Source organism: Xenopus laevis, chromosome 6L, assembly GCF_017654675.1.
Source record: "Xenopus laevis strain J_2021 chromosome 6L, Xenopus_laevis_v10.1, whole genome shotgun sequence".
Taxonomy (NCBI): domain Eukaryota; kingdom Metazoa; phylum Chordata; class Amphibia; order Anura; family Pipidae; genus Xenopus; species Xenopus laevis.
The window spans coordinates 88,201,646-88,490,003 of record NC_054381.1 but is presented as its reverse complement, the minus strand read 5'-3'; the positions used below and the strand labels follow the sequence as shown (position 1 = coordinate 88,490,003).

At 37.0% G+C, this 288,358-nt stretch overlaps 2 protein-coding genes and 2 long non-coding RNA genes across 9 annotated transcripts in view; 2 read left to right on the top strand and 2 right to left on the bottom strand.

The window, feature by feature from the left end:
• Positions 1 to 10,204, top strand: part of drosha.L (drosha ribonuclease type III L homeolog) — a 150,619-nt gene extending 140,415 nt beyond the window's left edge. For all 3 annotated transcript variants that reach the window (XM_041566246.1, XM_018267704.2, XM_041566247.1), the window contains 7 exons: positions 1,716 to 1,821; positions 4,450 to 4,591; positions 7,597 to 7,679; positions 8,095 to 8,198; positions 8,333 to 8,425; positions 9,424 to 9,470; positions 9,810 to 10,204. In XM_041566246.1, the coding sequence (XP_041422180.1) occupies positions 1,716 to 1,821; positions 4,450 to 4,591; positions 7,597 to 7,679; positions 8,095 to 8,198; positions 8,333 to 8,425; positions 9,424 to 9,470; positions 9,810 to 9,928 (694 nt within the window). In that variant the 3' untranslated portion in view covers positions 9,929 to 10,204. The remainder of the gene's footprint in view (positions 1 to 1,715; positions 1,822 to 4,449; positions 4,592 to 7,596; positions 7,680 to 8,094; positions 8,199 to 8,332; positions 8,426 to 9,423; positions 9,471 to 9,809) is intronic.
• Positions 10,205 to 99,031: 88,827 nt separating this feature from the next.
• cdh6.L (cadherin 6 L homeolog) lies at positions 99,032 to 238,853 on the bottom strand. 4 transcript variants are annotated; one of them, XM_041565228.1, is made up of 13 exons: positions 238,512 to 238,853; positions 207,291 to 207,341; positions 164,269 to 164,625; positions 139,416 to 139,710; positions 134,856 to 134,975; positions 133,486 to 133,653; positions 132,484 to 132,671; positions 119,992 to 120,245; positions 118,007 to 118,143; positions 114,892 to 115,013; positions 111,387 to 111,504; positions 111,042 to 111,293; positions 99,032 to 100,717 (listed from the first exon to the last, which is right to left on the bottom strand). In XM_041565228.1, the coding sequence occupies exons 3-13, from the start codon at positions 164,500 to 164,502 to the stop codon at positions 100,227 to 100,229; spliced, it is 2,379 nt and encodes a 792-aa protein (XP_041421162.1). In that variant the 5' UTR covers positions 164,503 to 164,625; positions 207,291 to 207,341; positions 238,512 to 238,853; the 3' UTR covers positions 99,032 to 100,226.
• Positions 238,854 to 254,642: 15,789 nt separating this feature from the next.
• On the bottom strand, positions 254,643 to 257,382 carry LOC121394682. The gene is made up of 2 exons (XR_005961926.1): positions 257,273 to 257,382; positions 254,643 to 256,062 (listed from the first exon to the last, which is right to left on the bottom strand). It is a non-coding gene; the product is annotated as an uncharacterized LOC121394682 (long non-coding RNA).
• Positions 257,383 to 278,333: 20,951 nt separating this feature from the next.
• LOC121394681 overlaps positions 278,334 to 288,358 on the top strand; it is a 16,053-nt gene continuing 6,028 nt past the window's right edge. The window contains exon 1 of the long non-coding RNA XR_005961925.1: positions 278,334 to 278,695. This is a non-coding gene — a long non-coding RNA (uncharacterized LOC121394681). The remainder of the gene's footprint in view (positions 278,696 to 288,358) is intronic.

Sequence of the window (288,358 nt, the reverse complement as noted above, 5' to 3'; positions counted from 1 at the left end):
TAACAGTAAATATTTCCTAATTAAATCAGTAGGCAAAAAATGTTTTGCATAATTATGATTAATACAAGGTATTAAAAATATCTGTATGGTTTTATAGCATGCCTCTATGCAGGCTATTGGCACATAAGTTGTTTGTGCCAGTCCTATGCCCATAATTTTCTTATTACCACCTTCCTTTCAACAGCAAAGCTAAAGGTGATGGTACAGGTATAGGATCTGTTATCCGGAAACCTGTTATCCAGAAAGGTCCAAGTTACGGAAAGGACATCTCCCATTGACTCCATTTTATCCAAATAATCCAGTTTTTTAAAAATGATTTCCTTTTTCTCTGATATAATAAAACCGTACTTTGTACTAGATCCAAACTATGATCTAATTAATCCTCATTGGAAGCAAAAACAAGCTAATGGGTTTTATTTAATGTTTACAAGATTTTCTAGTAGACTTAAGGTATGAAGATCCAAATTATGGAAAGATCTGTTATCCAGAAAGCCCCAGGTCCAGAGCATTCTGGATAACCGGTCCCATACCTGTACACGGATTTGTCGCCCAGGAGATATTTCAATTACCTGCTTAAGCCAAATCTACTGAAAATATTTCTGCATTTGTGTCTGTGGGAATCAACGGCGCTAAAACATATAAATTGTGAAACCCTCGGAAATTGCCTTATGTATTTTCTTGGCCAACGCAGGTTTTTTTTATAAAATAGACAATGACCAGCCAGTCTGAGAAAAATAGAAGCTTAGAAATATAGGTAACTGCAAGCCAAGTCAATAACAAGTTCAAAGAAGTTAGAGATAACAACGCAAGTTTTCTTTCTGTTAACTATGGAAGATGTTGGAAGTATAAAAATACTTTTATCATTTGTTATTGGCTGAGACAAAAAGAATGTAAAAATGTATTATTGTTTTAGATTTGATGGTACATGGGATGTACTTAAATGAGTCTGTTTAAGATAAAAAGTGCCCTAAATGTTCAAGGCAGCTGTGTGGTTACAGGCAATTCTTCCCTGTATATTTCCTGAAATATGCAGGAAGAAAAAAGGCATCAGAAATGTTCAGAAAGTACGTTTCTTGAATGAGGCCTATAGGCACAAACAATTTGCCATCAGATGTGTAAGAAAGTGCGGTGTTATTAAATTATACACACAAACCCTAAGGCTTAAGGCACAAAGTTGTTTTTTTCTTCATATTCCCTCAAACCTCCTGTTAATTATAATGTAAAATGCTTGAAAGTGCCAGAACCTTTTTAATTCCCCAAGCAGAATAGCCATAGTATTTTTACTACCTTCACATTTTAGCAATATTTTGATTTTAATTGGTTGGTAGGCAGCTTAAAAATATACGCACCACATTCAATGATCTGAAAGTAACTATCCGTAACTGTGCTCAGTACTTTGTGCTAACTGGTGCTATTCTGCATTATTTATGCTTTTTCTTGGAATGGTTCAACATAATGAAATAAGATTTGGTCATCTGCTATCATCTTGTTAGCATGCAATTTACTCACCAGAAGTCTGCTAATTTAAGTATATTCACTTTTACAAACATGGTTCATATGATTCATGCATTTATTGCACCTATCCAGTTTGCTCTACTTGTAAGAGTCTTAATGAAATGAGTTCCGTAAATGGTTCTTTATTTTAGCTTGCCATTTGTTGACTGATTATTGATCCCCCTGTATCAATGTTTGTTTCTCTTTGTCTTCTCTCTCAGAGGCCACAATCAGAGAATGGAATTCCTGGGTGATTCTATAATGCAGCTGGTAGCCACAGAATATTTATTCATACATTTCCCTGATCATCATGAAGGCCACTTAACGGTGAGAGACGCATAAATCATGCTTTGTGAAGGTAAACATCATAGGCGGAGTGGGGCATTTAGTGAATTATTTTGCCTTTGATGAATGAACAAGGTGCTTTGTCACAATGGCTCCTTGCAAAATATTTGTGAGGATTTTAAAAAATATGTTTCACAGGCATGACACAGTGATTTATGAGCTTGATCTTTCATCCGTTTGTTGTTTCCTCAACTTGACAAATCAATAATGTAATCAGTGAGAAGTGCTGAGCTTATGGTTGCATAGGTACAGTAAGGCCTGGCAATTTTTGGCCAGGGCAATTTGCCTTTTTTTGCATAGTGGAATACAAACTTTTTGAATAGTATGTTTTTTTCCTACAATCTGGTTATTATGCATGTACCCATTAATGGGCAATGTTGCTCCCTTTGGAAAGCCAGACATATGTCATAAGTGAAACTGAAACATAGCTTCGCTGAACTTGTAAAAATGTGCTGTACCAGTAAACTATATTCTTGCTATCTCTTACTTTTCCTGCTCAGCTGTATATGGTGTAATTTCATTTTAACAATGCCTTCATAATAGTGAATTATGTCTAGATGTAAATGTGTGCAATGAAACTAGCAAAACTAAGATGACTGCTCTTGTCTTTCAACTTCAAAAATAACTAGATAATTCAAAAACGTAAAAGCACCAATTAAAATCCAAGAATGTCAAAAGAAACAATCCTTAGTGCTTAGCCTTCTCTAGAATAAATTATTCCATTTTTAACAAGAATAATATCATATAAAGTTGCACCCTTAAGATTTTATTTTTTCCTCATCTAGATCAGCGTGACTGTGAGTTTGTATGATATTATTCTCAGAATTTATTTTAATTCTTGCCAATTATAGTTTCTACATAGTTTCAGAAATATTGCCTTAAATACATAAAATTAAATGGTAATGAGCTCCATATTCCCCTTACTGAAGTAAATTAGCATATTAAATGTTGACCTAAACTTTTTTATTTTGTGGACATGGCTATTTAAGATTTTTGAGCCACTGTTTTCATTTTGTATAGTGCATGCATACATGTATCAGTTATTTGATAAAGTGATATTTATTGGAAATATTTAGCAAAACATATAACATAGGTTATTCTATATAAAGCAAGATATCCTTAGTTTAACAGATAACCCCCTTATGACAAGGGTAAAAAGAGTTAGGGAGCAACACAAGCATGAAAAATGCTCCTGGTTGGGTATTTGTTGGCCTGTAAGTGGGCTGGCAGCCTATGAGAGGCTCTGTTTGGCAGTACACCTGGTTTTTATGCAACCAAAACTTACCTCCAAGCCAGGAATTTAAAAGTAATCGCCTGCTTTGAGGCCACTGGGAGAAACATCTAAGGGGTTGGTGAGCACCATGTTGCTTGTGAGCCACTGGTTGGGGGTCACTGCCTTATAGGATTACTTTAACACTTAATTAAGAGACCAATGAAAATGTGACCCAAGCAGTAAAATAATGTTAAAATTGTAGTCTGCTTACTTGCTTTAAATACCATAGAAAGATATAAATTCAAGTTTTGTTTATTTTTCTTTTGCACTTTTCCTACAATAGCCCATAGAATAATTGAAATATCTGGAGCAAAACTGGGTTTCCCAGAATTCTTTCTGTCTCATTTAGCTAGAAAAGTTGTATAAACCATTTGCTGTTTTCAAACTACATCTGATATAATGCCCTCAAATGTCAAACCAGTATCCATATTTTAGTGGCTTTATCAGCATTCCAAAGAAAATGAGTCACAGTCACTAAAGAGAAAACCGCTTTTTAAAAGTGGATTGAATTTTTTTTGTGTTATAGTTTGAAATAATGCAGGATATAGTAGGGAGGAGCAATAGCTTTATGAGGATACTGTTGAATTGATTCTGGTGCAAATAAATTATCAGTCACTGTAGATCCATAATTCACCACCTGCTGTTTCTTAGAAATTTAGATCCAAGCTTTACTCATTCCATCTACATACTGACTGCTGCTCAGGTACTTGCCATTTAAGCACGGTATTCTGCTCCTCAAAGTGGGACCAGTACAGCATCAGTTATATCAGTAATATACATATTTCTATACTCAGTTAACAGATTCCAGATGAAGTTAATAACTCATACACAACACAGATTTTAGTAAGATCTGAAAAAGAAATCCCGTTATTATTCACAGAGCACCTTAATCTTTCATTTGCCACCTGATGCCCTAATTCATCTAAAGCACTTGAGGAATGACAGTTCCAGAAGAACAGATCTAATAAAGGGAAATGGCTTTAGGAACAATAAAAGATATATAGATAAACGGAGTACAACAAAGCACTTCAAAAAGTTTCTAGCAAAATTATGAGCCTGTCAGAAAAGCAGGAATTCAAGCCAGAAAGCATACATAAATTAAGGGAAATGCTAATGCTTTAACATCCCATGATAGGTTTGTTAGTTCTTTTGTTTTCTTTTTGCTAGAAGAGACAAATTTGTCTGAGTTATGGAGACACATACCTTCCTTAAGAATGCTAAAAGCTTATATTAAGTGGTCTAATTTTTTCTAAGATGTCAGGATTTTGGATCAGGTTTCTATATGTTTATGCCCCTCATTACCTTCCTTTCAATGTGTTTGTTTATTTGTTTTACAGCTGCTGCGAAGCTCCTTGGTGAACAACAGGACTCAGGCCAAAGTAGCAGAGGAGCTTGGCATGCAAGAGTTTGCCATCACAAATGATAAGACTAAGCGACCAGTGGTACTCCGCACAAAGACCTTGGCTGATTTATTAGAATGTATGTAGACATATGTATTCATCCCAAATAACAATTTTAGATACAGGCAGAACAAACTGAAGTCCTTATAACAGCTATAATCCAAATAGAAAACAATGCCATTATAATCACATATGCTTCTCTTATAGATAGAGGTTAATTTTTCTCCATATTGTAATATATCATAAAGCAATGTTCATTCCTTCTTATATAACAAAAGGGTTTGTACTGAAAGCCAGAAATACAGCTATGATTCCTTATGAGAGAACAAAATAAACAATATAATTTAAGAACAGTCATAAAAAAGTAAATACACCACAATCAATGTTTATTCTTGTTTTAACATAGCTGGACAAATCAATATGTGATCTTCATTCAAACAGTATATAAAGATAAAGGTGGTGTAATGACACATAAAACAATGGAAATGTGACTTTGCGGTCATTTATCCAACAGCACATTGACACATTGCCTTCTGTAGAAAAAGTAAGCACACCCTTGGCTCTTATACCTGGTGTTGCCCCCTGTGGCAGAAACAAGCTCAAGTAGGCATTTATTATATCTGCCTATCAGTTCCCATTTATCCCCCTCTTTATTCTAAAGCCATTCCATGGGGATTCACTGGAATGTATTGGGGAAACTCCCATGTAGCAAGTCCACTTTGGTTGACCTCCAAACTTAATCTAATTTTATTTGCAGCACCCACTGGTGCAATGAAGAATTCATAGTAGATTCTATTAGAGTGAGTTGCCTACCCCCAAGCCATAACATTTCCACCATCTTGATTTACAGTGTTATTAGGTTCTTCCAGTGAAATGCTTCTGAACCTGTGGCCAAATCGCTTTATTAGCCTCATCTGTCCAGAACACATTGTTTCAGTAATCCTGGTCATTGCTTAGGTGTTCATGGGTAAACTTTAGTCTTAAAGTTCTTTCATTACTGCAAAGGTTTCCTCCTGTTACACCTCCTACAAAGATCTTGTGTTTGGTAATGGCTCCCAAGAGAACCCAGCAATGTATTTTTCTTGCCATTCCCAGCATTTTTGTGCAGCCTCTTCCTAATTGTAGACTTAAGCATGTTACATAAGTGGCAAGAGCTACTGGTAGGTCCTGCGTTGAAAATCTAGGGGTTGTTTTAGCATCTTGCAGTCTACTGTCTGGTTTAACAGGTTGGGGCAGCCTAGCCTTGGTGATTTTGCAGTTATTTGACAATATTCCTGCATATTGGAATAATTAATGTCCAATTATCCAATTATTTGGCTTTTTTTTTAAATACATTTTAAAATGTTTTTTACAATCTTTCTAAAGGCCTCTGATCTGAGTGCTTTCAATCTAGGTGTGGGGATACCACACACTTTAACAACTAAAAGCAAACCAAACTAAATGAGGTGCACTTAATTCCACATGGGGATTTGCATTTATGTTTATTTAAACTGCACAATGGACTACACAATATAAATGGTGCATGAAAATGATGCATTGTATTACCTTTATATTTATTGTTGAAATACAGATCAAATATCTTTTGTCTGAAAGAGTCAAAAATTGCCATCTAGTGTACTTTTCTCTATATTTATTTATATAGCTCCAATAATGTATGCAGTGCTTCACAAGGTGTAAACACAAACAGGTGTATAGTTATAATAAGACAGTGAATAAATCTATGCTTGGGTGTTTTTCTAAATAAATCTATGCTTAGGTGTTTTCAATGCACACAGGGTCGGAACGGGAGCCTTGGGGGCCCACCGGGGTTGCAAACAAAGGGCTCTCCTGGCAGTCCCGAGATGAGTTCTTTGCCCCATAGAGCTTGCAATCTCATATGAATGTGCATGTTTGGTGAAATGAATCTGTTCTCTCATCTAATTAATTGATTAATTGAAGCAATCTCTATTTTCTGTGCACAGATGTTAAGAATATATTTGGTGTATTTGAGACAGGTCATGGCAGTAAGGTTTTTGTACGCATGAGACGCTTACCAAAATGATCTAGAAATGAAACGAGGGTCCTCTTTTAATGTTTATACCTATGCATATGAGGCTTCTAGATGGCCTATGGCATCTAATCAACTGCATCCAACTGCTTTACATGCTGGTTAAGGAAGAAGCACTTTCGTAATCACCAGATGAGAATTATTTGACAGTTTGTTCTTCACATACATGGTGTGTGCTATGGGAGTATAGATTTTTAAATTTATCAAATGACACTACAGGGTCTCCTGAGTGTGAATGTCATGGTATGTCATGTCTGCTATCAGTCATAGTGGTACTTAGCACTGAGACTGCAATGCTTACCTCAGCTGTACGTGCCATGAGTGATTTATTCATTTAATACATTCGAAAGGGAGATCATCCTTATTTATAAGCAAAGGTTATTTTCAATTTATTTTCTCTCAGCAGTAAAGTATCAGTTGCTCAAAGTTAAAACTTTTTGTTTTTTGGCTATTTATTGAATAAATGTATGTACAAGATAAACTTTTCTCAATTAATATATAATTGGTGGGCTTTATTAGAATACTCTACTGTCTGTTTAAGTAAAATAAAAAGAACAGAATAGCCTACTGAGAATTTGGGTATTTTATCCCTTTAATAGATTCCATGGTTCATCTGGAGGAGTTAATGCATTTCATGAGGGATGACATTCTAAGCCCAAATACTGCATAATAAATGTTTGGCAATAACTAACTTGTGGAGCCCGTCTCCATGTAAAATGAAGCAATTTGAAAAGAATTAGACCGTACCATGTAATGAACAATAGTGTATTTTCAGAGTGCACTGATGCCTCCTGCATACATATTTAATATTACAATGCTTTTATATGCCTGAAAAATAAAAGTACTCTCCGTTCCAGTCCCCAACCTGCTCTGTTCCCTTAACTACTTAGCAGTAACTTTGTGTAGTTATGTGTCTGCAGGCTTTTAATGCCACTAACAGCTTCACATCACCTAAAAAGTGTTTTGGGCTTTCTTTGTTTTATTGGTTTCCAGAGCAAGCTGGAAAAGCAATATTAACCCATCTGTTTTTCTTGCAGCCTTTATCGCTGCCCTTTATATTGATAAGGACCTGGAATACGTCCACACGTTTATGAATGTTTGCTTCTTTCCACGACTGAAGGTAAATTCCGTTTATAGCCCTGATGTCTGCCTACCTTTTATTCTGCTGAAACTGTGCACAAAACCTCTGGTAGGCTTTTTGCAACATATTGTTTGCTTTTCTTTATTAGATGATTTAAGGTTAACTACGTGCACTTTAAGAAAGCCTCTAGAGATGCCAAGCATAACACATCCTGTGTACTGTAATGGATTAAAGTTCTTTATAAGTTACTGGATCAACACTTCAGCAGTATAAGCTAATTTAGAGACAACCTGCAGAATTTAAGTAATGCATAAATACAATTTTCTATTTGTTGTTTTTTTTAGCTTTATTCTTATAATTCAGCATTTTCAAGGGGTGAATTATTGGGATAACTGAATAATTTCCTTGTTTTTGTTTGTAATTTCTTTGTTTTTGTTTGTTTTTTTCAATTCAGGAGTTCATATTGAATCAAGACTGGAATGATCCAAAGTCTCAACTTCAACAGTGTTGCCTCACCCTGAGAACAGAAGGCAAAGAGCCAGATATTCCCTTATACAAGTATGTCCTTCTCCTGAACTACCGAAAGAAAATCCTGATAATGACATTTTGATCCTAAGCATAAGAACCCTATTGTAGGTATTAACATAAATTTAGCAGAAAATCTCTAACTGTTTTGTGTCTTGTTGTTTTAGAACTCTACAAACAGTAGGGCCCTCCCATGCTCGAACATACACAGTCGCTGTATATTTCAAAGGAGAAAGAATTGGCTGTGGTAAAGGCCCCAGGTATAGTTAAAACTGTATTTCTAATGTTTCCCAATAAAATGAATGGTATGGACATCATAAAACAGTATGTTTGGGGGTTTTTCCATAATAATTGGATTTTTAAAAACTATATTAATCTAAATGTACCTTGTTAGATACACAGAACAGGAAATGAAGGTTTCTCTGGCTTGTTTTTAACCACCCCTATAATTAGCCGTGTACATCATTGTCAGTTTATTACAAACATTTGGTCAAAGCCATATATATTCCAGCAATGATATGACATATTTAAGGAAAAGGTTGACAGAAAATCCATTTTATATCCCCCTACCTTGTGCACTTTGACAGCTCCCAATGTTACCCATCTGTGACTGAATTGTCAGAAATGTTCCCTAACCTTCCGGAATGAATATCATTAACAGGAATTCTGCACACGTTCATATCCCGGAGTATTTTGTTGCTCCTTTTGGCGTATATTAAGGGCAATCCTGTCATTATGTTTGAATGATGAACAGGTAATTAGATGAATTGACCTATACAGCAGTTTTGCAAACAGAGGATTAGATTGTCTTTCTCTAGCCAGGTGTGTTTGTTTCAAGGAATTTGCATCTCTAAGCATTTTATACAACCATTTCTTTCCAGCTATAATTTAGAAAAATATTCAGCAACATATAAAATTGGGGGTGTAATGCGGTTAGAAGATGCTTTGTTTCAAGGTATCAAAATTACATTTCCTAAAATAAAAGTGAAACACTGAATTGTGCATAGCGAGTAACAAAAGTGGTTAAATATAATGGAGCTGAATTTCAAGAGAGTAGTGAATAAATACTGGATGGAGGGGGAAAAAAATGCTGAACGTTAAAGAAAAAAGGAGTTATAAAATGTTCTTTTCATTCTCAAAGACCCTTAAGAAATACTGTCTTGTTCTCATATTGTCACTTAAAAGGATTTAAGAGCACTGTTAAAGCTGAATGTGGTAATTAGGCTAATAGGAGTTTTTTTCCCCCCTTTTCCTGCAGTATTCAGCAAGCCGAAATGGGTGCAGCAATGGATGCTTTGGAGAAATGTAAGATTTTCTTTTCTCTTTTTGCTATTCTGATATATTTCCCTTTTTGCTGCTTAGAATCTGTCAATACTGACTCTTAATGCGTTTCAAGCAGTTTAATCTCTGCCGACATATTGACAGTGTAGAACTGCTTGCACAAATATGATGGTGAATGGTTTTATTTCCTTGACAAAACACATTTTTGGTATTAGGCTAGTTAGTATTTTTAAAAGGGTTACATTAATGCATGGTACAGTCAGCTCTGTTCTGGATCTCTTGTGCCACCCCTTGTTTTTTTTTTAACACAGCAGTGGTCAATGCATAGAGAACATAACCCAGCTGATGTCATTCTTTCTGCAGATAACTTCCCCCAGATGGCTCATCAGAAGCGCTTTATCGAACGGAAGTACAGGCAGGAATTAATAGAACTCAGGTTAGAGAAGGAGCAACAGGAATTAGCAGAAGAGAAGAGAAAATAAAGAATGGCACTCTTACAATATCCATCCAACTCACTGGGGACAGCTGCCATGCAATCCGGTCCTCCTTGCGGGTTTAGAGATATGTCCGGCTGTGCCTGGGGAAACGCAAGATAAATCATTCATCTGGTTTTTGTGTTAGGTTTTTTTTTTTTTGTTTTTTTTAACTTGTCACATTTTAGTGAATTTTATTCATAGCCATGCTGTTTTTCTTTAAATACAAGTAAATTATTGTTTTAATTAAATTGTTTTTATAAAATAAATGACTGGTGTGCAATAGAAATAGAATGTATTTTATTAATGCAGTTCTTCTAATAATGTACAATGTAATAGGCTAAAGACATTTGTGTAAGGGCACTGCCATGAGATAACATTTAGTATGATGTAGAGAGTGATATTCTGAGATAATTTGCAATTTGTTTTAATTTTTTATTATTGAAGGTTTTTGAGTTATTTAGCTTTTTATTGAGCAGCTCTTCAGTTTGCATTTTAAACAATATGTTAGCAATAACAATAAATCTGTAGCCTTACAGGGCATTTGCTTTATAGAAGGGGCCAGCGACGCCCATTTGAAAGCTGGAAAGAGTCAGAAGAAAAAGAGTCAGAAGAAACCAATTGAAAAGTTGCTTAGAATTGGCCATTGTATAACAGTCACCTCAAAGGTGAACAACCCCTTTAAGCCTTGGTGCATTTTCAGTAAAAATGCTAAACTTGCTCAATACTTGTGGACCCCATCTTACATTTAGCAGTGAACGCCAAAGGTGCTGTATGAATGTACTATGGACCTCGGGAATTGTTTACAATTTTCTTTAGCCTACTGTGACTTTCGTCACCCCCCAGGCCCAACATCAACTATTGAGACTTCAGCAAAAGAAGTGGTGTCTGTGTACAATACAAGTCTTTAATGGGTGGCTGTAGAGGGGATTTGATCCTTTTACACAGCAATGTTTCTAGCTCTAAACACCCAACTGCACTGTATGTGCCTCTCTGAAGTTTAAACGCAATGTAATGTTGCCATACAAAAATTGCACAGTGTCTTCAGTATGTTCAATAATTATAGAATATGTGCAATATCTAATATTTGTCATTTAATATTTCTTTTTTATGCTTTCAATCCCTTTACAGCAAAATATAATTCAGATGAGACTTCTGGATATACACTGATATATCTGGGACACTACCCCCTTCTTTCCTTTCCAAATTACTGCTTGTACGTTTTGTGCCAGAAGCTTACTAAAGGCTGTTCTATCTGTTGACCGAGATGGCCTGAAACATATTTGGCATGTTATTTTTATGTTTGTAATGACTGAGAAATAAAATGTTTTATCTGTGCCATGAAAAGTGCTGATTTTAAAGATTTAAAGGCTGATTTATTAACATAGGTCTAAACTGCAGTAGTGCAATTGTCCAATTCAACCAATCAGCTTGTCCAATTCAACCAATCAGTCTGATGAACTTCCCCATTGAATAGATGGTGTAAAACCTTTAATGCCATATATTATTTTAGAAAATAAAGTGCATTGTGTTTCAGCTTATTTTCTGCCTACATTTACATTAAAGAAGTTTCTTGTCTTTTGAGTCTCTGCTTGTGATTGTGGTGGCTTCAAATAGGCTGGTAGGGCTATCTGTTTGCATATATTTGTGCAGTGAACGACTTGAGATTAGATCATTGTAGAGGCTTTTTTGTTAAAATAAAGCTTTGATAGAAGATATAAAATGATAGGCTGCAAGTATGAAACAGTCATCAGGCACATTTGGCCAATGCCAAGATCATGCACAGTGCTGCCATTTTGCTACTACAGGTATGGGACCAGAAATCCAGAATGCTTGGGATCTGGGGTTTTCCGTAGGATCTTTCCATAATTTGGATCTTCATACCTTAGTGTATTAGAAAATTATGTTGATATTAAATTAACCCAATAGGCTGTTTTTATCTTAGTTTGAATCAAGTACATGGTACTGTTTTATTACTACAGAAAAAAAAAGAAATCATTTTTTAAAAATTCGGATTATTTGATTAAGATGGAGTCTATGGGAGAAGGCCTTCCTGTAATTAGGAGCTTTATGGATAGCTGGTTTAGCTATTTGTCCAATTAAGTAGAAGAAATAATGAATAAATGAACAGTAGGCTAAAAGTAGGTTCAGCACAAACTCTGTTTCCTCTTTCAGCTTCATTTACTAGGTAACCAGTTGTTCTATGAAAAACGCATCCTCATTAATCTGTACATTGTCCTGATGTCTAATTCATATACTTTATATGAGTAAAACTATTTAACATACACAGACTTCTTAGATTTAGATCTCAATCTGTCGCCTAAAGTAGTGCAGATTTTTCTTCCTCCTACACATACACTTTTTTCATCAAGACGTAAAATAATCTCTCAGAAGGACCTTAAAATAAAAAAAAACTGCAGAATATATCATTTAATGTGTAATTGAAAGACTATTTTACATGACTTATTTGCTGTGGCACATCAGTTCCAGTACCTGGTCAATAAATGTGACAGTCTAGTGATTTATATCTAATGGGGCTCTTTCATCTATTTATCATGAACATTAGAAATACCACATTCAAGGATGTATGCAATGCTTGGCTTTGGCGTTTCCATATGATGCAAACACCACTTGGGTGTATATTTTCTAATGCAGAATTGGAGAAAGATCTTATAATTGTCACATTACATTTGTTTACTTTGTGACACTATATTTCACTGTCATTTAGAATATCTGATTGATAAGAACAAGGAAAAGAGCATGCTAAACCTGAAGAATATTATAGATTAAAGGAGGTTGTTTGCCTTTAAATTAACGTTTAGTATGATATAGAGTGCTGTTCTAAGACAGTTTGTAATTGGTCTTCATTTTTTTAATTGGCTGTTTTTGAATTATTTAACTTTGTTCTGCGGCTCTCCACTATGTAATTTCAGCAGCTATCTGGTTGCTAGGGTCAAATTTAACTGCGCAACCAGGCCAAGGTTTGAAAGAAAGACAGGAATAGAAATAGAGAGTAAATATAAGTAATACAAAGTACGGATAACAATGAAATTGTAGCCTCACAAAACAAGTTTTTTGCTGCTGTGGTCAGTGGCCCCCATGTGAAAGCTGGAAGTCAGAAGATAAAGGCAAATAATGGGAAAAAATGAAGACCAATTGAACACTTGCTAAGAATAGTCTATTCTATAACAGTATAAAAGTTAAACTGAAGGCAAACCACCCCTGTAATGTGCAGTATAATTTAAATGTTGGATTGAGTCCCCCAATCTTGTCTTAGTATGATATAGACCGTGATGTTCTGAGACAATTTAATGGCCTTCATTTTTCATATTGTGTGGCTTTGGAAGAATTTTGCTTTCTGTTCTACAGCACACCAGTTTGCAATTTCAGCAGTTCTCTACTGAAGGCGAATAAGTCAGAAGGAAACTGATACAAAAAAACTAAAAGATGAAGAGTAATTGAAAATCTGTTAAGAATAGGACTTTAATGTTAAAAGAAAGCTGGAATTGAACTAAACTGTAATCTGTTCTGGCTGTAGGCATTGTCCTCCTCAAATCTTTATCTATTTTTAAGATAATGATCTACTGTATATTGTGGCATGGTCACTTTTTCCCTAAGCTCCTGGCTCAGAAGTATATGTATAGCACAGTGTGCAGACACAGGTTTTGGGCCTTAGGTATTGTTGCTGGACATTGCTAGCCAGATTGCTAAAGTGTGGCTCATCCTTTCTTAGGGTAAGTTGAAACTTCGGGTAAGTTTAAACTTCTTAAATCGAAGTGCCGCATGTGTATTGCCACAGGCGTTTTTTCATTGAAGCAGGCAGAAGACACGGGGAAGCAGTTCGGCAAGATTAGTCGCCCCAAAGAAGAGTCGATTAGTCTCCAGTCTCCAGGTGTGCCCTTACCCTTAAAAGTACCTGATCAAAATTACCTCCTCAAAATCCTAAGAACACGTTTAATCCAATTGACCATAAGGTGCCACATTTGCTATTGTGAAAACCATAACGGTGCTTTGGTGCTCTTATATCCTTTTTGATCTCTGTCTCTTACATCTTAAAAAGGAGAACTAAAGCTTAAATAAAAAGCAGTGTAGAAATGCTGCGCATTACCATCCCAAGGCAACTGCAGCCCTTTAGCAGTAAAGATCTGTGCCTCCAAATATGCCCTGTAACTCCCCATATTTTTATTCTGCTGAATCACTGCACATGATTTATGCTGCTATCCGTTACTGAGCTTAAGGGACCAACTCACAATACACTACATATATAGGATATAAATGTCACAATAGTTGTAATTATATTAGTAATTCAAACTCATTACATTGCAGCTCAGAAACCAACACAATCCACATCAGAATTTAATGATCAGCTTATATGACAGGCAAACCTGATTTTCTGCTGGATGATTTGTGATGACCCCTAAGCTCAGCAGCTCAAAGCATACTGAGCATGTTCATATCACTTTTTAACAAAAACCAAGATGGAAAACCCCTGTGCACAACAAGACAGGTACATTTAACCCATTATATAAAATATCGCATTTATAGCCATATTAATTTTTAAGTTTTACTTCTCCTTTTACATGCTGATGCTTATATTCCAAAGGCTTATTAACAGATAGTCAAGTGCGTTTACAACTAGGGATGCCCCTTTAATACCAGCCACATATTGAATTCACATCCTGCATGGCTAATCAATAATTGTCAAAACTGATTTATATGGAGCATGCATCTAAATTAATCGCTGATTAGACATACAGTATGTGAATTCAATACGGGGCCATTATTAAAGGGATGAGATGGCAACCCTAATCACAACTTGGCAAGTATATATTAGGGATCCACTGAATCTAAGATTCGGTTCTTGATTTGGCTTTTTTTTTTTTTTTTATAAAAGATTTTGATTTGTCTGAATCAAAGTGTCTACCTAAAGCAAAACCTTAAAATCACATGGCTTGAAATATTGTATTTCATATTTTCATAATTATTCAATAACATTTTCAAACTTTTCATAGCAAAAAAATCAGTGTTGTGAGTCTGTTACTGAAACTCACACAGTATAGATGGCCATACACGCACAGATATTATTGTACGAAACAAATTTACGTACAATGTTCGGTGCATGTATGGCAGGAGATAAGCCGACCCATAGCAGAAGGCTTGGATATCGGTCGGCTTGTCGATCGGCTGGTTGTAAAATTTTGAGTCCGTGCTTTTGAAGGCACCTTGAACATTGCCCACGGTTACATGCAAATGTTAAAAAAATGCATCAATAAGCAACTTATGTGTGCCAAAGTTTTTTATCCACCACCTATGGAGCGACAAAAACCTAGAAATTGCAGTACCTAAACCTTAAATAAACACCCCAAACGCTATCAAATGGCTGATATACTCTGATACTGAAGTAAACAAATTAATAAAATACAGTAAGTGCATGGCACTGGTTGGATCAAATAGGTTCATGCGGCCTCAAGCCAAAAACTATGCATTTCTAAGAAAGATATTTTGAGAAATTTGAAACTGTCTAACAAAGCTGTGGGGAAAACTTTTTTGCTGATAATAGTGATTTTCAGCTTTCTAAGAATAAAAGTGTCGTTACACTACTGTGCTGTCAGGTTTGTTTGTTCCATTAACAGTGTGTCTAACGATGTGTCTAAAGAACATTTTTATAAAATGTTATATTAATTAAATGCGAGTTACAAATACCATACAATAAGCATCTGTCCTTCTGCAAATCAGTAGATTAGATGCATCTCCTTTGTCAATGGGCAGTTTCATAAAGCGCTGCAGCTGCTGCTATTTGCTGAGCCTGTCAGACTGAGCACTCAAATGAAATTATGTACCTACTTACATTTTCTTATGGATTAAAACAAAATGTCCTTGCATGGGAGGATGGGCAACATTCACCTGCCCTGCCAGAATTCACCTCGGTTCCTATCAGACTATCTAGTAAAAACTAGAGCTGGGGCAAGAATGGCGGCACCTATAGGGATTATAGCACTTCCAGCTGCACATAACTTTAGTTCGGGTCACTAACACAGTCTTTTACACACCTCGCAAACAGGTTAGACTCATACACCAGCACCCCTAAAGACCAACTAACACCCACAAAACTCATACAAAACTTGTTGCCACCACTTCTCCAGCAATGAAAGATACCAAGCACTTTAGTAGGTAAGGGTTAAGATAATTGGAACACACACACACACTTCCTACCAGCAATCAAATGGTTAATCAACATAATACAGACTACCATTTCCATTTAGCATGCAGAGAGCTAAGGCTCACATCTAGGGTCATTTAGAGCAATGAAAAAAATTATATAGTACAAATTAACACATAGATGTTACAAAAAGGACATACATTAAAAATACAAACAATTTATAAAATAAAAAGGAAAAAACACGCAAAAACTATGCTTAGCTCAAAATATAGAATTTCCTGGTCCTGGGGGTAAGGGGAAACAAACAGGATAAACCCAGACGGAAATGGGTCCATTCCAAAAAAACTCAACCAGAAGAGCTGACTATTTATTAATCATTTTAGGGGCATCGGGTAACTGTGTAATCCTCTAGGAATGCAAGGGGTGTGGCCTAACAGGACAGAGCTTTAGTTTTTTTTAATGACCTTCTGTCAGTAGGTACAAGACATATAATAACCATAACTCCTAACAAGAACATAGTGGAGAAATTATATCATATTTATAATGTGTGACCTGCCCCTACCCAGATATTCCCATCTGATAGACCAAATGCCAAACCTAGTAATGTTTTGACTCAATGGATTGAACTCATAACCATTTCTTATAGCATTGATATAAAAGGTATGGGTTCTGTAATGATAAATATATTATAGTATAGGTTATAGGGTAAATTTCACATCTCCATGGAGTAGGGAATCACAGGCTGTGACCCCTTTACACATGGCTGATTGCAGACCTTAGTGAAGAGAGGCCTGTTATGTATATGGCTTTGTTACTGGCATAAATGTTTTTCCAAAAGATATATGTCCCAAGGCACTTAGTCATAGGTGTCTCTGTCAGTAGCATATTGAACACAGAATTTAAACCCAGGTAATCCCACCCATTTTTCTTAAAACCAATCAAAAGTCAAAGGGGATTAACCCTGTTTCCTTTGCATCACATAGTGCCTATGTAGGGTACTCATACCAATTTTTTTACATCATACATTATAATCTCAAGTTTCATTTTAGTACCATAGTATCTTGATAATCCATTATTGTACAGCATAATATACTGAGAATATATAAATCTTATAATCAACAAAAATGTAGTCAATTTACCTAAAAAGCTTTACACAAATGTCCACTGCCATAAATGTATTATAAGTTATAAAAGCTGTCACAAATTCATTCTATTTAGAGTACTCAAGGCTAAACATATTTCTATAACATGAAACAGATCTCTACCCTTTCATGTTTAGGTATAGCATGTGACATCAAATTCATGGTTAAGTCCTAATGGCAGACGTGTTTCCAAATGAAAATATACCTCTCTCCTTACGAATTTTTAATGTGAATATTAATAAATAATTTATTTTTATTACAAATAAGCCTTGGGACATATATCTTTTGATATATTTTTTCCATCGTGGCTGCCTTTGGAACTGGGGCACGCCCCTCTGGTTTAACTTGAGATTTACAGGAATCAGCTATATGGATACACCGACCAGAAAAATAATAAATATTTTTCCGCCCATGTTAAGAGTACCCCCAGAACTCATCGCAGATTAAAAGCAGTAACAATTACATATATAAATACCTCCAGAATCATAGTAGGATGACACAGTGGCAATTGTATGTGTAAATATTACCAGAAATCATAGCAGGATGACACAGTTGCAATTCCAATTATAAATACCTCCAGAATCCATAGCAGAATGACACAGTGGCAATTCCATGTATAATACCCGCAGAACTCATAGCAGGATAACACAGTGGCAATTCCATTTATAAATAACTCCAGAACTCATAGCAGGATGAACATAGTGCCAATTCTATATATAAGACAAACAGAACTCAGCAGGATAACAGTAGAAATATTATGTATAATACCCCAGAACTCATAGCAGGATGAACACAATGGCAATTCCATGTATAATAACCCCAGAACTTATAGCAGGACGACAGTAACATACCGTGGTGGTCTAGTGGGGGGACGGCAGGGATGCCTGCCGCTCCCTCGGCGGGGACACCCGCCGTGTGTTCTTCCTTCTGCGCCGGTCAATTAAGGGCACACGGTGAGCCTCTACTGTTTATATAGGCGCATGCATGCTGGCGTGTTGACGCCAGCGCGCAATGACGCAAAAATTCAAATATTTAAAGGGCCATCATACTGGTTTTCATTGCCTGTTATAGGAGTTTGTTCCTGGTGCTTCTGAGCTTTGAGCTAATTCTGTCTGAACCTGTTTTGATTCCTGTTGTGACCCTTGCCTGGCTTTTGACTATTCTGACCTCTGGATCCTGACCCTTGCCTGAATACCGACTACCTCTTCTGCTAAATCCTTTCTGATTGATATCCCGGTTTGACCCTTGCCTGCCTGACTACGCTATTCTCTGCCTGCCTCGACCCAGCCTGATCTCATTACTCTTTTGCCTAATGCCTTGTACTACGACCTTCTGCCCAAAGACTCTCGCTAACAGTTGTGCCTATCCAGAACCTCTAGCCTTGCACCTCTCGTTTAAGTCCTGGTGGCATCCAAGTAGCTGAGGGCTCCTCCCGAGGCCAAAGGCGGTCACACTACAGGTGAAGCACGAGTCGAGACCAGGGTGCTTGGCATTCGTTCTGGTGTTGGGTGCCGACCGTGACAACGGCACAGTGGCAATTCCATGTTCAAGTACCCCAAAACTCATAGCAGGGTGACAGTGGCGATTTCATGTATAAATACCCCCAGTATTCATAGCCGGATGAACACAGTGGCAATTTCAATTATAATAACCCCAGAATTCAAAGCAGAATGACACAGTGGCAATTCCACATACAATACCACCATAACTCATAGCAGAATGACACAGTGGCAATTCCATATATAATAACCCCAGAACTCATAGAAGGATTTTGCTTCGCAGAAAATTCATGAAATGGAAAAAAAATTGCCAAATATATTGAAGCCAATGGACTTTTTTAGCACAAGTTTCTAACTGTGCAATTTTTTTTTTTTACTATACATTAGAGTCTGTGAGTTTTTTTCATTGCAACATTTTGGTGCTGTGCAGTGCATATTGAAGCCTGTGGAAAATTACTTTTTTTTTTTTTTTTAGATTCCCAACATACTTTTGCAGCCCACTGTCAACAATTGGGAACTTTAGAGTGAACTTTATGGATCATGGGACCTAATAAGGGCTCTGGTACAAAATAGACATTTAGCAGCAGTGGGATAGGAGTCTATTACACTGTACCCAAGGCACCTTTTAATTTGCCATTGAATGTGTTGGACACATTAAAGCGATACTGACACGTTCCTATAAAAATCATAAGAATGTGTCAGAAGTTGTAGTTGCTGCACCTGCAATAGTTCCCCTCAAAGCCACCCCCAGCCCTGCAAACCTCCATTGACCTGACCCTCCGACACTGCTAAAATCTTCTGTGCAGTTTCAGTGACGCTACCCCCCCCACTTGCTTGCATTCGCAAATGGCAACTATGTTGTCAAGCCACATACATTAAGGGGCAGCATGCTACCCAGTTGCACGAGTTCTCTTCTTGATTCCAGAGCCGCTCCGGTAGAAATAAAGGATGCACATGCACAAGATCCTCTGGCTGGGTGCTAGGGAGCAAGGGGGACACCGGCCTATGGGTGCCCTCAGGTTAAATCCGGCCCTGTGTATTTTTGTTTAGGAATGTCAGAGAAGGCCATTTCAGCCTTTTCCTGTCTTTGTGTTTGGGGTCTTTATACTTGATACTTGCATTGTGTTTTTGTTACCTTGCAATTCCAATGCCCTTGCTTTCAGCTGTTATAATGAGGCCCAAGGGCAGTCATTTTTTTTTTATAATGTAGGGATGTGAAAATCTTAGACACCCTTACACTTTACAGACAGGCACATCCCTAGTAATATGGACACCTAAGTGGGTCCTTATGGGGACCTTGTGCTTATGTAACCCCTGCAGTTCACACAGTGTACACCAGATGGCACTGTGCCAGAGTATAAAAGGTTTAGGAACCATGTGCTCTGGGTCCATTGCTTTAGCCCAACCAAGCAGGCTGGAAGGGAATGGGTAGTGCTGACCCTAGGCGCCTTGGCCCTAGTAATTAGACAGCTATACTCGTTTTATAGATCGCTCTAGGAGTGATAGAGAGGTTATTTAGTTGAGCAGCTCAAGGCTCCGCCGAGGAGATTAGAGGGATTAAGATCCCAGGGTATTACTGACCCAGAGTAAGGAACCAAGTGTTGAGATAGGGATGTCAGGAGTTCCCCTAGTCTGCCACTGGAAGATATCCTGAAAACCGGGCAATACCCATCACATGCTGTCAACTTACTCTCTGCTGTATATTCCCTAGCCTGTGGGGATTCAGCCTATGCATGCTGTGAGTATATGCTTCCTTTATGCTGCTGTGTATGTTCTATGCTCCAATGTGGATCAATGTGCTAAATGATCTATGTGCTATTGTTCAATAAACACAGTTATTTGTTCAACCGTTAAAGAACTACTGGCTCCCATCATTGTGCTATCGCACCCAGTTACAGTTACACTATACCCTTGCCTTCACACCGTTGCGAGGGCTTACCCCTGAGAAAGAGAGCTCATGGGTGGTCTCAGCCCACCAAGGAAAGTAGCTTAAACTGCCCTAGCACAAGTCAGTTTACTATAGCGCTACAATTACAATATTGTTTATATATTATTATAATATTATTTTTGTTGTATTACAACATTATAGTTCTTGTTCCTTAAATGTAAAAGAATTTTTAACTTCCTTTTATTTTACCCAATGTCGTCTTAATTCTTATCTTTTCATGGTTCCTTGAACATTTTTATATTGTTCCCTGTAGTGTATATGATTAGGGAGATCATTGGCTTCTGAGATTATAACCGTTGTTTCTCCAGTTTCAGTTATGCCCAAAGAGCAGTGACACTTTTTCAGTAATAAGGAAACACTAATGTATCCCATACTTTAGGGTAACTTCAAATGTAACTCATATAAATTAACTAATTACACTGTAATTAAAGCTTAATGCCATGCATAGTTCTGTAGAAGAGACACACTTACAAAATATATTTGTGCCTGGATGTATGTATTCTGAGTTTGCACTTCATTAACCTTAACTCTATAAAGGTATGAGACCTTTTATCAAGAATGCTTGGGACCTGGGGTTTTCCCACATAAGCAGTGGTGTAACTAGAGTTTGGGGGCCCCCCTACAGACAAACATGGGGGCCTCCTCCCCCTCAGAGACTAATGAAGCACATGCTGCCAGTACATGTATACCTTGCAACACTTACAAAAAAAAAAAACCCCAGACTTGCCAATAAAACCACTGCAAATATGTCCAATGATCACTCCAATAACTCCAGACTTGGCAGTAAAATGACTGCAGAAATTGCCTCTGGGCACTGAATTGATAGATTGAAAGCATTACCTCACCAAGCTGAATACCACACTTTTCTTCTTTCCCAAACCCAACTGTGCATGTCTCTCTCTCTCTCTGCCTCTTCCCGCTGTTTATCTGTGGATAATGGATCTTTCTATAATTTAGATCTCCAAGCCTTACATCTACTAAGAAATACTTTAAACATTAAGGGAGTTATTCATCAATGACCCTGATGAAGTGCCAGGAAAGTTAAGGCACAAAACGCGTAGGTTTCCTCACCAACCCACTGCCACATGTTCACTAGATGTGCAAAATAAAGCCGCAAGATTATTGAGCAACATACGTCTCTTGTGATTCCCCCGATCAGCGCTGTACAGCGGGGTAAATCTGTGCACTATAGTTACCTCCTGAACGAGGTGAGGAGGATCCCGCGAGAGCTGCTATCGAAGGGGGAGACGCTGCGCTACCAAGAAGGGTTAGCTCCGGTACATTTCAATACCTATTCTTGTGCTTAGTTTTATCAAAGGTCGCGTTTCGAATAAACTCACAACTTGAATGTTTGCTTATTTATGAAAAAACCCTAATATACAAACCTTGATTGAATGCAACCAGGGGGGAAAACTTGAATACTCTAATTGATCGAGTTATAGTTAAAAAACCTTGAAAACCTCGAAAATGATTGAGTTTTTGAGCGAAAAACCACAGTAAAAAAACCTAAAAATCATGAAGGCAAAAAACATCTTTAAATGGGTCAAGGGACCTCTGCCATTGACTTCTACATGACCTTGACAGGTTTTAGCTGCAATATTTTCGGATTCTGGCGATTAGTAGCATTGAGGCATAATAAATCTTTTTCCTGAGAATAAAATAAAAGTTTAGTGAAACTATCCTTGAAAAACACAAATCAACCTTTAATAAATAAACCTCTAAATAAACCAAATTGCTTTACCTCTATTAAGGATTCATTGTATCTTAGTTTGGTTAAAGTACAAGGTACTGTTTTATTTAGGGATGCACCGAATCCACTATTTTGGAATCGGCCGAACCCTTGAATCCTTACCCTAATTTTGCATATGCAAATTAGGGGTGGGAAGGGGAAAGCATTTTTTACTTTCTTGATTTCTGACACAAAGTCACACAATTTCCCTCCCGCCCCTAATTTTCATAGGGAAATTAGGATTCGGTTCGGCAGGGCAGAAGGATTCAGCCGAATCCTGCTGAAAAAGGCCGAAACCCGAACCTGGATTCGGTGCATCCCTAGTTTTATTATTACAGAGAAAAAGGAAGTAATTTTTAAAAATGTTAATTATTTGATTAAAATGGGTACCATAATTTGATTTCTGGATAACAGGTTTCTGGATAATGGATCCCATTTCTGTATATACTTATACTCAGTGTAAACTCAGAGAATCCAGGTGTACAGACCCTGGGTCTAGCACCAATAATGAAGAATTCACCAGTTAAAATCAATGGCTTGGATACAGCCAGTCACTATAGTACAGTACAGACAGTAGCATATGACAGAGTACACTGAGTATTTGCACATAGAAAATAACCACATTCAATTTTTCATATCTCATTAATAAAAAATATTCACTTTATTGACAAAAGAATCCAGACACTGTGTGGGTTATTTGATAAAATCCGAATTAATCTCATAAATAAAATGTAAAAAGCTCTACCAAACTTCCATGCCTGATTTTGCCTTATTTGTTAATGATATTTCTTGAATAAATCAGATAAGGAGAAAACCTTAGAAAATTGAGCGAAACCTCGAGTTGTACAGTTTTTTGGCACTTTTTTGCCCGAAACTCCCCAATTTATCAGATCGGATTATTAATTAGATAAGGACATCTCCCATTGATTTATATTTGACAGGCCTGAGATGGCGTATTCGGGCTTTTTGCAGCATTGAGGTATAATACATCTTGAAAAATCTGAGGTTTTTTTTTACAGGAAAAACTTGAATTTGAATTTGTGCCCAAAAAGCCCAACCAGAAAAACGTGTTTAATAAATAATCCCCTGTATCTACTGTATATTGACATGTCTTTAGTTGGAACACTCACTGCTGAGTTCCTACAGTAACTGTCTGCGGAAGCATTGTCAGCACAAAAACTGTTAGTAGGGATGGTGTGGTTCTATGGGTGATCAAAGGCAAACAAACGGAACATCACCAATGCCAAGCATCAACTGGAGTGGTGTAAGGGTTGCCAACATTGGACTCTGCAGCAATGGAATTACTCTTTGTGTGATAACCTGCCTGTAGTTGAACCAGGGACCTGGCATTTTTGTGCCATCAACATTACCACTACTCTATGCAAGCAGACAACTAAGGCCCTGGTTCACTCCTATGGCTTTGCTTGTTTCACCTGTTGCAAATCTGACCACAGGTGATTTGTGTTTTGACTGGCAATAAAACCCCCATTCTACTCTGACTCATTGCCCAGTATAGGTCTATGTTCCATAGTTCCTGAGAGCGTTTCTAAGTTCCAGTATCCTTGCCTGTTCCTGACTGACTGTTCCAGCATTCCTGCTGCCTGAACTGATCCCTGTCTGTGTTTGACTATTCTTTGTATACTGATTTGGTGCTGCACTTCTGATCTGTATTTGACCTTCGTCAGCTTTCTTAGTTACTGCCGTATTGTCTGTTTGGTATTGACTCGGCCTGTCCCTTGACCTCACTGCTTGTTCTCCGTTCCAGTTATACGTTATGGTTCCTTTGCCTACCCAGAGCTTCCCCCTTGGTCCTCTCTCTCTCATCTGACAGATGCTGGGAGAATGCTACCTTCCTAAATGCAAAATTACGATGTTAAACGTTTGGTGAGAGAGGAATAGTGGTCTGCTCTGTTATGGTTTGTGCTAGGGCGCTGGTTCCAGTTAATGTAAACATTAAAGCTACAGCATATAGTGATATTTTCAACAATACATTGCTTCCTACAATGTGGCAACAGTCCCTGTTCCCTGTTTCAGCACAATAATACCTACTTTCACATTTTCCAGGGATTAAGCCAAATTGCCACTAGTACTGTAAATTACTTGCAGTGATTACAATGTAGTAAGATCAAGGCATTTTTGGGGAGATTTGTCGGCCATTAGCAAATATTTAACATGTGCAACAAACCTCCCTGTGTGTCATTTCCCTAACCCAAATGAACACCCGTCGGAAGATCTGGAATGCTAGCTTCAAGTCCAGCCTGATCTCCTGCATCGCTGCCCAGCCTTCTGAAGCCACATACGGTGTAAAAGGCTTTAAATGGGTTATTCACCTTCCTGTTCTATTACATAACTCCAGAATACTCTTGTGACTGAATGAAAAGAAAACCCCATCAACAATGTTCCAGAAGAAAGCTTCTGATAACTCTATATGTATATCTAGGGAAAGGACATTCAAAATATATTAAAACCAAACTCAATAGGCTAACACTTTTTATGCACTATATTGGCATTTAATCATAGGCACATTCACATATTCACAGTGCAAAACATTAAAAATAGAAATAATGCAATAACCAAATTTCATATGATAGTTACCAGAGGTACCAGAGTTACTTTTCTGTGTTATAGTAAAATGATCCCAAACCTGGCTGATAAACTGCCCAACAAAACTAAGCCTTGTACTGTTATTTCACCCCCCAAAAAGTGTGTAGTATAGAGAAATTTGGGCTGGAAACACACATACGATTTTTATCTACTTTTTTTTAAATTAATTATTGTTGCTTATATTATATGAGCTAATGATGCATCAAATCCTGGATTTGGCTCAGGATTCAAACAAATCTGAGTTTTCATCAGCAGGATTAGTCCAAATCCAAGATCCTGGCCAAACCAGATATGAACCTTTAAAATTGGGTGACTTTAGGTCACGTAACTCAGGGCATCTACGGTACTTTTTTTTCCACTATTCCCTTATTTGCCTTGATTTGGTTCAGGATTTGGCAGAATCCTTCCTGAAAGGTTTAGAGCATCCCTGTTATATGCATAAAATTGTTAATTACCTAAATATAAAGCAGCCTCAATAAATAAGTGGTCATTCTGGTATTTATTATTTTTCTATATATAAAATGCTTTGCAGATGCAGATTCCTTTACAAATCCTTCTTGCTCTATTCTGGCTCACTTCCTTCATTTATTGAAGTGCCCATAATCTTAAGAGCCCTTTTCTGACATATACCTTACATTTTTTCTTGCTCATGTTTTTCAAGAACATACTTGATCTGCCGGTTTGCCACTATCTTTCTTTGTTCTGAACATTTAAAAAAAAAAAAATCATCTGATAATGGAAGCATTTTAGTAGCTTCATACACAATTAATTAAATATAGTGAATTTACATTAGTTCTTTATGTATCTATGGTTTCCTCTAATTACATTCTAAACTCTTAAACACATTTATACTCTCCATAACTTTTCTTCATTTTTACACTTAAAGGACAACTAAAGCACTACAAAAATTAGGCTAGACATGATACTCCTTGTGTTTGGGGTTCAATACCAGCCCAATATCATCACAGCCCATTATTATCATTAAAGGTCCAGTAGCTCCCTATTAACCTTTCTTCACATTCTTGGCCTGTTATCAATTACCTGAGCTGATAATTTGGCTTACAATAAAAAGTTAATGTATACAATGCTCAATTAATGTCTAATAAGCAATCAATTCAGATTACATGGCATAGAAACAGCATAACACCCATTCAGAAGTGCTTCAGAAGTGATTAATAATCAGCCCTGGAGCATCTGTTTCTATGAAACATGTAACCTCATTTTCCGTTAATAGACTGATGATTTCTGAAAACCCCTGAGTTTATCTTCTTAACAACGTCCCAGAGCAAACTGAGCATTTGCCACAGGCACTCAAACAATGGCATGTGAATGTAGTTGACAGTGAACTCAAAAAATATTTTTATCCTATGATGTTAAACTGATTTACATTTTTTATTGATCTGGCACAAATGAATGCTTCACATCTCACATACAGTATATAAAATAGAAGACAGTAAGTAAACATATTTTTCATTGCTATTACAGCGAAACAGCTCAACATTAAAGGAATGGCAACTAGAAAAACAATCTTGTTTTAATAATGTCAAAGTTAGAACTGTCATTACTGAAATGAAATGCAATTTTAAACTTGAGTAAGATGATTACTTTGGATTTGGCAAGTGGAAAATTAATGATAAATGTACATATAAGCAACAGTAACTAAATAAAAGTTTTTTAGGGTCATTTTAATGGTTAATTGTAATGGATGAAAAGGTTACAGTATAAACCAATAAGTTCCAAATTGTGGACGGGTTCCCTAGGGTGAACAAAGTAATAGTAGGCAGGGCAAACCTGAAGGTCAGTTAGTTTGAATATAATGGAACCTTTGGCTTTAGTTGTTAAAAATGGAAGACCTCACCAAATCTTTCATAATGAGACAGATTGTTAAAGGCATAGGCAGGGTCAGTAGACCCTCAGATGGAAGGAAGCCAATAACCTTGTTGATTTTAGCAGGTTGGTTTCTGTTTTACCACAAGTATGTTTCGCAACATTACAGGTAAGTGAGGCCATATCTAACAACAAGAAGGTCCCTTGGGGCCTGCTGAGTGGTGATGTTACTGTGGTGAAGGGGAAGATAAAGTTGCTTATCAGGAAGTCCAAAACAGATCAGTCAGGTAAAGGCTAGATCATCTGGTTAGGTAAGAGTAGTAGCGCTGATATATGCCGTTAGAGCCCTGCAAGCCTTTTACCAGGTCTTCCCCTCCATCAATGGATGTCGACAGTTCGTATCATACTAAGTACAGGCTTCTATCTTGGATTTCAGTGATTTTTCTATAAAAGGGTTGGGCAGGTGGATTTCTAAGTGTATGTTAGGCCAGCCTATGTTGAGCAATAACCTTATATCTTTTACAGCTCTCATTTGTTTGATTTGCTATTCATACCTTCATCAGGCTAGGAGGCCAGCTGAGGCCCATACTTGCACCATTAGTTTAGGTCCAAAAAATGTGAAGATGGTCTGGATGGGCATAGGTGGTTTGAAAGGGGTTAATTTTGTCCTAGAAACTCTTCAGATGGGCTGTAATGATATTGGCAAGGGCAAAACTATACAGTACATTTGATCAGGGCCATGAAACGGGACTTGACACAGGTCTATTTCATGTTTCTGCATATGGTGCTAGAATGGTGTGAGGGGATACTCAGGTTCAAGTGGTTGTATGAAGTTCACCTCCGGCCTCTTGACAAATGCCTCAAAAAATTAATTAAACATCATGGTTCACAGGCATCATGGATTAGAGAATGGGGGCTATGGCCTATATGCAACTGACAGGGTTCACTTGTCTGACATAGGGATGGATATCTTCAATATGGGTATGCAAGATATCCTTGAGAAGGCTTCGTCTTGGTGGGGTATGGCCAAACACAAGTTAATGGGTTGTTTGGGCATGGCTTAGAGGCAGAGCTTATGGTATCAAGACAGCCCACTGGGAGATCTGTTATCAGGAGCTGGCTAATGCAATTGATTGTTAGCATTGGTTAAAAAATAATGAGTTACATGGATTGGTTCATTGGTAATTCAGTTTGGACTTGTAATTAATAAAGCAGCTGTGGCCATTACCTCCACTAACACTGGTGTAGTCTCGATTTCTTAAAGTTATGTAGAAACAGTGCCGGTTAAGCTTTCCATGGAACCTGGGGTTGGTGCTATATAAATAACAGATATTAAAATACACTGGTTTATGACTTAAAGTAATGACTTAAAATAAACCAATGAAGGAAGCATGGTCCTATATATTCTTAGAGCTAAAATCATATTTGCAGTAGAATTTCTCTATTACTTTTTTTCTCTACTGTGACTTTGGGTCTGCTGGAGATTAAAAAAGAAAAAACGATTTAACAGTTTTATTATTAGTATTATATCTGTAATATTCTATCGGAAAAAATCTTTCTTAAAAGTTGATGTCATGATTTATTGGAGATAACCCGTTTATTAGGGTGTCTAGTTATAAGAAATACATGATTTGATTTTAGTTTGACCTAGATGGCAAGTTCTCACAGACAATTGGAATGAGCCACAAAAAAACAAATTGGTAAGATTAGTTGGGTAAAATTGTTCTTATTTGGAAGCTAATACTAAACAGGCACATTAGGGGCTTCATGGATACTCCATTAACAATACAACAAGCAAATGGTATTATTTTTATCCTACCAAAGATAGAAAAATGTGATGTAATCAGACCATTAAACATGAACTGCTACAGCATCCAGTACAGATTGAAAATCTGTTGAATCAAATATGGTATTCAATGAGCCTTTCACTTTGTTAGGAATATGCTTAATACCTAAGGTGTATGATTGGGGTGAAGAAAGAGGGAGAAAAAAATACAAGAAATGAATAATAATAGTCCCTAAAACAAGATCTCCTTTAACTCTTCTCGCCGCAATACTGTTTGTGCTTTCTGGCTTTAAACAACACAAGAAATATCTCCAGAAACCATATCATCCTACTCAAGTCAAAATCAATGACCCAATCTAATGTGGAACATATAAATTAGTTGTATCATCTATTTAATGTCATGGAATGGCATGTCTCACTTATGAGTGCATTTTTATGTGCAATTCATTTAGAAAGCTATGAGGATATTGTAAGAATATTACTTTCTGTGGTCAAGGTCAGCCTTTTCATCGCTGAAATATAATTGGTCACATTAATTGCCTTGAATTTCATGACTGAGCCAAGGCTAACAGCATCAAAAGAATTGTTAGATGAGAGGTCATATTTATAACAAACAAGTAAAAACATCCATCTAGATTTTAAAGTGTGGCTATTAAATTGCTTAATGCTGTTTAACTAAGGATCAAGGGGAAAAATATGCAAAGAATGTTATGTTTTGCTTTATCTTTCAAGTGGAAACTCCCGCACACACACATGCAATCCAATGTGCAGCGTAGATACAACATGGTCCTGTGTATTATATGATTCTGCTGAAGACATACCTATTATACATTTATCTTTCTAAAAAGTGTAAACCAAGAATTAAATAAAGTAAGTGAAAGCTGAGTGAATGAAAGACTGAGAATGCCACGCTTACCTGGTCCCAACATTTAAAAGGTCAAATTTTGAAGTTATGTAATTTTTTTTAAACTCTTATACATTCGAATGTACTCACAACTTGAATTGGAGTTTTTTAATGAAAAAACTCGAATATCTAATATTCGATTGAATATGAATGACTATAAAATTAGAATCAAAATCAAATTCTGCCCGTTAATCGAATTTCACTGTAAATTCACAAATTTCACTGTAAATTTGCGAATTTCATGGCGAAGGAAAACGGGACAAATTCACTCATCTCTAGTGATAAATCTGACATTTAAATTTAAGTTGGTGATTTAAAATTTTTTGACAAAAATAATTTTTTGAAAATTTTAATTCGAATTTACCATTTGAACCTTAATAAATCTGCCTCTAAATGAATACATAAAAAAAAAAGCTTTAAAATTCCTACTTCGATTTTAGCATCCTAGGGGAAGCCAACCTTTTATAGTAGCACTGTACCACCAAAATTTTGGCAAGCAACTACTCCCACATTCTCAACCATAAAAAATCATGTTGGAAGCTGTAGTCCAGCACAGAGATGGATTCTTAAAGGGGTGGTTCACCTTTAAGTTAACTTTTAGTATGTTATAGAATAGCTAATTCTTAGCAACTTTTTTAGTCTTCATTATTTCTTTTTTATAGTTTTTGAAATATTTGCCTTTGTCTTCTGAATCTTTCCAGCTTTCAAATAAAAAACAAATGCTCTTTAAGGCTACAAATGTATTGTTATTGCTACTTTTTATTACTCACTTTTCTATTCAGGCCTCTCCTAATTATATTCCAGTCTCATATTCAAATCAATGCATGGTTGCTAGGGTAAATTGGACCATAGCAACCAGATTGCTGAACTTGCGAACTGGAGAACTATTCGAAAAAAAGGTAAATAACTCAAAAATCCAAATTAAAACCAAATGCAGACTTTCTCAGAATATCACTCTCTACATCATACTAAAGTTCATTTAAAAGTGAAAAACCCCTTTAAACACTGCACAATACATCAATTGTCTTCCATATCCAGTGGCTCTCTAGTCCATCATGGCCTGGAATAGATTTTTAAAGCAACACTGGTTCATTCTTCTTTTTCCAGCTGTGTCTGTCCTTTGTTAATGTGAGCATTACTGGAAGAATAAATTACATTAAATCTATTTGTGCAAGTTCTCTTATTCAAGATCCTATGTACAAGTTATTCTGAATTGAGAAGGCCAGTTGGATGACTGGTGAAAAATCTTCAAGAAAAACGCAGCAAGTCCAAGTGATTTGACTTATTTATATAGATATACATTTAATCTAGCTCCAACCACCCTACCCAACCTCCTGATTTTGAATTAATGAGTAAGATTATCAAGTAAAAATGTGTTTAAAATCAGCAGCACTGATGTAGTAATGATATCAACGACTGTCAGCAGAGCATCATCTTGGGTTTGTAATTAAGGTTGGGATCCTTAATTAAGGTTAGGATAGATGTTGGAGAGCCAATGGGGAGCAAATGGAAGGGTTTGAGGCAAGTCCTCTTAAGGATCTAATATATGTACAGTATATGTAATAGATTTTAAGAACCCGCCTTGTGTTCCTTATGTTCCTTACCAAGATATATTTATAATATGCCAAGCCTTTGTCCACAGATATACACAGTGAAAGAAATTTCCCTTACGGTGAAAAAAATAGATGCAACTGATAGCATCCTGACCTGAGATTAATTTATTTGAATTCAACGTGTTTTGTGAATTTCCTTGCTCAAATTTGTATACCAAGAAGGGTGGTAATTTTCTAAAATTCCTGCATCGTGGATCTTGCTGACAAAGATATCTGCCACAGCTCCAACATGAATAAGGGAAAGTAACCCTTAATATCTTTGAAGAAATAATGTCACAACGGTTCCCCTTTAAATTACATCTACTCTATTTGGTTTCCTTATTTATACATCTTCACTCAAATCCCTATGCAATCATACTCTTAATAACAAAAACAGCAGCAGCTTGGCCCTTAATATTGGGAAGACATCATTATATCATTAAGATGATTCTCAGAAAGGAGCACTTTGCAAAGTACATTTATTTTTGCCATGTTATGCAATACAGGCTGACTTTGTTAACAAGGAAAACACTTTAATTGGATGCAACAATTTCTTCCCATTGAGTTTATAATCACATCATGCAGGTCACAGCATGGCAACAGATTACACCTCTTTAGTTTAGCTCTGTTAACAAAGAAACAGCAAATATGACTCAAAATAAATGAGAATTCTCTTGAATGTGAAATAACCTAAAGAGGAAGTTCACCTTTTAATTAACCTATGTATTAAAGAATGACCTATTCATTTTCAATAAGACTTTAGTTTTTATTTAATGCATCTTTTGAATGATTTACCTTCCTATTCTTTCTTGTCTGTCCTGAAAATGCTGCTTCGTTCTCAGGGTCAGTGACACCATCAACCAAAAACAGACTGACTGCAAGACCTCAATTTTATTTTTGTTCCTATTTTTTAGTGATTATCTTTCTGTTGAGGACCTCTACTATCTTCCTTTCTGACATCCACTGGGCTGCTTAGTTGCCAGGGTAGTTATGTCCTAGACAGAGCCATTGAGACTACAAGTCAAGGTGGTAATATAGCCTTAGACTTCACTTTACCAGGGGTGGAAAATAGACACCCCCTATAATTTTAAGAGCTTCGTTTCTGGTTTTTTAATCAGAACATTTTTTTTTATAAGTGAGGAGAGTGTTCAATACAGCAGCAGACTCTGAAATGTCCCTGGCCCTAGCTACCAACTGCCAATTTAAATTCCAGAAAAAATTAGTTAATTTTAATATGAGCTAACCGTTTAATAGATCTAAATGTATAATGCAAAATAAGCTGAAATATACCATACAGCAAAGCTTCACACTGCAGAGCCAAACAAATATTAAACCAAGAATTACTGATTACATTATATGAACAAACATAAGAAATATATTAGCTATTCCTTTGCTGTAAAAATTCAGCATAACTGATTAGCATGTTTAGGAGTACAATTATATTAAATAAGATTCTTTTAAACACATACTTAAAATCGGTTAATGTAACAAGTTTACATTTTAAAAAAAGACTTCACACTTGTTTATACAGTATTTATTAAAGTGTAATAAAATACATTGTATTAAATATTACATAAGTAAAACTGAATTTAATACAAATCACAGGAATATTAATGTAGATAGTACCGAATAATGTATGTGTATATATATATATATATATATATATATATATATATATATATATATATATATATATATATATACAGCTTGTAAGACTGTTGCACACACTTCAAAGAAGGATCATGCCCTGGTGCCAACAGAATGTATATATATAAAATTTATATATTCATTTACTGGATCACCCCGTAATTTCTGCGTGCACCGTCGTATGGTCGATTGAAGCGGTGTTGCCTCGGTTCTCCTCCGCCATTAAGCCAACGGTAAACTCTGTGATGGCTATAGTCCTCATCAACTATACGCAGACGCCAGCTGACGCTCAATAGTGACGTCACTTCCGGGGATTCCGGATCAGAAGCGGAACCGAATGCTGCCAGCGGCGCCGAGGCTCCAAAACCACAAACCCAGATGATTACAAGACAAAGGGGTCTTTTTTCCGACCAGCCGCCCCTCCAGGAACGTGTCCTAACAGCGCCCATATTCAGCCCTATAAGCCAAAGAGGAGGACACGCAGAGGGCAAAAAAACAAGAGGTCGTCCACCACGCAGTCAGCGATAATACCGATCTTCAATCTCTCACACCATACGCTCTCAAATGGTGAGTTTTCTTTGCTCTCCAAAGGAGCTAGCTTCATTCCCACTGTGCAGTATAATGATTTTGATTGGTCTATTGAACAATATAAATTGGGACGCAAATTAAGATTACTAGAAGAATTTGGGGATTCCAATACAGACAACATTCTACATAAATGGAAGCTTAAAAGTAATTATGATCCAAGTTCAAACAATAATAGTATCAAATCTTTTTTACAAACTGTCGAATTCGAAACTAACAATAGACTGAACAAAAATAATAAATCACATGTGAACCTAACCAAAGAAGAATGCATTGCCATTGTAACCCTGAAACAAGATCATTCAATTATTATCAGACCCGCCGATAAAGGTGGAAGGTTGGTCATATTGGATTACAAGGATTACCATAATGAAGCCATGGGACAATTAAATGATATTAAAACCTATCAGAAATTACGGGGTGATCCAGTAAATGAATACAAAAGAATTTTGACAGACACCTTAAACCAAGCTGTGGATCTCCAATGGATTTCTAGAGACACATATAATTTTTTACTACCTTCATTCCCAATTTGTCCGATTTTTTATTGTCTCCCAAAGGTTCACAAAAGCACTACAAATCCTCCGGGTCGCCCAATTGTGTCCTCAAGAAATAGCCTGTTTTACTTTTGTGGTATCTTTATTGATTTTTACCTCCAGAAGCCTGTACAAAAATTACCATTTTATCTAAAGGATACACCACAATTTTTATCCTTTATTAACAAAATCAAATTTACCCGGCAAGACCTCATTCTGGCTACACTAGATGTCAGTAGCCTGTATACCATCATTCCCCATCATGATGGTGTGGAGGCTGTAAAAACAGTGCTAGAATCTTCTGAGGAATATGAGGGCCCTCCCATAGAATTTCTATGTGATCTACTAAAATTGACCTTAAAATATAACTATTTTCGCTTTGAAAATCATTTTTTCCTACAGAAAGAGGGTACAGCGATGGGTGCAGCCATGGCACCCGCCTATGCTAACTGTTATATGTCCCTATACGAAAATAGATATATAATGCCTATATCGCTATATCGATGATATTTTTATTTTATGGCAGGGTGACCAATCTTCCCTGGAAAATATGGTGGCAGACCTAAATAGCCTAGATACACCGGTACGATTCACCCTCTCAATCGGGGACAAAGCTATAGAATTCTTGTACATTTAAATCACAATGGAAGAAGGTGGATTGGGCTATAAATTACACCGTAAAAAAACGGATCGAAATACTATTTTACATTATAATAGCTTCCATCCACCTTCAACCAAAGATAGTGTCCCTTTTTCCCAATTTTTGAGGGTTATCCGTAATAATTCAAATAGGGATTGCTGCAACAAACAGCTACAGGAAACTTACGACCGATTCCTAGATAGGGGTTACAGTTTTACAACCCTGAATCGAGCAATGAATAAAGCCCTGAATTATATACCCAAAGACATAGCGGAAACACAAAATAGACCCAAAAGAATGGTAATCACCACCCAATACAATTCATCTACACCTGTCATTAAAAATATCATTAATAAAAACTGGTCGATTTTAGCGAGTGACAATCACCTACCAAATACTTTGAAACAAAGACCAATGTGGGGTTTTAAGAGAGGGAAGAACCTCAAAGACATTTTGATGCCAACAGATCCCCTAAAATGTTACAATGTGTCACCTTTACGTTTGGCACCACTCAAGAATGGTTGCTACAGGTGTGCAGGCTGCACAACCTGTAGAAACATGATCACAGGTAAACATTTCTATCACCCACACACAGGTAGACAGATAGAAATCAGGCATCGTATAACATGCACCACTACACATGTAGTTTATATTATAATATGTCCATGCGGATTAACATATGTAGGCAAAACCCAAAATACTATCCGAGAACGCATGGGAAATCATAGGTCGTCACTAAGAGCAGCCTTTGAAAAGGGATACACTGATATTCCCTTATATAAACATTATTTAGAAAAAGGCCATGGTCCCCCAACTTTCCGATTTATGGGTATAGATACCATCCTCACCCCAAGAAGAGGAGGCGACCGTTGCCGCCTATTATTGCAAAAAGAAACATTTTGGATTAAAAAACTTAATACCGTTTCCCCTAAGGGTCTAAACGAATATTGCTCCTATGTATCTTATTTGGATGAACGTTGAATTTGTTTTTAAACTTAAATACTTATTTTTATACATTTTGGGATTTTTTCATGTTTTTACCCCTAGGTGGCAGCACTGATCACCGTCCCAGCGAGGATCATGGGATTTGTTGGCCTGAAATTGGACACTTTTTGGTAGGGGTGGTTTAACGGGGGAGGTGCATATGTGTGACTATAAATATGTGGGATAAACCTGTTATTTGTATCTTGATAAAGGCCCCGTGAGGGTCGAAACGTCGATCTAAATAAAATTTAAATTTTTATCTTCAGACAAAAGTCCCTTGCGTGCAACAGCCTTCTTTCTATAAATTTTATATATATATATATATATATATATATATATATATATATATATAGCCCCAAAGGTGCACTCCGTTTACCGTCTGTATTTTCCTGACGAAGATCCCTGTGTGGGATCGAAACATTGAGTGTTCAATAAATAACTATTTTTATTTGCATCAAGAAGAGTCCCGTGAGTGTCGCTATTCCTTGCTCCCTTATATTTATACATGTTTTATTTATAGATAAAAATTGATGATAGAGAGATAGATAGATAGATAGATAGATAGATAGATAGATAGATAGATAGATAGATAGATAGATAGATAGATAGATAGTGATCCAACCAGGTCACTTGAATTTACCCATCAGATGTTGATAAAGACTCTTTGCTTTGCTTAAGAATAAGAGTTTAATGTCGGATAAATACAGTTATGAATGCTTGTCAAAAAATGCTTGGAAGAACCATTTGATTTCACATATTACACATTTTGCTTTGTGAGCATCTTATTTTGAACTAGTTATGTGCCAAATGGAGGATTTGGTTTGGGATCCTACCATTGTTTTACAGGATTTGGATATATCCTGAGTTTCTTTACAAACTTATTCTGAACCTTTAATTTAGGTGACTTTAAAGCACTGAAATTGCAAAATAGGGTTTTGTATTTTGGCTGAATCTTTGGTTGAGCATTTGTTATGTAACTGAACCCAAAAACTGTCTTTTCAGTGCATCCCTATTTCACCAGTGCTAGCTTTAATGTTAAAAAACGAAACAGTTTTCTCACTTTAGGTCACATAAATGCAGGAGATAAAAGTCCAATCTTTTGGGACCAGTGCTTTGAACCATATTTTATATTACAGGTATGGGATCTATTATCCAGAATTCTCCGGCCCTGGGGTTTTCCAGATAAAGGATCTTTCTGTAATTTGAAACTTCATACCTAAAGTCTACTAGAAAATCGTTTAAACATTAAACAACCCCAATAGGCTGGTTTTGCCTCCAACAAGGATTAAGTATATCTTAGTTGGGATCATGCATAAGGTACTGTTTTGGAGTCTATGGGAGACAGCTTTTCCGTAATTTGGAGCTTTCTGGATAACGGGTTTCAGAATAACAGATCCTATACCTGTACAATAAATCATAGATTCCACATGGTTGCATTTGATTCATATGCTGGTTTCAACATATTATACCATTATATAAAACTTTATTATTTCAACTATATTATTAACACCAAATTATAACTGTATTTACTGCAGCCTTATTTGGAACACTTTTATTGTTTTTACATATCAAATTGATTCACTAGCAAATTTTCAATGCCCTCCATGTTGTAAAAGTGAGAAAGTAAAGTAGGAACATATCTTACTAGGAGCATTTCTGTGAAAGTACAGTGCATTTCTGCTCTAATAAAGTCCCATCACATTTGCAGACATATGCATGAATCATTTTTTTTTAAATGGAACCTTATTCAAGTAAATAATGATATTACTAAATAAAAATCAAAATACAAAAACTGATATAAAAAAATACATTGGAAAGAAAACTGTTTATGTGAATAATACATCAGTCATGTGATTAGATATTGATTTAGCTCATGTCAGCTATAGTTCAGTGTAACAAAGAGACCTGGGAATAGAAAGACAGCGGCAACATGTAGCAAGAATAAAAGCCCAGGAGAATCCTAGAAGTTCTAGTTTTGGATTCCTGAAGGTTACCTTGACTGCAGCTTTGCCTTTGTGAAACATAAAGTATTTATGTTGTACTGGGTAAGGGGTCTCTGATATGCTCAAAAACTTGAGATTTCTTTGTTGCCATTTTTATGCCTCTCGCAATGAAATATTTCACATCACCCATTTAAAATGTTTTTTTTTTATTTTTGTCATCTACTTTACAGTGGGTAGTAGTTCTGCTATGTTTTTTATCTTTTCCTTGATGTTATTAATGGATTTGTTTTAATTACTCCTTAATACAGTCTCTATTGTCCCAGGACTACAGGAACAGCTAAGTATCCTATTTGAAATAGAAATCTTTATTAAGGAGTAAGAAGAGCTTAACTACATGGTAGATTTTGTAGGATGGTGTTAGACTGACAATCATAATCATATCCCAAGGTTGGAGTGCTGTCACAGGTCTGTATCACCGGGTTGGTATCAGGTGCCTTCAGGTGTCGGGCTCAATACTGCCCAAAAAGCCCAAAAATTGTGTATCTTTTTCTTTTTTCTTTTTTCTAAGGAGCATGATCTGCAGGAAATTTCCTGAGTATCGGTACCATTTTGCACATACAATGAAGTGTCTCATGGAGAGTGCTGAGTATCTTATGCCACATGGGTGCCAGATGATATCTCAGGCCTGTATAGATCAATTCCTTATAACATTTAACTTTTGGATGTTTCAATTTTAATATCACTTTTACCACTGTGTGTTACAATGTTTTTTGATACATTTTAATTGGGATACAACTTGTGCAACTGTATAATGCCATACCAACAGAAAATGATATTTTTGATAATGGTTGCTATGGACTATGAATCACGGAAACACAATATGGACACTGTGAACTTTGACCTTGGGGGAGGGATGAGAGGCGTGACTACACCCCTCTTCCACTATAAATGTTTGGCACATGTTTACACCAATAGGCTTGATAAAGGGCACAGTGGAGGCCCGAAACGTTGCCGTTTTTTTATGAGATGAATAAATACTAACCACTTTTTCAATTGCAACAGTTGTGCCGCAGGTTTCTTGTTTTGTGATACACAATTTTTGGGCTTTTTGGGCAGTATTGAGCCCGACACCTGAAGGCACCTGATACCAACCCGGTGATACAGACCTGTGACAGCACTCCAACCTTGGGATTTGAGTATATATTACTGCCCGGAGGTGCTTCCAGCTCTATCAAAATTATTTCAAAATGTCTCTAACAAGCTCTAATCCACAGGACTCTACAATTTTTGCATACACAGATGCAGATGCCGTACGAATACTAAATCAAGAACAAGGTAATAATACTTTCTTGAGATTACCAACGGGGAATGCCCTAGCCAGAGAATTGGAAAGGGAAAGGAAACACCTGACGGGACTTGAACTTCATTCCGTCACCCTCAGTGAGTATCACAAAGCTAAAAGGATCCCACGGGGATTGCGGGTGCATTTGAGACCAACAATTTTTCTTGATAATGTGGACTTTAACAAACGCTATGAACAAATAATTAACAAATGTTCTTTTGACATTCTATTACTAAACATCGAGTACTTGCAGCGTGCAATTCCCCAGATACAGGCTAACATCACTGCACTTGAACAGGAGCTACGTGGAAGCCTGAATAGAGAGGAATTGGAATCTGTACTTACACGCACGGATGAGGTGATCCTGAAACATAGGAGATCCATTGAGGAGCGCAAGCGCGCAAAGTTCTTGAGAGACGCTGAAGACTACCGCCAGGGAACTGTATACCAGTGGAATGCGGCAACCGGCGACCGCCAGGCCAAAACTATTTGGCCTGGCTAGGCTGTTAAATCATCCCCAAAAAAATAAAGTTTGAATCACGGAGCTATGGTGTCCCCAAATTCCAGCAATCAGATAGGCTCTCCTCTGCCCGTTATAAGAACACTCTTCAAATATGAATTGCTGTATCCCTCAAAAAACCAAAGTTTATCGAGGGGGAGATAACAGAAAGTTTTATATAGTGTAGTATTTATAAAATCACAGACTTGGTGGGAGGGGTCAATGTACAGCTCAAAATTATTTTGCTTTGGATAGGAGCAGAGGAAAAAGATACCTAATTGTATTCCTAAGGAGGGTATTATAACAGATCTACAAGTGTAAATGAGTATTGCTGGGGTTAACAGCCTTCAACAGCCTTCAACAGTTAAAATTGCATGTCTTGACTGACACTCGTTTGTGTCTTGTGGCAACTACTCAAAGCAATGCTTTAACATTCTATAAACATTTTTTCATTGCCAGTAGATAATTTATCTATTATGTTTCAGGTAAAAAAAAACTTGAGTGAATTTTGCACATAGCAGCTGTCCAGATACATATCACATGGATTATATACTGCTTTTAAAAACCCAGAAATCATGTGTTGAAATATTTCCTTTTTTGTGCTGTGGAAGCGCTAGTGTTACAAGTGAAGGTTCAGTCTCTGTGATTTTAGCAGAAGGTTTCATTGCAATCCTGGTTTTCTGTAAACAATAAAAAGAAAAAAAAATATTGATTGAGAATAAATGGAATTCAGATAGTAATATACTCATTTTGAAAATTAGCCATCAAATTAGCTATAGATTTTCCAGGTACCAACCTTCCAGTTTGCTCTAATCCCTTTCTTCATTGATCCTGTCAAGTTTGATTAATGGCCATGTTCTAAGGGACATGTACCTAAGCTTTACAAACAAGGTAGCTGGAGCCATGGCTTTCTCAAGTCTTTCAGAATGCATTGTTTTTCTGAAATATATGGGGAACACAATGCAGTTCTCTAATGAGCAAGCTTCATACTGTAAGTAAAGGCTGGAAGGGACACCTGATGCGGAATCACAATATTATCTATATAGCTGCAGCAAGTTCAAGGCACTTCAAAAATTTATTTTTAACAATTAGGGGTCTTACAATAACTGCTCACAAGAGTTTACAATTTTAAGTGTAATCCTGGTGAACAAATGTTTCTAGAACCTTTACCTAAACGCTCTTGCGAGGAGACATAATTATAAACAAAATGGGATATTTGTTCCCATAAAAAGGATCAGCACACCTGAGGTCACCTCTTTTGTCTAGTTGAACAGAACTTTTTATTTGAAGTAGCGTAGGTGATTCTCCATGGTTAGGACAATAAAGTTGTGGAATGCCCTGCCGGGTGATGTTGTGACTAATGTGATTAATACCTTTGAGAGTGCTTTAGATGATTTCTTGAACAAGCATAATATCCAAGGCTATTGTGATGTTAAGATCTACAGTTAGTTAGCATAGATATCGGTATATATAGTTTATGTGAGTGTATAGTTAGGTCTGTATAGATATGCATATATATCTGCACTGGAGTTCATTTCAAGGGGTTGAACTTTTCCCTTTTTTTCAATCCGATGTATCTATGTAACTACAGTATGTATGTAAAGTACTGTAGAAATAATATAGATGCAGATTGTTGACAGTAGGGTGCATGCAGTCTCTTACTTTTATAAGTGTGACTTTATTCCTCATCATAAGCCACATCAGATTGGGTCAATTTGGTCATAAAAAAATGACTATATGGTCTTAAACATTGAGCTATCAGATGTCATATTTTAATTATACTTTCCTTTATGCAGCCCTATTCTGTTATAATATATGCACTATAATAATTTACCCCTTTCCAGTGATTACTATTTTCAAAATATTCCAAAATTGATATCAATAATTTCTTCGTAAATCGTAATAGGTGGTTTGTGTTGGGGATGTACAATAACAGAGGAGGATTTGATAAGCAAACAACAACATACGGAATTAAACTAAATAATTTAATGTGTTGCATCTCTTTGGGACTGCAGATATATAAATGACCATCAATAATGATTATGTTGCCAAATATTTAGCTCTAGCACTCTAAATTAATCTCATTATTATTTCATAAAAAGTCCCCTTTTCCATAATCTTTTTATATAAATTATTACTAAATACAGTATTAGACACTGTCTAATACAGTGTACTGTTCTTATTAAATTTCCAGAATAGAAGAATTTTGTGTAGTTACCATTTATAAAACAAAGTGCCAGCAATATACAAAGAACTTTATAATGATGTGTAACAATAGTTTATAACCAATAATTATTTAAGAAACAAATAAAAGGAAAATCCCAGGAAATCCCAGTAGCCGTAACATATGCCTTGGATTAGGGTAAGTAGTTTCTGTTCATAGTTTATTTAAGGAGAGGGAGCTCATGGCTTTTTCTCTTTGGACTCCACCTGGTGCCGGGAGTGAATGTACTGGGGAGCCTGGAGCAGATTTGTTCTCTTAGAGAATCAGCCTCTTTAGTGAAGTCAGTGAGACAGAGGCATAGAAAGTGAATAGCAGCGCAAGAGAGAAAAAGTAGTTTGGAGATAGATTCTTCTGGGTGATACCCTGCCTAAAGTGGAGGTACACTAACCGAAGAGGGACTCTATATATTTAGGGGTTATATTTTAATCCCTTACAGGCTTCCAATGTAGGGCAATCCAATCACTAGAAGAATATCCCACTAATGGTACAGAAGATTGATCTGCTTTATTTTGTTGTATTCTTATATCACTTGTGTGTTATACTCAAAGGTGTTCATGTTGCTGCTTGTTAATAAACCCATTTGATGTTTAAGAACCACTCATCTGACTCTTTCTCCACCTACAGTACAGCAATGCCAATTTATAAATGTTCTATTGTGCAATACTACTCTTATAGGTTTAAGCCCACTTCACAAAAAAAGATTTGAGGAATATACTAGTCTATTCCTGGCTGCAAATGCAAAACCTCAAAACTTTTTTATTGATTGCTCTAAAAGGGTTCATAAACAGACAGCAGGGTTTTCTTGGGGTTTTCTGGTTTAGCATTGTCCATCCAGGCAAAAATCCAGCCCTAATTCCCACCAGTGGGATATCCACATTGCCCCACCCTGACTGTTGCCCATACCTAACTGATCTACCTCTAAATGCTACAACTCGATCCCTAATGTCATATTGACATCATAACCTTGCTCCTTACATTACTGCCCCTATGTCCTGTTTTTACCACTGACAAAGGTGGCAACCCTACTCTAAAACATTCTTTCAGCAGCATATTAACCTCTCCAAACTTCACTTTGATATTATCAGTACAAACAAAAATAATGTCAGTGTCCCTTGCTGCCACTTTTTCAAAGAAACTTGGGAAAGTTATATAGTTACATAGTTAAATTGGGGTGAAAAAAGACAAAGTCCATCAAGTTCAACCCCTCCAAATGAAAACCCAGCATCCATACAAATACCCCTCCCTACTTTCACACAAATTATATATACCCATACCTATACTAACTATAGAGCTTAGTATCACAATAGCCTTTGATATTATGTCTGTCCAAAAAATCATCCAAGCCATTCTTAAAGGCATTAACTGAATCAGCCATCACCCGGCAGTGCATTCCACAACCTCACTGTCCTGACTGTGAAGAACACCCTACGTTGCTTCAAATGAAAGTTATTTTCTTCTAGTCTTAAGGGGTGGCCTCTGGTACGGTGATCCACTTTATGGGTAAAAAAGGTTCCCTGCTATTTGTCTAAAATGTCCTCCAATGTACTTGTAAAGTGTAATCATGTCCCCTTGCAAGCGCCCTTTTTCCATAAAAAACAACCCCAACCTTAACAGTCTACCCTCATAATTTAAGCCTTCCATCCCTCTAACCAATTTAGTTGCACGTTTCTGCACTCTCCAGCTCATTTATATCCCTCTTAAGGACTGGAGTCCGAAACTGCACTGCATACTCCAGATGAGGCCTCACCAGGGACCTACAAAGAGGCATAATTATGTTTTCATCCCTTGAGTTAATGCCCTTTTTTATGCAAGACAGAATTTTATTTGCTTTAGTAGCCACAGAATGACACTGTCCAGAATTAGACAACTTGTTATCTACAAAAAAACCTTGATCCTTCTCATTTCAGGAAACTCCCAACACACTGCCATTTATTATATAACTTGCATTTATATTATTTTTGCCAAAGTGCATAACCTTGCATTTATCAACATTGAAACTCATTTTCCATTTTGCTGCCCAGTTTTCCAACTTAGACAAATCACTCTGCAAAGTGGCAGCATCCTGCATGGAACCTATAATTCTGCACAATTTAGTATCATCTGCAAAAATAGAAACAGTACTTTCAATGCCCACCTCCAGGTCATTAATAAACAAGTTGAAAAGCAAGGGACCTAGGACAGAGCGGTACTCCACTAACAACACTGGTCCAATTAGAAAATGTTCCACTTACCACCACTATTTGTAGTCTATCTTTTAGCCAGTTCTCTATCCAGGTACAAAATACTATGTTCGAGGCCAACATTCCTTGATTTAACCAGTAACCTTTTGTGTGGCACTGTATCAAATGCTTTAGCAAAGTCTAAGTAAATCACATCCACTGCCATCCCAGAATCGAGGTCTCTACTTACCTTCTCATTAAAAGAAATTAAGTTAGTCTGGTAAGATCTATTACGCATAAAACCAGGCTGGCACAAACTCATAGTATTATGATTTGCTATGAAGTCCAGTATCTTATCCTTTATTAACCCTTTCGAAAAGCTTTCCTACCACTGACGTCAGACTAACTGGCCTATAGTTTTGAGGCTGAGAACGGGAGCCGTTTTTGAATAGAGGCACCACATTAGCAATTCGCCAGTCTCTCGGCACTATGCCAGATCTCAATGAATCCTGAAAAATTAAGTAAAGAGGTTTGGCAATCACAGTGCTAAGTTCGCTAAGTACCCTGGGATGAATACCATCTGGCCCCGGACCTTTGTAAATCTTAAAATGTTCTAGTCCCTTTTGAATTTCATTATGTGTGAACCATGCATCATTAGTTGTATTACTAGAATTGGGACTATTAAGAAGGAAACCTTCACTTACTGGTTCCTCATTTGTGTAGACAGATAAAAAATATGAGTTCAGAATCTGTGCTTTTATTTTGTTTTCATCAACCAGCTGACCCCCCTCTGATAGTAAGGGTCCCACCCCTTACCGCTTCATTTTTTTACTATTAACATATTTAAAAAATAATTTTGGATTTTTTTTACTGCTTGCTGCAATATCAGTTTCTACATCAATTCTAGTTTGCCTTATAGCTTCTTTGCATGATTTATTGGCCTCCAAGTACCTTATACATAATTCGGCTAACTTGAAAGCATTAAAAGCACGTCTTTTCTTACCCACCAACAACAACACTTCTATTGAACCAAAAGGTTTTGCTTTGCAACGACGTTCCTTGCTTACAAGGGGAATATACTGACATGTATATTTATTAAGCAGCATTTTAAAGACTTCACATTTTTGTTCTGTGTTTAACCCTGTGAAAAGCAATTCTCACTTAATATGTTGCAATTCTCACTTAATATGTTGCCCTTATACTGTCAAAGTTTGCACGTCTGAAATGTAGTGTTTTAGTTACTCCCTTATAGAATTGCTTTTGCAACAGAATCTCAAAGGAGACCATGTTATGATCCCTATTACCTAAATGCTCACCCACACAAATGTTAGAGATGAGTTCAGTATTATTAGTTATTACAAGGTCCAAAAGAGAGTTATTCCTAGTAGGTTCTTGAATGATCTGGAATAAAAAGTTGTCATTCAGCATATTTACAAACCTACTAGCTTTTTCTGTCTTAACAACCCCATTACCCCAGTCAATGTCTGGATAATTGAAGTCACCAATAGCAACAACTTGACCCAGCTGTGAAGCCGCTTGTATCTGCAAGAGTAGCTGGGCTTGTTCGTATGCCCACCAACTTGACTGAATCAGAGCTCTCCTGTAACTAGGGTGAGATCAATTAACGAAGGTTATATAGCCCTAACTGGATAAATCTAGCACTTAAAACAGTTGCCCTACATAAGCAGCGTTATATTTGGAGGCAAGTAATTTCTATCTGAAACTCAAATAAGAACATTGTTGATATTTCTCACTTTGAGCCTATAATGGGGCAGCATGTAGACCCCTAGCCTTTTACCAGTATGCACAGTGGACCTGGATCAGCCCGGGACTTGAACTCTGGTGGTGCTGTTTTGGTCATTTGCAGCACTTACCTCATGAGCCACTGGGGGCTCTCAGGACTGGTTTTGAACTCTTGTGTTTATTGTTTCTGTTATCTGCCTGTTCACAGTATGTTTTCCACCCACCTCGTTTACCCTCATCTGTTTCCCATTCCTAATCACCTTCCCTTTATAAACCCCACCCTGAGCTTTGCTCAGGGCTGAGTCATTCTGTAACGCTCACAACGGGGAACCGCTGTAACCAAGGATAGCCACTCCATGGGGAGTGGATATGGTGGGAGCCAGGGGTGTAGCCATAGGTGATTGGAGGCAAAGACATGATGATGAAAGTAATAGTAGGTTTATTGGCAGTCAGAACACAGAAACCAAAAGGCAGGAACAGGCAAAAAAGTCTAATCAAGGTATCCACATGGTGAGGGAAAAAATGGGGAACACAAGGTACTCAGGAAACAAGGTAACAAGGTTTTCAAGGTTCAGGTTGGCAGGTCAGGAACAAACAGAATACATTCAATGACTCAGCCCTGAGCAAAGCTCAGGGCGGGGTTTATAAAGGGAAGGTGATTAGGAATGGGAAACACATGAGGGTAAACGAGGTGGGTGGAAAACATACTGTGAACAGGCAGATAACAGAAACACTAAACACAAGAGTTCAGAACCAGTCCTGAGAGCCCCCAGTGGCTCATGAGGTAAGTGCTGCAAATAACCAGAACAGCACCACCAGAGTTCAAGTCCCGGGCTGATCCTGACATTACCCCCCCCTTGAGGATTTACCTCTGGGCGATCCCAGGATCAAATGGTCCCCCAGCCCTTTTAGTCCAAACACTGGGGAAATGGACAGAAGCCTCGCCAGAAACAGAAGCGTGAACAGGAGCTTCACCAGGATGGGAAAACAAAACAAAGAAGTCACTGGGGTCAGGAGCCAGATCAGGAACATTGGCAGAATTAGGAACCAAGACATCACAGCCAGAGTCGGAAGCCAGGACAAGAAGATAGACAAGACCAATACAGGCACCCATTACAGGTGGCGGACCAGGAGCTTGGACACCCATCACAGGTGGCGGACCAGGAGCACAGGCACCCATCATGGGTGGCGGACCAGGAGCTTGGACACCCATCACAGGTGGCGGACCAGGAGCACAGGCACCCGTTAGAAACAGGAAGAGGCAAGCCAGGACAGCAATACCACCACTTACAGCAGTAGACCTGATAGAGACAGGATTAACCGCCCTACCAGGTCCAGTAGCAGGGAAAGTGGAACTATCCAGTGCAGGCAGGTCCTCAGGCCTGGAGGCCAGGGCAGGCAGGTCCTCAGGCCCGGAGGCCAGGGCAGGCAGGTCCTCAGGCCCGGAGGCCAGTGCAGGCAGGTCCTCAGGCCCGGAGGCCAGGGCAGACAGGTCCTCAGGCCAGGGCAGACAGGTCCTCAGGCCCGGAGGCCAGGGCAGATAGTACAGAAACTGGCTCAGGAAGAAGCAGTCGTCTGGGAGCTGGCACGGGAACGGAGTCTGGCTGAGCTGCGGACACGGAGACTGGAACCGGCTGGGCTGCAGGCACGGAGGCTGGAACCGGCTGGGCTGCAGGCACGGAGGCTGGAACCGGCTGGGCTGCAGGCACGGAGGCTGGAACAGGCTGGGCTGCAGATACAGAGGCTGGAACCTGAAGCATTGCCATGGTAACGGGCACAGGCAGCTTTCGGGGAGCCGGCACAGGCAGCTTTCGGGGAGCCGGCACAGGCAGCTTTCGGGGAGCCGGCACAGGAGCAAGGACTGGCTGGGAAGCCGGCACAGGAGCAAGGACTGGCTGGGAAGCCGGCACAGGAGCAAGGACTGGCTGGGAAGCCGGCACAGGAGCAAGGACTGGCGAGCCGGCACCAAAACTGGAGACTGGAGAGCCGGCACCAAAGCTGGAGACTGGAGAGCTGGCACCAAAACTGGAGAGCCGGCACCAAAGCTGGAGACTGGAGAGCCGGCAACAAAGCTGGAGACTGGAGAGCTGGCACCAAAACTGGAGAGTGGAGAGCCGGCACCAAAACTGGAGAGTGGAGAGCCGGCACCAAAGCTGGAGACTGGAGAGCCGGCACCAAAGCTGGAGACTGGAGAGCCGGAGACTGGAGAGCCGGCACCAAAACTGGAGACTGGAGAGCCGGCACCAAAGCTGGTTCCAGTCTCCGTGCCTGCAGCTCAGCCAGACTCCGTTCCCGTGCCAGCTCCCAGACGACTGCTTCTTCCTGAGCCAGTTTCTGTACTATCTGCCCTGGCCTCCGGGCTATACAAGGCATACAAGGTTTTCAAGGTTTTCAAGGTTCAGGTTGGCAGGTCAGGAACAAACAGAATACATTCAATGACTCAGCCCTGAGCTCAGGGCGGGGTTTATAAAGGGAAGGTGATTAGGAATGGGAAACACGAGGGTAAACGAGGTGGGTGGAAAACATACTGTGAACAGGCAGATAACAGAAGCACTAAACACAAGAGTTCAGAACCAGTCCCGAGAGCCCCCAGTGGCTCATGAGGTAAGTGCTACAAATGACCAGAACAGCACCACTAGAGTTCAAGTCCCAGGCTGATCCTGACAGGACCCTATAGATCTGTATATTAACACACATCTATTGTCTCCCTCACCCAGGCAAGGTTAATTCTCTGTAAAGCTTTAGGTTATATATTATACATTCATGGCCAATTGGCCATAGGTCTCTTCCTGCTTGACATACGTTTTTGCTTCTCTCCTCTGCAATATACCCTAGTTATCTCATAATGTTGCTAAAGGGCCAGTTACTGTTTAGAAAACCTTCTCTATTTTGCTGAGCAAACAAACAATTTCACATTTCAGAGATGCTTTGTTCAGAAGTTATATTTTCATAAGCCAAGAATTACACACAACAGAAGTCAATGTTTTGCTAAGGTATTTAGATTACATAGTCTCTTATTCATCTGAGTGTCTGGATAAGGTTACCACATTAGAGCAATTGTATCTTCTTCTACTCTTATAAATAAGCATTAATATGCAAATATAGAGAGCTCTATGTGCAGCATAACCAGTGCAAATATATCTTACTGAACCTTGATAGAAAAAAAGTAAATGTAAATATACTGTATCTGTTAGATCAGATGTTATAAGAAAATAGTTTGTATAACCGCAAGTGCTAGGAAAATGAAGCTGTGCCTAGAACTAGCACTAAGAGGATCCTGGATCCTAGTCAACACCTCGATGTGTGCAACTCCCTGCTTTCCCCTCCAGGGGTTTCACCTGGTGTCTGGCAGCCATTGCAGATAAATGGATGCTATTGCTAGGCAGATTCTGACCATCTTCCATTATATTTCCAAACATGTACAGTCGCTATACTTTAAAGAGATAATGACACCGGAAATTAAACCTTTTGTTACATCTATCATAACATTGTCTTTGCATGCAGACCCATGACCTATAGGAAACTTTTAATGAACATTTTAATGTACATTCATATTTTCAAGAATAGTTTTTTTAGTGTCAATATGACTTTAAGGATTGCTTACCCAATGCAATGATATTTCCCCATGAACTTGTTATTGAAAAGTAAGAACATCTTCAGAAACTGCTAATAGCTTTATAAGGTTTGAAAATAAAGGACAATAACTTATTTGTATCCACTGTCATAATACCCCAGCTAAACTAGATTTAAGATTTAAGTTGTTTTTTCTCTTAGACTGCAAATATTCCTTGAACTAATAAATTAGCATTTTCTCCCCAGTGTACACCATTGTGACACGGAAAATAACTGCACAGCTAATGCTCTTCTGCTAGGATACCAGTTCTGATAGCATCAGTTTCAATTTATGTTCGAAAGTATTTTAATTAAACAAAATCAATATAGAAATACATTATTTTAGGGTTTTTGCAGTGGCACATTACAACAGAAAAAAAGTCTTATTAAATTAGCTTGGTGGAGTTTTAATAGCACATAGCATTTATTGTGAGACCATTTTTTGAACATACTTTAGAAAGCAATTAAAAACTGACACAATAAACACTTGCTGGGCTTTAAAGAGCTTCATCTTTACAAGCACTTACAAATTAAATTTAGTTTTTCGATACATATTCATGAGCTACACTTATATTATATTTTTGGAATGCACGTATTTTGTTTGTATGTTGAAATGAATAGCTTGATGCTTACATATTAGATTCTATTTCGCTGTGGTATCTTTACAGGAATGGCATAACTGCTCGATATTGGGGATTTACAGCAATTGCTTTCAATTAGACTGCACTGCTCATGCTTCAATTAATTCAATCAATGCCATTATAAAAAAGATTTGGAAGAAATTTATGCTCTCTGAAAAGTGCTTTTGATGTGCCTTGACGTTAAGACTTTTAATCAGGTGATTTTTCCCCTAGGAGCTGTAAGGATATATGAAGGAAGGGTAATGTGCCCAAAATACAAATTCAGATTAAGCTGAAGATGCATATCCACTTTAACTTTCAAGTTAACAATTTCATTGCTCTGATTTTTTTCCGTCAATTAAAATCTTACCACAGAAGGGAAAAATAACAGCATATAGGATTTTGCTGATATTTATTAAAAAAACAATTGGCACTATCTTTGGGACTACTTTGAAAACCTAGAACAGATAACAATTATTTCATATATCATCCAGTGATTCCTTTTGGCTTTTAAGTCTTTTGTACCCTGTGCACTTTTTGCTTATCCTCATATAATGCACTGTTATGGGGGTGCTTCTGGGGTATTACACAAGGAATGCAGCAATAACAAAACAAGACATGGGTAGCTACACCAGATGCAGAGATGTTGTGTCCATCTCAGTATGGTGCTGGTGTTCCCTATCCTCTCCTGCAGGGCTTTCCAACTGTGGGCTGAAGGCAGACCTTAAAAGGGTTTTAAAGAAGACAACCTCCATTGTTACCTTTAGCATTTTTTTTGTATTTCAGCAATATAGGAAAGGGAGATGCACTCTTCCATGTTAAAAAAAACAGATTTAATATTTTTTCCTGTATCCCATGCAGAATAATATACATTTTAAAATAGCTTATAATATACATGACTGTAATGCTTTAGAAAATGTAATTAGGACGTTGTCTTGTTAGAATGAGATTGCTGTCTGGCATGGGTACATGAAAGATGAGAGTATAGAAAGTAATTCCTTTTAATGTATCTGGTTTCTATTAACACCCAATCAAGAAATTGATTGAAGCTTACAAACTGCTCATGTCCTTTACCCCCTACCCTCCCATGTATAAACTTTGCTCTTCATTTAATTGTTAAGCACAATTTAAATGTTAACTGTTTAATACTAGTCCAGTATATTGAAAACAGAAAAAAGACAGACTCCAGTTATCCAGTAATCCAGTTTATTAGTCAGTTATAGAGCTCCCACAGTTCCATTTACCAATCGTGTCAAAATAAAGGATGTTCTGAAAGACATAATATTGGCAAATTTACTTTATTTGACTTCTTTCATGTGTTTAGTCTGAGTAGGATTGACAACGGGGCCTGGACTTCTAATCTAATTGTGATTGTAGTGTTGTTACAGGTAAAACCTTTTCTTGGAAATATATATAGCAAATAATGAGCCACACAAGATAAACTTTGCATTATAGTACAGAATTTAACACTGGAATATCAGTTATGATAGGTTTTCATTCTGTTTTTTTGCTGTAAAATTAGATTCCCAGATTCCACGCTGTTGTTTCCTTGCGCTGTTATAATTATAGGAATTATCAAAATGTTCTAATAATATGATGTTTTGAAATCTGTTCTCATTATATTAAAATGAAAAATATTTTTAGTATGTAAACTGAAGAATATTTTCTGAAGCCAACAAGTTTTTCCAGCCTGTGACAATTCTTGTAAGAACTAATCCCTTCTTGATTTAGTGGAATCTGGTGGATCATTCACTTCCTTCTTTCTGTGCTTTAGTTAATTATGTATGGGGAAAAATTCTACATAGTGGGCAGCAGTGATTGTGGCCCCTGTTCTGCTCTGAGGAGGGCTTCCAAGCATAGGTGTGCACTAGAAGAGCTGCACTATAAGAGCCGAAATCCCAAGTTTAAAACCAGATTCACAGCTCTTAAAGTTACCAGGAGTTAGAGATGTCGCGAACTGTTCGCCGGCGAACTTGTTCGCGCGAACATCGGGTGTTCGCGCTCGCCGGAAGTTCGCGAACGTCGCGCGACGTTCGCCATTTTGGGTTCGCCATTGTTGGCGCTTTTTTTTGCCCTCTCACCCCAGACCAGCAGGTACATGGCAGCCAATCAGGAAGCTCTCCCCTGGACCACTCCCCTTCCCTATAAAAACCGAAGCCCTGCAGCGTTTTTTTCACTCTGCCTGTGTGTGCTGAAGAGATAGTGTAGGGAGAGAGCTGCTGCCTGTTAGTGATTTCAGGGACAGTTGAAAGTTTGCTGGCTAGTAATCGTTTTGATACTGCTCTGTTATTGGAGGGACAGAAGTCTGCAGGGGTTTGAGGGACATTTAAGCTTAGGTAGCTTTGCTGGCTAGTAATCTACCTTCTACTGCAGTGCTCTGTATGTAGCTGCAGTGGGCAGCTGTCCTGCTTCTGATCTCATCTGCTGACTGCTGCAATAACAGTAGTCCTTGTAAGGACTGCTTTTATTTATTTTTTTGTTGTTTTACTACTACTACTACTACTACTACTATAAGAGCCCAGTGCTATTAGTCTAGCAGTGTTGGGGAGTGGGACTGGTGTGCTAATCTGCTGCTCCTAGTAGTTCAGCAGCACCAACTTTAATTTTTTTTTTTTAATATTCATTTTTTTTTTATTTTACTTTTTTTTATTTTACTACCGCTGTAGTAGTGTATAAGTTGACCTTTTAGGCATTATTTGCCCTGTAGGCATTATTTGCACACTGTTTTCTTCAACCCGCCATCGAGCTGTGTGACCTTGTTCACATTCTGTCTAAATATCCATAATATTACCGTCTCCCAGAAAAAACACCGGAGTCACTTTTTTCAAGCAGCCATAATATATTTTACGTAATCCGTATCCACCGCTGTAGTAGTGTATACGTTGGCCTTGTAGGCATTATTTGCACACTGTTTTCTTCAACCCGCCATCGAGCTGTGTGACCTTGTTCCCATTCTGTCTAAATATCCATAATATTACCGTCTCCAGAAAAAACACCGGAGTCACTTTTTTCAAGCAGCATTCATATATTTTACGTAATCCGTATCCACCGCTGTAGTAGTGTATACGTTGGCCTTGTAGGCATTATTTGCACACTGTTTTCTTCAACCCGCCATCGAGCTGTGTGACCTTGTTCCCATTCTGTCTAAATATCCATAATATTACCGTCTCCAGAAAAAACACCGGAGTCACTTTTTTCAAGCAGCATTCATATATTTTACGTAATCCGTATCCACCGCTGTAGTAGTGTATACGTTGGCCTTGTAGGCATTATTTGCACACTGTTTTCTTCAACCCGCCATCGAGCTGTGTGACCTTGTTCCCATTCTTTCTAAATATCCATAATATTACCGTCTCCAGAAAAAACACCGGAGTCACTTTTTCAAGCAGCATTCATATATTTTACGTAATCCGTATCCACCGCTGTAGTAGTGTATACGTTGGCCTTGTAGGCATTATTTGCACAGTGTTTTCTTCAACCCGCCATCGAGCTGTGTGAGCTTGTTCACATTTTGTCTAAATATTGATAATATTATCGTCTCTAGAAAAACCACTTGAGTTACTTTTTTCAAGCAGCATTCATATATTTTACGTAATCCGTATCCACCGCTGTAGTAGTGTATACGTTGACCTTGTAGGCATTATTTGCACACTGTTTTCTTCAACCCGCCATCGAGCTGTGTGACCTTGTTCCCATTCTGTCTAAATATCCATAATATTACCGTCTCCAGAAAAAACACCGGAGTCACTTTTTTCAAAGCAGCATTCATATATTTTACGTAATCCGTATCCACCGCTGTAGTAGTGTATACGTTGGCCTTGTAGGCATTATTTGCACACTGTTTTCTTCAACCCGCCATCGAGCTGTGTGACCTTGTTCCCATTCTGTCTAAATATCCATAATATTACCGTCTCCAGAAAAAACACCGGAGTCACTTTTTCAAGCAGCATTCATATATTTTACGTAATCCGTATCCACCGCTGTAGTAGTGTATACGTTGGCCTTGTAGGCATTATTTGCACAGTGTTTTCTTCAACCCACCATCGAGCTGTGTGAGCTTGTTCACATTTTGTCTAAATATTGATAATATTATCGTCTCTAGAAAAACCACTTGAGTTACTTTTTTTCAAGCAGCATTCATATATTTTACGTAATCCGTATCCACCGCTGTAGTAGTGTATACGTTGACCTTGTAGGCATTATTTGCACACTGTTTTCTTCAACCCGCCATCCGAGCTGTGTGACCTTGTTCACATTTTGTCTAAATATTGATAATATTATCGTCTCTAGAAAAACCACTTGAGTTACTTTTTTTCAAGCAGCATTCATATATTTTACGTAATCCGTATCCACCGCTGTAGTAGTGTATACGTTGACCTTGTAGGCATTATTTGCACAGTGTTTTCTTCAACCCGCCATCGAGCTGTGTGAGCTTGTTCACATTTTGTCTAAATATTGATAATATTATCGTCTCTAGAAAAACCACTTGAGTTACTTTTTTTCAAGCAGCATTCATATATTTTACGTAATCCGTATCCACCGCTGTAGTAGTGTATACGTTGACCTTGTAGGCATTATTTGCACACTGTTTTCTTCAACCCGCCATCGAGCTGTGTGACCTTGTTCACATTTTGTCTAAATATTGATAATATTATCGTCTCTAGAAAAACCACTTGAGTTACTTTTTTTCAAGCAGCATTCATATATTTTACGTAATCCGTATCCACCGCTGTAGTAGTGTATACGTTGACCTTGTAGGCATTATTTGCACACTGTTTTCTTCAACCCGCCATCGAGCTGTGTGACCTTGTTCACATTTTGTCTAAATATTGATAATATTATCGTCTCTAGAAAAACCACTTGAGTTACTTTTTTTCAAGCAGCATTCATATATTTTACGTAATCCGTATCCACCGCTGTAGTAGTGTATACGTTGACTTTGTAGGCATTATTTGCACAGTGTTTTCTTCAACCCGCCATCTAGCTGTGTGTATTATCGTTTCCAGAAAAACCAACTGAGTTTTTGTTGTTGTTGTTGTTTTTTTAAAAATAATGCCAGGCAAAGGCAGGCCGCCACGCAGAGGCCGTGCTAGGGGCCGTGCTGCTATGCAATCCTGTGGCCCTAGCAAATTGCCCAGTTTTAAAAAGCCAATGACCCTGAACTCCCAAAATGCTGAAGAGGTAGTTGACTGGCTTACACAGCACACCCCATCCTCTACCGTTTCTAACTTTACCACAACATCCTCCTCATCCTCCACTGCTATGGCCACCCCACGTAACACTTCCTCCACCACCGGTGCCCCTTCTTCACTGGGGTCAGAGGAGTTATTTTCCAATGAGTTTCTTGAACTGAGTAATGCGCAACCATTATTGCCAGAAGAAGATGAAGGAGATGAGGACCTTACACCAGATTTAATTCTGGCAGAGAACACGATAGAGATGGACATAATGAGTGATGAGGAGGAGGTCCCCGCTGCTGCTTCCTTCTGTGATGTGTCAGAAGAAATTGATGCATCTGAGGAGAATGATGATGAGGAGATTGATGTTTTGTGGGTGCCTAGTAGAAGAGAGCAAGAGGAGGGTAGTTCAGATGGAGAGACGGAGAGTCAGAGAGGCAGTAGGAGAATAAGACTTAGAAGAAGCAGGGAGGACAGCCCGCAGGGATCAGCAGGGCAACAACATGTATCGGCACCTGTGTTCAGCCGGCCAACGCACCCGCCATTGCCGCCAATACCGCCAACTCCGCCAACTTCTACTGTTACCGCCAGATCGCACACTTCCAAAAAGTCAGCAGTGTGGGATTTTTTTAATGTGTGTGCCTCTGACAAAAGCATTGTAATTTGCAATGAGTGCAGTCAGAAACTGAGCCTTGGTAAGCCCAACAGCCACATAGGTACAACTTCTATGCGAAGGCACATGAGCGGCAAGCACAAAGCACTTTGGGAGCAACACCTCAAAGGCAACAGGCAAACTAAAAGCCACACTCCTTCTGGTCCAGCATCTTACTGCTCTACCTCTGCTCTCCTTGACCCGTCTGAACCACCCTCCACTCCGCCTTCCACCTTGACCACCTGTTCCCATTCCCAGTCATCTGCCACCAGCCAAGTTTCTGTGAAGGCCATGTTTGAGCGTAAGAAGCCAATGTCTGACTGTCACCCCCTTGCCCGGCGTCTGACAGCTGGCTTGTCTGCACTCTTAGCCCGCCAGCTTTTACCATACCAGCTGGTGGACTCTGAGGCCTTCCGCAAATTTGTAGCAATTGGGACACCGCAGTGGAAGGTACCCAGCCGCAATTTTTTTCTAAAAAGGGAATACCACACCTGTACCAACATGTGCAGAGCCAAGTTACCGCATCTCTGTCACTTAGTGTTGGGCCAAAGGTCCATATGACTACTGACGCATGGTCCTCCAAGCATGGTCAGGGCAGGTATGTCACCTACACTGCCCACTGGGTGAACTTGGTAATGGCTGGGAAGCAGGGAATGGGTAGCTCAACAACAACAGTGGAGTTGGTGTCACCGCCACGGATTGCACGCGGTTCTGCCACCACCTCTACTCCTCCATCGCTCTCTACCTCGTCTTCTTCTTCTTCTTACTCTGCTGCTGGGTCCTCCTTCTCCTCCTCCACACCTGTGCACCCCCAGCTCCCCCTAGGCTATTCGACGTGCCAGGTACGCCGTTGTCACGCTGTCTTGGGGATGACGTGCCTGGAAAGCAAAAACCATACCGGATCTGTACTCCTGTCATCTCTGCAGTCACAGGCCGATCGGTGGCTGACCCCACACCAACTGCAGATCGGAAAAGTGGTGTGTGACAATGGAAGCAATCTGTTGGCAGCGTTGAGACTAGGCAATTTAACACATGTGCCCTGCATGGCACATGTGTTAAATTTAATAGTCCAACGTTTTGTCTCCAAGTACCCAGGATTCCAGGACGTTCTCACCCAGTCCAGAAAGGTGTCGGCCCATTTCAGACGTTCCTACACAGCCATGGCACGCCTTGCTGACATTCAGCAGCGCTACAACATGCCAGTCAGGCGTTTGATTTCTGACAGCCAGACTCGCTGGAATTCAACGCTCCTTATGTTGGAACGTCTGCTGCAACAACAAAGGGCCGTCAACGAGTACCTTTTTGAACTGGGTGGTAGGACTGGATCTGCACAGCTGGGGATTTTTTTCCCCCGTTACTGGGTGCTTATGCGCGATGCCTGCAGGCTCATGCGACCTTTTGAAGAGGTGACAAATATGGTCAGTCGCACCGAAGGCACCATCAGCGACCTAATACCCTTCGCTTTCTTCCTGGAGCGTGCCGTGCGACGAGTGACAGATGAGGCTGTAGACCAGCGTGACGAGGAGCTGGAAGCGCACGATTTCTGGTCGGAATCACCAGAACGAACCCAGGCACCTGCTGCAACGCAGGGAGAGGTGCCAGAAGTGGAGTCAGAGGAGGAAGGTGGCTTTGTGGAGGAGGAGGAGGAGGACCAACAGGAGCAGGCTTCCCAGGGGGCTAGTGGTGACCTTTTGGGGACCCTGGTCTTGTACGTGGCTGGGGGGAGGAGACCGTGGATGATGCAGTCCTTGATAATGAGGAAGCGGAGATGGATAGCTCTGCATCCAACCTTGTGAGAATGGGGTCTTTCATGCTGTCATGCCTGTTGAAGGACCCCCGTATCAAGAGGCTTAAGGAGAAGGACCTGTACTGGGTCGCAACGCTACTAGACCCTCGGTACAAGCATAAAGTGTCAGAAATGTTACCAACATACCACAAGTCCGAAAAGATGCGGCATTTACAAACCAGCCTGCAAAACATGTTGTACAATGCTTTTAAGGGTGATGTCACTTCAGGAACTCATCAACATTCCAGGGGCAGAGGTGCCAGTAATCCTGCCACGAGCACACCTGCAAGGACAAAGCCCTTTGGCCAGTCTGTAACGTCAGACATGCAAATGTTTTTCTGTCCAAGGCAGCGCCACAACCCTTCTGGATCCACCCTCAAAGAACGCCTCGACCGGCAGGTAGCGGACTACCTGGCATTAACTGCAGATATCGACACTCTGAGGAGCGATGAACCCCTGGACTACTGGGTGCGCAGGCTTGATCTGTGGCCAGAGCTGTCACAATTTGCCATGAACCTCTTGTCTTGCCCAGCCTCAAGTGTGCTCTCAGAAAGGACCTTCAGTGCAGCAGGAGGGATTGTAACTGAGAAGAGAACTCGCCTAGGTCACAAAAGTGTCGATTACCTGACCTTTATTAAAATGAATGAGGGGTGGATCTCGGAGGGTTACTGCACGCCGGAAGACTTGTTCTGACTTCTATGCAGCTGTCCTTCTCTTCAAGCCTCATGACTCCACACACAGCTGTCCTTTAGCGTCCTCCTCCTCCCTCCGCCACCGTTACAAACTAGGGTGCAAACCCTACTGGTTTAATTTTTTCTGGCCTCTGTGCTTCAGTGGCTGCAACCAAAAAAAATGGGCAAACAATGTCTACAAGGTCAACGTATGGCAAAAAATGACTATTTTCAGCATTTATATGGCATATTTTTTCTGGCAACTGTGCTTCAGTGGCTGCATCCAAAAAAATGCATATTTTCTGCATTTATATGGCATAATTTTTCTGGCCTCTGTGCTTCAGTGGCTGCAACCAAAAAAATGCATATTTTCTGCATTTATATGGCATAATTTTTCTGGCCTCTGTGCTTCAGTGGCTGCAACCAAAAAAATTTATATTTTCAGCATTTATATGGCATAATTTTTCTGGCAACTGTGCTTCAGTGGCTGCGACCAAAAAAATGACTATTTTCAGCATTTATATGGCATATTTTTTCTGGCCTCTGTGCTTCAGTGGCTGCGGCCAAAAAAACTGGGCAAACAATGCCTACAAGGTCAACGACGTTGACCTTGTAGGCATTGTTTGCCCAGTTTTTTTGGCCGCAGCCACTGAAGCACAGAGGCCAGAAAAAATATGCCATATAAATGCTGAAATAGTCATTTTTTGCCATACGTTGACTCAACGTATATGGCAAAAAATGACTATTTTCAGCATTTATATGGCATATTTTTTCTGGCAACTGTGCTTCAGTGGCTGCGACCAAAAAAATGCATATTTTCTGCATTTATATGGCATAATTTTTCTGGCCTCTGTGCTTCAGTGGCTGCAACCAAAAAAATTTATATTTTCAGCATTTATATGGCATAATTTTTCTGTCAACTGTGCTTCAGTGGCTGCGACCAAAAAAATGCATGTTTTCTGCATTTATATGGCATAATTTTTCTGGCCTCTGTGCTTCAGTGGCTGCAACCAAAAAGTTTATATTTTCAGCATTTATATGGCATAATTTTTCTGTCAACTGTGCTTCAGTGGCTGCGACCAAAAAATGCATATTTTCTGCATTTATATGGCATAATTTTTCTGGCCTCTGTGCTTCAGTGGCTGCAACCAAAAAAATTTATATTTTCAGCATTTATATGGCATAATTTTTCTGGCAACTGTGCTTCAGTGGCTGCGTCCAAAAAAACTGGGCAAACAATGTCTACAAGGTCAACGTATGGCGAAAAATGACTATTTTCAGCATTTATATGGCATATTTTTTCTGGCAACTGTGCTTCAGTGGCTGCGTCCAAAAAAACTGGGCAAACAATGCCTACAAGGTCAACGTATGGCAGTTGTTTAAAGAGAACAGTAGATTACTAGCCAGCAAAGCTACCTAAGCTAAAATGTCCCTCAAATCCCTGCAGACTTCTGTCCCTCCAATACAGAGCAGTATCAAGCAGATTACTAGCCAGCAAACTTACTATCATCTGTCCCTGAAATCACTAACAGCTCTCCCCCTACACTATCTCTTCCAAGCACACACAGGCAGATTTTTCAGATACATTTTTGCCCTTGATCCCCCTCTGGCATGCCACTGTCCAGGTCGTTGCACCCTTTAAACAACTTTAAAATCATTTTTCTGGCCAGAAATGTCTTTTCTAGATGTTAAAGTTCGCCTTCCCATTGAAGTCTATGGGGTTCGCGAACCGTTCGCGAACCGCTCGCGTTTTTGCGCAAGTTCGCGAATATGTTCGCGAACTTTTTTTCCGACGTTCGCTACATCCCTACCAGGAGTGCATCTGAACTGGCCCTATACAGTATGTACTCTCTAACACCTCAATTTCTCAGGCCCCTTCTTATATGTATTTTAGGACTTATACAGTACGCCAACTACCTGGTCAGGCCTCACAAACTACTTCAATCTGAAATGGCACTAGATAGGGCTTTCAACTTTCTCCACATTCATATGCACTTAGTATAGAACCTCTGGCTGCTGCTGTTAGAAGAAACAACTTGAACAGTTAAATCCTGGTTAGAGTTAAGTCTAAAGTAACTGGACTTTTTTGAGTTTTCTTGAAAATGTTTCACCACTCATCACTCATTCTTTAATGAAATTCCAAGATATTTAAATCCTTAAGTGCAGATATGTACACACACAGGCCAATCTATACACTCACGTGTATAACTATAAACAGGTATGGGATCTATTATCCAGAAATCTCCTAATTACAGGAAGGCCATATAGTATAGACTCCATTGTAATTACTTATTATTGGATTTAATTAATGTTTAAATGATTTTTTAGTAGATTTAAGGTACGAAAATCCAAATTATAGAAAGATAACTTATCCGGAAAACCCAGTATTCTGGACAACTGGTCCCATACCTGAACACCAATATCTATATATCTATACTATATCTATACTAATATCTATACTTATTAAAATATTCTCTTAAAGGGGTAGGATCACCTTTAACTTTCAGTATGTTATAGGATGTCTTATTCCTAGCAATTTTGCATTACCTATTTTTTTTATATATTTTTAAAATTATTTGCCTTCTTCTACCTCATTTCAGCTTTCAAATGGGGCGGAGCTGACCCCAGTAGCCAAGGAACTATTGCTCTGTGAGGCGACAATTTTATTGCTATTCTTACTTTTTATTACTTAACTTCCTGTTCAGTCCCTTATCTATTTATATTTAACTCTCATATGAGACTCTGCCTTGTTGGTAGGTAAATTGGACCCTAGCACCCATATGGCTGCTGAAATGCTAAAACTGGAGAGCTGCTGAGCATAAAGCTAAATAAGTTAAAAACCACAAAAAAATTAAAACTGTATGTCACAGAGGGTAATTTTCTACATCAAATTACAAGTGAATTTAAAGGTGAACAACCTATTAAATGTGTCTTTGAAACTGCCAGTAACGGGGCTTTCAAGTACTGTAATCTGCATTAGAGTCAATGGTCTTTGACGGTGCAGTTTCATGTTCAGTTGAAATATGCCATGTGCATCCTGGGAGAGGTTGCAGCCCACACCCCCCAGGCCTCCTTATACCCCTTATACCCCCGCCAATGCTTACATCTTCTCTCTGTTATTTGAGATCGGAGCAGGGGGAGATCAGGGGAGATTAGGGAGCGCACTAATCTAATGTGATCGCCTTTTATAACCTCCCAGTCTCTGCCCTCTGGGGTTCTTCCCTCACTCTTATGAAACTACTATTACTTTCTAGCTCCCTCTGGTAGCCAACCTAATTACTCATATTAACCATTAAATGAGCAATTTGCATTTCACCTTCTAATGGGTTTTCTGGAGGTGCTAACTAATATAGTGCAGATACATATTCTTAATAAAGATTGATAAAAGAAAAACCACAGTGCATTAAAATAAATCATGGCCAAAGTACTGCACTTCATTTCCTCTGTTTTGTTCAATTTAGTTCAATTTAGTCACCTGCTCCCCAGAAGTATGGGAATGGCAGAAAAATTAAATTAGCCAATAAAATTATACAAGCAGGCATAGGACACTTTACAACTGAAGGCAATTGTATTTTAACAGAGAACTATAGTACTGAAACTGTACTATCATGCACCCTACAAATTAGATTTTTTGAAAGCAATAAAAGCTTTGTATTCCCTTTTGTGCTTGGTAAAATAGGATGTTCCCATCTTGATGAAATGCTTGTGTTCTACTAAAAAACTCCAAGCAAACTTAATATAGCCCCATATAATGGTTCAATCTGCCTTGATACCTTGCAAGCAAGGTGTATAATACTGGGAACATGGGCCCAAGGGAGCCCTAGAATTAACAACTGCCTTAAAGGGCACCTGTTGGGTGAAAATATTTTCACCAACCAAAGGTACAGGATAATAGAACCTACACTCCAGTTGGGGGATATAAAACTGGGAGGGAGCTTCTGGTGCAATTGGCCCTGTTGTGAAGAGAGCATGCGCATAATGAGCTTCTGAAGTTCACACGCATGTGCATAATGAGTAAGTTGCTGCATTCACTCATTATTCACATGCTGCTCTAGCCCGTGAGCTTCCTGCCGGTGCGGGTGTCGTGGCTCTGGCGGGGGGCAATTATGTTTGGGGAAAATATTTTCGCCCAGCAGGTGCCCTTTAAGGAGTTATTATTTGTCCTTTGCGTCTTGCACCTACCTATGCAGCTAATTTGTACCTAATGAATCACACACTATCGGTTGTAATGGTGCTGTGTATAATGAAATATTGGAAATTGTGACATTTGCATTCACAGTGACTAAGAAAATGGTACCGCAACTTGCATGCATTTTACCAACACAAAACATAAACAGCATCCACATGAGCAAATTGCACACTAGTTGAGATGCATGTTACCTGAAACAATGCATATAAAAGCCCCCATATCTTTGTGGAGGCCACTCTTTCCTCATATTTTATGGATGTGGTATAATTTTATAGTGTGCAAGACCTTCCCTTATAAGAGGATAAATTAAAATATGCAGGTAAATGGGGCCTCTTTTCCAGTAACATTTGCTAAAATGTTTCAAAAGATGAAGTAAAAGTAAAGAGGGAATATTTTCCCTTATTTTCCTTCTGTTTTTAGTCCCATTCTCATTAATAAATGTCAACATGAAGCAATGTCCTGATGCATAGAGTTCTAAGAATTACTTCTCAGCCAGAATCAGCAGCAACAGTGCTGTCTGGTCTTACATCTGTCAATATTGTGCTTAAGTTTTCCTCATACACTGCAGAGATGTAGGTAACCCATGCTGCGGCCTTAGTGGTCTTGCTGTGATGTTTGAAGCTTGCACAGCTGGGGTTGGTCACAGTAATGGCATACCGAGATGTGCCATACACCTGCAGCAATGTATCAAGTCATCTCTCTTTCTGCATCTCATCATTTATTTATTTATTGACTTAGAGTTAAAGAAAAGAGGAAAAAACAGCTCACATGCCAATTCTGTTTCAATAGATAAAAACAAATGTCTTCCTGTCTCCAGTGAAGGGAAATTATATCTCTCCCCGAATCAATAACCAGCGTATAGATTAACCTGTTTCACATATCACTGTTATCTTTTCTCTTTCAAAACTAAAAACAATATCATGTAATGCTCTTGAAAGGAGGAAACACCATTATTGGCAAAGGCACATTAGTTTGCAGGCTTTCAGAACCATTATGGTTTCTGCAGTAAAGTGGAAGCTTGGTTGACTTTTATTCACACAGCCACACTGTATTATGTGTAAGATCTATATGATTCCTGACACATACCGGGAAATTCACTAAATGACGAAGCGCCTAACGCTAGACTTCCTTCGCCATTGATAATGTTGATAGAGTAGATAGGGATTGCTTCAAAAAAAGTTAAAATTTATCTAAGTCCCAAAAAACACTGGCGTTTTTTTTTTTTTTATTGGTGATAGCCTGAAAAAGATCGGAATTGTTTTTGGGGCTACCCTCCTTCCCCCCTACATTTCCGAACTCATGGCACCTTAACTATACAGTGGGCACATGTGTAGGGCAAAATAAAAATGTTATTTGCTGTTTTGAAGATTTCCCAGGCTTGTGTAGTGCTGCTACATATACCTCCATTGTAACTTAAATTTGGCGCCGTATGCAAATTAAGCATCGCTAGCGTAAATTCGCTTTGCTTGGCGAATTAACGCTAGTGCAACTTCGCAAGCTTACACTTCCCCTGAGCGCAACTTCGGATTTTAGTGAATTTGCGAAGTGCTGGCGAAAATACTCCTTGCGAAGTGCGGCGAAGCAGACGCTGGCGCAACTACGAATCTTAGTGAATTTGCCCCATAGTGCAGTGGTGAAGGAATGAAAATATTTGATGTGGAAACTGCTATAAGGACATTTAGTACTAGCAGTTTTGTTGACCAATGTCATTAGTACTGTAGATGCTACTTTAGCACCTACAATGGAATTCTGCTTCTCGTACCAGCTATGGTCCTCTGCCATAACTCTCCCATGATTTCCAATGCCAGGCTCCTTCCACCAATACCAGTCTGTCACATGTTATAAAATTCAGCAGAACTAGTAGATAATGTAATAAAAGTTGCAAAACGTGTCCAGGTATAACAAGTAAAAATGGAAGCACGCACTTGTTCTGAAACAGCTTAACATTATCAATAAGAACAATATTGGTGAGAACATCTCATGACAGAGGCATCGTCGTCACCTGCCCAGCCCCTGCCAAATTAGCGATGTCAGCTGCCACATTATCCTGGCCCTCGTTTCCTCTGGAAGCCAACCAATTCCCTTACTAGGGTGTTCACTTACCCTGAGGTGCCAGGCCTCTCAATAACCCATTGACTGTGCAACTCTAACCAACCTGCTGTGTGCTGAACTCAACCAACCCGCCACACCTCAGAATGCCCACCTAAACTTAGGGAGGGATGGTGGGAGCTTTCCTGTGCTGCCTACACTAAAATGACCTGTGGGAAATTTCCTGTCTCCTTTTTTTTAACCTTCCCTGTCTCCCCTAGAGAAATGCTGACTAATACGCCAGAGCAAGGAGGGCACTAGGTCATGCCACTACTTCCCTTCTCTCTGTTATGAATCATTGGTGTACTTTCCTCACCACCAGCTAGTGTACATTATACTCCACAGAGTTCACCTCCTTAAGCTGGCCATAGATGCAAAAATACGATCGTTCGAATCCTCGAACGATAGGACTTCCCCATCTTCCAACCTGCCACTAACCATTCAGATCAAATAAAATAGTAAAAGAACAGATCAGCCGATGTTCTGCCCCTGACAGCAATCGTACGAAAGTTATGTCCGACAAAGCTGGTGTCTCCCACTGAAAATCGTACGATCGGCAATACATGCAGAGATATTATCGGCAGCCGACAGAAATCTTTTAACCTGTCCGATCGACCAAACGTTTGATCTCCGTGGGATGAAAAATGTCGGGACTCTCCACACAAGGTCCGAAAATCGCACGAATCGAGGATCGGATCTTTGCCAGCTTTACATGGATCTACTATCCTCTACCAACCAATCAGGTATTCAGCTGAGTTGAAATAAAGAAGCCACTGAAATGAATGGTAAAATATTTTCAAGATATTAAGAAATTCTAGATAACAGGTCTCATACCTGTACTATATATTCTGCACTGTTGTTTGCAACAATATTTCTTAATCCCCTACCAATATTTATTTTTGCCTAACAAAGAGAAAAAAAAATCAAAAAACAGACAAGGGTTTTAAACAACCCTCCCCGTATCAGCCTGTAAACGCTTCCCATAGACATGAATGGGAAATGCTCTGCCTATGGCAGACTTGATGGTTCACTGCTCAGAAATCATCATGTTATTATATTTAAGCAGTAGTTTGCTGTCACTGCCAGGTCTGCCATAGGCAGGGCATTTTCCATAGATCACTATGGGGAGTGATGCCATTTTGACTATTACTGTTTCTGCCTGAGTACAGCAGTTATCGGACCATAGGCTTATTTAGCGTATTTATTTATATTTTTAACAAATTTGCTTTCTAGAATATACAGAAATCTTGAATGACGGGCAGGCACCATTCCGGAACACCAAAAAATCAATTAGTTAGTAGAATCCAGGAGGTTTTTTGTGAAATAATGCAAAAGTCTTTATTTACATCATGTATAAATAATAAAAGCCTGACGCATTTCGTGTCCCCAAAGGACACTTAATCATAGGCTAACTTGTTTCTGGTACATACAGTATATAAAGGAAAAAGAGCCAATGATTACTCTCATGGGTGGAGTCATAATTAATCATCAGATAGCTGTATGTCATTTCCCCTAGTGGCTCATTACTAAACAGCATTTAAAGTACAAATAGCTATTTCAGCATAGATATGGGAATGCTCATATGCAAAGCAGTGCAACCAAATAAAAAACACAAAGCCAGATTGACAGAGATATTGTAGTAGAGCAGATAGTGTAACAAAGCCTCACATGCACCAAGCAACATCATTAGATTCAGTAGACAAGGGAAATGGGTTATTTAAGCAGTAGTGATGGGCGAATTTGCGCCGTTTCGCTTCGCCGAAAAACGTCGCGAAAAATTCGCGAAACGGCGCTGGCGTCTCGTTTTTGACGCCGGCGCCCGTTTTTTCGACGCCGGTGCCCGTTTTTGACGCCGGCGTCCGTTTTTCGAAAAAAAAATTTTGACGCCGGCGAATTTTTTTGGCGAATTTTCACGGCCGTTTCGGGAATTTATTCGCCTGCCGCGAATCGCGCAAATTCGCCGCGAATTCACGCCTGGCGAATAAATTCGCCCATCACTATTAAGCAGTACTGCTATATATATTGGGGCTTGTAAAACCATTGAAAAATTTATTTTCTGTCCCAAGAGGTCATACTTATTAAAGGTAGAACCGACAATTAACTACAAAATATGCAACTTGGAGAACTTATAAGAAGCCAGTAAGGTAAGTAGAACGTTTAAAAAAAAAAAATTAACAATAATGGTGGGGAGTGGAGTTGTTGAAGGTCTGTGGCTCCATAGTGTAAATTATTTTATAACACTAAGACATAACCAAATGCATATCATGCAAATGGAAAGAGATGATGCTTCCAATCTCTAATTACCCCCCCCCTTGCCCAAGGGGGATAATTAGATTTATGCTATATCAATGCAAAAAGATTTATGTGTTACTCAAAGAGATTCAGTTTGCAAATTAGGGAGCAAGCTACACAAGACACTTGCACCAAGCACAAATCTTGGTGCAAGTACTTAGTGTATTACGATGTAATATATTTATGGGTATATAGTTTAAAAATGAACTGCTTCTGTTCTGTCTGCCCTAGCTAGGCGTTCTCATCTCTTAGACTTATTTTTAAACCGGCCATAGGCATCTCTAAGCAGTGGTGTAGTAAATGTTAATGAGCCATTTGATTGATTGGTCTTGCTTAGTCTTGTGAGACACTGGCTCTGATCCTGACAGAATATACAGAATCCCTACTATAAAGTAATCCAGGACTTTTGTTGCTTGCCAGAAGAAAATACATTAAAAGCATTTTAAGTGAGAAAACCCTCTCCTTATTTGTATGCAAAGCAGGAATCCCTTTTGCCCCCACAATCTCAATATTCAAGGAATATTCTACAGGCTAGAGATCCCCCGCTGGATTTTAAAGCACAGCCAGAGCAATAACTGATCAGATCCCAACTACAGTTTTGCCCTTGTAGTTCATCAGAGTAGCAGAAGGTTTTCTAATCAGCATATGAAGAGTCACAATAAACACATTTCAAGTGAGAAGATCCTCTCCATATTTGTATGCAAAACAGGTTTCCTTCTCATGTATCCTTCTGTTTTGCATGCAAATGAGGAGAGGTTCTTCTCACTCAAAATGCTATTGATGTGGATGTTCTTGCCTGGCTCTACATATTATTATATTTCACTTATATTACACCAACATATTCTGTAGATATCCACGTTTCACATCAGTCCCTAACCCAAATGTTTCTAGTACAGATACTAACACATTAGAGACTATAGGGGTTATCTAATATAAGGCACTAAGTTTGCCTAGGGGCAGTAACCCATTAGCAGGTAGAATTTGCTGGTCACCTGTTTAAATGCAAACATCTTATTGGTTGCTATGGGTTACTGCTCCTGGGTAAAGTTAGTGCCTTATATTACAAATGGGGGTGTAAGACGCGCCACAGATTGCGGGGCTCTCTTACCTCCTGGCGTGTCTCTCCTAGACTCCTATGGAGGGATTTTTTGACCTAATGATGAAGCGTCTGGACAGCCAGGAGGCTCAGCAGGCACATCTGAGGCATTGCAGCACATCACGTCTCATCTTGAATCTCTTCAAATTTCTGGGTCCGTGGCTCACTCTTCTCCTACTACTCCTGCAAAGGTTCCTAAGATTCCTGCTCCTGTTCGTTTTGGGAGTGACCCGGATGCTTTCCGTGGGTTTCTTACTCAGTGCAAAATTCAGTATTATTTGGCTCCTGACCAATTCATGATGGAGAGGTCTAAAGTATCATAAATCATCAATCTTCTACAGGAAAAGGCTCTTGCTTTGGGCTTCTCCCCTACTGGATAGAGACGATCCCCTGGCTCATGACTCTGCAGCCTTCCTTTCCACTATTAGTCAAGTGTGTGACATCCCAGGCCAAAAAATGTAATGCCCCTGATCGGCTCATGAAGAACAACCAAGGATCCAATACAGCCTCCAAATATGTTAAACATTTCTGGACTGACTTCATGAAGAGGAGATCTCATTGTTGCTCATAGATTGTCCAGATACTCCAATAATTTTGGGATTTCCTTGGCTTTTTTGTCAAAGGAATGGGTTACATCATTTCTCCCTCTGGGTTAGATGGATCCTATGAAGGTCTCAGCCGTCCTAGACTGGCCAATTCCTACAGGTTTGAAAGCCATTCAGCGCTTCCCAGGATTTGCCAATTTCTATCGTAAATTCATAAAGAAATTGTCTCAGATCATGGCCCCCATTACGGCTCTCACAAAAAAATCTTTTAGGACTTCCTGGACTCCTCAAACACAAGAGGCATTTTCTACACTTAAGGAGCTTTTTAGCTTGGCTCCTAATCTTCGTCGTCCTGATCCAGGATGTTTATTCTGGAGGTCGATGCTTCCGAGGTTGGAGTTGGTGTCATTCTGTCACAATGGGCAGTGTTCCAAGGGACCCTTCATCTGTGTGCTTTTTTCTCCCACAGACTTTCTCCAGTGGAAAGAAATTATGATGTGGGTAACCGTGAACTTTTGGCCGTCAAGCTTGCTTTAGAGGAGTGGCATCATCTGCTTGAGGGGGCTAAAGAGCCAATTATCATCCTTATGGATCACAAGAACCTTGAGTATATTTCTTCTCACAGACGGCTCAATCCTCATCAGGCCAGCTGGGCTTTGTTCTTTTCCCAATTTAACTTTTTCATTTATTATCGGCCTGGTTCCAAGAATACGAAAGCAGATGCCTCGTCCAGAAGTCTTGTACAGGGGGAGGGGAATCCATCCCCACCCACCGTATTATCTCCCCTGACTTAGTAGTGGTGCCCACTTTACTGTCTTTTTCAGATTCTTCCAATTTGGAATGCCCTCCTGAATGACCTTCTGGGAGGATTTTTGTACCTCAGCAATGGATTACCCAAGTTCTCGAATGGGCTCATTCTTCAAATATTTCTGGTCATCCCGGCATCAAGAAGACCCACGAGTTTGTTTCAAGCTATTATTGGTGGCGTTTACTTGCTAAAGATGTTAAGCTCTTCGTTTAGGTCTGTGCACAACAGAAGACTCCTCGCTCTTTACCATGTGGTTTTCTCCAACCCTTACCCATTCCCATTCAACCCTGGCAAGATATTGCTATGGATTTTTTTGTGGATCTGCCTAGATCTTTGGATATGACTACCATTCTAGTGGTAGTAGACAGATTTTCCAATATGGCTCATTTTGTTCCATTAAAGAAGCCTTCCTCTGCTGCTGGCCTAGCCCAAATTTTCATTAAAGAGATCTTCCACTTGCATGGTATTCCTCAATCGTGTCTGATCGTGTGGTGCAGTTTGTATCCAGTTTCTGGAGGGCTTTCTCAAGACATTTGGGCATCAAATTGAACTTTTCTTCAGCCTATCATCCTCAGAGTAATGGTCAGACTGAGAGGACCAATCAGATCCTGAGTCGTGTTGTAAGTGATTGTGAGCAAACTCAATCCAAGGAAGAAGTTCAACCCAATTGTCTTGGTTTTGGGAAATAAAACATTGTAGGAATTGCTATTCCTACAATGTTTTATTTCCCAAAACCAAGACAATTGGGTTGAACTTCTTCCTTGGATTGAGTTTGCTCACAATCACTTACAACACGACTCACTGTGATCTTCTCTGTTTTTTATTGTATTCGGTTACAACCCTTCTGCCCTTCCATCTGAGGTCTTCAAGACCGAAATTCCAGCAGCACATGCTATTGTCCATGACTTCAAAGCTATCTGGTCCAAAGCCCACCAATCTCTTTTAAAGCTTCCTCGTCTAAGAAGATTGCAGCAGATAAATACCATCGCGCTAATCCTCCCTACCAAGTTGGAGATTTTGTCTGGCTTTCCACAAAGCCGTCTGCCAAGTTTGGACCTCGGTATGTGGGACTTTTCAAGATTAAGGAGGTGATTAATCCTGTGTCTTTTCGTCTAGAATTCCCTTCCACCTTCAATATCTCCAATTCTCTTCATGTTTCCTTACTCAAGCCTTTTGTTAGAAACAATTTTTTGGTTGATCAACCTCCTCCTTTTTCCCATCATTCTTCATGATCACCAAGAGTTTGAAGTGCAAGTTATTCTGGATTCCAGGAAGGTGAGAGGCAAGATCCAATATTTGGTCCATTAGTGGGGTCTTGGACCTGAAGAGAGATCTTGCGTAAGAGCACCTGACATTCATGCCCCTTGCCTGATCCAGGTATTTTGCAAGAGGTTTCCAAACAAGTTTTGGGAGTCCCCTGAGGATACTCCTGAAGGGGGGGTACTATAAGATGCGCCGGGAGATTTCAGCAAACTCCTACCTCCACAGAGTCTCTGTGCACAGGCGCGCACCAGGCCCCTCTGACACTGGTGTTTGGCGGTGAGCGTCTAGACGCCAAGAAACTCCTTAAAGGCCCAGTCTCCATTTTGGAAGTTGCCCAAGCTGGTTCCAGTTTTTGCTGTTCCTGCCGAATCGTTTGTGGTGACATGCCGATTAGAAATCCTTGCACTACATAGATGAGCCCAATGAAACTGATCTATAGTGGATGAGTTTTACATAGATGGTATTCCAAAAAAATACAATTTTAGGATTAAATCTGAGTTTTATGCATGACAAAGTTTTTTCAGAAGAAAAATAATATGCTTTTTACAAACTGCAATACTTTATGAAACACTGCACCATTATGAATATTTCAGAAGTGAAATTCAGTTAGCAATGTTACACAGGCGTAACAGTTGCAGTCACCCAGAGGTAATACTTACAGGTAAACTAGTCCCTAGTGCTAGGGGATGCTCAGAGTGGTGCCTTACTGCAGATATTTTTATTCCTTAGCCTAAACACTGGAGTACTTATACTGGCTGGTGACAACCTGGCCCTCCTCAATGGAGCCTCGGGTTGCTCTACTAGCTATTACAAGTCTTTCTTTCTTAAAGGAACAGTAACACCAAAAAAATGAAAGTGTTTTTAAGTAATTAAAATATAATTTACTGTTTCCTTGAACTAGTACAACTGGTGTGTTTGGGTTACAAACACTACTATAATTTATATAAAAAAGCTGTAGTAGACGTGGGGACAGCTATTCAAAGCACAGATTATAAAGCAGATAACAGATGCACTCTGTAGAATGCTATTGTACTCTATTACAGAATTTATATTTTATCTGCTAAGTAATCTGTGCCTTTTTTTCTATTTTCAGCTTGAAAGGCTGCCCCCATGGCTGCACAGCAGCCTATTTATATAAACTAAAGTAATCTTTATAAAGCAAATACATAACTTTGACCACTGCAGGGCAACGGTATGTAATATTTGAATTAATTGAAACCATTTTTATTTTGTGGTGTTACTGTTCTTTTAACACTGTTTACTACTGAGGCCTCCCTCCACCTCAGGTTCTTTAGACATCAACCACCCCTCAAGCAAGTGGGGTTCAAAAAAAGAGGCCAAGCATATGGTAACTTCCATTTTTATAAACCTGATAGCCCTGTCCAAATACAGAACTACCAGGGACACAAGTTGACTTGGAATGGGAAACAACTCCCCAGATTTATGGGGACTGCCTTAAGTAAAGGTGAGCAAAACCTTAACCCTACTACACTTATAATAATGGATGATTTACATGGTGCTCTCTCTGTCAGCACTTGGTACAACAAGTATATTAGCTCATCCAGGATCTTATTTTTGAAGAGGACAAAAATTGGTAGTTTATAGGATATTTATTTAGCAGGAGTTCTGCAAATATTCCCTACTCTGAAACAGGAAATATATAATTTTAGTTATAGCTTTGATCTCTTTTTTTACTCTTTTTTTTACTTGAGAATGCCCCACGAAGTGCCTAGTTTTTTGTGAAAACAAGAGCAAAGTATAATAAAATAATGAATTCATATAAAGACGTTATTCAGGCCTTCAGTCTGTTTCAGGGCTCAAATTGCTTCTATGAAACATTATAAAATTATAATCTGGCTCCCAAAACACAGGGGGTTATTTACTAAACCTGAATTTATCTAATCGGGTTTGTGAAGAGTCTCATTCATCCAGGTCATGGTATATCTGTAGAAATAAGTCAAATCAACTGGACTTGCTGTGTGTTTCACCAGTCATCCAACTGGCTTTCTCAATTCAGAATAACTTGTAAATAGGATCTTTCTTCGGGAATATATCCTCTGGAATGTTGCTCCAATCAGCAACTGGACTGTTTGGTAAAAGTCAGAGAGTGGAATGCTGGAAATAGAGGTCTACATGAAACCTACCCACACAGACCACTACCTGCTGTTTGACTCCCACCATCCACTAAATCACAAACTGGGGCAGACAAGATCACCACCAGCACAGAGGCTAAGTTGAAAGAGATGGAACATCTCAGAGGGACCCTGAAGATGTGTTGGTATCCAGAATGGGCCTTTGTGAAAACAGGTAGAAAGAGAAGCAATAACACCAAGACTGTTTACATATATAGTGAGCTTAACATGTGCTGACATCTACTGTTTTGATGAGTACTACAGTCACTAAGGTGTGTGACATTGTCTGTGTGTGTGTTAATAAAGTTCATTGTTACAAGGACTCATGAAATATGGTGTCAGAAGTGGGATTTTTCCAGAAATTGGGAATTTAAACACCTTACATCATCGCCCTATCACAGTCAGTCCAATCGTAAAGCTGAATCTGCTGTGAAGATAGCAAAAACCATCATAAGGAAAGCTAAGATAGATAGAAAAGATCTTTGGAAAGCCTTACTTGACTGGAGGAATACTTCTACAGAGGGTACCAACAGTAGTCCTGTACAAAGACTTATGTCACGAAGGACAAGAACTCTCCTTCCCACTGCTCAGAAGTTGTTGTTTCCAAAGGTGATAGAAGGGGTAGTTGATCAGCTTACAGAGAAGCGCTGAAAAGCAAAAGCATATTATGATAGAGGAGCCAAAGAACTTCCAGAACTAGACATTGGCCAAACAGTGCATATACAACCTTTTCCTACATTGGTAAATGGAAGGTGGCGCAAAGGTATTTGTTTGGAGAAAGTTGCTCCATGTTCATATATAGTGTCGGCTGATGGTCACTTGTATAGGAGAAATAGGAAATTTCTCAGGAGCACCAATGAAACAAGTCAGGCTAACACCAGTGAGGAGTCCTTGGAGGGCATTTCAAACCAGACATCACCTATAAACCCAGAGATGGAAGCAAATGTAGAGAATAATGATTCTACAGCTTCACCACGCTGTACTTACACTCGAGTAACAGAACACCTGCAAGATACAAAGACTTTGTTCTTTAAAAAAAAAAATATGGACAGTGCTGCATTGTTTAAATAAAAAAAATTAAATTAACTTGAATTACATTCAGATTTTAGTAAATAACCCCCACAGTGTTGTAGATAACCGTCTCTATATATAGAAATTCATGTTTGTCTCTATGGTATGGAACTGACACTGGGGAGATAGCCAGGATGTTCTCTATATGACTTTTAGCATCCATTTATTTGTGTTTAACATCTTTCATGGTGACAGGGCTTCAAGACATTGTGCACTATTCAGTGCACTATTCATTATCGACTAAAGAGGTAGCTGGCATTGGGGAACACACATATTTTTGCAATAGCCCTTGAAAGGGTAACTTGAATCGCAGCTAGAGATGCAGGTCAATGCAGACAGCAATCAGAAAAGTTAGAGGTTGGCAAGAAGTCAATAATGGAAAAGCAATATTATACTCCAGGGAACTTACTAAACAAACCTACCAATGGTCATTGAACCTTACTCACTGGAATCTTTTAATTCTGAATCTAGAACCAACTGATTTCCAATGCAAATAATAAAATGTTTCACATCGTGGTCCTATCCTTAACTGTGCTCCATCAGGGTGTCTGCATGTCAATAAGGTTGTTTCCCCTATGTCAGCACTTAAAGAACTACCATATGTATGTCATATAGAAGCATCAACCTTTCTCCCTTGCACAGTGGGGAAAGTCTTGTTTGTCTTGCTAAATTACTGTAAGATGCCCTTAAACCTTACAAGTGGTTGGCATCAGCTCTGAGTGCAATGACATTTATTTTCATCCAATTTCTATGTCAGCTCTGTGTGTGTCTGTTGATCCAATTTCAAAGGAAGGTATTGATTTTACTAATATCTTTTCTTTAAGAATACTCCCTGAGCCTTTGTATTGCTTGACATGAAAAGTTGTATCAATAAGAACTCTGCATGCTGGGCCATGCACATTCATGGTCCTTGGATTTAAGTGTCAAATGATGAATCACATTCAAGTGCCTTTATGATTGTGCTGTGCAGAACAATAAGGGAAACTGTGTATCTGTTTATAGATTTTACATCTGCCACCTGAGAAACAATTTACACTTTGAATTTATTGTAGCAGAAACTAAATTATTCATTAAAATAAGTGCATGTTTTACTCTAACATTCTTGCTTCAGTTTCCAAAGAAACCAACTCATACATCCTAGAAAGACATGATTTTATATCTGGATCAATCATACTGGCATATTACATCTGGTCTTCTTAAGAGAATGGTGTGTCCAAGTGCCTCTGGCTGTTATAATCCACCATTGATCAGCGATTCTCTATTCACTTTATGATATCCATTTTTGATACACCTTCTTCTTTACACTTCCTCACAGATAATACAATTTATTAAATCAAATTAAAATACCAATATGTTAATTACGGATGCGCCAAATCCAGGATTTAGCCATTTTCAGCAGGATTCAGATTTGGTCAAATCCAAGTGCCTGACTGAACAGAATGCTTCAGAACAGAATCACGAGGGAAGTGGAACATTTTCATGCTGCCCATGCAGTTCTCACTAACTTTTCCTGGTGCTAATTTGCATATGCAAATTAGGATTCAGATTCAGTTTGGGATTTGAACAAATATTTCATTAAAAATCCTTCGGTGCATCCCTAATGTTAATGTTTTTAAAATGAAAATGCCCCCACTGCCATCATGACCCACATGGAGCAATGACGGATGGACCTCTGTGCTTCAACTGTCCTAAAAAGTTCCTCTAGGAAATGTCCCAAAGTAAAAGAATGTTTAAAAATTTTGCAAAATGTGCCTCAGAGTAAAAGGATCGTTCGGGGGTAGTTTTCCTTTAATGTAAGTTTTTAATAATCTTTTTGAACTATACAACATACAGTACCTTCACAGCGCTTTATAAATTAGTGTATATTAACACTGTGTAATGGGGCAAACTGAGCTGTATTTTATTAACTTTAATTCACACTTTGATAATTAGGTCCTACAGACTACTCATTAAGATGCTTTTGTATTGTCTTGCTAGTGGCCACAATGGTAATTGAAGATTAAAAAAAAACACTCGGTGCAGTTCTCCTTGAGGACTGCACTAAAAGCAAACACTTTAGGTGCCAGATAATGTGTGAGCTTTGTAAAACTGGTGCTTTTCATTTGTGTAATTTCCATTAATTATTCCTGTCAGTGTGTTAAAAATAAATACAAATATTGAGTAATAGCTCTTATTATCACATTCTGCTCAAGATATCATCCAGAGAATTCTGGTTCTTATGGAAACTAAGCCTTTATATAAATGATAAAGTTGCAAGAGTCTTCCCTTGACACCTCTGCCACACGAAATGTTCTTGTTCTTATTTTAGGTATCCCCAAACAGTGCATATGATTGTGGCAGAATAACACATGCATTCCTTTTTATGTTGCATTAGTATTTCCTTAGATAATAGGGCAACAGCTGCTGAATGATAAATCTTGTAGGAAGACTCAGATGTTGTGTACAATGCCCTTTATAACTCTGTATTATATTGTCTTAGAATCTGGGTTATACTCATACATTAAAGTAGTTGACTGACATATGAAGAAGAATATCATTCATGAAAATATTTCATTTATCAAAGAAAATATTCTAAAAACATATAATACCCTATATATAATATGATGAATATATCCCCACAGCACTAAGGCACTGTACTTATATTTTTACATGATCCTGTTTCCTAATTGCCACATTCCCAGTGATAGGAGATGGGTTATGTATTAAAAGGCACTAGGTTTGCTCAGGAACAGTAACCCATAGCAACCAATCAGCAAGTAGAACTTACAGATCACCTGTGCTGTCCCAGTAGTTAAAATATCCAAATACAAAAAAGATCAGCGCCTGTGGCAACAGAAATTAGAAACTAATATGGTGTCATTTGTAATACATTCAATTATATGGGTGCCATCCAGTGTTCAAATAAATTGTTACAAGGGTGCCTGCTTTTCACCAAGGTTCAAGTTAAGATTTTATATTCGTATTTGTGAATAAACGTTTCTGTGTGTTGGTCCCAAAAAAACACCTCCACCAAATGGCCAAAGTGCCTACTTACAAACCAATGGTTTGGTATGGCTGTATCCTCACACAGGTATCCCTCCAAATGCACACGTCTTCTGACTCCCAAAATGGAAACAGAATCCAAAATGTTATAATACTTGTTTTTTATTAAAAAATATTTCTTTTAAAACAATTTCACTCACATTGCATTCTTTGGGTAAGTCACATATAATTCAGAACTGGGCGCTGTGTTATTCCAAGGGGTGATCCTGCCGGCTTATTTGGGTCTACCTCATGGTGTTTCCCGCGGCCCTGTGCAATGTCACCTTCGTTTGACGCGCCACAGGAGCTGATATTTTTTGTATTTGGATATTTCTTGGACAGTGAAGAGACTGTAAGGAGATCTGCAAGAAATAAGTACCTAACGGACTAACTTTCCTAATTTTTGGGAATAATCTCAGAAATTAAAATGTATATGTTTTATCATGCTTATAAACTTACCCTTTATGATGCTACCACCTACTGTATTTCCTTGTTTGTAAACTCTCCTCCTATTCCTTCCTCATGTGCGATGTCAGTTCCTCCCATCATCCTCTTGTGTTCCTGCCTTCGATGAGTGAGGAGCTACAGCTCAGAGGTTAGGAAAGGAATATTTTTTTTGACCTGCAGCACTTATACATTCATTGCTACATTTGTACATTTGCAGCAGTTTTGTGGAATCCAAGTGCCTGGTGAGTTCAGCTATCAGGCAAATATTGCTCTTAGTGGTTGTTACAGCTCCAACAGGCCCCACAGAGAGGTTTCACAGGGAAATCAGTCATTATTACAGCAATGGGAGTCAGAATATCACCTGTTTAAAAGTAAACATCTTATTGGCTGCTATGGGTTACTGTCTCTGGGCACACTTAGTGCCTTTTATTGCATATGGGGATATATACTTGGGGTGCTATGCCTACTGTTACTGCAATGTTTTGTATGAGCATTAAAAAAACTTTTCCAGAGGACAGTGGCTGCTTAGAAAAACTAGTGCAATGGTATTGACACAGCAGCTCTTTAAATGTTTTTTTTTCTGGAAACAGCTCACAGGCATTTTATTTCTCTCTTTAGATAAACATTTTCTATATAGTTTCACATTCCTCCTAAATTGCCTATTACTCCAAAAACTATTCTGCAATTCTACAGTTATATTGTATTTGTGCTTATGCTTATATGTTGCTCTTTTAATAATTCCAAACCTTGCTTCATTTTATATGCTTAGCTCCTGCACTTACCTCTCTGGATTAAACCACACAGCTAAGCACTCAAAGGTTTACCGCAGAAAGGCTTGATCTCTAAAATATATAGATTGATTAATGACCCTACTCGCCTAGCGGGTTACAAGCATAACTATATGAAAAAATGGGACACTCTGCTTGGTTACGAAATTCCCGAGGAGGATTGGTCGGATATTTGGCTCAATGCTAAAAGTAGCATTACTTGTGTAAAGCAAAAGGAAAACATTTATAAGATACTAATGTGTTGGTACCTCACTCCTTCTAGATTACACAATATATTCCCTGATGTTTCGCCATTATGCTGGAGGGGGTGCCTAAATATTGGCACGTTATATCATATATTCTGGGAGTGCCCTTGTATACAGCCATTTTGGTTAGAGGTTAAAAAATTGCTAGATGGGTTGATGCATGAAGACATTCCTTTGGAGGCTACTACCTTCTTGTTAGGGAAGCCCTTTGAGGGCCAACCTAAACATACTCAGAAACTGATTAACCATATACTGACAGTGATACGTATTTCTATAGCATCTAAATGGAAATCATCGTCTATCCCTTCCTGGTCGGAAATAAATGATAGGATTGACAGTACCAAACGGTTTGAGTATACTATTGCTTTGCTACCAAACAAAATCCCTCAGTTTCTAAAAATATGGTCACCCTGGGACCTCCGCCTCCTTTGATTTTGCTTAAGTTCACGTTCTATAGACCTGGAAGAAGGTGAGGGAACTTGCTAGAGGGCACCTACTACACTATCCTTAGTCCCACTGAGTTACTGGGAACTGAACTAGATGGCATTGAGTCTGACCTTAGTTCTGTTTACTTACTCTTTTATGTTTTTTTTTCTTTTTTGTTCTTTCTCTGACTCTGCTTGCGGAATTATATGTCTTAGGCTATGCGGTGTAATGTACATATATGAAGAGCTGTAATCATTTGTTTCTGTGAACTGCAATGTGACCTGTATGTATCCTTTGCACTTTGCCTTGACTGTAACTGCAATTTTTCCGAAACTGAATAAAAAATTTAAGTTACAAAAAAAAAAAAACCACACAGCTAGTTAGGAGGCAGAGAGAAAAGCTGTTTCAATTGAGTTTGGCGAATGAATGAATGAAGGCCAGGCTATAAAGGGTTAAAAAGATCACGGCAGTTTAAGAAATTAAAAAATTGGAAAAAAAAACAATCATTCAGAGGCTCAAGGAACATTGTTGACAGGCAAGATATATTAATGTTAGCAGTCCTTTTAAGGACTTGAGCTAGCAAAAACAGAAAGTGTCAACATCACCAATAACAATCACCGGGGACGAAAGGTTTTTGAGTTGATCGTGGGTGAAAAAACAATGACATTTGGCAGGGGGATTGACATTGAATAGAAATGTTTTTCTTTGTAATTAAAATCCATCTTTTTATTTTTACTGGAGTAATTAGTGCATACATTTGTAGAGAGTAGAGCGAAACAAGAGGATGAACAAAAGGAACCAAGCACTAAGTTAAAAATGCACCTGAGATTTCCTCTAGTGTTGCGCATTCAACAATGAGGGCGAGGAGCATGTGCATTGAGCAAATAATGGAATTAACAATACAAGAAACAGCTAGAAGGATATAGCTTCCTTTATCTGAGAAAATAATAAAACAACAATGTCAGAATAGTTAAATGAGAATAGAATAGTGTTAACGGCATTGAAACCATGAAATGAGTTTCCAGGTACATCTGCCAAAACATGTTGCACTAAATACAATTCTGATGCTGAATTCTAAATTCAGATGAATATTTTTTGTGTGCCTCTCAAAGAAAGGTTAGTAGTGAAGAAGGTGGAGAAGAGAAGAGAAGAGCTCAGCTGAGTACTTGTCTTGGTGAACTTGTGTTTTGTCTGTTGCAAGTAGATTTATTTGGAACGGTGACAAAAAGATGATTTAAGATTTCTGGTATCGAGGGTTTATTTACAACCACAGTACAATGTATGCAAAATAGACCAACATCACTATGCGTTTACCCACAATGCAGCATTCTCCCCAGAATTCTAGCATACCCAGTAAGTGGTATCTGCTTCAACTACTGGGGCACAAATTAAGATCTGTGTTTTGAGAATTTGTACATGCCGAGGCCAGTGTTTAAGAACAGGAATGGTGTTGCTTCTGAAGCCACAATGAGTTGTATAAGTAAAGATATTAAAGGGGAAGGAAAGTCATCCTGCACTTGGGGGGTGCCAAATGTAAGGCACCCTAAGTGATTGTATTAACTTACCTGAAACCAGGCCCGGATTTAGGGAAAGGCCCCCTAGGCCCGGGCCTAGGGCGGCAAGATGTTAGGGGCGGCAAGATGGCGCCTCCTAACATCTTGTGTAAGTCGGCTGCTCCTGATAGATCCGGCTGGCTTTAGGACCGCTCCTCCAGCCTATCTCCCGCTGTGGCTCCGCCCCCTCCCACTCCTCTCTGTGCTCGTGCTGCTGCTGCCTCTGCTGTGCTGCGTGTGTCCCAGCAAGCTGAACTGTTCTTTAGCTGGTATGTACATTTAACATTTCCCCTGCAGATCTGCTGTATATCGGCCATGTAGAGAAATATGTCATAGTCAACTTGCAGATTTGCTGGAGGTGCAGAATCACAAGTGTTCTAAACCTGTTACAGATGTTTTTATGGCCCTTTCCTGCTTCCTACAAAATGAAAACCATTTCAGTTCTATTACACAATTAGTCTATTTTTAATATAGAACTTTTTATGCTTTAAGTTACTGCTACGATAATCAAGATGAAATAAATATTTATAAACAAACTAATAATATGAATTTAATGCTATAAATTAATGGCTACATATGAAATTTGATAAATGAATTTTGTACATGATTTTATATATATATATTGTGTGATGAAATTAAAAACCTCAATTAATTTAAATCCATTTACTCCATTTAATTAATTAATGATTATTATATTTCATTAAGAAGAAATTTACAAGATTGCGATATAAGGGACCTTTTTCGTTTCAACCTATTACAGAATTAGGTTTCCTTTTTTACACTTTTCCCTTGTTTACAAACTGTGATTGACTTGCATCTTAGCTGCAGGGTTCAGCAGAACATATTGGTTTTCTGTTATCTGACATACAGACTTGTGCAGCAGCAGATACGGCCAGAAACTGCTTCTTATAAGAACAGCTGCGCTGCAGTACCAAGTGCAACATCAGACACAGTTTGTTCTATATGTAAATTATCTTTTCAACTGGAAACAGGGTACTCTGAGAATTACTCATGTATAATAAGAGATAATGTACTCCCTACTGTAAATGATAAGGATATCAGAAGTCACTGAGGGGTTCTATGGCCATATAAAGGCACAAGGCTGCAGGCTGAGTTATACAGGGAACTCTGAGTATCACTCATGTATTATAATGGATAATGTACCCCCTACTGTAAATGATAAGGATATTAGAAATCACTGAGGGGTTGTTCTGTGACCATATAAAGGCACAAGGCTGCAGGCTGAGTTATACAGGGAACTCTGAGTATCACTCATGTATTATAATGGATAATGTACCCCCTACTGTAAATGATAAGGATATTAGAGGTCACTGAGGGGTTGTTCTGTGACCATATAAAGGCACAAGGCTGCAGGCTGAGTTATACAGGGAACTCTGAGTATCACTCATGTATTATAAGGGATAATGTCTGCTGAGAAATAGGAACTACAAAGATTATGTTGCTGCCAAGATTTGACTTTTTTATTTTATAATAAATATTTAACTGATGCTGCGGCTGCCCACTGGAGCACAATTGACAAATTTATCAAAACAAGGGACACATCTCTCTCTGCATCTATGTATAAAAAGGTGTCTATATATAGAGAATATATATAGATATATCTCAAACAAGCCTAACTGCTAGTTGATCCATCTGATCCACTTTTGCATAAATGTCCTGATTGGAAAAAGATTCACATCCAGAAAATGCGCACGGGGGGGGGGGCGGCACATTAGCTGGGCCTAGGGGGGCAAGGAGGGTAAATCCAGCCCTGCCTGAAACCCTCTCAGCAGAAAACTGCACTGGCCAGGTTATACCAGTGAGCACCATGGATTGCTTGTCTTCCACTTTCTTTGCGTGGCTGCTCATGCGCAGTAGAATGAAAGGCCGAACTTTATCTAAAAAGCTGCCTATTTGATTCAACTGCGCATGCATTTGCCCCGGGAAATTTGAAGTGCTCCCTGGTATAACCCAGGGCCGGTGCAGTTTTCTCCTGATAGGACCACTGGCCGGAGTTTCAGGTAAGTCAAAACAATCACTTGGAGGTGTTCTGCCTTTCTTCCTAAGCATTGCAAGTGTGATCTCTTTAACTTATCAAGTTGTCTTGAGATAGCAATAACTTACAATATCAGCAATGTCAGCAGACAGTTGAACTCAATCAGAATGGCACCTTGAAGATCGTCGAGTAGTTTATTTGAAAACTGTGAGGATCTTGACAACAGGGAACATCCTGATAGGTCAAAAGATTATAATATGATGCACTCTACCAATATAGATGCAGTTTAAAATGGAGCCAAGCATAAACTACTGGACAAGTGGAGTAAACCAAACAGACAGAGATCAGAGGGGACAACAGGAGGGGAACAAGAAAAGCAACCATGAAACAAATAATGCATGTGTAACATGACACTCCCCGTCTGAAATCTTTAGATTTCAAATAATGAACAAACATTAGAAATACCGATAAATCCTAATGTATCACTCTGTCCTTGGCATCTGAGAATTAGAGAGAATGGAAAAAACAAAAGAAGATAATGCAAACTTTAATATGTTGCTCAAGAAGTATTATTCAGTAGTCTACTTCTAGGGGCACAAAATGGTAGGGGTGCTACCCAGTCATCCTGGTAAACTTCCTTGTTCACAATTGTTCACAATTTCCAGGAACTCCTTGTCTTCAATTGTGTCTTCTAATTCATTGTCTCGAGTGGTTACATCAAAAACAGCACTGCAAAGTTTTTCCTTCACACAAGTATTGCATTCATTTGACAAAAAGAATGTCTTGAAGGAAGAAACCATAGCAGGCTTCCCAGGCCTTCCCAGGCAGAAATTGCCTATGATTACCCAGCCTAGATCCAGGCGTTGGGCAAATGGAGCATCATGAGGTCCATTGATTTGTTGGCGGACCTTGTGCACTCTTAGAATATCTCTGCCTAGTAGGAGAAGAAATTTTTGTCGAAGGCAGGTATCTGATCAGCTATAACTTTCAAGTGAGGGTGGTGAGAGGCTGCAGGAGTAGGGATCTCTTCTCTGTCAGTTGGAATCTGGTTGCACTCAATGAGAGTAGGCAATAGTATATCTCATTCAGAGGAGCTACTACAAGATTACTGGCTTGCCTTCCTGAGAATTCTATAGTGCCAGCACAGGTACTCAGGGTGTAGGGAAGGGCATCTGCCTGAATGTTTAACAGGTCAAAAAACTTTGATCTTCTAAGAGATCGGTTACTCTGATAATCTAGTATTGCATACAATCTCACAGCCCTTTCAGGCTGTCCCTTGGGGTATACATAAACCAAACATATTTTGGAACAAGACTTGTCATGCAGTCCTTCTCCACAGACTTTAGTACATGTAGAGGATACTGGGGTGGGAGGTACTGTCTGATCTGTGCTTTGCTTTGCCTCAGGAGAGTTATCAGACAACATGGAGGAACTGTGTTGAAGTGGATGAAGTGCTTGTATGTGATCATCACTGTTGCTTTCTATGCACTTAATGGACTTACAGTCTTTGGCAAGGTGTTCTGTGGAGACACAGCATTTGAAGCAGACCTCAAATTTCTTTAAAAGTTCCTTGCGCTCTTGCAGGAGTTTTTTTTCCTGAAGCTAATACATTTCCTGATAGGATGTGGCTTGTTATGTAAAGGGCACTGATAATTTGGGTCCTCAATTTTGTTGCTTTGATTAGCCTTTCCAGGAACTAAAGTGGGTACAGATGGAATATCAGTCTTTTTTACTGACACTGGATTTTTGCATTCTCTGAGTGTAATGGGTGGACTAGTGGACAGTGGAACATCTAGGCCAAGAGGATTAAATTCACTATAGCAATTCTTCTGATGAACTCACAGAAGTAGGAAAAGGGAGGAAATGCAACTCCATTCTTTTCCTTGTACTTTGACCCAAGCGATGCCCACCTTTCCTGGATACTGTATGGCAGCTTGGAAACTATAGGGTTGACTCCTTGTGTGGTGTCGAGATAACTAAGGCCATGGAGATGGACGTCAGCCTTTTGGAGCTCCAAAAGAAGATCGCTGAGCTCTTGAAACTTTAGGTTGTCTTTGTCAGATACCTTTAGGAAGCTTTGCAACCTTTTGAACAAAACATCTATTGCTTCAGGGCTCCCAAAGCTACGCTCAAGTCTGTTGCAAGCAGCATAAAGTCTTGCAGCAGGATTGTCCATATGTATTGCTTTGAGTCTCTTGATACATTCAGCAGATTGGGGACCTAGCCACCTGATAAGCAAATCAAATTCTTCTGTAGCTGTGATGTCTAGATCACTAATCATGGCCTTAAAGGTGGATTTCCAGCCTCTATATTTTTTGGGTTTGTCATCAAATTTAGTGAGGCCTGTCTTAGTAATTTCTTTGCGAAGCATTTATTTAGTAAACTGTGACAAGTCCGGATTTCCAGACCTTGGATTTATAACTTCAGATGAAACAAAGTTAGAAACTAAGGCTGGTGCATAAGCATTCAACTTTGGCACAGTTTCAGATTTCATGGATGTGTTGGGTTGCAGCTGTGGAGGAGTGTGGTAGATTTGAGGTAACTGATTATTCCCATTGTAGGGGAGATGGTCTGGTATTTCCATAACGGTGCTCATAGCTTTCTGCAATGCTGTGGTCTGAACTGGAACAAAGGTAGGTAAATTGTCTCTAGGACCGGTGTATATATATATAGTATATATAGGTGGTAATGCATTCAAAACCCTTTATGTTTGTTTGACTGCTACAATTTCTTTCACTCTCATTAGCCTTCTGTTCTAGGACATTTAGCTTTGCCAGAGCTGTGGCATGTTCACACTGGCCTCCATTTCTGCTTTCTTGCGTGCAGCTTCTGCTTCCATTTCTGCTTTCATTTCCTTTGTGCAAAGGCTGCCTGAACCTTAGTAACTTCAGCGTCGGCGTGTGCCTGAATAAGCTGTTGACGGAAAATGGAAGATCCCGATTGTAGGGATTTGGAGGATCTTGCAGAGTGTCTACTAGATATAGAACAGTGAGATCTGGACTCTCATTGTGATTCTCACTTCTGCCTTTGTCTTTGTTTGCAATAACAAGCTGTCTCTGTTTAGATTCAGCTCATCAAATTCCTTTTCTTCTTTCTGTGACTCTGCAGTGTTGTGCACTTTAAGAAGTCGGTATATTCCAAACACAATTGCTGGTAGCTCTCATAGGTAGCAATTAATTGTTTAAGAGTGCCCTCAAGTTGAATAGGATTGAAGGCAGGTTGAGAAATGGCAGACATACAGTTAACAGTCTTAGATCACAAATGGTTAATACCAAAAAGCAATTCCTCTTTATCAGTCTCAACCTTTGCTGAGCCTTCCAAGTCAATTTGGTTGTGTGCTTTGATTTTGCACTAGGTTCAAGGTTTACTCCCTGATCTGGAAGGAATTGTAATTCTTGCTGTGGATCAGCTTCCCCAGAATGTGTAGCACTGTGCTGAGACATTGCGCTGGCAGGAAAGGAAATAGTGCTAAGTCCTTCAGCAGCAGAGAAATGAATCAATTCTGATTTAGCTGGAAGTTTGCAGAGCCTGTGTTTGCAAGGCAATTCAGACAGGTTTCTCTTTAGCTTATTTTACAGAATTGCAGGCAAGAGTCAGGATGCCAAATGCTAATGCAAACAGCTATACCATGCATGTATGATACACAAGCTGATTTGAATGATGAAGCTCCAACAGTCACAGGATTGATGGCCTGAAAGCTGCTGTTAAATTGCTTTCATATACAGACTGTTTGGCAATGACTGTGATGCTGCAATGTTTTTAAGATGCTATATTCCTAGTGTCCATGTATAAGATTTCACATTATATTCCAACGTTATCAAGCAATCTTTTGACTGTACTTCCTCCCTTTCTAAGCATTGAAAGTGTGATCTCTTTAATTTATCAAGTTGTCTTGAGATAGCAATAACTTATAACCTCAGGAATGTCAGCAGACAGTTGAACTCAATCAGAATGGCACCTAGAAGATCGTTGAGTAATTATTTGAAAACTGTGAGGATCTTGACAACAGTGAACATCCGGATAGGTCAAAAGATTATAATATGATGCACTCAAGCAATATTGATGCAGGCAGACAGAGATCAGAGGGGAGAACATGAGGGGAGGTGGAACAAAACAAGAAAAGCAACCAGGAAACACATAATGCATGTGTAACATGACCAGGGTCAGACTGGGGGGCCCGGGGCCCACCGGGACTTGCTGTCCAGGGCCCCCCTCCGAATCTTCCTGGCCCCCCTATCACAATGCCGCGCAAAGCTACACATGCGCACAAGAAGCGCATGGTGCGCATGCGCACACGGAGCTGCACGGAGTGCATATGCGCACAGAGCTGTGCGGCGCCCCAGATTCGTTTTTATTTTAGGACCAGGAGATCAGTAGAGGGGTCTGGCCTGGCGGGGGCCCATGAGGGCAGGGGCTCACCGGGTTTTTTCCGGTATCCCATTGGGCCAGTCCGACCCTGAGCATGACAGGGGGTGCCTAACAATTGGCACCCCCAAGTGTAGGATGACTTTCCTTCTCCTTTAATGACATTAGACTGAGAAGCTGAAATACATAAGGGCTAATCTACAAATGCAAGCACAATCACACTCATGGTCTTGGGGTTTCCTCTGCCATTTATGCCAATGAACACAAACGGTTTATGGACCGTTTTATGTGTCCCCTATTCTAGTATCATGTGCAAGTTGCAGAAGATGTTACTGTTCAGGTATGTACTACAATATTACACCAAAAATATGGGTAAACATTTGTTATGCTCTGGTTTCTTAGGAGACTTTTCCCATGGCACTGTCACACTATATACTGTATGTTTGGAGAAGAACTAATGTGGTTACTAGTTTAACTACTCAGAGAATTTCTGTATACATTACTGATAAATAATATTAATCAGATTAATTGTCTGCTTATAGGAAATGTCTTATTTTTTGCCCAACAAAAACAGATAGCCTTATGTTACTTGATACACAAATAACTGTAAATTTGTGTTTATTATACCTGAGTGTATTCTTACTAACCTAAACCTGGTCCTAATCCCCACTTTATTATTTCTGCTAATGGCACGCTCAATTAACCTGTCAACTCAGCACAGTGTCTGGGCATAGTCCTCTTTCCTCTCTCTCCTTCTCTGACCATATTAATACCACTGTCAAAACCTGTCACTTCTTTTTACAAAATATTGCCAAAGTCCTTCCCTTTCTTTAACAAACAACAGCTAAGACACTCAAGCATACTTTCATCCAATTCCTTCTAGACTACTGCAACTTGCTATTAACTGGCTTCCAAAACTACATTCCGTATTACATAATGCTAATCAAAGCCCTTCATTCCTCTGTACCTTATATCTCTTATCATCTTTTTGGACATTCCTGGACGACTTTTTCTGGTCCTCAGTTCAGCTGCTTCGTTGCACCACCCACTACCGCTGCTGCTTCTGGCTTTAAATCTTTCTACCTTGATGCTCCATAGATTTGGATTGCCATCCCAGAATTCCTCTGTCTCTCCAGAGCAACTTAAGTGATTGCAGATGATGAACTTTGTACAAGTTTGATGGTACAGCTTTCAGACTGTACAACCTACTTAGTTAATTAGTCAACTAAGTTAAGTAGCACAGAGGCGTAACAAGCAGTTGCCGTCCCCCCACCAAAAATCTTTGAAGGGGCCTGGTGCGCATAGAACCAGCCCCCCACTCCTCCCCCTGCCGACGTTTGAGCAAAATTTTCTTTAAGACCACGTCAGAGGGAGGTTTTTGGTGCTGCTTCCTCTATAGTTATAGTAAGTAGCAGTCTGCAGTGCCTTTTTCCAAAGTTTCCTAAATGAAAGAAAAAATTTAAATAATAGAGAATTGTTATATTCTATGTATTCAGTTTCCCTGTACTCAATGTCCCAACTGCATGGGTCATCATATTTTTCTTGTAATAATAAGCAGTATCCCTTTAATGTTTCAGTGGAAGAAAATGAGGAATGGCAATTATGTATACACACACTATAAAGGTATGGCAGCATTATTGTCAAGGTTCTGTTATACATTGGGACTAGGGACTATTTTGTTTGTTATTACATTAGAATATAAGTGCTTCTGAATGTCCTTCTTACAATGATCTTGCCTGCTTTAAATCCCTGCTGAATTGTTAAAAGGTCACATAAAAGAATTTAAAGTATTACTGTGCACAAAAGATCTGTTCAAGGTAGAACAGTCATTGATGGAGAAGGTATGGTAGACCCTGATCTCTTCTCTCTTTGTTCCTGTATTTTTGTTTTGTATTACGAACATGCCCTGTTAGAGAAATACCACACCCCTTGTAAATAACAAGCTGTCATAAAGGAATTTATTTTGATTAGTATAGTACTTTCCCACCTACATATCTGCAAAAATGATCTATGTGAAGAGAAGCATTACACTGAAAAATAAAACATATATATATCTGCATGTGTAGTGAGATAGATTATGAAAAGATCACTTTGTACCCTGTACTGTTTAGCTTGCTATTGCTCCTGTAGTATATTCCAAAATGTGAGTGTATGAAGTTACAAGAAGACCCGGAGAAAAATCTGTTTCCCAAATAAGTGTTTTTGCTACTGCTGTATGCAAAGTGCAATTTCAAGTGCAAAACACCATATTTCCCCCACAATGCAGTGTGAATGCAGTTATAAAGTTGTATAAATGCAGTTGCATGCATATGATGCAAGCTGAAAAATCCAGATGATGGAGTTTGAGACTGATGATGACTATGGTGTTTGATGCAGGCCAGTGGGGGAGCCCTGGTATTTGCACTATGTACAACTATTTCTGATTACAAACAATATAATCATGCTGTGAGTCTCTGACAGATTGTATTTGGTCTAATAGACTTACCCCAGTATGAGTCATCAGTTTGCAATAGCGGGGGAAACACTATTTGTGAAAAATAATTATTAAGCTTCCACCACACTTTGAGTTCATGTCTATATCAATAACAGTTTCACTTTACATAATACAGGTATGGGATCCATTATCCGGAAACCTGTTATCTAGAAAGATCTGAATTATGGAAAGGCCAGCTACCATAGACTGCAGGGAAGAAAACAATCCAGCCCATTTTCTGAATAGCCCAATTAAAGACTCAGAGGCTAAGGTCGGTCACAGCTTTATTAATCATTCTTTATTTAAATGATCCTTGCACATTTCTAAACACATATCGACTTATATAATCATTTTCAGTTCAAAACAAAGAACACCAATGCCAGCCATTGCAAGCGCAATGGGCATGTGAGAACAATTCTTTTTTCCATAGTGCTAAGGCAAGGATCAAAACTTTCCGCTGTGACAATCTCTGTGCTGAACAGTAAACATAATAATACATTAACAGAGTAACATAAAGAAAAAGCTTTTTAGCATAATTAAAAGAAAAAAGGGGATGGGCAGGCGTTATGCTGCTGTCCCCATGCTTCCATTTCTGGCGCTCTTTGCATAGAGGAGGGGGGCAGGAAGTGACGCTGTGCTCCCCTTTGTCCTGCTCTCAATTAGTAATAAGCGGTGCCTGTGATGACGTCACAACCCGGTGACGCAAGGGGGGAAGCAGGTAAGGCTGCTGATTCTCTCTCGCTGCAGTCACAGAGCACCTCGCTAGGTGCTGCACCACTGCAGAGACTGCAGGGAAGAAAACAATCCCCCCCCATTTTCTGAATAGCCCAATTAAAGACTCAGAGGCTAACTTGTGGATGAAGGTTGGTCACAGCTTTAATAATCATTCTTTATTCAAATGATCCTTGCACATTCATAAACACATATTTCTATAACTGACTTAACCCTTTATTATATAATAATTTTCAGCTCAAAATAAAGAACTTCAATGCCAGCCATTGCAAGAGCATTGGGCATGTGAGAACAATTCTTTTTTCCATAAAGTGCTAAGGCACATTCCGCCACTACGAGTTCGTGTACACCTACACCGAACTCCGACCTCCACCCAACAAGAACAGCACTCTTTCCACCCCGTCTTGTACAGTATACCTGAGAGGAAAATGTCCAGGCCAATATCGGTCAGATGAACACCGTCCGGTCTCATCAAGTCCGAATTATTGTTGTTGTTGTCAGATGGCCACCCAGCCCCTTGCGTGGGCAAATTGCGAAACTCTCAGATTTATCAATCTCATGGCACGTTCAATTGCAGAAACATCTCTTGCGCTGTGCCACACTACCCTGGGGAGAATCTCAGACCAAACTATGATTATTTCTGGGAAAAAGGATAGTAAACGGTCAAAAATGACTTAGTAATAGATATTAACTCAGCTATCCTGAGGTAACATAAGTCATTTCCGCCTGTGTGTACTACTAGCACCATTGGGCCATTGCGGTTCTTGCTGAAGTTAACAACCTCAGGGAGGACATGGAGCCATCACAATCCAGGTATACCATTCCAATGAACCTGCACCCCTTTGAGGCCGAGACTAAGACCTCCAGGGCGGGTCTCCGCACGCTGCCTGGCCTGATGTATATATGAATGACCCACCAATAGGACAACAGGCGTAAAGCCACTATGCCCTCTCCAAGTGGCAGTAACTGATGTCCTGACCATGTTCATTAACTGTATTCCACCAGGTAGAATAAGAAAGCTGGGCAAGTTGAGCCCTCCTTGTCCACTCCAGGAACTAGCTGCCAGAACGTTTGCCACGAGACCTTGAGGTGTGGCCGGAGAGGAACCTGGCAATGATGCACAGCGACAGCTGAAGAGGCCCCTTGTTGCTGTGCCATGATTTCTCTTTCTAGAACGACTGGAATGATGGTGGTAATTTGTAGAGCTGCCCAGAGAGGAAGCAGTCTGTGACGAGTTTGAGCCTGTAACTTCAGACTCTGCCATTGACGACTCAGAACTGCTATGTCTGCGCCGACCAGCGCTCCATGTATCAGAATCTCTTTGAAAATAGTGGGCTCTCCGCCTGTGTAACCTGCTAGACAGAGAAGGTGGAGCAGTAACTGAAGGGGAAGGACAAACTTGCCCTTGTAAAATGGGAAAAGCTGCCCTCGCACTCTCTGTAGGCACAGCAATAGAGGTCTGAACAGTACCGTGCACCCTGGCAGTGGCTTCAGACACATCGAAAAGGGGAAGTCCACCCTCTTCTGAGCTGGATGAAAAAACTCCAATATCCAATTCAGATTCCCTATAAACAGGACCAGAGGAGTGCCCCTTTGTTGGCACAGGTCTAGCAGAGGACCTATTTTGAGTGGGTGGAATGACATTATGTGAGTACCTCTTTTCCGGTGTGACTAGTGGAAGCAGCCGTACCACTAACCTGATGCATGATAGCGGTTACTGTGTGGCTCCCAGCTGATGCCGCTGTATCGGCTTGTGCTGCGGCATCCCCAATAACTGTGGGAAAGGGGGAGGAGCAGCCTTGGGGGCAGAAGTAGAAAGGGCCCCACGCCTAGCCCTGGGTGGACTAGGACTTAATCTAGATGGTGGGCGGGATCGACGGGCTGGTTGGGTTGTGACCACTTTAATCCCCCTTCTACCTGATCTTGCAGATAGCTGCTGTCTAGGGTTACATAGTTACATAGTTACATCGGGTTGAAATCGGGTTGAAAAAAGACAAAGTCCATCAAGTCCAACCCCTCCAAATGAAAACCCAGCATCCATACACACACCCCTCCCTACTTTCACACAAATTATATATACCCATACCTATACTAACTATAGAGTATAGGGTTAATAATTTCTTGTAGCCAGTCGACCCCCTCAGCTGCCAACTTTGGCCCTTAGTTGCTCTAATAGTGTGTCAGCCATGATAATGGTTATTGGCACTAAGTAAGGGTGGGTGGCTGTTCAGAGGAGTAAGGTGAGATTGAGGAGAGGGGACAGGATTGGATTGGCGACTGATGGCTGATGAGAAGGTACAGGAGAACAGGGGAACAGCTTGATGATGCTGTCCCCAAGCTTCCCTACCTGGCACTCACTGCATAGGGGAGGGGGGCAGGAAGTGACACTGCTCTCCCCTTGTCCCGCACTCAATTAGCACGGGGGGAAGCAGGTAAGGCTGCTGCTGCTCTCTCCCTGCAGTCACGGCGTGTGCTAGGCACTGCACTGATGCAGAGACTCCATTTTATCCAAATAATCAAAATCTTTACAAATAATTTCCTTTTTCTCAGTAATAATAAAACAGTACCTTGTACTTCATCCCAACTAAAATATAATTAATCCTTACTGGAAGCAAAACCAGCCTATCAGGTTTATTTAATTTTACATGATTTTCTAGTAGACTTATGGTCGAATGTAATATGTTTCACTAGTTCAAAAACCAATCGTAAAGACACTTGCGAACGTTAGCGACCATGTCTGTGCCATTTTTTCACGGATTAAAGACCTTCCACTCAAAGTTTGCGAACAAATGGGTTTTTCTAACCAAATCTTTAACAATTTGTTAAAGGTTTGCAATGCGCAATTAGGATTCGCAATGCAATAAAAGTCTAACAAAGAATATTACATTACGACAGGTTTTTTGCAAAGTTCACATTTCCCCCTTAAAAGGATTCTGTCATGATTTTTATGATGTATTTTTTATTTCTAAATTACACTGCAAATAATTCACTCTACAATATAAAATTTCATTCCTGAACCAGCAAGTGTAATTTTTTTTTTAGTTGTAATATTGATGTGTAGGCAGCCATCTCAGGTCATTTTGCCTGTTCATGTGCTTTCAGAAAGAGCCATCACTTCTGGATAGAACTGCTTTCTGGCAGGCTGTTGTTTCCCCTACTCAATGTAACTGAATGTAATGCAGTGGGACCTGGATTTTACTATTGAGTGCTGTTCTTATATTTACCAGGCAGCTGTTATCATGTGCTGCTTTCTGGTTACCTTCTCATTGTTCTGATGTTAAGCTGCTGGGGGGGGGAGGGGGTGATATCACTCCAACTTGCAGTACAGCAGTTAAGTGAGTGACTGACGTGTAGCAGAGCACAAGTCACATGACTTGGGGCAGCTGGGAAATTGACAATATGTCTAGCACCATGTCAGATTTCAAAATTAAATATAAAAAAAATCTGTTTGCTCTTTTGAGAAACGGATTTCAGTGCTGGAGCAGCAATATTAACTGATGCATTTTATAAATGTTTTTATTCCTATGGCAGTATCCCTTTAAGGTATAAAGATCCAAATTACAGAAAGACCCATTATCCAGAAAATCCCAGGTCCTGAGCATTCTTGATAACAGGTCCCATACCTAATTCCAGCACTTTTTTTAGGCTTGTAATTGAACCTAATTCTAAGTGCTTGGCCAGAACAAATCTTATTACAACTTAATACCAGTTGCAGGAGCAGTGGCCAGCTCCATGTTGTAGCTCCCACCCTTTCCAGCATTTTTTCAGTAGCAGTATGCACAAAATGTCTCAATGTCTTTAATATATTGATAATGGGTTGAGTGCAGAATACCTCCTGTATTTGTCTGTATTAATACCAGTGGCACTGGACAATTGAAGATGCCACTTTTTCCAGGTAATGCAAGGTTTTGTTGGATTTTTGTTGGATTGTGAACCATTCAGTATTCTAATATTAGTTACACAAGCCCAATCATTTTAAATATCTCTTTGCTTAAGGAAACACTATTCTTTCCAATGAAATATTTACTGCTGGTAGCAAATAGCATTTTTTTTTTTCTCCTTTCCCTCTTTCTTCTAATTAAGGGGGAGGGGTTAATCAGGTAAATTCTGAACAGGCATTGAGTGCTCTGGTTGAAACCTTACACTTGTGAAGGCAAAGCGAGTGTGGGAGCTGCTTAGCGAATGTTGCATGTGAATTAAGTGTTAAGCAGCGTTAAAAACCTTAAGGCGTTTAAAACTGAAAAGGTGTTGGTGAGGAATTACATTTGGGAGACTGTAAGTACCCAGTGTAAATATGAGTGGGTTTGCTGGTATTACTCAGTGTGTGTCTTGTCACATGTATGTGGTGTTGGAGCAGCAGTTCCATGCAGTATTTACATGTGAGAGATGTCGGTGGGTTTTCATCTTGGAATCTGAGCTGCAGACTCTAAGGGGTGAACTTGCAGCACTGAGAGCATCGGCAAACGAGGGGGAGGAAAGGAGGCTCGCAGAGCAACCACTGGCAGGGGCTAGTGGAGTGGGGGGAGGAGAAGGGGCAGTGGAGGCTAATGAGGGAGGAAGGTTTGTGACAGTCAAGAGGGGAAGTAGGGGACAGAAGAGTAGGGGGGCTGGTCCACAGTTTGTCCAAAACAGCAAATTCGCCGTTTTGCTGGGGAGGAAAACTCCGAACTGGCGTGTATGGAGCAGGCTGACTCTCGGAGCACCCCGGGAGGCAGTGGCTCTAATACGGGTGGTGGGGGGAGTGCAAGGAAGGAAAGGCAGGTTCTAGTTATAGGGGATTCAATTATTAGAAAGGTGGATAGGGTAATCTGTCGCAAGGCCCCTACATGCCGAACAGTCTGCTGCTTGCCTGGTGCTAGGGTTCGGCATGTGGTGGAACGAGTTGACAGATTATTGGGAGGGGCTGGGGAAGACCCAGCGGTCTTGGTACACATAGGTACCAATGACAAAGTTAGAGGAGGTGGTGAAGTCCTCAAAAATGATTTTAAAAAACTAGGTTCAAAGCTGAGGGCGAGGACTTCCAAGGTAATTTTCTCAGAGATATTACCTGAGCCACGAGCAACGCTAAGGAGACAGCGGGAGCGTAGGGAGATTAATGCGTAGCTAAAAGATTGGTGTAGGGAGGAGGGTTTTGGGTTTTTGGAGAACTGGGCTGATTTTTCAGTCGGCTACAGGCTCTTTGCTAGGGATGGGCTGCACCTCAATGATGATGGGGCAGCTGTTTTGGGAGAGAAGATGGCTAGAGGGTTGGAGGAGATTTTAAACTAGGTGTGGGGGGGGAGGGTTCAGTAAAAGATTCAGTGGTAGACAGGTTAGATGAGATAGTGGGCAAAGAAAGGGAAAATGGGGGAGGAGATTTGGCTAGGGATACTGTTAAGGATAGGGAGGACCACATGTCATATGTTCAATATGGTGCCAGTATTAAATGTATGTTTACAAATGCAAGAAGTCTGACTGGTAAAATGGGAGAGCTGGAGCTGCTGGTGATGGAAGGAAAATATGATGTGATTGGTGTGGCCGAAACATGGCTGAATGAGTCGCATGACTGGGCAGTAAATATCAGTGGCTATACTTTGTTTCGGAGGGACAGAGGCAATAGAAAAGGAGGAGGGGTATGTCTGTATGTTAGGCAGGATTTAAAAGCTCATATAAAGGAGGAGGTTATGTTAGAAAATGAGGGGCCAGAAGTCGTATGGGTGGAGTTCTTCACCAATTGTAAAGAATCCAGCAAATTAATTGTAGGAGTATGCTATAGACCCCCTAATGTAAGTGAGGAGGAAGAGACAAAGCTCCTAATGCAAATAGAAAAGGCTGCTAGTTTAGGTAAAGTAATGATAATGGGGGATTTTAATTACCCAGATATTGACTGGAGCAACGGTACTGCTAGATCAGTTAATGGGAACAAGTTTATAAACTTATTGCACGACAATTTTTTAGCACAGGTTGTTGAGGAGCCTACCAGAAAAAATGCTATTCTTGATTTAGTGATCTCAAATGACCCAGAACTTATAGCAAATGTGCAAGTCATTGAACCCCTGGGTAATAGTGACCATAATGTTATATATTTTAATGTCTGGTGCAAAAAACAAAAATATACTGGAGCAACAAAAACCATGAATTTTGCCAAAGCTAATTTTAGTGCCTTGAGGGCTGCCCTACAGAGCATTGATTGGGGCATTAGGTTTTCAGCTAAAAACACAGAACAGAAATGGTTGTCCTTTAAAATGATATTAAATCATTACTGTTCTCAATTTATTCCCTTAAGGACTAAACGTAGAAGCTCTAAGAATCATCCTGTGTGGCTTAATACAGAGGTAAAGATGTTAATGGGAAAGAAGAGAAAGGCATTTAAAAACTACAAATCTGTAGGGACAGAAGCTGCATTTAATGAATATAAACACTGTAATAAATGTTGTAAATCAGCAATCCGGAAGGCTAAGAAAAGAAATGAAGAGTTAATTGCGGTGGAGGTGAAAATTAACCCTAAAAAGTTTTTTAAATATATTAATAGTAAAAAGATGCAGGTTGAGAGTGTTGCTCCATTAAATAATGGTACCAGTAGGGTTGTAACAGATACAGATAAGGCAAATGTGTTAAATCAGATCTTTTCTTCAGTGTATACAATAGAGGAGTCTGGGTTCACAGGCTCACTTAATAACTGCACGAATGGTTCAGCTCAATCTAGTCAGTGGCTGACTCAGGATATGATTCAAAAAGCTTTAATACAAATTAATGTAAACAAGGCTCCAGGGCCTGATGGCATACACCCCCGGGTTCTAAGAGAGCTTAGTTCAGTTTTAGACCAGCCCTTATTTCTGATTTTCTCAGATTCACTGTCATCTGGTATGGTGCCTATGGATTGGAGAAAAGCTGATGTTATTCCAATATTTAAAAAGGGATTACGATCTCAGCCTGGCAATTATAGGCCAGTAAGCTTGACATCTGTGGTGGGCAAATTATTTGAAGGCTTGTTAAGGGATCACATACAAAATTTTGTCCTAATGAATGGCATTATGAGCAACAATCAGCATGGCTTTATGAAGGATAGGTCATGTCAGACGAATTTGATTGCATTTTATGATGTGGTAAGTAAGATTCTGGATAGTGGGGGGGCAGTAGATGTGATCTATTTGGATTTTGCCAAAGCGTTTGATACTGTGCCCCACAAACGACTGCTTTCTAAACTAAGGTCTGTTGGGCTTAATGAAGTCGTTTGCACATGGATAGGAAACTGGCTACAGGATCGGGTACAGAGGGTGGTTGTTAATGGGACATTCTCTACTTGGAGTAAGGTTCTTAGTGGGGTCCCCCAGGGCTCAGTATTGGGTCCACTTTTATTTAACTTGTTCATTAATGACTTAGGGGAGGGTGTTGTAAGTAATGTATCAGTGTTTGCAGATGACACAAAATTATCCAGCCCAATTAATTCCATCCAGGATGTGGCATCCTTGCAACAGGATCTTGACAAACTGGCAATCTGGGCAGCTAAGTGGCAAATGAGATTCAATGTTGATAAATGTAAAGTCATGCACCTGGGATGTAAAAATATCCAAGCCACTTATACCCTTAATGGGACTGCACTAGGCAAATCCATTATGGAAAAGGACCTTGGAGTCCTTGTAGATGATAAACTTGGCTGTAGCAAGCAATGCCAGTCAGCAGCATCAAGGGCAAATAAGGTCTTGAGCTGTATTAAAAGGGGCATAGAGTCACGGGAGGAGGGGGTCATTCTTCCACTGTATAGAGCACTTGTAAGGCCCCATCTAGAATATGCCGTACAGTTTTGGTCTCCATCACTCAAACAGGACATTATTGTATTAGAGAGGGTACAGAGAAGGGCAACTAAGCTGGTAAAAGGTATTGAAAATCTTAGCTATGAGGAAAGACTGGCCAAATTGGGGATGTTCACGCTGGAGAAGAGGCGCTTAAGGGGTGATATGATGACTATGTATAAATATATAAGGGGATCATACAACAATCTCTCTAATGCTTTATTTACCAGTAGGTCTTTCCAGCTGACACGAGGTCACCCATTCCGATTAGAAGAAAAGAGGTTCCGGCTAAATATTCGGAAGGGGTTTTTTACAGTGAGAGCTGTGAAGATGTGGAATTCTCTCCCTGAATCAGTTGTACAGGCTGATACATTAGATAGCTTTAAGAAGGGGTTGGATGGCTTTTTAGCAAGTAAGGGAATACAGGGTTATGGGAAATAGCTCATAGTCCAAGTTGATCCAGGGACTAGTCCGATTGCCATTTTGGAGTCAGGAAGGAATTTTTCCCCCTCTAAGGCTAATTGGAGAGGCTTCAGATGGGTTTTTTGCCTTCCTCTGGATCAACTGGCAGATAGGTAGTTAATAAACAAAAAAAAAAAAAAAAAGGTTGAACTCGATGGACATGTGTCTTTTTTCAACCTTACTTACTATGTTACTATGTAACCTCCCCTCATGTGAGACATTTCCTTCCCACAGTAGTAATATCATATTTTTTTAAAATAACATTTGAAAGGGATCTCTGTTTAGGAGGGGTGAACAGAAGTGTGAAGAGCAATTATAAATATTTCTGTATTATTTGTACATAGAATATAAATGAATACTCTAGCTGAAAGTACAGATAATGTAGCAGTGTATTATAATGTAAATGGATTCTGGGTTCTGTTTGATTTATAAGGTATCATTCTCATAAGTTTATCAAAGATATACAGTATATAATGAAAAACTGTATTGTACTCTATTGCTTTTCTTTTCTGCTTCCCTTGAATACAAATTAAACTTTATTTGCCATGATTTGAGGATCTAATAAAAAAATAGAGTTATAAACTGTCACAAGCAAGCTGTTCCAGGTAACATTACTTCCAGCAGTAATATTGTAATTGCCCAACATTCCTTTCAGTGAGATTTTCATACAGACCTCAGGAAGACTTACACATGGTACATTCTGAGTTACTGGAATAGATATGGCAGTAAAGGCAAGATGCACATCTAATTCTGGAATGCAATGATGACCTTACAGTATAGAATGGGAATTGTTTGAAGGCCTTTAGAAAGTTGTCATCATTTGCTACGTTTAAATCCTATGTTCAGTGCATATTGTGAATAATTGAATTAATAATAGAATTACATTTATAGCATTAACAATGAAGTGCTAGGAAACTGGCTTAGTAAAGGTATAAATTAGAGGTATATCTTTTTTTTCTGTACAGAGAATATTTTCATGGCATCAGATTTAAAGCAAGTTCACAGTCAATTTGATACTTTGAGAAAGGTCTTAGGGTAAGCTGAAACATTAGTCCTTACCTTTTATGAAATAAATTGTTTTTGAATCCTGAACTAAAGGTAGGTCACACTCACAGGTCTTAGGTGAATTAAGGTGAGATTTATTTGTGTTGGATGACGGTTCGGCAAACACAATAGAGACTTAGATAAAGGCTATTGTGTTAGCCGAAAGATCAGCCTCCATGAATATATTCTCCCCTTAATTCACCTAAGACCTGTGAGTGTGACCTACCTTTTTATATATATATTACCTTAATCAACAATTAATATTTACTCACTTATAAATAAAACACGGAACAAATATCAAAACAATGCTTTTATCATTATTTAAATAAAACAAAAAAGATTTACACTGAAATCATACCAAATGGCTGAACTTAACACTGATCAGTAGACAAGATGTCTGGTCATCTTCATGATAATAAAAATAGTTGTACCCCTAGTTAAAATGTAAGAATTAACCTGTCCAAAAGATTTGTCATACCATTCACTTCAATGTTACAGAAAATGCAGTCATATTTTGGCATGTGTTACTTGCACATATCGGTGTCCTATGGTTTCACTTATTTCAAGTCCTTGTCCATTTTGCACGTCTTTCTGGCCTTGTTTACAGTGAAACTTTTGACAGCATGATTGCAATCTTTAAAAGAATTCCAATACAGACGTCTGTTTTTCAATCTCAGTGATGGACTGAACATATGCAATGTCAACCTATTTTGTAATTCACACAATTTTTGCACTGGACAGTTGATATCATCTTTACACACACATTAAAAACAAAATTATACTTAAACATTTGTATAAATGACCTCCTGGGCAGTCCTTTCATTATATCCAACCCATCACCTTCAACAATTAATATACCAAAATGACGTTTTGAGAATAGATGGAGTCTCATTATAGTTTCAGGCACTGAATATCTTCTTCACCTTTTCTATGTTACTTTTTTTGTCTTTTTTTTACAGCAAATTCAAATACAAGATTACCAAAAACTGAAGTATACAGATTTAAACTGAAAGCATTGTCCCTTCAAGTGATTTAATGGCATTCAATGTAAACCATGAGTTTCAGATTTTAACATTTCCTCACCATAATCATAGTAATACTTATATTAAGAGTACATTTAGCAGGTAAGAGCATCATTTGGGCACAAAGGAAATAAAACAAATGGAATATTTCATGAGAGTAGACTGTGTACAAATATTGCTCCCATTTGGATCCCCTTTCCCTACAGCGTCTATAAGACTGATTAGATAAAAAGGGTAGGTTAAAATGTGGTAATATAAAAAAGCAAAGCAACAACAGAAAAAAATTCCTCTTGGAAGCTCATAAATTGACTATAAAAAGTATCTGACATGAAATCTGCACTTTTTTTTCAAATTTTAAACAAATGGTAGCGCAGATGGCCCAGTTCAAGAGCCATAGGTATAGATACTCCTCATTTTTAAATGCTGTTTTGTTCCTCCGATTTTGAAAAATCAAAAAAGCAATATATTATGAGTCTTTGTCACTGTCTGCACCACCATACATATCTGCAAGTTTTTTAAACCGAGGTCCCCAGTCACTGAGGTAATCATAGTCTTGATCTCCATCAGTTGTGACTGATTCCAATGAGCTTAAAGACTCTGCAACAGAACCATTTCCTTCATAGGCATACGTTGCTAACGAGTCATAGGGGGGTGCAGTTGGATCCATATCATTATCGTTTAACCTTTGATTAATGAAATCTCTGACATCTGTGTTGTCTCTCGCTGCTTGATTTCGACGTGGAAAAAAGAGTGTTTCTGGCACAATATCTCTGCGCAATTTGCTGTCCTCTATGACTTCTGGATTCCTTAGTGTACCGATATCAAAGGCCTGAGTATCCTCCTCTCCACCACCTTCATCATTGTAGCTCACAATATTGTCTCTGATGTCCTCTTTGGAAACAATAAGTGGCTCTTTCTTTCTTTGCCGTCTTAAGGCTGCAAATAGTACCACTGTCACTGAGGGGGAAAACAATAATCATTGTTACACATCATTACTATACAACAATAAAGATCACAGTGCCATGGTAGGTTGCAAATTTGTTATCAAGGATAAAAACTGTATTAAAAAATCAATAATCTCTAGTACAGTATACCTATTATGATCTCCTGGGGTAATTGAATGCACGGCACACTAATCTATATTCTAAAAGTGTTCATAATGGGAGGATCCATAAACTATACATTGCCCAAAAATTGGTTACTGGATATTTAAGATTATTTTGTAATAATGATAAGTTCATATAGATTCTTAAATCAAAGTTAAGTAATAAAATTGTATTACTCAAATTACAGAGAAAAGCAAATAGACATACACTAGGGGGCTGATTTAATAACATTTGAATTTCTATTTTTCACGAATCTAATCCTATTGGAACTTTTTTTTAGCCATTCAGACTTTTGGATTGTTTTTCGCTCATAATTGTCCAAAAAACTCCAAAGAAAAGTTTTAGAGTTTTTTCGATTTCTTTCCTTCTATTCGATTCATTAGCACAGCATTCATGGTTTGAGAGAAAGTATGTTTATTCAAGGTTTCAAAACCCTCTAAAATCACTTAAATTAGACTGTTGATGAATGGTCATCTAACAGTTGTTCATATTGTAGCTTGGAAAAACACTGATTATTCATATAAGTTTTACAAATAAATCCCTTATTTGTTCCCTGTGCTTTTACACAGATACAGTCATATGAAAAAGTTTGGGAACCCCTCTCAGCCTGCATAATAATTCAATCAACTTTCAACAAAAAAAATTACAGTGGTATGTCTTTCATTTCCCAGGAGTACTGGGGTGTTTTCTGAACAAAGATCTTTAGTGAAGCAGTATTCAGTTGAGTATGAAATCAAATCAAATGTGAAAATCTGGCTGTGCAAAAATGTTGCTAATTTGAATGCATGTAAATGCTCAATACTGATTACTGGCAACACCAAATTGGTTGGATTAGCTTGTTAAGCCTTGAACTTCATAGGCAGTTGTCTCTAGAAAAGGTATTTAAGGTGGCCAGTTAGTCTGACGTCAGTCAGGAAAGCTGTTCGAAGGGTTAATAAAGAATAAGATACTTGGACTTCATAGCAAATAATAATACTATGAGTTTGTGCCAGCATGGTTTTATGCGTAATAGATCTTGCCAGACTAACTTATTTCTTTTTATGAGAAGGTAAGTAGGGACCTCGATTCTGGGATGGCAGTGGATGTGATTTACTTAGACTTTGCTTAAGCATTTGATACAGTGCCACACAGAAGGTTACTGGTTAAATTAAGGAATGTTGGCCTGGAAGATATTATTTGTACCTGGATAGAGAACTGGCTAAAATATAGATTACAAAGAGTGGTTGTAAATGGAACATTTTTGGACCAGGTCCCCTCTGTACTAGGTCCCTTGTTTTTGAACTTGTTTATTAATGACCTGGAAGTGAGCATTGAAAGTACACACTATTGGATTTTTTGAGTGTCACATGTCTCATGAGGCATGGACTGATGTGAATAATATATAACTTCTGTAAACTGCTGCAAAATATATGTACACTATTTGAATAAAGGCTGGTAATAAATGAAATAGTAGTAGCAATATAGCTAAGACTTTACTATACTATCTTTTACTAAACTGTGTACATTATACAATGGGCATTTTGCTTTGATATGTGACCAATTAGATAAATATTCATAAACATCAATATTTAGAATTGTTAAAAAAAAATATAAGATTTGTTATTGTAAGTCAGTCAATTAAGTAACTGGATCTGGATATCCCATCGAAGGCTATAGGCAAGACTGAAAATCGGACACGTTTTTTCAAGTGGATTTAATCAATATCAATATTCATTTAATTCCCTTTCCTGGAAGGCTATTGGTAAAATTAAATCAATTCATAACAGATCAGTTCATTAGGAATTGTCTTTTGCATTAATACATTATTATGATCATTATTGATTGATTTGAAACAATTTTTCTATACAGATCACTGGTACATCAGCCCCAATGTGTTTTATGTGGTTCTAGGTACTTTCAAAGAGATATAATGAAGTCTTAAGTTTGACCACCCACATCTTTTAACCAATCGAAAAGGTTTGTTCAAACAGCTTAACAATAAATTCTCCCATCTATGGGTTATAAATAAGTAGTAAATTTAAGGTCATTTACTATGTTACCCTGCATCGGGTCAGGTAGCCATGGGTATTTGCAGAATGCCCACAAATTGGTTGGGTTTGGGCAGAAAGTCACCAGAAAGTCTGCAGATGCCCTGCATGGGTAAAAACTCAATTGCAGGCTCTATCCCCACCTGCCTATCTCCAGTTAAAAGACATTTTCTTGATTGACGTGGTGATCGGTCAATCAATGATCCCCATGTCACATGCACCTCCCCATGACGTCATGCTCCCCTCCCCATGTCATGCACCTGCCCCATAATGTCATGAACACGCCCCCTGTCCAGACGGGTTATATGAAAAAATGTGTTCTGCATTGAATGCTCTGGCTTGCTGCAAAACTACTTTAATAAAAAAAAACAAAAAAAAAAACAAGTGTTATTTTTTATTTCAGGAGTAATTTAGAACTTTAGAACCTTAAAAACCTGCTTGTAAAAAAAAACATTTCAAATATCAATTTGCAGCAAGCCAGAGCAATCAAAAATGGAATGAGATCAGGAACTTACACTTTTTTTCATCAATCAGTTGCCTAACAATAGGTAAGTAGAAGGTAAGTAAATCTGCCCTTGTTCTGGCATTATCACCAGAGAACTAAAATACCATGACTGAATGGAAATAGATATGACAATGAATATGCAAGCAATTATTTATATTATATTAGCTTTGACTATTCTATTGCAAGTAAAATAAATGCACAATATATTATACTGAATGCTATTTGTTACTCAATTTTAGTGATGGGCGAATCAGGCCTGTTTCACGAACCAGCGAAAAATTCGCGAAATACATTGGTCAATAGACGTCAAAATAATTTTGATGCGCGACAATTTTTATGCCCGCAATAATTTTGGCAAGCGACAATTTTTTTGTCATGGAGAATTTTTCGTTGGTGAATTTTTGCCGTAGTACGCAAATTTTTTCACAGGCTGCAAAATGCAGAAATTCACCATGAATTCATGCCTGGTGAATTTATTCACCCATCCCTACTCAATTCATGTTAATGTGACTACTATTTTTGACACAGATGTGTTTTTTACACCAAAGGACCCATACAGTTTTACTAGGAAATCTTATCTTAAACTAGGTGTTTTCTTTTTAAGGTTACCAATGAATTATTCATAAACTTTTTCAAAGTAGGCATTCATTTTCCCTATTGTGGAAGCAGGAAGTACTGTAGTGTTCTGGCTATTATGTTACATATCCACTCCAGCCTTTATACATTAAATTCTTGGCTAATTAACTATATTAGAAACATTTTTTATTTTGCACAGCCTATCTATTTACACAGTTTTTATTTTCACACTGAACTGTTCCTTTAATACAACACATTAAGCCTAGGATATATTCATACACTTCATTATACATCATGACTTTGTGGTTCTCTAAATTAAGTTTACATTCCATCTGCTTAATGTGAACATTGTTCTGCCTCCCTTCAACATGGATTTTAGAAAAGAGTGGCCAAGCTCTAATTCTAAGGCCTTTAGCTCTCCTAATTGTTATGTGACCCATTACTCAATACGTTCTTCTGGCTTTTCAGCCTTTTTCTAGGCCATTAAATTTCCATAGGCATAATGCAGATTGTATTTTAAAGCTTTTCCCTTTTGTCAAAGATAGTGGAAGTACATTTTCAAGCAGCTTATTTTGTCATGAGCTTTCTATTCTTCTTTAATGGTGTTTTACAGATCTGCTTTAGCAAGATTGACTTCCATTTATAACTAATCAATGTTGTCAATCTGAGTTGAACAATAATTAATAATTGCAGTCAGAAGATCAATAAATTCCATAATATATTCTGTTTAATTTATGGCATAGCTTGTCCAGAAGAGCAGGTCTAAATAGAATTATCTAATGACTGCATGGTACAATGGTGTCTTATGCATGTGAGTTTATAATTAGCCGATTGACAGGTACTGACACATTATAGTTTTATAAAAGTTGTGAGTGAAGCACACCTTAATATGTTTTAGGAGCAGATTTATTGGTCGAGTTGTGTTTTCCCGAAAAATTTGAGTTTTTAAAGGGTATTTTTCAAAACAACATTTTTCGGGGTTAAAAAAACAACTTTTATTAAAAAAACTAGCTTGAATCCGAAAATACACCAATGAAAACCTGCTGAAGTCATGTAGAACTTAATGGCTGAGATCCCTTGAACAATTTGAAGATGTTAATAGCCTTCATTATTTTTGAGTTTTTTTTGGTGGGTTTCACTCGAAAACTCGATTAATTCGAGTTTTTTTCCCACGGAACTTGATTAATTAAGTTTTTAGGTTGTTCACCCCAAATTCACTGATTTGTGTTGAGAGCTTTTTTTTAAATAGGATAATATTTGAGTTGAGTGTATTCAAGGTATAAAAAAACCTCACAAAGCTCTAAAATGTGACCTATAATAAATAAACCCCTAAGTGCTATTACCCAAGATTACTCACACACACATTGGGTTTTATACAGTGCTACCTCTGATTTTAGTGACCAGTTAACATCCAGAAATCCATTATCCAGAAAGCTCTGAATTAGAGCAAAGCCATCAATTACAGAGTTCATTAAAGGAAAGCTATACCACCAAACAATGTAGGTCTCTATAAAAAATATATTTGTATAAAACAGCTTATATGTAAAACCCTGCTTCATAGAAATAAACCATTTTCATAAAAAATATACCTTTTTAGTACGTATGTGCCACTGGGTAACCCAAAATAGAAAATTGTCATGTTGAGAACTAAGGGCCACCCCCTGGGACTGTACGATTCATGGAGCACTCTAAAAAAAAATGGCACACATACATTTTAGGTCACATAAGACAATTAATAGACAGAGTTCTGTTTTTTACACCCATACATCTTCCTGTTACAGTTACAGCTGTAGTATTTATGGTCAGGTGATCTCTGAGGGAGCACAGAGAATATCATAAAACGAAGGCTCAAGGTAAAATTTGTTAAAGGGCAATATTTAATGATTTCTATATTTCAAGTTGGTAAGATTTTTTAATAGGTTACTTCATGTGATATAAACTATTATTTGGTCAAGTATTTATTCTGGCGGTATAGTTTTCCTTTAAACAAATAATTCTAATTATTAGAAATTATTTCCTTTTTCTCTGTACCTTGTACATGTTGATAACTAAGCTATATGAATCTATACTGGTGGCAAAACAGTCCTATTGGGTTCATTTAGGAGTTGATTTATCAAAAATCTAATTGTTTTTTTTTTCAGAAAAAAAGCAGTAGAAAAACATGAGTATGAATATACTCAAGACTATTCTTTGCAACCTCGAATAGTCGCCATTTATTAAAGACTTAAACCATGAAAAGTTGCCAGAAAAAAAATGGCAAGTAAAAGCTGGCGAGGTTGGATAGAGGTCAATGGGAATTTTCTCTGACAACTTTATTTATTTATTTTTCCAGTTTATTAAAATATTTAAGATTTTTAGCTTTATTGAAAATTAATGGGACAATGAGATTCTCACTGGCATGCAACTTTTTTTTCCAGGAAAAAAATGCGTGCGGAATATTTTGTCGCGTTTTTTTCTTAAATAAGCTAGCATTCGAGGAAAAAATACACAACAGACAAGTTTTGTAGGCATTTTTTTCCTTGTCCGCATTAATTTTTTTCACGAACTCAGATTTGGATAAATCTTCCCCTTAATGTTTAAATGTTTTATGCTATGAAGATGGAAAATACATAAAGGTCCCTTTCCAGACAACCCCAGGTTCCAAACATTCTGAATAATAGATCGACTACCTGTATATGTATATCATGGAAAGCTAAATACATATGATGTATTATTATTATTCTTCCAATTTATAGTTTGTATGATGAGTGCCATACACAATTTTTTGTTTTTATAATGAATATAGCTGTTGCTTCACCTAAATAGAACCTCATAGTGGTCACAAGGAACTAAGCAGGTGGTTATACTTGGTCTTCAAACCTGTGCTCAAGCAGGTACTGTCTGTTTAGCTTCCTGCAAATGGTAAGATCTTGAAAGCCTAAACAATGCTAATTATTTAGTCAAATCACTTTGAAAGCCCCGCATACTCCAATTTGCATTTATCTATGAGCTTATAACTGGTGCAAGAATTAGTAAAAATGTCATCTGGACAATGGTTCATTGTTCCCCTGTTATACATAAGTGACTGGCAACTTGTGCAAATCCTCAGTTTTTATTCTTATCAGAAAAAATGCCTAATCTCTCTTGCTTATAACAAAGATAGTACTTAGTAATGCAGAATACATCTTCCTCTTAATTTATGTGCTTTCTGTGTTTTCTGCTTTTCAACTATGCTTTTAATTCAGCTAAGAATTTCTTTTTTTTAAATTAAAATATTAGCAGCATTGGCAGAAAGCCACTGCCCTCAGATGCATTTTGCCCAAGACTGTCCCTAATGCTTTCCTTCATTCTTCAGCCATCACTGGTACACGCACTAACATAATTACGAGTTAGTAGACCCAGGGAGGAATTGCTGCTCCAATTATCGTAATAAGAGACCTGAGGATCCAAGAGATGTGTGCAAAGAGTTCACTATCTGCAAGAGCTGGCAAATTAAATGCTAAAGCCTTATATCCACAAGAAGCATGTCATAATTCTAATATATGCTATTTGTATTTTCAGTTTTAGAAAAAATCACGACTGAGTATGACATGGTGTCTCTTAAAACACTGGAGGAGGAAAAAAGAAATGTGATGGAAATACTGCTTAATAAAATCAATATATGCATGCTGTAAAATCACCAGCTGAAGCGTAGAGAAACATGTCATGGGGAACAATTGTGCCTTTTCTTTAATGCCGTATATTAATGTGTTCCACACTTGATTTTATTCTCAAAATGCAAAAAAAAGTAAATGATGAGGAATAACGGGAAAGCCTGCCATAACCTGCGAATGAAAAGCCAACATGCTAATTCTAAGGAAAAATCACATGAGAGGAGGTTTGTGTTGAAAATCTATACTCATTTTATCAAAACAGTGAAGTTTCCCCTTAAGAGGTCTAAATGTAACTGCATTATGCTATGCTTAGCAATTCATTTCATTTACCAGTTGTTGAGAAAAAAATGATCATGGCTCTGTTATGGTATTTTAATCTTAAGGAAATCAATTCTTTATTTATTTCATATGACAATATTACCTAGAAATGCAACCTTGAAAATGCAGAAAAAGTACCGTATAACACCTATTCATTTTCACATTGGCATTCCTCTAAATGCTGCTATTATATTCATCAGACCTGCCTACTCCATTCCTTCTATATTCACTTCTTCCCTTGAATGTCAAAGTAACAGAACGTACCTGTCTATCAAAAACTGCCAGAGATAAAAAAGTAATGGTAATACTATAGGGGAAAATGGAATATTTAAGATAGAGTTTCATGGGTTGGTTTTTGTGACCCACTGTAGCTTGCTCCTGGAAGGAGCATGATGAATCTTAAAGGGCAGTTTGGAGTGGGGCTGTCTGGAGTCCCTGTTGGCATTTGATGCAAGTAAATATCTTGCTAGGACTCAAAATCTTTTTTGTTGTATGTTTTAAGGTGAAATATTAACTACAATTGCATACTACACAGTATTCTATGCATTAAGAAGGGTTTTGGAGTGATTGATGGGGGTTGTATAAAATAAGATTACCTTAATAAGAAAATGAGAAATCATTAGAAACAGCCAAAGAACACATTTGGGTGCACTTTGCATGATGAGGCAGTGGATTAGGATCAGACATTCAAGTACAGTGTAGTAGTAACTAGTAGTCAATAATGTGGCAGCCTGGTCATGAGTCCAAGATGGGACAGATTAGCTGGTCACCAGGGTTTGTGACAAGCTTGTACCAGGCGGTTCAAAAGTCATATCTGTAGCTGTTAGCTTTCTAATGTTGGTAATGTTAAAACATCAGAGAGCAAAATGGGAAGGAATCCATTGGCACTAACAGATTATAACTGTATATACTATTACTGTTTTATTTTGCTTTGCTTTTTATTCCTTTTAGAAAAACAAAAGTAAATCTGTTCACATATGCTTCAAGTCTCTCTGATATGGTCCAAGTAGAAAAAAATATTTTAAAGCCAGCAGACACTCTGTACATTCTGTAGAATCCTATGGGAATGCCAAGTAACTTCAGAAGAATTTTTTTAGCATGTTTATGCACAAGAAAATTAAAACGAGAGGTAATTAATGTGTAAAACTAACCCAGCAAAATTGCAAGAAAATGCAAGAAACAGCACTTGTAATTTAGCCAAGGATTTTGAGAAATCTGCTCTAAAATGTTAATTTTATTTTTATTTTGCATACTTTCTCAAGCATGATTTTTTTTGATTAAAATTAATTAATTTTTGCAGAGCTATCTTTACCAAATCATAAGTACTTTCATAGCTCAAATGTAGTCAATTGATCTCAGACAGATTGAGTAAAGATGATGGTCTGGCACTGTTAACTGTCAGGAAAGCTCCCACATGTAGAAATGTATCATGTAAAGGGCAGACTTTTTATTTATCAGTATACCAATGACAGATGCAAGGATTATGCACACTAATTCGTGCAAAATCTTGCTGAGCAGCTGTGCTCCTCACTCTTCTATCATCCAGTGTACAGTACAGGGCACAGTACTGTTTTTAAAGGGAATGTAGGCCCAAAAATGAAACATAGTTGTAATTGGTTTTAAAGTTATTTGTTAATATAGCTGCAATTGAAAGCAGCATTTCTTTCTTTCTGCACTCCTAAGGGACACGTAAGCTTCCATCCAGACAAGACTTAATTTCCACATGCTTCTTTGTAAATATGTTATCAGCTGCTACATTGTTGAAATAGTCAAATAAAAGCAAGGGTCACAGCAGTTCCTCTGCTGTGCTTGTCCATTGCTTAACTTGTGACTGACTATTTGGAGGTTATTGAACCTCCGGACAAAGCACAGAGCCATATCCTTTGTAGAGGTTGGGCGTGCTGCAGAATCTCACACCTTTGTCCCACCTATGTGCTTCCTCTCCTGTATAAGGCACTGTCTTTCTCAAATAGTGCTGCATATAGAGACAGTTGCAAACTATTTCTCCCTGTTATTATTATTAACATGTAGGGATGACGCTGAACCTGACTTTTTTGACCTTCGAATCTGGGGGAATGGATTTGGCCAAGTACCAAATCAAATCCACACCTTGGTGGTGCTGGAAATTCCTGCCAATACTGATAAAGCTGCATAGGGTTCATATTGATTCAGTCAGGCCCTTGGGTTTGGCCAAATACAAATCCGGGACTTGATGCATCCCTTTTAACATTTATTTATAAAGCACCAACATATTCCACAGCACTGTATAATATATGGGTTATATACTGCAACATACAGAATTACCCACAAAGCAATCAATAACCATTACAAGAGGTGAGAAGAGCCATGCCCGGAAGACAAAAAAAAAAAAGGTCTTTGGACCTAATTTGTTGGTGTTGTACCGTGATACCATGTGATAAATGAACTACAGGGGCCTAGTTTTAAAAAAGTGAAAATAAAGCACTCCAGTCTGCTTCTCTCTACTCACTTATATAGCAATGGAAGTTATCTCCCACTGGCTAGTTCTAATTTGCCCTTTGAAGAGATTTGTTGAACAATCTAACTGTTAAGATATCATTAATGGGTGTGCTCTCATACAGATCCCATAGTAATCGCAAACTGACACAGTGTCATGTAACATGATCTTTGTCTGATAATGCAGAAGTGTTAATAAAGTTATGTCTTCTTGAAGCAAGAGAAGCATTGTGTCTATGTGCAGTTTCTTCTCTGTCTAAAGATAGCTGCAGGCTCATGTTAGATTGAGCTCCGGTTATCCCGTCATGTCATACTATCAACATAGTAAATTCACTATCCTCAGTATTTGACTATAATGTGAATTAAGATTATTGACATGTACTACACTTCTGCATACATATGAACTAACTGTAAACCCGAATTATAAATAAGTAACTTATTTCCTTTACAATAAGCAAAATGAAACCTATAAAACATTTGTATTAAATATTTTTTCTAGACTTCAACATTTGGAGTTAGTTAAACATATCTGTCCTGAACAGAATGTCCTTCAATGTTGTTTTTATCTTCTTGTGTGAAGCCTTTCTATTTTCAGCAGCAAATTGACCATGATTTTTCTCTTAACATGCTTTAATTTCTTACCTAACAATATAATGATGCAAAGAAGAATAGCAATTAGTGCTCCTGTGCTCAAGCCAGTGGGATGGATTAGTGCTTCAGCTGTGCAGGACTGCATATTTCCCCTGTGGTCACAGGCGCAGACACGAATAGTAAGGGTGCCAGTGCTGCTCTGGATGGGGTAGCCATAGTCAGAAATAACCACAGGCAGAAGGTAGGTACTCATTTCATGACGACTGTATCCATTTCTTCGAGTTAATATACTAGCTGTGTTATCTGGTGGAGTGACATTAAAAGAAAAAAAATTAATAAGCAACATACAGATTGCCTATTTGTTTCTAATAGGAGAGAGGTAAAGCATGTATTTACCTCTGTTGTCTTTGATTGTGAAGTTAGGGCTGCTGGCTGCTGGTGTAGCTAAGGCAAATGAAAACTGGAGTCCGTTGAAAGAATCATCTTTATCGATGGCACTTATAGTGTGTATTACCTGCAGTGTTGAAAAGGAAAAGCATAGGGCCAATCAATAATATGACAAAGTGCCTTTTGTTTAATTATCAGTGGAACAACATTTTAATGTTAGACATATATACAAGCTCATGGGGGGAAAAGTTACATCTTGATAAGTATTCTTTTTTGTAAAACACTTGGCTAGTTTAAGATAACTTTTCAGATATTATAGATGGCTCCAACTGGTATTCTTCATTTATTTGCCTTCTTCTTCTGCCTCATTCCAGCTTTCAAAACAGGGGTCGCTGAGCATGTCAATCAAAAACTATTGTATATAATTAATTTTTTTTATTGACACTTTTTATTACTTATCTTTCTATTTAGGCCTTCTCCCATTCATATTGCCATCTCTGTTCAAACCACTGCCTACATGTCTACATAATACCAAAAGTTAATTTTAAGGTAAGCTTGGTAACGTGGCCACAGTGCAGCCATTACATTGCATACAAGCAAATGTTGTGCTTCTGTCAATAATAAAAAAAGACAGTCTAATTTACAGTATATGCATAATTTGAGGAGACTGCACAGCACAAGAATGATTTAAAACAATACTTTTTTGTTGGTGAGGTAATGTTGTAGGGTCAGAAATCTGATGCATTTCATACTTATTGATGCATGGTACTTGTATATCAGCACTGGTAGGTGTAACCTAAAGCAAAGTATCTTTCTACATGTTGCTTTTAGTTTAGTTTGCGCAACAAACTAATAAACTTGTGTTTGTTCACTCCCTCTCTATCATAATTAAATGCTGCTAGTTTAATCAGAGGCCATTTAAATAATTATTCCATCTGGCCTAAAGACAGTTAGTTGTGGCAAATAATATCATGTTTCTCTGCTAAACACAAGAACAATAATGGCATACAAGAACAAAAACAATTCATTCAAGTCAGAGCTGCAAATCACTTTTATTATAGATGAGTCAAATAATTAAAAGTATTTATGTTTTCACAGTCTTTTGTACAGTTTGTTTACAGCACTCTATTATTTCTTTGCTGGATGCAGTGTTACCTCTATGAGCAGCACCAGACTAACAATATAAAGGTAATCTCTGACATTTTAAGATACATCATCTTTAGTGGCCCTTGATCCCTCTTGTACTTCAGCTTCCAGCATCCTCTTTGAGCACTGGGACTAGTAGTTCATAGCAACTTTGACTTTTCCGGTACAGAAAGCAGTTTACTTGAAATAATTTTCTCTGTCTTGTATTCTCTCTTTTATCTTTATACTCAAACCACAGCAATAAATCTTATCGAAGTTAAACAATTCTGAACTGCAGTGAAACAATAGAATGCCTGGGAGAACACAGTTATATGATTTGCTTGTTGACAGATATTTCATCTGAACTAGTGCTGCCATAAAGCAACAGCTTATAGAAAATTTATCATGTAGGATCAATTACTTTTAAATCTTGGGAGTTAGAATTCAGTTGTTGTGATTGAGTTTGTTTGGAAGTAAATGAGTTAATCTTTTAAAAAAAACTGTAATAATAATCTTTCATCACATGATGCTTTTGGTTTGCCCCCAAGTTGGCACAGTATGTAATTTTAAACAAATATATAGGTGCAGATTGGAAGCCAAAGGCAAATGCCCGCCTTGCCAGTTAAGAACCAGTATGGTAATTGTTATGAAGTAGATAAGAAAGAGCATTACACAATAAAGGCCCTACATATTTCCAGGTTTGGGCACTGGCTTCTCTGCACAGGCTCCTGATTCCCAGGATATATAAATATTCAAATAAATATTCCAGTGAAGGTTTCCCTGAAGCATCTGATTTTAAAGAGTCCCATAGGGTATGCAAAAGTCCTAAATTCATTAATAATGGTATTTATTTTTCTTTCTTGATTTTTTTCCCCCTTAGTTTTAAGGAAGGAATTATTGTCTCAACTGCAGATGTTAGCCCTACCCAAGCTGCAGTATTCTCAGCCTTCTGGCCAAAAGCTTCTATGTCACGTTACAAAGACTACCTTTAGTAACTCATGAAATAAACCACAAGTAGTATGTTCTACTGCTTAAGGGCAATTAGTATGATTTTCCTCTTCTGAGGCAAATTGGAGAGGCTTCAGATGGGGGTTTTGCCTTCCTCTAGATCAACTAGCAGTTTGTCAGGTTAAAAAAAGAGTTAAAACATTGAACTTGATGGACTGTCTTTTTTTTCAACCTAACTATGTTACTTTGTACCTGTCAGAAGTAACAGAAACTAGAATTTTACAGTCATAATTGCAGAAGGAACAATATCTAAGCTTTCTCATAGTCTGTCAGCATGATAATCAAAAATAATTATGTAAGAACTAGTATTCGTCTGTGTAAGCATAACATTTTAAGAACTGTTTTTTAATGGCACAGCAGCCATCTAATACAACATGCATGCAAGGCCCATAATCACACACCTTGTGGAGAAGTCTCAATGTAAGTAAAACATGTTAAATGTATGAATCTTGCTTTTATAGAAGTTTTATAGACATTTCACAGTGTCAGCTACCCTCTACTTCTGCTTTTACTTGTCTGAACCCCTTTTTCGATCTGCATTTAGACCTACCATTTACTCATATACTGTATCTATGTGTATAATTTCAGACTTTCAGAATTTCAGAAAAGGACACAGATAAAAAACACTGGTTGAGGGCAGTTACTATTGATGCCAGACAGGAAACCCCTCTACCATCTTGTCTAGTGTTACAGTTCATACCTGGCCTTTAGAGAGGTACATTAACATGCATTCATTCTGAAAATGTCTGGTTTGTCATAATGCCCCTTTGTTGTTAAATCAACAATAACAAAATCATACTCTCAAATTAACCTGTGCTCTGGTTTTGTAAAATTATTTGTTCCCTCCATAATTATGGTAGTTTGTACTGTCTTTGTGCTGGGTAGAATATGGGTCATAATTCCCGGTTCCTGTTAACTTTTCTTAATCTTTGAATGAGTATTTTCATAGGCTGTATTGCCAATTGTTCTGTTCACCATAAAGGATCAGGCAGGGGTAATTGCTGTTAATATATCCCTACACATGTAGAATGAAAAGCATTATGCGAAAATAGTAGAATCTACTTCAAAGAATTGTTTTTTAGAAATACTGCCGGACTTTTCAATGTATATGGAGCATTTTCAACTTTTATGCTTTAAAAAAAGAAAAAAAAAAGCTTTGATACATTAATTTGGAACATTTGTGTTTAGTCAAACAAAGGAACTTAAAAAAAAGAAAAACGTATTGCGGATAATGAGGTGGTTGCCCAATCTTTTTGTTCAGTATGTCACATCAATGTGCTCCCAAGGTATGCAGTAAAGAAAACCCTTTAGAGTAATAGTAAACATAACACACCACAGATGGTTTATGACATTTAATTGAAACTCAAATAGAGCTACACACCTGTTCTGACTTTGCATTTTCACATACAAATATCTCATACAACATGGCTAATTCAGGTGCATTGTCATTTATGTCCAAAACTTTAACGAACACAGGAACGCGGGTGATTTGTTTAGGATTGCCTGGAATTAAAAAAAAAAAGTGAGAATCGTAGCTGCTCTGTAAGGGTGAAACGTTCAGATAAGAGAAACTAGCTGCTAAATGAATGAGTTAAGGAATTATTTCCATTGTTAGACCATTTTCATTTCTGCACCATTTAGATGTGACAATGAAAATCCCAGTTGGAAGTATACAAGCTTTATATTGACCATTTTATGCAGACTTGTCAAGCAGAAAGCCAGCCCCTTAGCACAAAAGAACCAAAATATTATCCTTCTAATAAAATAGGCACCAGTAGGACAGTAGCAGTGCCATCCAGAGGTCAGCATTACAACTCATTAACTAGAACAGAAAATGTAAGTTTTCTCCACTTCACTGGTGGAATATTTCCAACTGCAAACAGGTCACGTTTATCTGAGACCACTACAGTGATATGAGATCGACAAAAGCAATAGCTATGAAATAGTATTTATAAAATGCAGATCCAAACTGAACATTCTCTTTACATAGGAGAAATGGTCACATTTGCCACACTTTCTGCCTACTAGCATATGATTGCCTTTGAGTCTTTTCAAAGGACTAGTGACTCCAAAGAAGGGTTTTTAATTCATTTAAATATAATGCACCAGTAATCCCTGCACCAGTAAATTGTATATTTGCTTCAGAGCAATTCCTACAGTTTATAGAAAAATCCATGGGACCAGCCATTCAAATTAAAATGGGTCAATAGGGCACACTTTTACATTTACATAACATATCAGTTGTGTAGAATACAACGGTTTTAGTGTTTACACAGACAGATACGTGGAGTCAAATGCCATTTATGGTTCTTTACAGAATTATAGAATGAAAATTTCTCTAGTATACAATAGGACTTTTTAGGCCAATTGAACAACTCTTGTTCTTTTTTCAAGTTGTAAAGGCAATTACAGTGAACGAGTGGTTCATATTTACAAATTATTTTCCATGTAACTACTGATTCCTCAAAAATTGGCCATAAAATAACATTTCATTAAAACTAACCAAGCTCATTTGTTTATGGGAAGTATGTCAAAAGAGACCTATTGGTCATTGTTCTCCTGCATGACATGTGGACAGGTTGGGGCCAGAAAATGAACCATCAAACATCACTTCCTGATAGAATCATTGTAACTGGTTACTTGCAAAGGACACTAATTACAGCGTGACCTTTGACTATTTGCTCACAGATACACTGTACATGTTATCTTCTGACATTAATTTGTTTGCCTTCCTCTAAAGGTGTTTTTGGCATAGACACTGAGCATCTTTCTTTGGTCTGTTGTCACTGTAGAGCAGTGATCCCCAACCAGTAACTCGCAAGCAACATTTTGCTCACCAACCCCTTAGATGTTGCTGCCAGTGGCCTCAAATCTGGTGCTTATTTTTGAATTCCTGGCTTGGAGGCAAGTTTTGGTTGCATAAAAACCAGGTGTACTGCCAGAGTCTCCTATAGGCTGCCAGTCCATATAGGGGCTACCAAGTAGCCAATCACAGCCCTTATTTGGCACCCCCAGGAAATTTTTGCATGCCTTTGTTGCTCCCCAACTCATTTTATTTTTGAAAGTGTCTCACGGGTAAAAAAGGATGGGGCCTCTGCTGTAGAGTAACACTGAGTGACATTAGCTAAAATCTGGCCACAATCCCAACTGGATTTTGATTAGGTCAACCATCTGGATATTTATGTTGCTTGATGAGTACATCTGTTGGTACTTGCACCCATCATCTGACTGTTTTGCCTCCCCCCCTTCTTTTTGAGCCTGCTGTTCTGTATTAGTGATAATGTTATCTGTTTCCATCTTTAAACCAGTTTGACCCATCCTGTTGTTTTGACATAATTTATGAAATTACCAGATTTTATTTTAGGTCTTCAGTTTTAACAACCCCTTGTTCAAAGCTACTTATGTAGAGATGGATTATCTCTTTATAGTGATTAAATATATCACTATTAATCCTATACACATGTACAATTGCAAGAAATTGAGCAAAGGAATTCACAGATTCAGAATTCTGACATATTTTTCTGTAAATCTTTATCAACCAGGTAATTATCAAAGCAGCAAATTCCACCATGGGCATCATGTGAGTCTGGGTTATAGCCTTCACAAAGAGCTACTAAAAGAGAGAGTGAGATCATGATACACTGTACTGTAGAGATTCATACATGCATTATCACCTGTTAAAACTCCTACTCATTATACTGAGCATGAGCAAATATGTTAGCACTGTAGATGAGCAGGATTATTCACTAAATTATACTTTTTACTAACAAAAGTTTAGTAATTCACACGTTTCCTGTGCCATCATGTTGAAAAGGACCTTTAAATTATATGGTAATGCATTAGTTTCAGTTTCCTATTCCTTTGAGTGCACTCTGAACAACTGAGACCATATCCTAGTCTGTGTTTCATAATCACCAATACCAGTAATACACTGGCCACATCTCTCATTCAGTGTAAATGTTTGCTTTAAGAGATACATCTGCCATTTCCAGACTCGCATTTGATATTGTATCTGCTTTTCAAAATCGCATAATAGTTGTTACTAATTACATTTACTTTAATCTTCCTCCGGGTGATTTCCAGTAAATCCAGGTTTGCATTTGTCAGTTTTAACTCAAAATCTGTTTTAACGTGCAATTAGAAAAGGGTCTTTGTTATACAATAATTATATTATTATACCAAAACATTAACTGTATAACCAATTACAATATCTTTTCTACACAGAGACTATTTATCTTTGACAAAATTAACTAAATAAAAAAAATAACAATATTGAATTTTCAGTTTTGTTAGGCGTCTAGGATATACGTTTTAGTCTGTCTGAGGTTATTGTGGCCCATTAACAAATGAGGCTAAGGCCTCCTATACTATGATAAGCAATAAACAGGTCCTTCCAGACATTTTTGATGTGTTTGAAAGAGTGTGTTTTACTCCACTCAGCATGAAGGCTTCATTTATTAACATACAGACAGCAGTGGTATTTAGGGTTGACTTACTGATCTCTGTTGCTATTACAGTAATGTTATGCCATAACACTGTTTCCCGATCTAAAGACTTTGATATATAAATTGATCCATTCCCAGAATCAATATCGAAAATTCTATCCATGTCAGTGTGACGATCCAACGAATACCTGCAAGTACAGTAGAATGATTACATCTTGCATCTCCAGTGCAATTAACAATGTAAATTAAACTTGTAAATCAAGTGTAAGTGCTTTTGCACACAGGACTGATTTCAGGCATTTTGGTTTCTTTGTATCTTAAAGAACCATTATAAACCAAATGCAGCCTGATAATGCACAACTTCACCTGGCACATCCAGGCAATTCCCATTTTACATATTAGGTGACATGGGGGCAAAAAATGTGGTTGGTGAAACAGCCAAAATCTGCCTCATGTGTCTTGGGCCGAGGAGGTGGTCCCTAAATCTATATTATCAAATTCAGGTATACTACAAGGCACGTTCTGAAAATGACAAATACGTTTTCAATACAGTAAGATCACAATAACAGAATGGCACAGGAGGTTTTTGCCTTTTGCAAAAATAAATCCGATACCATGAATTCATATTAATGATTCTAAAAAAGCAGACATTGAGATGATACAATTATTTAAAAAGTCTGACATCTCATTACATTGTTAAAAATGCAAATCAAAAATCACCAAATTTTTTCAATGTCAAAACATTTTTTCAAATAAAAGCTCAGTGTTGATACAACAAGAACAGTAAGAAATCTTATAATCCAATTTGATTGAAGCATAAATTGCAGATTTACTAAAATGCACTATAGCACATAAGCATTACTTGTCATCACAATGAATGACATTAACAACATAATATTATTATTATTATTATTATTATTTTAATATTATTTCCACTTTAACTTACTGTATGCTTGGAATCCTTTGTTATGGGCTGAAATAATCATTGAGACTATCATTATATTTGCTTTGTCACTAAAAGGAAGAGCACTTACAATCTATAAATACTTATTTTTGACAGTAGTAAAAACCAAGCATTTTATTTTTGTACAGTATACTGTAAATATTACTATAAAATAGTCAGCTACTGGGACAGTTTTAATGAAGGGTATCATTTCTATCTTTATAAAAACATAGACAGATGAAGTGCTGGCTATCCCAATTAATTTCACAAGATGGCTCAGATTTTCTAAAGAGCTAAATTTGATTGAATGACTTAGGGTACAACTACATGAGTGTGTTCAACGTGATTCTAGCGGATCCAATGCAGTGTGCGGTGCGTGGGTAATGCGTGCATGCGTGGATGGCCACTTTGCAATAGTGGGAAGTAACTGCCTACAGACCACTCCATTCTATCAGCCATAGACCTATTCCTGCAGCAGTGTGGTGAATGTAGGTTATATCTTCAAGAAAAGGCATATTTATGCTGCCAGAGACACTTGATCTGGAGTGTGTCTGCCATAAAGTAGGTTGAGAAACTAAAATCACAAGAAAAGGCCAGTGACTGTTACCTTTTTAAGAAGCTAACCCCTTAAAATTACAACTACTTTTCACAATACAGGTATAAAATCTGTTATCCAGGAAGTTCCAAAATTACGGGAAGTTCATCTCTCATTGGCTCATTTTATGTAAATAATTGAAATTTTTAAAAATGATTTCCTTGTACATTGTACTTGTTCCCAACTAAGATATAATTGATCCTATTGGAGGCAAAACAAACCTTAAGTACACTTAAGGTATGGAGAGCCAAACTACCTAAAGACTATGGGGCAGATTCATTAAGGGTCGAATTTCGAAGTTAAAAATACTTCGAAATTCGAATTTTTTTCATTCGAATCCTTCACTCGAGCTTAGTGAATCGGCCCCTATGTATCCAGAATACCCTAGGTCCCGAGCATTTTGGATAAAAAGTGGACACTTTTTATTTTAGCAACAATATCTCGTTTTTAGAGAAATTTGTATTGATAGTACATGGTAAAATGAATTCATTTTCTTACTTCACAGGGCTTCTAATTGCATCAGGATCCTGGGCCAAAACTGTTCCTATAATGGTGCTCATTTTGGCATCCTCCTTCACTTCAAATTCATAGGCTGGTTTATTGAAAACAGGTGGCTCATCCACATCATCTACAGTAATCCGAATTGTAGCATAATCTTTGAAAGGTCCCAAGTCCAGAAATCGTGGGTTGATATGACTATTGACAGCTTCAACCGTTAAAGTGTAAAGTTTCTTTTTTTCAAAGTCCAGTGGCTGTGTAAAGAAATTACATAAAACATGGTTTATTAGACCACAATCTAATCAGGCTCAGAACAATCAATCGGATTTGAATTACAATATCAAATAATTAACAGTAAAGAATTGTTACATTGAATCATTAGGATTTGTACTTTTGAGAAGATGTTGATATATTGTTTGTGAATCTCTTCTTCACAGAGATTAAAAAACACATTTTTATTTTCTATTTAATTATGCTCTTCTCCCATGGTTCACGTTGAGTCAATTTAATGTAATTGTTACACTGCACACCTGAAATCTACTCACTCTGCAGTAGTGGTACTGGTTTTCTGTTGACGGTCCCACAGCAACAGCAACTTTTTGTTTACGGATCCACACACACACAATTTTCTGCAGTGGGGAAAGTGCCCCTTCTTTTTATTTGTGTGTGTGCGGATCACGTTAAGTCAAGTCATGCCTAGAAGTAAGCAGTCAGGCCCATTTAGCTACCCCAGGCGAAATATGTAGCTTTTCAGGGCCACACTTAAAAGAGAACTAAAACCCTGTTAATTGAAAACCCCCATCCATTTCCCTCTATTGGCCCCCTTCTCTACTTTCTCCCTCCTTAGTACCTTATTTGAAAAAGTGCATAGAGTAGGGCAGTGAAGCTCTTAGGCACAATCTTCAGTATCTTCGCATCCTCTTCTTTTCCTTCAGCTTTCTGGCGCATGCACTGTAGCCATGGATATCAGATTGGCCCCAACTGCGCATTTGTGTGTCGGCACTTCAACAAGGAATCTGAAGATACTGACGATGTCGCCCAAGAGCTCCGCTGCGCTACATGACTATGCCACTGTTAATCCAGGGACACTTTTTAAAGTAAGGTACTATGGAGGGAGAAATCAGGGGGCCCATGGAGGGAAGGGGATGGGGATTTTTTATTAACAGATTTAGTTCTCCTTTAAGGAATGTCTTACCAAAATAGGGGTGGTTATTTTTGTATGAAATTCACTCTGTTGTGTCATCTGATGCTCCTGATTCATCTGTTTATTATACATTCATTACAGTTTAGAGAATTTCTTGTAAAAGTGCTAGTCCCCCTTTAATAACATTGCATCTAGATTAAATATGCATTAACATATGAACAAAGGCTCACAAACTGCAGTTCTACTCTGGCTATTGCAATTTTTTTTGTTTTATTATTTTTTTTTATTATTTTGAAATAAGGGGTCTGGGTTCTGACTTTTTAGGGTTTATTGTTTCCATACATTATTTTGTATGAAAACATCTATTTCATTTAACTGTATGATTATCATACCATAAAATCCATTACCAGAACAACTGATAATAAATGATAGTTACAAATAAAACATATTTACAAAGAAGGGGAATATATTTTCCTTGTTTTGCTATTGTGGCCATTGGAAGGTATTTACACTTAACATATAAAATGGGTTTTAATCCTTTAAAGATTGCTGTAATGATAATGGGACCTCAATTGTTTAATTAAAGAGTAATTTGATTAGAGGGATAATTAAAACCTTTTTTATTGCCTGTTATTTCAGCTTGAACGTTTGGAGAAGTAAGGCCGATGCAAGGTGACAAGACACAACATGGTCTTTTCTAAAAGTGAAGGACTCTGTTTTTATATTTACCTGTGGTTAAGTCTTAAATAATGCATTTTTTTAAATAAAGATAATTGTGTTCCACCCATTTTGTTCCACCAGAATCTCTGCTCATAATACAAATGGCAAAATATCTGTTGATTGCATATAAATAGTCACTGGCGGTTATGCAAATTACTGGCTTAAGCTTGCCCTCTCTTGCAACCCATAGCAATCAGTTAACCATATTTCTTACTTCTATGGTTTGCAAACTTATATCATCTAAGTAACTGTTATAGGTTACTAGATGTGGGCAAAGCCCCATATGTATTAAAAAGCACTTAATTTGCTACAAGATATTTAATTATAAAAAGGCGACTAGTAAATACTACCCGCTGACTGGTTGTTTTATGTTAATACACTTAGAAAATATATAGGTGCCTCTTTGTAAAAAATTGAGATTCAAGAAAATAGTGGCACAAAATGTAAATCAATTTTTTAAATTTAATGTTACTTAACTCAATAGTAGAAATCACAAAAATGTGAATAAAATAGCTAAAACTTGTCTGTTTGAGTTGAATTTGTAAAAATTAATGGAACAATGCAATTTTCATTGTGATCATGTTTCTTCTGTCAATTGACTGTCAAATTACTGAGTATTAAGAGCCTCAGTTTTTTTTGTAAATATGCAAGCATTTGAGAAATAAAAATTGTGGTCATTCATTCAGTACTTTATAACCCTGATGCCCCAGTAATCCTGTGCACTGTTCCAGAGCACTGTCATGCTCAGTAGAATAACAATTGTAACATTTAAATTTTTATTTTCATTTATATGATTTTTACTTTACTGTGCATGACACAGAAAAGGATTACAGGGGCATTGTCATAGATGGCAGCGCAAAGCTCAAGTACCTTGGGCTACTATACTTTTCAACGGACAAGAATGTTGGCTCTGGCTCTACGGTTAGCTTTTATATTGACTGGGGGTCTATGTGTTAGAGCTTCCAGATCTGACACCACCCCCCAGTGAATATAAATTGACTTATCCTTTAGGCTTCTGCATAGCCTTGACATGGTCATGGTCATTGATGGTTAATAGAGTTGTATTTGATCAGTCATATTAAGGAAATACTTATTATTATTAATTTATTATTAAAGTTGGTGTGCCATGATGAGTAGTCAACCTACCTAGCATATTGTGTTTGTCTTATTAATAATTATTCCATTATGTTTCTCAGAAATATCTAAACAACTGTTACAACATACTGTAATTGTTATTCTTCCTGTTCTGCAAGTCATAAGCAGCTGTTATAGAAATAACAGGTGCAGTGATTGAAAAACCTGAACTAGCTAATAAGGTGTTAGCTTTCCAGCAACCAATTGATTACTCTCGGTGACCAGATGTGGGACAGACTGTTAATCATGGCTGATAAATGAGATGTAAATTCATCTCATATGGTAAGCAGGTAGTAAGCAAGCTAGCAGAACTACGCTTGGCTTCTATATTACATACAATGACAGCCTTTAGCTCTTGGGAAATTCAAAAAGTTGTAATTCAGCAACAGCTTGGGTGGCAAGGTGAGCTGTAAATCCCTGCCCTAGGATGTTCCCTGCTTCTATTACTCTATATAAAGTATATTAATAGCTCCTTCTGAAGCAGTTGGGAAAAATCATATTCATAATAAAGCAGACACCAAGGTAGAAAAACAACAACAGCCTTCCATATAGTTTATTATCACAATCAACACTGACTATGAAAAGGCTAAAATGTCACTATTTAATCTAAACAACCTGCTTAATTCAATTTAAGCATATTCCCATGAGGACAATATTCTCTAATGCTCTTTGGGATCATCAGAGGGGTTAATTGCCCCACAGAGTACGAAAATGTTGATATTCTGAAAAATGTTAAATTTAATTAAAAGTTTTGTTGTGTTTTACACTAGACTTCCTGTTGTTTCTTATTTGGTTGATGCAAATGAGCTGCTTTTTCAAGGGTATTAGCCAAGAACACCTGCTCTCTGTTTATGTATACCAGCAGGAGTGCTAGCTCTCATTTTTTTATGACAGCATTATTGTTTAGTGTGACACTCCAAGAATGTTTATTGTATCACCCTGACACTACATATATTAGGACTATTGTGAGCCAGATTCTAGGTACTCGATTATAAACACAAGCAAACAAAAAATAAAATATATGTAATTGATCTAACATTGGATTATTTTGCCTTCCCACCTGTTGTGTAAAGATATGCAGTGGCAATACCTCAGACACTTCCGACAGCTATGTGACAAAGAAGACACATTTTGAATTGGAATACAGAATGAAGAAGATATGAAGCCCTTAAAAAGATGGGATTCTTAAAGGAGAAGGAAAGCTATGGAGGCATTTTATTGCCAATAGATTAGCTGCAATAGTGCAAGCTAGAATACTATATTTATTCTGTAGAATGTTTTACCATACCTGAGTAAAAAGCTCTAGAAACTCTCTGTTTGTTTAGAATAGGAGCTGCAGTATTAACATGGTGTGACATCACTTCCTGCCTGAGTCTCTCCCTGCTCTGGGCTCAGATTACAGGAAAGAAGGGAGGGGGGGGGAGTGGAGCAAACTGAGCATGCTCTTGCCCAGGGCAATGAGGTTTAAGCTGAAGGCAGGAAGTCTGATACAGAAGCCCATGCATACACAATAGAAGGAAAGAAATGCAGGGATTCTTTTGACAGGGGACTCAGAGCAACATTACTTTGGGGGTTTACTGGTATATTTAGATGGACCTTTCTGATAAGGCTTACTTAGTTTTAACCTTTCCTTCTCCTTTAAGAGTATTTGTCTCACATTGAGCTGAAGGTATAAAAAGATTTTTCTAAAAATGGGAGTAGCCCTGTTGTATTAGACAAGAAAAGTCATAGCATTGTTTTATTAGTTTCTGAAAATACTACATTTTATCACTTTTCAGCAGGGGAATGGGAACTTGCTTAGTATCCTTATCTTTACCACTTTACTAATTAATCTTGTTAGGGCTCACAGTTTTTCATTGATATAAATAATGGGTTTCATATAGGATTTGTAACCACTGTAGACGGTTGGTCTGGTAGAAATGAAACCATCATTCATAACAGAATTGCTGTTATTTGATAGACAGGAAGCAGACAGCCATTGATTGCAAGCAGAAAAGTGACTGCTGTGGGTTATTTATAAACACTGGGCAAATCTGCACCTGGGCAGTAACCCATCAGATGATTGATTTCAGTGTTCAACCTGCAACAGGCTGAAAAAAAGCTAATCACTGATTGGTTGCTTTGTGTTACTGCCCAGGAGCAAATTTGTCCAGTGTTTATAAGGATAGAACTCCATGGTGGCTAATTTCTTCGCCAGCGGTGAAAGGTGGAAATTCACTGTGAATTTGTGCCTGGCGAATAAATTTGCCAATAACTATTGGACACTATAGCCCATTTTAAACTGGGCCTGATGCACAGAGGTAATCTGACCCTCATTCCACCTTAAGTAAAAATACATGTGGGCAAAATCTGAGTTTATATGATAAGGAAGCATATATAAAATAATCCCGCAATTAAAACAGGGTAGCTTACATTGTATTATATTTTTATGTATTGATAGACTAATATTGCAATTTGAATTTTATGCTACGTGAAACCTATTTGTGAAAAAGTGCATATACTCTTTATATATTTTTATTATTTATGTAGTTATTTTTTTTCTTTTGGTAGAACAGTGTACGAAACTTACAGTACAGTACAGTACAGTACAATAATTAATATGAAACGCTCATTAGTCATCATTGACCTTTATATGCAGTACAATTACATTAGATGAGTTCAAATTGTTCCTTATTACCAATCCGCTGATAAATTATACATATATATACATATATATATATATAAAGTTTCTTAATAAGGATGCTCGTGTCACTGATATAGCAGATTTATTTCATTGGTTCTTTAACTTAAAATACAATTGTCTATATTCTTGTTATCTACTACAGAGTTTTCTAAGTCATTCTACAGTATCATTAATTGCCAATCAGTTTCACCTGGTTCTGTACATATTTCTACTGTGTCTCAGCAGGTGGTCACTGGTGCTTCTGTAAAATGTTGCTTATTGTTGCTGATTGCATTCTTGTCAGTGCCCTTGCTGAAAATACATCTGTCTGACAACAACTCAGTTGGTTCTGCTATTTGGTTTATAGAAGAAAGATTGATATTTCAGTACTTAGATTCTTTTTGTTGTTTACATAATATTGGTATACAAACATTTTTAATATATTCCAGAACTCCTCTTGAATTGCAGTAGATTTTTTGCTTACAGTGTATGCCACTTTTTTCATGCCAGAGATTTAACTTCTAGAAACATGTAACATGACATCTACTCTGCAAAGTTGCAATATATATATATATATCATGATGTTGTAAATACCCAAATATTAATTATATATGCAGTTGTAGGGATGTGAAAATCTTAGACACCCTTACACTTTATTGACAGGCCCATCCCTAGCTATTTGGATACCTAAGTGGGTCCTAAAATACAGTTGGGAGGGGTATTGTGCTCCTGTCTTATGTAACCCTTGCAATTCACACGGTGACCTGAGTGGCGCTGTGCCAGAGTATAAAAGGTTTAGGAGCCATGTGCTCTAGGTCCATTACTTTAGCCCAACCAAGCAGGCTGGAAGGGAATGGGTAGTGCTGACCCTAGAGCCCAGCATCCTAGTAAGTAGATAGCTATACTTGTTCATAGATCACTCTAGGAGTGATAGAGAGGTTAACTAGTTGAGCAGCTCAAGGCTCCTACGAGGAGATTAGTGGGATTAAGATTCCCGGGTAATACTGACCCAGAGAGGGACTAAAGTGTTGAGATTAGGGATGGTAGGTTTCCCCTAAGAGCAACCAGGAGTTCCTGAGTACTGAAGATATATTAATACCCACACCTGTTGCAACTACTCTCTGCTGTTATTCCCTGGCCTGTGGGGATTCAGCCTATGCGTGCTGTGAGTATAAGCTCCTTTAATGCTGCTGTGGTATTTGATGCTCCATTGTGGATAATTGTACTGATCATCTTCATGCTCTATTGTTCAATAAATATTCTTTTGGTTTACGGTTAAAGAACTACTGGCGCCCATCATTGTGCTATTGCACCGAGTTACAGTTGCATTACATCCTTCCTCCACCTCGTTGCGAGGGCTTGCCCCTGAGAAAGAGAGCTCATCTGTGGTGAGAGTCCACAAAGGAAAGTAGCTATAACTGCTATATAAGAGGCAGTTTACTATAGCGCTACATTTTGGCGCCCAACGTGGGGCTCTAAAGGGTTAACTGTAACCATTAATTGTTATACTGCACGCAGCCTAGTGTGACAGGCGCTGCGTGTGCGGACCCAGTAGGAAAAAGGCACCTTACTGTGGGGAAAGTCTGTAGTTCTTATTCCCCCAGTGCTGCCATACTGATTCCAGTGAGAAGTGTATTGTTTGCTTGGTTCTGTCCTTATTAAACATTATGGCTCCCCTATCTGAAGCTGCAATGTGGGATTGGTCCCTGGATATGGGAGCGGATCCTGAATACACATTTATGGTCGATGATGTACCTGAGAAATGTCCCATAGACGTTGTGAATCAATCGCTAATGGGAAATTCTATATTTGATGCGTTTGCTTATGTAGCTAGAGAACCCTCAGACAAGAAGGGATTTGTTCGGCTCTTATATTGGGTTCCTGCAGTGCCCCAGAAAAGCACCTGGCCTTCTAGAGTCTATCCGATGGGAGTACAGAAGGAAGGGTGCCCTTGTCGGTACCAGAGCCCGCCAACACTCCCTCCATTTGGGTTTCCGCTAGCTCCTTTTAGTGACTGTGTAACTGACTCTTTCAACTGCTCGAGTTTATCGGGAGAACAAGAGGGCTGCAGTACTAAAGTGTCTGATGATTATGAGATTAATGTGTCTACCCCTGGGCTTAATCCGTTCCTAGCTGATGATGTCAAGGACTGTAGTGACAGTTTGCCCGTTGAGGAATGTCCTAATATTGCCCAGGAAAAAGACTCGTTGGTGGATAGCTGTTTTGCTATACCGCCACCTATTCCCCCTCGCACAGGAAAAGTGGCTGTTAAGAAATTTTCTGCTGCGCCACACCCTGTGTCCTTGACCTGCCCAGAAGGGGTTAAGTCGGAAAGCCCGCGAAGAAATAAGGGGCGTGCTCACTCACCTCTAAGAGGCGTTATTGAGGAGATGTCGCGACGTCCTAATTTAAAAGATAGCTTGGCTGGGATATCCTGTTTGCCGTTCATGCTGCTAGGATCTTCGGAGCTAGTAGACCGGGACCTGAATTCTGTTATGGAGCCGATTTCCGAACCCGGTGTTCCAGAGTTGCCCATGGAGTCTTTGCCCCCTCGAGCGAGAGCTGATTCCGTTCCTATCCGGGTGGAGGCTGAGTGGCAGTATATATACCAAGGAACCTTTACCCCAAGTGAATGGGGAACCATGATTCCGGGCTGTGGAGTGTGCGACTTGGAAGCACCCGACGCCTTGGAAGATCCGGAGAGTGTTTGTTTCCAGTGTGAAGCTCATCTGTGGATGGGACCATTCAAGCGGGCTGATCAATCCCCCTTGGTGGACTGGATACGGGACAAGGTGAGCGGCAAAACTATTCTCATCTACAACGAGATAGAGGGTGCCCCCGGGGTGTCAGCGGCTGCGGGCCCCATATCTGGAGCTGCACCCAAGCTTGTCTCCGACTCCGCTCCAGAGCCTGTCCCTACACCGGTCCCTGAGCCTGCTATGGACTTTGTGTCTATGCCCGAGTCTGTCTCAGTGTCTGCAACAGTGCCGGCCTTAAAACTCAGTGAGGTTAAGCTCATGTGCGATTGTGCTTCGCAGACTGATCTGATTCTACCAGGGGGAGAGGAACTTGTGATCGCCACTGCGGGTCACGAAAGAGTGCCGTCTTGCTGGGCGGCTGATGTGACTCCTACTACCCCCTTGCTAAAGTCCGAGGGTGAACAAAATATTCTGGCGTGTCCTGCGCTTTTGCCTCTTAAAGTGTCTTCCCCAGTTTCAGATGTACCAGGGGGAGATTTGGATCCCTTACTAACAGTTGAGGATCCTGACTGTTGGGTCCCTGGCACACCCCAAGAGAACTTTCCAGAAGGGGTGTGGCACGTGTTAGAGCCTGATGCAGCTTGCAGGCCTGAAGCTGCTCTTGTATCCTCAGAGGAGGAAATGTTTCAGCCGTTCATATCTAGCTATGCTGAGTCTGATGTTTCGTGGGAGGTGAATTCAAATCCTGAATTGTTCCATGCCTCAGCAGAGGAGAATGTTGGAACTGACCAGGAGCCTCTTGTGACGATTTGCCCCAAAGATGATCCTTTGCCCCGCAAAGTATTGCTCAGTGGCATGGGACCTCATGGGGATTTAACAGTGACTGTCTATACAGCCCTAGCTGTTCCTGCACCACTTCCAGTCCTTAGTTCTGATGTGGAATGGAGGAAGTTTTCTTTTGGCAGGTTGGGGACTATTGCGCCTGTTGCACCAACCATCCGAGATCCTCCAATCCTGGAGGATGAGGAGGACCTGTTAGAAAAGTGGATCTCTGCCAGTGTGGACAGTGATGGAGTTTCCACATTGGACCTTCCGGCTCAGGTCAGATGTCAGAGCCGACGATCTGTGGCTAGTGAGCCAACAAAGAATGTGTGCCCCAAGGTGACCGTGTTTCAAACTCTTAGTGAGCCAGGAGAGAGCATTCACGTGTCGGAGTTGTACCATCACGAGTGGGGTAAGATATCCCTAGAGAGGGAGGAAGGACTGGTTGCTATCATTCCTGTTGTTGCTGATGACTCCATCCTCAAAAGAGCCCCTGGATGGGAAGAATATGAAGAGGAAACTCCCGAAGCCGTGTCTGAGCCAACACCTCCTATAGAGAGACCTTCCAGCTTCACTGCACCTCCCATCATTGGCCCTGAGGAGGAAAAAGATTTTTGGGTGCTGCCAGGACGGGCAGACCCCAATGTATTCACCTCTGTATCCAGAGTACAGAGGGTGATAAATTTTCATGTTCATAGAACTTGGGGATATTTCATGCCCTATGCACCACTGTGGGTGTATGAGAAGGTGGCGGCATCTTATGAAAATTGGCTCATAGATGAGATTCTCCGCAAAGAAAAGATGCACCACAGTTGCCTTACCAATCCTGACAAAGTGAGGAGAGAGAAGGATTGGCAGTATCTGCGTTCCATAGAAAGGGAATGGTGGTATGGCCGCACCATTTTAAAGAATGCCGTGAAAAGCTGTGGCAAGTATAACCCCACCAAGTACTTCAACTTGGAAGTCTATTTGGGAGATGGACAGTGGGTGGACAAACCCCATCCCAAATACTACATCCCCTATGAAGATACCAAGGCAAGATTTCTTCACATGATTTAATCTGCTGATACTCCATTGGGAGTTTGTTTGTAGCTATTTTTTTTTTGAGCTATCTGCCTATTTTCCTGTCCCTTCAAGGTACTGAACTTTCTACAGGGGAAGATTGTTTTTCGTTTTACTTCAGTTGGAGTTATGCCCAAGGACTGTTTTAGGTAATACCTGTCCGTTGGTAGGTTCATCCAATTTCTCCTAAGTGCATTTTCAAAAAGGATTGTGGGTTCGAATGTTTGATGGACTAGAATACTGATTGTGTTTGAACTGCAGTATTTCTAACTTGTGTTCTTTTATAGGTGTACCAATAAAAGTTTACCTGTTCATGAAGGAAACTGTGCTATTGATATGTTTTCTTTCAGTTATGCCATTGTACCTGGGTTTACTCAGGAGAGTTACCCCGAAGAGGTTATAAGGTAATGGTGTAGTAATGCAATGTGTTCTTTGAAAAGGTTTCTTGCATGATGTGCCTTAACTGCTATATTTTCAGTATTGATTCTTTGAAGGTTCCTTGCCGGGACGGAAGGAATTCACCAGGGGGAGAATGTAGGGATGTGAAAATCTTAGACACCCTTACACTTTATTGACAGGCCCATCCCTAGCTATTTGGATACCTAAGTGGGTCCTAAAATACAGTTGGGAGGGGTATTGTGCTCCTGTCTTATGTAACCCTTGCAATTCACACGGTGACCTGAGTGGCGCTGTGCCAGAGTATAAAAGGTTTAGGAGCCATGTGCTCTAGGTCCATTACTTTAGCCCAACCAAGCAGGCTGGAAGGGAATGGGTAGTGCTGACCCTAGAGCCCAGCATCCTAGTAAGTAGATAGCTATACTTGTTCATAGATCACTCTAGGAGTGATAGAGAGGTTAACTAGTTGAGCAGCTCAAGGCTCCTACGAGGAGATTAGTGGGATTAAGATTCCCGGGTAATACTGACCCAGAGAGGGACTAAAGTGTTGAGATTAGGGATGGTAGGTTTCCCCTAAGAGCAACCAGGAGTTCCTGAGTACTGAAGATATATTAATACCCACACCTGTTGCAACTACTCTCTGCTGTTATTCCCTGGCCTGTGGGGATTCAGCCTATGCGTGCTGTGAGTATAAGCTCCTTTAATGCTGCTGTGGTATTTGATGCTCCATTGTGGATAATTGTACTGATCATCTTCATGCTCTATTGTTCAATAAATATTCTTTTGGTTTACGGTTAAAGAACTACTGGCGCCCATCATTGTGCTATTGCACCGAGTTACAGTTGCATTACATCCTTCCTCCACCTCGTTGCGAGGGCTTGCCCCTGAGAAAGAGAGCTCATCTGTGGTGAGAGTCCACAAAGGAAAGTAGCTATAACTGCTATATAAGAGGCAGTTTACTATAGCGCTACACAGTGTTAATGTTGCAGTTGTGCCTCATATTTTTACGTAACCTTATATGTTGAAGTTATATTTATTGTGATGTCACAAGATCCAAAATCAAGTTCTTGATCTATAAAAAAGTACACATTTAGGGGCAGATTTATCAAAGGTCGAGGTGAATTTTTGAATGAAAAAGATTGGAGTTTCAAGCTATTTTTTGTGTAATTCGACTAGGGAATAGTCCAAATTCGATTTGAATTTGAAAAAAATTAAAAAATTTGAATATACTGTCTCTTCAAAAACTCAACCTCAACCATTCGCCATCATAAACCTGACGAATTGCTGTGTTAGCCTCTGGGAGACCTCCTAGAACCTATTCGAAGTCAATTGGTGGACTTTGAAAAATCGTTTCTTTTGGGAAAAACTTTGAATGCGCTATTCCTTCGATTCGTACGATTCAAATTCGGCTGAATACGGACCATCGAAAACAAACCCATTTGACCAAAAACAACTTCAACTTAATTTTGTGGGTCTTTTTGAATTCGAATTTCGAAGTTTTTTCCATTCGAAATTCGACACTTGACACTTGCCCCTTACTGTCATACACAAGGAGAGAAAACTTGCTGTTATATATTACAATTTATGCCTTCTCACCTTGATATCAAAGAATTAATGTCTGCTTAGAATATATTAGTTATATATCTTTTTTCACCTGAGTCAGCATCATTATCATTGAAGGGCAAATTTGTGGTTTTGTTGTACATGGAGGAGAATTCTTTGCAGACAATTTCCATACGGTATATAAAACCGATTCTTATTAATATTATTTTAAAGGCAAGCAATATAAAACCAAGCAGATATATAATACATGTATTTTTGATAGCTTATACTTTTCAAATTAAATAGATTACCTTTTTTACAGTGATGACCCCTTCCTGTGTATCCCTGTCTGTAATAATATCAAACATGTTTGATTCATCTCCTTCACTGATGTGGTATTCTGTCTCAGCATTTTCACCCTCATCTGTATCATTAGCTTTGATTTTGCCAATGGAAGAACCCACAGGGGAAGACTCCAGTGCTCGCAACTGATAGGTACCTGCAACATGTTGAATATGTTTATAATTTGCTTGATAATATTGCAGTTAATCAAAAATAGCCAAAAATAAGTTGGGTAACTGGACACTTAGGTTGGATAGATAACAAATTCACCTTAAGACATATTACACAAGAAATACAATTCTTTATAAAATAGTTATTGCGATTTTAAAAAACACCTCACATAAAAGACAAATAAACTTTAGATGAAAATAAGTGTCAAAAGACAAAAAGAAACAATATTTCTGACCACCATATGTCTTTCACTAATAATCCCAAATGTGGTTTAGTAAACACAACTCTAGCAATTCCAACCCTACAGATAGGATGTTTGAAACATTGATTCCATTTGTAATCCATAATAAAATTACTCTTTCGTCCTCAGATTTTTTATGAGTCTTTTTATGATTGTGTATTCTAACAGACAACACAGGGAGTTAAAGAAGATGCTGTGTTGAATGTGCACCAAATATAAAAGAATTAAAGCTGTAAAAACTTCAAAACACAAAGAGGGAAATCTGTAAAAGATGTATAATCATAGAACCATTTTCTCAAAGATAAATTTGTTGGGTGATCTTTTCTGGCAAGAAAGCAAGTCCAGACAAAGGGATATCCCTTATATCAATATATGGAAAATATATATAACTTTTAAAGCCTCACAGCTATATTTTCTGTCAACGATATAAATCAAAGTGTTCCACTGAGCCAAATTTAATGCTATTTTTATCCCTGTTGATTTACAGACATTTCTCTGACTTTTAGGTCTTTGTTATCTTTACTAGATCACAAGAAAACAAATAATGAACACATCTTACTCTGGAGGAAGCGAGGTGGGTTGTCATTGACATCCGACAAGGCAATATTCACAACTGTGGTACCAGAGAGTCCACCCAATTGCCCCCCCATATCTTTGGCCTGTATAACAACTTTATATTGTTCTCTGTTCTCTCTGTCCATGTTTGGCAATGCTGTCTTAATGATACCTGCCATGAGAACAAAAAGTACAACATTTCTAGTCATTCAAATCTTTTTTTTATGGTAAATATCATTTTCCGATTTTACATTTAAACATTCATTTAACATTGATTAATTGTTTGTTTCCAACTTATTTTTTTTTACATTTTTATGTTGCTAGATTCCATAGGAATAAGTCTACTAATAAAAATATTATGCTGAAATTCAAGAGAGACACACAAAAATGGGGCAAAAGCAATTACAGTAACATTGCATCCCTAGTTTATATTTATATGAATCATAAAAAAAAATTGTTATAAAGTAGATAAGTAAATACTGTTTTCTTGATGTCAATATAATTATGTGAATAACTGATATATATAGGATTTATATTTGAATCTATCTGTGATCCACCTGGCTTGGGTGAAAAGTACAAGATTATCTATTGCATTGATCTGTTCATTACAGCTATGAAATATGTGAAAGGAACATGAAGACATACCTCCTGCCACTTTAGGTATAGTATAGGAACATTTACATTTGTCAATGTAGGTTAGTTTGTGAAGTGGGGATGAGTAAGGAGTAAACTATTCAAGAAAATTACTCTAAGACACTCAGATCACTAATCTTACAGAAAATAGTCAGATATAATTCTACAGATCCTAAAATTAACATATTAAATTAGATTGGGGCAATGTAGTCAAGACATAACGGCCATGACATAACTATTGGGAATGTAAGAAGCATTGCAGTCAGTCAAGTCAAAGTCATATAAATGCTTGTTTGTCATTGACACCTTACATGCAAAGAAACAAAAATGCTCTTTATTAGAACAGTTGGTTTATTATGAATATTATACAGTTATGAATCCATAATGCTCTGTAGTAAATCCTTGCAACAGACCTTTAAAGTAAAACAGCCCCCAGCATTTTATTGTAAATAAAAATATTAGCAGCTACTGTCTTGTTTAGCCTTTGCAAAGAAAACGTTATACCCTTTTCTTGCTCAAAGAGAAAACTATTTTGAGCAGAGCCCTAATTATATTTCAGCTTTGATTTTTAGATTTTAATAACACAGGTGTCATGTTTACAGATGTCTTGCTCGATTGAGTTTGTCAGTTTGTGCAGGGTGGAAAATATAATCTCTTTCATATTTTGTCAAGTATGTTCTAGCTTGACTTAACATGTCATCTTCAATTATAGGAACAAAGACACAGCTAAGGTCTTCTGACCTGTCTCAGACTCAACAGAAAAGTATGGTTGTCCCTGCAGAATACTGTAGACAACTCTAGCACTGTTTCCGTAAGTTGGATCATCAGCGTCATTTGCTGTAACCTGAACAACAAACGCCCCTGTAATGACAAAAAAGGTCATTATACATTAAATCAAAGTATACTGTTTTTACATTTTTAACATAATATGCTTGTTCAAACTGGTATAACAAACAATTTACCTGTACATATATACAGTAACACTGTTATCTGATATTAGCTGTAATGATTAATATGAAAATATAATAAAGAAATTGTTTCTGAAATTTTATTTAAAAAACATCGACCAAACTAGAATCCACGATTTGACCTTATTTACTATTAAAAAGCTTGAATTAAACGGATTGGGGAAAAACTCAATAAAATTGACCGAAAACCCAAATCATAGGATTTTTTCTGGCTTTTTCCCAAAAAGCCAGAATTTTGCTGATTTTTGCAAAAATACCTGAAATAGTCTGATTTTGGGGCTAATTCCAGACCACAGAAACATCCAAATAGGATAGGGACCTCTCCCATTGACTTACTGTATATACAACCTTGGTAGGTCTGAGATAGCAGATTTTCAGATTCTAACTTTTAGCATCCTCTGGGTATAATAAATCTCAAAAAAATTTAGTTTTTTCCACTAAAAATTCAGATTTTATATTTAAAAAACTCAAATTTTTCAAGTTTTTAACATTTGGACTTTAATAAATAGCCCCCCCCCTAATATTGTATTACAATGTATTACATTTTCCAGTATACGTATGTGCATAATGTTCCAACAGAACCTTAGTCCCATAACCTATACTTTAATGGCACCTATAGCTCCTGTAGTACTCTTTTTACTTCCTGTATAAGTTTATGCAATTTTTATGTTTGATATATACCACCTTGCATTATACAAAGCTCTGGAATATGAGTGCATTTATGATAGAATATCTTCTTTTACAGTAGGTAATTAATAAAAGCAAATCTATGCCCTAGCCTGCCAACAGCAGAAGTCACTGGAATATTATAAGCCATAGGAATGGTGCCAGCCATATATATATAAGTGGTGAAATCACTTCAAATTATATGCTTCTAAAGCAATATATGACCTATTTCACATGGCTCATAGGATTAGTTATCAAGAAACCATGTTCGCAAAATCCTTGCTATTCAATTCAGGTTTCAGGTGGGCCATCATATTTGTAGGTGGCCTTTAGCCAAAATTCTCTTTTCTTGGAATTAGGTGATTTAAGGCCTTAGCCAACTCTTCTCATTACCTACCTGTGCTTGTATCTCAAAAAACACTAAATAGACAAAAAATATCAAGTGTGCACCAGGAGGTTCATCGTCAATCCTGTATGCACAGAAAAAGCTACAAGGAAGATTACGAAGATGTAATGCCAGTTTGTACACAGCTATATTATATGAATGTCATTGCATCAAAGGATTTTATACCAAATTGAAGATCAAATCTAAGGATAAGGCTGACAGTCATATCTGAGAGTCAGGTGACAGTCATATTTGAAAGAGAGAGATGACTAGTTATATCTGAACGTGTGATTATTGTGGCAGCTGTAGACACTGAATACTCGTTTTCTAGTCCAATAGGAACAGGCTTTCAAAACCAAAATGATATTGGGTTAATGTCACTTTAAAGGAACCTAACACTAAAATCTTAATTGTTTTATAAATAGGAGCCAGTATTAAAATTTCCGAATATATAGGTGTGGGATCTGTTATACGGAAACCCATTATTCAGAAAGTTCCAAATTATGGCACAGTCATCTCACATTTATAGACTAACTATTTTGAAATTTTTATGATTTTATGTTTTATTTGTAATACCTTGTACTTCACCCCAAATAAGTTGGAGGCAAACAATCCTATTGGGTTATTTAATGTTTATAATAATTTTTTAGTGGAGATCTGAAATTACAGAAAGCTCTCTTATCCAGAAACCCCCAGGTCCAAAGCATTCTGAATAACATGTCCTATACCTGTATATGCAAAGGTTTCAGGCTTGTGATATCTGAGCCAAGGTGTTGATCATGAATTAAACCATTTTTTATTTATATCCCAAAAAAAACTTTCTAGCATACCATTTAGATTGCCTGTAGTAAAACCTATTACTCTTGGCGATCTGGCTTAACCACGGGAAAATGAAAAGAGCAGTAACGATTAGGGGGGATCACAGGAGTGATAATGTTATGCTATTGAAAGACTTTTTTGGGAGATGTTTCGCCTGCAAAGATTTAACCACAGGCGACAATTCTACCCGTGTGCCATGGCCCTACAGCACTGCAATAGCTTACAATGACTGATAAAGAAATATAGCAGATAACAAGTTTGGACACAAAGTTTTGAATGCACATTTAAGTATTGTACAATGCATTTTCAGATTACATCAAAATTAATTTTTGACTATTATATTTATGCCAGAGGAATACGGTATATCATACTCTCACATTTTCTAGACTACTAATTAAGCATAGTTTCCAAGAACACTGAAAACTTTTTACTTTATTATAATCACTTACCATTTGGAGACATAGATTTTCAATAATGTTGGCAGTTTTTTGTTAATATTTTCCCTAAAGAGACTAGTGAGTATTAAAAAAATGGAGTTTACATTTAATGGTTCAAAGGAAGCAGAATGCTAGTGTGACCAACAAGTCATAAAAGAAGGAAGAACAGACACTTGCACACTCATAGGTTATTATTTCTGTCTACAAAGGCTGCCCTAATGAGAACTAATTATCTGCTCTTCGCTCTGTGTTGCAGTCTACAAGATCAACAGATCTGATATAGTGGAGCTGATTTTTTTTCCTTTTTCTATTGTTCATTTATGATTGTGTTCCTACATTGCAAAGCCTGTGAACGTTAAAGATGTGCCCCTCGAAACACTTGCATTGCCTTATTGCATTTTTGAGCTACATTTTGTGGCTCCAAGTATGTCAACATTTCTTATTTTTATGCTTCTTTTTTTCTGGTCAGATGGCACATTAGAAGTCTGTGCATTAAATATTTACACATTTTTAACATATTTTTTAAAATATTTAGATGAATCTTGTCTTGCTTCAACAGTCCCTGTGAATCTCATATGCCATTTTGTATACGAACAGACACAGTTTCATTCAGTAGAAACATTGTGGGTCAACTTTTATTTGCAAACAAACGAACAAACAAAATCTCTCCACTAACATGGAAACCTGCAAAAAGCAAATTAAAGTTTTATATTTTACAGTCAGCAAGAACGTCAGCCTATCCGTTGTCAAATCATGCAGTACAATAAATACCAAGCTTCGTCTGACATGCTGCAAAATTTGCTCTAGTCCAGTAATGTGCAATGAATAATTAAGCCTTAGCTTTTAATTATTGTAATTGTGCTAAATTGACTAAAGCTGTTTAGTAATTGGTTGCCATTGATTATTGGACTAGATCAGATGTCCCATACTTACTGCATAATTCCAAAATAACTATACACACTTACAATTAACTAAACTATTAAACTATTAAAGCTGGGAGCTTGGCAATGTTCTATGATAAGGGAAGGTAAAAACATACGTTCTCATATTGTCAGCCACAAGGATATTTTTTTACCCCTAAATCAGGTGTGTAGCTTTTCAAAGGTAAAATGAGGTACAGTACTGTATGTCCTTCAGCAAGAAGCATATAATTGTGTGGTTCCAAACCTGATATGAAAGAAACATTAGACTCCTGAAAATCGATTAGAAGGTTAATTGCAAGTCACTTCCCAAAACGGTGGAGTGGGCTGCCTCTAAGATTAAGACTTGCTTTGAGTGCTTATTTGCTGCCCTGGGTACCCTTAGCTGGGAAAATGTTACACCAATGTTTGTACATGTTGTGAATCTTTTTTGATTTTTAAGTGTTGCTTCTTTTTATTTCATCCAGATTACTGTTACACTTCTGAATCCTAATACTCAAAAGGTGGGCCCTTGCATAGACTGGAAAACACAGCTTGAAGTGCTGCTCAGATGGGCTAGAGAGGTTTGAAAACAGTTAACATTAGACTCTTTTAAAATTCATTTATCACAGTAAATTTAAGTATAGATCAATGGTAACCAGGGAATTTCGAGTAAATGAGAAGTCCCTATGAGAAAGTTTGCACGTTTAGCGAAAGCCTACATGTTATTGCACGTCCCCTTGATTTATTTTTATATTAGAACCAACAACATTTGCATAGCACACATTAACACAAAGTCATTTTGATCTTTGACACTTTGATAATCTATTTATTTGCTAGCACTTATGATCATTTAATGTCACTTTTGAATATCATATTTCATAACAGTGGGGCATTTTAGTTCAGATATAATGGCGTGTCAGTCGCCGTGCTTTAGAGTTAAGTTAACAAAAAAAGTGAAGGGCCAGCATTCATATTAAGTCGGAACTAAATATATTATTTATATTAAACCAAAACACTGTGCACCTGATGTTTCTGGTCCAAAACTTCATATGGACACTGTTCTGATTTAATAAAAACATAAACTTTGCTAATGTATACAAAGACAACAAATCTCCAGTACTCACCCACTTCTGACATTTCAGGAACAGTTGCAGTGTAAAGATCTTGAGTGAATTTTGGTTCATTATCATTGATATCGTGAATTTTAATCACAAACTCAGATTTAGGTTCAACTGGGATTCCGGTTATTCTGTTCACAGCTTGTGCACGTAATATATATACTGGCTTTTCTTCCCTATCAAGTCGTTTTGTAGCCTGAATGTCTCCAGTATTCTCATTGATAACAAACAAGTCTCCTGCTCCATCGCCAGAGAGAATATATTTTAGTGATCCATCACCTTTGTCCTGGTCTGAGTGAAGCTGCAGCAAAAAAAAAATGAATGAGATCAAGTTAAGGAACTACTTCACACTTCTGTTCAGTAAATACATATACTCTACTTATAATAAAGGACAGCTATTTGTTTATTTTGTTTTTTCCTTTTGCATTTGTATAACAAAGATATTAATATGTAAATTATCATTTATGTTTTGTGTTTCCTAGGTTATATGAAAATGTTTCAAGTGGTTATTTATCAAAGGTTGAGTGTTAGAGTTTTTTTTACTTCAAATTAACTTGAATGACTTCGAAACTCGAATGGTATCTTCATTAAGAAAAAGGCCTGCAACCTGTAAACTCAAATTGATCAAGTTTTCGGCAGAAAAAAACTCCAATTGATCAAATCAAGTTCTCAATTCAAGTTTTTTGTCAAAACCCTCAGAAAAAACCTCAACATCAAGCAGGCTGTTAACCTCTTCAAATGGTTTAAGGGAGCTCTGCCATTGACTTCTACAGAACCTTGACAGGTTTTAGGTGGTGTATTTTTGAATTTGAGCTATTTAGAGGGTCAAGGTATAATAAATCTTGAATATTCAAGGTTTTTTTTGACCCAAAAATGTGAGTTTTGACCAAAAAATACAACTCGAATACTCGCATTTTCGTGGAAAAAATCCCCGAACTTTAATATATCTGCCCTAAGATTTAGTTAGAATTTTTTTTCCCCATTTCTCCTAGAATCACTCTTGCCACCAACTACATTCCTTATAATGAGCCTCTTGCTGTGTTGCTAGTTACGTCAGTGACGTAACTAGAGGGTGGCGGGCCCTGGCGCCGTACACCCGGAAACGGCTGGGAATCATGGCACGTGAGCTGCCAGGGGGGCCCTGGCCCAATCGCACCCCCTGCTCACCCGGTAGTTACGCCACTGGTTATAATGCCCTTAGGGCTATGGCACATGGGATGGTTTGTCTTCTGCTGCTCTCTGGGAGTAAAGACCTAAAATGTATCTTTCGACAAACCTGGCAATGTGCAGCGAGTAAAGCAATGACTGACACCGCAAGGCCATAGCCCTAAGAATGTAAGTGAGCAGCCAATATACAGTAGCCAAACAATTCTTTGATTGATCTAACATTACAGGAAGCAATGCTGAATGACAATGAATGGTGAAAAAAATTGTACAGGTATAATTTCAATGAGAACTCTAATTTTTTCATACAATGTACAGAAATAACTAAAATATATATATATGGAACTTAATATTATATACAGTATGTGTATATATATATATATATATATATATATATATATATATATATATATATATATATATATATATATATATATATATATATATATATATATGGATATTTTTTTGTATTGTTAGAGTCACTTCACACAATAGAAGGTTAACATCTCATTTACATTTCCCACTTGAATTTGCTTCTATATTTTCATCTGTATAGCTGATGCCATCTTTTTTTGTATAATAAAGTGACAAAGGTTATATTCTCTGTCACAAAATCTATGTTGAAAGTCTATGTTTATCCCACCCCATTCAATCTTTCTTTCTCTCTGTATATGAATAATCAGTTCTCAGCAGACCATTCCAAGCTAGTTTGCAGAGAAAAGTTCTCTTTTTTCTATTTTTTGCAACAGTAGCAGAAACCATCATTTCATAAAGTCTAAAACAAAGAGACAATCAATATATGGATAGTAGGGATGGGATCTCAAACTAATATATATTTTTGTTTTGTTGTTCTGCATCAGCGACTTCCAATCTCATTTTCCTCTGCATCTCAGTTACAAAAGAGCAGAACTGCCTATGCCACATTTTGTTGCAAAATATAAGTATCTGAATATACAGTATAAAAGATTTTTTCTGTTAATTAAGCATTGATTGCTTTTATAGTTTCACAGTACTGAAAAATAAAATACTTATTGCACTTTATTGGGAAACATGAACTTTTTTGTCAGTTTTTCTACTTTTAGCTATTTTAACATTTGGAAACTCTTGTTTAATAAGAAAGTTTCAGATGCACTGGGTTTTCATTTTGCATATATTTAAAGTTACTGCAAGAGTGACCTGTTAGAAAATGCACAAATGCAAGAAGGATATTTTGGTCCCAATAGGTTAAGCAGAAAGACTATTTGGGGCTATTTCAATAACAGGGAGTAAAGTGTTCTAGCATACTTGTCTTTAGCAGGCAATATGCAAATCATTTTGATAGGTCAAGTAAAATAAATTACATGCAAATATCTGTATAGGATAACTGATAAAAACTATGAAAAAGAAAGAAAAAGAAAGAAAGAAAGGTCCCCATATCATTTTAAACAGTGAATTTCAAAACTGTCCTCAGAACACATCAACCCTGCAGATTTTCAGTATACGTTCCAAAAAGAACACGTGGGTCAAAAAGTTAATAAGTTATTCTGACAGATCCAGGTTGTGACACATACCCAGTGCTATTCATTATGCCACCTTACTGGATATATGAATTATTTGGAAAGGTGGAAGCAAGAGGCTTAGAAATAAAAACTCTTTTCCGGAACATTCTTTCAACAACCTTACTATAAAATTAAGTTTTGTTTCAGGGTTTTTTTTTTCCCACAGATTTCCCTGTGCTTCATCTGACAAAATATGCCAGGGTATTTTATGAGTACAGGATCCACAGGGTGGAATCACTGTATTTAAAGGTGAAGGAAAGGCTTGCAGCACTTGGGGGGTCCTTCTTCGCGTGGCTGCGCATGTGCAGTAGAGCGAAAAGCCAAACTTTAACTAAAAAGTCAGCGATTTAGTTCAACTGCACTTGCGTTTGCCCCGGGTAATTTGAAGATGGAAGTGGATCACTCTGTGGTGCTCACTGGTATAACCCCGGGTCGGTGCAGTTTTCTGCTGATAGGAGTACCGGCCTGGGGTTTTAGGTAAGTAACTACAATCACTTGGGCGTGCCTAACCTATAGGATTGCTATACCCTATAGAGTTAAATCCCTACCCTTTTTCTTTACTCTTTTGTTATTGAGTATAAGCCCATGTAACTTGTCATTTAGTACACCATAAGTTATTGGTCAAAGGGTGTAATACCACTTCCTGCCACACTTCTATATAGTGTGTAAAGGGAGTGCCTCTTCCTCTTTGGCTCCTGGTGTCCTTGGGTGATCCCATTGAGCCTGGGATCACCAAGGCCCAGTAAAGCCTTTAGCCCCAGAGGGACAGCACCTTTGGAGAATAAGTCGGGTACCAGGCAACCCCGTGAAAGAGGAATAGCTAGTCTAGGGAAGTTGTGATAATAGACTCTCTAGGAGAGTAAGGCATATAGTACTTAGCAGAATGAGCAGTTGTCGCTCCATCAAGGATTGATAGACAGAAGTAGCTTTCCACAAGGCTTCCCTTGTTGTTGCCTTTAGTGCAGGGATCTCAGTGATAGGGACCTAGGTTAGCAGAGGACTGCCTGATTTCTACAGTGATTGATCCCAATCCCCACAGAGGTGACTTGGAATTGATGTACTCCTTGACTGTTGAGACTTATGGGAGTGATAACCATCCTACTGTATCGTGTGATCTGTCTGACTCAATATCATCTGCTATCTTCTGAACTCCTGTGTGAGTAAAACCTGTGGTCAATTGTCTTTGTATAATAAACTACCATCTGTTATTTTATCAAGAACCTCCTGGTGTTCAATTTATCTATTTTTGTATACAGTAGCCGGTGTTTTGTAGTTCTACTACACCTTAAAGGGATAGCTTCCACTTGGCAAAGGCTCTGACCCTGTTGTGAAAGTCGCAGTGTAACCCATGCTCATACCAATGGCTGGACACTTTAACTCCTTGTGGTCTGGATAGCCCAGATTAGCGTTACACTAGTTTCCTACCTTTTAAGTGGCACAAAAACTGGAATAAGGAATGTTTCTGCAACAATGAAATGGCAGGGAGCAGAGATTATATGTCCCCCCCAAACGTCTTGCTTGTGTAAAGGGGAGTTTTATTTGTAATAGAAAGGAAAGTGCAGGGTGTGCTATCATATTCCTCCAGCCCTGCCTGTAACCCTAATAGTAGGGAGGTAGATCTGGAACATCCATGTTGGTTTCTAGGCTCTGTATGCTTTCATATAAAGACAAAGTGCATTTTGTTCCCTCAGGGGATCCTTACTTGAGGCAAACTAGGGTTTTGACTTGAGGAAGGTTTCCCTGAGGGACTAAAATGGCTACTGAAGAGACCTTTGTTGATATTTCTCTAGTTTATTAAGTCCCGAGTGTGCTCCATTTATTCCTGGCTTTTTATTATGCTGTGTACACCCGATATGACCAATATGACGTTATACAAATGTACACAAATAGCACTATGACCTAATCTACCTCTGTTCTGTGAAATAAACCAACACATCAAAGAAGAGGTCCATCTATGGTTGGCTGTCTGGCCAGTTTAGCAGAATAAATATGGATTTGGAAAATGTATTTTTTAATATGTTCTTTCTTTACTGTTTTAAGATTAGCCAAAGATGCCACACTAATACAATTGCTTATATCTAATTATATTACAATTACTCTTATTTGAGTATATACTGGACATGCGTTTCTAAAAACCCACCTGTTATTATTATTAGTTCTGTGGTAACTAAACTGGGATTACTATTTATCCCTGATTCATAGTGTCCCATGCTACTGTCTAGGTCTTAGCCTTTGTCCTGTTTATTCCCCTATTTAGTTTGGCTCTTATCAGGTTTCTGGCCTGCATACACACTACTCAAGTCTACTACCTGACCCATATTTCTGAGTTAATGAGTCTTATTTTTCTCTCTGCAATTTTTTATGCTGGAGCATAAATATGAAGGCTTATTACCATCACAATGTTCAGGTCCAATCCCAGGCCCATGAAGTCTTACATCTATTTAGCTTAGCCTGTATAAATTGTGACACCATTGGAAATATGCCAGGTTTAAGTACATGCTACATAAGTGAATGGATATGTAGAAGAGAGTTTAAGATTGATTACATAGCATCAGTAAGCACTGTGGCAAACATTTGGGGAACTTTTTTATAACTGTATACCATATTTGTAAATACCATGTTTGTCAACCTTACCTTGCACAGATGTTTTATTGCAAGTTAAAGATTTTCATAGCTCTACATTTTGTTTAAAGAGTTTATCGAAACCTTCTCAAGGGTCCTCTTTTACTAACATAGAGGCAAATTTGCCCTAATACAGTAAATACTATTTACTGTTACAGAAAAAATACAATAAATCAAATTAGTTACTGTGTCCTGGTTACAAATTTTCGCCTGGTTTGGTAAATGGGACTCACTGTTATGTGAGTCCCATTTACCTGTTATGCAAATGCTCGGGACCTGTGGTTTTCCAGATAAGGGATTGTTCTGTAATTTGGATTTCTATATATTAAGTTTGTTTAAAATTTATTTTAACATTAAATAAACCCAATAGGATTATTTTTCCTGTTAATTAATTAATTAATTATAATTGATTTATTATATTTAAGTTTGGATCAAGTTCAAGGTACTGTTTCTTTATTACAGAGAAAAAAGAAACCAATTTTAAAAATCTGAATTATTTAATTTAAATGTAGTCTATTGCAGGTGGACTTCACGTAATTCAAAGCATTCTGGATAACGGGTTCTGGATAACGGATCCTATATCGGTAACAGCAACAGAACCCTTGTATAAATTTGCAGTTAACAGCAAATAGGGCATAATCTGTACACTATTAGTTCATGAATAGGTAAAACCTGCAATCCTACTAGTACATTCTAATAGAAAATAATGAATTGGTTGCACTTATGTCCATGTTGCTAATAAATAGATAACCTCTTTACTGCTGTTGACGAACAGTTATATTTTTTTCTATAGTCCCTGTAGCAACTAGTCACACAACTGCATTTCATTATTCTGATCACAAGTGATGCATCAAAGTTAATTGCTGATTACTAATTACTAAGGGTTATTTATTTGGGACATATTTTCAGCTTTATTAGTAAAAATTGGCCTATCCACCTTTGAAGCATGATAAAAAAAAACTGTCTCACTCATAAATGCTGTTTATCAAACTAGCATAAAAGGTATAACTAAAAAGAGAACTGTATCCTATTATAGGCTAATTTGGACAGACATAGGAAATTACATTTTGTTCCCAGTTGAGAATTCTTATTGTTTTCATTTAGTTTAATAGCTAATTAACAACATCACTTCAGGATAGGCTGGTGTTCTATAAATATACAATAATAGTAATAATACTTAGGGGGTTATTTATCAAAAATCTAATTTGTGTAGTCTGTGAGGTTTTTATCTACCTTGAATAAACTCACAATTTAAACTCTAATACTTGCTTATTTATGAAGATTTATAGACTTAAAAACTTAAAATACCTCGAATTTATCATTTTCGAGCAAAAACCAGCGTAAAACACATGAAAATTACAAAGGCAAGAAACATCTTCAAATGGTTAAAGAGACCTCTGCCATTGATTTTATATATAATTTATATGAATTTGACAGGGTTGAGCTGGAGTATTTTTGGATTTGGACTTTTTTCAGCTTCAGGGCATAATTCTCGAAAAATATCATTTTTTTTTCAAAAAATTCAAGTTTTTTTTAGTGACACCACTTGAAAAACTAAAATTTTTTTAGAAAACACAACTCAAACTTTAATAAATAACCCCCTTAATAAACACACAGAAACAAGTGCTTTACTAATATATAGTAACATATTTATACTACTCCCTTTCAAGAGAACACTAACACAGCTTTATAATATTCTTGTTGTAACCTCCATACTTCAATGTACAACACTAAAATAATTCTTAGTGAACTTTTAGCAATCTGTAATGTTGTGTTTCTCATCAGTACCTGGCATTTTAAGTTACAGTCATTTATTACAATCATGTGTCCCTGCCTCTGTGCTCTGTAGAATATATTGCCATTCAGTCACATAGTTATCTATGTGATAGAGAGAAGACTAAACAACTACATTTATAATCTGCCACAGAAGATCAAGTGAGGCTTGATGGGATTGGTAATAAAGATAACTTTATTGGTTAAATGATGGATATAGACATAAGATATCAAGATTGCTCCAAATCAGTCTCTGCAAATGACTCATGGTTTTCCGTTTTAAAATTGAGGTCAACAAATCAACCCCAATGCACTCAGTTTTATTACTTTGAACACTACCATCAGTAAGAAAAACACAAAATCAAAGCAGATACAAAGCAAGTTGCACACACACAGACACACACATACATATATATTTGAAAGAGATTACATTCTATAGCTTGGGACTATACTGCTATGAAAAGGATTGTCTAATTATAACTAAAATTCAGAGCATAGTCTTTCATGAATTATCTTCCCAACTCTCAAGCAATGAACTTTGTAGTCTGTGAAGGAATGGGCTAAATGGATCAGCGAGTTGGCAAAGTACAACATCGTCTTTGTCTTTTAACACTTTCCAAAGGCAGCCTTGTTAATGTCAATTATTGGATAATGAGAGAATATTTGTTCTAACCCGTTTTTCCTGTATTTAAACTAAGCTCTGTGTGTCTCCTTAAAAACAAATACCTATCATTTGACTGCATCATTACAAAGAACTGCTGCCATGGCCATATAATGGCCTTATTACAAATGTTTTTAAACAATGTTGATGCAGCATATACTAGCTGTTACTATTAGAAAAAGATTAATTTTGAAAGCTTTGCTTCAACAATTCAGCAACATCAACACCTCATTGTGCTAGTGCTGAGGTGATTTATTTCCCCCAGATATAATCAGAAAATATACTGTGCTTTCTTTATTGGTTTGTACTGGTCACTTTCATAGGGGAAAAGTATATTCCCACTCCCAATACACTACATTACACTCAATTAAACCACTAGTTACTATTAAGAGAAAATGAAAAACAGGGCAAACTTTATTTATTTATTTTTTTTAATTTTTATTTTTTAGTTTCAGAAAAAGTCATAAAACATAGGGAAATCACCTTGTACAATCTCTGACAGTGGAAACTAATACAAATACTGAAAACAAGCGGTCTCAGAGACACATTCCTTTCCAGGGGTGGAACATGTATTCTGCAAAAACAAGTAAACCACTGTGCGCTGTCGAGAAGCAAGTCAAGTCCAGGTGGGAGTCAGTCAATCGGGGAGTGTGTACTAAATCAACAGAATGGTAAAAAAAAAAAAAAGAGAGAAAAAAGGGGGGGGGTCACAAAATGAGCATTAAGGAAATAACAGAAAAGGGAGGAAGGAGAAGAGGGAGGGGGAAGAGAAGAGAAAGACAGGAATTTCAGCAAAAGGTTCCAAACCATTACAGACACATATCACATCAGGAGAAAAGGGCATTGCACTTACATCACTTGCAAAGTGGAAAAACCTATCTTCCTTTACCCACTCGGCCAGTGTAGGCGGGACATCGCTTTTCCAGTTGCGTGGGATCAAAATTTTAGCTGCATTAAGAGCAACCTGAGTCAGAGACTTCCTGTACGAGAACACAGAGTCCATGTTATGGTGCAAGAGAGTTTCAGCTGGGTCAGGAGGTATATCAAGGAGAAGTTTATCCGTGCAGATGTCCAATATCTGCGACCAGAATGGCTTAATGAGTGGACAGTCCCAGAATATGTGGAGCATAGTGCCTGTGTATTGTTTGCACCTCCAGCATTTGTCTGTTGTTCCAGGGAAAATAACATGTAGTTTCGCAGGAGTGTTGTACCATAAGGAGAGTACTTTATAGTTATTTTCCAGTATCCTGCAACTTCTGGGGCCAGTAAGTGATTTAGCCAAGATGTTTTCCCAGTCCTGATCGGATAGCGTGACATTCAGTATGTTCTCGCATTTTTTGAACCTCGGTAGGGGAGAATGTTTAGCTGCGGCTGGTCGGTGAAGCAGTTGGTAGATAGCAGAGATGGCTCTGAGAGGTGGAGAAGCATGACAGCACAATTTTTCGAAGTCAGTGTAGACCAAGGCTCCGGTAGATATATCAAGCACTTTTCTAGTGAAGCTGGTGATCTGTTGATATTTGAACCTTTCATTGGTCGGAAGCGTATATTTATTCCGTAACTGTTCCCAGGATGGCATGATGCCCTTGGGGCATATGTGAAATAATTGTTGCACCATTCTATCTTGCCAGTTATTGAAATATCCAGGTAGTAAGCCTGGTTTAAAATCCTGGTTGTCTATTAGCGGCAACAAAAGGGAATAGATGGTGGTTAAGCCCAAGGGGGCGCTTACCGAGTCCCACAGGCGTAGACAATAAATTAGAAGGAGATTAGAGTCTCTTATTTGTCTGGGCTTTTTGGGAGGGCAAACTTTATTATTAGATTACTCCCAGAAATAGAATTGCATGGACTATATTAATGATATTACAGGTATAGGACTTATACAGAAAGCTTGGGACCAGGGGCTTTCAAGATAAGGGATCTTTCTGTTATTTGGATTACCCTTCTTTAATTTTATTAAAACTCATTTACATATTAAATCAATCTAATAGGATTGTTTTATTATGTATTAGGATTAAGTGCAAAGTACTGTACTATTATTACAGAGAAAAAGTAAATAATAATTAGGACTATACAAATAAAATGGAGCCTACGGAGACAACCTTCCTGTAATTTGGAGCTTTCTGGATAACAGATCCTATACCTGTACAAATCTACTGGCGTAGTGTCTTTTAAGGGGTTGGGACCTAAAATAAAACATTCGAAAGTAAACTGAATTCTTAGAAAATTTACATTTTAATGAAAGATTGTCAGTCATTTTAAAGTACTGAAAATGCGACTGCTTTTTTGAAAGTTGTTTCTGTTTGTCCTTCTGGTTTTGATTACTTGTACTATTAAAACAATGTAGCACTAGTCAGTCTGCAGCCAATACTGGTTCATAAAATATTCTTTTGTGAATCACTTTTGTTATTCTTGTTCTTTACACATTCTGCTAATCACATAACATGAATGGGGTGGTCATTGAGGCAACCCATTCTTAGATTTAAAAAACATGGTTGTTCATTCAGGTAACCTTTTCTTAGATTTAAAAAAACATTGTTGGTATACTGTATATTCTGACTAGTAATTACTGACATGTATGGGTATCACAAATAGTTGCCACTGGGGAGGCTGATAAAGAAGTTTTTGAATCCCAAGTTTTTTCAAAACTTGATTGCAGAAAAAAATATAATTGAACCTGAGTTTTTTGCAATAGTGATTTATTTTGCAAGTGCCACCATATTTACAAAATAAAAACTCGAATTGTAACAACCCAATGGCATTAATCCACGGGAGAAAAAAAGGGAGATCACTGTTTTGTTGGTGCAAATATCTCAAATAGCAAAAAAAAACCTTCCTCCAATCTTTTTAAATAACTTGTGAATGAGCCTCAAAAACTACTTTACCCAGCATAATACAATGTAAAGAGGAGCTCTAGCTGCACTGTATGCAAAAGAACAGTAATTTCTATTGTAGAAAAACTCAAACATTTTGCCCTGTTCAAACTATTTTTCAGTTTTGGTTTCTAGACACAGTAAAGGCCTCAAACAGTTTCAAATGAGTAATATGGAAATTTGAGTTTAAGCCAAAAAGGAAAACTGCATTTGATATCTATCATATACTTAAAATTATAATGACTTCAGCAGTTAAGGGAATATCTTCCTTGGGGGAGCTCTCAGGAGCAAGGACAGATGCAATCTAATATAGTTAAAAAAATAATGATATCTGTGATAAGATGTTAAATAAAACATCATGCCTTCTCAGCAGATACCATCCTTTTTACAACTCCCAATTGTATAGGACTGTGGGTATATTTGAATTGTTGGCTTACTGACAGATGACCCTTTGATATTTTAAGTGCTTGAAGCTGACAGACCTCTGTAAGACATACTATGTTCTAGATGGATCATCCATTTTCCATCATCATCATAGTGATTTTTATATATAACTATGGGCTATGCTATTGGGGACCATCACAGTAACAATTTATGTTACTAAAGCTCTTATAACCCAGGGTAATCTTAGAGTGGCAGCAAATGAAAAAATTTGTTATTTACTTTAATTCTTTAGAGGGAAGTAGTATTTGAATTATTTACTATAACAATGTCTTGTGTATTGCATTATAAAAAAAAAAGGGTGATTCATATTATCTGTCTAAATTAAATCTGACCGGGATGTGAATGAGCTTTCCCTTTCTGGTTACTTTCCGTTTAGTTTACATTGTAAAATATAAATGAGTATATACCCTGATTCATATTGTTCAATAGGCATTGTTACTAAAGAGAATATTGACCAAAACAATTGTTATCTTGTATGATGGTAAGAATATTCTTTGGATATATGCAAAGTATATGCACTTATTAAATACTGATATCCTATACTTAATCTACTCAACCACAAGCCATTGTTATTCATTTTTCCCAACTTAGAAATAGCAAGAATACTGAGTGTAGTGATAAGTTATTCATTTTTATTTTGACCCTCTAAATTGAACCAAATTTTTCATTTATGTTTCGTAATAAGAAAAGTATAATATCTAAGTGTTATTTTCAGATAATCACATTCCTACATTTAACAGATCGCAACTGAGGTGGAAACATTCCAAGTGGCAATAACATAAAGTTTCATGAATTTGTGTATAGCAATGATGTTCCATTGATTCCACCTGCTAGCAGCACTTCTTCTCACTCTGCTTTTTGCAAGGGTGTAAGTTGCAAGGCGGACTCATTTTATAGCTTCTGGGGTCAAATTTGTTCTCTTTCAAGCATGTTTAGTACTCTAACAGTGTCTCTTTTTTATCTAAATACATTTTTCCTTGCAAACAATAATAAAACCTGAATTTCCAGTTGTTTGATACCCACTCTTCAAATTATTGAACCGTGAAACATGAATGATTGCTGTAGTTTTCTAGCAAAAATAAAAACCCACCTGAAATGGACTCTCCAGCACTTATTTTGAAACAACATTGTATTTAAACTTTTTACATTCAACAGAGGGTTGTATGTTGTGAAAATGTGATATGCATTTAAATGGACCACTAATAACATCATCCTCTTCTTCTTGTGTAGTGATATCAGTCAGCATCATTTGGCGCTAAAAAGGACATTGCTAGATAATATTGCTGATGCATTGGCAATTAATCTATGTACCTATCTGTCTAACTACCTCTCTATCTACATACAATTTTTAATACATTTAAATCATTGCCATTTTTACTTGCAGTGTAACGGTAATAACACCAAAGAAAACAACAACTAATTTTCTAATATGCAATTACTAATGTATAAAATAAAAACACTTTCTTATAGTTACCTTGCAAATGAAAAAAACAAATCAATAAAAGGTTAATTTAGAGAATATTATATATGCATATGTTCCTGGAGATATTCTGTCCCAAAAGAATAGAACACATGATCTCTGAGGTCACCATTCTCTTTACTGGGCAGACATGAATCAATAGGTCAGACAGGTTAATGCACCAGTCCCAGTCTTGGCTATTGTATCATATACTGATTATGGCCCCAACAGTACAACTTCTTCTTCTTACATCAGATTATTTTAAGTGTTTTGAGGTTCTATTGCAAGTAAGCAAAATAATATTATAAGGAAATGGTCATATTTATAAACATAAACTTTAATAACCAAAACTATATATACATTTAAAAAGTTCTAAAGTTATCTACACAGCTGTTTTGGACTGATAACAGGCATAAAATGTCTTTATGTTTCCCTACATAAATCCTGAATGATTTCATCCTGTAATTAGGTTGACTTAAATTGTGTAGACTTTGTTGTAAATTATTTCATATGGGAAAGACTCTTCATTTAAGATGTAATAGAGCAAGGGTCATAGACCAGAACATAATTTTACCAAAGAATTCAAAATACAAAAGAAATGCACTGTACTGCATTGTACTTTGTGTAAATAATTTAGTTACTGAGTTGCTTATTTTTTGTTATGAAGGGAGACTAATAAAAGTACATATACAGAAACAAAGATCAAGTGGCATATGTTAAGAAATGCAGTAGGAATGAGATCTGTAGAAACCTGTAGAGCTTACAGTCATTTTACAAATATGGCTACCAAATACAGGTATCATATCTGCTAGCCATTAAATAATGAAGTATTCTTTGTTTAAATTAGCATTGCTCTATTTCTGAGTTTTCTGGATAATAGATCCAATCCTGACCTGGCAATATATCTGTGTTCTTTCTGATTATGGTATATTGTATACTGTACCATCAATGGGTTTTAATAAAGATTAAAGACCTTTTGGATAAGCAAAATATCCAGGGTCTTAATGGCTATTAGGAGAAAAAACCCCATATTATATATAATTGCTCAAAAGGCCTATGGGACATGTTGTGACCACCTTTACTTCACAGGGCAAAACCTTTTTTTTGTACACCAACAGTCCCTTTCCCATTCATTATCATAATTGTGTACCATTTGTAGACCTTTTTTCAATTAAATGGAAGGATTTTTATCCTTTTTATGCACAGGTGGACAGAGTAACAGAGTAGTATTTTTAAGGCTGAACTTGATAGTCTTTTTTCACCAGTATTAATATTATTAAATGCTACATTCTGGAAAATGTGTTAAAACACAATTTACTATACATGAGTATCTTGGAAATCAGTCAGACTGTAAACTGCGGTTTAATATCTTTAATAAGCAATCTTTGATGGATAATGACACTTTGTGATTTCCAGTAATAGTTTAAGTAAAACTATTATTATCTTTGTTATAATTATATTTATATATACAGCTTAATAGAATAAAATGCCATTTTTCATATTTTAATGAGTATCCATAGAATTCAGCATTAATTTACTGATATTTTTGCTTAATGTTCTCAATCATTCTTTAAACATGTATTGTCTGACAGGGCAAGCCTAATGCAGAACAAAAGCACTACGCTCAGCAGTAACTCAGGATACAATTATCTGAAGCAAGCAGTGACAAGCATCTGGTATGTACATGGTAAATATGGCATCTGTAGCTTAATAATGAGAAAAACAAAAACAAATAACCAGTGAACCCCCAAACTGCTCCATGTTGTTTTTTAACCCAGCCTGAATATTACAAATCCTGAGAGAGTGTAATAGGAAATTGTACATAACCAAAGTTTTTAATTTGTTTTCTCTTGACAAAGATCCCTGTGTGGGATCCACATTGTGGCTGATTTATTAACATTCCTTTTTTTTGTTTTCACAAATCATATTTCTTTGCACTAGAAAACGTGTATTGTACTAATTACTCTAATTCATAATTTACTAAGCATAAAAACCATAAAAAACACGGATACGCCATTAATACCATCTAAAACCTGGTGAACCCATGTAGAAGTCAATGGGAACTGTTTGTTTTCAATTATAAAATCTTTATTTGCTTTGTGGTTTTAGGGGTCATTTGGGGGGTTTTCATTGGTGAGCCCACAAAATCTGGATTTGTTTTGGGTTTTTTTTTTGTTTGTGCTTTTTTCATTTGGGTCTTTTAATAAATAACTTGACATATGTAGTTTTAGTGAAACTTTGTTTTTTTATGATTTCAAAATATACAATAAAACCACACAAATGCGAAGTATCATAAATATGCCTCATTGTGTGGCCAGAAAGGTCTATAGGCCTTAATCTGAATTAAGCTGCGGTGCATGAGAAGTGTGTTTGAGAAATGGTTAAGTAGTCCAATACATTAATACAAAGTTTCTGTTAATAAGTTCCTATTGTTTTTATAACCTCTAGATTTCTTAATTTTTTTCTTATTTTTCAAGTGATCGGTCTGCTTGTTAACTGTTTTGGTTATATTAGTAAAGATCCTTTGTAGAGATAAAAAGAGTTGTGCATGACGAAGATAAAAAGACTAGTCACATACAAGAATAATACTTTCAAGGTTACAGTGCATATTACAGTGCAATGCAACCTATGTTGTAATGCAGAGATTCTTATCTCGTGAGTCAGGATCCAATAATGGATTGCCATGTTGACAGTGATACTGATGAACTTGTATGGGGCTAGCACTGGTATGCGAATAAAGTTTTTACCCTTTCTATATCTGAAGACCTCTTTTACACTTCCAGAATACGGCAATGCTACCCTCATAAAATTGGTCAGTGTGGAAACTGAATAAAACCAATTTGATGATAGGAAGTCACATGCCACCCGGTTCTTGACAACAGCAGAAGGGCTGTTAGTCTAAGACAATCTACATCATTATTAATTGGGTTAGAATCCATGTATGAAATGATAGCCTTGCCAATATGCCATGCTTTAAAAGCTATACTCCTTTGTTATTGCAATACAGCAAAAGTAACTATAGAAATGCAGAATAATGCATAATTTTATTATTAGATTGATAATATGGATAGCAAATCTAAAATTGCCATTATGTAGTTTATCAGCATACTTTCTTATCCATTTTCTCTAATACTCACAGTCAATTATTAAGTATCTAAATGTATACATAATTCTGAGATGAGATCAGAAAGTTTTTCTCGTACTTTGCTGCCAGACATTCTAAATTTATCTTTGACTTTCTGTCTCAATAGTCAAGAAAGATTTGATGATGCTGTCTAGAAAGTCAAGCCCCATAGTCTGCAAAAGCATCAGAAATAATGAGTAATCAATTGATTCAGTCTAGATGTGGGTTATCATTTATTAATAACACATGATGACTTGGTATTTTCATTTTCAGACTACTATTATTATACATGTTTAAATATGTTAAAAACACTTTTCTGAATTCATAAAGCAAATATGTAACAAACTGCGGTGAATATGGTAAATTATGAATAAACTAAAACAAGTAGATAATATTCAGATAATATTGAGGGCACTCAAATTTAACCAAATACAACCGTAAGTTTTAGTAGTGCAAACGTCACACGGACACAAAAATAGAAATCACTCTGTTTAATAAATTACTAATGAAGACACAGGAAGTATGGAAATCCATAGTTTACAAATAAGTTAGTAATACATGGTGATACCTAACACAATGGAGTGTCACAAGCTTTTCCAAAAACAGCTCACAGGCTTATTAAATAGATAGTTTGGTGTGTGTGAGAATGCCCCTAGGTCCTAAATGAGTTTATAATTTATGATAACTGATTCAATTTTTCTTCAAATAAATGGATGAATGAAGATAGATGGATGAATGAAATGAGTGAGTAAAAACAGCATCAACTTACAAAAGGGACATAAAAAACAAGACAAAGGTGTCAAACACCATCAAGAATTGGTCCACCAGGAATGGCAATATATTCTAATTGACTCTGGAATCCACTGCTTGTAGTTCCTGCATCCATTGGAAGTATGGTTTTAGGGGTTAGCACTGCTGTCTGACAGCCCTTTTTTGCTATGTGGCTATAACAATTTTGCTATGTGACACATGAAATGTGTACAATCCCCTCTTGATTTTTGAGTAGAACTTTCAACATGTGCTTTGACTTTCTTGCACAGTTTAAACATGAGACTGTAAATTTCACATAAAGATATAATATACTATTAAAAAGGAACATTTTTGCCTCTAAAGACCTTCTGATTTTGTGTAATAACTGTAGCCGTATTCTACCACTAATCTGTAGTCTATTAGCACACAAAATTTGATCAATCGTATTATTTTTCTCTTTCTGTCTCAGCTGGATTAGGAGATGGTCTCTAGAGCAATGGCTGAAATGCCTGCATTTTATGTTTCATTTCATTAAGTACTTCATTAAAACAAATAAAGAACAATCCTTTTCTATGCATGAATTTTCACAGAGAAAAAGTATATGGCCAGCATGGAACTCCCATTGGATACATCTTTTTTATTTTAAATGAATCCAGAATTACAGTGATCAGCACACTTTAAGTAGCTAATATTTGATGTCCTTAAAGTAGAGTAAGATTTGATATCCTCCCTGCCGCTGCACCACATCACTGCAACGACTAAATTGCTACTTCTGTTCCAATAGAGGCATAGTTAGGTGACATATCTTCTTTGAAAAAGATCATTACATTTTCTAAACATTAAACATTTTCTACAGTATGAGTAACGTTTGGTATAAAAAAAAGAAAAAAAAAAATTGTTTGTTTTGCACTAAAAATTATATATATATATATATATATACACATAATTGATATTATATAATTGATATTATTATGATGTTTTTATTATATATCTTTTTAGTGTGTTTGAAAATATTAGCAAAAACCTGTTTATCATTGTTGCAAAAAACAATGCTTTGTGTGAAAACCTGTATAAGACTGTCAGGCTACAAATCTGAAAGATTGTAAATTCCAGTAATGACCCAATACCATTTGTGTTATTTCCTAGTTTGCCTGGAAAGATAATGGAACTGTTTTATTTCCAGTAAATATAAATGCTACATTCGGCTATACAATTCATGATCAATCTGTATTCATTAAGATACAATTCAAATATCATGCAATATCAAAACTGAACTAAAAATATCTTTCACATCTCTTCTTATTGTCAGATTAATTTTAATTAACACATGAAAAATTCCAGACAATAAAAAAGTAGCTGTTATTAAAATATAAACAGAGGCACTATAAATGCAGATACATAAAATAATAAAAGAATTCACTTAAGTTTGATACAAAAATTGCAGATACAAAACTTAAAATACTGAATGAACGGCCCATATGAAATCAGATGGATTCAGGCAAATTCACTTTATCTAATGTAGATAAAAAAGCCTTTGTAAATAACCCTTTATGTCAATAGGGTGACTTTAATCAGAAGGGATATTAGTGCTTAGTCCAGTATCATGATGTTGTGTATGAGGAAGATATATTGATGATAGTTTTTCCTAGAACTGAATGGGTGAAAATAGGTGAAGCAAAATAATCTGTATATAATAACATCAATAGGCAGTTACTATCATTCATGTATGCTAAAGGGATGTAAATGTTAGCAACAATTTAGCCTTTGATTATCTCACTGAAGTTATAATAATGACAACAAAAATGTGATTATTATTTCAGTATTCATTGTGTCTATGGTACACAAGAGCGGTCATTTATAAACACAACCACAGGTGCTGGTATAAAATGGATGCAATGAAAAGCACATATTGGCACAAGGTTCATGGGTCCAAACTTACTACTGGTTGCCTATATGTCCATCTAGGGATTAGAAATTTAGAATGAAATAAGATATTGGGTTAATAGGTTGTGATCATCTTTTTTTGTACTTCAGGTATAACTCAAAGATAACAAAATCACCTTTCACTCAACTATCTGTCTTTAATGTCCGACATCAATCCGTTGCTATATCCTGCTATATCCTGTAACAGCCTTTTGTGGCATTCAGGCTCATATTATTTCCCACATTGAGTATTTCAACTTAATTTTTAAAGGAAATCCAATCTATTGTCTTTCACACCCTCACTGTGTTCTAAATGCTGCCACTCCATATCAGGTGCTCCTCTATCCAAATCCACTCAATAGCTCCCAATTTCCTCTCAAATTAAAAAAATAGTAACACTTAAATTTTAGTATCTGAACAATGAAACCCTTCCCTATATCTCAGATCAGATCTCAAAATTCTATGTCTTTCTACTGACCTTTGCCTCTATTTTCTTCTGCTCAAATCACTTCATCCCCAGGTACAACTTCTCTTCTGCATCTGTCTCTGAAATACCATACCACAATTCAATACTCTCCCCTTCTCTCCAAACTTTTAAACTCACCCTAAAGACTAACCTGCCTGTATTTGTATACAATAAGTGTATTTAATGCACCCTGATTGATCAAGAGTCATAATACCATACAAACTCATAAACTGTTTTCAATAACCTTATATGTCAATTGTTTCCTCTCCCTTCACATTATAAGCTTTAATTTTTATTCTGTATCCTTTTCAATTATATGACTGCAATATTTCTGTTTGTTATAAATTATTTTAAGCACTGTCTAACTTATTGGGACTATATAAATAATTCATGGCATGCCATCATATAGCCTTGCATTTCATTCTTATTTTGAAACTGCCCCATGGCTTATTCATTTAGTTTCAAGGATTTAATTTTGATTTAAATTGTATGATCTCCTTTTAAATTAGAATGACCACAATTACTTACACTTACTTACACTATATGTGCAAATATGACATTGAGACATTTCATCCTCCTATGACTGCACAAAGCTACTGTAATTTCCAGCTTGAACTGTATAAGGCCTTAAACTAATATTATATTTATGCTGTGTCATCTGATACGGAGATCTTTTGTCCATTAAATGCTGAAATCTTTCAAATTCTTCTTTTAGGTTCAAGGGTGATTTTTTTTTCTAAATCTGAGTATAGCAGAAAATGTCTACAGTTCTAAATGTTATTTAGGTTCAAGAGTGAGTTTTTTCTAAATCTGAGTACAGCAGAAAATGTCTGCAGTCCTAAATGTTAAAACTGGATAGAAGTTTGGTGTATTACTTCTATAGCCCTTAGCCATTTTTTACCCATTCAAGTTCAGCACTGCAGATGCTAACAGACCTCCTCTAAATATTTATTATTGTAAAATAATCATTCTCAGTTCAGCTGTAAATGTATTATTCATTGGGAGGGTCATAAAATTTTATGGAAACTGATAAAATTCCTTTATGTGCCTCTTTTTATTTTTTGGTAGTGCTGTGTGCACATTTCTCATCAAGAGATAAAGATGTTCTTCTAAGTCATCAGGGAACATTTTCCATATGGTTTGATTGAACTCAAGCAGATGCTACAAGCTACCAACAGGTGCATTTTATTTTTCACATACATTAAAAACGATATGACATGTATTTAAACAAAAATTTACTATAAATACTTGTATTGCATCATAAACACTTGAGCATTCCCTACAGGTTATTGCAGGGTAGTAAAAACAATTAGAATAATACAATAATACAATAATTAAAAGGTTTAACGGTTAAAAATACATTTGGGCATTCCAATCTATAACAAGTATATTGTGATTAAGTGCCAGAAGCCCTTAGAGTCACATGTATCAATTTTTCCCTGTTTTGTCTCTATGACTTTTACTGCATTGCAAAATGTTGAGACTTTTGATTGCTTCCCATTATAATAAATGAAAATCGACCAGAGCATTTTCATGCCTGCATGTTTCTTTCTGCTATAATAACAGACTGATTGTGGCTGAATTTTTTCTATGAGGCTTTTCTTGACAAAAGCTGCTGGGACAAATTACAGACATTGATATGTACACCACAGTAGAATCCAACTACTGTTGATAGTATAAGACCAGTTAGGTCAGGTGTATATGGACTGATAAATAATTGTCTGTTATATTTTAACACAATAAAATAAAAAAAGTAGACCTTGTTTTTTTAAATTAGTGCAAATTATTGACATTTGCCATAATTGTAATCACAGTAGAACATTACTTCTTAAAATCTCCAGCATAATTGTGACCTTGGTTGAAAAATTACATTCTTGATATGGGAGCAACGGTTTTCACTGATTAGTTTGCAGATTGCACCAGCAAGGGAAGGAAGGCATGGCATGCTGATGGGACATGTGTGCACAATTAAATAGCCTTTAAAGGAGAAGGAAAGTCATTGTTACTTGGGGGTGCCAAAAGTTTAGCATTCCCAAGTGATCGCATCTGCTTACCTGACACTCAAGACTGGGGTATCTATCAGAAGAAAACTCCACCGGCCTGGGGTTATTCCAGCGAGTATCAATGATCGATCATTTTCCTGCTTCTTTATTTCTTCAAATTTCCTGAGGCAGACGCATGCACAGTAGAACGAAATAGCCATGCGGCTTTTCGCATGCCCAGCCACGAGAAGAGAGAAGAAGCCGGAAGACAACTGCTCCGTGGTAGTTGCTGGAAGAATCCCGGGCCAGTGCAGTTTTCTCCTGATAGGAGCACCGGCCCAGGGTGTCAGGTAAGTAAATGCGATCACTTGGGGGTGCCTAACTTTTGGCACTCCCAGTATAAAAGGACTTTCCTTCTCCTTTAAGGGGGTTATTTATTAAAGCTCAAGTTTGTGAGTTTTCTTCTACCTCGAATAAATTTACAATTTAAACAAACTCGAATATTTGATTATTTATGAAAAAATCAGAATGTAAAAAACTCGATTGAATGCAATCAGGAAAAAAACTTGAACACATCGAGTTTATAGGCTAAAAAACCTTGAATACCTACACATTTATCAAGTTTTCGAGCAAAAACTTGCTTAAACAACTGAAAATCATGAAGGCAAAAAACATCTTCAAATGGTTAAAGGGACCTCAGCCATTGACTTTTTTTCATGAATTCAATAGGTTTTAGCTGGAGTATTTTTGCTTACTATGCCTATTTATGAAAACTTTTTCCCAAAAATCACCACTACACTTTAAGGCATATGTATTATGTGGTGTAAAAAACAACAAAATAACTCACCACACATCACCTGACATTGCTGAGTAAAAAGAAACAGTGTAAAATAACGATGGAAAATATGCTGTCCGCATGACATAAAATTCCACACACCTTGATAAGTTCGTTATTTATTTTACAACATTTTTTACAAGTTTTTTTTGGAGAATCTCTTTGTACACAGCATAATAAATAGGCAAATAGGAAAATACGTATCTCATATTGTCCGTTCAGCAAGGACTTTACCTATATCCCTTGCCTATACTGTATATTAAGGAGAGACACATGCTCCAAAAATATTTATACCATTATTTTTTAGGAAGTTATAAACCATCTTTGATGAGACATAATCCAGTAATCATTTTCCTGCATGTCCTATTTAATATATCTTTAGAAATACAAGACAGAGATTTGTTATCAGAATGCATTGATGGCACCATGACTCAAACTCCTATTTTTGTGATACTGTGAATAATATGTTGTATTATGCTTAAGCTGTAGTATGTGATCTAAATTGTTTGTCAATAATATAAAGGAAATAAAATCATTGTTTTAGTGGAGCAGTCAGTAAGGGTACAATGTTTTGGGGGGAATACCACACCATTTAATGTACCTTTCCTCTTGGCACTACTGTGTTTGCTGGATCCCACAGAAATTTGCACTAACATCATGTTTTGCCATGTTTTGTGAATCTTCAGACGGGAATAGAGGATGATCTGTCAAAACTGCTTTCTAAGTTGCCCACACATACTGTATACCAATTGTTGGATACTAAGCCTGAAACTGTCCAAACTGCTTGTCTATATTATACGAGGACAATTTTAGGGAGACCACAAAAAAAGAAAAAGTTCCCAGCAAAGTTGCCAATAATTGAGAATAATCAGAGGAAAAACATACAAAACATACAGGGTAAAGGGACCCTCTGGAAAGACTTAAACTTAACTTTAAATCATAAAATATTCTTTAAAATATATTTTAAATATTTATATATCTTTACACTGGATAGCAATGTATGCTTCTAGAGGTATAGAATAATGGGAGAAAAAAGCAGACATGTTTTGCTCAGGCTTCTTCTGGGCTTAAATTTATGGGAAGCAAATCTGCAATTGCTTATAATAAACTATAGACTGCTCACTGATACATAGTTTATTATCTGGCAGAACTAGGATTATTTTCTGTAAGTAACAGAAACAAATCACTGGACTTCATTAAAATTTACAGTTAAAAGGTCAGTTCAGTTACTGTTGAGCTTTTCCGCAAAAGGGTTTTATGAATAACACAGAAGCATCAGTTCTGACTGGAATTAATGAGACTTGAGCATATGTAAGGTAAATGAAAAAGTCTGGACTTGCATTGGGAGGGGGGAGTTGTTAACTTTTTTGCATTTCTACAATGAAGATTAAAAGGTGGCAGCCTGCATGTTTTGTTTTGATTTTGGCAATCGTATTGAAAGTCTAAAGGGTTACAAAAATACACAAAATATGCAGGCCACCCAATTTTTATGTTCATTGTAGTGCAAAATATGCATCTAAATCTACTCCTTGCACAGGGCAACCCTGGTGCTACTGACCCTTTGAAGGGGGCAGTAGCTCCACAGTTCCCACAGTCGCCTGCATTAATACAGACAGTATACTTTCACCTAAACAACTGGGATTTCATCTCTGCTCTGAAACAAGAACATGTGATCTGATGCATTTGCACACTTGTGTTAGGCATATTTCCTCTTCATGGCTAAATTGTAAAAAATAAACATGGCAATTTGCACCAAATGCTATAAAGAAAAGAATACACCTTTCTTGATGAATTACTCACTGGTCACTGGCTTAGGACTGTACAAAACACTTGAGGTCTCATTAAACAAGGACACTCAAGGGAATTTAACTGGCCTTATATGATGTATTATTGTGTGCTTAAATGTCAGCTTCATCTAAAATTTAAAAGGAAACATGTGAGCAGGCCAAGGGTGGCGTATTTACTGATATGCCACCCCTGGCCTGCTCACGTGTTTCCCTTGAGCCACCAGAGGATGTTCTGTGTATCACACATATAATGATCACCGAAATAATGCAGCTTCTTACTGAAGCATGTAAAATGTGGGAGTAAAAGGAAAACAGCTCTGCCCATTCATTGGCTCATATAAGCTAAGCTGTATAAATGCTCTTGGTTTGTGTGTGAGCACAGTGCCTCATACAAGCCAGAAGGCAGACTTAAGTAAGTGCTTATAATGACATATTAATAGAAAGTTTTAACATATTGGCTGTTATGTGACATATTTTTATAAAGGCCTACAATGTTAAGATATTTTCCTTACATTTTCACCTACTCATAAATAAATTTGGCCTTTGTCTTGGGGAGAGAGCTCCCCAATTAATAAAATAGAATACCTAATGAATTAACTTGTAATATCTGAATAGCTTTCCAATACACATCATTATAAAACTGCCTGTGTTAGTCAGCGCTATATTCATGAGGGTCAGGAAGGTGGTGGCAAGGTTTTTGATTCCATTGGCAACTATCATTCTCATGTATTGGAATGACCATTCAATTGACTTTCATTTTTTTTTTTATAGTTTTTGAATTATTTGCCTTGAACTATTGCTCTTTGAGGTTATGGATGTATTGTTATTGCTGCTTTTAATTACTTGTCTTTCTACTCAGGCCCCCTCATCTCCTATTCAAATAAATGTAATTTGGAACCTAGCAACCAGATTGCTAAAACAGCAAACTGGAGAGCTACAGTGCTGAATAAAAAGCTAAATAACTGATAAATCACAAGTAATAAAAAATGAAAACCAATTGAAAATTGTCTCAGAATATCGCTGTCTACGTCACACTTCATACTTTTTTTCTTTATTATACTTTTTGAATTATTTGCCTTCTTCTGACTCTCCAATTTTCAAATAGGGATCACTGGCCACAGCAGCAAAAAAGCTATTGGTCTTTGAGGCTAGACATATACTTATTGCTGCTTTTAATTACTTGTCTTTCTATTCAGGCCCCTTCCTATTCAAATTCCAATCTCTTAGTCAAATCAATGCATGGTTTAGACCCTAGCGGCCATGTTGCTAAAACTGCAAACTGGAGAGCTGTTAAATAAAAAGTGAAATAACCCAAAAACCACAAATAATAAACCAATTGCAAATTGTCTCAGAATATCATTCACTATATCATACTAAAAGTTAACCCAAAGGTGATCTACTACTTTAAGGCCTCTATATAGTATAGAATAAATAAGTATGGGCATTTCAATGTTATTTTACCTTGCCCACATATTGGTAGTCAGATCCAGTATACTCCTCAAGAAGAAAAAACTGATTCCACATCCAGCTCCTTTTTGAACGGCTCCGTTCCATTTCATTATCCTCTTTAAGTTGTTCTTTCTCAGCTGTTGGTTGGGTGCTAGGACTAGTCCTTTCAGGCAATGGGGTTGTGTGGCTGTTTTGCAGTTGGCTAGCCCACAGTGTTAGCAATATCAAGCATCTAAAAGTTCTCATGGTGCAGTAAGACAGGCGTGAGGTGAAAACATAGGAGTTTGCAGTCTGCTTTTAATTCACAAAGTGGCTTAGCTCTTCAGCATCAATCTTGTCTCTGTTCCATTTCTAAGTCTCATAGGATATCTGCAAGATATTCCAGCAGAAATAGTCTGTTAGTATTACTGAGCTCAGAGATTTGTAATCTCTGACAACATAAAACAATATGCAATACGAGAATAAGAGAAACATGCAAAAGAATTGAATATGTCATAAAGTAATCTGACAATACATATATTTATCATAAATTCAATTACACACAGAAAGAGAGCAAATTTATTTGACTGACCTTCTGGCCTTAAGTCAGAGACAGCCAAAACCTTATGACCCAACAGAAATTACCAAATTCTTTTTTAAACCCTCACCACATTTTAACTGAATTATTTAGCATGCATTTTTTATTCTTCTATCTTAAAGCAACAGTAATGAATAAAGGCATGTTAGTTGTAAATAAAAGGAAGAAAACGTTCAACATAATAATACTCTGACTTTCTTCAGAAAGTTAAAGTGCAGTATTTAAAAAAATGCAAAAGCAGAAGACTGGGAAGATGTTTATAAAGATAACACAGGCATGGGATGCCATATCCACAAACGCTTTATCCAGAAAGCTCTGAATTATAAATTAAATTTTTTTTAAAAAATTACTTTCCTTTTCTCAGTATTAATAAGCTGCATGAATTCATTATTGTGGCAAAACAATTATATTGATTTATGCAATGTTTGAGTGATTTTTAATAGACTTGAAGTATAGTTATCCAAATTATGGCAAGATCCCTTATCCAGAAAATCCCAGGTTCCAAGCATTCCAGATAATAGAACCCATATCTGTACTTTCAAATAATCGTAGATGCAAATAAAAGAGAAAAATTGAGAATTTACCAGTGCTTTACACTGCACCTCCCCCACTTTGTTCTGCATAAGGCTGGTGGTGCAACTTTCTGTAGCCTGGGAGGATCAATTCAGATCTGAATATGAAAGAACATGTGAGGTTTTTTATTTTTTGTTTATGTTGGAAACTGGAGGAGATCGGTCCAGGAAAGACTTTTCTGGGATGTTCATTTGGGTTGGTGGTGAGGGAAGAAAGGTTGTATGGACAAAGCAAGACTTTGCAAACTGACCTTTGATTTGGTGTGTTGGGTGGAAAGTTGGCAAAAGACAGAGGGATGACTCTGCTGGCTTTTGGGATTTGGGTGGGTTTGTGGTTTTTTTTTGTGATTTGCTTTGTTTCATGATCTATGAATTGTTTATAATACAGTATGTTGAATATTTAGGGGCAGATTTACTAAGCTCGAGTGAATGGTTCGAATTGCAAAAAGTTTGAATTTCGAAGTAAATTTTTGGGTACTTCGACCATCGTATAGGCTATATTCGACTATTCGACTTCGAATGGAACGATTCGAAGTAAAAATCGTTCACTATTCGACCATTCGATAATCAAAGTACTGTCTCTTAAAAAAAACTTTGACTTCATACTTCGCAAAATTAAAGCTACCGAAGTGCAATGTTAGCCTATGGGGACCTTCAAGAGCACTTTTCTAAGTTTTTTTTGGTCGAATAAAAATCCTTCGATTGATCGCTAAAAATAGTTCGAAACGAACTATTTAATCGTTCGAACGATCGAATAAGGTAAAAATCCCTCAACTTCAATATTCGAAGTCAAGGGATTTCAATTTGAGGGTCGAATTTTGAAGTTTTTTTTAACTTCGAAATTCGACCCTTAGTAAATCTGCCCCTTAATGTAAAGTGAGTTTCTAAATAAAAAAAAAATCCTATTGTCCTGTGGAGAAATCTCCACCACTTCAGGAGAAGCACAAATTTATCTGCAGAGCATATTGCACTGGGAATACAACCAGAGAACTCAGAAAGGTCTACTCATATTGTAAATATGCCAAATATACAAACTATGTATTCGTCTATATACATTCTTTATAGCCCCAAAATACTAAACTAAAGCCCAAAATAAAATTGGCAATAGTAAATGTATTTTATGCCATAGTGCTGAGCCATTACCTATGTTGTGCTGGCTTACGCATTCAAAACTCTCCATCTGTGTTAGACTGTCGCAGCCTCTTATCAATAGTGATGAGCACATTTTTTTGCCATGCATGGATTCACAGCGAAAGTCCGCAGTTGGTGGATTTTTTGCAAAACTGCTACAAAAATTTGCAGAGAAAAAAGGTTCGGTGTGAAAAAACCTCCAAGATAAAACACCCATTTACTTCAATTCATTTGGAGTGAGAAAAATCTAGAGAAAAAAAATGCCAATTAGCTTCCATATATACGAAGCAATATTTTGCTACAAAAAAGTCAACGCAACAAAAAAGTCACCCACAGACTTTAATATATTTTGCTACAAAAAAGTCCGACTTTAATGCGTTTCTCTAATTTTTTAGCAGTTTTATGAATCTTTCAGAAAAGCAAAATGGGGCTGATTCGCTAATCACTATACATCAACAACCAAATTAGTGGCAAATAAATTCATTAAGGGGCAGATTTATCAAAATGTGAGCTTCGAGCACACCACTGAAATATGTAGTTACCTACGTTATATTCATTCCTATGGGATGGGATTCCTAAAGTGCATTTATTAAATGGCTATCTCTAACTTTCACTTGTTGATAAATGAACTGCTATAGAAAGTGAGTTTTTCTGGTGGTGAGCTCTAATTTTTTTTTTCATCACATTTTGATAAATCTGCCCCTTAGTATGTGAATGAGGATTATTTGTTATGTCTGAAACATTCAGTGTTTGCTTAATGCAAACATTACACATCCAGTCTGCAGTGGAGATCCAGTCTCTTGCAGACTGACTTGCAGAAACTACATTGCCGAACAAGATGGGCATTTTATTTAAATGCAGAGATCTGCTAGTTGTAAGAGGAATAGCAATCCACCATCATAAACGTAACTAAAAGAAGCAACACTATTTTAATCTTTTGTTCTCTATTTAAGATGAATAAAAAGTCTTGAGGAATTCACAAACATAGCTGAATCTGAGGAAAACTCTTTAATTTTTGTTTCATTAATCCTGCATCTTGAGCAACCGATTGACATGTTTGTTTCACATGTATTACAGACTCGCTAGTTAAAAATTCTGGATTAATAGAAGGTACCAGAGAACTGGGAAATCAAACAATTCACTTTTTAACCCTTGAAAAAAAAATACTTTACTCCTTCTGTATACATATATATTTTATAACACTATGTTTTATACAATGTCACGAGATCCCGTTATTAGCAAATTATTTAATGCAAATGTAACCTTTTTTTGTCTTACATCTAAAATCAAATACCACCAGCTATCTAAAAAATGCAAAGTCACCCAACCAGCTAAACTCAGTTTCTAATTGAAATGAAATAGCATCATAATGTGTGCCATTGGACACATTAAAAAGCATTGTAAATGGTTCTTTGGTCACAATGTTGACTGTGAATGTACTTAACAATGCAAAATGTAAACACCAACGAAGCAAAATGGGAAAATTTGCTAATCCTTATGAGGAGTAATTGGCAAATGTAACTCTCTAGCTTCATTTACCTTCCTCTGTATCAGCTGAAACTGAGCCTAAAAGTATTACTCAAAAGCAATTAAGGATAGATTGGGTTTGATTAACCCTCCAGGGAAAGAAAACATTGTCTGTGGTACTTGCTAAAACTGCTATATTAATAAACTTGCAAAAACTTTTTAAAAAATTTTGTAGCTGAGAAGTGGCATCCTTGATATATTATGTTGCCATAGCACCGCGGCACACAATCTCAGCTAATGTAGCCAGATCCAGCTGTGCACTGATAGATAACTACATGATGTCATTTATTAATAATTATAATAATTATAATAAAAATGATAAGCAAAACTAAGCAAAACTGAATCACTGCAAAGATTGTAATTATATAATATAAATTAAATATAAAAATAAGTTTCTCTCTGCAGGTTCAATAGAATAGGGGCTCACTTTTTAAGTGATACTAATAATTACGTTATCTTTTTGATTTCTGTCACCGAGCTGGAGGGTCATCCTAAACCAGTAAAATGCCTGAAATGTGTGATTTCCTTTTGCTTCAAAATTCCACAGTCTTTTTACCTCCTACTGGTATTTCTATGGCATATTCAACCTTTATCCCACCCTGCTCTGTTACAACTAGTATGACATTAATGCATGCAGCTCTATTCTCTTAGGTACAATTACACCTAAAAAGAAGACAGCACTATCTACATGCTTGAGCAAATTTGACAATAGTCTGATAAAGTTAGATAAAAGTAGTATCACACACATACTGTGTATGTTTATATATATATATATATATATATATATATATATATATATATATATATATATATATATATTTATGTACATGACACATACATACAGAAAGGCATTGTTAAGAAAAGTTCAGTGTTACTTACTTTTCTTAGGTATGCTATCATTCAAATGCTGGATACGATAATGAGCACAATAATGTTAGCATTTGCAACAACCTTGCAATTTAATACCAGCAAAGGTAAAGAGTGTCAAGTATCTGCCCAAGCGATTGGAAAACGAGACGCCAGACAAGGGTTACTGTATCCACAGGAACAGCAGAATGTCCTATTAGGAGCTACCAATTAAATGACAGAAGTACTGCAAACGTGGTTGTATTTCCAGCTTTGAAATATATAAGTATATATAGTTAAGCTGTTCCAAAGAAAACAAATGCATTTTTCTTTCATTAAGAAAAAGCCTTAAAAGCACACTTTATAATTATTATTTTGACTATTCCTAGGGCATTTTAATGACCATATATAAATGTACTCTGCAACATATTTCTAACTCATCACCTTGGTTGTTCTCAGATTTGTGTGTGCTATGATTAGATTATCTGAACTAAACATATGCAAATTATTATATATGTATTTGCAGTGATTAAAGTCAATTTAATTCAACGCTGTGATGTAAACAGTAAGATTTAGCAGAATTGGCTAAACTGAATTTAGGGCAAAATATTAACAACTATGTAGAGCGCTGTCTAATGGAATCAAAGAAGTGGTGGCTGACAAAGGCCAGGTCTCATCACTTATATAGTTACTATACTGTATGTTATACATATTATATATATGCATATGTTGTTAATGTACAGTACAACATATAAATGTATATGTTTCTATGTTATACATGTTTTAAGAAAAGTACAATTACAATGAATGTGACATTTTGCATAGCTTGGTTCCATTATTATATCTATAGCTGCGCCTCATCCAATGTACAAACATATCCCTAATTAACTAGTAGAGCTCCACAAAAGATGATGATCTTTGTCTTCCCAATCAAGTCTGTATGAGGAATGCATGCTGAATGTTTTATTCGGCTCATTTTCTTACTGCTGCAAAGTTATTGAGCGATAATTATATATAAAACATCTCCAGAAATGCAGCCTCAATTATAAATCCAAGCACTTTATAGGTTAATAAATCTTGTTAATTCACTTGTCCCATTCACTTGCAGGTACAGTTAACACACTGCTAAATATACAATAGCAGGGATATGAAAAATCAATATTAATATCCCTGCAATGAAAATGAGTAAGTGTGCAGTGGTTCATAAGTATTCATACTCCAAACAGAACATGGTCAGGCCTGCAATTTAAATGAAAATGAAACAGGACGATTAACTCACAACTCTAAGAGGCCAATTCACCAAGCTCAAGTGAAGGATTCGAAGTAAAAAAACTTTGAATTTCGAAGTGTTTTTTGGGCTACTTCGACCATCAAATGGGCTACTTCGACCTTCGACTACGACTTTGAATCGAAGGATTCGAACTAAAAATCGTTCGACTATTCGACCATTCGATAGTCGAAGTACTGTCTCTTTAAGAAAAAACTTCGACCCCCTAGTTCGCCACCTAAAAGCTACCGAACCCAATGTTAGCCTATGGGGAAGGTCCCCATAGGCTTGGCTAAGTTTTTTTGGTCGAAGGATAATCGTTCGATTGTTGGATTAAAATCCTTCGAATCGTTCGATTCAAAGGATTTGATCGTTTGATTGATAGATTATTCCTTCGATCGTTCGCAAAATCCTTTGAATACGATATTCGAAGTCGAAGGATTTACATTCGGCAGTCGAATATCGAGGGTTAATTAACCCTCGATATTCGACCCTTGATGCATCGGCCCCTAAATATGCAAACCAGCATGCAGCCCAGTGACTTCGTTTACAGGATCCAGTTAGAATTGGTGGCCACCAAACATTTGCTTGCTGAGTTGCGGCATTGTACAAATTGATTCACTTATCTCTACCCACAACATTATTACCATCTTCTATTTATAGATATATAAACTATGTAATTTGATTGTAAGCTCTTTGTTCTATAACTTTATGAAAGATCTTATCTGACGCAAATCTTACTCTATGTCACTCTTACACACTTTATTTTTTTGTAGGCCCCCAACCAAATATTACATATACATGTCTGAAATAATATTGTTATAACTCTTTTGTTTCGTTTCAAATATTTAATGGAAAATATTTATATTTATGAGCTGTGTGTTTTAAGATATAATAGGGATTCATGCTGATTTCCAATATCACCTTTACTAGAAACAATAATGCTTAGATCATAGAAATCATCACAGAAATACGCTTATTTGAATGTTGATTTTATGGACTGATGAGGAAAAAATGCATACAATAAAATGTATACGTTTCAGATTTTCCAAAAATGCAGATCCTCAAATAACAAAGATCTCAGTAGTGTATTGATATTTAAGTTCTGTATCTAGAAAGTGGAAATACATACAGTAAATGATTTTCCATAGGCCCTATAATTAGAGGATTTTCACTGAATAGTTGTAATTATTCGTAATTCATCATATGTAGCATATTTGATTTACAGGTACAGCAGTTTTCTGCTGACTGAACTAGATAAAACAGATGAAATGCTACAATATTTTTAAATAGGTTTTAAACAGAACTGTTTTATTTTATGTGCTATAGACCCCCCAAAATGTTCAAGCCAAAACTGAAATGAGGATTTAATATATGTGGTCATTGGTCAGTCCAGAACTAAAGAGGTACTTTCCTCCACTTAGTCATTTAACAGAGGTCTAGTCCTTGAGATGTCTAACCAACTATGCTGCCAAAATCTATTAAAATGTAATTAGTCTTAAAGATGAAAATCTCAAATCTACCAACTGCGTAGCTTTCTTAAAGTGGTATCTAATAGAAATTGTATTTGTATGATTTGAGGCATTGTACCATCTGCATTTTTGGCTTTTATATGAACTGCTTTGTAAATGCAGGAGGGTGAATGTCTTTTTTTCAAGTTTGAAAATTATATTTATATACGGTATGCACTATTTAAAGTAATTCTTAAGCTGGCCATAGACGCAAAGATCCGATCCTTCGAATCGTGGATTCGTACGATTTTCGGACCATGTGTGGAGAGTCCCGACATTTTTCGTCCATCGGAGATCGGTCGTTTGGTCGATCGGACAGGTTAGAAAATTTCTGTCGCCTGCCGATAATATCTCTGCGTGTATTGCCGATCGTACGATTTTCAGTGGGAGACTGTCACTAGTGTTGTCAGACATAAGTATCGTACGATTGCTGTCAGGGGCAGAACATTGGGTGATCTGTTCTTATTTGATCGGAATGGTAAAGACTTTGATCTGAATGGTTAGTGGAGGGTCGGGAGATGGGAAAGTCCGATCGTACGTTGATTCGTACGATCGGATCTTTGCGTCTATGGCCAGCTTAAGTGTGCAAAATGGTTTGCAATGTGCCCAACATTGTAATACAAACTTAGACTTACAGTTAAAATTGTCTAATGTATTTTGGAGAAATATTTGTTTGATCTCTTTAACAAAGTGTGTCTAATAGTCATATCTGCAGTCAAAACTTTACCAGGAAATAACTTCGAGGAGATGGAAAAATCACTGAACTGAATAAGTTAAATGGAACCATTGTGATTAGGTGTTTGTGCCGTTATTACTCTTAAAAAAGAACTAAGCCCCCTCCCTGCTTTCCCCTGCACAATCTTACCCCAGAATTCTGCCCCCTCTTGAAATAGTGACTGCACATGCAGAGTGAGCACAGTCTTTGTGAAGTGAGCGGCATTGGCGCTCACTCTGCATATGTGGTCACTATTTCAGGAGGGGGCAGAATTCTGGGGTAAGACTGTGCAGGAATTCCATACCACTCAGTTGACCTGTAGAAGAGAACTCAAAAAGTTTGATTGCTTTACACTTAGGGGGTTATTTATCAAAGGTTGAATGATTCAAGGAACCTATGCCATTGACTCCTACATGACCTCAACAGGTTTTAGATTTTTGTCCAAAAAAATAACCTCGAAAACTTGCATTTTCGTGGAAAACACAACTTGATCCATAATAAAATTGCCCTTCCAAAGTGATTGTATTTACTTACCTTTTACCTTGGGCTAGTGCTTCTGATAACAGAAAACTGCACTGGCCAGCAATTCTTCCAGCAATCAGCTATCTTCTTCCTTCTTCTGATTTCTTTGTGAGGCTGCACAGGTGCAGTTGAGTGAAAAGTCGAACTTCAATGAAAAAGTCTGCTATTTCACTCTACTGCACATGCATCTGCCCCAGGAAATTTGAAGTATAAAGAAGTAGAAAAAGAGGATCGATCCATGGTGCTTGCTTGAAGAAACCTAGGCTTGTGCAGTTTTCTGCTGATGGGATCACCAACCCAAGGAGAAAGAAATAAAAGCCTTTCTTTCTCCTTGATACCCCAAAAGAATCTCCATTTTCTACTGCAAACTTGGAAATGCAAAATGCCAAATGTCCAAGCAACAACCTGTCAAGCTACTGAATTTTAAGCTGTTTGTCATGGCAATTAATGTGAGCTACTTTGGTTCCCCATCTCCCTACCAGCTACTTAAAACTGAGGCCAAATATGCCTTAGAGAACCTATAAATTTATTAATAACTATTTCAACCTTCCATTAAGTCATTGGGAAAAAATAGCCCTCCCTGTTATGGCTTGATCCTAAAGTCTTCCAGTTTATATCTAAACATTCTACTTTCTCATGGCATAGTGCAAAAAGGAATTACTCAGACAGCATTCTTTGTCTTGTAAGGGATGTAACTAAAGTGATGACCAACATTTTATTTTCAACAGCTAATCTTTAAGAGGCAATGTAAAAGTACAGGTATGGAACCTGTTATCCACAATGCTCGGGACCTGGGGTTTTCTGAATAAGGGATCTTTCTGGAATTTGGATCTCCATACCTTAAGTCTGCTAAAAATCATTTAAAAAACCCAAATAGGCCTCTTTTGCCTTCAATAATGATTAATTATATCTTAGTTTGAATCAAGTACAAGTTATTTAATTAATACTATGAAAAGGGAAATCATTTTCAATTTTTTTAATTATTTGATTAAAGACGGATCCTATCTATATATATATACAGCATATTGATATAGGCATGAGCATCCTGGCAGACAAAATATGAGCTTTTTATCCAGCAACACTAAGGCAACCTAGTAAAAATCAAGAGGCACATTGGATTATTAAAACTGGTATTGGTATTGTAACATAGACATGAAGTCTGCACTAGCAATGCATGTCATATTCCTCTGAGCTAACAGGTCTCATATTCTCGCTTCATCATTACTTATTAAATTGCTTTTTATCATAGTGCTTCATCTTAATAGGAATGTTTAAAATGTTTGAAATCTCCAACTGTGGATTAAAAATAGTCAGACCAAAATGGAAAGACATAATAGTATGTTGGAACTAGAAGGACAAGTGAGCATTTGAGAGCCATAGGGCATCACTCAAAATAAATTGTGTCTCACATTTAAAGTAAAATCTATCAGTGTTTTGTGCTCTAACATAAGTTGCCGACAGCAAAACGTTGATTTACTGCATGAAATGTTTGCATACACGCATAAAAACAGAGACAAATCAAAATGTAATGGGAGGCTACTAATTACAGTGATCACATGGTGGCATTTATTGATTTCAGCACCTTAGTTTCAAATGGAAATCTAATTTATTGCAGTGTTAGTGTTAAGAACAGCTGAGAGTGTTGCCTTTAAATGAGCTGTGAACGTGTGATAGTGGCTAAAAGCTGAAAGATAATAAAACTTTTGACATTATAAGCCTCATTTAGAGAAATGATCTCTCTACAGCTTTTTCCTAAGTGTAGCCTGTTTTAGCAATATTGCAAAAATCCTTCTAAACAAAAGGATTTCTGTTAAATTCAATGATCCATAGAGGTTCAACAAAGATATATAGTAGATAAATATGGAGAAAGACAGAAATATGATATATGATAGAGAGAGAGAGAGAGAGAGAGAGAGAGAGAGAGAGAGAGAGAGAGAGAGAGAGAGAGAAAGAAAGAGAGATAGATAGATAGATAGATAGATAGATTGACAGAATAGTAGATAGAATAGTATATCTCTATATGCCAAATAAAGCTAGACAATAGGGCATATGCTACAATTCAGAAAACAGATGGAACATGAAAAGGTCAACAAGAAAAATGGCTTCCCCATAATAATAACAAACAGCAAAGATTTCAACTTCTGCCAATGCTAAAGCATTTTCATTTGTGATAGTGCATAATGTTCATAACTTAAATCAAAGTATCCTCAATATCATATGGCCACCAGGGATTTTTTTTTTTGCTGAAAAATATTAAGAGATGTGCAAATGTTGACACTGTAGCTTGAGACTACTAAACGTCTAGATCTTTTCCCATAGAAACAGGGCTAGCTGTATTTTCTGCAAGGATGATAAATCCTCTTTAATTATATGCTAATGATTAGCCTAACATTTAGGCTTGTTTTTTTTCTATCCCACTTGCTATAATAAGCAGTGAAGTATGCTAATGCAATAGGTTCATTTATGTTTCTTTTCAACTAAAGCAGCATGCTGTCTAAAATAAATGTGTATACAGTCACTGTTCTTTAGAAGCACTGGGTCATAAAGAAGTTAAACAAAGAACACAGTTTCAGCGTCCTGCTTTGTGTCCTATTAAGGGGGCGAGGGTACCATTAATACTCCTCTTGGTTGGCCCTACTGATCATTCCATAAATGTGATTCATATCCACCAAACAGTGCTTTGCTCAGCAAGGGCTGTCACTAATAGCAAATCATCCCTGACAGTTTCTACAGGTCTCCCTACAGGGGAAGAAAGACCACCCAGTTGGTTTCTCTATAATATTTGTCCAAGATATGGAGGCATTGAGGCTGTCAGTTAATTTAATTATCCCATTTTGTCATATTTTTGGAAATGGCAAGGGATAGAATCCAGTGTAATTTGAATATGCAACAGAAGGACAGAATCCAGTGTATTATTTTTAACCTAAATTGATAGCCAAATCAGAGTTGAGTAATTTGATTTATTTATAGAAAGAAAATTATAGATTTGTATTTATTACATCTTTATGTTTACTCCACATTTACTATTCAGCTTTATTTACAGGATATGAATGATTGACCAAACAATTTATTTTAGAAAAACTGACTGGATCACACATTTTTTTCACAAAATGTTTAACAGAAGGACCAGAATATGTTAAAATGAGCATTTTGTACAATCTGGGTCCTACGAAGGAGCTTTGTAAAGAAAGTAAATGTATGCCATACATTATCTGGAAACCCACTATCTAGCAAGCTCTTAATTACGGAAAGGCCATCTCCCATATACTCCATTATATCCAAATAATCAAAATTTTTATGGTATGACAATTAAGGTATAACAATCCAAATTGCAGAAAGATCCATTATCCGGAAAACCTCAGGTCCCGAGCATACTTGTTAACAGGTGCCATACCTGTACTCTTAGGGGCACATTTACTAAGCTTGAGTGAAGGATTCGAAGTAAAAAAACGTTGAATTTCGAAGGTTTTTTTTGGGTACTTTGACCATCGAATAGGCTACTTCGACCTTCGAGTCGAACGTTTCAAACTAAAAATCGTTTGACTATTCAACCATTCAATAGTCGAAGTACTGTCTCTTTGAAAAAAAAATTTGACTACATACCTCGCCACTTTAAACCTACCGATCTACAATGTTAGCCTATGGGGAGCTTCCCCATACGTTTTCTAAGCTTTTTCTGATCGAAGGAAAATCCTTAGATCGATGGATTAAAATCCTTCTAATCGTTCGTTTAGAAGGATTTCATCGTTCGATCTAACAATTTTTCCTTCGATCGATCGATCGTAGGATTTGCGGTAAATCCTTCGACTTCGATATTCGAAGTCTAAGGATTTTACCTTGAGGGTCGAATTTGAGGGTTAATTAACCCTCGATATTCGACCCTTAGTAAATGTGCCCCTTATAGTATTCTTAAGCATTCTTTGCTAGGAATCGTGTCACTGATAGCAAACCAAATCCAATCACAGTATTTTTGTTGTGCAGTGATTTTTCTAGTAGCATCTCCCACTTTTAACTTTTCCAAACATTATAATACCCATGTCTCTGAAGGTTAGGGCTCCGGCCCATATATACTTTTGATTGCTGTAATTGAGTAGCTGTGATCAAATGCAAAGGGGTTGTTTTACACTGACAGCAATAGGAAGTGGTGTAGGGACCACTCAGTAGACATTGTTGGAAGAAAACACTGCAATCATTCTAAACTTCTAGCCAGAACATTATCAATTAGATGATGAAATGAGCAAATAAGCACTGTCCAGAGTATTGTGACTTGAAAATTAATTACATTTCCCACCAATTTACATGCAATTTACATTTAATGCAAATTGATCTAAATTACAACTTTCAAGAAATCTGCTCATCCCTTGAGAGGGGGTTCCTTGCCTTTCTTTGTAGATTATTAGCGAATACATATTTATTATCATTCTTTCAACTAGAAGTATTTAAATCTAAGGTAAATGAACTTTCCACTTGATGCAAATTTGAGGACATTTTCTCATTTTGTAAAGCAGCATGATAGGGATCATTTTGCATGTCTATCTGTAAGTCATAGAGATTTTATGAAGTATAAACTAATTTGATACCCCCACCCCTACCCATCCATTACTGCCATTACTGTCTCTGATGTGCAGCAATATCCGATTGTACAATGTAAGAAAGAAGAGTTTTATACGACATATATATATATATATATATATATATATATATATATATCTATATATCTATCTATCTATCTATCTATCTATCTATCTATCTATCTATCTATATATCTATATATATATATATATATATATATATATATATATTTGCAATTGGTTTTCAATTTTGATTATTATATATTTGAGTTATTTAGGTTTTTATTCAGCAGCATTCCAGTTTATAATTTCAGCAATCTGATTACTAGGGTTCAAATTACCCTAGCAATCATGCATTGTTTTGAACAAGGTACTAAAATATGAATATGAGAGGGCCTGAAAGAAAGAACTTAAGTGAAATAGGTAAATATAATATGGTCCCTTTATATATAAGGTCATTCATTTGCATAATTAATATTGCATTTGGTTATAATTGTCAATTTCCTAATTTAAAAAAAAAGTATTTACTATAAAAATGTTTTTCTGTGTGTGTTATCAAAGGTAATAATTATTTTTTTACTCTGTGTTTTGACTGTAACAAAATTCTGCTTCCAAAAAAATTGAAATTATTCATTTATACAGCTTTTATTGTTCTGTGTTTTATTCTTAGTTACTGTGATCTTGTCAGCATGACCAGTTAAGAGGTTGGAAAGAAAAGAGGAAAGTCCCTGCTTCTCTTTATGGTTATGCATTTTGGGATAGATTAAAGCCAGGCAACAGAGGAAAACATATTATGCCAAATATAAGATTATACTTCAGATAGGCAGCATCAAATAACAGTAGTAATCGTAGTACCATATATGTTTTTTTTGCATGAGCTTTAAGTTGGCCAGATTTAAGATGACAATTCAGCAGTTTATCTGTCCATGTATGGGGCTCTCCGAAGGGCCAAACAGGGGGCCAAATAATTGGATCAGCTCGATATGGCCGACCTCAAGGTTTCCACATCAGTGAATGATTATCTGGCAAACTTTATGGCACACACGCATTTTAAGTATTGAATGTTTAAATATTTCAAAAAACATGGCACCAAAGAGGCACAACATTGGTTCTCACAGACTTTGAAATCGCCTGCAAGTCCTTTGTGCTTGTCATGCAACAGAGCCCTGGTAAGTCAGACTGTTGCAGTTACTCAAATAATAAATAAACACATGATAAAAAAAACAAGATCATATCCCTTCATCCTTTCTAAACTCCTCAGCCTGTTAAAAATAAGTGCTTTAGATGTACCACTATGTCGATACAATACTATGGCTTGAAGATGTTAGGATGATGTATATTTCATTAGGGCAATGCCAAACAAGGAGATTTTACATGTTTTTTGGATGATGTGTATTTTCCCTGCTAAAAAATTTAAGTCAAAATGCCATAAATCATCTGATGTGACTAGAGCTTTCAAGCAATTGTCATAAAGAGCAGTGGGGTGGCTTGCTTTGTTTCAGGTGTCAATATTTTCATTTTCATTTCAAATTATAACATCCCCTTAAGCAACACAATATACTTTTAGCTTAAATATCACCCATTTACACAAACCCAAAACTTATGCAGTGTCTGTTATATATTTATTTCAAAAACAGGGCTTTGGCTAGAGCATAAAGCCGTGACTGCTTCAGACAACTCAGAAAAATATTATTAAAACAAACATCTTGGCCCTGACATGTTGGCATATGCACATTAGTAATAATTGAAGTGCTGGGATATTCGGATATTTCATAACAAGCATTTTAATTAGGAACAAACAAACTTGAATTGCTTAATGCTCATCAGCAATAAACCTAGATGGAAAATGCTTTCATTAGGTTATCATAAAAAACACTGAGGGATGTAGAATTGCTAAGACAATGTTGTTAGGAATATTTATATGTATTGTACTGTAACTGCCAGAGTATATAGCAACAAAAAGATTGTTTAGAATACTTGTATCTTGTTCCTTGCTAAACTAATTTAATTTTACAGTACACATACCATACATACCTGCAACTGACACCCAACTGAATATTTCAAAACATAACTCAGTATATTTTCTCAACAACTGCTACACCTGCACCCAACATTGCCCTTTGTATAAGAAAAATCTCCATTCTAATACCCCACATGCTAGTTGTTTATAATTTATTCAGCCATCTTTTTCTGTTCACCGCATTCTCTCTCTCACTATGAGGTATAATTATCAAAGAGTGAAGATAGAAATCACGACAGTCCACTAGAGTGAAATACAGCCTCTATTCATTCGTTTCTATGTGATTTTTAAAGGCGTATTTATCAAATCAAATTTAAATAAAATTCCTTACATTAAAAACATTCCACATCCTTTTTTCTCTGTATAACTCTGCTTACTGTTTCAAAATCATGTATTTTTCTTACATAATCTTCCAATTCCTCTTCTCTCACCTCATCCCACTGAAGCCATAGGACTTTTGTTCTAATAAGACATAACTTTTCACATGTCTTTCCCTATGCTTCCTTACTGCTGTTGATTCCAACTCCCTTATGTTTTAGACTCAGTCATCATTGCAGTCCTTTTATCCCTTTGAATTTAGGGGGTTATTTTCTAATTTCTTGGATTTTTTTTGGATTTGACATCCGCTCGTCATTGTCGATTTTGTCGGGTTATCAGGCGAATATCCCAAATTTTTCAGGTTATCAGATGAAACCCAGCACAAATCACGATAACTTTAAATTGTAAAAGGGACATCTACCATTGACTTTTACATGACCTTGGCAGGTCTGAGATGGCGGATTTTCATATTCTGACTTTTAGCAGCTTCGGGGTATAATAAATCTTGAAATTTTGAGGGTTTTTTTCCTCTAATAATTTGAGTTTTTGCCCACAAAACATCTACTAGGAAAAAAATTGAGGTTGAGTAAATAATTCATACCCTTATGTATAATTTCCACCCCATCTGTTAGAGAGTATGTTCTTGCAGACAGGGCCCTATAACATCATGTCTAAGGGGCTTTTTTACTAGAATTGTAGATAAATGTCACTGATGATGTTACTATGTTAATAATAAAAATAATGAAACATATCTCTGTAGAGGACAACAGTTTGGTAGCACCCACTCCCATACAAAATTCATATATTTTTGTTCACATTAAAATATGCTTCTGGAACTTACTGTTTATCTAAAAGAAATCAAACGGCTTTGTATGTTTCTTCTCTCGGACACATCTTTATGATTTTATTTTCATCAAGGTGAAATTAGCCCATTAAAAGCACTCATCACCTGAAACCAACTCAGTGTCAACACATACCAGGCAACTGACCTTAAATAAATCATTCTTCTGGTTCTTTACTTTTTTTAGTTGGGAAATCTGTTTAAGTGGTGTGGTGGAACAGAGACATACACAATAAGGGGAACTAGATAGTATTCTCTCTATTTAGAAATACAGGTAGCGCTGGATTTTGTGGACGGGTGCCCAGAGGACGCGCAGGCCTGTCTCCCGGCTGCACGGTCCTAGTGCCCGCCCACATACACCCTTCCCTACAAGCACGCATGCATGCCTGAACCTGTGCTCCCCAGAGGTATGGTACCTGTTATCAAGGATGTTCAGGACTTGGGGTTTTCCGGTTAATGGATCTTTCTGTAATTTGGATCTTCATACCTTAAGTCTACTAGAAAATCAAATAAGCATTAAATAAACCCAATAGGTTGGTTTTGCTTCCAATGAGGATTAATTATACCTTAATTGGGATTAAGTGCAAAGTACTGTTTTATTATACAGAGAAAAAGAAAATAATTTTAAAAAATTTGGATTATTTGATTATAATGAATTCTATAGGGGATGGCCTTTCCGTTATTCTGACCTCTTTGGATAATGGGTTTCTGGATAACGGATGCTATACCTGTACTAAAAAATATATATAAATCTTCATTGTGGCATTTACTATGTGGAACCCCATATTTTACCCAGTCACCAGGGGGGGGCAGTCTTTTAGCATTCCATATAACAGGCTTTATTAATGCATACATAGCTACACTCTCTTTCCCACTGAAATAAATGCTAAGCTATGTGTAGTGTATTTGCCACTTACATTAATTAAGACTGCTTCATCTGAATCACAATTGCATATTTCATTTTAGTTTTCTCTTATTAATTCAAGGCATACTGGAGATTGCAGTTCAGCTATCAAAAAATAGACAGCAATTAAAATACTCATGCTGCATTATACATAATAAGTTCATATTCATATAACAGACAGCATTGATTTCTATAAAACCATGGGGTATTTAGTTAAATACTAATCAGCTATCCAATACTCATATTTTATTGGCATTTAGTTTAATGTCTTATTTTGATAATGATAAATTGATCCGCTATGAAATGTCCAACAATGACAGTATGAGCAGATGAATGGCATATATCTGTATATGCAGAGTGAGCATGGGATATTGAAAGTTGCACATGCCATGACCCATAAAAAGAAAGAACCTGCTGACACATTTAGTAAGAAAAAAGGTATGTGGAAAGCGGGTACACCAGAGTCTAAGAATATGCCTCAATTGTGAAGACCAAAATGTGGCTCTGTTTGCCGGGCACACCTGATATCTCTAAATGTATTCTCCCCATTGGCAGAAAAGATAATAATAAAACTTAACTTTTAATTCATTCTTTAAAAATAAAATCTCCTTAAAACACTAAAGACTCATTTAAAATGAGTCTTTAGTGTTAAAATGTTATCGTTGTGAAACATTTAGTTAACTTATGATGCCATTAGGCACACTTTTACACACCCTACAGATAGGACATCTAGAAGCAGTGCTCGTTTATCTGCACCTTCTAACTATTGGTCCCATGGGAGGCAACAAGCAGCAACTCCCCAGAGACAACAACTGATGGTAACTCTTTAATATCTTTTCATCAAATTATGCTTGGGTTGCACTTTACCATAATTAGCATATGAGTATGTGATGACTATTGCCCTCACTTAATGTGAGTGGCATAGGACTCCTATCAATTGACATGTGTTTCATCATTAGGTTTTTCAAGAGCTACTTACTGGAAAAAAAATAATTTAGCGAGTCACTTTTCTTCATGAGTTAGTCATGATTAATAAACACTGCAGAATGCTTTTTAAAGCATACCTGGGTTAAAGCTCATCTTGGTATATTCCACAGTGCTCTAGAATCTCAGGACCCTATTGCGTGCACACACAATATGGTCAATTTAAATGGAATGTGGGAGGAAACCCATGTAGACACAAGGGGTCATTTACATTCTACAAAAACAGTACAGTATGTGGATAGCAGCACACTTTCATTTATTAATTAAACTATATTACACCAGCCTCCTACACACATATTTTGTGTTTTACCTTGTGCCTCTTTAATATGTTAAATATTTGAATTGTAATATGTGACATCCATACATCAAAATATTCCTACTGCATGTAGAAATTGCACATAAAATTGCAGCAAATAAAATGCCCAATGTGTGTCTCTGCAGCTGCTGTTAAAGATATTAGCCATTTTTTAATATATCAGAGATTGTAAAAAATGCTCATTAATGTACTTAAAGAAGTATGAAAATGCACAGTGGCATTTTTTAATAAGAGTTGGCTTAAAGAACAAATCCAAATCACTAATTCTGTTTAGAAACTTTGCTCTGTATCTTTTTTGATATACTATATGCTAAAGGAAACAAAGGAAACAAACAAGCGTGCATGTTAATTTAATATGTATGAGCTAAAGATAATGAGTGAATCAGGGCATTTAATTAACTGATTTAGTTATATACATTAACAACATGTGGTGGTTTGACCGAAGACATTGTTAAAGGAGCAATTTCCTACATTAAAAAAAAGAAAATCATGTTTACATGTTCTGCTTTTTTTCTGCTTTTTCCTAATATAGAAAATAAATTCAATCTGCTGCCTATAAATCAATCTTATCTTAATCCTACTTATTAGTTCATTCATCCCAATGTAATACAAAAAGGAACCATATTACTATAATAAAATAATCTTTTATTTTTCTGTACAAAGGGATATAGTTTTATATAGTAAACTCTACCATGGCTTGGCAAGACTTACCATATTATATTACATTTGTGGCTGCTTTAATTATTAAAGTAATCACATTTCTTTGATGTTATCAGTAGTGCTGTTCCAAACACAGCAGAGCTCACCCTACTTTAGTAAAGAATGAAAGAACAAAATTGGTTCATAGACTTGTGTTTCAGATAAAGACACTATGGAAGCTCCTGTCTTGAGAAAAGCATCAAGCGGAATTCACACAGTCATGGATCTGGAGCACAATTCACGAAACTGTGCCAAAAATCAGCTGCGGCATGAAAATCGCCAAAACAAAATTGTTGTCGCCCATTGACTTTATTGCAGCTGTACTAAAAAGTTGCAGAGACATAACAGTCATCAAGACAAAATAGTCTGTGTCTGCCCTACACCTCCCACCTATTTGTCTATACTCCTCCAGAGCTAGTGCAGAGAAGGTTTTTAATCTCTCCTTAATGTTAGATGCACAATTATAGTCTATATTGAAGATATCGGCAGTAGTGATGGGCGAATTTGTGCCATTTCAATTTGCTGAAAAATGTGCGAAATTCGCGAAATGGCAAAAAATTTGCAAAGCACATTGAAGTCAATGGTGTCAAAATAATTTTGATGCGAATGACAATTTTTATATGCATAGCTATTTGGTCCAAATGCATTAAAGTCAATGACTGCATTAAAGTCAATTTATAATGCAGTGAATTTGTCGCCGCAGTGTTGCAAATGAATTCGCTTGCGGTGAAACATGGAAATTCGCCACAAATTTACGTCTGGCAAATTTATTCGCCCATAATTAATCTGCAGCCTTTGCAGGAGTGCAGAAGCAAGGTTCTTACCTCAGTTCATGACAGAATAGATCAAATCATAATCCACAACATCAAAATTATTTTCAAAATGTATGGCTACTCCAAATAAATGAGCACTGTTCTTTGCTCCCCTGCTTTCTCTGATACTAAAGAACACAAATGTATGTTTAGTTAGTATGCTCAGAGGAGCAAGACTGGACACAGTTAACCCTGGACTTATCTATGGAAGAAGAAAATTAACGTGTTTTCTCACAATGGAACATTTTCCCAAGGATTTGCCACAAACACCGTTTGTGGCAGACAAATCTGTAGGATGCAAAACATATACCTGCTTGGTAAATATAATGCACAGTGTTCCTTTGTGCCACAGCAATTAACAGTATTCAAGAACCACTGATACCCAAATTACTGAGAACCTCAAGTGTATGTGTGAGAATCAGCGTGGAAACCGTTCCATTAGCACTGTACAGAGGATCCAATTAACAGACATAGTTGTATGTATGTAACTTGTTCTTTGCTGTGAGTAGCAGAGGGAGGTATTATAATATAGTATTACATATGGAAATTGCCGTTAATGGTCAAATGAAGAGTTATTACAGTGTGAATATAATCCATGATACTTAAAAGCAGTCATTAAGCAAAGGACAAATCCTCCTTTTATTTAACATAGAACATCTAAAAAAAAACCCTAACCTTTACTGCAGCGCACTGACAGTTCTCGTACCCACAGAAAAAAAAAAAACTGAATATTACCTGATAACATGGGCAGTATGTCCTTAAACTAGAGCATGATTCTTCTTGAAAATGATTCATCAAGTCATAATTCCTATTCAATTCAAGGAGCGTTATTGCTGGAATGAACACATTGACCCTTAACCCCTGGGCTGAGAGCAGCCTTGCAATTAAATGCATCAGGAGTTCTTTGGTGTCTATAGAGATTCAGAACAATCTCCACCACCCCTCACACTGAACTTCATAACGCATTTTTATTTCTGAAATAAGTACTCTACTTGTGTAGAAGCCCTTTTTAGTTAAACTTCCACATAGAGGACTTGATTTCTGCTTTTGTTTTCAGCTTGTATGCTATGCATTAGTGTGATCTATCAAATGTGGACTGGGCTGATTTTCTGTAATTCCAATGAAAAGAAATGATCAAATGAAAAGAAAATGCAGGGATTTATTTTGTATTTTAAATTTGCCTAGTAAAAGGCAAGCAGGCAACATACAGCCAACAAGTGCCCACTTGAGGGAGCTCCAGACTTTATGGAAATTCCTAGTTAAGGTCTCAGCCGTAGAACTTGTCAGATGGCATTTCACGTATCACAGATTAAATATGACACGTGGTTATGTAAATAATCAGTGGGTTGAAATTAAACGAGAATCTACTTTCAGTGAAAAAAAAGGGTCCCTGGATGCATTAAGGATGATGGGTGATAAGAATGTAAAATGCTTTTAGCACATCACTGGGGTCTGGGAAACTGTTTCAGCATGGACCTATATTTAAAAAATCATTAAACAAGTCAACTGGAATCAAAGTATGAAGTGCAATGTAAAATATATACACAGACCTAATACCCTTTATCAGGATCAATTTTTAGCCTTAAGAAGCCAAGACATATTTTACACTAGAGAGCATATACATGGTACAAAGGTTTTAGTCAGAGAAAAATTGAACAGGTCAACAGTTTCTAAAATATACTGTCAGGGAAAACTCCCATACAGCATTATATAGAATCAGTACTGGCTGTTTAATGAGATTATAAATATTGTTATTTTTATCTTGACTTGTAACTAAATGAATAAGAAGGAAAAAAAAACAGAAACTGGTATAATATTCATGGCCTTTCCTTCTGCACACTGAATTTCTCTTCTGTACAGATGCTAGATATATTTTCTCACCATGTAGCACCAGAAAACTCAGTTCTGTGCCAGAATCTTGTTCTACAGCCTGCGGTATTTTTCAGCACCAGAATAGATTTTCTGTTAAGAACCTAATTTGTTTTGGAGACACACAATAATCTCTTTAGCTTGGCCTTCTCTTTATATATTTATTTTCCTCCACTTGACTTGTCCTGGCTAAAGGGTGATACTGCAGATTTTCCCTCTCATTTCAGATCATTGGCTATTAGGCCATTAAAAGGTTTTTGGACAAGTGAAATGGAAAAACAGAAAAAAAAAAGGCAGCATTATGTAAATAATATTTCTAATGTGTCTCTAATGCATAAAATGGTTGCTTACAACTGTGCGCTCAGTAAGACAAATTACCTGCCTTTTCTTAACAGCCTTGTCACATCATATATTTTTTTCTGACAGGCAAACTGTAGAGTCTGCATTTGTGTTTCAGAAAAGTATTTTTATTACACATACACATAATTCAACCAGCTGGCTAACAACTGGAATGTGAACAGTTAACAGTTTATAATTATACATAGCTTAGTAAGTTAATGAAATCTTGTACCATTTTCCATTTAATTTAATTGTTGGTCTGAAAAAATATATACATTTTTGACTACTGAATTCATGTAAGCTTTCTATTTTTTTCATTACTTTTTTGATTACTTTCCAAATATTAGCCTATTAATCACTGACAGAATCTTTTACCCTAACACAATCAATAGTACAGAGGTGTGTATATGTGAGAGAACAATGAATGGGGAATTTTATGTTGCCAGGTGTCTCTTGGGCCCCTTGATCCATGCTACCTCTAAGTGGAGGAAACGAGTACTAATAGCTTATTATGGAAACACATTTATCACTTTTGTGGGAATATTAAATGTATGTGTGTATACTTTCATTTATGTAGCCCTACTTGAGCAAACAACACTGTACAGTAGAACAATAAACAAATTAGACAGGGGACAATACAATAACAAAATACAAATACATGGAGAGGGTCGGTAGAGGTCAGTGTCCATATCTGGTTGCCGGCGTTCAATTAGGAGGCCCAGTTCGGGAGTGTCCGTGGCACGGTTCTGGCCTGCGGCCCGGTGGTTGGGGACCCTTGTGCTAGAAGGTGAGCTACCAACAGTCCCCTAGGCAAACTGTCAGTTATCCAACTCCCTAAGTGTCTAAAGTGACAAATATATGTATTTTATAAATAGAAAGAAACTGAAATAGAAAGAAATAGAAAGAAACTGAAGTTCATGAATAGTATACTTTATTTTAACCTCACTTAAAAGGGGTGGTTCACCATTACGTTAAGATAGTATGTAATAGAATGTCCTATTCTTCATTATTTAATTTTTATAGTTTTCAAATGATTTGCCATTCACTTCTACATCTTTCCAGCTCATAAATATGTCTCACTCGTCTGACAGTCAAAAGCTATTGCTCTTTGAGCTTGCAATTTTATCGTTATTACTGTTACTTTTTATTACTTAACTTTTATTATGTCCCTCTCCTATTCATGTTCCAGTCTCTCATTTAAACCACTGCCTGGTTGTTAAAGTAAACAAGACCCTAGCTGCTAAAATTGCAAACTGGAGAGATGCAGAACAAAATGCTAAATAACAGAAAAACTACACAAAAAATAAAAACTAAAAACCAATTGCAAACCCCTTTAACATGGACACACAAAAGTTCAAATAGCCCAAGACTTGTTAGTAACTGATATACATGCTGGCATTACCCATATATAAATCTAAATCTGACTGCAACCTGTTCGTCATGAATAGATTTGATCAAGTGAAATTGACTGGTGTCGGTCCACAAATAGAGCAATGCTGGAACAGTATGGTTGAAACCTACCACGTCAGACCATCAAGTTTGGCTATCATACAAATATTTTTATGGACGCTCATCTGTTGTACTATATCCCATGCCCATAACAGTGTTTATTTGCTCAATTTTTTTATTTGATTGTTTTCAGAAAGTAGCACTAGCACTGTCTTGCTTCAAATAGGTATATAATGGAGGTGCAAACCTCCGCAAATGTATGTATTTTTTTCACTTTTAGGCTGTGTTGTACCAGTAACTTCTAATGTGACAGATAAATGCACATATATCTTACACTGGTAACCTCAGGCTATTGAGATCTTTCTGCAATGCAACTGTGATGAACTGAAGAGTCAGCTTTTCTATTATCGTGAAAAGACTAGTAGCCATTATGGCTAACCCAGACTTCCTATCATTTTTATAAAGTCACAAGGTCATGTTACAGTTGCAATTCATAACTGGAACTGCAAATACTGACAGCAATGGAGTAAGCTCACAGAGTCCCCTGAGTATAAGATAACCTTAAACAGCACAAGCACATTTGTTAGTGTTCCAGCATGTTTTCAATGAAATTGCAATGCATACAGCAGCCCATTGTCGACAGCAAATGTACATTTGTATTTTCATGAAAAATAACCTATTGAATGACTCCAAATGTAAACATGACAAGAATACGAGTTATTTAAACTAAATAAATGCTGCAAAAAAAATGGTTATTTATATTTGTTTAAAAGATAAAAGTGGGATAGCAGGATTTGCAGTTACAGAAACAGAAGTAACTTGCACTGCTCCAGAGAACTGAACAAATTGTCTTCAGGGCCTTTATTTGCAGAATAAATGGATACATAGTCACTTTTAACTCCATACATGGCTTGCAGCATGTACATCATGTAAATGAAGAGCTGCCAACAATATCCCTTTCCAAGATATGAAAACATTTAAATTTTCAGTAGCTGCTATGGTTTCAGATTCATGTTTGGGAAATCTTGCAGTTAAAGGCTACATTACAGACTGCAATTAATTTTGTAGCACCCTGAACAACAGACTTGCATACTAGTTTTTTTTATTTTAATAGAATAATAATATAACATACATTATTACATACATACTATTAAAATTATTGTTTTATTTAATAATTTTGCTCCATCCAGTTTCATAGATAATAAATTATTTATTCTTTGAAATTTTTATTTGAGATAATAAATGATCTATCTATCTATCTATCTATCTATCTATCTATCTATCTATCTATCTATCTATCTATCTATCTATCCATAAATACATATACATATATACACACACTTTATTTGTTACCAGATTCAAGTTTATTAACTTGGTAAGATGATATTCATACACCTTCTCAATAATCCATCAATAGAATATTGCTTTATCCTCTTCCTTTCTGAAACTTTCTTGCAATTTCCATATTTTATTCTATTCAGGGACAGATTTACACCCCTTCACCCCTTGCTATACCAAGGCCTGCTCTAGAAAGGTTTGATTAAGGTAGAAAGATAGATTAAAGGAAAAAGCATAGCTTATTCATAAGAAGTATTCATCTTTCATGTATTTTATTAAAGATACAACAATGTATTGTATATGGGTATAGATTATTGTGTGCACAGAACATTCTTCTTGTGCTTTATTACATTTATAAGTACTTTATAAGTAAAAACTGCCACATTGTTTCCTTGGCTTTGTAAATGTCAAATTCATTGCACAATAATAACAAAAGTACCATTTGCAACTATTTGCAGGATGTTGCTAGTGTTGTATTCTATGTATTTCCTAAGGCAACATGGCAACTCTCGCTTTGTAAATGCAAATATGCAAAGAAGACGTATGGTGTGCCCCAAACATGAGTCATTTAAAATAAGTGAGGATGAAAAATAACATATAGAATCAATCTCTTAAATATGCTTGACCACAATGTCCCTTTGATTGGATGTTTACCTTCCTCTACTAATGATGTCCATTATGGTGTCCTTTTAGGGGAATTTAACAGCTGTTGTGTTTGGCTTGGGCAAAATTCAATACAGAAATTCTTTGCTTGGATCAGTGGAGGATAATAATAAGGGCTATTTTCCCCTAACACCAAGACCACATGCCAGGATCCCCAAAAGCTTTTAAGTTTGAAGAGATAGGTGGGGCTACATTATTTTACATACCAGTGACATATAAGTAATAGTGATGTACAAATCTGTTCCTTCTTGCTTAGCCAATAATTCACAAACAGTGAAAATTCGTAAAATACATCAAAGGACATATAAACCCTATAAACCCTTACCATGTCTTTAGGTTGGGCACATATTCCCCACACAAAATGTATCATTGCCTTTGTATTTTTTCCCTTCGTTAGCCTGCACTGTAGTGTTTTTCTGAATGCAAGATCTGATTCAACCAGGTGGAGGTCAGTCATACATGTAATCCCACTCACTCATATATGTAATCCCACTTATTCATATGCATAATCCCACTCACCCATATACATAACCCCACTCATGCTCAAAATCCCATTCACTCATATGCATTATCCCACTAATACTCATAATACCAATCACTCTTAATCCCACTCATACTCATGTGATTATGCATGAGTGAGTGAGATTATGCATGAGTGAGAGTGGTTACATGTATGAGTGGGATTGTGCATATGGGTGAGTGGGATTACATGTATTAGTAGGATTATGTATATGAGTTGGATTATGTATTTGAGTGAGTGGGGATACAAGTATGACTGGGATTACATGTATGAGTGAATGGGATTACATGTATGTGTGGGATTATACAAGTGAGCGAGTGGGATTACATGTATGAGTGGGATTATACTCACCCACTCATACATTTATAATCCTACTCATACATTTATAATCCTACTCATACATGTAATCCACTCACTCATACAAGTATAATACTCACTCAAAGGTATAATCCCACAAATACATGTAGTCCCATTCACTTATATCTTCCCCACCAAGCCACATCATTTCTACTGCATATACCTCCTCCATCTGCCAGCGCCATCAATCCCCACAGTCCCCACAATAATACTTAAATAGATTTAGCATTTATTTTAAAAAAAAATCTAAAAACTAAAACATTTCGAAAGGGAAATATCTAAGGTCAGGTAAGCAAAAAAAATACCCCAGAGTTGCTACATTTTACCTTTTACCAAAAATACACAAAAATAAAGAAAAACCTCCGGGGAAACCCATTATATCTGGCAATGGAAATTTAACAGAAAAAGCAAGCCAATACATCGATTTGAGAATAAGACCAATAGTTGAAAAACTAAAGTCTTATGCCAGAGATACTATGGATGTACTTAATCAAATCAATGAGATTCAGATTGACAGTAACACCCTCCTAATAACCCTGGATTTTGAATCCCTTTACACTTCTATCAGTCATCAATTGGGCCTGGAATCCTTGAAATATTTTTTGCACAATTATGTGGGGGAATCTGAAGAAACTAATTTCATGCTAAAATTAATGGGGTTCATCCTACATTACAATTACTTTACATTTCAAGGCAAATTCTACCTTCAAACTCAGGGGACCGCCATGGGAACCTCCTGCGCGCCCTCTTACGCCAACCTTTTCTTGGGACATTGGGAAGAAACTATCGTCAATAGCCAAATCTTTGAATTTTACCAGAATAAGATCAAGAGATGGATGCGCTTTATTGACGATATCCTGATATTATGGGTTGGCACGGAGCAAGAGGCCCTTGAGTTTGTAGATAGGCTTAATAATAATAACTTAAATATAAAATTGACAGTCAATATTTCAGCTCAAATGGTCTCATTCCTGGATTTGTCCATTATGACACAAAAAGAAGGAAATGTAATAACGGACAATTACAGAAAAGATACAGCCACCAATTCCCCTTTGTTAAGAGATCACTTCCAGTGGGTGAATTTCTGAGATTAAAGCGCAATTGCTCTACTCACAAACTTTTTAAAGAACAAGCAAACTTACTTAAAACCAGATTAAAACAAAGGGGATACTCAGGTAAACGAATAAAAAAGGCTTATCATAGAGCCTTAGTGACTGAAAGGGAACAATAACTTTGTCCAAAGATTAAATCCCAGAAAGATGATACGGTCAGATTTATCACCACTCTAATAGCAAATTAATCAATAAAATTATTAACAAACATTGGCCCATTCTGAAGGAGGATGCAACTCTAGATGCCATTCTATAGGATAAAGTGCCGGTTTGCTACAAACGTAGTCGAAACCTAAAAGACTTACTATCGAAAAGTCATTTTCAAAAATCAAACAGACCAAGTAACATCAAAGGCTGCTTTCCATGTGGAAATTGCAACATGTGTGACCATATGATCAGAAGGTCAAATTTTATTGACAGATTCAATAAAAGTCATCCAATAAAAGATTATATTAACTGCAAGACCAAGGGAGTTATCTATGTACTAGAATGTCCTTGTGAGAAACAATATGTAGGAATGACAACACAGATGCCCAAACTTAGAATACAACAACACTGCAGTTCAATTAGAAAGATAAGACATGTAAAGCTGATAAAACATTATCCACTGTGGCAAGTCATTTTAAAAAAACATCATAAAATGAACTCATCCAATATCAAATTTTGGGCAATTGAACATATTCAGTTAGGAATCAGAGGAGGCAACCTAGAACAAGAATTGTTAAAACGGGAGACGTATTGGATTTTCAAATTAAATTCAGTTTCCCAAAATGGGATAAATGAAAATATACTGTACAATGCTTTTATTTAAAGGACTTAATTTTTTCAGTTTCAAACAAGTTTTTTTCCCCTTAACTACTCGATATTATTAGTTAATATCTTCCCATAATAATACTGAGCTTTATGACACTCTTCCCCCTTTGGAAACCATAGAGCAGGAGAGAACGCCTGGATCCAAGGGTAGAGAATTATTCGCTGTACTAGGCGCTGTCAGTTACCTAGCAACGAATACACATCCGCGTCTTACCTTGGAACGCAATGTAATGACGTCACGCGAGATGCGTAAGCATCGCGAGATTTCCAGATAGGGAAGTGATAAAGGCGCGAAGATGGACGAGCGTATTTCAGATTTTGCCTTGATAAAGCCAGGAAGCGAAACACGTGTTGGCACACTTTTCAACGCTCTGATATTTGTTTTTTAAGCGATTGCTTGATTTAATAATACTAATTTATACTTGGAATTATTCCAAGTTTTTTTTGTTTCTGCTCTCTTTTAACTTCTATACTGCAATCAAATGGCACTGTGGGATTTGTAGTTTTTTAGGGAAGATTAGAAAAACTACAGTCCCCAGTGACCTACTATCTCCCTCTCGTGGGGTCCCAGAATTTAGAAAAAATTTTAGGCAGTTAGTTCTTGGGACTTCTCCATTTCTATTACTTTCATTTTCCATCTTTTTCTCCAATGCTGGTCTTCATGTGGACATATTGATACAAATTTTTTTTAATTAACTCTTTCACTTTCAAACACCTATCAGCCTAGGCTGAGGTGTGCAAACCAATTACAATCTACCATTTTAGTGGGGTTTCCCCCCCCGTTTTTTACTAATTTTTGTTCAGCAAGTGTTTTTTAATGAATTCAGTCATTCTTTTTTCTTAATTCAACCTTGGTAATTCTGAATTAATTTATTAACCCGGATCTATGCAGGCACTGTTATTATTATTTCAATTTATCTTTTTATTTTAATCATGAATTTAGAATAAAATCGATAGTAGCACCTTAATTAATTTAAAACGTCTAAGTAATTTATATTCACTTAATTTAGTATACTATAAGCAATTTATAATTATTACTTAACGGCACAAAGTACCTAACAGGGTAATCACCTTCTGGTGTTAAACACCATCACGTAATAACGAATCACAACTGGGTTTTTTTTTTTTTTTTTTTTAAATATTTATTGAAATTATTCACAATCATTAGAAACTGAAGAGCTGAACAATATAGATATTGCTAATCAATGTGGTGTTAATAATTGGTTGGCAACTAGACAGAGAGGGGTTTTACTCTTTTTTAAGTTTAGTAAAAAAAAAAAAATAACTGCCACCAAATAATTTTCTAAATATAACTGGAATTGGGGGAATAAATTGAAACCACTGAAAGGAGTGAACACAGTGAAGCTAATGTGCTATAAATTGTGTGCTGCTCTGTTAGTGAACTATTAAAATTATGGGCAGAATTGTTTACCCAAAGATAGTTTGTGCCTACTTAAAATTGTGTACAGTGGTTTGTAAAAATTAATTACATTTTACATGCCAATTCTATATACCCCTTCTTTCAAGAATCATTTGTCCTGCTAATTTAAAGCACCACTGGATTAGGAGTTTAAAACAAATCTGTAGATAACCATAGATACCCTGATAAAAATGCTCTATTGCCTTTTGGAACTGATAAAACATTTAAACAGAAAAGTGTTTTAGCTCAAGGTCTGCTTAAAAGCAAAGCACCTCCATTCAATTTGCTATATAAGCCCAGGTGCAATCTTATTTTTAGCATTGCAGTCTGGAAACAAGGTTGAAGCACAACTCTGATAAATTTTCCCCATGGCGCTCTATGCTGACTGCTTGTAGATTTTGGATGGTAAAACGTATTGTCATTTTGTACTTTTAGCCTGCTGGATGCAATGATGCATAATGCAATTTAAATCTTTATCTAATGCACTCACACTTTACTCATGAGACTGAAGTGTTTTCTAAATCAAATAATACTTCGGCGTGGTTCTCCCAGTGGTGGTAAACATAATATAAAACTTGTTATATTAAATTTATGATTAAATTAAGCAAACAGCTATACATTTTTTTATAAGTGTATAAATATAAATATATTACATATATATTACATATATATATATATATATACAGTATATATATACACACACACACACAATGTAAACACAAACAAACGTATATATGTGTATACAGTGTAAACACAAACACACATATACACATTGACATGCACAGCATAAACATGACTTTGTTTATTTTATTTGTGGTTTAATAGAAATATGTAAGCATTTATTTTCCATGTAAAAGTCTAGACAAAGAGTATAAGTATTGTTCTTCTAGGGTAGTATTAACCAGTGGGATTTTGAAGAGGTAAATGACATGAGTTGTGAACAAATGTTCACTTGAAATCATGGTGCCTGCTGACCCACCCATTGCCTGCTCATCTACGTTAGTCAGTGATTGAGAGCACTCATTTGTTTTTTAGATGCCAATAGTAAATGGAAGTTTTGTGTCCTACAGAAAGTTGCCCCATTGGAAGCAATAAAACCTATTTGCTGACAGATAAAAAGAAGCTATAAATGGGATTTATTTAATATTAATGGCACCAGCCTCCTAAACCTTAGTAACCCAATTTATAGACATACCGTTAGAGTATCCATAGCATTTCCCGATATATTTGCATAAATATTTGTATAAAAATGTCATATCTGTTGTTATTTTGATGGATTGAATTGTCTCCCAGCCTGTTAAAGACCAGCATTTTCACCCAAACCCAACAACACTTAATCTAAACCCAAATGTAGGATTATGGCACACCATACAGGTATTTCCATTTTTTAAATCCAGTGGATATCCAGTGGCATTTATCCACCAAAAATATGTACTGTGTGTCATTAGCCTTGTGAATTGCGGTTACATGTCTCATTCATAACATTTAAAGAATAGTTCAGTGTGAAAATAAAAACTGGGTAAATAGATAGGCTGTGCAAAATAAAAAATGTTTCTAATATAGTTAGTTAGCCAAAAATGTAATATATAAAGGCTGGAGTGAACAGATGTCTAATAAAACAGCCAGAATCCAACTTCCTGCTTTTCAGCTCTATAACTCTGAGTTAGTCAGCGACTTGAAGGGGGGCCACATGGTACATTTCTGTTCAGTGAGTTTGTAATTGATACTCAGCATTCAGCTCAGATTCAAAAGCAACAGATATGACCCAAGTGGCCCCCCCTCAAGTCTCTGATTGGTTACTGCCTGGTAACCACGGTAACCAGTCAGTGTAAACCAAGAGAGCTTGAAAAGCAGGAAGTAGTGTCCTGACTGACCTGTTATACATAAAATCACTCCAGCCTTTATACATTACATTTTTGGCTAACTAACTATATTAGAAATATTTTTTATTTTGCACAGCCTATCTATTTACCCAGTTTTTATTTTTACACTGAACAATTCCTTTAAGCCTGACATTTTAATCACACATCAGAAAAATCTTGTTTGACAATTGATCACATTAGCGATTCCCTTAGCTTTATGGATGAACATTGTTGTGGATACACAGGCAGATCCCTTTGGTTGTCTGTGATGCCAAACGAAAAATAGGCTGGTTTGCCACCCTGCTGGACCATTCTAACACACAAATATGCAATAATGTAGCTGTGGGGCCAATTAACTTTTTTTAAAGCTACTAGAGAAGTGGGGAAGTTGCTTTACTTACTGTTTGATGTACCTAGCACCAAAGCAAGGCTGGATGTATCAGATACATCCTCACAGTCAATGGTTGCACTACTAAACTTTGAGATGTAGCAAAGAGCTCCTCCCTATGCTTTCCACAGGGAAGCACACATTGCAGAGTGCACTGAAGTTCACAAATTTTTCAGAGATTTCTGTAAAATGGTTCTCCCTTTCCTCTGTCTTGCATTGGGGGCTATACGGCAGCATTACATTGAGACAGAAATGTAGCTGAACAATAGTACCAGTGATCCTACATTGCTAATAGCATTTATTCTATAGACTATGCTGTAGTCTATATATTTCAATCTTATAAATGAAAGAATGCTTGAAACACACGGTATTGTAGTGCAAACCTTCTGGGTTGAAAACATCATCTAAAATGGGTGTATCAGACAAGATGTTTTCCCATAAAAATTATAGTGCATATTAAACATCACCTCAGAGTACCAAGTCTTAAACAATAGACTATGGCACTCTGTCTTTACCCTTATATAGTTCTGAAACGCATTGTGTTTTAATACCTTATGTAATTTAGAATAGTGGGCGCATTATTCTCCACGCAAGCACACATTTTCAATACAAATCCAAAGCGCTTTGTTCATTAATGTATTAGCAGCTTTGTGACAATTCAATATTTTTGCCTATTGACACTGTAATTACAGTGCATTACAAAGTTAAGAATTAAAATAGTATTTAGTAATTGCTTGCTAGAATAAAGTAGTACAAATGAAATATATTACTTTTAATAACCCTTTTAATTAATGTTAACACATATAATTATCATTGTGATTTTAGAGGAAATTATATAATCACACAAGAAATTATATTCTTACAAGAGAAAAGTCCTTTTATGTCAGAAAATTTTTCAGTTTAAATCATACTCTTGGAGATTTTAGTGAGATTAACATTTTAATGACTGTGATTGGTATTATAATATACAATGTTCCAGTCACAAAACGCAGTAATTCATTTTAGTTTTGCATGTATTGGAGATCTTTTGTATTGCACACTGGTTTATGGATTGGGGAGGCTGTATTAGGATTGTGAGGTTGAACACAAAGGCACTTTAAAAACATAGTACTCTCAATCTAAAATGTATTTTGTTTTGCTTTGTGTGCAGCAACTGGGTAGAACAAGAAGATATCATAAAATCACCTTATTTTCCAATACCTATAGATGTTGGAACTGGTGATTATTTTGATATATTCACTTTCCTTCCTTTGAACTGACAGGCAAACCAGTAATGCGCCTCAAGTCCCTTTTTATCTTGTGAATCAGCCACATTCATATGCGTTCCTGATAGGAACAAGCAAATTCTCCCCATTCTCAATTGATTCTATGGGTTCCACAGGAGACTGCAATAGGGAGTTTAAGTTATAGTTCCTTGCGATTCAACTGAACAAGAGATATTTTAGTCTTCTATCGATTAGACAAGGTATCACATTTAAGCCACTATAATTACATTGCTGCTCTGAGTACATTGCTGTTACAAATTTACCCTTAGTAAACTTATATTGCAGTTTTTCTACTTCTAATTATCCAATGTCACATAAAAATGGGTTATTTAGATGAAGCAGTGTTTTACAAATTGGCAGCTTTATGCTATATATTTTTTATAGAGACCTGCAATATAATAAATGATTTGATTTCCCTTTAAAATAAAGTAAGTCATCTATAATATAAAGTAACAGTGAAAAGAAGAATACTCAAATCAACAACGAGAATTAGGCATACTAAGCTACAGTATAAAACAAAATATACACATTCAAGTAGGCCTTTTGCAGTCAAATGTATGGACCTTTAACTGGTCCCTCTCACAATTTCAAAAATGTTCCAGCATTGGCAAATTGGCAGCAAAGATGCATCTACTTAAAAAATAGGTGTAGTAAGGGTCAGGGTTACACAGACTATTTAAACATTCATGAGAAACAAAGAAAAAAACATTGCCCTTAAGCACAGCCTTTAAATGTTTTGCATTTACTACGCCAATGATAAACTTTTATCCTAGCATGACAGCGCATGACATTTTTCAAAGAAACACAAGCCAGAATCACACCATTCATTAAACCAAAAATGAATTAATTATTTCCCCAGGTAAAATGTGCAATCTTCCTTCTTAGTTTTAAATAATTGATAGTGTGCCATTGTTTTGATGCCAAACAATAATAAAATACTAGTTTAAGAAAGATATGCAAAACAAAAAACAAGAAGGATTGTAGAGGCTTATAGAACCTAGGGTAATTAAGGCCCTGTTCATTAGAATATAGATTACAATAAGTGATTTTGTAACAAAATGTATGAACAGTTGGAATAGCTCATTGTGACTAGAGTAGGGCATCTTCCATTTTTCTATTTATAATATTTGAGAAATGACTGGCCTAATCATGATAATTTGTTGAACTAATGTCATTCCTTTGTATGGATTTAAATTATTTTTAAATAACACCTCAGTGTATGTGTATGATGCTTGTGTGTATATGTGCATATGTGATTTCTCATTATAACACAAGCTTCCAGATAAATATCATCTAAAGGGTTATGCATGATTAGATCTGTAGTTTTCATTTTAGCAACCCTTTGTTCTTGTTTTTGCAAATTACATAATGACTGACATTTTTCATTTTTTCAAGTTGTAATTCGCAGCAATGCTAGCTTTTGTCACAATCACGCTTGAAAGAAAAGATCTGGAAGCTGCTGCTGCTCTTTATGGCTTTTGCATAAAGGTTCCAACTTAAGAAAAAGTGGAACTGGAGTAATCAAAGCATTGGGTTTCTTTTTATAAAGATGAGGTAATGATGCAGCACCAAAATTCGTCCATAACTACTTTAACACATACTGCCAAGATTTTTGCTGAAATTGTAATCTTGAATGTATTGTAAAAACTTTTTAAAAATAACAAGAAAATAAACTCCATAACTGTAAGTGGCATTTTTTGTGCAAACTATACCTGTTATAGCCAGGGGCAACACAGATAACTAGGGGACTCATTTACAAATCACGGGAAAAGGTGCAAAGTGCCATAAGCAGGCCCAACATGCTCTTTTTTTGCAACTGTCCTATCTGGTGTGTCTGTAAGGCAACTTAATGCATACACAGAGGTTGGTAGGTTAAAGGCACATGGCTTCACCTCTTAAGTTGCAAGCAAGGCATGCAAAGTACATAAGTAGTATACACAGACTTATAGGGTACATGCAAGAATGCCCTGCATGGACTCTGCATGAGACAATTTTATCCCCCTAAACCCTATAAATGCAAATAGTGTAGTGGAGTAGAGCACAGACAAAACATTAGTGGTTTACATAGAGATAAAATGTTTCTCCAAGCAATAAGTATGTACCATATGAAATTTCACCTGCAGTGTTCCATGGCAAATGCCATACTCATACTCATGGACCTGGCTGCATCTACACACTTGGGGACATAGAAATGCAATTTAAGAGACATGTATTCAATATTTAAGTGCTGCAAAAAATTCTATGCTACAAATTGTATAGTTGAGTTACCTTCTGTTTTGTGATGTAAATGCATGAGATCTATTATCCAGAACGCTTAGGACTGGGGATTTTCTGGATAAGTAGTGCTTGCATGCAATGCAACGTCACACCTTAATGCTACTGAAAAATGTAATAGGATATTTTGCCACCAACATGGATTTATGCCAGATTGATAAACATCATGCACAAGGTACTTTCTTATTATTACACAGAAAACAGAAAAAGTGCTTTGACAGAAAACTGCTTTGAAAAAGGAACTGAAGAGTTCTGAAAGCTTGCTGTGTTGATCATCTTAGCTAGCCTATAAAAGTATTAAAGTAAACTGAATGCAATATTACAAAGATTTCTCATACTGATATAACTTGCATAGCTTTGTAAAGTCTTATCTATTAAACGCCCTAAGAGTTCCTTGCACTGGATTTAAATCATGTTTCTTTATTCTAGAAACTGCCAACCAATTAAAGAGCCTACCCAGAGGCCTATAAGGCTGAGAAAAGCATTGTTCAAATCTTTACAATTCTGCAGGCTGATATTGTTGTCATTCACCATTGGAGGTCTTGCTAGCATGAACATTTCAAGCTGGGGATAGGAAGTCCAACCAGCAGAGATCCAGCCAGTTTTAAACTTCAGGAGGTTCATGATTATTCATTATAACTTACTATATATATCTTAATCATCATAATTAATGTATTAGCTGTTTCCAAGGTAAGACTTATTTTCAAGCTTTGAATAACAGGTTTCCAATAAAGTAACAAACTAATCCCAGATGGTTCAAATAAGGTCTCCCAAGATATATATCCCAGGTGAATGCTCATGTATCGTGTTTCACTATGGCTAATTCTACTTTACAGCTTATTAAACAAAAATCCCACACACTAAATCCAAAGAATAGACTTGGATAACTTTCCTCTGAATACATTGATTTACTAAAATATTACATGGTATGAAAATATTGCCCTAAAATACACATTAAAATACAGATTACAATTGTTGATTGTAGCCTGCTCAGAGTTCCATTGTAGACAATGTGAAATACCGTACATGCTATAGGGATCATGTAAAGCTTGCTTAGCTTTACCCAGAAATTCTCTTATAAACATTCATCAAGTCTTAGAAGGTGTAACTTCATGTAGGGAAAACTTGGAACTATTTCATCTGTTTGACATTACCAGTATGTGCCAGAGGCAAATCATTTCCCATTTTTTGAAGAGGGTGCAGGCAGGGATTGGCAGTTAAACCACAACTACAGATGTAAGCTTTCATGTTCCTTAGACCTGAATTTCTTTTTATTGCATTCCTGTTATTTTAAGGCTGCCACAAAAATGCAGAGTGTAAGCAGTTTAATGGCTAAAATCCATTTGCTAGTGAGAACAATATGCTAATTCTCACCATTAAGAAGTGATGTTATAAGAACAGTTAGTGGGGATTAGAGAAGAGAGAGATAAAAATGAGTTGAGTGCTGCTTACATGAACAGGAATGCTCTATAGACAGGACTCCAGATGCTAAATGAGGAGGATGCTGGGAGCTATGGAATACCTAAGATGATTGGTTTAGAACAGTGATCCCCAACCAGTAGCTCGTGAGCAACATGTTGCTCTCCAACCCCTTGGATGTTGCTCCCAGTGGCATCAAAGCAGGTGCTTATTTTTGAATTTCAGTCTTGGAGGCAAGTTTTAGTTGTATAAAAACCAGTTGTACTGCAAAACAGAGCCTCAATGTAGGTTGACAATCCACATAGGGGCTACTAAATGACCAATCACAGCATTTATTTGGCACCCCAAGAACATTTTTTATGCTGGTGTTGCTCCCCAACTCCTTTTACTTCTGAATGTTGCTCACGGGTTCTAAAGGTTGGGGATCCCTGGTTTAGAACATCAATGGATGCACAGTGGTTGAATTGGGTTAAAAAAGTGGTTAGCTAGTATGTTAAAATTGTAAAGTAGTTTGACAACAAAAGGACTAGTAGGGACGTGCTCCACTAGTAGCAAGTCTAAAGGGTATGAGCATACATTACTGTCTTATCCTCTAAGCCACTACTTCCTGCCACTGCTATGATAAAATTGTATGGAACAAAAATAAGAAAAAGAACTTACAAATAAAAGTAATTACTGGAGAACATTTTCCCAGATGCCAGAACATTTGTTGGCAGTATTCTTACTACTGTAGAAATTGCTGTACAATTTGCAATTTAACATTTCATTTATCCCTAAAAGGGACTGCTTTTGGAGTGCTGCACCTGCCACGCCAATGGCCGTTCTGTATCTGTGACAAATGGCCATTGAAATAAGTACGATACTCAGATGCCTTGTGTTATCCTTAGCCAATATAGCCAGGGAAGTTCCTATAAAAAGCTTTCTTTTCTCACTGCAGTGAAACATTTTCATGCCATCAAAGAAAAATTGTTCTTGCTACAGTAATCTAAAAAGTGAGGTAAACATACATCAGCAGAGTAGTTTAAAGCTTAATAATCCAAAAGGAAAAATCTGCTACTTTGTGCTTTTTTCAAAGGATTTAGATCCATTATATTCATTTATATATATGAGAAAGCTCCTTTATTTAACTCATTATGAGGTTTTCTTGTCCAGGCTTTCTAATGTTGACAGTTCTGCTCATTAATTGATTTCAGGAAGAGTCTAGCAACCTGTCGTAAATCCCTCAAACACTGAAAGGATTTGCTAGAAACAGATGTGATTAAAAGACACGTGACCCGGCTAGCATAATTTAGCAAAACTGCCATCTGAGGATCAGCAAATTTGAGAATCTCTGTACAGCTTATGAAAACAGGGTTTTTATTTATTTATTTTTTTTGAAGCTGGATACGGCTTTCTCATAGGTTAGATATATGATTTTTTTTACATTTGATTTTATTTTATACAGAATAATTTGCCTTTTCTCTGATACAAACTGATTATGGCAACAATAAACAATACCATAATGCATAAACTTACAGCTTCTTTGGTGTGAGAAAAAAAGAAACAACTGATTGAATATGTTAAAATGACGCCTGGGAGTGATTATTTAGGCATAAATATGTTGCATCTATTAACTGATGCTGAAGCTGACATAGGAATCCTGGAGTTACTGCCACTTTCGAGGTGGGGGAACTCCAGTATCAACCAGTGTTCTGTGCATGATTCATTTAAATGGTGCTAGGCGCTAAAATGGACAAGAACAAGGAAAAATTTTCGATGCAACACCTGCAGCCATTTTTACGTGTTATAATAAGTAGACATTTCAGATATTTATTTAGAAGCATACACCTTATAAATAATGATGCCCTCATGGTTGCTAGTCAACTTTGTTGCCTACCCTGGTATTTTTGTAGCAATAATGTGTACACACACATAAACTGAAATCAACGTATGAGGATCTTATTGATCTCTGGATTTGAAGGGGCAATACTGCCATTATCTCATTACAACTAACACCTATATATAAAGTAGATTTATTGTTAATTGGTAAAGAAGTTGCATATATCCCAACCATATAAACAAATTATTGTACTTTAAATATATTATTATTATTATTTATACTATTATTCTTAAAATATATTTTGTTACACTATATAAGCAGAAAACACCATGTAGCTTATGTGATTATTGAGAGACAGAGAGGACTTAGCCACCACTTTGGGACAATGGACTCATAGCTAACTATGCATGGCAGTAGCTGTTAATAAATCTTAATGCATCAAAGCATGGTGGCACAGTAATTAGCATTGCTGCTTTTTTGAGGGTCACAGTATCAATTCCAACCAGGTCACTAAATTTGTATGTTCTTTCTGTGTTTTCATAGGCTCTGGGTACTCCGATTTCCTTCCACATTCCAAAAACATAGGGACTGATTTGAATTATGTATAATGTATAAAGTAATTGGGAATATGTTGCTGCTGTATAAATTCAGGACAATAATAAGTTGGTGGGACCTATTTATTAAAATGTTATATTTAGATTCTTTTCAAATTTGCTTTTTCCAAACCTAAATTGTAAAGATTTAACAAATGAAAAAATCATAAAAATTCAAAGGAAAGAGTTTGGTAGTTAAAACCAGGATTGTTTCAGTAAAAGTCCATGGGGGTATATTTTCACATTTAAGTTAGTTTATTTATTTATTTATTTATTTTAAACAGGCTCATTTGTAAAAATAAATGGAAGAATTAGATTTTTGTCATAATCAAGGTTTTTTATGCAACCTAACACAATCAGATTTTTTGGACATTTTAGTTGCTGCTGATTGAGAATAAAACTCAAGTTTACTTTTTTCTTTAAGTTTTCTTTGCAATATCCTTTTAAAAACTCTCAAATTCAAACAATTTATAAATCTGTCCCCCATGTATGCTGGGATAATGTAACTTTTTATATAAAATGTTATGTTAAATTTATTATCCAAAAAACAGTATATCTAAAAACACTGCATTTTTAATGTAGATAAGTAACAGGACAACTGTTCTTGTAATTGCCTGCCATATATTTGTATGTTTTTCCATATACTTTTGATGTCAGCTAACCGCCTTAGAAAAGAATAATGGGATAATGTCAAGTCAGTGTATACTTTTTCTTTGTTTATATAAGTGGCAACATATCTGCACGTTCACTCAGTAACATTTTTCATTGCTTGCTGGACCATTAGGTAAAAAAGTATTTTTACAAAAATTGAAATGTTTCCTTTTTATGCAAGAAAAAGCAGTAGCTGCCAAATCACTTTCCAGCTGTAGAAACATAATTAAAAACTGGCGCATTCCCACTAAGTTTAATTGCCTTGAGCCTTAATATTACTGTTGTGCAGATAAATCAACCTCAGTTTCTTCTGAAAAAGTAATAGTTAATATCAAATGGACAGCTAAATTATTGTTGAGTTATTGGACATGTATCACTCTTATCTTTATTTTTATTTTCATTCATTTTTCGAATATTTTGTAAGTAAATGAACTATCCCTTTTCCAATTCAATCTTTGTATGTTGCATAGGGAACCGGCTGGCATTATACCATTAACCACATCTCTTAAATTTTAATATTTAAAAATTTAAAAAGACAATTTAAATCAAACTTGAACATATTTTATGTTACTATTATCACTCATAAACAATTATTATTTTCATTGGTGCCATATACAGTACATATCCCTATATTATAACTGTTGGTGCATTCTGTATATATTTTAAATCCAAATGTTTTCATTGTAAATATTCTAGATTGTTCTATTTCCCTAGAGCAGAGACTGACAAAACCCCAAGCACTGACAATAAGTGGATTCAATTATACCATGCGTTGTTCAGCTACAGGAGTAAAATGTGGTGCTGCCACAGGCAGAAATGGAAGGATACAAAGATATGTTTCTAAAGTAAATGTTCACAGACACTGTACGGCATTTGATGTTCTTAGGACAGGGAGGGAGGAACCTTGTTTTTCTTGTGACTACGATAAAAGTAGGGTCAGCATGGATACAAAATTATTTCAGAAATCTCACAACTCATAAGTAAGCACATACAGGCCTAGATTTCCTGGAGGACTAGTATTTAATCCTGCTAACCTTTGCTTAGCTATGTAGTATTTGTCAGCAAATGATTTTACATTGTGAGAAGCACTAAACATTCCCAAAAAAGGGCCATTTTAAACATTGCTTGCGATTTTTAATTACATTCCCCCTAATAAGTCTTAAGGTGGCAGGAAATGAGCTAATCAATATCGTCAATCAGCACAGCTGGAAAATTTTGATCGGTGCCTTTGAAAGCACCTGAAAATCGGCCACTATTAGTGCTGAATAGTCAAATACAGGTAGAATTCTATTGTTTTTACCTGTATATCTGATGATTCAGCTGTACACGATCTTTCCAGGAAAGAATGTAAAGAAGTTAATCATAGCTCCAGTAAAAAGTATTGATTGTGTAGGGATGTGATCATTTAGACACCCTCATATAATATTGGCAGGCCCATCCTAAAGGTTTTAGACACCTAAATGGGTCCTAATGGGGACTTGTGTCATTGCTCTGCTTATGTAAGCCCCTGTAGTTCTCACAGTGTACTGTAGATGGCACTGTGCTATAGTATAAAGGTCTAGGTAACCATGCGGTCTGGGTCCATTACTTTAGCCCTTACCCAGCAGGCAGGAAGGGAATGGGTAGTGGAACCTAGGTGCTTAGGCCCTAGTAAAGTGGATAACTATACTCTTTCATAGAACACTCTAGGAGTGATAGATTTATATAGTTGAGCAGCTCAAGGTTCCGACGAGGAGAGTCAGAGGGATTAAGATCCCGGGTACTAATAACCCAGAAGTAGGGACTAAGTGCATAGACTTAGGGATGGTAGAATTCCCCCTGGGTTCCACTTAGGGCACAGGCTGAAAGCTGGAGTACCTTCTCAATTGCTGCTTAACTACTGCTGTAACTGTTCCCTTGCCTGCAGGGATCAAGCTGTGTTCTTTGGTACTGTGAGTAGTAATCCTTTATGCTATATTTCCTATGTACTCCTATGTGGATTGTTCTGTAAATAAACTCAGTTCCTGTTTAAGCATAAAAGAACCACTTGCGCCCAGTTCTTGTGCATAAGCACATTGTTACAGTTGCACTACACCCTGCCTCCACACTGTTGCACCTGAGAGAAAGGTCTCATCTGTAGCACAACTATATTTGAAAGTAAGCTCATAATAGAGATGGTGCCACTCAATTTATTATAGCGCTACACAAGTAATTGTAAAGTTGAAAAGGAATCTTTGGCCTGATCTTTCCATTTGTTCTTCCCAAAGATAGAGTGCATGTTCTTTTGGGCTGGGCCGCCTGTATTGGTTATTTGTTACTTTTTTTTTCTATGTAGTATGTATGTTTATTGTATAGACCTATTTATTACACATAACTGAAAAATATGTTGGCACTTTATAAAAATGTGCTAATCAATAGTTTTCAGGGAAAGATCTGAAAAAAACCCCCAAAAAACTTAAAAAATCTTGAAAATCTGATTTTTTCCCCTGCAAAGCAAATTTTTGGGAAAATATAATAATAAATAAGTGTAAAAAACCCAAGCGAATTTGACCGGAGTTTGTAGCAGAAAATATTGAGATAATTTCGGACTTTGGTAAATAACCCCCATAATGTTGGGGAAATAACACTAATGAAAAATAAATATATTTTCTGTCCCTAAATATTTAGAATAAGAAAATAAAGTTCATAAAAGTCTTTTAAGGTGTATACTGGTTCAAATATTGAACATCAGAATTTATATACAGTACAGTATGAACAATATGAATTCTTACTCAACATTTCTTGCAGTGATGGCATTGAAAAGTAGCTGCTAAACGTAAATCCTGTAGAAGCAAAGAAAGAAACAGTTTTATAGCCACAGGGTTCAAGGTAGATTGCTTTGTCAGCTTTGCATATAGAATTTAACAAACTTGTCAGCTTAAGCTATGTCACATTCCAATGCAAGCATAAAAGGGTATGCATTGTTATAATACGCTATAACATAATTATCATGATTTCGTGAGTCTTGCACTGATTTATCCAATTCAGAATGTATTGTTCCATATGTCTGTCTGTTCAAAATCCTTGCCTCTAAATTATAGCATTGTGTTCAATGCTTATAAGCATATTATGTTGAAAATAATATATACAGTATATTTTGAATAAATTATATGCTTTGTAATACAAGGGGGCTCAAATCTCTTGGAGATCCTTCGTTAAAAGATAATGGCAAAAACATTCTGTATCATCTCTCATGGCGATAAGGTGTAATACATATACAAAAACAAGGTGATCCTTTCAAAAGTGAGTTAAACCCACGGCGGAGGCAGAGGTCTGACCTAAGTCAGAAACTTAAATTAATTCTGTATGCGAAAGAAAAAGAACCCCAATTGCCTCCCACTCGTACAGCAGTTCCTCGGATGTTACACTACTTATAAAGTATTTTGTGATTGCGTGAGGGCAATCACTGAACGTTAAAAATACTAATGTGCTTGATTTGCATAAGTTACAAATACATTAAAGTGCCAGTGCTATAAAAATTAATTCAGTTAGCTATACTTAAACTTAAAGGTTGTAAATACTCAATACAATTAATGCTTTACACAAATAGATAATTAACCTTTTAATCCAGTGTATTATCAAATACCTTATATTTGCACCCACAATCAATCCGACCAGGAATTAAAGGAATTGTTCAGTGTAAAAATAAAAACTGGGTAAATAGATAGGCTGTGCAAAATAAAAAATGTTTCTAATGTAGTTAGTTAGCCAAAAATGTAATGAATAAAGGCTGGAGTCATTTCATGTATAACATGTCAGTCTGACCACTACTTCCTGCTTTTCAGCTCTCTTGGTTTACACTGACTGGTTACCCTGGTTACCAAGCAGTAACCAATCAGAGACTTGAGGGGGGGCCACATGGGTCATATCTGTTGCTTTTGAATCTGAGCTGAATGCTGAGGATCAATTGCAAACTCACTGAACAGAAATGTACCATGTGGCCCCCCTTCAAGTCGCTGACTAACTCAGAGTTATAGAGCTGAAAAGCAGGAAGTTGGATTCTGGCTGTTTTATTAGACATCTGTTCACTCCAGCCTTTATATATTACATTTTTGGCTAACTAACTATATTAGAAACATTTTTTATTTGGCACAGCCTATCTATTTACATAGTTTTTATTTTCACACTGAACTATTCCATTAATAAGAATAAAAATACTAAAGTGCTTTAAGTGCTAATAGGTTTATTGTAAGGTAGCAATTACTAAAATTTCATAAATGCTTACGAATTAATTGATTGTAAAGTGCTAAACAGTGCCAAGTAATTAATAATCAATAAATAGTGTAGTTGATATAAGGAGGACCGCAATTAATGGGATAAATAATTTGTTAAAAACACACAAAAATGCTCAGGTTTAAAAGGTTTCAAGTAGGAAATAGAAAATTGGAGAGGGTGGAGCTGTCCCAAAAGCTGCTACCTGAATTATTTTCTATCTCTGGGACACCACAAAGATAAGGAGGCAGAGTACCCGGGACTTGTGGTCTTGTGTTATTAACTAAATCCTGTTCTGTAAGAAAGCTAAATAAGCCTAAAAAACCACGAATCCACGGGCTCTTGTGAGCTTTAGCAGCAGAGAAAAAGGAGATACCCGAGCACTCAATAGAAATAGATTTCTTTTCCCACCCCTTCTATTCCGTTTCTCAGGACTGAAATTATTCTAAAAGTTTAAAGTTAAAAGAATTCCAAACGCTGACGCGCGTTTCGCAGTGATGCATCGTAAGGAAGTGATTTAAACCCGACGCTGGAGGTACGCTCTTATTACGCCTTGATAAAGCTATCACTGCGAAACGCGCGTCGGCGTTTGGAATTCTTTTAACTTTAAACTTTTAGAATTGCTACCTTACAATAAACCTATTAGCACTTAAAGGAAAACTATACCCCCAAAATGAATACTTAAGCAACAGATAGTTTATATCAAATTGAATGACATATTAAAGAATCTTACCAAAATGGAATATATATTTACATAAATATTGCCCTTTTACATCTCTTGCCTTGAACCACCATTTCGTGACTCTATCTGTGCTGCCTCAGAGATCACCTGACCAGAAATACTACAACTCTAACTGTAACAGGAAGAAGTTAGGAAGCAAAAGGCAGAACTCTGTCTGTTAATTGGCTCATGTGACCTTACATGTGGTTTGTATGTGTACACAGTGAATCTTACGATCTCAGGGGGCGGCCCTTATTTTTTAAAATGGCAATTTTCTATTTATGATTACCCAATGGCACATACTACTAAAAAAGTATATTATTATGATAATGGTTCATTTACATGAAGCAGGGTTTTACACATGAGCTGTTTTACTCAGTATCTTTTAATAGAGACCTACATTGTTTAGGGGGTATAGTTTTCCTTTAAAGCACTTTAGTATTTTTATTCTTATTAATTCCTGGTCGGATTGATTGTGGGTGCAAATATAAGGTATTTGATAATACACTGGATTAAAAGGTTAATTATCTATTTGTGTAAAGCATTAATTGTATTGAGTATTTACAACCTTTAAGTTTAAGTATAGCTAACTGAATTAATTTTTATAGCACTGGCACTTTAATGTATTTGTAACTTATGCAAATCAAGCACATTAGTATTTTTAACGTTCAGTGATTGCCCTCACGCAATCACAAAATACTTTATAAGTAGTGTAACATCCGAGGAACTGCTGTACGAGTGGGAGGCAATTGGGGTTCTTTTTCTTTCGCATACAGAATTAAAGGTGTAATACATGTGTATACATTTGATAGTTTGATAGATGAAATAACACTTGTGCAGATTAAAGCTGGCAACATATCTAATGATGCGAGGTGGTATTTATGAATCTGCTGTATATCTTTCTTTGCATAGCTCTCCTTATATACACAGCCCTGTACTTTTTGTTTTTTTTTACAATATTGTAATAGTATGAAGAGTGGACCCAAACATTGAAATAAATAAATATACACAGTTGCAGAATAAGGTATTGTGTTAAGATCAAAGGAGTAAAGAGTTCCCTGCCTCATGACTTAAAATCCAAGTATAAAAGAATTCCTCATGAAGATATGCACAAATGCACCACACACTCTAGTGCATATGTGGAATACATTACATTTAGCACACAATGTGCAAGGGGGTAAACCACTAGCTCTATTTATGTGTGCTCCAGGGAATGCACATAAGTGCCTTAAACAATTCTTATTTAATCCTTCTTTTCTTAGCCTGCAGTTGCTTGAAATCTATATATTTTTTTGCATACAGACCAAATGAAGAAATGCATAGGTACATAGTTTTTTCCCTTATAAATGAAGGTGGTGATAAATTTCACTTTTTATCTTTCATCATTTATTTAAGATTAATTAATGAGTTCATATGAATATAACCTGTTCTCTGAGAGATTTAAATAAAGATTTAAATATCAAAATGATAGACTACAGTTTATCCTATCACAAGGAAGACATAAATTCTTAATCAGTCTCTAGGCACTATTGTTTAATACTAAATTTAATATAAATGCCGCCCAAGGTGCTAAGACGGTTGGGATTTTGAGTTGGAAAGTTTGGTCGCCCAATCAAGATTTGTGTTGCCTCAGGCAACCAAGCTACCTCTTTGAAATGTGTTAAATTTTTGAATACCCTCTAAATTATAAAGTATATTATTAATGCAAACGATAAGGTGGGAAGAAAGTTACATCAGCATTTTCAGAAAAATGGGTGGAAAGAAGAGAAGAGTTTAGGGAATATATAAGTAAAGGACATCTCTTTGATGCCAATGTGCATCAGTGATACTGAATTTATAATCAAAAGCAGCCCTGGAAATCAGCAGTGCTTGCAAAGTCTTGAAGAGTCACACAAGTGTCTGTTTGATGTGTTCTGTACCAATTCTTCGTTTCATATATTCTGACCCATAATATCAAAGCCTGTTTGTGCAGATTTTGATCCATATTTCTTTAGGTTGGTTTAATCCTCAAACAGTCTAATTTAATTTGGTGTTGGGACCACTAAATTAGGTTATTTTTTGGTGAACTGAAGTCAACTAAAAAGTAGTTGACAGGTAGTGCTATCATCATGGAAATATAATAACAAAGGCAATTAAAAAGATGTTATCCCAACTAAATACAATTTCATGTTGCCTTTTGTTTAAATGTGGGCTATACTTAGCCTGCTTCCATTTCTTCTCCACTTCACTGCTTTCTGATAAATCACAGATGCACACAGTTGCAAAGGATTTCAAAGAGCCTTCTGGTGATCTTCAGTCTTTTCTCTTGCCAAGACTTAACATTTGTTTGGGTGGAACTCTTGGTGGTTTCTGCATGAGCAGTGCTTTACAAAAACCGAAAGCTGTCATCATACATACTTCCACAGAATAAATGAGGGGAAACTGTGATTAGATTTTAACTTAGCATTAGCAGGGATTATCTGAACTTCATCATGTGGATCTTTAAAACTTAATTTGCAATTGCAAAGAAGACAGCCATCAAGAGCTATGGTCTATCGTATGTTTAGTTTTTCTTGCAGTAAAAATAAGTCCTATTCCAATAGTAGAATGTTGTTTATTCAGAGATTTGTGGAGTTGTTCGCCAGCTAAATATATTCATAGTACTTCGCTTATGATAGATTTAGTAAGTATGCATAAGAGTGTTGTTTGAAAAATATGCTGCATTTATTTGCATCAATAACTGAAGCTAACATTGGAATGTGAGCTTACAGAATAGCTGCCTTGAAGTTTTCTGACTAAGAAAGTTAATCTCACTGTGCAATTGGGGTGAATAAATGATACAACTGTGGGTAAATAAAACCCCTAATATTGCACCTGTCATCACATATAATATTAATAAAGTTAGTAGCATTCTATTAGAGAGTGTCATGTTTGAATGAGAATCTAAACGCTTATGATTAGAAAAGATGCTAGTGGCACATTTGGATCTTTTGGAACAAAAACAATAATGTAAATTAAACATTTCCTGATTTCTACATATTTCTGGGACATCAGTAAAGACTGTATAACAATGATACAGAGTCATACTGAGATTCATGGGTAAGTCAAGTAATACACAGATGGTCACTTTTTTACCACTTTTTTTTTACAATGGACAAAATAGTTGCTTAGTTTTGCTGAGCAATATCTTTACTGAGCAATTTGAATCACGCACCCCTTTTTTTTAATTACAACTGCACATGCACGCTATTCAGGACAGAGGATCTCTGGGACATCGGCAGAGATGGAGGCATGTTGTTGGTTCAGGGGTTGTACTCTGGGCTGGTGGATTTTCAGTTAATAGGAGCACTAGCCCAGGGCAGGGGTTGTACTCTGGGCTGGTGGATTTTCAGCTAATAGGAGCACTAGCCCACATTGGCACCCCTCAGTGAATTTGCCTTTGTGTCCTTTAAGAGCATGCAAATTAACTAAAATTAACTAAAATTTGTTAACACTTTCCTGAATGTCAAAAAATTGCAGCCAATTAAATTCAAACTGCTGAGGATTCTCTAGTCTGATACTTGAATCTTTTCCAGAGGCATGTTAGACAATTAAATTCAAACTGCTGAGGATTCTCTTGTCTGATACTTGAATCTTTTCCCTAGACATTAATGGAGAAAAAAAACAAAAACAGTTTTGGCAGATTATCATTATGCACTTTGGCAAAAATAATATAAATGCAAGTTATACACTAAATGGCAGTGTGTTGGGAGTTTCCTTAAATGAGAAGGATCTAGGGGTCTTTGTAGATAACACATTGTCTAATTTTGGGCAGTGTCATTCTGTGGCTACTAAAGCAAATAAAGTTCTGTCTTGCATAAAAAAGGGCATTAACTCAAGGGATGAAAACATAATTATGCCTCTTTATAGGTACCTGGTAAGGCCTCATCTGGAGTATGCAGTGCAGTTTTGGACTCCAGTCCTTAAGAGGGATATAAATGAGCTGGAGAGAGTGCAGAGACGTGCAACTAAATTGGTTAGAGGGATGGAAGACTTAAATTATGAGGGTAGACTGTCAAGGTTGGGGTTGTTTTCTCTGGAAAAAAGGCACTTGCGAGGGGACATGATTACACTTTACAAGTACATTAGAGGACATTATAGACAAATAGCAGGGGACCTCTTTACCCATAAAGTGGATCACCGTACCAGAGGCCACCTCTTTAGACTAGAAGAAAAGAACTTTCATTTGAAGCAACGTAGGGGGTTCTTCACAGTCAGGACAGTGAGGTTGTGGAATGCACTGCCGGGTGATGTTGTGATGGCTGATTCAGTTAATGCCTTTAAGAGTGGCTTGGATGATTTTTTGGACAGACATAATATCAAAGGCTATTGTGATACTAAGCTCTATAGTTAGTATATGTATGGGTATATAGAATTTAATTAAAAGTAGGGAGGGGTGTTTGTATGGATGCTGGGTTTTCATTTAGAGGGGTTGAACTTGATGGACTTTGTTTTTTTTCAACCCAATTTAACTATGTAACTATGTAACTATGAAACTATGTAACTATCATAATGAAATGGGGGTCAGTTTCACAGACAATGGGGCACAGACCATTGGGTCACAAGTGGTGTGATCATCAAGTAAACATTTTGTCTGGCATCTTTAGTGCTTAGATGGCTCACTGGCAGGGCTAGACATGGGAAATAAGAGATTGGGCCAATCGGGTACAGACTGGGATTCAAAACAGGCTCTTGTATTGCAAGCACATAGACCCAAACAGCTCCACCGGCCAAATACATTGTGACTGTTTATGGCATCTAACAGCAGCCCCTCTGGCACTTGCTAGAATCCAGAGATAGTAAGTCCAGGCCTAGAAGCAATTCATTTTGAACAAGCTTATTACTGGATAAAAATGGCAAAAACGTGCACAAGTCAATCCAGCTTTTGCAATTAAAGAAATTGTTCAGTATAAAAATAAAAACTGGGGAAATAGATAAGCTGTGCAAAATAATAAAATAAAATCTAATATAGTTAGTTAGCCAAAAATGTGATCTATAAAGGTTGGAGTGACTGGATGTCTAACATAACAGAACACTACTTCCTGCTTTTCAGCTCTCTTGGTTTCCAGTGAATGTTACCCTGGTGACCAAGCAGTAACCGATTAGTGACTTGAGGGGGGCCATAACTGTTGCTTTTGAATCTGAACTGAATGCTGAGGAACAATTGTTATTGTTGTTGAAGATGTTACTAGCCTTCCTGACATTAGAGCTTTTTGTGGAGAAAAAAACTTGAGTTTAGTCGAATTAGATTCAAATGCAATTTGAGTTTTCTGGGTCGGTAATATTAGTCTGTGTTTTAGATATTCAATGTTTTTATTAAATAACCCCCCCCAATAGAATTTCGAGTATATTCAAATTTATTAGAGTTAAAAAAATTCACATGAATTCGAAATTCGACCTTTGATAAATGTGCCTCCCGATCTTAAAATTAATAAATAATTATAAGTATAAATAAATATGCACGTTCAGTTGCAGTTTGCCAGTGTATAAATGAATCTGACATTATTATTATTATTTAATGAGGCCCCAGTCCAGGAGAGAATATTGTTGTTGCTAAGATGCCACCATCATGAGAAGAAGGATGAAATCTCAATGTCATGGACATTTAGAAAGGCTGTAGATTTTACAAAGAAAGTTTGAATGTTGCCAAAAGAACAAAAACCTTTAAATGAATGCATGATTTGTCTTTTTCATACCAGAGAGATGGCTACCCCTAACAAACATCCTGGGAAAAAGGGAGGAAAATAGAATGAACACATTTTCTCTCTACATATATATTGTATGCACGTGAACTGAATCTGTGATCAGAAACATTTTTATCACAAAAGGTCCTAATTGGTTATTATAATTAATCAATACAATTTTTTATATTCCCTAATCTTAGTTTCGATCAAGTACAAGGTACTGTTTTATTATTACAGAGAAAAAGGAAATGATTTTTAAAAATAAGGATTATTTGGATAAAATGGGGTCTATGGTAGACAGCCTTCCTGTAATTCAGAGATTTCTGCATAATGATTTTCCATATAATGGATCCCTTACCTGCACAGTACAGAAATACAAAAGAGTACACCACTGAAATAATGATTACTAGTTTATTGTCACTCATACTATTACTTAGCCTTTAGAGTGCTTCCACACCCCTATTTTTTACATTGTATTGTTGCCAGAAGCTGTGGCTGAGCTTCATGTGGTTTTTAATAGCACCCCATACCCCCCCTTAAACTAATGGGGCCCTATACTTTTAAAAATGGGCGTTGGTTGGACAATGCCTCTCCCTTAAAAGCCGCATACTGGCGGGGGAGGATAGATCCTTTTCACTGAAACCAAGGTTCAACAGACACTGATTACACTGAATGCTACTATGCAGTAAGACTTTTTATACTATGGCCGAAAGGCAAACAAGTTAGGGTCCGCCATGTGGGGTTTACCTTGACGTGGTATGGTGGCTTTTCAACTTTATGATCATAACTTTGTAACTAAAAACCCCTGTTTTGTAAACTTACTTTTGAGACAGGGGCCCAGGGAATGTGCATTAAAACTAGCACTTCCTTTATACTTAAATATACTATTACTTAGCCTTTAGAGTGCTTCCACACCCCTATTTTTTACATTGTATTGTTGCCAGAAGCTGTGGCTGAGCTTCATGTGGTTTTTAATAGCACCCCATACCCCCCCTTAAACTAATGGGGCCCTATACTTTTAAAAATGGGCGTTGGTTGGACAATGCCTCTCCCTTAAAAGCCGCATACTGGCGGGGGAGGATAGATCCTTTTCACTGAAACCAAGGTTCAACAGACACTGATTACACTGAATGCTACTATGCAGTAAGACTTTTTATACTATGGCCGAAAGGCAAACAAGTTAGGGTCCGCCATGTGGGGTTTACCTTGACGTGGTATGGTGGCTTTTCAACTTTATGATCATAACTTTGTAACTAAAAACCCCTGTTTTGTAAACTTACTTTTGAGACAGGGGCCCAGGGAATGTGCATTAAAACTAGCACTTCCTTTATACTTAAATATACTATTACTTAGCCTTTAGAGTGCTTCCACACCCCTATTTTTTACATTGTATTGTTGCCAGAAGCTGTGGCTGAGCTTCATGTGGTTTTTAATAGCACCCCATACCCCCCCTTAAACTAATGGGGCCCTATACTTTTAAAAATGGGCGTTGGTTGGACAATGCCTCTCCCTTAAAAGCCGCATACTGGCGGGGGAGGATAGATCCTTTTCACTGAAACCAAGGTTCAACAGACACTGATTACACTGAATGCTACTATGCAGTAAGACTTTTTATACTATGGCCGAAAGGCAAACAAGTTAGGGTCCGCCATGTGGGGTTTACCTTGACGTGGTATGGTGGCTTTTCAACTTTATGATCATAACTTTGTAACTAAAAACCCCTGTTTTGTAAACTTACTTTTGAGACAGGGGCCCAGGGAATGTGCATTAAAACTAGCACTTCCTTTATACTTAAATATACTATTACTTAGCCTTTAGAGTGCTTCCACACCCCTATTTTTATACATTGTATTGTTGCCAGAAGCTGTGGCTGAGCTTCATGTGGTTTTTAATAGCACCCCATACCCCCCTTAAACTAATGGGGCCCTATACTTTTAAAAATGGGCGTTGGTTGGACAATGCCTCTCCCTTAAAAGCCGCATAATGGCGGGGGAGGATAGATCCTTTTCACTGAAACCAAGGTTCAACAGACACTGATTACACTGAATGCTACTATGCAGTAAGACTTTTTATACTATGGCCGAAAGGCAAACAAGTTAGGGTCCGCCATGTGGGGTTTACCTTGACGTGGTATGGTGGCTTTTCAACTTTATGATCATAACTTTGTAACTAAAAACCCCTGTTTTGTAAACTTACTTTTGAGACAGGGGCCCAGGGAATGTGCATTAAAACTAGCACTTCCTTTATACTTAAATATACTATTACTTAGCCTTTAGAGTGCTTCCACACCCCTATTTTTATACATTGTATTGTTGCCAGAAGCTGTGGCTGAGCTTCATGTGGTTTTTAATAGCACCCCATGCCCCCCCTTAAACTAATGGGGCCCTATACTTTTAAAAATGGGCGTTGGTTGGACAATGCCTCTCCCTTAAAAGCCGCATACTGGCGGGGGAGGATAGATCCTTTTCACTGAAACCAAGGTTCAACAGACACTGATTACACTGAATGCTACTATGCAGTAAGACTTTTTATACTATGGCCGAAAGGCAAACAAGTTAGGGTCCGCCATGTGGGGTTTACCTTGACGTGGTATGGTGGCTTTTCAACTTTATGATCATAACTTTGTAACTAAAAACCCCTGTTTTGTAAACTTACTTTTGAGACAGGGGCCCAGGGAATGTGCATTAAAACTAGCACTTCCTTTATACTTAAATATACTATTACTTAGCCTTTAGAGTGCTTCCACACCCCTATTTTTATACATTGTATTGTTGCCAGAAGCTGTGGCTGAGCTTCATGTGGTTTTTAATAGCACCCCATACCCCCCTTAAACTAATGGGGCCCTATACTTTTAAAAATGGGCGTTGGTTGGACAATGCCTCTCCCTTAAAAGCCGCATAATGGCGGGGGAGGATAGATCCCTTTTCACTGAAACCAAGGTTCAACAGACACTGATTACACTGAATGCTACTATGCAGTAAGACTTTTTATACTATGGCCGAAAGGCAAACAAGTTAGGGTCCGCCATGTGGGGTTTACCTTGACGTGGTATGGTGGCTTTTCAACTTTATGATCATAACTTTGTAACTAAAAACCCCTGTTTTGTAAACTTACTTTTGAGACAGGGGCCCAGGGAATGTGCATTAAAACTAGCACTTCCTTTATACTTAAATATACTATTACTTAGCCTTTAGAGTGCTTCCACACCCCTATTTTTATACATTGTATTGTTGCCAGAAGCTGTGGCTGAGCTTCATGTGGTTTTTAATAGCACCCCATACCCCCCCTTAAACTAATGGGGCCCTATACTTTTAAAAATGGGCGTTGGTTGGACAATGCCTCTCCCTTAAAAGCCGCATACTGGCGGGGGAGGATAGATCCTTTTCACTGAAACCAAGGTTCAACAGACACTGATTACACTGAATGCTACTATACAGTAAGACTTTTTATACTATGGCCGAAAGGCAAACAAGTTAGGGTCCGCCATGTGGGGTTTACCTTGACGTGGTATGGTGGCTTTTCAACTTTATGATCATAACTTTGTAACTAAAAACCCCTGTTTTGTAAACTTACTTTTGAGACAGGGGCCCAGGGAATGTGCATTAAAACTAGCACTTCCTTTATACTTAAATATACTATTACTTAGCCTTTAGAGTGCTTCCACACCCCTATTTTTATTCATTCTAGAGCAATGACAGCCGAAAAATCACTCTGATATTTATTATCCGGCACTGACAAGTATAAATGAGAAATTCCTGAAGATGAACTCCCTTGTTATCTTTAAGGAATGGGGTATAACGGTACTTGTTTTATCTTTATTTTTTTTAAACCTTGTTTAAAGGATTTTTCAAGCTAAAGAATTTTGCTTTCTCTGTCATTAAGGAATTTTTGCTTATTTGAAGTTTTGCCAGTGTTCATATGCAGTTACTCCAGTGTACCGCGGGGCTGTTTGTCAGCCAAGATAGATGTTTTTGTTCTCAGACGAGATTGCAGTCACTGGAATGTGATATGAAAGAAATTTCTCATGTATATGCACTTAATAATGGATTGTGCAGACTTTTAAAAAGCTGCCTCCACAAACAAAGATAAAATTCAAGTAAGCAGCATTCTCAGAACATGGTTATAGTGATGCATACATTAGTTACTGTGAAAACCATATTAGGGGCACAGACAATGCACCTTTGAAAATATTCTGTCTCTTAGAATAAAATGTAAGCTCCAAACTTCTATGTTTCCCCTCTGTTTTATTAATATCGTTTTTTTGCATCTTTGTACAATGGAAGGTTGTTTATGTCAAACATACAAATTGCATGTACATACTGGTCAAGAAAAAGAGCTCCCAATTAAGTAAATTTGAAAAACCATTGTATTGATTATTTTAGGACACTATCATTTTTATTTGGTAGTGTTCAACAGCAGCATTTTTATATTTGCTGCAAATATATCAGTGCACCTACAATATCAGCACACACCCAACTGAGCAGCAGTACAGCGCATATCTCAGAATAACTCAAATGTACATTACATAGCCTTGAGTTCAGATATAACAAAGTGCTAAATTAGTGCTGCAGATATTCTCTATTAGACATGGTGCAAATGCTTGAAGTGGCCGCTTATTATTAAAAATGTCCAAGGAAGCAAAATAAGGACAAAAGAGATCCTAGACATGAGCCCACCCTAAAACAAATGTGCCATGCCCCTCAAATGGTAAAAAAAAAAATTGTAATAGTTACAGCTTTTTAAGACAATCCCGCTTTAAAATATAAAAAAATGCCAGTGTCTTTTTAACATTTTTATGACTTTTTGGCATACAGGATGTGATGTCCCTGACATAAGATTGAGTAGGATGTAGCTTCATATTATCAATTCACCAGGTCTAAGCTGGCGAAGGAAACTCCAGCGAAAGAGGTAATGTTCTGTAAAATTCACACTTTAGTGAATTTGTGGAGTAACGTTGTTTGCCTGGGCAAAAATGCGCCTTGAGAAAGGGCTTGAAATTTCACTAACTAGTGAATTGTCCCCTACACCTGTTAGTAAATTGGCGATATCCCTGTGCATGGTATTTCTGATGAATTTTAGCTAGCAACAGCCACTTTGCCCTTTAGTACATCTGCCCCATTGTGTTGAGATTATACTGCTCACAAAACATGTAGCAAAGGTGTCTGAAACTCAGCAGTGGTCACATCTATTCACTCAACTTGATGTGTCCATTTCTTGGCAAAACTATACCCCTACCCTTTGAAGGGAAGCCATATGCAATATTCCTGTTTTACATTCACACATCCTTTTTTCATAATGGGCTTGGTACTCTCCTCTGCTTCTGCATATCCAAATTGTCTGGCCACACATGATTTAGTGCTTCAGGTCCATGGCATTCATCACCATATGACATCATATGACAACGCAGAAAAGTTTTCACACAAAGGAATGGAATGTAACCGTATATTATAGAAGCAATTCATTTTGGCATTGTGAAAGTTTAAGCTTCTTAGGTTGTGTTTTAAATGATATATAGAAGCAGTGACACAGTAGTCGTAACGATCTTTCCATTTTTGCACAACAATTTAAGCATATTATTTTTACAAACAGGTATTATGTGACATCTTAACAATAGCAGTTTGACTGAGCATTCTGCTACAAAAGTAAGGTCTCTTTCTTTTCAGTCGCACATAGTGCAAGAAATAATAGCAATGCTACATTGAAAGGTTCATTATATCTTTATCCCCCTTTTCTATAATAAGCCTTCAACTGTTGAAAGACAGCTAATAGCTCATTGCCTTAAGCTGCAAAAGTTGCTCCTAGCACCATTTCAGAACTATTCAGCACTAGAAGATATCAAGAAAGGCTGATAAATCAGGCACTGAGTAATAAAGGAAAACTGCTGTTAATAAATGCTGTCTTGGTGGATTATTCATTGTGCAATTTAGAAGCAACATGAAATAATATGTTCAGTGCAAAGAAGCTGGAAATTTTACTGACAGTTTCATACTATTCCACACCAAGGCAATTTACTGCTGTTTTAGGCTACCTCATCTTCTCTGGGGGGCCATGTAATTTAAAACACTGTCGGCGTCGGATTTTTATTGATTTCAATGGGAAACATTCAACATGCCACATATCGGATTTCAACCTGCCGAATTGCTGTTTTAGTCTATAGGGGACCTTCTAGAACCTATTTGGAGTCAATTGGGGGACTTTGAAAAATCAAAGTTTTTTTGGGGTAAAACTTTGGTTCGAAAATGATGCGATATTACTTCGATTCGTATGATTAGAATTCGGCCAAATATGGACTTATACAATCGAAAACTGACCTATTCCACCAAAAAAAATCTTCGACTTAATTTCGGTTGGTCTTTTTAAATTTGAAATTGAACCCTTGATAAAACTTGCCCCCAAGTGTTATTTTTTTTTTTTTAAATCTCTTTTATTTTTACATTTCAAAAAAATAGGTACAGTCATCAATTGCACAAACTTAATATGGTGGTACTTGAAACTAAAATAAAACTAAGAAAAAGAAAGAAAACAGCCAGTACGTTTCTTTTATCATGGAGCTTTTGCCATTTACTGTTTGGATTTGCAATAATTCTGCCATGGGGAAGATATTTCTATATGTTTGTCCATTTAGTCTGTTAATAAAGCATTTAAATACAATACATTGTAGGGCAGATTTATCAAGAGTCGAATTACGAAGTTAAAAATACTTCTAAATTCGACCATCCAATTTGCATATCCTGCGGTTGAAGTAAAATGTCATCCCAGTATGCGAATGCCACTGGACATGTCCACCAAGTGTTTATAAAATTACCTATTTCACCACATCCTTAAGGCTTAGTTCACACGAGGAGATTCGGGGAGATTTTGTCGCCTGGCGACTAATCGCCTCGTCTTCTGAGCGAGAATCTCCCTGAACTGCCTCAGCGTGTTTTCCCATAGGCTATAATGGAAAGTCGACTGCGATAATGCACACGCAGCAATGCGTTTTCCATAGCCGCCCGGAATTGCCTCACGGCAAAAGCACGTTGGAGGTGAGGAAGGGTTTATTTTGTGCTTCATTTCAGGAGTGATGTACCACTGTGTCAGTACTTAGTATGCTGATTCTTTTATGGCCATATTGGGGGAGATCTCAAGTGTTATTTTATTATGCCACCAGAAAAAGTCTCACTTATTTTCCTGCACAAGTGCACAGTTCGAAATATTAAAATCAAAAAAGAATTGCAGATAATAGCAGTGACTGATACAAATGAAAGAAAGAGCCAAAGGTCTTGCTAGTAAAAGCTTAAAATGACAGTAAGAAAAAGGCAGAGTATGTCACAGATTTAACCTCGTATTAATGTCTACTAAAATATCTGTCTGCTTGCTTTTATCCAAGCACTTATCTAATTGAAACATTTACACGTGCGATAGAAAGCTTTATTATATGTGAAATCCATGCACTTACTTTGAAATGTTTACTTTTTGCTTAATAAAAAAAGTAATTTTTAGCACAAAGTACTTTTTCTGTTTTTACTGCATCTGCTTTAAAGCTTGGACCTGGAGTATATTAAAGCAGTGGACTGAAAGGTATAAAGGCTGTGATTCAATGGTGAATATTGTTATGCTTATAAAAAAACATTTACTAATGGTCGAATATTGAGGGTTAATTAACCCTCGATAAACGACCCTCGAAGTTAAATCCTTCGACCTCGAATATCGAAGTCGAAGGATTTAGCGCTATTCGTTAGATCGAATGATCGAAGGAATAATCGTTCGATCGAGCGATTAAATCCTTCGATTTGAAGGATTTTAATCCATCGATCGAACGATTTTCCTTCGATCAGAAATTGGCTAGAAAGCCTATGGGGACCTTCCACATAGGCTAATATTGATGCTCGGTAGGTTTTAGGTGGCGAAGTAGGAGGTCGAAGTTTTATTTAAAGAGACAGTATTTCGACTATCAAATGGTGGAATAGTCAAACAATTTTTAGTTCGAATCGTTCGATTCTAAGTCGTAGTCAAAGGTCGAAGTAGCCAATTCGATGGTCGAAGTAGCCAAAAAAATAATTCGAAATTCAAAGTATTTTTTATTCTATTCCTTCACTCGAGCTAAATGTGCCCCTTAGTATTTAAAATTAGTCCAGAAATCTAAGAGTTAAATATTTTTCTCCAAAAAATATATTTGTTTGTTGTGTCAAGTAATAGGAGATGTATATGCTAGGAAACTCATATACATATACTCCTACCAAATACTCTATGTGCTGTCCAATTCAATATTGAAACAGAATGATCAAACTAGACCATGGCCAAGGACAAAGATTTGTAATCACTGCAGTCCTCTCGGAGATGACCATGAAAACATTCTTTATCTATTTTCTATCTATATTTCTTATTATTATCTATTTCCTTTTGCACAGAATGGGAAACACTGTAGCTTTCACACAATAAAGTGTGCACTGAGGATCAGGAGTGAAAACAAGCTTCTGATTTTTCAGCAATAATCACTTTCACAGCAGGTATTTCTGATTGTTGTGGCACTCACTGGGAGGACACTAGCTTTGACAAGAGGTGAGAATTTTGGGAGACTGTACAATCACTTCCAAAGGAATGAATTAACAGGTGGTCTTACAATGGACAACCTGCCTCCAACATAGTTTTCACAATTAAAACAATAGGCAGGCAGTATGTTCAGCTCAAGCCCTATTCGGTGAACACATGTTGAACTAAATAGTACAGTATACTGCCCCTTTAATACATTTACTAGTACAAGGTAGTAACCCAAGGTTATATTGTTATTGCAAGGTCTCAGATGGATACTACATTAAACCCCACTGGCCATGAGACTGTTATTTCCATACTAATTATTCAACAGTAATGTTGTTTTTCTGAATCATTTTTAGTTTTACCATATTATATCATCTATACAACAGTAGATAAGAAAAAACAAACAAACAGTGCTTTTAACTTAACAGTGTAAGGCTGTTATATAAAGATCCTCTATAATAATGCCATTGCTAAGCAATGCTTCTTGATTCATTATGACTTCATTAATCAATCATGTTACAAAAAAAGTTTCTCTGTTCAAAGCCCATCTGTAATATCTAATTGTTAACAGCACGTCAAGTCAATTTGACTTGCTTTAGAATTGTCTTGAAGATTAATGCTCAGATATTGGCAGTGCCTCTAAGTAATTCACAAGGTAGATCTATTGGGACACAGCATCAGATGGTTTTGAGGTTTCTTAGCTACTTTTTCTAAACTTTGCAGTAGCCAAAATTGCAAGCTGTTTTACAAATATTACAGCTGAAAACATTCAGATAAGGAGTCTGTCCAGATAGTGGCACAAAATAGAAAACAAATAATAACATTTGTAGATTCATAGCATAAAAGACTCCAGCATTTAGGCATAGAAATAAAGTCTGCACTAAGTAAAGATTTTTCTACTTAGAGAACACAGACCCATAAAATATATCATCAAGCCACAATAAACCCAACTGCCTTCCCCAAGTGCCAATAGGGAAATCACTCCAGTCGTTATGCAGCAGTGCACAGCCACTCCGAGGAAATAAAACCCAACTTCTTTTTCTTTTCTTTTCATCAAGCATAAACTGTTGATTGCTATATTTGTTTATGCCAGTAAAAAAAGAAGAAAAAGCATAAACACACTCATATATTAGGATGGGACAGTACTCCGTGTGATTTGTATTACTGTTGAGCAGGATAGTAAAACTGTATAATAAATTACACAAACAGCTGCATTCACAAGTGTGACCTGATATGACCAGCTCAAAAGCCAAAAGAGCCGACTCACCAGGCATATAGGAAGAGCGATACAGAGATCACACATGGTAGGGAATAGGAAGGGCAGCATAGTGGTACAATACAATGTTGCAAATGGGAGCATGTAAGGAGCAAACGTGTTGTTATCAAGAGACAATGGACAATTCAGACAAAGCTCCATGTGCAAAACTTTCATTCAGTGAATACTGTTATGACTAGTTCAATGTTCATAGCTCTGATTCATTCCAAAGCAGCTGGCAGCTGTTAATGGAAAGTAAAGAAGGTATTACTTGTTACTTATCAATGGCTGTGGAACTATTTGCATCTTCAACCATAACAGTTAGTTATTAATTTAGTAGGGGTAGACTCAATCTGCGCATATTTTGTAAAAGCTTTCAACAGGATTCTACATGATAAACAAGTCAATTATTTAGGGTATTGATATACAGGGCACTTTGTCACATAAATGCCCTTAAATAGCTAAGAAATTATGCCATTGTAATCATTGTATCCCTGCTGGTAGACTCCTGTTATTCCTCATAAATGTAGCATTAAGCATTTTTAATCAATAATGGGCCAGATTCAATTTAGTGAGATAAGTTATCCCATGGTTTATCACGTGAAAAGTCATGGACGAGATTCAATTCGAGGAGAAAAAGCTTTTCTCCAAATTCAGTTCCAGATTTTTCCCATAGACATCAATAGAGTTTTCACATAATAAACTGTGAGACAACTTTTTTCTGAATTAAATTGCATCTCAAATTAAATCCTGGCCATAACTTTTCACGGGATAAACCTTTTTCTCACTGGATTAAATCTGACTCAATGTGTAATAATTCTGTTGGCTGAAGTTAGATCTAAATGGAGAACAATTTAAAAAAGGCAAAGCTACATTTTTTGTGGTATTGTCTCCTGCAAAGTCTTAAGCTAAGCAGTGATGGGGTGATTAATATAACCCACTCCTAAAATGATGCCTTTAATTTCCCTGCTGCAGATAATAGCCAGTTCTACAGTATGTGCCAACTCAGTTTCCTTTCCTAATATCATGTACACTATATTTCAGACTGAGCAAGGACCTATACAGTATCTTTATCAATCAGTATACAGTATGCTATTCTATGTTTGCAGTGAATATTGTACTACAGTATATTGCAGGATATATTGGTGTTCTCTAAATACTATTTAATAATGTTTCATGTGTTTCTAAACTCATGGTGTAATACACTAATTCTCCATGCACAACTGCATGCAACTGCACTGCATGAGTTATTATGGTATGGGAGAGCCTTTGGCTTTCTGTTAACTAAGAAATATAACAATACGTGCAAATTTAAGGGGCTCTATTTGGGTATAAGAGCTCTAAAGCCAGAGCAAGTGGGATGTTAGTCAAGAAGCTAATTTTTCACCTAAAGCTATCAACATGAGATTCAACATTTGCCACTGCAGTTGTAGAAGCACTCCCACAACTCTACAGCTATATTTCCTAATTCAAGAGACAGAACAGATGGGGTTCTCAGGCAGACTGTGGACTAAATTGCATAGCAGGTAACTGTGTTTGCAGCTTGAGGAACTCAATAGCTGCAGGGCACAGCCTATTAGGTTACAACTTTTTGGGTTGTAACAAAATGTTATCAGATAAAGCCAAAGTAGAACAGAAGCAGAACATTTATCATTAAGACTTAAAATTATCAATGTAAGTAGAAATTTATTGTAGTCATGTTTCCAGTTGCAGAAGTATGTTTGTTTCAGATTTATTATTCATAAAAAAAATCTACTTTATTTTTTCAAAATATATTTTACAGTAATTCAGATAACAAAACAGAGAACATAGAACAGATAAGGGATATTATTTGTATTTTCCTTGACATTTTCATGCCAATTTTAATTTTATTAGGCATAAACCCTGTGAGTACATGACATCCCCTGCTGTTTGGGAAAACTTTCTCCACTCAGACAAGCAGGACAGAGCTAATTTCCATGCCAACATCAAAAGGTTTTATCAGCTTAAGAAAAAAACTTTTCTCTTAATCTTGTCAGCTACATTTTTTGAAGTCTGCAGATGTCCTTAATGAGGAAGGATTAGCAGCTATAGTAATTTTCAGTGTGGGCAGTGATTTTCTCCCTCTTAAGAGATTAAACTCATATATCAGTAAGTGCATAGGAAAAATCAAGTTATAATTGTTTATTCTCCGCTAAAGGTCAACACATTATATCCCTGGTTACAATATGTTTTCTAAAATACAGTACATTGATAAAAAATTTTATCTGTGTTCTGTGGAATTGCAATATTTAGCAATTTCCTAGTAAAAGGCATTTGATCAGACATACATTTTCTTTCTAAAATTCTTATCTTGGGCAGTGTGTATAGGAGAATTATTTTCTTCTCTTTTCATTTACAACAGGTAAATATATTTTGCTTCTGAAGCTTGACTTGCCAAATGGTTTTTGAATAATCTACTCGTAAAAAGTATTGAAATTAAACTGTAAGAAATATGCTGTAAAATGTTGCAGTGTTTTACAACTGCAGCTATATATATTAAAAACACTAGCAAAAAATAGTGAAGTCAGAGGGTCTGCAAGCCTTTACTGTTGGCTTTCACAATGAATACAGAAAAGGCTTTTAAACAAGGATCAATCTTATCTTTGGTGTAAACTGCATCACTGTCACGTTCGGTATCCCAATACCCAGAACAGATGACAAGGTTCAGGTCATGACTCACGCTTCTGCCTATAACAGCCACCTATCACATCGGGAGGAACCCTTCACCATTGGATTCCACAAGGACTTAAAGTAAGAGAACCAGGGATAGAGTTCTGGGCAAGCAATATAACGGGAACTTGTGACAGGAGTAACGGGGTTAGAAAAAAGCATAGTCGAGGAAACAGGCCAGGGTCAGTAACCAGTCATACAGTGCAGTACAGAAACCCGGATCTGGAAGAGTAGTCAGTAAACAGGCAATGGTCGGTTCAGGCAGCAGACAGGACAAGGGTCTAGGAACAGTAAATCAAACCAGAATCATACCCAGTAAAAAAAAATGCTTAAGCTGCCCCTTAATCCAAGTCATTTCAAAATATTATTTGGAATGATTAAAAAAAGGCCTTAGCCAATAAATTAATTGTCTGTAAAGAGGTATGTCTACTCCAACTATAATGTTGTTTATCTCTGGAAATCTGCAAGTAAAAGATTACATTTGTAATATTTCTAGCAGAGACAAAAGTCGTGTTCAGTTTACAAAAAAAACAAGATGAACAAGCAAACAGAACATTAAGGGACACATTTACTTAGCTCGAGTGAAGGATTAGAATAAAGAATACCATTCGATAGTCGATGTACTGTCTTTTTAAAAAAAACTTCGACCACCTACTTCGCCACCTAAAACCTACCAAGCACCAATGTTCGCCTATGGGGAAGGTCCCCATATGCTTTCTAGGCAATTTGGGATCGAAGGAAAATCATTCGATCGATGGATTAAAATCCTTCGAAATGTTCGATCGAACGATTTTTCCTTCGATTGTTCGATTGAAGGAATTGCGCTAAATCCTTCGACTTCGATATTCGAAGTTGAAGGATTTAACTTCGAGGGTCGAATATCGAGGGTTAATTAACCCTCAATATTTGACCAATAGTAAATGTGCCCCTAAATATGTGCAAATTCTTTATGAAGATGAAAATGATCATGAAGACTCTGGAAAAGTGCTGTCCTATGTAATGTTGTGATCATAAATTTGTATGTTGAAGGGCACCATACATGGCAAATTGGTAGAAAGTAGGTTTCATATGTAGACATGTACTGGATTATCAGAAACATCTGCAGCTCATCTCAGTATGTATATGTGTATATATATATATATATATATATATATATATATATATATATATATATATATATATATATATATATATATATACACAGCAAGCAATCGTGATTTAAATGTTAATAGTGTAGCTCAGTTAAATGCATAGCAAATATTTATAGGTAGCTGTGGGTTACAGTGTGGTTTTAATTCCATTAATATCTGCATTCATGACTTTTCTTGCATTGCAATTGCTCTTATCTAGGAAAGACTTTGCCATGTCTGAGCCTAGCCCTGAGCATGGCTTTGGTATGTTTTGGTCTTATTCAACACAATGGTTTTATAATACTTCAGTTATTGTCAGTGCGTGGATAAAGTACAATTGAAAAAAGGGTGTTAAACCTGCTGTACAGTCTTAAAAATGCATTCAAATTATCCTAGTTTAAACACACAGGGTAACACTGTTTATAATGAATTCTTGCTCGTAGCCATACATAAACCTAAGCATAGGTGGTCTCATGACATGTAAATATCAGCACTTCTTTCTTATCAGGCAAGATCTGCTTTCATAGATCTTACATACTTATTATAAACATGCCTTTATGTTTTATAGCAGCCCCCCAGAGTTATATCCAAATATACACGTTAAAATATTTTGTAAGGCTTTGACACCTAGGCAAAACATTATATTGTAAAAGGAATACTTTACATTTTCTGTTACTCTGTTTTTCATTAACCTGACAGTTCTCTGCTGAGACATAAACTAGCTTAAGACCTTGCTCTCCTGTGCATAAAAGTCCTTGAGTTTTAAAGTGAAATTAAATGTTAATATGAGGCACTTATTTTAGCCTGTTGGCTTGAAAAGGGATTATGTCCATTGGTACCAAAGAAAACCTGTGCTTTAACGGATACCTGCAGGAATTCCACTGAAACCTTCCGAGGCCTCTAATTTGCATGATATTTTTTTACTTATTATATGAATCGAAATATTAATTCTTAAGCACATCTAGCAAAAGCCTGTCCATTTGAGAGAAAACCGTTAACAATTTATGAAAGCATAACCCTAGGACATTCGTTATGTTCTAATTTGCCTGTTTATATTTATATATTATAGAATCATATTTGCCAAAAAGTCAACTGAGGATACTTTAAAGAGGAATTATTTTCTGTACTGCAGCTTTTCTTTCTGTACAGTGTATTTGCTCTAGATCATTTGTAATGGGCACCAAAGACACCCACAACTTGACAGATGTCAGATGTCAGATGGCTTTTAATATTGTATATACACTTTCCAGTATCTTGCAGAAAGTGAATGTTATAATGAATCCAGCTACTCGTAGTTCTCCTTGGGCTGTGGAAGGACGTGTTAAGGGATTAGATAAAGTAGTGTTGTTTTTTTTCTCTCTTGTCTGTCTCTCTGTCCACTATCTATCTATCTATCTAGCTATCTATCATCTATCTATCTATCTATCTATCTATCATCTATCAATCTCATCTCTGTGGCAGCGACACTTTTTATAACTTCTGTTAGATTCTCAGAACACCAATGTCCATTACATTTATAACAGTTTTAAAATATTATGTGTTGTGTATATTGAGCCAAAAAATTATTGGATCAGTCTTCCTATGTCACAGAAATAAATAATGGCAGCAAGAGTGTATCTGATAACTAATGGGAAGGTATGAGGACAATCATATCATATGCATTTGTTTTATTCCTGTTTGCATATATACATTGGAGCTGCCATCTTGCTTCAGTTAAAACCCTGAACAATTCAAAATACATCAAGAAGCATTGCCACAAGTAAACTGCAATATACTGAGCCTGAATTATATAAATATGATGATGTCAAACAAATATATCTGTGGCACACATGGATAATCTGAGAACTACATCAAGGCCCAGCCCATGGGACTCATGTTGGACAGGTCTAAGTTACCACATAAGAGACTAAGGGGGTTAGCTTTTTTAAAACGAAAAAGGATCCATGATTTGACCTTACTTATTGTTAAAAAAGCACAATTTTATCAGATTGGGGGAAAACTCAATAAAATCAAGCAGAAACACGAATTAGATGATTTTTGGAATTTTGCCCGAAAAGATGATATAGTCGAATTTTCACGCTAATTTTAGTGCAGACCACAGAAACATCAAAATAGGATAGGGACCTCTCCCATTGACTTAAATACAGTACAACCTCGGCAGGTCTGAGATGGAGGATTTTTTGATTCTAAATTTTTTCCATCCTCTAAAAATTCAAATTTTATAGTAAAAAAACTAGAATTTTTTGAATTTTTAGTATTCAGACTTTAATAAGTAACCCCCTATGTGAATGATTTCTCAACCTTTTGTAATTTTTTACGAGTGACATCAATAGCCATCACTTTGTTAAAAAAACAACAGTTTTACTGTTACAATTTATTCACCATGCTGGAAATTGCTGAACTACAATTCCCAAGATTCTATGTCAACTGACATGTAACTACAGTAAATGGTACATCTGTGAATTTAAATCTGTTTATAAATAGATGCAATTGTGGCTGTTTAATTTCTCCACAGGCCTGCTGTGCATAGATTTGCCTTTATTTGCACACTACAACTATAATAAATATTTCATTAATATCTTTCATTACCTTAACATAATTCAGAAACTTTTTACTCAGTTTGGCTGACGCTTCTAAATTACAATTTTAAATGAAGGGAACATACCTAGTAAAATATAACTATAACGTGTTACAACAATGCAATATTATGTTTAACCCTTAAAATAACTAGGTAAATGACACATCTCAACATGTTCTGAAGATTCTTCAGTTAAAATTGGCCTTGGATTATGATAGAGGGATGTTATGATAATTATTTTGAGCTGTTTCATATGCTTGTGATGTCTGGTATATAATCACAGGAACTGACTGCACCAAGTTCACAAGGTGTCAACAACATGATGACTGACAAAAAGAACAGCCTTTGATCACAAGATACAGCCATAGCATTCGCAGGCTGTAGGTGAATGCTTGGCATTTCTTAGCAGATTGAAGGGCAGCATACTTTAAATCATTGCACTGACAGGTTTAGGTGTGTCACATGCAAGGAAAAATGATGGAAATAAAGAACAATTCTTGACAACCGAGTTCAAAAAGAACTCATGACAATTGGATACTGATTTAAGCTATCAGTATGTCATGAGAATCATGTATTAATACAATTTTTCATTTACTACATAATATTTTAACAATGCAAGATACAGATTCATGTAATTATTTAGAGACTCCTAACTATAAACATTTTTTTACAGATATGTCCAACAGGGCTTATAGCTTTTATACAAACACAAATACAAGTACATTTATATTGTTTATTTATATGGCACCACAGCACTTTGTCTAGCATTTGTCCTTGCTCCAGTGGAGTTGAGAACTTACATTCCCTATCGCACACACATTATGTTAGTTAATCAGCAATACTGTTTTTGACATGTAGGAGTAAACCAGAACACCCAGGGGAAACTAATATAGGCACAGAGTGTAACTTGGTTGGAATCAAACCTAGGGTCCCAATGTTACAGGGCAATGCTTGTCTCTGCACTACAGAAGGGCCCACAGCTACTGGGGAATAGAGATTGGAAATAATTTGTAGTTGGGAGTAACAAAATATAAATATATCAGGCAAAATGGGATAGATAGAGAGAGAGCTGCACAATCAAACAAGAACATAAACAAACATACACATGCATGCACATACACACATTTCTAGACTAATTGAAATGATAAAAGTCTTATTTACCATAGAACTCTTTTCTCAAATAGTCACGTTAGCTGTCTTTAATAAACTCAGATTGGAATAGTTGGTTTATAATAAAAAAACATGTTTTGCGTGACCAAAAATATATTAAAGCAGCTACAGCTCACTGTATACATTCCTCCACTGTGAGGAGACATGCTTCCTCAGAATCAACAGAAGAGGTCATAGTATTCTGTTGTAATTCTGTTAGAAGCCAGCACAAAGGGCTGGCAAAAGGAACATAGTAAATTATTATTATCTGCTATTTAAAGAGGGTCAATATATTTATGCAGCTCCTTACAGAGATTTTACATCATTCATGAAAGTTCCTGCCCCACTGGAGCTTACAATTTCAGGTATATGAAGTTTGACTCTCTTTGCACTGTGAATTTATTGAATTTGACCACCACTGTCTTTGTAATTGATCCATCTAATTGAATTGTATTTTCCAATAGAATATTTGTTCAGCAAGTCTTCTCACAGTCAATTCCAAGGCCTCACCTTTTTTCTATGTTGCTATTGGAATTACAATAATCATATATGTAATAACAACTAGAATTATATTGTTTATTATTTGAGTTATTTCAGTGAACACATTGGCACAATGATGAGGAGGCCAATCTTCAGGGAATCCAGCCAATTGCACTACAGACCAAATAGTTGGATTTACTAAAACTAAATTACATTTTTTTATAAAAACAAAGCTGACCAAATTCTGTTTTATGAATTGAACTCATGTATCAATAATTTATCTTGGAAAAATAAGAGCAACTAAACAGAGTGTCAATTTGTATTGCAGGATTGATGCTCTAAAAACTCGATTTTATCAAATTTTCACTGTGAGACTAGATTTTTTCTGATTATCGGACAAATTCCCAAATTTTTCGGATTATCCAGCGCAGATCAACTTCAGGGACATCTGCCATTGATGTCTACATTACCGCGACAGGTTTAAGATGGCGTATTTTAGGATTTTTAGCAGCTTTGGGTTATGATAAATCACTAAAAATTTGAGTTTTCCCCCTAAAAACCTTGACCTGAAAAAATACAGCTTTAATAAATGGGCCGCCTAAATGAAACATGTGATTGATAAATGCAATGGCTGTTTCAATTCTTGGGGGTATATTTATCAAAGAGTGAAGTTAGAGATCACCACAGTCCACTAGAGTCCACTAGAGTGAAATACCGCCTCTCTCCATTCATTTCTATGGGATTTTTAAAGGCGTGATTATCAAAGGGTGAACGTTCACCCTTTGATAAATTCTCCTTTAAAAATCCCATAGAAATTAATGGAGAGAGGCAGTCACACTAGCGGACTGTGGTGATCTCTGACTTAACTTTTTGATAAATATACCCCATAGTCTTCTAATGCCTCCCACATGTGTCAATGAGAGTAATAGGTAGTTTAAAGTATATAGACAGGTTTCTCTGACAGTAGAAAGTCTTCTTCCTTAGGACTCCATCATAATCAACAAAACTGCCTGACCATATCACTCTGTTTATGGGAACTTCAAGAATGGGTAGAACTCATTGGGAAATACAAGAATAAACAGAAAATGTTTTTTTTTGCAGGAAAAATACGATATTGGTTATATTCTCTGTGGTTTAATATTTTACAGTTAAACAGTTGTCCACTGCCTAAAGATGGTTAAGGAGAAATATTAAAGTTCTTTGCTGCTTTATGAGTCACCACCATTATTTTTCAAATTTATGTACTACTCATTCAGAAACACAGCAAATGTCACCTTATTTCCCTCATTACCAATCTGTCTCAGCCCCGTACCTTAAAGCACTGTTTAAAGAGCACCGTTCAGTCACTGGGTTCTTTTACATTAAACATCTAGCGGAAGGCCTACACAGTTCTGGAAGATAATTTGGTTTCATTTCAATGCTATATAGAGTCTTTAGAAACAGGACGTTTTGGATTACCCTCCCTGCAATATTTTACTGCTAAAAAAATGATCCACCGCAATCACCATGATTAATCAGCTTCTGCAGCCGTTTTGTGTAGGAAGGCAGAATTTAAACAAAGCCATTTGCTAGGATTGGATCCATTACACAATCACCTCTAGTTTCACCTTGAAACCTTTGAATGATTCTTGCAGTTTTTGATGCAAAATAAAAAATTAGGACATGAGACTTTTAATGATCCAGAGAGTATATATATATATATATATATATATATATATATATATATATATTTAAATTTAAATATGAAAAAGCATTCTGCATTCAAACTGCCAACCACTCTACATACAAACTGCCAACCACTGGTGATATTACTCACAGATAATAGCATTAACATACTTGAAAATATATAAAGTTATTTTGATGTACACAATAAATGTATATGATTAAGTATGCTTTCTATAATGCAGTAAAACTGTACATGATGCCTATTTTTTTCAGAACGCTAAACAGGAAAAGTCAGAAATAATGTGTTCAATGCAAAATTCTACATAAAACATGGTTTAGATTGTTGCAAGAATACATGTGTCAATGTCATCAAGGAATTGCTTCCCAGACATCTAAATCATATGGTATGGTTATGTAGCTTGGCAGGTAAATAGACCAGAGTTACCTATATAGCCAGGGAAGGATCAGATGACAAGACCAGGTAATGTGGAGTTGTATTGTAATCATTTAAAAACAGAGAAAAAGAAACAACCTTCCCCACCCAAAACAAAAAAAGTATCATCTAAATATGTTCCATCTAAATATATTCCAGGTAACAAAACACTTTTTAATTACCTTTTATCAACCAGCAATCACAAGATACTGATTGGTAAAATACTCTACCCCCCCCCCCCCCAGAAAAAAGCAATGGGCTTCAACTGCTTGTATCTTGTTTCGTATTTAACAGGTTAACCAAGTAATACGGATATAACACAGCTACAGTACATAGATAATGCCGATGACATTTACAGGGTATTGCATTTGCTTTTGTTTTCTTTCAAAACCACTCACTAGACCTATATAAACAGCATTAATTAGTTCTCTAATGAAGACACTGTTCTGTTTAAGGTAAATACATACAGAATTCAGGTGCTTGCAATTTCCATATGTAAGAGTTCAAGGTATTGTACCCCCTAAAGAAAACTGTGTCATGACTAAGCAAGTTATAAATGAACTACCCCCCCCCAAACAGTTTTGATCTTAGCAAGAACACATTTCAGATAGTACACTTGCTGTTCAATAGCAAAGCAAATCCTGCATCTAATCAGCAGGGATATTGATTCAGCATGCCGAACTTTCTGCCTTATTGTTATAGTGGCACGGCTCCTTTGGCACATGGCAAGGAAAATGAAGAGTGTAAATGACAAAATATTAACATTGAAATCCCTGACTGTCCAAATGCCTATAATATAACAGTTGGACAATATGGATTAACTTAGTATATCAATTCCTAATCGCTATTAAAAAAATGGGAGGGGGCATTACGATGGCTGAGCATGGTCTAGGGTGCACCCTTAATTGTTTAACCAATTCCAGAATATGTTTTATACTGGCCAATCAAATCACTGCTTTATAGTAGTTTCAAAAAAACCTGCTGGCCATTTGTTTGCTGTAAATCTTATGTACAGAAGGAATTAGGTATATTTTTCCCCACAAAAATGATAAAATGCTATCTCCCCAACACTGGCTAGGCAAGAATTTGATTAACTTATCTGGTGAATAATATTTATTCTATTTAGAAAGCTTCAGCAAAACGTTATTTTGAAGTCAAAATAATGCCACAAAGTAAATACATTTTCCGTTTTTAAAAACCCCATGCTGCCCTGATATAATTAGAAGTAACCCACATCCAAGGCAGTCAGATAAATTAATGGGTCTTCTTTGATGGGAACAGACGAAAAGCAGGGAGAGAAGAATCACATTTCCCAAGGGAATAGACATTTGCTTCAAAGAGAAATCAAACTGGAACATTAGTTCAATCCCACAGGAGCTAGGTGGGAGGAACTACAGTCACTTTCACTGAGAAATGAACTCCAACTTAGTTCTTAATTACTACTTTTTAAACGGCAGAACAAATTCTTTAGTTATTTTGTTGTTTGAGGATCTCTTTTCTACATAAAACAAACACACTGGCAAGCTCATATCCTGCTTTTTTTTGTCAAATAGCATATCTTTAGGCATTTTCTTGTTCCAGAATGGCAAATGAATACTGTCTCCTAAAACACACCAATATGGAAAAAATACTGCACATGTCAATTTGTTCTCAGGCATGTATGTATTTGACTGAGCTGATGGCTCCAAATTGGTTTTCCTGAAGAACCTAAAGGGACATTGAATTCCCTAGAGGAATGGAAGCATGCCCATGTCTTAAATGACTGCAGAGGACAATGGCAGAAACTGGAAATAAAGAACTCTGCTGGCTGCCAAAGCTGTGAGCAATAATATTGTCCTGCAAACAGGGTTTAACCCTTTAGCCTCAATCCACTGACAGGCTCCCTGGGGGTCACTGTTAAGCTAATGTTTAAATTTCCTATGCATACTGATATTTGCAAAAGTTAGAATGCTAAAATAAAAAAAACAGGCCAATTTCAGAGGAAAAACCCCAAAACCTTGCGACAATAAAAAAATAAACTCCTCATAATGTTAGGCCTTAGAGAGGCAGTAAAAGTGGAGGTTTTTTTAATTCTTTAATGTATTTTCATTTATGCCTGGCTTTTCACATGAATAAATATGTTGAGAAAATCAGCCCAATTGGCACCGATATAATTTCTTGTTTTACTCATATGTGAAAGTAAGTGCAGTGAGGTGTGCAAATCAAATTATTGTCATTATCTGGTGTTAGTGCTGATTCTCTTGCACAAAGCTGAGTGCTGCCTGAATTCAGCCAGCAGTAAAATTTTTCATTTCTCTGGCTAATACTTTAATGTGGGCTATGAAAGTCTGACTGTGATGTTCCCAGCTATATACAGTGTTGCTGTACCTGTTGTAGCTGAATCTTTTTTTGTATTGTGCATTCTAGCAGATGGAAGAGATACCTCATGCCAAATTCGAGGATAATTGCTCTTTCTTTGTGGCTGTCACTCTATTATGGGACTGCTTCCTTTTTTTTTTGAAAAAGCAAAACACTATTATCCTTCCCAGGGAGGTCAAGCTGTAGTTAAAATGAACGTCTATAGCAAAAAAAGAGTCCAAATCTAAAAAATCCAGTAATTGCATCCATTCAGAAGCTTGCCTTTTGCATTTTAATACCGACATTCATTGTTAAAGATCAAATTTGCACACTGTTCTCATTTCTACAGTTCGTAAAACAGGGATTTCATTGGAAACTGATTGACCTTCTGTCAAGAAATGCACGGAATACAACAAATTGCTATAATAGCACAATCATGTGTTAGCATTTTGAACTTAGTCATGCATACCTGATTGTTACATTAACAGGGAAACTCTTTAATGTAGAATGGAATCATAGGTAAGGATGTGATCCAGTCTTTGCTCCCTTGCAGTGCAGGACTTTACTTTTCTAAGCAGTGGTATCGCTGCACACAGGGATCATTCCCCTATTCTACAATGTGCACTAGCTGCACCTTATATTATTCTGGAAATCACCTGCACATGTATACAGTGTGCAGAGGAAAGTGCTACTGTAAATCCAGGGGCTCTATCACTAACAATATACATATGTCCAAATCAATTGGCTGTGACTGCTAGAGATTCTGATATGTGTAAAGGAAAATATTCTGCCCTGGGCTAGGTTCATGGTTCATTTCCAGGAGAAGACTCTTAAGGGAGAACCTGTGCAGCAGGAAAAAACAAAAAACAGGGAACTGGATGAGTTACTATAAGCTAACATTCCATATGATCCTGTATCCCATGCCAGTAAGTGAAGTGACCTTCAATAACCTGAGCTGCTGCTAACTTTCTACATAACCGGGCTGCAGTATAAAGCAGCATTTGGATCAATAGGAAACAGCTGCTGCTGGAAGCTTAGAACTCTACCCTAAGGAAAAAGAAGAAAGAAAGCCAGTATCCTTACCGGGCGACTGGAAGTGGTGGCACTGGCAGGGAGAGAGGCTCAATCACCGGTACGCTGGTCAGCGCCTCTTTTTGCTGCCGCTGTCACAGTTTCCCCCACAGAATCTGTTATACACCTCCTCCAACTGCATTTCTACTTGATTCTAACTGGGGCTCCGCTTCACAGCATCACTTTTAACTCTGCCAAGCAGGGAAAGGAAACCATGGGGGCTTTCTAGCTGATTAATTATAGGGAAGGGGGGAGACAGCACCTCCCCAGTGCACACAGGCTCTGCTGCCTCTGCTGTGTAACCAGAGCTGTAACACTCAGCACTGAAAGGTTAAGGACTGAGAGAAAGGGAATGTCTCATGCACACACACTCACACACTGATTTGCAAGTGAATTCAGTGGGAGGGTACAGAGAGGAGGGTTTTTGTTAAAGACCCCTTGTCAAAGAAGGGCTTTTTGTATTTGAAGTCTGGACCAATCAGCCAAAACGGACACACACTGTTAGTCAAATGAGGTCAAGGCACAGTCATTAAACTTGTAGTTTTTATTTGTCTGCAAGACTGGATTTCCCCCCTCATTCATAGTTCATAGGATTGCCACCTTTTCTGGAAAAAATACAGTCATTTCTATATTATTTTCTTTTATCACTATTAATAACATTGGCATCAAGTACTATTTTTACTGGCCAGTTGGCAAACAAATTCATAGTAAAACATGACAAATTTTATTTTTATAATTGGGGGGGGTCAGCTGTAAAAATAAGTGAGGAAAATATTGAGCTGTTATCATTTAAACAGTTTCTAGCCTCACAGTAAAATAATGTAAAAATGACAATTCTAGCATCAGGTTTAATTTGTTTCCACATTTTGGTCCTATACAGTGATGCTTCTTCATTAAATATAGCCCAAATTCCCGCTTACATTTTGTTCTGATGAGACTGATATAAAGAACATCAGATATGACATACTGTTTAGGCAGTACAGAGGAAAATTTAGCTTTTGATAACTGCCTAGTATATGTGCAAGCTCTTTTTTTAAAGATACTATCCTTCTGACACATATTTATCATCAAATTAAATCAGTAATCCTTTGCAGTTCTGTTGCTTATATATTTAGAGAAATAAATGTGAAATAACATCTATTTTATATTCGGGTACATCTATCTATCATCCTAGATATGTATTTTTTTAATAGCAGCCAGAGAGTTTTCCCTTTGGAAGGATCTAAACTGATAAGGACTTAGAGGACTGAGTACAAAGTAGATGTAAATGCTAATTTCACTCTAGGAGCCAAGAAAACTGAAAGAAAGCTTCCTCCAATAATATTTCTTTGTGACATACTTGAAGGTTAACTTGCTACCATGTGCAGACATTGATCATCATTCAGTGCTAAATGAATTTATTTAGCCAAGAAAAAAAAAAAGCTGTGCATCTGGATTGAAAAAAGCGGAATATACTGTAAATACTTCAACTGAGGAATGCTGTTCCATGTGGTGATATTTTTACTTTAAGTGATTTAGTGATTATTGGAAAAGTACTCTCTACACACTTGCAATAAAAAAAGCCAAAAATATTGACATATAAAAGTTTGTATAATAGTATTTTTACCTCTGTTTAAGGTTCATGGAAAACTTCTTGTAATAAAAATGGAGGGTCCTATTGAGCAACAACATTTAATTGTGGAACACTGTGAAAAATACTTAAAAGGATTAACTGAAAGTCATCATTAAGATCAGTAGTAGGACAACACATTTCCTCTTGTAATCTGGGTTACTTCTTTGACCCTTTTTATTTTCTCAGCTTCTCACTCACAATTGTGTGGAAAGGAAAGTTGTCAGGAGATGGCTACTTAAAGCTTCACTAGGCTGCAGCAGCCACTGGTGTAGAAAATGTATAGTGCTGCATTTCTATTTCCCTCCTGGTGACATTGCCTGGATGGTATTCTAGGGTCAGGCACTTTAACATCCCTGTCCCTCGGTGACTTCATATCTAAGTACTGTTGAATGGCAGCATATTGTGCATTGCTGTATACCCCCAGTTTACAATATGTTTGTCTATTTCTAGTATCCCACTAGAGAGATCAGCTGATTACAGCCCAATATTCTTAGTAAATGTTCTGCTAGTATGCCATTTCTCGCTATAGTGCACATGAAAAGACTTGTTTTAAAATATCACTGATGTTTAGAGAAGTCTCTGTGGAAATGCTTCAACTTGCCACAGCACCATCATCTAGACTAATGATTGCACTAAAATTACATAAAGCAGATGGCCACGTACTATTAATACAGGCATTAATACAATGTTACAGATACATGTTATCCTGTGAAAAGGAGCTTTGAAAGTGACTATCCTTTGTCCTCTTGAAAGATGTGCTGAATTCAAAATGGCAACTTCTATAAGGGACAAAGGCATCATCTTATTATGGGCAATAAAACAGCCACGGAACACTTTGTCATTTCAGAGACTTTGAACAGAAAAGAGTATTATGCTAAAATAACGAGGAGCCTAAAATATCACATTTTCTATACTGCAGCGAAAAAAGAAAGTAAAAGGTATAATTAATTGCCCAGTTCTGGAAATTTATAGTAGCCAGTCTGGTGTTTCTCATTATTCTAATTTCAAAAGACCATTAAAGACCACTAAATACAACCTGCATTTTTGCCCAAACTTACACCTGTTACTACATTTCCACCTAAGAATATGCTTAAATGACACAGTCCTACTTGCCTTCCATTCCGAATCAAGCACAGATTCAATTCCCCTTGTGCCTGCGATGGCACTGGAATTGCAAAATACCTTCAAATAAAAAAAACAAGAGAAATACAATCAATGTTTAATTCTTGTATTTAGAGAAAGAGGTGACATAAGATTAAAAAAGGTATTGGCCATACTCTCCATAGTCTAGGAGGTGTTGGTGTCCCCAACCTTCAAAGTTATTATGAAGCTCATATTGGGCAACTGTTGTATTAGCCTGTCACACTGGGTTCCTGTCTGTGCTTAGGCAAAAAAAGAAAACACACAGGGGTCCGTTTACTAAAGTGCGGTAAATCTGACTTTAAGTTTCCGCATGTTATCGCTGAGAATATTTTTACGCCAGAATATTCGCAGCGACTAAGTTTACTAAACAGCGATGCGCTCAGAAGTCATTGCGATCACTTGCGGTAACTACGTTAAGGAACCAGCTTACGTTAGCGGTAATTTTAGCGAGTTGCGAATTTTCTGGTGAAAAATTAAGTTTTTGCGAATATTTATGCTATAAAATAGTCTTGTTTTATGGCGGTTATTATGGCAATTTTTACTGTGACATTTATGGCCAGAAATGCACCTTCAAAACTCATAAACTTTATTGACTGATGATTATACCATCCTACAACATCACCAGAGTAACACCAATCAAACATGTCTGCATCATATAAACCCTTCTGCCAATAGAATCATAAGAACAAGAAATGATACCAGTCAATCTCTTTGCTTCATAGAAATGCACAGTTTAATGTAGCCAATCACAATGAAACCAAAAAAGCATAGAGGCTGACGAATCCTTGGACTGTGATGCCCGCTGCCAATAATTCGTCTCTGAGCTGAAACTGCTGCTGTTGCACCAGATAGAAGCAGAAGCCAAAACATCCTGTCAGCAATAGCTACAGATCTGTCTCCTGTCAGGAAAGAATGATGGGTAAAAAAAACAGTATTATGGGATATTTCCTGCCCCTTGAGAATTTTCTGGCGAAAAAAATACTTTTACGCCACTACATAGGTGGCGGTAAAAGTTTGCGAATATTCTGGCGTTAATTTTGTCTTTAGCACATTTCGCTGTTTAGTAAACCATGCTTTAATGTGTACGTAGCGTTATTTTCAGCGAATGCGATAACTGGCGAACAATTATTCTTGCGCAAGAAAATTTGCAAATTTATATTTACCGCAGGTTAGTAAACTGGCGATAGCATATTTGGCGAAAATTCTGTCTATATATTGTGCGAATATTTTTAACGCACTTTAGTAAACGGACCCCACAGTTTCTAACCTACCATCCCAATACTTGGACCTGGTCTCACATAGACAGAAAGAAGTCTGTCTATGTCCTGCTCTAAAAGCCATGGAACATACTAGGAAAATTAACACAAACCAAATTTTAATATAATTAAATATAATATAAATCCTTCCTTGTCTAAATATTTCTTATCTGATGGACTGAGAATTTTTTCCAGTGAAACACTTTCTTACATGAGTTGTGCTCAGAGCAAAAGGCAGCCCTCTAACTAAAGGCAAATATGTCTACAATATACAGTATAAGATGCTAACAGACCTTTTTCCAATACAGTTATGAACAAGAATTGGACTCGATTTGGGCCATGCTAAGGGAGGCATTACTTGTTTCAGACAAACAATGCATATTTATAAGATTCTCCCATTTTGGTATTATATTTCAGCTAATCATTATTACCTGGGGTATCCCAGATCCAGATATACGGGGTCACTTACGGAGTAGAACTTAGGATGCACTATGAATACAGATACAAGGCACAGAGCATAGCCAGAAGTGGTCACCATAAGCACAAAGGGTAGTCTCTTGTACCCCTTAGTGCTCTTCAACTTCTTTCCAGGGCCGGATTTAACGAAGTGGCGCCCCAAGGCCGCACTATCCATACCCTTGCTGCTTCCGGTTGCGCCGCCCTGTGTCCGCAGGGTCCTGGCGCCGGCTGTGGCGCTCGCTGAGGCAGAAGCACTGGAAAGCGTTAAGTCCCCAGTGCTTCAAAGATGCTGCTGGGCGGCGCGCCGCCCCAAAAATTTCGCCGCTCTAGGCCCGGGCCTATGTGGCCTCGCCACAAATCCGGGCCTGGTTCTTTCTGAGCTTATTGTTCCTGAGGAGCCCATTTAACAGCTCTCAAAGCCATCATAGAAAATGGGGAAAAAAAACTTTTTTGAGGAGTACAGCAATTCACTTTTGAAATGTCTGTAATTTCTTAGATGTTACAGTGGGCAAATGTTATTCTTTTATTCTTTAAAATAAAACAAGATTAAGTAATTCATTTTTCCTCTAGTGTACCACTTTTGTTTATATATATATTTCAGTTCCTCATGGAATTTTCATCAGGGAAAGTTTTTTTTTTTTTTTTTCCCCTGATGAAAGTTCCATGAGGAACTGAAACGTTACACAAATATACCTATTTTTTTTGGCTACAAAATTCCTTGGAGTGCTGCCACTATCTGCTTTCTTATCTATTTCTATATGGACTAGCACCCAGGTGGCATTGGCTCAAGGTGTGCGCTCCCACCTGCTGCACTAAATATATATATATATATATATATATATATACACACATACATATATATACACACATACATATATATATATATATATATATATATATATATATATATATATATATATATATATATATATATATATATATATATATATATATATATATATATATATATTTAAAACTTTTTTGTGCATGAAAATAAAACTGATTTCAAAACCCCATATTCCCTGAACACATCAATACCAAAATGTAGTTTTTATGGAAATTTCTGTCTTGTATTGCCCAAAAACACATAGAATCTTATCTCCAGCATATTATTGAGTGCAAGAAAAAGCATGATATTGAAATATGAAATATGATTATGGTAAGATCACTCACCAAAGTAGAATAGTGGCCCAGGTACTCCTGCCCTAGGCCCTCAGGCGAGTGGACAATTCTTATGCAGAAAAAAACAAGAACGTTTAGGCACTCTAGGAAGCCACATAAGTGAATTGGTTAAAAAGTAGAAAAAAATCTTTATTAAAGCAATCATCTCATGCCTGACCCGTTTTGTGTCATGTAATCATAGGCTTGAACATTTACAACATAGTATCCATATTTAAAGGTCTAAACACCAATGAAAAAGAAGGGAAGGGGAAACTGACCTATTACAAAGCCAATTACAGAATTAAAGGTATATTTAAAGGATATCCATCATAATAAATATATAACAAAATTGGCCGTAGCCAAGAAGGAGAGAACAAAAATTTTCTTTTGGTTGTTCATACTGCTTTTTCAAGTTTATCTTTACTACCTTTTTCATATATATTCCTATTTACTCCATACTGTTTGTGGTTTACAATGATACTATTGTTTAAACACTGTTACTTGCAACTTTTACTTAAATGCCTAATATTTGCAAATATGGTTCATAATGTATTTATCCATTATCAATTGGTCATTTATGATGGAATTCAGCTGTTTATCTTACAATGTACAGAGATGAGGGACTCTGGTTGACTGAATATCTTCTCTTACTTACTACAGGGCCGCAAGGAAGACAAGCTCACTTTACCTTTAGAGTATTATGGCTAAGTTTATATCTATGAATGTCAAAGGCCTTAATAGCATACATAAAAGATATCTAGCATTAAAGAAACTCAAAAATTCACGGGCTGACATAGCCCTTATTCAGGAGACCCATTTTCACAAGGACAATCCTAGCAAGCTTAGCTCAAAAATGTATCCAAAAGCTTACTACTCCTCTGGCCCCTACAAAAAGGCAGGGGTGGCTATTTTTGTCCATAAGGATTGCCTTTTTTTGGTCGACCAGACTCTTGAAGACCCAAATGGTCATTATTTAATACTAAAAGGGATGTATGCTAATGTACAGTTATTGTTGGTCAATGTGTATTCACCTAACAAAAAACAAATTAGCTTCCTACGGAAAGTCATCACCAAAACTCAGCAGCTAAGCTCCTCATATATAATAATTGGGGGAGACTTTAATCTAACATACTCCAAAAGAGCAGATAGGTCAGAACCCTCGCCATACCAGACGGCCTACAACATGTCTACATCATTTAGACAGGTTATACGGCAATCCCAATTATTCGATGCTTGGCAAACTAAACATCCTATAGAAAGACAATATACATTCTATTCGCCCACCCATAAGATGCACTCACGCAATGATTATTTTTTTATATCCTATCCATGCCTTCATTTTCCATTCGAATCGGACATTATGCCAATCACATGGTCAGACCATGCACCGATCACAAACTGTAACTCGTTCTATCCCTTGTATCTGAAAAAAATCAAGAAATATTTAGATACATGGGTAATCTTTTTATTTCGATTTCGAACGTTAAGTAAAATCTGCAAATTAGTGAATTACGTTCCTTTTTCAGAGTGCAACTTCAGCTGGCGAATTTACGCCAGCACCCGTTAGTAAATAGGCAAAGTGCCAAAATGGCGTCATGCTGGCGAATTTTCACTAGCGTTAGCCACTTTGCCTTTTAGTAAATTTCCCCCTTAATTTCCACAAAAATGTTGAATTTCGTCTTTATGTATTAACCAGGGAACATACATCTTTTTTTTAAAAAAAAAAATCAATTTTTTTTTAAATTTTTTAACTTTTTTAAACTTTTTTTTTTTTAAACTTAAGCCTTGACTTTTTGATGACACACACACAGTGGGAGTGGAATTCAAATAACAGACAGACAGGGGCAGTACAACTATTATATTATTTATTACAAATATTTGTTAATTTTTCTGTAAGTACAGTGAGTACAGTACCTGGTCCTAGACAGATGCAGCAGCCAGCCAGCCACCACGGGCAGTCCAACAACAAATCCAGGCACTGCTGCAGGCTGCAGTCTAAAACTCCAAAAGCCAGCGACCCAGCCCTAGAGATAGTGACGTCACCGGCGTCACGTGAGCAGGAACAGGGAGCAGCGGAGCGCAGCACGTGACGCACGTGCACTGACTGACCGCACTCCGCACAGGCACAATACAGGAGTCAGGGCGGCACTGTGGCAGCCGTCAGCAGCAGTATGCAAGTACAGCCGTCAGCAGCAGAGGGGAACAAGTACAACTATCGGTGAAAGGCGCCGGTGCAGGCGCATTACACGCATCGAATATATAAATTTTTTCTAACTTGTCCGCAGCACGCCAGCAGAGCAGTCCAAATGCCGCCCCTTGAACTAACCGGCATTTTGCCGCCTGAGGCGAGATTCTCAGGCGGCCTCATTATAGAAGCGCCCCTGCCTCCCTCCCCCCAGCAGCCAAACAAAAGAACAATGGGAAGGTAACCAGATAGCAGCTCCCTAACACAAGATAACAACTGCCTGGTAGATCTAAGAACAACACTCAATAGTAAAAACCCATGTCTCACTGAGATACATTCAGTTACATTGAGAAGGAAAAACAGCAGCCTGCCAGAAAGCATTTCTTCCTAAAGTGCAGGCACAAGTCACATGACCAGGGGCAGCTGGGAAATTGACAAAATGTCTAGCCCCATGTCAGATTTTAAAATTGAATATAAAAAAATCTGTTTGCTCTTTTGAGAAATGGATTTCAGTGCAGTATTCTGCTGGATAAGCACTATTAACTGATGCGTTTTGAAAAAAAAACATGTTTTCCGATGACAGGATCCCTTTAATGAAAACGTTTTTTATTATATTTTATCAGTGGCGTAACTACCAGGGGAGCAGGGGGTGCGATTGGGACAGGGCCCGCACCCCCTCAGGGCCCCCCTCGGCAGCGCGTCCCCCCTCTAGTTACGTCACTTTATTTTATTATATATGGTGGCAAGACCATTGTATTTTTTTCCATTCCAGTAACTTGTAACCATCTCTTAGAGGGTCAAAATGCACAATAAATATTCACAGTAACTATTCAAGACATTGTAAAATGTATTTTTTTATTATCCATTCAAATCTTTTATGTTTACCACATTTATTACATTTTGCCATCTGAGACTAGACTTACTGCTATGGTAGTTACCTTGCAAATGAAAGAGAGACTATTTACTTAACAGAGGCAGTTCTTAAACATTGGAATCTTCAGTTCCCAAAAGACTTGTTTTGAGTTGTTTGTCTTCCCTATCTATTATTGCAAGTTTCTTATAAGAAGAGTGGCATTTCTTTGCAGGGTGCTTATCTTGAAAACCAATTCATTACTTACTTGTTTTTGAAATGAATGTTTCTTTGCTGTTCTTAAAAATATCTGATTAATGTAACACAACTTATCATATGTGGCTATTTTGTTAATCTCTAGTCTATTACCAGCCTAAGGGCTCCTGACGCTTACTTGTCTAGTGGTACTAGTTCTTATAATCAGCAAGTTATCACACAGTTCCCCTGTTACATTAATATAGGTGGTCTAAGAATACTGAGATTTGGATAAGTCAGTCAATTCAATTCTACATCCCTGCATTAATGCATGATGGACTGTGAAATCCAGTCTATCATGCTGACTGACGAGATCTGTATTCCAGCAACATCAGGCTGTATTCTTAAAGTGTCCGAGAGCACAAGGAGCAGAGGACAGCAAATCCAGTGGGGCAAGTTCTCAGTGGATTTGTCCTAAGGTGCACCTTAGGGCTCTTGCACCCAGAAAAGCTCTAGTGTAAGGCAGAACCAGCAATCGAGGTCAGAAAAAACAAGATAGTGAAACAAAAATATTATTATCCATTGATTTGTTAATTACTATTTATGTGACAAGAGAAATGAAAATTAAAACAGATGGTTCAATTTTCCTTTACAAATAAGCTGCAAAAGTCTAAAAGTCTTTTAATGAAATATTCAGATATTACTTTACATCTCTATAAATAATTACGCCTTTAAAAGCCTATTGAGTTTCACACTGTAAATGCAATAGCTTGAAGAAAACTTATTAAGATATAAGCAATTATGATATGCTGGTTTCTCCTCTGTAAAACTAAGATTTTTTTTTCTTTTTCTAGCTATCTAGATAATATGATGGCTATGGTTGTCAGAATTGCAAAATGGCCATGAAATGATATGTGTGCTTTGGCCAGCCATAATGTATTCTATGTTCCAGAAAGTATATCTATATCAGTTATAACTGCTGCTAAAATAACAGTCTAATTCTTAAATTAAATGTGTTTTTTTTTTTAATCAGTGATCAGTCCAAAGCTTATATTTTGCTACAATACTTGCCATGTCCTCCCTTTATAGTTTCTTCTGTTTTTTTTCATTTAAGAAACATGTCATCATCTGCATAACAATGTAGAGTGCAGTCTACTGACACAGCTTAATTACATCCAACAGTGGCCACAGAGCTGCTTTTATCATATATTTCCCTGTACAATGAAAATAGAAGTGACACCACAAGAACCTGTTGCATCAGAGATTCATTTGCTTATCAGGCTAGTTTATTTGGACAGTGCTCTACTCACGGAGCGTCAATGACGGAGCTCACCCGGACCAAAGTGCCTTCCTGCTCGATCGCTGCTCTCGCGAGATGCCAGTCACTCCTAACCGGCTACTACATCAAAACCACAGACCGCTGTCAAGGCACTGATCAAGATAACATGATCAAGATAACATTGGAGGATGTACAATTCTAACGCGTTTCATGCCCCATAGCTGGGCACTTCATCAGATAGTTTATTTGGACAGTGACCTGACCTGAGGCCTGAGACAGCTAAAATGAAATGATATTTAAGAAGGAATGCAATATAAAGTTACAGAAAGAATGGAATGCAATGCAATATTGTTAATTAGGAAAATACACTTTTGGCCAACTTTTTTAGTATGAAGTTTTAATACATTCTCGACACATACACTTACAATTACAATTTACATCTAAATAAGTTGTGATTAATGTTGATCATACGATCACATATTTGTGGTGATTTGCATGAATATCATCAAAACACAAACCCGTAATCAATAACTCCCCATAGAGAATACATTAAGGATCCTCATGCAGTGTAAGACATTGGAGGAAAACATCACCGGTGATGTTGTCCATAGCAACCAATTATATCTTTGCTTTTGTTCTAACTTGTAGGTGACTGTTGAAATCAAATTGTTGATTGGTTGCTATGGGCAAAATCACTGGTGATGTTTTTCTCCAATGTTTGACACAGCATAATAAATGGACCCTATAGTGAATCTCCCTTAAGGCAGATTTTAATTCCAGGGCTTTCTTGCAGCCATTGCTTTTTGTACTTTGCCGGACAGGCATGTATTGTACCTTTGTAAATATGTTCAAAGAGTGAAAAATATTTCATCCATTAAAGCACTGTGCATTGGTACTTGTGTTCATAAATTTGACTTAATGGAATGCATTATGCCTGTACTATGGAGTATCTCAGCTCATGCTTCTCTCATTAAAACGTATTGGTTTTTAAATCAGTCACTATGGTTTTGTGCATTGATAACAAGGAGATTTGGAAAAGGTCATTGAACCATACACATATTTATGTTAGCTCTGTGCCAGCTGAGACCTTCTCTGCAAATGTCATTAAAGAGTAGACTTCACTTTAGTTGTAAGCTCTTTTTTTAAATAATTGTTACATAATTATATAAGACCCAGTATGGCAGCTCAGTTGGTTAATGCAATAAAAAAAATGCTAAGCGCTATTTGCCACCTGCCTCCTCTACAGATACCTGAATGAAAGGAGGATAGCTGTCTAAAAGTGTTAAAAAGTTACATCAATTGGAAATGACTACCACTCTTCTAATACATTATTTTTATTTAAGAAATACTCTGAATTTCTCATCTGAAATATCAAAGCTGTCATTTTGATAATTAATTACTGTTATAAAATTAATTAGGAGTGATGCCAAATATATACATATAGATTCATTGTCAGCATATTTGACATGAGTTAGCCAAATTACTCAATAATTAGATAACCTGTTAAAATAGTATCCTAGGTGTTTAGGTGTATCTACACTTATATACAGGAGGCAAGCTAAGTTTACAAAACTACTTAATGACCTTTATGATTGAAATACAGCATGGTAAGCATTGCACACTATTAGATTCACTCTCATCATAGTAATGTATACATTTTGCTCTTTGGAGTTCACTTTATAACCGAGTTCTGCATTAGACTCATTAGGGCAATTAAAGGGTTAGGATTAAGGACAGGACAGTGTACACTGTTGTTTCTTGAAGTTGGTAGAAGAGTTATAAGATGTTAAAAGAGGCCAGGGAGTAGGTGGCTGTGGGTCTGAGGCTGGTAAAAGTAGGGGGTTGGAGAGCAAACCAGCAAGAACTGGTGAGAGCAGAGTCAAGCAGCTCCATTCGAGTGCTCCAGTGCAAGTGGGAGAAACACCATAGCTGAAAGAGGAGAGTTGCAGACCTGGGGATGCTGCAGGGACTGGGGGTGATGAAGGCTAAGGAAAGAGAGAGTACAAGTATGGCACCTGGGTTGAAAGTAAGGACAGTGCAGGCAGAGACAAAGAGGAATGTAGTGTGTGGCTGAGAAGAGGGACAGTGTGACACAGTGGGGCTCATTTATTAAAGCAGCGCAGCGCATAAGTGGACGCAAAAGGTTGTCTGCGCCATCACAAGCGTGATCGCTAATATATTTGCGTGATATTGCGCATAACACAGAGCTTTTGCGATGGTTTTGTTTATGCGCATTGCGCAAAAGATTGGGCATTTATGTCGCAAACGATGCCGTGGTTGTTAGGGGCGTGGCTGTGGGCGTGGCTACAATGCGCTTGCACTGCGGCCGTCGCAGATTTGCGTCTGTATATGTGCAAAACTGCACCCGGGCAACAGCACCACAATTTTTACGCCTGCCTCTTCGTGGCGTAATAGTAACGCTCTTCAAAATGCGCATTCCTGCCCAGCTGCGCTAGTATATTCAAGATGAACAACCCTTGTAAAGTGCATATTAACCACGCCTTCCACCCAACATGTTTATATTGACCAAGGTTCCTTTAAGGGTATCAGGTAGGCTAAACACCTTTGCAACCAAACAAATATTAGCACAGAAACAAATGCAGATGCGTCTAAGTGAACGCAATATGCGCAATATGTGACGCAACTAATTAAAGCAGCGCATTCATACATGAGCACAACTAATCCTTACCTTTGCGGTATCTTCCTGTGCGCACAATTTATTATAAGCACTGCGACAGCTGATACGCAGTTTCACACGTCGCACCTGTCTTGTGTCTACATTAGCGCACAAATTGCACTGTTAAGGTATCGTGCTACATTATTAAATACTCGCATGCGCTGGGCAAATGTCTGGCCACTGCGCTCTTTTTAGCGCTGCGCTGCGTTAATAAATGAGCCCCAGTGTCTCCCAGCCCCAGGATAGGCAGATGGATCGAAACAGGAGGACAATAGAAGGAACCTAAAGCAGACAGCACAGCCCTAGCTGCAGGGTAGGGGGGGTTTGGAAGGTGATGTAAGATGGAGACAGGATGGGTAAGGAGGACATTGGTCCTAAGTCCAGCGATCAGGGATCAGGGATACAAGGACTGTTTGGAGCTTCCAGATGGTCACCAGTAGGATCTGTAGAGACAACCAGAGAAAGATTGGTGAAAAAAGTCAGGATTCCATTGTTGAAAAACAGGTCACATAGTGGGAGCTGGACCTACTGAAGGAGTTGCTCAAGTTTCTGGGGGCCCAGTAGGGTGGGAAAGAAAGGATATTAAAGCAACATCTCTTGAGCATACTGATATTGTTCTTCTGGTTAAATGGAAACAGCCAATCAAGTGAGGAGGAGCTAGTCAAATAATGTTGCAGAGGTGGAGTGATGCCGAGAGGCCATTGCAAGCTTCTACAGCAAGGGAGAAGGCAGTTGTCAGTTGGTCCTTGTGTATCAATGGGACAGGCAGAGGTGAGCAGGGGTAATAAGGGGAGAGGAGGTGATGAAGGAAATTTATTGCCATGTGAGATATTTTTGTCAAAATGAAAGGAGCACAGAGAAAAATTTAATTGTTTTTTTAAAAATTGGATTATTTGAATAAAATGGAGTCTATGGGAGACGGCCATTCCCTAATTCATAGCTTTCTGGATAAAGGGTTTCCTGATAACAAATACAGATACATACCTGTATTGATCTATTTGGATAGGGTTTGTCAAACTATTTTTTTGTTATAGTTTAAAAAGTGTTCTGATCAAGTAAAATAGTTTTTTTTTTTTTTTTAATTTGTGGTGTTTCATGTATGGCTACAAATGCAGCGGTACCAAAAATGAATGACTTGTTCACTCTCTTTATCCAAAATCCAGATTCAGTGTTGTATAAGCAAAGCCTTTTGTACCAATTCTAATCAATCAGTGGCTTACACTTTAAAGTTCAGAGTGGGGAGGGGAAGGGTTTCAGGTGTCTTTAAAAGGAATGTCACCATGTGGTTTTGTCTCTTTGACTCACTCTAGGACTCACTCTAGGAGCTCATTTGAAGTAAGAGATAGGATCAGGGTCAGGGGTGGGCCAAGTCAACCAGGAACCCTAGGCAACCCAGTGGGCTACCTCGCTCCCCCCATGTTCATGCACAGTGACATCCCCTGGGCAAGGGGAGGGGTCTGACAAGTGGCTAGAGTGGCGAAACTGAAAAAGAGGGCTAGAAGGGTACATACCCCCCTCAGCATAAGGACTCAATTAGGTTCAGAGATAGCAAGATTCCTGAAATAAAGCACCACTGTGAACATCCTTCTAGCTCTAGAGACGTGTTCCCCTCTAAGTGAGTACTACCTCTAGGTATTGCCAATACAATCCATGTGTAAATATTATAAAATGGATGAAAATATCCTTCAGCTTGGCCTATGGCTGATGTATTGGATACATTTAAGTTTGGCCACCGTAGGTCAAGGAAAATAACATAAATATGATGAAGTAGGGGATTAACATAATGTATATTCTATGGCACTCACATAAACAGACACATACTACAGGCCAGTATTCAAATCCATATGGTAGCTTGTATAGGAGCAGCTTAGACAGACCGTTAAAGGAGAACTAAATCCTAAAAATTAATATGGCTAAAAATGCCTTATTTTATATACAGAATTTATTGCACCAGCCTAAAGCAGGGGTGCTCAAAAGGTAGATCAGGATCTACCAGTAGACCTTTAGCTAATGATCAGTATATCTCAAGACACTGTCAACAAACTGCTTGTCTAAATTACCCTCATATTTCATTCTTTTCATTCAGATATTTATTATGTTAAGGTTACATAAGAAATAGTAATTTGTTAAATATTCATTTAACAAATATTCAATGATAACAAAACTTTTATGGATGTAGATCATAATGGGAAATCATGACTAAGAGTAGACCTCGCATTAGTAAAGTATGACCACTCCTGGCCTAAAGTTTCAGCTTCTCAATAGCAGCAATAATCCTGGACTTCATACTTGTCACAGGGGATCACCATCTTGAAAAGTGTCTGTGACGCTCACATGTTCAGAGGGCTCTGAGCAGCTGTTGAGAAGCTAATCTTAGGGATCGTAACAAATTATCAAGCAGAAATGAGGTTGATATATTACAGTTTATTATATTATTATATTGTAGCTTGTGCTACAGGGCTGATTATTAAATTCTGATGCTAGTTGCATTGGTGTCTGTGCTACCATGTAATAATTATATGTATTCATTATTATTTAGCCTAATATTGTGACATTTCTATTCTGTATATACTGTATATTTTGACTATGTCCCTAAGCTCAGTAAGTGACAGCAGCACTAAGTGCTAAGAAATCAGCAGACAAGAAGTTGGGGAGCTACTGGGCATATTTTGAGACACAGACCTTCACTGCGGTTGCCTTGGGCTTGTACAGAAGCCAAAAACGTAATAAATAGCATTTCTAGTCTACTTCTTTAGTTAATCTTTACTTCTCCTTTAAAACCAGGTTGTCCTTTTGAACTGGAAACAAGCTGTTTATTTATTCCCAGGCTTGCTCATATTTAGAAAAGCAAAAGCTTGTTCAGGGGCAGAGATGCAAATAGTTTTAATGAATGATCCATCTCAGTAGGCTCTAGCCGTGGTGCTCTCTCTGTGTCTGTATAGTACAGATGTCATTGGTGTAATATAGTACTTGCGAGTAATTCATAGATTTCTGTCTAGCAGACCTATGAAATATATTAAATGATGTAATGAGTATGTATAGACATATTGACAATGCAGACAAGTTCAGTTTACAGACTTGGTCATTTCAAATTGTTTGAATAATAACCATAAAAAGTCTTGTGTGTGTTTTGCTTTTTAATTTAGCCATTGAAAATAACACTTTCTAGGCAGCAGGGAGCTCAATATAGTGAGTTTCTCTATATGATAACATATTGGCTGCTTTGCTAGCCTCCCTGGATATTTTTAAGATATTTACCTGTCTGTACTATTTTTATTGATCAAGAATAGCTGAGCCATATAATTCAAAATTCTGCAGAAAAGTAGTGTGTTCACAAAGCTTTTAATATCGTAAACCTTCACACATTTTGTCACCGAGATGCATATACTACAATTCAGGAAAAAACAATGTATTTAAGTACAACCCTGCTGTAGACAAAGTTTAAAGAAGAAGATTATAGAAATGAAAAAATCTTACATCGGGCCTTTATATCCATAACATAGTATTCTATATCACATAGCATACAACACTTGAGATACACTTAGGGTTTTTACAAATCTGGCCATTTTTCAGGATCCAGTAATCTTCAGACTGGTTTCCAAAAAAAAGGTTTCATTTAAACCTAGATGTTGAGCAAATTCAGAACATTGAAAATAAGGTTCTAGTGATATGATTTATACATGCAAGTGAATGTTTTCCTCTTTGAAAAAACTTGTATACAGTGTCTAAAAATCAATGTTTAAGACTTCCATAGCAGAAGTTGATAGCTTTGCTCAGGAGGATATTCTTAATCCAAGATCTCAAATCAATAAGGTCAATGCATGCCTGATATAGGGTATAAACTCTGAATTACCAAGTCTCCTATGCGGAGAAAGTAATTTTTATCTTTGCAAATTTTGTTGTGTTGTTTTTTTAAGAATGAAGGGCTTCATATTTTTTAACCACATCACAGCCAAAGATTTGTGTATAAAAGGCTCTGCCAAAGAATAAACATTTTGCAGCATTTTTGGCTTGAAAAGCACTGCAAGAAAAAAAAAGGAAATGGGAATCGTTCTCATCTCATCTATAGTAACTAGATCGCACTGTGACTTTCTGTTATCTATTTTAGACAGTAGGCTGGGGTTCGGATTTGTATGAAACTTGAGGGTGCTAGCTTTGTACCCAACTTGCTGTTTATTGTATGGGGATGTCAATCTTTTCAATGAAATATAAGTTACAAAAAAAAAAGAAAAGCACTGCAATAGCTTTTAAAGTTGGTATAAAGATTCTTTACTTTCTGATTAATTCGCTAACATTCAGGCACATATGATAGGGTTTGTGAATTTATGTTGTGCTTTTCTCTTCAGAACTAGTGGTGGGTGAATTTGTCCTGTTTCACTTTGCTGAAAAATTTGCGAATTTACAGACAAATTTGAGAAACTGCGAAAAGTTTGTGAAACGCATTGAAGTCAATGGCCACCAAAATAACTTTGACGCGTTTCAATTTTGACGCCCATGACAATTTTTATATGCGTGCCTATTTTGTCCAAATACATTAAAGTCAATGGGCGTCTGAATAATTTTGACGCGCGACTATTTTTATGCGCATGCCTAAAATTTTACGGCAGATTATTCGATGCAACTTCTCCCCTGGTGAATTTATTCATCCGTCAGTATCCAGGACCATCCTCAGCCATCTTCCTGCATTATGTGAGCATTCACACTGTCATGCAGTCCTTCAGGGATTTTCTGCTTGCCTGACCTTAGCTGTAAAATACACACAAAAACACAAATAAACACTTTTATAAAATCATAAATGAATGACTATGTACAGATATGGGACCTGTTATCTAGAAAGCTAGGAGCCTGCGGTTTTGCAGATAACAGATCTTTCCATAATTTGGATCTTCATACCTTATATCTACTAGTAAATCATATAAACATTAAATAAATCCAATAGGCTGGTTTGGCGACCATTATGGATTAATTATATATTAGTTGGGCTCAAGTACAAGGTACTGCTTTATTATTACAGAGAAAAAGGAAATCATTTTTAAAAAAGTTTTCTGGATAACGAATTTCCAGATAATGGATTCCATACCTATAATTACTATTTTTATTGTAAGATAAAATATATACTGCAGAAATTCTGTATAAATCAAACATTTTACCAAACATTTACATGAATCTACAAAGACCCTTTAATAAAATGTCCAAAAAGTTGATTTGAGTGTGGTGCAACTCAGAAGTAAAACAAAGAGTAAAATCATTATTGTTCAGATATTGGATGCAAAGTTTATGGCTTCCATACCCAGATGATGAGGAATACAAGAGTACAAAGCAGTAACATTCTACTGTGGCCCAATAAAAAAGTTGTTGACAATTGATATTTGCCATAGTATTAACTATCAGTCCACTGTCCCTAATGCAGCTAGGTGAATGTAGCACTAAAGGTTTGTAAATAGTAGTCTACAATGGTTCCCCAAGAGAGGCTGTTCCTGCTACTATCGGTCTACCAAAAGGAGGTCTGGTCAATTTGTGGACCCATCCCAAACATATCATCAAAAACATTCCAATGGGATTTTTGCATCTTAGACCCTTATGTTCTGAATTCCCTGTTTTTCTACAAGAATCTTGAGATTTAGGCATAGGCTTTTGCCTGGGGGCTATCATTTGTCTTTTCTTATAAAAGCTTTTGAAAGGGCCTTAAAAACTCCATGGTGCTCACTTCTGAAGAAACTTTCCTTTGGTAACCCTCACAGATCCAGACAGGATCACCATCATGCATACTCACATTTAGTCCTCGATTGCCTAGCATTAAATGTATCATTATCAAATATCTCCCTATGTTACACACATATGCTAAGCTTAAAACAACCCTGGGCTCAGGATGTAGATTTATAACCAGAAAATGTGACACACTTGGGAAGAGTTTATCGCCAAATGTGATTTTTGAAAAAGACAGAAAGACACCAACCTGGCTTTCTTATCAAGTCCCATTTAGATGTGGTTCCACACACTGCAAACTTCATTCCTTTGTGAATTGTGGTCATAGTTTTTTTTAGATGCTCACAAAAGACACCTATAAAACAGGACAATTCATTAACTGCAACACAAAAAATGTCATATACTAAATTAAATGTACGAAATGTGGCATGCAATTTGTGGGACAAACCTCACGATGCCTGAGGGAACGTATCAGAGAAAATGTTTCAGATATTCGAAATAAAAAGATTACCCATGTATCTAAATATTTCTTGATTTTTTTCAGATACAAGGGATAGAACGAGTTACAGTTTGTGATCGGTGCATGGTCTGACCATGTGATTGGCATAATGTCCGATTCGAATGGAAAATGAAGGCATGGATAGGATATAAAAAAATAATCATTGCGTGAGTGCATCTTATGGGTGGGCGAATAGAATGTATATTGTCTTTCTATAGGATGTTTAGTTTGCCAAGCATCGAATAATTGGGATTGCCGTATAACCTGTCTAAATGATGTAGACATGTTGTAGGCCGTCTGGTATGGCGAGGGTTCTGACCTATCTGCTCTTTTGGAGTATGTTAGATTAAAGTCTCCCCCAATTATTATATATGAGGAGCTTAGCTGCTGAGTTTTGGTGATGACTTTCCGTAGGAAGCTAATTTGTTTTTTGTTAGGTGAATACACATTGACCAACAATAACTGTACATTAGCATACATCCCTTTTAGTATTAAATAATGACCATTTGGGTCTTCAAGAGTCTGGTCGACCAAAAAAAGGCAATCCTTATGGACAAAAATAGCCACCCCTGCCTTTTTGTAGGGGCCAGAGGAGTAGTAAGCTTTTGGATACATTTTTGAGCTAAGCTTGCTAGGATTGTCCTTGTGAAAATGGGTCTCCTGAATAAGGGCTATGTCAGCCCGTGAATTTTTGAGTTTCTTTAATGCTAGATATCTTTTATGTATGCTATTAAGGCCTTTGACATTCATAGATATAAACTTAGCCATAATACTCTAAAGGTAAAGTGAGCTTGTCTTCCTTGCGGCCCTGTAGTAAGTAAGAGAAGATATTCAGTCAACCAGAGTCCCTCATCTCTGTACATTGTAAGATAAACAGCTGAATTCCATCATAAATGACCAATTGATAATGGATAAATACATTATGAACCATATTTGCAAATATTAGGCATTTAAGTAAAAGTTGCAAGTAACAGTGTTTAAACAATAGTATCATTGTAAACCACAAACAGTATGGAGTAAATAGGAATATATATGAAAAGGTAGTAAAGATAAACTTGAAAAAGCAGTATGAACAACCAAAAGAAAATTTTTGTTCTCTCCTTCTTGGCTACGGCCAATTTTGTTATATATTTATTATGATGGATATCCTTTAAATATACCTTTAATTCTGTAATTGGCTTTGTAATAGGTCAGTTTCCCCTTCCCTTCTTTTTCATTGGTGTTTAGACCTTTAAATATGGATACTATGTTGTAAATGTTCAAGCCTATGATTACATGACACAAAACGGGTCAGGCATGAGATGATTGCTTTAATAAAGATTTTTTTTCTACTTTTTAACCAATTCACTTATGTGGCTTCCTAGAGTGCTAAACGTTCTTGTTTTTTTCTGCATAAGAATTGTCCACTCGCCTGAGGGCCTAGGGCAGGAGTACCTGGGCCACTATTCTACTTTGGTGAGTGATCTTACCATAATCATATTTCATATTTCAATATCATGCTTTTTCTTGCACTCAATAATATGCTGGAGATAAGATTCTATGTGTTTTTGGGCAATACAAGACAGAAATTTCCATAAAAACTACATTTTGGTATTGATGTGTTCAGGGAATATGGGGTTTTGAAATCAGTTTTATTTTCATGCACAAAAAAGTTTTAAATATATATATATATATATATATATATATATATATATATATATATATATATATATATATATATATATATATATATATATTATATATATTATATATGTATGTGTGTATATATATGTATGTGTGTATATATATATATATATATATATATATTTAGTGCAGCAGGTGGGAGCGCACACCTTGAGCCAATGCCACCTGGGTGCTAGTCCATATAGAAATAGATAAGAAAGCAGATAGTGGCAGCACTCCAAGGAATTTTGTAGCCAAAAAAATAGGTATATTTGTGTAACGTTTCAGTTCCTCATGGAACTTTCATCAGGGGAAAAAAAAAAAAAAAACTTTCCCTGATGAAAATTCCATGAGGAACTGAAATATATATATAAACAAAAGTGGTACACTAGAGGAAAAATGAATTACTTAATCTTGTTTTATTTTAAAGAATAAAAGAATAACATTTGCCCACTGTAACATCTAAGAAATTACAGACATTTCAAAAGTGAATTGCTGTACTCCTCAAAAAAGTTTTTTTTCCCCATTTTCTATGATGGCTTTGAGAGCTGTTAAATGGGCTCCTCAGGAACAATAAGCTCAGAAAGAACCAGGCCCGGATTTGTGGCGAGGCCACATAGGCCCGGGCCTAGAGCGGCGAAATTTTTGGGGCGGCGCGCCGCCCAGCAGCATCTTTGAAGCACTGGGGACTTAACGCTTTCCAGTGCTTCTGCCTCAGCGAGCGCCACAGCCGGCGCCAGGACCCTGCGGACACAGGGCGGCGCAACCGGAAGCAGCAAGGGTATGGATAGTGCGGCCTTGGGGCGCCACTTCGTTAAATCCGGCCCTGGAAAGAAGTTGAAGAGCACTAAGGGGTACAAGAGACTACCCTTTGTGCTTATGGTGACCACTTCTGGCTATGCTCTGTGCCTTGTATCTGTATTCATAGTGCATCCTAAGTTCTACTCCGTAAGTGACCCCGTATATCTGGATCTGGGATACCCCAGGTAATAATGATTAGCTGAAATATAATACCAAAATGGGAGAATCTTATAAATATGCATTGTTTGTCTGAAACAAGTAATGCCTCCCTTAGCATGGCCCAAATCGAGTCCAATTCTTGTTCATAACTGTATTGGAAAAAGGTCTGTTAGCATCTTATACTGTATATTGTAGACATATTTGCCTTTAGTTAGAGGGCTGCCTTTTGCTCTGAGCACAACTCATGTAAGAAAGTGTTTCACTGGAAAAAATTCTCAGTCCATCAGATAAGAAATATTTAGACAAGGAAGGATTTATATTATATTTAATTATATTAAAATTTGGTTTGTGTTAATTTTCCTAGTATGTTCCATGGCTTTTAGAGCAGGACATAGACAGACTTCTTTCTGTCTATGTGAGACCCAGGTCCAAGTATTGGGATGGTAGGTTAGAAACTGTGGGGTCCGTTTACTAAAGTGCGTTAAAAATATTCGCACAATATATAGACAGAATTTTCGCCAAATATGCTATCGCCAGTTTTACTAACCTGCGGTAAATATAAATTTGCAAAATTTTCTTGCGCAAGAATAATTGTTCGCCAGTTATCGCATTCGCTGAAAATAACGCTACGTACACATTAAAGCATGGTTTACTAAACAGCGAAATGTGCTAAAGACAAAATTAACGCCAGAATATTCGCAAACTTTTACCGCCACCTATGTAGTGGCGTAAAAGTATTTTTTTCGCCAGAAAATTCTCAAGGGGCAGGAAATATCCCATAATACTGTTTTTTTTACCCATCATTCTTTCCTGACAGGAGACAGATCTGTAGCTATTGCTGACAGGATGTTTTGGCTTCTGCTTCTATCTGGTGCAACAGCAGCAGTTTCAGCTCAGAGACGAATTATTGGCAGCGGGCATCACAGTCCAAGGATTCGTCAGCCTCTATGCTTTTTTGGTTTCATTGTGATTGGCTACATTAAACTGTGCATTTCTATGAAGCAAAGAGATTGACTGGTATCATTCTTGTTCTTATGATTCTATTGGCAGAAGGGTTTATATGATGCAGACATGTTTGATTGGTGTTACTCTGGTGATGTTGTAGGATGGTATAATCATCAGTCAATAAAGTTTATGAGTTTTGAAGGTGCATTTCTGGCCATAAATGTCACAGTAAAAATTGCCATAATAACCGCCATAAACAAGACTATTTTATAGCATAAATATTCGCAAAAACTTAATTTTTCACCAGAAAATTCGCAACTCGCTAAAATTACCGCTAACGTAAGCTGGTTCCTTAACGTAGTTACCGCAAGTGATCGCAATGACTTCTGAGCGCATCGCTGTTTAGTAAACTTAGTCGCTGCGAATATTCTGGCGTAAAAATATTCTCAGCGATAAACATGCGGAAACTTAAAGTCAGATTTACCGCACTTTAGTAAACGGACCCCTGTGTGTTTTCTTTTTTTGCCTAAGCACAGACAGGAACCCAGTGTGACAGGCTAATACAACAGTTGCCCAATATGAGCTTCATAATAACTTTGAAGGTTGGGGACACCAACACCTCCTAGACTATGGAGAGTATGGCCAATACCTTTTTTAATCTTATGTCACCTCTTTCTCTAAATACAAGAATTAAACATTGATTGTATTTCTCTTGTTTTTTTTATTTGAAGGTATTTTGCAATTCCAGTGCCATCGCAGGCACAAGGGGAATTGAATCTGTGCTTGATTCGGAATGGAAGGCAAGTAGGACTGTGTCATTTAAGCATATTCTTAGGTGGAAATGTAGTAACAGGTGTAAGTTTGGGCAAAAATGCAGGTTGTATTTAGTGGTCTTTAATGGTCTTTTGAAATTAGAATAATGAGAAACACCAGACTGGCTACTATAAATTTCCAGAACTGGGCAATTAATTATACCTTTTACTTTCTTTTTTCGCTGCAGTATAGAAAATGTGATATTTTAGGCTCCTCGTTATTTTAGCATAATACTCTTTTCTGTTCAAAGTCTCTGAAATGACAAAGTGTTCCGTGGCTGTTTTATTGCCCATAATAAGATGATGCCTTTGTCCTTATAGAAGTTGCCATTTTGAATTCAGCACATCTTTCAAGAGGACAAAGGATAGTCACTTTCAAAGCTCCTTTTCACAGGATAACATGTATCTGTAACATTGTATTAATGCCTGTATTAATAGTACGTGGCCATCTGCTTTATGTAATTTTAGTGCAATCATTAGTCTAGATGATGGTGCTGTGGCAAGTTGAAGCATTTCCACAGAGACTTCTCTAAACATCAGTGATATTTTAAAACAAGTCTTTTCATGTGCACTATAGCGAGAAATGGCATACTAGCAGAACATTTACTAAGAATATTGGGCTGTAATCAGCTGATCTCTCTAGTGGGATACTAGAAATAGACAAACATATTGTAAAACTGGGGGTATACAGCAATGCACAATATGCTGCCATTCAACAGTACTTAGATATGAAGTCACCGAGGGACAGGGATGTTAAAGTGCCTGACCCTAGAATACCATCCAGGCAATGTCACCAGGAGGGAAATAGAAATGCAGCACTATACATTTTCTACACCAGTGGCTGCTGCAGCCTAGTGAAGCTTTAAGTAGCCATCTCCTGACAACTTTCCTTTCCACACAATTGTGAGTGAGAAGCTGAGAAAATAAAAAGGGTCAAAGAAGTAACCCAGATTACAAGAGGAAATGTGTTGTCCTACTACTGATCTTAATGATGACTTTCAGTTAATCCTTTTAAGTATTTTTCACAGTGTTCCACAATTAAATGTTGTTGCTCAATAGGACCCTCCATTTTTATTACAAGAAGTTTTCCATGAACCTTAAACAGAGGTAAAAATACTATTATACAAACTTTTATATGTCAATATTTTTGGCTTTTTTTTATTGCAAGTGTGTAGAGAGTACTTTTCCAATAATCACTAAATCACTTAAAGTAAAAATATCACCACATGGAACAGCATTCCTCAGTTGAAGTATTTACAGTATATTCCGCTTTTTTCAATCCAGATGCACAGCTTTTTTTTTTTTCTTGCTAAATAAATTCATTTAGCACTGAATGATGATCAATGTCTGCACATGGTAGCAAGTTAACCTTCAAGTATGTCACAAAGAAATATTATTGGAGGAAGCTTTCTTTCAGTTTTCTTTCCTAGAGTGAAAATTAGCATTTACATCTACTTTGTACTCAGTCCTCTAAGTCCTTATCAGTTTTAGATCCTTCCAAAGGGAAAACTCTCTGGCTGCTATTAAAAATACATATCTAGGATGATAGATAGATGTACCCGAATATAAAATAGATGTTTTTTCACATTTATTCTCTAAATATATAAGCAACAGAACTGCAATTCCAGGGCTTTTCTTGCAGCCATTGCTTTTTGTACTTTGCCGGGACAGGCATGTATTGTACCTTTGTAAATATGTTCAAAGAGTGAAAAATATTTCATCCATTAAAGCACTGTGCATTGGTACTTGTGTTCATAAATTTGACTTAATGGAATGCATTATGCCTGTACTATGGAGTATCTCAGCTCATGCTTCTCTCATTAAAACGTATTGGTTTTAAAATCAGTCACTATGGTTTGTGCATTGATAACAAGGAGATTTGGAAAAGGTCATTGAACCATACACATATTTATGTTAGCTCTGTGCCAGCTGAGACCTTCTCTGCAAATGTCATAAAGAGTAGACTTCACTTTAGTTGTAAGCTCTTTTTTTAAATAATTGTTACATAATTATATAAGACCCCAGTATGGCAGCTCAGTTGGTTAATGCAATAAAAAAAATGCTAAGCGCTATTTGCCACCTGCCTCCTCTACAGATACCTGAATGAAAGGAGGATAGCTGTCTAAAAGTGTTTAAAAAGTTACATCAATTGAAATGACTACCACTCTTCTAATACATTATTTTTATTTAAGAAATACTCTGAATTTCTCATCTGAAATATCAAAGCTGTCATTTTGATAATTAATTACTGTTATAAAATTAATTAGGAGTGATGCCAAATATATACATATAGATTCATTGTCAGCATATTTGACATGAGTTAGCCAAAATTACTCATAATTAGATAACCTGTTAAAATAGTATCCTAGGTGTTTAGGTGTATCTACACTTATATACAGGAGGCAAGCTAAGTTTACAAAACTACTTAATGACCTTTATGATTGAAATACAGCATGGTAAGCATTGCACACTATTAGATTCACTCTCATCATAGTAATGTATACATTTTGCTCTTTGGAGTTCACTTTAACCGAGTTCTGCATTAGACTCATTAGGGCAATTAAAGGGTTAGGATTAAGGACAGGACAGTGTACACTGTTGTTTCTTGAAGTTGGTAGAAGAGTTATAAGATGTTAAAAGAGGCCAGGGAGTAGGTGGCTGTGGGTCTGAGGCTGGTAAAAGTAGGGGGTTGGAGAGCAAACCAGCAAGAACTGGTGAGAGCAGAGTCAAGCAGCTCCATTCGAGTGTGCTCCAGTGCAAGTGGGAGAAACACCATAGCTGAAAGAGGAGAGTTGCAGACCTGGGGATGCTGCAGGGACTGGGGGTGATGAAGGCTAAGGAAAGAGAGAGTACAAGTATGGCACCTGGGTTGAAAGTAAGGACAGTGCAGGCAGAGACAAAGAGGAATGTAGTGTGTGGCTGAGAAGAGGGACAGTGTGACACAGTGGGGCTCATTTATTTAAAGCAGCGCAGCGCATAAGTGGACGCAAAAGGTTGTCTGCGCCATCACAAGCGTGATCGCTAATATATTTGCGTGATATTGCGCATAACACAGAGCTTTTGCGATGGTTTTGTTTATGCGCATTGCGCAAAAGATTGGGCATTTATGTCGCAAACGATGCCGTGGTTGTTAGGGGCGTGGCTGTGGCGGGCTACAATGCGCTTGCACTGCGGCCGTCGCAGATTTGCGTCTGTATATGTGCAAAACTGCACCCGGGCAACAGCACCACAATTTTTACGCCTGCCTCTTCGTGGCGTAATAGTAACGCTCTTCAAAATGCGCATTCCTGCCCAGCTGCGCTAGTATATTCAAGATGAACAACCCTTGTAAAGTGCATATTAACCACGCCTTCCACCCAACATGTTTATATTGACCAAGGTTCCTTTAAGGGTATCAGGTAGGCTAAACACCTTTGCAACCAAACAAATATTAGCACAGAAACAAATGCAGATGCGTCTAAGTGAACGCAATATGCGCAATATGTGACGCAACTAATTAAAGCAGCGCATTCATACATGAGCACAACTAATCCTTACCTTTGCGGTATCTTCCTGTGCGCACAATTTATTATAAGCACTGCGACAGCTGATACGCAGTTTCACACGTCGCACCTGTCTTGTGTCTACATTAGCGCACAAATTGCACTGTTAAGGTATCGTGCGCTACATTATTAAATACTCGCATGCGCTGGGCAAATGTCTGGCCACTGCGCTCTTTTTAGCGCTGCGCTGCGTTAATAAATGAGCCCCAGTGTCTCCCCAGCCCCAGGATAGGCAGATGGATCGAAACAGGAGGACAATAGAAGGAACCTAAAGCAGACAGCACAGCCCTAGCTGCAGGTAGGGGGGGTTTGGAAGGTGATGTAAGATGGAGACAGGATGGGTAAGGAGGACATTGGTCCTAAGTCCAGCGATCAGGGATCAGGGATACAAGGACTGTTTGGAGCTTCCAGATGGTCACCAGTAGGATCTGTAGAGACAACCAGAGAAGATTGGTGAAAAAAAGTCAGGATTCCAATTGTGAAAAACAGGTCACATAGTGGAGCTGGACCTACTGAAGGAAGTTGCTCAAGTTTCTGGGGGCCCAGTAGGGTGGAAAGAAAGGATATTAAAGCAACATCTCTTGAGCATACTGATATTGTTCTTCTGGTTAAATGGAAACAGCCAATCAAGTGAGAGGAGCTAGTCAAATAATGTTGCAGAGGTGGAGTGATGCCGAGAGCCATTGCAAGCTTCTACAGCAAGGGAGAAGGCAGTTGTCAGTTGTCCTGTGTATCAATGGGACAGCAGAGGTGAGCAGGGGTAATAAGGGGAGAGGAGGTGATGAAGCGAAATTTATTGCCATGTGAGATATTTTTGTCAAATGGGGGGAAAGGAGCACAGAGAAAAATTTAATTGTTTTTTAAAAATTGGATTATTTGAATAAAATGGATGTCTATGGGAGACGGCCATTCCCTAATTCATAGCTTTCTGGATAAAGGGTTTCCTGATAACAAATACAGATACATACCTGTATTGATCTATTTGGATAGGGTTTGTCAAACTATTTTTTGTTATAGTTTAAAAGTGTTCTGATCAAGTAAAATAGTTTTTTTTTTTTTTAATTTGTGGTGTTTCATGTATGGCCTACAAATGCAGCGGTACCAAAAATGAATGACTTGTTCACTCTCTTTATCCAAAATCCAGATTCAGTGTTGTATAAGCAAAGCCTTTTGTACCAATTCTAATCAATCAGTGGCTTACACTTTAAAGTTCAGAGTGGGGAGGGAAGGTTTCAGGTGTCTTTAAAAGGGAATGTCACCATGTGGTTTTGTCTCTTTGACTCACTCTAGGACTCACTCTAGGAGCTCATTTGAAGTAAGAGATAGGATCAGGGTCAGGGGTGGGCCAAGTCAACAGGAACCCTAGGCAACCCAGTGGCTACCTCGCTCCCCCCATGTTCATGCACAGTGACATCCCCTGGGCAAGGGGAGGGGTCTGACAAGTGGCTAGAGTGGCGGAAACTGAAAAAGAGGCTAGAAGGGTACATACCCCCCTCAGCATAAGGACTCAATTAGGTTCAGAGATAGCAAGATTCCTGAAATAAAGCACCACTGTGAACATCCTTCTAGCTCTAGAGACGTGTTCCCCTCTAAGTGAGTACTACCTCTAGGTATTGCCAATTACAATCCATGTGTAAATATTATAAAATGGATGAAAATATCCTTCAGCTTGGCCTATGGCTGATGTATTGGATACATTTAAGTTTGGCCACCGTAGGTCAAGGAAAATAACATAAATATGATGAAGTAGGGGATTAACATAATGTATATTCTATGGCACTCACATAAACAGACACATACTACAGGCCAGTATTACAAATCCATATGGTAGCTTGTATAGGAGCAGCTTAGACAGACCGTTAAAGGAGAACTAAATCCTAAAAATTAATATGGCTAAAAATGCCTTATTTTATATACAGAATTTATTGCACCAGCCTAAAGCAGGGGTGCTCAAAGGTAGATCAGGATCTACCAGTAGACCTTTAGCTAATGATCAGTATATCTCAAGACACTGTCAACAAACTGCTTGTCTAAATTACCCTCATATTTCATCTTTTCATTCAGATATTTATTATGTTAAGGTTACATAAGAAATAGTAATTTGTTAAATATTCATTTAACAAATATTCAATGATAACAAAACTTTTATGGATGTAGATCATAATGGGAAATCATGACTAAGAGTAGACCTCGCATTAGTAAAGTATGACCACTCCTGGCCTAAAGTTTCAGCTTCTCAATAGCAGCAATAATCCTGGACTTCATACTTGTCCAGGGGATCACCATCTTGAAAAGTGTCTGTGACGCTCACATGTTCAGAGGGCTCTGAGCAAGCTGTTGAGAAGCTAATCTTAGGGATCGTAACAAATTATCAAGCAGAAATGAGGTTGATATATTACAGTTTATTATATTATTATATTGTAGCTTGTGCTACAGGCTGATTATTAAATTCTGATGCTAGTTGCATTCGGTGTCTGTGCTACCATGTAATAATTATATGTATTCATATTATTTAGCCTAATATTGTGACATTTCTATTCTGTATATACTGTATATTTTGACTATGTCCCTAAGCTCGTAAGTGACAGCAGCCACTAAGTGCTAAGAAATCAGCAGACAAGAAGTTGGGGGCTACTGGGCATATTTTGAGACACAGACCTTCACTGCGGTTGCCTTGGGCTTGTACAGAAGCCAAAAACGTAATAAATAGCATTTCTAGTCTACTTCTTTAGTTAATCTTTACTTCTCCTTTAAAACCAGGTTGTCCTTTTGAACTGGAAACAAGCTGTTTATTTATTCCCAGGCTTGCTCATATTTAGAAAAGCAAAAGCTTGTTCAGGGGCAGAATGCAAATAGTTTTAATGAATGATCCATGCTCAGTAGGCTCTAGCCGTGGTGCTCTCTCTGTGTCTGTATAGTACAGATGTCATTGGTGTAATTAGTACTTGCGAGTAATTCATAGATTTCTGTCTAGCAGACCTATGAAATATATTAAATGATGTAATGAGTATGTATAGACATATTGACAATGCAGACAAGCTTCAGTTTACAAGACTTGCGTCATTTCAAATTGTTTGAATAATAACCATAAAAAGTCTTGTGTGTGTTTTGCTTTTTAATTTAGCCATTGAAATAACACTTTCTAGGCAGCAGGGAGCTCAATATAGTGAGTTCTTCTATATGATAAACAATATTGGCTGCTTTGCTAGCCTCCCTGGATATTTTAAGATATTTACCTGTCTGTACTATTTTTATTGATCAAGAATAGCTGAGCCATATAATTCAAAATTCTGCAGAAAAGTAGTGTGTTCACAAAGTTTAATATCGTAACCTTCACACATTTTGTCACCGAGATGCATATACTACAATTCAGGAAAAAACAATGTATTTAAGTACAACCCTGCTGTAGACAAAGTTTAAAGAAGAAGATTATAGAAATGAAAAAATCTTACATCGGGCCTTTATATCCATACATAGTATTCTATATCACATAGCATACAACACTTGAGATACACTTAGGGTTTTTACAAATCTGGCCATTTTTCAGGATCCAGTAATCTTCAGACTGGTTCCAAAAAAAAGGTTTCATTTAAACCTAGATGTTGAGCAAATTCAGAACATTGAAAATAAGGTTCTAGTGATATGATTTATACATGCAAGTGAATGTTTCCTCTTTGAAAAAACTTGTATACAGTGTCTAAAAATCAATGTTTAAGACTTCCATAGCAGAAGTTGATAGCTTTGCTCAGGAGGATATTCTTAATCCAAGATCTCAAATCAATAAGGTCAATGCATGCCTGATATAGGGTATAAACTCTGAATTACCAAGTCTCCTATGCGGAGAAAGTAATTTTTATCTTTGCAAATTTTGTTGTGTTGTTTTTTTAAGAATGAAGGGCTTCATATTTTTAACCACATCACAGCCAAAGATTGTGTATAAAAGGCTCTGCCAAAGAATAACATTTTGCAGCATTTTTGGCTTGAAAAGCACTGCAAGAAAAAAAAAAGGAAATGGGAATCGTTCTCATCTCATCTATAGTAACTAAGATCGCACTGTGACTTTCTGTTATCTATTTTAGACAGTAGGCTGGGGTTCGGATTTGTATGAAACTTGAGGTGCTAGCTTTGTACCCACTTGCTGTTTATTGTATGGGGATGTCAATCTTTTCAATGAAATATAAGTTACAAAAAAAAAAGAAAAGCACTGCAATAGCTTTTAAAGTTGGTATATAAAGATTCTTTACTTTCTGATTAATTCGCTAACATTCAGGCACATATGATAGGGTTGTGAATTTATGTTGTGCTTTTCTCTCAGAACTAGTGGTGGGTGAATTTGTCCTGTTTCACTTTGCTGAAAAATTTGCGAATTTTACAGACAAATTTGAGAAACTGCGAAAAGTTTGTGAAACGCATTGAAGTCAATGGCCACCAAAATAACTTGACGCGTTTCAATTTTGACGCCCATGACAATTTTTATATGCGTGCCTATTTTGTCCAAAATACATTAAAGTCAATGGGCGTCTGAATAATTTGACGCGCGACTATTTTTATGCGCATGCCTAAAATTTTACGGGCAGATTATTCGATGCAACTTCTCCCCTGGTGAATTTATTCATCCGTCAGTATCCAGGACCATCCTCAGCCATTCTTCCTGCATTATGTGAGCATTCACACTGTCATGCAGTCCTTCAGGGATTTTCTGCTTGCCTGACCTTAGCTGTAAAATACACACAAAAACACAAATAAACACTTTTATAAAATCATAAATGAATGACTATGTACAGATATGGGACCTGTTATCTAGAAAGCTAGGAGCCTGCGGTTTTGCAGATAACAGATCTTTCCATAATTTGGATCTTCATACCTTATATCTACTAGTAAATCATATAAACATTAAATAAATCCAATAGCTGGTTTGGCGACCATTATGGATTAATTATATATTAGTTGGGCTCAAGTACAAGGTACTGCTTTATTATTACAGAGAAAAAGGAAATCATTTTTAAAAAAGTTTTCTGGATAACGAATTTCCAGATAATGGATTCCATACCTATAATTACTATTTTTATTGTAAGATAAAATATATACTGCAGAAATTCTGTATAAATCAAACATTTTACCAAACATTTACATGAATCTACAAAGACCCTTTAATAAAATGTCCAAAAAGTTGATTTGAGTGTGGTGCAACTCAGAAGTAAAACAAAGAGTAAAATCATTATTGTTCAGATATTGGATGCAAAGTTATGGCTTCCATACCCAGATGATGAGGAATACAAGAGTACAAAGCAGTAACATTCTACTGTGGCCCAATAAAAAAGTTGTTGACAATTGATATTTGCCATAGTATTAACTATCAGTCCACTGTCCCTAATGCAGCTAGGTGAATGTAGCACTAAAGGTTTGTAAATAGTAGTCTACAATGGTTCCCCAAGAGAGGCTGTTCCTGCTACTATCGGTCTACCAAAAGGAGGTCTGGTCAATTTGTGGACCCATCCCAAACATATCATCAAAAACATTCCAATGGGATTTTTGCATCTTAGACCCTTATGTTCTGAATTCCCTGTTTTTCTACAAGAATCTTGAGATTTAGGCATAGGCTTTTGCCTGGGGGCTATCATTTGTCTTTTCTTATAAAAGCTTTTGAAAGGGCCTTAAAAACTCCATGGTGCTCACTTCTGAAGAAACTTTCCTTTGGTAACCCTCACAGATCCAGACAGGATCACCATCATGCATACTCACATTTAGTCCTCGATTGCCTAGCATTAAATGTATCATTATCAAATATCTCCCTATGTTACACACATATGCTAAGCTTAAAACAACCCTGGGCTCAGGATGTAGATTTATAACCAGAAAATGTGACACACTTGGGAAGAGTTTATCGCCAAATGTGATTTTTGAAAAAGACAGAAAGACACCAACCTGGCTTTCTTATCAAGTCCCATTTAGATGTGGTTCCACACACTGCAAACTTCATTCCTTTGTGAATTGTGGTCATAGTTTTTTTTAGATGCTCACAAAAGACACCTATAAAACAGGACAATTCATTAACTGCAACACAAAAAATGTCATATACTAAATTAAATGTACGAAATGTGGCATGCAATTTGTGGGACAAACCTCACGATGCCTGAGGGAACGTATCAGAGAAAATGTTTCAGATATTCGAAATAAAAAGATTACCCATGTATCTAAATATTTCTTGATTTTTTCAGATACAAGGGACTAGAACGAGTTACAGTTTGTGATCGGTGCATGGTCTGACCATGTGATTGGCATAATGTCCGATTCGAATGGAAAATGAAGGCATGGATAGGATATAAAAAAATAATCATTGCGTGAGTGCATCTTATGGGTGGGCGAATAGAATGTATATTGTCTTTCTATAGGATGTTTAGTTTGCCAAGCATCGAATAATTGGGATTGCCGTATAACCTGTCTAAATGATGTAGACATGTTGTAGGCCGTCTGGTATGGCGAGGGTTCTGACCTATCTGCTCTTTTGGAGTATGTTAGATTAAAGTCTCCCCCAATTATTATATATGAGGAGCTTAGCTGCTGAGTTTTGGTGATGACTTTCCGTAGGAAGCTAATTTGTTTTTTGTTAGGTGAATACACATTGACCAACAATAACTGTACATTAGCATACATCCCTTTTAGTATTAAATAATGACCATTTGGGTCTTCAAGAGTCTGGTCGACCAAAAAAAGGCAATCCTTATGGACAAAAATAGCCACCCCTGCCTTTTTGTAGGGGCCAGAGGAGTAGTAAGCTTTTGGATACATTTTTGAGCTAAGCTTGCTAGGATTGTCCTTGTGAAAATGGGTCTCCTGAATAAGGGCTATGTCAGCCCGTGAATTTTTGAGTTTCTTTAATGCTAGATATCTTTTATGTATGCTATTAAGGCCTTTGACATTCATAGATATAAACTTAGCCATAATACTCTAAAGGTAAAGTGAGCTTGTCTTCCTTGCGGCCCTGTAGTAAGTAAGAGAAGATATTCAGTCAACCAGAGTCCCTCATCTCTGTACATTGTAAGATAAACAGCTGAATTCCATCATAAATGACCAATTGATAATGGATAAATACATTATGAACCATATTTGCAAATATTAGGCATTTAAGTAAAAGTTGCAAGTAACAGTGTTTAAACAATAGTATCATTGTAAACCACAAACAGTATGGAGTAAATAGGAATATATATGAAAAAGGTAGTAAAGATAAACTTGAAAAAGCAGTATGAACAACCAAAGAAAATTTTTGTTCTCTCCTTCTTGGCTACGGCCAATTTTGTTATATATTTATTATGATGGATATCCTTTAAATATACCTTTAATTCTGTAATTGGCTTTGTAATAGGTCAGTTTCCCCTTCCCTTCTTTTTCATTGGTGTTTAGACCTTTAAATATGGATACTATGTTGTAAATGTTCAAGCCTATGATTACATGACACAAAACGGGTCAGGCATGAGATGATTGCTTTAATAAAGATTTTTTTCTACTTTTTAACCAATTCACTTATGTGGCTTCCTAGAGTGCCTAAACGTTCTTGTTTTTTCTGCATAAGAATTGTCCACTCGCCTGAGGGCCTAGGGCAGGAGTACCTGGGCCACTATTCTACTTTGGTGAGTGATCTTACCATAATCATTATTTCATATTTCAATATCATGCTTTTTCTTGCACTCAATAATATGCTGGAGATAAGATTCTATGTGTTTTTGGGCAATACAAGACAGAAATTTCCATAAAAACTACATTTTGGTATTGATGTGTTCAGGGAATATGGGGTTTTGAAATCAGTTTTATTTTCATGCACAAAAAAGTTTTAAATATATATATATATATATATATATATATATATATATATATATATATATATATATATATATATATATATATATATAATATATATATATATATGTATGTGTGTATATATATGTATGTGTGTATATATATATATATATATATATATATATTTAGTGCAGCAGGTGGGAGCGCACACCTTGAGCCAATGCCACCTGGGTGCTAGTCCATATAGAAATAGATAAGAAAGCAGATAGTGGCAGCACTCCAAGGAATTTTGTAGCCAAAAAAAATAGGTATATTTGTTGTAACGTTTCAGTTCCTCATGGAACTTTCATCAGGGGAAAAAAAAAAAAAAACTTTCCCTGATGAAAATTCCATGAGGAACTGAAATATATATATAAACAAAAGTGGTACACTAGAGGAAAAATGAATTACTTAATCTTGTTTTATTTTAAAGAATAAAAGAATAACATTTGCCCACTGTAACATCTAAGAAATTACAGACATTTCAAAAGTGAATTGCTGTACTCCTCAAAAAAGTTTTTTTTTCCCCATTTCTATGATGGCTTTGAGAGCTGTTAAATGGGCTCCTCAGGAACAATAAGCTCAGAAAGAACCAGGCCCGGATTTGTGGCGAGGCCACATAGGCCCGGGCCTAGAGCGGCGAAATTTTTGGGGCGGCGCGCCGCCCAGCAGCATCTTTGAAGCACTGGGGACTTAACGCTTTCCAGTGCTTCTGCCTCAGCGAGCGCCACAGCCGGCGCCAGGACCCTGCGGACACAGGGCGGCGCAACCGGAAGCAGCAAGGGTATGGATAGTGCGGCCTTGGGGCGCCACTTCGTTAAATCCGGCCCTGGAAAGAAGTTGAAGAGCACTAAGGGGTACAAGAGACTACCCTTTGTGCTTATGGTGACCACTTCTGGCTATGCTCTGTGCCTTGTATCTGTATTCATAGTGCATCCTAAGTTCTACTCCGTAAGTGACCCCGTATATCTGGATCTGGGATACCCCAGGTAATAATGATTAGCTGAAATATAATACCAAAATGGGAGAATCTTATAAATATGCATTGTTTGTCTGAAACAAGTAATGCCTCCCTTAGCATGGCCCAAATCGAGTCCAATTCTTGTTCATAACTGTATTGGAAAAAGGTCTGTTAGCATCTTATACTGTATATTGTAGACATATTTGCCTTTAGTTAGAGGGCTGCCTTTTGCTCTGAGCACAACTCATGTAAGAAAGTGTTTCACTGGAAAAAATTCTCAGTCCATCAGATAAGAAATATTTAGACAAGGAAGGATTTATATTATATTTAATTATATTAAAATTTGGTTTGTGTTAATTTTCCTAGTATGTTCCATGGCTTTTAGAGCAGGACATAGACAGACTTCTTTCTGTCTATGTGAGACCAGGTCCAAGTATTGGGATGGTAGGTTAGAAACTGTGGGGTCCGTTTACTAAAGTGCGTTAAAAATATTCGCACAATATATAGACAGAATTTTCGCCAAATATGCTATCGCCAGTTTACTAACCTGCGGTAAATATAAATTTGCAAATTTTCTTGCGCAAGAATAATTGTTCGCCAGTTATCGCATTCGCTGAAAATAACGCTACGTACACATTAAAGCATGGTTTACTAAACAGCGAAATGTGCTAAAGACAAAATTAACGCCAGAATATTCGCAAACTTTTACCGCCACCTATGTAGTGGCGTAAAAGTATTTTTTTCGCCAGAAAATTCTCAAGGGGCAGGAAATATCCCATAATACTGTTTTTTTTACCCATCATTCTTTCCTGACAGGAGACAGATCTGTAGCTATTGCTGACAGGATGTTTTGGCTTCTGCTTCTATCTGGTGCAACAGCAGCAGTTTCAGCTCAGAGACGAATTATTGGCAGCGGGCATCACAGTCCAAGGATTCGTCAGCCTCTATGCTTTTTTGGTTTCATTGTGATTGGCTACATTAAACTGTGCATTTCTATGAAGCAAAGAGATTGACTGGTATCATTTCTTGTTCTTATGATTCTATTGGCAGAAGGGTTTATATGATGCAGACATGTTTGATTGGTGTTACTCTGGTGATGTTGTAGGATGGTATAATCATCAGTCAATAAAGTTTATGAGTTTTGAAGGTGCATTTCTGGCCATAAATGTCACAGTAAAAATTGCCATAATAACCGCCATAAAACAAGACTATTTTATAGCATAAATATTCGCAAAAACTTAATTTTTCACCAGAAAATTCGCAACTCGCTAAAATTACCGCTAACGTAAGCTGGTTCCTTAACGTAGTTACCGCAAGTGATCGCAATGACTTCTGAGCGCATCGCTGTTTAGTAAACTTAGTCGCTGCGAATATTCTGGCGTAAAAATATTCTCAGCGATAACATGCGGAAACTTAAAGTCAGATTTACCGCACTTTAGTAAACGGACCCCTGTGTGTTTTCTTTTTTTGCCTAAGCACAGACAGGAACCCAGTGTGACAGGCTAATACAACAGTTGCCCAATATGAGCTTCATAATAACTTTGAAGGTTGGGGACACCAACACCTCCTAGACTATGGAGAGTATGGCCAATACCTTTTTTAATCTTATGTCACCTCTTTCTCTAAATACAAGAATTAAACATTGATTGTATTTCTCTTGTTTTTTTTATTTGAAGGTATTTTGCAATTCCAGTGCCATCGCAGGCACAAGGGGAATTGAATCTGTGCTTGATTCGGAATGGAAGGCAAGTAGGACTGTGTCATTTAAGCATATTCTTAGGTGGAAATGTAGTAACAGGTGTAAGTTTGGGCAAAAATGCAGGTTGTATTTAGTGGTCTTTAATGGTCTTTTGAAATTAGAATAATGAGAAACACCAGACTGGCTACTATAAATTTCCAGAACTGGGCAATTAATTATACCTTTTACTTTCTTTTTTCGCTGCAGTATAGAAAATGTGATATTTTAGGCTCCTCGTTATTTTAGCATAATACTCTTTTCTGTTCAAAGTCTCTGAAATGACAAAGTGTTCCGTGGCTGTTTTATTGCCCATAATAAGATGATGCCTTTGTCCCTTATAGAAGTTGCCATTTTGAATTCAGCACATCTTTCAAGAGGACAAAGGATAGTCACTTTCAAAGCTCCTTTTCACAGGATAACATGTATCTGTAACATTGTATTAATGCCTGTATTAATAGTACGTGGCCATCTGCTTTATGTAATTTTAGTGCAATCATTAGTCTAGATGATGGTGCTGTGGCAAGTTGAAGCATTTCCACAGAGACTTCTCTAAACATCAGTGATATTTTAAAACAAGTCTTTTCATGTGCACTATAGCGAGAAATGGCATACTAGCAGAACATTTACTAAGAATATTGGGCTGTAATCAGCTGATCTCTCTAGTGGGATACTAGAAATAGACAAACATATTGTAAACTGGGGGTATACAGCAATGCACAATATGCTGCCATTCAACAGTACTTAGATATGAAGTCACCGAGGGACAGGGATGTTAAAGTGCCTGACCCTAGAATACCATCCAGGCAATGTCACCAGGAGGGAAATAGAAATGCAGCACTATACATTTTCTACACCAGTGGCTGCTGCAGCCTAGTGAAGCTTTAAGTAGCCATCTCCTGACAACTTTCCTTTCCACACAATTGTGAGTGAGAAGCTGAGAAAATAAAAAGGGTCAAAGAAGTAACCCAGATTACAAGAGGAAATGTGTTGTCCTACTACTGATCTTAATGATGACTTTCAGTTAATCCTTTTAAGTATTTTTCACAGTGTTCCACAATTAAATGTTGTTGCTCAATAGGACCCTCCATTTTTATTACAAGAAGTTTTCCATGAACCTTAAACAGAGGTAAAAATACTATTATACAAACTTTTATATGTCAATATTTTTGGCTTTTTTTTATTGCAAGTGTGTAGAGAGTACTTTTCCAATAATCACTAAATCACTTAAAGTAAAAATATCACCACATGGAACAGCATTCCTCAGTTGAAGTATTTACAGTATATTCCGCTTTTTTCAATCCAGATGCACAGCTTTTTTTTTTTTCTTGGCTAAATAAATTCATTTAGCACTGAATGATGATCAATGTCTGCACATGGTAGCAAGTTAACCTTCAAGTATGTCACAAAGAAATATTATTGGAGGAAGCTTTCTTTCAGTTTTCTTGGCTCCTAGAGTGAAATTAGCATTTACATCTACTTTGTACTCAGTCCTCTAAGTCCTTATCAGTTTAGATCCTTCCAAAGGGAAAACTCTCTGGCTGCTATTAAAAAAATACATATCTAGGATGATAGATAGATGTACCCGAATATAAAATAGATGTTATTTCACATTTATTTCTCTAAATATATAAGCAACAGAACTGCAAAGGATTACTGATTTAATTTGATGATAAATATGTGTCAGAAGGATAGTATCTTTAAAAAAAGAGCTTGCACATATACTAGGCAGTTATCAAAAGCTAAATTTTCCTCTGTACTGCCTAAACAGTATGTCATATCTGATGTTCTTTATATCAGTCTCATCAGAACAAAATGTAAGCGGGAATTTGGGCTATATTTAATGAAGAAGCATCACTGTATAGGACCAAAATGTGGAAACAAATTAAACCTGATGCTAGAATTGTCATTTTTACATTATTTTACTGTGAGGCTAGAAACTGTTTAAATGATAACAGCTCAATATTTTCCTCACTTATTTTTACAGCTGACCCCCCCCAATTATAAAAATAAAATTTGTCATGTTTTACTATGAATTTGTTTGCCAACTGGCCAGTAAAAATAGTACTTGATGCCAATGTTATTAATAGTGATAAAAGAAAATAATATAGAAATGACTGTATTTTTCCAGAAAAGGTGGCAATCCTATGAACTATGAATGAGGGGGGAAATCCAGTCTTGCAGACAAATAAAAACTACAAGTTTAATGACTGTGCCTTGACCTCATTTGACTAACAGTGTGTGTCCGTTTTGGCTGATTGGTCCAGACTTCAAATACAAAAAGCCCTTCTTTGACAAGGGGTCTTTAACAAAAACCCTCCTCTCTGTACCCTCCCACTGAATTCACTTGCAAATCAGTGTGTGAGTGTGTGTGCATGAGACATTCCCTTTCTCTCAGTCCTTAACCTTTCAGTGCTGAGTGTTACAGCTCTGGTTACACAGCAGAGGCAGCAGAGCCTGTGTGCACTGGGGAGGTGCTGTCTCCCCCCTTCCCTATAATTAATCAGCTAGAAAGCCCCCATGGTTTCCTTTCCCTGCTTGGCAGAGTTAAAAGTGATGCTGTGAAGCGGAGCCCCAGTTAGAATCAAGTAGAAATGCAGTTGGAGGAGGTGTATAACAGATTCTGTGGGGGAAACTGTGACAGCGGCAGCAAAAAGAGGCGCTGACCAGCGTACCGGTGATTGAGCCTCTCTCCCTGCCAGTGCCACCACTTCCAGTCGCCCGGTAAGGATACTGGCTTTCTTTCTTCTTTTTCCTTAGGGTAGAGTTCTAAGCTTCCAGCAGCAGCTGTTTCCTATTGATCCAAATGCTGCTTTATACTGCAGCCCGGTTATGTAGAAAGTTAGCAGCAGCTCAGGTTATTGAAGGTCACTTCACTTACTGGCATGGGATACAGGATCATATGGAATGTTAGCTTATAGTAACTCATCCAGTTCCCTGTTTTTTGTTTTTTCCTGCTGCACAGGTTCTCCCTTAAGAGTCTTCTCCTGGAAATGAACCATGAACCTAGCCCAGGGCAGAATATTTTCCTTTACACATATCAGAATCTCTAGCAGTCACAGCCAATTGATTTGGACATATGTATATTGTTAGTGATAGAGCCCCTGGATTTACAGTAGCACTTTCCTCTGCACACTGTATACATGTGCAGGTGATTTCCAGAATAATATAAGGTGCAGCTAGTGCACATTGTAGAATAGGGGAATGATCCCTGTGTGCAGCGATACCACTGCTTAGAAAAGTAAAGTCCTGCACTGCAAGGGAGCAAAGACTGGATCACATCCTTACCTATGATTCCATTCTACATTAAAGAGTTTCCCTGTTAATGTAACAATCAGGTATGCATGACTAAGTTCAAAATGCTAACACATGATTGTGCTATTATAGCAATTTGTTGTATTCCGTGCATTTCTTGACAGAAGGTCAATCAGTTTCCAATGAAATCCCTGTTTTACGAACTGTAGAAATGAGAACAGTGTGCAAATTTGATCTTTAACAATGAATGTCGGTATTAAAATGCAAAAGGCAAGCTTCTGAATGGATGCAATTACTGGATTTTTTAGATTTGGACTCTTTTTTTGCTATAGACGTTCATTTTAACTACAGCTTGACCTCCCTGGGAAGGATAATAGTGTTTTGCTTTTTCAAAAAAAAAAGGAAGCAGTCCCATAATAGAGTGACAGCCACAAAGAAAGAGCAATTATCCTCGAATTTGGCATGAGGTATCTCTTCCATCTGCTAGAATGCACAATACAAAAAAGATTCAGCTACAACAGGTACAGCAACACTGTATATAGCTGGGAACATCACAGTCAGACTTTCATAGCCCACATTAAAGTATTAGCCAGAGAAATGAAAAATTTTACTGCTGGCTGAATTCAGGCAGCACTCAGCTTTGTGCAAGAGAATCAGCACTAACACCAGATAATGACAATAATTTGATTTGCACACCTCACTGCACTTACTTTCACATATGAGTAAAACAAGAAATTATATCGGTGCCAATTGGGCTGATTTTCTCAACATATTTATTCATGTGAAAAGCCAGGCATAAATGAAAATACATTAAAGAATTAAAAAAAACCTCCACTTTTACTGCCTCTCTAAGGCCTAACATTATGAGGAGTTTATTTTTTTATTGTCGCAAGGTTTTGGGGTTTTTCCTCTGAAATTGGCCTGTTTTTTTTATTTTAGCATTCTAACTTTTGCAAATATCAGTATGCATAGGAAATTTAAACATTAGCTTAACAGTGACCCCCAGGGAGCCTGTCAGTGGATTGAGGCTAAAGGGTTAAACCCTGTTTGCAGGACAATATTATTGCTCACAGCTTTGGCAGCCAGCAGAGTTCTTTATTTCCAGTTTCTGCCATTGTCCTCTGCAGTCATTTAAGACATGGGCATGCTTCCATTCCTCTAGGGAATTCAATGTCCCTTTAGGTTCTTCAGGAAAACCAATTTGGAGCCATCAGCTCAGTCAAATACATACATGCCTGAGAACAAATTGACATGTGCAGTATTTTTTCCATATTGGTGTGTTTTAGGAGACAGTATTCATTTGCCATTCTGGAACAAGAAAATGCCTAAAGATATGCTATTTGACAAAAAAAAGCAGGATATGAGCTTGCCAGTGTGTTTGTTTTATGTAGAAAAGAGATCCTCAAACAACAAAATAACTAAAGAATTTGTTCTGCCGTTTAAAAAGTAGTAATTAAGAACTAAGTTGGAGTTCATTTCTCAGTGAAAGTGACTGTAGTTCCTCCCACCTAGCTCCTGTGGGATTGAACTAATGTTCCAGTTTGATTTCTCTTTGAAGCAAATGTCTATTCCCTTGGGAAATGTGATTCTTCTCTCCCTGCTTTTCGTCTGTTCCCATCAAAGAAGACCCATTAATTTATCTGACTGCCTTGGATGTGGGTTACTTCTAATTATATCAGGGCAGCATGGGGTTTTTAAAAACGGAAAATGTATTTACTTTGTGGCATTATTTTGACTTCAAAATAACGTTTTGCTGAAGCTTTCTAAATAGAATAAATATTATTCACCAGATAAGTTAATCAAATTCTTGCCTAGCCAGTGTTGGGGAGATAGCATTTTATCATTTTTGTGGGGAAAAATATACCTAATTCCTTCTGTACATAAGATTTACAGCAAACAAATGGCCAGCAGGTTTTTTTGAAACTACTATAAAGCAGTGATTTGATTGGCCAGTATAAAACATATTCTGGAATTGGTTAAACAATTAAGGGTGCACCCTAGACCATGCTCAGCCATCGTAATGCCCCCTCCCATTTTTTAATAGCGATTAGGAATTGATATACTAAGTTAATCCATATTGTCCAACTGTTATATTATAGGCATTTGGACAGTCAGGGATTTCAATGTTAATATTTTGTCATTTACACTCTTCATTTTCCTTGCCATGTGCCAAAGGAGCCGTGCCACTATAACAATAAGGCAGAAAGTTCGGCATGCTGAATCAATATCCCTGCTGATTAGATGCAGGATTTGCTTTGCTATTGAACAGCAAGTGTACTATCTGAAATGTGTTCTTGCTAAGATCAAAACTGTTTGGGGGGGGGTAGTTCATTTATAACTTGCTTAGTCATGACACAGTTTTCTTTAGGGGGTACAATACCTTGAACTCTTACATATGGAAATTGCAAGCACCTGAATTCTGTATGTATTTACCTTAAACAGAACAGTGTCTTCATTAGAGAACTAATTAATGCTGTTTATATAGGTCTAGTGAGTGGTTTTGAAAGAAAACAAAAGCAAATGCAATACCCTGTAAATGTCATCGGCATTATCTATGTACTGTAGCTGTGTTATATCCGTATTACTTGGTTAACCTGTTAAATACGAAACAAGATACAAGCAGTTGAAGCCCATTGCTTTTTTCTGGGGGGGGGGGGGTAGAGTATTTTACCAATCAGTATCTTGTGATTGCTGGTTGATAAAAGGTAATTAAAAAGTGTTTTGTTACCTGGAATATATTTAGATGGAACATATTTAGATGATACTTTTTTTGTTTTGGGTGGGGAAGGTTGTTTCTTTTTCTCTGTTTTTAAATGATTACAATACAACTCCACATTACCTGGTCTTGTCATCTGATCCTTCCCTGGCTATATAGGTAACTCTGGTCTATTTACCTGCCAAGCTACATAACCATACCATATGATTTAGATGTCTGGGAAGCAATTCCTTGATGACATTGACACATGTATTCTTGCAACAATCTAAACCATGTTTTATGTAGAATTTTGCATTGAACACATTATTTCTGACTTTTCCTGTTTAGCGTTCTGAAAAAAATAGGCATCATGTACAGTTTTACTGCATTATAGAAAGCATACTTAATCATATACATTTATTGTGTACATCAAAATAACTTTATATATTTTCAAGTATGTTAATGCTATTATCTGTGAGTAATATCACCAGTGGTTGGCAGTTTGTATGTAGAGTGGTTGGCAGTTTGAATGCAGAATGCTTTTTCATATTTAAATTTAAATATATATATATATATATATATATATATATATATATATATATACTCTCTGGATCATTAAAAGTCTCATGTCCTAATTTTTTATTTTGCATCAAAAACTGCAAGAATCATTCAAAGGTTTCAAGGTGAAACTAGAGGTGATTGTGTAATGGATCCAATCCTAGCAAATGGCTTTGTTTAAATTCTGCCTTCCTACACAAAACGGCTGCAGAAGCTGATTAATCATGGTGATTGCGGTGGATCATTTTTTTAGCAGTAAAATATTGCAGGGAGGGTAATCCAAAACGTCCTGTTTCTAAAGACTCTATATAGCATTGAAATGAAACCAAATTATCTTCCAGAACTGTGTAGGCCTTCCGCTAGATGTTTAATGTAAAAGAACCCAGTGACTGAACGGTGCTCTTTAAACAGTGCTTTAAGGTACGGGGCTGAGACAGATTGGTAATGAGGGAAATAAGGTGACATTTGCTGTGTTTCTGAATGAGTAGTACATAAATTTGAAAAATAATGGTGGTGACTCATAAAGCAGCAAAGAACTTTAATATTTCTCCTTAACCATCTTTAGGCAGTGGACAACTGTTTAACTGTAAAATATTAAACCACAGAGAATATAACCAATATCGTATTTTTCCTGCAAAAAAAAACATTTTCTGTTTATTCTTGTATTTCCCAATGAGTTCTACCCATTCTTGAAGTTCCCATAAACAGAGTGATATGGTCAGGCAGTTTTGTTGATTATGATGGAGTCCTAAGGAAGAAGACTTTTCTACTGTCAGAGAAACCTGTCTATATACTTTAAACTACCTATTACTCTCATTGACACATGTGGGAGGCATTAGAAGACTATGGGGTATATTTATCAAAAAGTTAAGTCAGAGATCACCACAGTCCGCTAGTGTGACTGCCTCTCTCCATTAATTTCTATGGGATTTTTAAAGGAGAATTTATCAAAGGGTGAACGTTCACCCTTTGATAATCACGCCTTTAAAAATCCCATAGAAATGAATGGAGAGAGGCGGTATTTCACTCTAGTGGACTCTAGTGGACTGTGGTGATCTCTAACTTCACTCTTTGATAAATATACCCCCAAGAATTGAAACAGCCATTGCATTTATCAATCACATGTTTCATTTAGGCGGCCCATTTATTAAAGCTGTATTTTTTCAGGTCAAGGTTTTTAGGGGGAAAACTCAAATTTTTAGTGATTTATCATAACCCAAAGCTGCTAAAAATCCTAAAATACGCCATCTTAAACCTGTCGCGGTAATGTAGACATCAATGGCAGATGTCCCTGAAGTTGATCTGCGCTGGATAATCCGAAAAATTTGGGAATTTGTCCGATAATCAGAAAAAATCTAGTCTCACAGTGAAAATTTGATAAAATCGAGTTTTTAGAGCATCAATCCTGCAATACAAATTGACACTCTGTTTAGTTGCTCTTATTTTTCCAAGATAAATTATTGATACATGAGTTCAATTCATAAAACAGAATTTGGTCAGCTTTGTTTTTATAAAAAAATGTAATTTAGTTTTAGTAAATCCAACTATTTGGTCTGTAGTGCAATTGGCTGGATTCCCTGAAGATTGGCCTCCTCATCATTGTGCCAATGTGTTCACTGAAATAACTCAAATAATAAACAATATAATTCTAGTTGTTATTACATATATGATTATTGTAATTCCAATAGCAACATAGAAAAAAGGTGAGGCCTTGGAATTGACTGTGAGAAGACTTGCTGAACAAATATTCTATTGGAAAATACAATTCAATTAGATGGATCAATTACAAAGACAGTGGTGGTCAAATTCAATAAATTCACAGTGCAAAGAGAGTCAAACTTCATATACCTGAAATTGTAAGCTCCAGTGGGGCAGGAACTTTCATGAATGATGTAAAATCTCTGTAAGGAGCTGCATAAATATATTGACCCTCTTTAAATAGCAGATAATAATAATTTACTATGTTCCTTTTGCCAGCCCTTTGTGCTGGCTTCTAACAGAATTACAACAGAATACTATGACCTCTTCTGTTGATTCTGAGGAAGCATGTCTCCTCACAGTGGAGGAATGTATACAGTGAGCTGTAGCTGCTTTAATATATTTTTGGTCACGCAAAACATGTTTTTTTATTATAAACCAACTATTCCAATCTGAGTTTATTAAAGACAGCTAACGTGACTATTTGAGAAAAGAGTTCTATGGTAAATAAGACTTTTATCATTTCAATTAGTCTAGAAATGTGTGTATGTGCATGCATGTGTATGTTTGTTTATGTTCTTGTTTGATTGTGCAGCTCTCTCTCTATCTATCCCATTTTGCCTGATATATTTATATTTTGTTACTCCCAACTACAAATTATTTCCAATCTCTATTCCCCAGTAGCTGTGGGCCCTTCTGTAGTGCAGAGACAAGCATTGCCCTGTAACATTGGGACCCTAGGTTTGATTCCAACCAAGTTACACTCTGTGCCTATATTAGTTTCCCCTGGGTGTTCTGGTTTACTCCTACATGTCAAAAACAGTATTGCTGATTAACTAACATAATGTGTGTGCGATAGGGAATGTAAGTTCTCAACTCCACTGGAGCAAGGACAAATGCTAGACAAAGTGCTGTGGTGCCATATAAATAAACAATATAAATGTACTTGTATTTGTGTTTGTATAAAAGCTATAAGCCCTGTTGGACATATCTGTAAAAAAATGTTTATAGTTAGGAGTCTCTAAATAATTACATGAATCTGTATCTTGCATTGTTAAAATATTATGTAGTAAATGAAAAATTGTATTAATACATGATTCTCATGACATACTGATAGCTTAAATCAGTATCCAATTGTCATGAGTTCTTTTTGAACTCGGTTGTCAAGAATTGTTCTTTATTTCCATCATTTTTCCTTGCATGTGACACACCTAAACCTGTCAGTGCAATGATTTAAAGTATGCTGCCCTTCAATCTGCTAAGAAATGCCAAGCATTCACCTACAGCCTGCGAATGCTATGGCTGTATCTTGTGATCAAAGGCTGTTCTTTTTGTCAGTCATCATGTTGTTGACACCTTGTGAACTTGGTGCAGTCAGTTCCTGTGATTATATACCAGACATCACAAGCATATGAAACAGCTCAAAATAATTATCATAACATCCCTCTATCATAATCCAAGGCCAATTTTAACTGAAGAATCTTCAGAACATGTTGAGATGTGTCATTTACCTAGTTATTTTAAGGGTTAAACATAATATTGCATTGTTGTAACACGTTATAGTTATATTTTACTAGGTATGTTCCCTTCATTTAAAATTGTAATTTAGAAGCGTCAGCCAAACTGAGTAAAAAGTTTCTGAATTATGTTAAGGTAATGAAAGATATTAATGAAATATTTATTATAGTTGTAGTGTGCAAATAAAGGCAAATCTATGCACAGCAGGCCTGTGGAGAAATTAAACAGCCACAATTGCATCTATTTATAAACAGATTTAAATTCACAGATGTACCATTTACTGTAGTTACATGTCAGTTGACATAGAATCTTGGGAATTGTAGTTCAGCAATTTCCAGCATGGTGAATAAATTGTAACAGTAAAACTGTTGTTTTTTTAACAAAGTGATGGCTATTGATGTCACTCGTAAAAAATTACAAAAGGTTGAGAAATCATTCACATAGGGGGTTACTTATTAAAGTCTGAATACTAAAAATTCAAAAAATTCTAGTTTTTTTACTATAAAATTTGAATTTTTAGAGGATGGAAAAAATTTAGAATCAAAAAATCCTCCATCTCAGACCTGCCGAGGTTGTACTGTATTTAAGTCAATGGGAGAGGTCCCTATCCTATTTTGATGTTTCTGTGGTCTGCACTAAAATTAGCGTGAAAATTCGACTATATCATCTTTTCGGGCAAAATTCCAAAAATCATCTAATTCGTGTTTCTGCTTGATTTTATTGAGTTTTCCCCCAATCTGATAAAATTGTGCTTTTTTAACAATAAGTAAGGTCAAATCATGGATCCTTTTTCGTTTTAAAAAAGCTAACCCCCTTAGTCTCTTATGTGGTAACTTAGACCTGTCCAACATGAGTCCCATGGGCTGGGCCTTGATGTAGTTCTCAGATTATCCATGTGTGCCACAGATATATTTGTTTGACATCATCATATTTATATAATTCAGGCTCAGTATATTGCAGTTTACTTGTGGCAATGCTTCTTGATGTATTTTGAATTGTTCAGGGTTTTAACTGAAGCAAGATGGCAGCTCCAATGTATATATGCAAACAGGAATAAAACAAATGCATATGATATGATTGTCCTCATACCTTCCCATTAGTTATCAGATACACTCTTGCTGCCATTATTTATTTCTGTGACATAGGAAGACTGATCCAATAATTTTTTGGCTCAATATACACAACACATAATATTTTAAAACTGTTATAAATGTAATGGACATTGGTGTTCTGAGAATCTAACAGAAGTTATAAAAAGTGTCGCTGCCACAGAGATGAGATTGATAGATGATAGATAGATAGATAGATAGATAGATGATAGATAGCTAGATAGATAGATAGATAGTGGACAGAGAGACAGACAAGAGAGAAAAAAAACAACACTACTTTATCTAATCCCTTAACACGTCCTTCCACAGCCCAAGGAGAACTACGAGTAGCTGGATTCATTATAACATTCACTTTCTGCAAGATACTGGAAAGTGTATATACAATATTAAAAGCCATCTGACATCTGACATCTGTCAAGTTGTGGGTGTCTTTGGTGCCCATTACAAATGATCTAGAGCAAATACACTGTACAGAAAGAAAAGCTGCAGTACAGAAAATAATTCCTCTTTAAAGTATCCTCAGTTGACTTTTTGGCAAATATGATTCTATAATATATAAATATAAACAGGCAAATTAGAACATAACGAATGTCCTAGGGTTATGCTTTCATAAATTGTTAACGGTTTTCTCTCAAATGGACAGGCTTTTGCTAGATGTGCTTAAGAATTAATATTTCGATTCATATAATAAGTAAAAAAATATCATGCAAATTAGAGGCCTCGGAAGGTTTCAGTGGAATTCCTGCAGGTATCCGTTAAAGCACAGGTTTTCTTTGGTACCAATGGACATAATCCCTTTTCAAGCCAACAGGCTAAAATAAGTGCCTCATATTAACATTTAATTTCACTTTAAAACTCAAGGACTTTTATGCACAGGAGAGCAAGGTCTTAAGCTAGTTTATGTCTCAGCAGAGAACTGTCAGGTTAATGAAAAACAGAGTAACAGAAAATGTAAAGTATTCCTTTTACAATATAATGTTTTGCCTAGGTGTCAAAGCCTTACAAAATATTTTAACGTGTATATTTGGATATAACTCTGGGGGGCTGCTATAAAACATAAAGGCATGTTTATAATAAGTATGTAAGATCTATGAAAGCAGATCTTGCCTGATAAGAAAGAAGTGCTGATATTTACATGTCATGAGACCACCTATGCTTAGGTTTATGTATGGCTACGAGCAAGAATTCATTATAAACAGTGTTACCCTGTGTGTTTAAACTAGGATAATTTGAATGCATTTTTAAGACTGTACAGCAGGTTTAACACCCTTTTTTCAATTGTACTTTATCCACGCACTGACAATAACTGAAGTATTATAAAACCATTGTGTTGAATAAGACCAAAACATACCAAAGCCATGCTCAGGGCTAGGCTCAGACATGGCAAAGTCTTTCCTAGATAAGAGCAATTGCAATGCAAGAAAAGTCATGAATGCAGATATTAATGGAATTAAAACCACACTGTAACCCACAGCTACCTATAAATATTTGCTATGCATTTAACTGAGCTACACTATTAACATTTAAATCACGATTGCTTGCTGTGTATATATA

Coding starts and splice junctions, on each gene's coding strand:
- cdh6.L (XM_041565228.1), bottom strand. CDS start 164,502: ATGAGAACTTTTAGATGCTTGATATTGCTAACACTGTGGGCTAGCCAA. Junction 115,014..118,006: donor TGTAATAGCAACAGAGATCA/GTAAGTCAACCC, acceptor TTTTAATTCCAG/GCAATCCTAAACAAATCACC. Junction 111,294..111,386: donor CACAATCAAAGACAACAGAG/GTAAATACATGC, acceptor TCACTCCACCAG/ATAACACAGCTAGTATATTA.